At 42.8% G+C, this 275,559-nt stretch overlaps 2 protein-coding genes across 2 annotated transcripts in view; one reads left to right on the top strand and one right to left on the bottom strand.

Annotated features, from left to right (window-relative positions):
- The window catches only part of MGAT5 (alpha-1,6-mannosylglycoprotein 6-beta-N-acetylglucosaminyltransferase), an 89,701-nt gene extending 71,045 nt beyond the window's left edge, over positions 1-18,656 (top strand). Inside the window, exons 11-17 of the mRNA XM_073647293.1 lie at positions 2,903-3,036; positions 5,851-6,000; positions 8,553-8,699; positions 9,290-9,406; positions 9,721-9,795; positions 10,096-10,253; positions 11,774-18,656. Coding sequence (XP_073503394.1) covers positions 2,903-3,036; positions 5,851-6,000; positions 8,553-8,699; positions 9,290-9,406; positions 9,721-9,795; positions 10,096-10,253; positions 11,774-11,972 — 980 coding nt within the window. The 3' untranslated portion in view covers positions 11,973-18,656. The remainder of the gene's footprint in view (positions 1-2,902; positions 3,037-5,850; positions 6,001-8,552; positions 8,700-9,289; positions 9,407-9,720; positions 9,796-10,095; positions 10,254-11,773) is intronic.
- A 31,271-nt stretch (positions 18,657-49,927) lies between these two features.
- On the bottom strand, positions 49,928-195,570 carry TMEM163 (transmembrane protein 163). Its single transcript, XM_073647292.1, has 8 exons — positions 194,989-195,570; positions 187,152-187,271; positions 114,539-114,582; positions 111,196-111,287; positions 95,243-95,339; positions 75,248-75,359; positions 54,137-54,278; positions 49,928-53,602 (listed from the first exon to the last, which is right to left on the bottom strand). Exons 1-8 carry the CDS (start codon positions 195,182-195,184, stop codon positions 53,542-53,544), a joined length of 864 nt encoding a protein of 287 aa, XP_073503393.1. The 5' UTR covers positions 195,185-195,570; the 3' UTR covers positions 49,928-53,541.
- Between the last annotated feature and the right edge of the window lie 79,989 nt (positions 195,571-275,559).

Genomic DNA, 275,559 nt, shown 5'->3' with positions numbered 1-275,559 from the left:
GAGACAGTGCTATGACTACTGGGGGTAAGGTGAGTAAGTGGGAGGCAGTGCTGTGACTGCTTGGGGGTGAGTGGTAGATAATGCTGTGACTCCGGGGGGAGGGGGGGGGTGAGTGGTAGGCAATGCTGTGACTCCTGGGGGGAGGGGGGGTGAGCAGTAGGCAATGCTGTGACTCCTGGGGGGGGGGGGGGTGAGTGGTAGGCAATGCTGTGACTCTGGGGGGAGGGGGGGAAGGGAGCGGTAGGCAGTGCTGTGACTCTGGGGGGAGGGAGCGGTAGGCAATGCTGTGACTCCTGGGGGGAGGGGGGGGTGAGTGGTAGGCAATGCTGTGACTCTGGGGGGAGGGGGGGGAGGGAGCGGAAGGCTATGCTGTGACTCCTGGGGGAGGGGGGGTGAGTGGTAGGCAATGCTGTCACTCCTGTGGGGGTTGAGCGGTAGGCAATGCTGTGACTCCTGGGGGGAGGGGGGGTGAGCGGTAGGCAATGCTGTGACTCCTGGGGGGAGGGGGGGGGTGAGCGGTAGGCAATGCTGTGACTCTGGGGGGAGGGGGGGGGAGGGAGCGGTAGGCAGTGCTGTGACTCTGGGGGGAGGGAGCGGTAGGCAATGCTGTGACTCCTGGGGGGAGGGGGGGGTGAGTGGTAGGCAATGCTGTGACTCTGGGGGGAGGGAGGGGAGGGAGCGGTAGGCTATGCTGTGACTCCTGGGGGGAGGGGGGGTGAGTGGTAGGCAATGCTGTGACTCCTGTGGGGGTTGAGCGGTAGGCAATGCTGTGACTCCTGGGGGGGGGGGTGAGTGGTAGGCAATGCTGTGACTCTGGGGGGAGGGGGGGGAAGGAGCGGTAGGCAATGCTGTGACTCCTGGGGGGAGGGGGAGGGGGGGTGGTAGGCAATGCTGTGACTCCTGGGGGGAGGGGGGGTGGTAGGCAATGCTGTGACTCCTGGGGGGAGGGGGGGGTGGTAGGCAATGCTGTGACTCCTGGGGGGGGGGTGAGTGGTAGGCAATGCTGTGACTCTGGGGGGAGGGGGGGGGAAGGGAGCGGTAGGCAATGCTGTGACTCTGGGGGGGGGGGGGGAAGGGAGCGGTAGGCAATGCTGTGACTCCTGGGGGGAGGGGGGGGGGTGGTAGGCAATGCTGTGACTCCTGGGGGGAGGGGGGGGGGTGGTAGGCAATGCTGTGACTCCAGGGGGAGGGGGGGTGAGTGGTAGGCAATGCTGTGACACCTGTTGGGCTTGAGCGGTAGGCAATGCTGTGACTCCTGGGGGGGGGGGGGGTGAGTGGTAGGCAATGCTGTGACTCTGGGGGGAGGGGGTGGGGGTAAGGGAGCGGTAGGCAGTGCTGTGACTCCTGGGGGGAGGGGGGGGTGGTAGGCAATGCTGTGACTCCAGGGGGAGGGGGGGTGAGTGGTAGGCAATGCTGTGACTCCTGTTGGGCTTGAGTGGTAGGCAATGCTGTGACTCCTGGGGGGGGGGGGGAGTGAGTGGTAGGCAATGCTGTGACTCTGGGGGGAGGGGGGGGGGGGGAAGGCAGCGGTAGGCAATGCTGTGACTCTGGGGGGAGGGGGGGGGGAGGGAGCGGTAGGCAATGCTGTGACTCCTGGGGGGAGGGGGGGGGGTGGTAGGCAATGCTGTGACTCCTGTTGGGGTTGAGCGGTAGGCAATGCTGTGACTCTGGGGGGAGGGGGGGGAGCGGTAGGCAATGCAGTGACTCTGTGGGGAGGGGGGGGGGGTTGCGGTAGGCAATGCAGTGACTCCTGGGGGGGTGAGTGGTAGGCAATGCTGTGACTCTGTGGGGAGGGGGGGGGGGTTGCGGTAGGCAATGCAGTGACTCTGTGGGGAGGGGGGGGGGGTTGCGGTAGGCAATGCAGTGACTCCTGGGGGGGTGAGTGGTAGGCAATGCTGTGACTCTGGGGGGAGGGAGGGGGAGCGGTAGGCAATGCTGTGACTCCAGGGGGAGGGGGGTGAGTGGTAGGCAATGCTGTGACTCCTGTTGGGGTTGAGCGGTAGGCAATGCTGTGACTCTGGGGGGAGGGGGGGGTTGCGGTAGGCAATGCAGTGACTCCTGGGGGGGTGAGTGGTAGGCAATGCTGTGACTCCGGGAGGGGAGGGGGGGGGGGAGCTGTAGGCAATGCAGTGACTCCTGGGGGGGTGAGTGGTAGGCAATGCTGTGACTCCGGGAGGGGGGAGCTGTAGGCAATGCAGTGACTCCTGGGGGAGGGGGGAGTGAGCGGTAGGCAATGCTGTGACTCCTGGGGTGGTGAGTGGTAGGCAATGCTGTGACTCCTGGGGGGGGGAGCTGTAGGCAATGCAGTGACTCCTGGGGGAGGGGGGAGTGAGCGGTAGGCAATGCTGTGACTCCTGGGGTGGTGAGTGGTAGGCAATGCTGTGACTCCTGGGGGGGGGAGCTGTAGGCAATGCAGTGACTCCTGGGGGAGGGGGGGGTGAGCGGTAGGCAATGCTGTGACTCCTGGGGTGGTGAGTGGTAGGCAATGCTGTGACTCCTGGGGGGTGAGTGGTAGGCAATGCAGTGACTCCTGGGAGGTAGTTCTGTGACTCCTATCTATTTAGAGCACAGGTGCATACACCGCCGCATCTCTTGCACCCCCTGCTGGAGGCATGTTGTTCTGCAGGAGAACCTTCCAGTTACACCTCCTGTAAAGCACATGTAGATTTCTTCTTCTACATAAATGAAACGTGTTCGGGGTATTACAGCTAGTGACATTGTAAATGACGAGACGTCTTCAGTCTCCCCGGTTTCCGTTGTCAGTGCTGCGTTCTGGATAGTGTTCAAAGACAAATGAAATGCTAAACCGTTTTGCTGCGAGGTTCCCCGTAGAGCAGAATGAAACGTCCTTGGAGCGACTGATACTCACTGCGCGGCGTCTCTTCTTTTCCCCGGGGTACAGCTCACACACCTGACAACAGCTTCCTGGGGTTTGTGGTGGAGCAGCATCTCAACGCCAGCGACATCAGACACATGAACGACATCAAACGCCAGAACCAGTCGCTCGTCTACGGGAAAGTCGACAATTTCTGGAAGGTTTGTGGATTTTCTTAATAAATTTCATTGTGTTCTTAGGCTTTTTAAAGCTGCACATTTGTTTAGCGCAGATAGCCGCCACGTTTCATGGTATGTTGCTTAGAGGGGGCACTGCTGTGACTACTGGGGAGAGTGGGGAAACAATGTGCTGACTACTGGGGAAAGTGGGAATGGTTTTTCTTGATTTTGATTCCCAACTATCAATAAAAGAGGCTGAATAATAATGTGCACCATTCTAATGCATTGCAGATGGTTTTGATGAACAATCCCCTATATTATTTATTTCTGTTTTTTGTATCCAGCTCCTGTGCAGCCCTATGCATCTCCATGGTTACAGACTACAAAGAACCCTCTGTGTAGTCAGATCCTGCAGTCGATCCTTTTTTTTTTTTTCTGTTCCCATTTGCCCGCTATCTATTGGTTAACAGGAAAGGAAGAGTTGGGATTACCAGGTGACATAGGAAGCTTAGATCTGCCTAGGAGCTGTATACTTAAAACGGTAGCATGAGTATGAACGAAGTTGCCGAATGTCATTCTAAAATCCAATGGATAATGACCTATTTTTGGATCCGTTTTTGGCCGTGCAGCCCCTGTGTATTATTTTTGCAGCCCGTTTCTTCATTTTTATAGGTTGTAGCCCTTTAAGGTAATAACTGGTTAGAAATAATGTCTTTTCAGCTGCATTTCCTCCTGGCGAGATGATCAGTAAGCACTTTTTTTCGGAGGGGTTAATGTGTTCTAAATGCAGTCGCCATCTGGACCACCGCACAAGATTATTTTTGGGAAATGGCAAGAAACTTGCGTCTTGGCAGAGAGATTTGGGATTTCACAGATTTCCTCGTCGGGCAGCGTGCACACTGTCACATTGTTAAACAGTTGAGATTGGCTTTTTTGTATTTTGCGAGAGGAGGAGAACGGCGGAGCCCTAAGCCGTTCTCCATATGGCGCCGGCACCAGCTTGATGGAGTCTGTGCTTATGAATGTCTTTCCTTCGCTGTGGCCTGAAGCCTGGAACATATGGTCTCTGTTATACTGGAGGAGGCGTATGTCGTGTGAAGGTGACCTAGAAGTCTGGAGAGGGTCTTATCTGACTGTGAATTAATAAAGGCCCCCATAGATAAACAATGCAGCAGCTTTTCAATGTGTTCGTCTTAAAGGTTTTGCAACCAATTATTCAATTGCATCTTAAAAACAACAACAAAAAATGGAATTTTGCAAATATTCATTAAAAAAAAAAAGTTTTGAGTCTACAGCTCCTATGCAGATATGTGTCTCCATGGTTACAGACTACAAACAAACCCTCCGTAGTCTGATCATGCAGTCATGTGTTTGTTTGTTTTTTTCTCCCATATCCTATGGTGTTTTTCTTACATAGTCTCCTGCCACTACTAGTCTCGATACAGCAAGGCCCCTGGGAGTCATGTCTTGTGATTGGCTGCAGTGGTCGTCGCAGAAAGTGGTGGTGTTGTTTAGAGACCACCAGTGGACCTGGCAAGACGGGAACATACTCTCCATTTCCATCCCTTGTGGATATACCCTTAGAAGAGGAGAAACATAAGTACTGCTCTTACTGACACACTGTAGCAAACCTTCACCTGTGAGCAGTGTTATTTCTATATACAGGAGGTCATCAAGAATGTTCCCACTTACTGACAGCAAGCAACACTATTGTACCTACACTAATACACTACAGGAAGTTATCAGGTTTCTAGACCAGGGCATGCTGAGAGCCAGGCATGCTGAGAGCCGGGCATGCTGAGAGTTGTAGTTTTGCATCATCAGGAGAGGCTCAGGTTGGATACCGCTGGTCTAGACTGATACATGGGGGTCCGCGTCCGGTGCTCACGGGCTGGAACGACCCCACTGCTGCCACCGGCTTGTACTTTGAGCTGCTTTTCCTTTTTTGGATTTTCTTTTTCATTCCTTTTTATAGATCCTGATATTTTCGGGACCGGCCTGGCGGATCCCATCATTTGCATCCTCTGTTTTCTACGGCAGCGTGGGAAGACTGCAAAACTCCTTAAAGGGGTTGTCCAGGAATAGAAAAACACATGGTTGCTTTCTTCCAAAAAAAAATAAAAATAAACAGGCTTACACCTGTCCACAGATTGTATGAGACATTGACGCTTTCCCTGAGCTACAATACTAGACACAACCTGTGGCGCTGTTTTTAGAAGGTAAAAAAAAAACCCAATCATGTTTCTTTTAATCCTGGACAACCCCTTTAACTATGGTTTAACATTTTTTATCTGTCCTAGATGGTGTACTGTTCTGCGCTTCCATGTTGTTTCAATTCCTCATTCTTCACAATCTCCGCTTGCTGTCAGTGAATAGGAGCGTTCAATGTTGCAAACATGTACTGATATTTCTCACAGCTGAGGATTTGTTACAGTTGACTGCTCCATGCCCCGAGACCATGTATCCATGGAAATAAATCCATTTTGTGACACTGATGTTCTAAAGATCCGGGAGGATTACAGAAGGCAGAGGATCAAAATCCGTTGAAACTACGACTCTCGTCATCCCTTGCTTTCGTTGCATGTTGGAAGTTGCAGGTGCTGACGATCGATGATCCCTGGCTTAGATTAAGTCGCATTCATTGAGAGCAATCTGAGATCTTAACAATTGTACATTGATACAATGTTGCAAAACATTATCGAAACTGATGTGATTTGTTTTCAATTGCTTTATTTTTTATTTTTTCTTAATGGGGGCTGCAACTCCAGACACAGCCACGGACGAGAGGGGCGCTGTTCCTGGCCAATAAAAAACGGCATGATGCACCTGATGTAATGTTGTCTTCTGCTTTTACAGGACAAGAACACCTATCTGGATATCATCCACACCTACATGGAGGTGCACGGCACGGTGCATGAGAAGGGCACGGTCCACATGCCCAATTATGTGAAGAATCACGGGATACTCAGCGGACGGGACCTGCAATTCCTGCTGAGGGAGACCAAGGTGAGTGCTGCCTCTGATGGGATCGTACGTGGAAGTCCAGTTAGTGCGTGTTCACACCTTGCACTGGCGGCTTCTTTTTTTTTTTTTTTTTTTTTTTTTTAACCTCTGTGTTCCAATCTTGTAGCAAAAACGATGCAATTTAGCTGTGATTCTTGAAATCCGTGGCCAAAAAATTCCAATGGGCGGAACGTGTGTAAAACTACAAGTCCCAGCATGCCCTGACATTGCAGCCAGTCACGGCATGCTGGGAATTTTATTCTCCCAACAGCCGGCGTGCTGCAGGTCGCTGACCCCTGACCTGGGTCACACATGTACATGACTGTATATGGCGGAAGAAAGTGGAAAGAATTAAAAACTGATGAGAAAAAGTCAAGAAAACAAATAATGTAGAAGTTTATACGGAGATTTCATCTGTGAATGGTTTGAAGGTGGAAATAATCTCTAATTATAGTAAAAGGTGCAGCGTGATGGAAAGGGTTAAAGGGAGTACAGGCAAATTCCTATAAATTAAAAAAAGGAAGTTTGAGATTAAAGAAACTTTTATACGTCCGACCAATAATCCAGAATATGTAATAATCCAGCATCTGCCAGATTAAAGAAATATTGTATTAGAGTTGGTTTTCTTTTTGCCATTGGTTATAATATACCGCACTTGCTGTACTTTTCCCCTTTCTGTTGCTGTCACTCGGTGACGTCATGTCGGCTTTGTGTCGCTCACAGAGGAGCAGCTGGAATAAAACCAATATTAGTGCGTCGCCATCCTGCATATAATACCGCTCTAATCCCCGGGTTTCCTCCACTAATTCCCTGTAGTGCTGAGCAAGCAGATCCGATGTCAGTCACCTGACACAACATACACCTGCAGCATCGGAGGGGTAAATACGGCCGACATTGTCCGCAGTAATCCCTATAAGAGGCCGGATCCAGGCGTAAGTGGTCCCTATATACCCAACATGTAACGGGGGAAATCCTGATACGGCTGAATATAGTGCACCACACGGGACACGTCCTCTATGTACTGCACCGCACGGGACACGTCCTCAATATGCCGCGCGGGGCGCCTCCTGTGTGTGCTGCGGGGCGCCTCCTGTGTGTGCTGCGGGGCGCCTCCTGTGTGTGCTGCGGGGCGCCTCCTGTGTGTGCCGCACGTTTTTTTTGTTTCTTTTATTTGTGTTATTACTGGTTTTCGTTGCTGTTCTGTAGTCCACCTGCTATTTTTCCTGAATGTCATCTGTTCCCGGCTGCACACAGGTTTATGAGCTTGGTGACACATGCTGAATAACCTGAAGGGTCCGGATGATTGCAGCCTTGGACCCCCGTTGTTTCCGTACACTTCGCCATGTTCTTGGCAGTGATCGGACTTGCGGGGGTGAGCGCTCGCTCGCTGTGTGCCATCACACACAATGTATCAGAGCCCTACAGTGCGGCTGATGTGAGATCTGCTGCTCTCAATGATCGGCACAAATCCCTTATATTTTATAGCGGGTGGGTTTTGTGGTGCAGGCTGAAGGGCGGCCATAATTACACATTTTGATGCCAATTCCACCTTCCAGAATGCTTTGGAATTGCTTCAGTGATTTATGGTGACATCGTGTTAACGCTGCTGCAGCCAGTCACTGGGCTCAGCTGCTAAAATCACAGAGCCGTGAAGTGTAGGGATTGGCTGCGGCGCTGTTGACATGACGTCACCGCTGCAGACGGTAAACTGTCACCAAAGCAGCGACGGAGACTCTGAGCAAATGTTGATATTTTTTTTTACACCGACACGTCAGTGGCATGGAAAACTCCTTTGTCTCGTCGTGCAGCTTGTCTGCGACTTGCCTTTATTTTGCAGTAAAGAAAAAAAAAAATCCAATTTGCAAACACGACGCTTGCAACCAACAAGAGAGAAAAAAAAATTGGAAACATTTGCTACTCATTAGAAGCAATGTCACAATCTTCAAGTCACCTAAAGGAACAATTTGTGCCAAACACATGGACAAGTTTAGAATTAGAAAAACATGGCTGCTTTCTCGCAACAACAGCTCCACACCTGTCCACAGGTTGGGTGCAGTATTGCATCTCAGCCACATTCACATCACTGGAACTGAGCTGAGATACTGGACACACAGTTACTAAGAAAATCATCCAAACTTATCTAATTCTGTACTACCCCTTTAAGTTTATCTTCACTTAATTTCTAGTTCCTCCAGTGATCCGGATCTGCCTTACTGGTTTATATTTGTTAAAGGTTACCCGGCTTTGGTAAATTCTTCCTTCTTGGGTCGAGTTGGTTACGGTTTGTGGTCTTTACTCTGCTCTGTGTCCTTAGCTTAGTGCAGACTCAGCTTTGAGTTGGACTGGCTGGGTTTGGGCCCCGGCTGGATTGGGCCCCGGCTGTCTGGTGACCTCTATATCATGCAGAGCAGCCGGTTTCTTGGGTCTAGTAAGTCAGAGGAAAGTCAAAGCCACGTGCTGCAGCGCCAATTATTCCTCCATTATAGATACAAATCGACAACAAAAAAAAACAAAGTGCGTCGTGTTCTGCTGAGATCTGTACGTTTGCTTTCCAGCTCTTCGTAGGTTTGGGATTCCCATATGAAGGTCCGGCCCCGCTCGAAGCTATTGCCAACGGCTGTGCATTCCTGAACCCGAAATTCAACCCACCAAAAAGCAGCAGGAATACAGACTTCTTCAAAGGAAAACCAACACTGAGAGAGGTAAAGTATGGGGGTGGGTGTCTGAACATTAGCAAAGACATGACGACGGCAAATGGACAGGTCTGAATTCTCCGTAGAATGCTGCATAAAAAATAAACCTATTACAGGCTTGGGATCCCCAGATATTGCAGATGTTTTTTCCTGCAGCGCCTCTACAGGAGAAATGAAGTATTACACCATCCTCCTTGAAATCATTAGACTGTTGGTGTAATGCACGAACACGATGGGTCTTCCCGAGCGTGAATGGCTCTTTGCCTCCACTCCTGACCCTGGGATCTTATCAGAGTGCCCTTTTAGAGAATTGTTTTCTAAACTAGACATCCCCTTTTAAGATCAATGTATATGTTTTTTTTTGTTCTTTAGTCCGTTTTAGAAAAGCATAAATAAAAATGTAGCTGTAAGTTTAGCTACAAGGTCTGATCCTTGGACTGTGCCTGGGTCTTGCTGCATTTCCTTGAATGTTGACGTGCTGCAGTACTACACACTGCCCATAGAAAAGGGTGGCGCTGTTTCCGGAGCTGAAGGCAATCACTCACGTCTTATCCAGGACATCTGTATAATTTTGATGTTGTTTTTCTGTTTTCTGGCAGCTAACGTCCCAGCATCCTTACGCTGAAGTCTATATAGGAAAACCTCACGTCTGGACGGTGAACATCAACAACCCCGAGGAGGTGGAGAAGGCGGTGAAGGCCATATTGAGGCAGAAGGTTGACATCTTCTTGTTTTTCTTCTCTTGCAGCACCTTCTCGTTATCGCACACATCCCTTATCACATAGTGCAACACTTCCTGGCACAACAACTTGCTGTCTGGTTTTTGCTCCCTTTATAGACCATGAATGGCATTAGGTTTCTGTCTGCATCCTCCGGATATAAGAATCCGTCTAAAAGGAGGAATCCTGATAATTGAGACAGTGGAGCGTATCAGGGATTTTAGCTCCTAGTTCTGTTCCACTTTGTTTTTCAAACTATGCAAAAACTTTCCCCAGGAAGTAACTTTTCCTGTTTTTTTCCCTCCTCGCAGAATGAACCGTACCTGCCCTACGAGTTCACATGTGAAGGAATGCTGCAGAGGGTGAACGCCTTCATAGAGAAACAGGTAAGGACGTGTTAAAATACTGTGTTCTCCCTTTTCCTCCCCAGACATAAATGGCTGATAACAGAGAAAAATAGATTGCATTCAGCTGCACAGCCAGTGAACACGTGGGCTGTTTAAGGCGCCTTTAGGTTTAATCCGAGGCTGAATATTCTTGCAGATAACGTCAGTGATCACGCCAGTGCGGTCTCATCTCTCCCCTCACGTCTAGGACGTTCTCCTATTTGGAGTTTGGGTGCCACCTATAGGCTGAAGCCTGGATCTGCAGGCTGCATATTCACATCCGCTTTTTGTTCCCCGCAGGACTTCTGTCACGGTCAGGTTATGTGGCCGCCATTAAACGCCCTGCAGGTGAAGTTAGCAGAGCCGGGCAAGTCCTGCAAGCAGGTGTGCCAGGAGAACCGGCTCATCTGTGAACCCTCGTACTTCCAGCATCTCAACAAAGACAAAGATCTGGCCAAGTAAGTGCAACCGATGGCAAAACATGCTGGGAGTTGTAGTTATTTAACTATTACTGCAGCATTTTTTTAGTTAAATAATCCCACTGGACGCAATGTTTGAGACTGTCACCAATTTATTTTAGCTTTGTTTTTTTCTACAGTCACATAAATAAACCAGTTACTTATTCCCACAGTTTACTCCTTTCCTGAAATACTCTGTGCTACTGGTGTACTCTACTCCCACCATGAAACTGTGTGAAACCCAATCTCCTCTCCTTTGTCACTCTCTCATCATGATACAGCCCCTGTTACAACACATGAATCTATGGTCACTGGCCCTCACATAAGCAGTACACTCCTCTCCTGCTGCTGTGACTATTGCAATGAATGAATGCTCGGTGATGGCGTATATTCGTTTGATGATCTAGGACATTGTCCCGGTTACATGCAGCCTTGTCCTCACTAACCCCCAATGACATGACCAGTCACTGCCCCTCACATAATCTGCACAAACTCCTTGTTCTGCTGCGTATATTGCAATTGATGAACTCTCAGATCCTCAAACCAATATACACAGTGATTGAGTGTTCATTCACAATCGCACAAGGAGAGTGTGCAGATTATGTGAGGGTAAGTAACCGATCATCTCATGAGGTTAGTGAGGACTCGGCTGCATCTGATACGACAGTCTCATAGATCCTCAAACCAATATTCATGATGACTGAGACTGCCCTTGTTACATGAAGCCCTTAAATCACATCAGTATACTGGTCACTACCTCTCAGAAGATGAGCACACTCTGCTGCTGCTGCTGTGTATATTGCAGTCACTGAACGGTCATTATGTGAGGGGCAGTGATCAATCATCTGATGAGGTTAGTGAGAATGTGGTAGTCATTATGTATGTGAGTATGATGACCTATGACCCTGCCCTACCACGTTCTCACTAACCTCATATCAGATGATTGGTCATTGCCCCTCACATAATGAATCTATTGTACCATCCCTATTACATGCAGTGTTGTTCTCAGTAACATACATGGTGACCGGTCACTGCCCCCTACATAAACATCACACTCTTCTCTTGCTGCAGTAAATATTGCAATGAATATACGCTCAGTCATAGTGTATATGGGTATGTGGATCTATGATATTACCTCTATTATACGCAGCATTGTCCTCACTAACATTATATGAGATAACCAGTCACTGCCCCCTACATAAACATCTCACTCTTCTCCTGCTGCAGTAAATATTGCAATGAATATATGCTCAGTCATAGTGTATATGGGTATGTGGATCTATGATATTACCTCTATTATAAGCAGCATCATCCTCACTAACATTATATGAGCTGACCAGTCATTGCCCCTCATATAATCATCACACTCTTCTGCTGCTGCTACTGCTGTGAATATTGCATGTAATGAGCATAATGTATATCGGTGTCAGGATCTTCTACTGTTTCTCTTCCCTCACCCCAGCTGACTGTACGTCACACGGGATGACGGCCATATATCCTAATCTGGTTCTCTACCGTAGGTTCGGGATGCACTGCCAATCATCAGACACCGCAAATGACATTGTGGCCCCATCAATTGACGAGAAAAAAAAACATTGCGTCTTTCAAGGCGATCTCTTACTGTTCAGCTGCGCGGGGTCTCACCCCAATCACAGGAGGGTCTGTCCCTGCAGGGACTACATGAAAGGACAGGTAGCAATCTGCAAGGGCTGTCTATAGCGGCTCATGCCCTTCTTCCCATCTGGATGGGATGTATTTAGAGCCGGTGCGGGGGGGGCAGCGGTAAGGTTTCTTGCCCTCATTACACATCAGCATTCCTGAAGATGGACTCGCACCTTTAACGCCATTTTCCAGAGACTTCTTGGAATACGGATCTCAAGCGCGACGTACGCGAAAGGAACGGTTACGAAAACTCAATACCATTCCCCCAAAAGAAAAACAAAATCCCAAAGCTGTCCACGGCTTTGCTGTCTTCAGGAACGCAAGGACGCCATTGTGTAGCCGCACCGCATGCTGCCGAGGTCGTGGAGAAACGCGTAGACATCCGGCCGTAATCAAACGCATGATGACTACTGACGGATCGCAACACCGGAGTTGCAAGATTTTGTGGCCGATTGCAAAAAAAAAAAGAAAAAAAAAAAAATTCCTGCCCTGCCGCCGGTCACGGACACTGCCAGGAGATCGGATCACAAAACGCTCCGCTCCTCCCAGGAATCTGCGGGACAAAAAAAGTTCATAAAGTTGTGTGGTCATAATACTGTCATAGCCAGTGATGGAGGTAGTCTAGACAAAGCCAGTACTTCAAGAGACGGTAGCATTAGAATTACAGAGAAAAAAGAAATATATATATATATATATCTTGTACAGTACATTGAGGAGTTTTTTAGGGCATGTCTGTGACATAATTATGTATATATTCAACATGCGGAGTGTTTTTTTTCTTTTTTAGCTATTTATGACAAGGAGTGTTTGGTGGGTTTTTTTTGTGTTTTTTGTTCTTTTTTTATGTTTTGGGATTATTTTTGGTTTTGTAAGAAATACCTTCCAGCCGTGCAGAATGAAAGCAGGCATTTTTTTCAGTTATTCACCCCCAAAAAGATCTCCACATGAGGCACTTAAAATCTCCAGTGATTCTTAAAGGAAACCTTTTTTGTATTGCATTGCATGATCAAAAGAAGAAAAAAAATCTCGTCGTTTTTTGTTTCCAGCTCCCAGGCAGACTTAATGTGTCTCCAAGGTTACATAGTACAAACAATGGGAGTGGTCTATCAAAACTTTCTGAAAGTAAAATACTTTTGTTGCACGTAATGAATAATCAGAGCTCGTCAGCAAAAGGTACTTGGTAAGAAGCTGCGGACGGACGACTGTAGGATCAGACTACGTGTCGTAGTCTGTCACCATGGAGACTCATGGGCGCTGTGTGCACAAAATGATGGGATTTTTTTTTTTTTTTTAAATGAAGTTTGGGAATAATACAAAAATGGGATGTAAAGGTGAATCTCTCCTTTTTAAAGGGGACGTTTTTGAAATGATTGTCTTGGTGTCTGGGAATCGGCAGGCTTCCTTCATAGTTCACTGGTGGTAGGTATACTGGTTTTGTGTTTGTTGGACGTGGGTGTCCAAAGCTTGAATTTTAAGTACCAGTCCCATGATGCTTTATCGGTACCTAATTTATTTTATTTATTTTTTGTTATTGTTATAATTAAAAATAAACTTTAAAATAGAATTGGTAAAAAAGAGCAAAACATTTAAAGGGGACAGAAAGGTTTATACCAGACTCCCAATTGACCACCGTAAGGAAGTAGGCTCGTAGCTGAAGTCAAATACCGTAATAATTGCCATGAAAACCATGCTAAACACTGGAATCGGTTCACTTAAAAAATATTTTTTTCCACAATTTCTCCTAGAAGTAAAAATATACAAATTAGGAAAACATTTTGCTTAGATTTTCAGCCAAAGGAGGAAAAAAAAAAATTAATGTAGTTCCTGCTGGTTTGTCTGGCTATGTAGTCAGGGCTGCCCCCACATAGCTCTTCTAAGCAGGGGTGGTCCAGACTACATTCACAAATCAGCAGCCGTGTAGTCAGGACCCCCCCCCCCCCCACACACACACACATCTCTTCTAAGCAGGGGTGGTCCTGCCTACGAAGCCAGACAAATCAGCACTAATCTAGTCAGCACTGCCCCCGCATCTCTTCTAAGCAGGGGTGGTCCTGACTACGAAGCCAGACAAATCGGCAGCAATCTAGTCAGCACTGCCCCCGCATCTCTTCTAAGCAGGGGTGGTCCTGACTACGAAGCCAGACAAATCAGCACCAATCTAGTCAGCACTGCCCCCGCATCTCTTCTAAGCAGGGGTGGTCCTGACTAAGAAGCCAGACAAATCAGCAGTCTAGTCAGGACTGCCCCCGCATCTCTTCTAAGCAGGGGTGGTCCTGACTATGGTGCTGATTTGTTTGGCTTCAATCTAGTCAGCACTGCCCCCGCATCTCTTCTAAGCAGGGGTGGTCCTGCCTACGAAGCCAGACAAATCGGCAGCAATCTAGTCAGCACTGCCCCCGCATCTCTTCTAAGCAGGGGTGGTCCTGACTACGAAGCCAGACAAATCAGCACCAATCTAGTCAGCACTGCCCCCGCATCTCTTCTAAGCAGGGGTGGTCCTGACTATGAAGCCAAGCAAATCCGCAGCAATCTAGTCAGCACTGCCCCCGAAAACCTTCTAAGCAGGGGTGGTCCTGACTACATTCACAAATCAGCAGCAGTGTAGTCAGGACCACCCCCCCCCACACACACACACACACATTTCTTCTAAGCAGGGGTGGTCCTGACTACAAAGCCAGACAAATCAGCAGCAGTGTAGTCAGGACTGCCCCCGCATCTCTTCTAAGCAAGGGTGGTCCTGACTACATTTTTCTTTTTTTGTATCCATTTTGGAAAAATAATATATACAGTGAAGACTTTGTCTCCTTTACTGATTTTGATTAATCTAAAAGGTTAAAAAAAAAAAAAAAAATGTTAGAATTTGAACATCTGTAATACTTAAAGGGATAATCCAGGTAATACCTAATGTGTAACAGGGACAGAGCATAGCACTTGCTATGTCATTCCTCCACCCTTTTACACCCGGCACTAGAAATACATAATTTTTGGCCAGATCTAGGTAATTTCACCCCTGAAGCAGAGGACAAATGGCTTTTAAAGGCCCCGTAAAATATATCCTATAACTACAACCCATGACTACGAAATAGCGATTTCTATTTATATAAAATTTTGTTGACAAAAGCAAAAAAAAAGAGAGAAAAAAATAAAATAATTTCTTGCTTCTGCATGTATTACTCCACATCTCCAGCAGAGGTCCTCAGTTAGGAGGAGCACAGGACACAGGCAGAACTTTTAGCCTATTACATCTGGTATATATCTGAAGTGTCCTGTGAAGATGTCTGCAGTCACTACTGTCCTAATGGGCACTGCGAAATCCAGGGGCTCAATCATTACCTGTAGCAGAAAGCAGTTGATTAATACAAATATATATATATATATTTTGCATTAAATACCTTATAGTGATTGTATGGTTAAAGTTGCAAAATGTCAGACTTATCCTAAAGGGACATGCAAGATGGCCAGTGAGAAAAATCATGTAAATTTAAAGGGGTTTTACAGGATTAGAGAGAAAAAAAATGGCTCCTTCTGGGAACAGCGCCACCCCTGTGCATGTGTTTTCTGGTATTGCAGTTTGGCTCCATTGAGATGAATAGGGTTGAGCTGCTATAATATACACACAACGTTTCTTATGATGTTTCTATCCGTTGTCCACCATCGGGGACAATTTTATTTTTATTTTTTTTTGCCTCAGTGCTTGGAATTGGCGGCTATAAATCATTTTTGCAATTGACTTTCATAAAAAAAAAAATTGCACAGTTTGACTTCTTCAGTCTTTGTTGCACTCTCTATTACTTGGGCCAAAATGAGTCAACTGAGAAACGGTCAGTCGGTGGGGTTCCTAACTTTTTTTTCTTGAGTGATCACATCAAAGTTGAATGTGTGGGGTGGGAGGGAGGGAGCCTGTAAAAGTCAAACTTTTTAATGAAACCCAATTGCAAAAATGATTTTTAGCCCCAAATACATGGCAGTAAATAGAAAAAAAAAAAGACTTCTCAAAAGTGGACAACCCCTTTAAGTATTACCCCTACTGCTCCCAGCAACGCACCAGTCCACTTTTGGATGGCGTTTACTTAAAGTTCTGCAGGCCTAAGTAAATACTCCTGTACAAGCCATTTAAGCCCTCAAGCGTGTCTTGCTGCCCCCTGCAGGCCCAAACCTGGCATTACAAGTCAAAGTTTGGCCGAACATTTCAACTTAACTGTATGAATCCCAGTTGAGCTGGGACACTGCCACCTACTGGTCATGTGACAGAGCACATTCCGACGAACAATCGATCAATAAATCTGATTGCACCCTCTACATGAAGACGTATAAAAATGGGCATTCGGTTCTTTGTTGCACTGATATGTATTTGTTGTTGGTTTTGTTTCGAAATTTTGTGTTAACCCTTTGAACCATTTTCAGGGGATAAAAAGTGGGAAAAAAAAAAAAGTTTTGTTTTTTTTGTGTTAATTTCTACCTTATTCTGTTTTCCCACTTTGTGAAAATTTAATACAATATACACTGTTAAGATGACGATGAGGACCTCATTATCTCATATATGCAAGTTAATTTGCACATGTATAAAATAGAACTGCTTTTTTCTTGTTTTGTTTTTTTTTTGGAGGCTGGGGTTTATTTTTGCGATTGTATCGCTGTTATTGGGGGGGGGGGGGCGCGTCACTTGTAAATGACAGATTGTGCTCTTGTGTCTCTGAAATTGTCTTATTTGTGTCCTAATTTAAGTTGAATACAGTATGTGCCTTTTAACTCTTTTAAAGGTTGTTTTTGTGATTTGGGTTTTGCTGGAACATTTATAACAGATGCAACAATTTGGTTATTTGAAAAAAAATCTAGAAGTCATCCTGTAGCCCAAATGTGCTGCATGAGAAAGATTAAAACGAATCTGTCAGATTTTTCATTGCAAACTGCATGCATTAGTAAATGGTTCTCTTCCACCTGATGAGGCTGGTGTACTGGCTATGAAAATCCATGTCAGAATGTCTAGGTAATAGTTTCCTCGCCTGATACTAAAAGGGGCATTTTGTGAGTCCTAAGATAGCAAATTAATATGAAGATTATAAAATCCTCCGGGCATGGATTTTTTTTTTTTTTTAAAGGAAGTACACCAGAATTGTCAGGTCTAAGATCTACTTAGTAATAACTGCAATTTGTATTGTGAAATCAGGTGACCGATCTGCTCAAAATAAGTACATGTAAGATCAGCAAAATATTAACTAAATCTTGTTTACTCCGAGCTTCTAGAAAGCGACTCTCCAGCTAGTGACAGAAATCTTATTCATGAGAACATTGTCACAACTCTGGCAAAAAAAGTGGCGTATGTTCACCATACAATTAACATAAAATAAGTCCACAGAGAGTGGTCACCTGATACATTAAAGGTATCCTTTATTATACTCCAGAGCTGCACTCACTATTCTGCTGGTGCAGTCACTGTGTACATACATTACATTACTGATCCTGAGTTACATCCTGTATTATACCCCAGAGCTGCACTCACTATTCTGCTGGTGCAGTCACTGTGTACATACATTACATTACTGATCCTGAGTTACATCCTGTATTATACTCCAGAGCTGCACTCACTATTCTGCTGGTGCAGAAACTGTGTACATACATTACTGATCCTGAGTTACATCCTGTATGTATACTACAGAGCTGCACTCACTATTCTGCTGGTGCAGTCACTGTGTACATACATTACATTACTGATCCTGAGTTACATCCTGTATTATAATCCAGAGCTGCACTCACTATTCTGCTGGTGCAGTCACTGTGTACATACATTACATTACTGATCCTGAGTTACATCCTGTATTATACTCCAGAGCTGCACTCACTATTCTGCTGGTGCAGTCACTGTGTACATACATTACATTACTGATCCTGAGTTACATCCTGTATTATAATCCAGAGCTGCACTCACTATTCTGCTGGTGCAGTCACTGTGTACATACATTACTGATCCTGTACTGATCCTGAGTTACATCCTGTATTATACCCCAGAGCAGCACTCACTATTCTGCTGGTGCAGTCACTGTGTACATACATTACTGATCCTGAGTTACATCCTGTATTATACTCCAGAGCTGCACTCACTATTCTGCTGGTGTAGTCACGGTGTACATACATTACATTACTGATCCTGAGTTACCTCCTGTATTATACTCCAGAGCTGCACTCACTATTCTGCTGGTGCAGTCACTGTGTACATACATTACATTACTGATCCTGTACTGATCCTGAGTTACCTCCTGTATTATACTCCAGAGCTGCACTCACTATTCTGCTGGTGCAGTCACTGTGTACATACATTACATTACTGATCCTGCACTGATCCTGAGTTACCTCCTGTATTGTACTCCAGAGCTGCACTCACTATTCTGCTCGTGCAGGTACTGTGTGTACACACATTACTTGTACTGATAATTCCTACATCCATTGACTTCACCAGCAGAATAGTGAGTTCGGCTCTTGTCTTCTCTTAATGACATACAATTCTTTGTGTTCTTGTATCTTGTTCCAGCATTTCCTGATCGCAGGGTAGAGATTGTAACTTTCTATAGTGTTGCTCATTTAAAGCTTTCAGAGCAGTTGTAAATGTTCGGTTTTGCATCTTTGAACTTCTCTACAACAAAGAAAACTGAAAGATAAGTTTTATGGAAAATTTTATTTTTCAATAAATTTTTTTTTTTTTCCTGTTGTGAACTTTGATGAATAATAAATCACTGCTGATGTCTAGCACCATTTCTTTATTTCTTTTTCCCTTCTCTATTTCCCTATTGATGCTCCAACCTCTCAGCAGAGATTAAGCACTAGACAATAAGTCAGGCTGCCTGCTGTCACCACTGGGGGGAGCTCTCTGCGTATGATTGATTTATACATAATTATATAATAAAGCTTTTGCATAAATGCTCCTTCAGGCCGGGGGTTTGGAACTTGGCTAAAACAACTATACTGTGAGGTCCTGATTGGTAGGGATCCAGTTACCCGCACACCCACTAAGAGGGGTTTCTTGACATTCTGGGGGCCACCATTGCAGCGCTCCAGAGGTCGTACCCATTTGCAATCACTTCATTACATTTATCTCACACTGTTCCCTAGGTTAGGGTTAAATTAATAAGCAGTAAAAGTATTGGAAACCATCAGCAAGTTGTGTCATGTCTGACAACAAATCAGCTTCGCTTGTGTAATAAAGGAGCCCAGTTACTTTCACAAGATACATTTAATCTTTCAAGATCTACATCCAAGCGACAACTGTTTTGTGGCATAAAAAAATCCAGAGGGGTTCATTGAGCGCTTTCCCAAAATATCTGGGACATCTCTTTTCCAAGAAAGTTGACAGGTATGTTTTACCATCAGATTACTGTTAATTGCCTGGTATAACGATAAGCTGAGAAGGCTGATGTATTTGAGCTTCTAAGGAAGCAGAATAGTGAGTGCAGCTCTGGAGTATAATACAGGATGTAACTCAGGATCAGTAATGTACAGTACAGACCAAAAGTTTGGACACACCTCATTTAAAGATTTTTCTGTATTTTCATGACTTTGAAAATTGTACATTCACACTGAAGGCATCAAAACTATGAATTACCACATGTGGAATTATATACTTAACAAAAAAGTGTGAAACAACTGAAAATATGTCTTATATTCTAGGTTCTTCAAAGTAGCCACCTTTTGCTTTGATGACTACTTTGCACACTCTTGGCATTCTCTTGATGAGCTTCAAGAGGTAGTCACCGGAAATGGTTTTCACTTCACAGGTGTGCCCTGTCAGGTTTAATAAGTGGGATTTCTTGCCTTATAAATGGGGTTGGGACCATCAGTTGTGTTGTGCAGAAGTCAGGTGGATACACAGCTGATAGTCCTACTGAATAGACTGTTAGCTGCTTTTTTCTTGCCATAATACAAATTCTAAGTAAAGAAAAACGAGTGGCCATCATTACTTTAAGAAATGAAGGTCAGTCAGTCTAAAAAATTGGGCAAACTTTAAAAGTGTCCCCAAGTGCAGTTGCAAAAACCATCAAGCGCTACAAAGAAACTGGCTCACATGAGGACCGCCCCAGGAAAGGAAGACCAAGAGTCACCTCTGCTTCTGAGGATAAGTTTATCCGAGTCACCAGCCTCAGAAATCGCAGGTTAACAGCAGCTCAGATTAGAGACCAGGTCAATGCCACACAGAGTTCTAGCAGCAGACACATCTCTTCAACAACTGTTAAGAGGAGACTTTATGCAGCAGGCCTTCATGGTAAAATAGCTGCAAGGAAACCACTGCTAAGGACAGGCAACAAGCAGAAGAGACTTGTTTGGGCTAAAGAACACAAGGAATGGACATTAGACCAGTGGAAATCTGTGCTTTGGTCTGATGAGTCCAAATTTGAGATCTTTGGTTCCAACCACCGTGTCTTTGTGCGACGCAGAAAAGGTGAACGGATGGACTCTACATGCCTGGTTCCCACCGTGAAGCATGGAGGAGGAGGTGTGATGGTGTGCGGGTGCTTTGCTGGTGACACTGTTGGGGATTTATTCAAAATTGAAGGCATACTGAAACAGCATGGCTACCACAGCATCTTGCAGCGGCATGCTATTCCATCCGGTTTGCGTTTAGTTGGACCATCATTTATTTTTCAACAGGACAATGACCCCAAACACACCCCCAGGCTGTGTAAGGGCTATTTGATTAAGAAGGAGAGTGATGGGGGGCTACGCCAGATGACCTGGCCTCCACAGTCACCAGACCTGAACCCAATCGAGATGGTTTGGGGTGAGCTGGACCGCAGAGTGAAGGCAAAAGGGCCAACAAGTGCTAAGCATCTCTGTCAGGAAACACACTTGGTCAGACCTTGCAGCCCTCTGGCGCCCCCTTATCCTGCTGGTCAAACACGGTACTGACCGAGGATAAGCATGGGCGCAGCTGCTGTAATTTATGTCGACTATTGTGGCACGTGATGTGACAGGTCGTATAAATACCACCAGTTCCTTCCAGGAACGCATATATACCTCCGTCCAGCCACCCTCAAACCACAATATCACATAAATACTGGTATACTGCCACCACCGATTGCTTAACAGGTGGATCGGGTACCCGTTAGGTAATGTGCATTAGCTGGTGAGGAACGTGTTTGCTCGACATAGGACAAGAAGAACAAAGCTGGTAAATAATAATGATTTACTCCCGAAAGTGGGCAGTGTTTACAAAAGATATACAAGATATTATAAAAGAGACAATGTACATATATACATAAAACAGTTATTAAAATAAAAGGGATAAGTAATAGCAAAACCTGCGCCACGAGGTGATGGTCTCAGATTCTGTTGGGGGGGGACGGCTCCCCGGAAATTAAATGTGATTCTTCCACGCAGCGAGGAGTGAATGCGTCTGACGTCCCGGGTAAGAATGAAGTAAAATGGCCGTTCTGGTTTTTAGTAAGGGGCCAAAACTCTAGGAGACACCCATGTTGTCTACCTCATGGGTGTCCCACATCCAAGATGGAGACATGATGTTTGCCGTCACCAATATTCATGAAGATGGATATCAAATATGATATCTCTATGACGCTCAGAAGCTCAGAACCCATTTCCCAGGTTCCTGGTGGTCTCCCAGCCACGAAAACCACACCATCACAATTGAAAAAAGGTGAACATCTCACAAATGTGGTCCCTGTGATTGTGACAGTCATGTGCATTATTAAAATCGACATTAAAAGTTTGTACAGTTAAACAATAGGATTGGAGGGAAAATCCAGGGTATACCAGTATGCTTGCTGACGTTTTATGGCGGTAATAAAAATTCCTTGTTAGGGGGAAAGAGTGAGTTCTATGTAGCCTCTTCCAAATGAGCAGGGGGTGGAGATTTAAGACATCTCTCATTTTTAAAACTAGGACAAAAATACATTTTGCCTGACACTCCACAGTCACCAGACCTGAACCCAATCGAGATGGTTTGGGGTGAGCTGGACCGCAGAGTGAAGGCAAAAGGGCCAACAAGTGCTAAGCATCTCTGGGAACTCCTTCAAGATTGTTGGAAGACCATTTCCGGTGACTACCTCTTGAAGCTCATCAAGAGAATGCCAAGAGTATGCAAAGCAGTCATCAAAGCAAAAGGTGGCTACTTTGAAGAACCTAGAATATAAGACATATTTTCAGTTGTTTCACACTTTTTTGTTAAGTATATAATTCCACATGTGTTAATTCATAGTTTTGATGCCTTCAGTGTGAATGTACAATTTTCATAGTCATGAAAATACAGAAAAATCTTTAAATGAGAAGGTGTGTCCAAACTTTTGGTCTCTACTGTATGTACACAGTGACTGTGCCAGCAGAATAGTGAGTGCAGCTCTGGAGTTTAATACAGGATGTAACTCCGGATCAGTAATGTAATGTATGTACACAGTGACTGCACCAGCAGAATAGTGAGTGCCGCTCTGGAGTATAATACAGGATGTAACTCAGGATCAGAAATGTAATGTATGTACACAGTGACTGCACCAGCAGAATAGTGAGTGCAGCTCTGGAGGATAATACAGGATGTAACTCAGGATCAGTAATGTAATGCATGTACACAGTGACTGCACCAGCAGAATAGTGAGTGCAGCTCTGGAGTATAAAGAAGATGAGTAATGTACAGTGGCTTGTGAAAGTATTCACTCCCCTTGGCGTTTACCTATATTGTTACAATCTGTGGTTAAATATTTTTGTGATGTGATTTATCAGCACTAACTATTCTAATTGGATGAAGCAAGAAAAATATAGGCATAATTAATTAAATTAAATGTATTGGATCAAATAACTAAAAATGGGCATGTGCATATGTATTCACCCCTTTTGCTATGAAGCCCCTAAAATTTTCTGGTGCAAGCAATTCCCTTCGTAAGTCCCATGCTTGGTGACAGGACGTCCTCCTGTGTGCAGTCTAAGTGTCACATGTCAATCAGTATATACACTTTACCTTTTCTGAAAGGTCACAGAGGCTGCAACACCATTAAGCAAGAAGCACCGCTAACCAAACACCAGGAAGACCAAGGAGATCTCCAAACAGCACCATGAAGACCAAGGAGATCTCCAAACAAGTCAGGGTTGGGTTCTAAAAAAAAAAAAAAAAATATCCCAATCTCTGATGTTCCCCCGGAGCACCATCAAATCCATTATTATCAAATGGAAAGAACAAGGTACCACAACAAACCTGCCAAGAGAGGGCGCCCACCAAAACTCTGCCCGGGCGAGGAATGCATTAATCAGAGAGGCAGCACAGAGACCAAAGGTAACCCTGAAGGAGCTGCAGAGTTCCCAAGCTGAAACTGGAGTATCTGTCCATACGACCACAATAAGCCACATACTCCATTGACGTGGCCTTTATGGAAGAGTGGGCGAAAAAAGTAGTTACAAAAATTGTAATGCTCGTTTTAAGTTTGCCAAAAGACACGTGGGAGACTCCCCAAATATATGGATGGAGGAAGGTGCTGTGGTCAGATGAGACCAAAATTGATCTTTTTGGCCATCCGGTAAATGCTATGTCTGGCGCCAAACCAACACCGCTCATCACCCCTAGAACCCCATCCCCACAGTGAAACGTGGTGGCAGCATCATGCTGTGGGGAGATTTTTGGGCAGAAGCGACAGGGAAAATGGTCAGAGTCGAGGGGAAGATGGATGGTGCGAAATACAGGGATATTCTGGAGCAAAACCTGTTTGTCAGTGATCTGAGACTGAGACTGAGGTTCACCTTCCAACAAGACAATGACCCAAAGCATACTGCTAAAGCAACACTCGAATGGTTTAAGGGGAAACGTGGAAATGTTCTGGAGTGGCTGAGTCAAAGCCTGACCTTAATCCAGTGGAGAATCTGTGGTAAGACTTGAAGATCGCTGTTCACCAGAGGAAACTTCTAACCTGAAGGAGCTGGAGCAGTTTTGCCTTGAGGAATGGGCCAAAATCCCAGATGTGGAAAGCTCATAGAGTCTTATTCAAAGCGACTTGCAGCTGTAATTGCCTTAAAAAGGAGGCTCTACAAAGTACTGACTGTAGGGGGGTGAATAGTTATGCACACTGAAGTTTTCAGTTATTTTGTCCTATTTGTTGTTTGCTTCACAATAAAAAGAAAACTAAATGTTCACAGTTGTCGGCATGTTCTTTACATGAACTGATTCAAACCGTCAAAAAAACAGTGAAATCCCTGGTTGAGATAGCAAAACGCGAAAAATGCAAATGAGGGTTAATACTTTCGCAAGCCACTGTATGTACACAGTGACTCCACCAGCAGAATAATGAGTGCAGCTCTGGAGTATAATAGAGGATAAGTAATGTATTTGTGTATATATAAAGTGACTTCACTAGCAGAATTGTGAATGCTGCTCTTTAGTATAATGCAGGTTGTAAATTAGAATTAGTAATGGGATTGTTAATATAACAAATGGCTGCAGAGCTGGAGAAAAAAAATCCTGGGAAACCCACAGTCTGTCCGCCCTCCATAACACTGGCATTATAGTGTGGACTCCCCATCACACAGCTAAATATATCTTCCCAAACCCTTATGTAATATGTGAGATTTTAGTATAAACTACAGTCACCCGGGAATTGGGCAGCTTTTATTTAATGCTGCAGTTTATTAACCATTTCCCTCCTTAACTTTCTTCCTGATAGATCATGACACAAAAGTAATAATAAACTTGAGCGCTTTCTCCTCGAGCCTTTAAACTGCGCGACTCAGAGAAGAGATCGATACAGTATTACAGTGCAATAAATACACACAGATTACAGCGCGGCACCAAAATCAATGAGCGCGGTACATTACTGTATTAGGAAATGCCGCCCGAAATGCGTCAATTATGTTAGAACTGTCTGTTGTCCCCGGCGCGGGGTCAAAGCAGAACTCTGAGAAAGATGAAATCTTGTTATAAGAAACTTTTGGATTGATTTTTATAAAGCCAGAAAGCCTTCAGGGGTTTGGAAGAAATTGAAGTTTTGTGGCCTTATGTCTCTATATTGTGACACGACAAATGCCAGGAGGGCAGCGTAAAGGCTGAAGATTTGTGTTGTGTTCCTCAGGCTAATGAGGTCATCGCTAGTTCTCCACTTCGGTGAGAATACGAGCTCCTTATCCGGAAACCTACAGATTTTACACTTCATCATATTACAGCAAATTAGAAAACACTTTGTTGCCTTCAGTTAATCTCGGGATGTTTTTTTCATGTCACTAGTCACGTCCCAAGCTGCAAAAAGAAACAAAAAAAATATATATATAAAATATTACAGACCAAAAGTTTGGACACACCTCATTTAAAGATTTTTCTGTATTTTCATGACTATGAAAATTGTACATTCACTCTGAAGGCATCAAAACTATGAATTAACACATGTGGAATTATATACTTAATTATATACTTAACAAAAAAGTGTGAAACAACTGAAAATATGTCTTATATTCTAGGTTCTTCACAGTAGCCACCTTTTGCTTTGATGACTGCTTTGCACACTCTTGGCATTTTCTTGATGAGCTTCAAGAGGTAGTCACCGGAAATGGTTTTCACTTCACAGGTGTGCCCTGTCAGGTTTAATAAGTGGGATTTCTTGCCTTATAAATGGGGTTGGGACCATCAGTTGTGTTGTGCAGAAGTCAGGTGGATACACAGCTGATAGTCCTACTGAATAGACTGTTAGCTGCTTTTTTCTTGCCATAATACAAATTCTAAGTAAAGGAAATCGAGTGGCCATCATTACTTTAAGAAATGAAGGTCAGTCAGTCTGAAAAATTGGGCAAACTTTGAAAGTGTCCCCAAGTGCAGTTGCAAAAACCATCAAGCGCTACAAAGAAACTGGCTCACATGAGGACCGCCCCAGGAAAGGAAGACCAAGAGTCACCTCTGCTTCTGAGGATAAGTTTATCCGAGTCACCAGCCTCAGAAATCGCAGGTTAACAGCAGCTCAGATTAGAGACCAGGTCAATGCCACACAGAGTTCTAGCAGCACACACATCTCTACAACAACTGTTAAGAGGAGACTTTGTGCAGCAGGCCTTCATGGTAAAATAGCTGCTAGGAAACCACTGCTAAGGACAGGCAACAAGCAGAAGAGACTTGCTTGGGCTAAAGAACACAAGGAATGGACATTAGACCAGTGGAAATCTGTGCTTTGGTCTGATGAGTCCAAATTTGAGATCTTTGGTTCCAACCACCGTGTCTTTGTGCGACGCAGAAAAGGTGAACGGATGGACTCTACATGCCTGGTTCCCACCATGAAGCATGGAGGAGGAGGTGTGATGGTGTGGGGGTGCTTTGCTGGTGACACTGTTGGGGATTTATTCAAAGTTGAAGGCATACTGAACCAGCATGGCTACCACAGCATCTTGCAGCGGCATGCTATTCCATCCGGTTTGCGTTTAGTTGGACCATCATTTATTTTTCAACAGGACAATGACCCCAAACACACCTCCAGGCTGTGTAAGGGCTATTTGACCAAGAGGGAGAGTGATGACCTGGCCTCCACAGTCACCAGACCTGAACCCAATCGAGATGGTTTGGGGTGAGCTGGACTGCAGAGTGAAGGCAAAAGGGCCAACAAGTGCTAAGCATCTCTGGGAACTCCTTCAAGATTGTTGGAAGACCATTTCCGGTGACTACCCATTGAAGCTCATCAAGAGAATGCCAAGAGTGTGCAAAGCAGTCATCAAAGCAAAAGGTGGCTACTTTGAAGAACCTAGAATATAAGACATATTTTCAGTTGTTTCACACTTTTTTGTTAAGTATATAATTCCACATGTGATAATTCATAGTTTTGATGCCTTCAGTGTGAATGTACAATTTTCAAAGTCATGAAAATACAGAAAAATCTTTAAATGAGGTGTGTCCAAACTTTTGGTCTGTACTGTGTGCGTGCGTGTGTATGTATGTATGTGTGTGTGTATATATATATATATATATATATATATATATATATATATATATACAAATATATTATAGATGGGAATTGTGCCAACATTTCTAGAGGCGATGCCAAAATCCATTTCACATTATTTGCCTTGCAGCCCCGGCTGTAAACTGGCACAAGGATCCTGAGGTCTGAACTCTGATTTTGAATGCAGCTTTGGATGTGACTGGAGTGTAAGGCATTAAATTATTAAAGTTAAATTAAAAAAGAGAAGGGTATAAAATCTCCTTGTGAATTATTTTCCATGCCGCTAGTACGGACCCCTCTGCTCAACAGAAACGGGTTTTTATGATCATATAAATGAAGTGTGCAAGATGCATAATGTGTAAATGAACTTAGAGATACTTTATTGGAATTATTAGTAAAGCTATAAAAATTGTCTATGCCTTCCACCTCATGGCTATTAAATGCACACTGTAGGTCTGATTTATTTCCACTAGATGGCGCTCTACCACTAGAATTCCATAAAACCTTTAAATCTGACTTATTTCCAGTAGATGGCAAAATAAAACTAATGATTCTGTGTGCACTATAGATCTTATTACTTTCCACTAGGTGGCACTTTATTACATGTGCACTATAGATCTGATTTATCTCCACCAGCAGACGACCTAACACTAATTCTATGTGGACCATAAAGATAAAGTATTACCACTAGATGGCGATCTCTAACTATACTGCTTCTTTGTGCACTGTAGATATTATTACTTTCCACTACATGGCAATCTAACACTGAATACTATGTACACTATAGGTCTGATTTATATCCACCAGATGGCGATCTAACATTACAATAACTGCACCTTAGAGCTGAATTATTACCACTAGATGAAGATCTATCACTGTACTAATTCTATGTGCAATGTAGCTCTTATCACTTTCCACTAGGTGGCGCCTTATATGTAAATCTGATTTATTTCCACTAGATGGCGTTCTATCACTAAAATAGTTCTATGTGCAGTGTAGATCTTACCTATTTCATCTAGGTGGCGCCTTATAACATTTATATCTGATTTATTTCCACTAGATGGCGATCTGTCACTATAATATTTCTATGTGCACTGTAGATCGTCTCTATTTCCTCTAGGTGGCGATCTATTAAAATAATAATTACATTTACACTCTAGATCAGGGGTCTCAAACTCAGCTGGGTATATGGGCCGCACACGGAAAAAAAATTAATTTGGGGGGCCGCATTCTTTGCATGACAAAGTGACATTTTTAGTGATACCATTTTTTTTTTCTATACACCTTTTGAACTGGTCCTCATCTTGTAGTAATGCCCCATCCTGGCCCTCATCTAGTAGTAATGGCTCCATCCTGGTCCTCCTCTTGTCGTAATGGCCCCATCCTGGTCCCCATATTGTAGGAACGTCCCCATCCAGGTCCCCATATTGTATGAACGTCCCCATATTGTATGAACGTCCCCATCCTGGTGCCCACTTGTCCCCATCCAGGTGCCCATAGTGCCCATATGTCCCCATCCAGGTGCCCATAGTGCCCATAACAGAGAAAAAAAAGATTCTTCTCACCTGTCCTCCGTTCCCTCAGCGTCCTTTCTGCACATGCAGCCAGCAGGCACCATAGACCCCGATCACGGCCTGGTCCAGTGACGTCATTCGCCGCTGCGCTAGGACGCAGATGTCAGCTGCTGGCCTCTGATAGGTCGGCAGCTGGCATTGATATTGCTGTGCAGAGAGTCTGTCTCTGCGCAGAAATACACTGAACTAAAGCGCAGCTGTCGGCGGCTCCTGGACCGGGCCGTGATCGGGGTCTATGGTGCCTGCGGGCCGCATGAAGCAGCCAGAGGGGCCGCGTGTTTGAGACCCCTGGTTTACAGCGTATAATGTAAATGTACAGGTAATATAGTGATCACCAGTGACATTATACACAGGAGATCTGTATATAGTGTACAGGTAATACAGTGATCACCAGTGACATTATACACAGGAGCTCAGTACATAGTATATAGTGTAAGTGTACAGATAACACACTGACTCACCAGTGACGTCTCTAGGTGAAGTCCTTCATCTTCGCTTTTCTCCTTCATCCAGCACAGACCGCCATCACTTCTTCCATCCAGGACTCGTCACTGCAGAAATAACACACAGTTATCTAGAGCACATTCCCCAACTTCTACATTACACAGCTGAATACAGACGTGCATCCACTATTAACATATAATTAGTCATTATGCAACCCATTCCAAATATAAATTGTAATCCACCACTGCGCCCCCACTAACTGTAAATAGCCCCTTCCCCACCTAATAAATATATAAATTAATTAGAACCTGTACTCTTTCCCCCAATTTATTACCAGTCACACTCCTGCATCCTCAATGCCCTCTACTCTATACCTCCTGCTCCCCCGATTCATTATATTTACATGCACCCTCTGCCCCAATTCATTATGTCATGTCCATGCTCTCCCCTCCCCCACCTTATATTCATCATCATTTACTCTCCCCCACCCCCTCATTCACCATTTGCTCTCCCCACCCCCAATTCACCATGTGCTCTTTCCACCCGCCAATCCCAATCCTCCATGTGCTCACCCCACCCTCCACTCCCAATTCCCCATGTGCTCATCCCACCCCACTCCCAATTCCCCATGTGCAGCTCTCCCCCCCCCCACTCCCAATTCCCCATGTGCAGCTCATCCCCACACACATTTAATTAATTCTATTTTAAAAAATAAAGTTGTCATACTTGCCCCTCATACGATCCCTGTAGGCAGCATCCTGGCGCTCCTACGGTCCCTGCTGCGATGAGGAGAGGTACAGTACAGACCAAAAGTTTGGACACACCTCATTTAAAGATTTTTCTGTATTTTCATGACTTTGAAAATTGTACATTCACACTGAAGGCATCAAAACTATGAATTAACACATGTGGAATTATATACTTAACAAAAAAGTGTGAAACAACTGAAAATATGTCTAATATTCTAGGTTCTTCAAAGTAGCTACCTTTTGCTTTGATGACTGCTTTGCACACTCTTGGCATTCTCTTGATGAGCTTCAAGAGGTAGTCACCGGAAATGGTTTTCACTTCACAGGTGTGCCCTGTCAGGTTTAATAAGTGGGATTTCTTGCCTTATAAATGGGGTTGGGACCATCAGCTGTGTTGTGCAGAAGTCTGGTGGATACACATCTGATAGTCCTACTGAATAGACTGTTAGCTGCTTTTTTCTTGCCATAATACAAATTCTAAGTAAAGAAAAACGAGTGGCCATCATTACTTGAAGAAATGAAGGTCAGTCAGTCCGAAAAATTGGGCAAACTTTAAAAGTGTCCCCAAGTGCAGTTGCAAAAACCATCAAGCGCTACAAAGAAACTGGCTCACATGAGGACCGCCCCAGGAAAGGAAGACCAAGAGTCACCTCTGCTTCTGAGGATAAGTTTATCCGAGTCACCAGCCTCAGAAATCGCAGGTTAACAGCAGCTCAGATTAGAGACCAGGTCAATGCCACACAGAGTTCTAGCAGCAGACACATCTCTAAAACAACTGTTAAGAGGAGACTTTGTGCAGCAGGCCTTCATGGTAAAATAGCTGCTAGGAAACCACTGCTAAGGACAGGCAACAAGCAGAAGAGACTTGTTTGGGCTAAAGAACACAAGGAATGGACATTAGACCAGTGGAAATCTGTGCTTTGGTCTGATGAGTCCAAATTTGAGATCTTTGGTTCCAACCACCGTGTCTTTGTGCGACGCAGAAAAGGTGAACGGATGGACTCTACATGCCTGGTTTCCACCGTGAAGCATGGAGGAGGAGGTGTGATGGTGTGGGGGTGCTTTGCTGGTGACACTGTTGGGGATTTATTCAAAATTGAAGGCATACTGAACCAGCATGGCTACCACAGCATCTTGCAGCGGCATGCTATTCCATCCGGTTTGCGTTTAGTTGGACCATCATTTATTTTTCAACAGGACAATGACCCCAAACACACCTCCAGGCTGTGTAAGGGCTACAGTGGTGGCCAAAAGTATTGGCACCCCTGCAATTCTGTCAGATAATACTCAGTTTGTTCCTGAAAATGATTGCAATCACAAATTCTTTGGTATTATTATCTTCATTTAATTTGTCTTAAAGCACAAAAATAATTGTCCTAAAGCCAAATTGGATATAATTCCACACCAAACCTAAAAAAGGGGGTGGACAAAAGTATTGGCACTGTTTGAAAAATCATGTGATGCTTCTCTAATTCGTGTAATTAACAGCACCTGTAACTTACCTGTGGCACCTAACAGGTGTTGGCAATAACTAAATCACACTTGCAGCCAGTTAACATGGATTAAAGTTGACTCAACCTCTGTCCTGGGTCCTTGTGTGTACCACATTGAGCATGGAGAAAAGATAGAAGACCAAAGAACTGTCTGAGGACTTGAGCAACCAAATTGTGAGGAAGCATGAGCAATCTCAAGGCTACAAGTCCATCTCCAGAGACCTGATTGTTCCTGTGTCTTCCGTGCGCAGTGTCATCAAGAAGTTTAAAGCCCATGGCACTGTGGCTAACCTCCCTAGATGTGGACGGAAAAGAAAAATTGACGAGAGATTTCAACGCAAGATTGTGCGGATGGTGGATAAAGAACCTCGACTAACATCCAAACAAGTTCAAGCTGCCCTGCAGTCTGAGGGTACAACAGTGTCAACCCGTACTATCCGTCGGCATCTGAATGAAAAGGGAGTGTATGGTAGGATACCCAGGAAGACCCACTTCTTACCCCGAGACATAAAAAAGCCAGGCTGGAGTTTGCCAAAACTTACCTGAGAAAGCCTAAAACGTTTTGGAAGAATGTTCTCTGGTCAGATGAGACAAAAGTAGAGCTTTTTGGGAAAAAGCATCAACATAGAGTGTACAGGAAAAAAAAAGAGGCATTCAAAGAAAAGAACACGGTCCCTACAGTCAAACATGGCGGAGGTTCCCTGATGTTTTGGGGTTGCTTTGCTGCCTCTGGCACTGGACTGCTTGACCGTGTGCATGGCATTATGAAGTCTGAAGACTACCAACAAATTTTGCAGCATAATGTAGCGCCCAGTGTGAGAAAGCTGGGTCTCCCTCAGAGGTCATGGGTCTTCCAGCAGGACAATGACCCAAAACACACTTCCAAAAGCACTATAAAATGGTTTGAGAGAAAGCACTGGAGACTTCTAAGGTGGCCAGCAATGAGTCCAGACCTGAATCCCATAGAACACCTGTGGAGAGATCTCAAAATGGCAGTTTGGAGAAGGCACCCTTCAAATATCAGGGACCTGGAGCAGTTTGCCAAAGAAGGATGGTCTACAATTCCAGCAGAGCATTGTAAGAAACTCATTGATGGTTACCGGAAGCGGTTGTTCGCAGTTATTTTGGCTAAAGGTTGTGCAACCAAGTATTAGGCTGAGGGTGCCAATACTTTTGTCCGGCCCATTTTTGGAGTTTTGTGTGAAATGATCAATGATTTGATTTTTGCTTCATTCTCTTTTGTGTTTCTTCCTTGCAAGCAAATTAAATGATGATAATAATACCAAAGAATTTGTGATTGCAATCATTTTCAGGAAGAAACTGAGTATTATCTGACAGAATTGCAGGGGTGCCAATACTTTTGGCCACCACTGTATTTGACCAAGAAGGAGAGTGATGGGGTGCTATGCCAGATGACCTGGCCTCCACAGTCACCAGACCTGAACCCAATCGAGATGGTTTGGGGTGAGCTGGATCGCAGAGTGAAGGCAAAAGGGCCAACAAGTGCTAAGCATCTCTGGGAACTCCTTCAAGGTTGTTGGAAAACCATTTCCGGTGACTACCTCTTGAAGCTCATCAAGAGAATGCCAAGAGTGTGCAAAGCAGTCATCAAAGCAAAAGGTGGCTACTTTGAAGAACCTAGAATATAAGACATATTTTCAGTTGTTTCACACTTTTTTGTTAAGTATATAATTCCACATGTGATAATTCATAGTTTTGATGCCTTTAGTGTGAATGTACAATTTTCATAGTCATGAAAATACAGAAAAATCTTTAAATGAGAAGGTGTGTCCAAACTTTTGGTCTGTACTGTACGCCGCCGGGTTCTCCTGACCAGAAGTCAGGAGAAGTATGAGGGAGCTGCTGGAACTGCGCAGCTCCTAAGGCGGCTCATGCCCCGACTGGGCCCCCCCTCTGTACTGCTGCTCATGGGACCCCATACAGTAGTAAGGGCAGTAATGCTCTGTTGGTGGCACTGTATTGCGGATCAGATAGTAGATTGCTGGGTGTGGCTGGGAAAACCCAGTGGTCATGGTACACATCGCTACCAATGACAAAGTTAGAGGGAGTTGAAAGGTCCTTAAAAATGATTACAGGGAACTAGGAGAGAAGCTGAAGGCCAGGACCTCCAGGGTGGGGTTTTCAAAAATACTGCCGGTGCCATGAACGTCACTAGAAAGACAGCGGGAGCTTAGGGAGATGAATAAGTGGCTTAGAAATTGGCGCAGGAAGGAAGGGTTTGGGTTCATGGAGAAGTGGGCCAACTTTGCTGTTGGCTACAGGCTCAACGGTAGGGATGGGCTCCATCTCAGTGGGGAGGGTGCAGCTATGCTGGGAGATAAAATGGTCAGACGGATGGGGGAGCTTTTAAACTAGGATCTGGGGGGAGGGAGGGTATTCGTGCTAATAAGGGGATAGATAGAGTAGACAGAGAGAGTGAGACAGTAGGGGTTAATGATGATCTAGGGGGGCTGGGATACGCAAGGAAAGCAGGGCTGTGGAGTCGGTAAGCCAAACCTCCAACTCCTCAATTTCGATGATTCCGACTCCACGACTCCACCTCCCTCATACATGGTTCATGTTTAAGTGATAAATTTACTGCAGCACAGATTCATCTCAGCTAAAAGTCTAGACCCTTAGATCAGGAATAGGACAGACATTTATAGGACATTTCATAACTTTCCCAAATTCTTATGAAAAAAATATTCCCCACAAACTGCATTGAACTACTGTACCCAATTTATTATATATTTTAGGAGATGGAGTCGGTCCATTTTATACCGACTCCGACTCCACAGCCCTGAAGAAAAGTAAGGAGCTGAGTAGCCGTAACAGATGCGCTAATAGTATTAAATGTCTGCTGGCAAATGCAAGAAGTCTCGCAAACAAAATGGCTGACCTGGAGACTCTTACGTCGGGCACAGAATATGAAATGGTGGGTATTACAGAAACCTCGCTAGATGAAAGTCGTGACTGGGTGACAAACATAGAGGTATATACTACATTTAGAAAGAACCGGAAAGACAAAAAAGATGGAGGGGTATATATTTTCGTAAGATCCATCTTAAAGAGAGCCTGTCATGTACTGTGTAGTATCTAAACTGCCCCCATTGAATTGTTAGTGATGCAATGTGCATCACTAACACGCATTTTTCATTAAAATCGGCGCTAATATAATGTGTTAAAAGCACTTTATATGTTTATATTATACCTGCTTGTTTAGTCATAGGGGTGTGATTCCTCGCATTTAGTCAGGGTTGGCGCTGCCCATGCATTTGAATTCTGCTCCCGGCTTGTGCTGACGTAAGAATGCGATGCTTGCGCAGTATGTCATGGCCAGCTGCACTTGTATCTCTGGGAGCAGCGCATGCGCTATGACAAACTGCTCCGGCCGCACACAGTGAAGCTGGGAACTACACAGCTTCACTGCGCACGCGCGGGGAGCTGCCCGTCATCAATGCCAAAAAGAAAAAAACAGATGCTATCGGCCCCTTAAAAGACGATAATAACAAGATAATTATAGAGGACAAAGAAAAGGCTGAGATATTAAACAGGCACTTTTCATCCATATTCACTAATGAACCGTCTATTGCAGGGATCTTTCAACAAGGTAAAACTCAAAGGTTACCACCTAATAAAACTAGTTTAACACAAAAAGAAGTACGCCTGCATCTGAGCAAATTAAACTTTGACAAATCCCCCGGCCCAGATGGTATTCATCCACGGATACTGAGGGAATTGGACTCAGACTGCTGAATCTCATTTTCTTAGACTCTCTTGTAGCAAGGGTAGTGCCACAGTATTGGAGGATAGCCAATGTGGTACTGATATTTAAGAAAAATAAGAAGGTGGATCCTGGTAACTACCATCCTGTAAGTCTAACATTAGTAGTGTGCAAAGTTTTTTAGGGCATCATAAGAGATGACCTGCAGAGTTATATCACAGAGAATAATATAAGAAATGATAACCAACACGGATTCATGAAAGATAGGTCGTGTCTAACCAACATGCTGGGGTTCTATGAGGAGGTGCAAATCTGGATGTTGGTAACGCGGCGGATGTGATTTATCTGGACTTTGCAAAGGCATTTGATACTGTGCCACATAACAGCTTTGTACTGAAGCTCCAGAAGCAAGGACTTGGGGGAACTATATGTAGATGGGTAAGGAATGGGCTAAATGATAGGAAGCAGAGTCATTATAAATGGTACGTTCTCTAAATGGGATATAGTCAGGGATCTGTACTGGGAGCAGTGGAGACTGCAGAGATCTGTACTGGGGGCAGTGGAGACTGCAGGGATCTGTACTGGGAGCAGTGGAGATGTAAGGTGCCCCAGCGAGGTAGTTGTGGGCAAGCTGTAGCCCCTGCTTGCTCTGGCACCCCACAGACAATACGTGTCCTCCCTCTGATGTGTGGCTGTGTATGTGGTGCTCTCCACTTACTTCAGACCATCCGATCTCCAGGCATTTCTCTGCTGGGACCAGGGCAGCAATAAATTCAGAGGACGTGACTTTCTTAACCATAACTGGGACTTTACTTGGGGAAGAGGAATATATACAGTATTTACAGGCAGATATAATGGATAGAGCCCGACAGTTTATCATCTCCCTCACAGGCGCTGGCAACATCTTCAGCCCTGGTTCTCTCTTTAAGTGAAGCATCTCTCTATCTTCCTCAGCTGCCTGCAGACTGAAAGTGCCCCGGGTCCTGAATAGAGATGAGCGGTGTTCGACTAGAACTGTTCGCCAATCTCAAATTCGAGCTGTTTTGGGTGGTGTTCGAGTTGTTCGACGAACCCGAACGATTTGCAAAAAATTCGGCTGTTCGAGGTTATGTTCGATAACTGTTCGTGCACCAAAAGCGTGTCCTGCATGTCTGGTGCTATTTAGAGCACCAATCATGCAGGGATTGCCTGCCACTCACTGTAATGCCACAGCCATGGTGGTTGTGGCATTACAGTGATTGCCCAAATCGATGGGAACAGTGCCAACAGTGAAACATGAAAAGCCGGCAATTCAGCAGCAGCATACACCGGTACCCGACAATTTAGAACCGAAAGAATAGAGCTTCACACATAGATTAGATAGATAGAAACATGTCAGCCACATATATACGAAGTACAGTGAAAGTGCTGCTTACTGTACTTGTCATTTAGCGTAAAGGATTTATCAAAAAAAATAATAGTGTTTTCATGCACCGTCTCTTTAAAAAAGCCGGCCGGCAATTCAGCAGCGGTACCCGACAATTTAGAATAGAAAGAATAGAGAATCACACATAGATTAGATAGATAGAAACATGTCAGTCACATATATATGAAGTACAGTGACAGTGTTGATTACTGCACTTGTCATTTAGCGTAAAGGATTTATCAAAAAAAATAATTGTGTTTTCATGCACCGTCTCTTTAAAAAAGCCGGCCGGCAATTCAGCATCTGTACCCGACAATTTATAACAGACAGAATAGAGCTTCACACATAGATTAGATAGATAGAAACATGTCAGTCACATATATATGAAGTACAGTGATAGTGTTGGTTACTGTACTTGTCATTTAGTATTAAAATAAAGGATTTATTATTAAAAAAATTGGCGTGGGGTTCCCCTTAATTTTAGGCTCTAGCGGAGGTTAAGCAGACGGCTGGGGCAGATGTTTGAAGCCTGGGAAGGGGGTAATACCCACGGAGCTTCCCAGGCTACTAATATCAGCCCCCAGCTGAATACATAGCCTTTACTAGCTATTAAAATGGGGGACCCCCCCAAAAAAATGATGTGGGGTCCCCCCTAATTTAATAGCTAGCAAAGGCTAGGCAGACAGCTGGGGGCTGATATTAATAGCCCAGGAAGGGAGCCATGAATATTGGCCCCCTCCCAGGCTAGAAACACCAGCCGTCAGCCGCCCCAGAAATGGCGCATCCATAGGATGCGCCAATTCTGGCACTTAGCCTCGCTCTTCCACGCTGCCCTGGTGCGGTGGCAGGGGGTAATAGGGTTGGGGTTGATGTCAGCTTATAATGCCAGCTGACATCAAGCCCAGGTTAGTAATGGAGAGGCGTCTATAAGACACCCCCATTACTAACCCCATAGTCAAAGTTAAAAAAAACACAAACACCCAGAATAAAGTCCTTTAATTGAAATAAAGACACAATCCTTTATTGTTCTAAATTAAACCATACTTACCGTCACGCCCATTCCAGCTGAAGCCAACGATCTCCTGCAATAAAAGAAAAATAATAAAGCAACATCATCCTTACCTTTCCATGGTTCCCACGACAGCTTCAGCTCTGCTACATCGAGATGACAGGCTGGACCGCAGCAGAACGCTGCCATCCAGCCTCTCATCCCGCAGACACTGAGAAGCGCAGGCTTGCTTGCGCTGCTCAGCGTCTCTCTGTGACGACATCCAGATGAGCCGAGTTCATGTCCAATGAACTCGGCTCACCTCATGCACGTCACTGACAGCGTGGGAAAATTCTCACGCTGAAGCGGTGAGTGCAGGAGAATTCTCCCACGCTGTCAGTGACGTGCATAAGGTGAGCTCATGTCCAATGAACTCAGCTCACCTCCTGCACGTCACTGACAGCGTGGGAGAATTCTCCTGCACTCAGCGCTTCAGCGTGAGAATTCTCCCACGCTGAAGCGCTGAGTGCAGGAGAATTTTCCCACGCTGTCAGTGACGTGCATAAGGTGAGCTCATGTCCAATGAACTCAGCTCACCTCCTGCACGTCACTGACAGCGTGGGAGAATTCTCCTGCACTCAGCGCTTCAGTGTGAGAATTCTCCCACGCTGAAGCGCTGAGTGCAGGAGAATTTTCCCACGCTGTCAGTGACGTGCATGAGGTGAGCCGAGTTCATTGGACATTAACTCGGCTCATCTGGATGCCCTCACAGAGAGACACTGTGGAGCGCAAGCAAGCCTGCGCTTCTCAGTGTCTGCGGGATGACAGGCTGGATGGCAGCGTTCTGCTGCGGTCCAGCCTGTCATCTCGATGTAGCAGAGCTGAAGCTGTCATGGGAACCATGGAAAGGTAAGGATGATGTTGCTTTATTATTTTTCTTTTATTTCAGGAGATCGTTGGCTTCAGCTGGAATGGGCGTGATGGTAAGTATGGTTTAATTTAGAACAATAAAGAATTGTGTGTTTATTTCAATTAAAGGACTTTTTTCTGGGTGTTGTGTTTTTTTTAAATACTTTACTAGAAATTCATGGTGGTCATGTCTAATATTGGCGTGACCCCATGAATTTCGGGCTTAGGGCCAGCTGATAATGCCAAGCTGGCCCTAACCCCTTTATTACCCAGTGAGCCACCGCACCAGGGCCCTGGATGAGTTGGGTACAGCGCCAGAAGATGGCGTTTCTATGAACGTGCCATTTTCCGGGGTGGCTGCGGACTGCAATTTGCAGCGGGGGTGGCCCAGAAAGCTTGGGCCTCCCTGCGCTGCAGATTCCAGCCCCCAGCTGCCTAGTTGTACCTGGCTGGACACAAAAACAGGGCGAAGCCCCACGTCAATTTTCTTTAAATTATTTCATGAAATAATTAAGAAAAAAAGGGCTTCCCTATATTGTTGTGTCCGGCCAGGTACAAATAGGCAGCTGGTGGTTGGGGGCAGCCCGTTCCTGCCTGCTGTACCTGGCTGGACACAAATATAGTGCGAAGCCCCACGTCAATTTTTTTAAAATTATTTCATGAATTTCATGAAATAATTAAAAAAAAAGTACATTGGGCTTCGCCCTATTTTTGTGTCCAGCCAGATACAACTAGGCAGCTGGGGGCTGGAATCTGCAGCGCAGGGAGGCCCAAGCTTTCTGGGCCCCCCCCCGCTACAAATTGCAGTCCGCAGCCACCCCGGAAAATGGCGCGTTCATAGAAGCGCCATCTTCTGGCGCTGTACCCAACTCATCCAGGGCCCTGGTGCGGTGGCTCACTGGGTAATAAAGGGGTTAGGGCCAGCTTGGTATTATCAGCTGGCCCCAAGCCCAAAATTCATGGGGTCACGCCAGTATTAGACATGACCGCCATGAATTTCTAGTAAAGTATTTAAAAAAAACACAACACCCAGAATAAAGTCCTTTAATTGAAATAAAGACACAATTCTTTATTGTTCTAAATTAAACCATACTTACCATCACACCCATTCCAGCTGAAGCCAACGATCTCCTGCAATAAAAGAAAAATAATAAACCAACCTCATACTTACCTTTCCATGGTTCCCACGACAGCTTCAGCTCTGCTACATCGAGATGACTGGCTGGACCGCAGCAGAACGCTGCCATTCAGTCTGTCATCCCGCAGACACTGAGAAGCGCAGGCATGCTTGCGCTCCTCACTGTCTCGCTGTGACGGCATCCAGATGAGCCGAGGTCATGTCCAATGAACTCGGCTCACCTCATGCACGTCACTGACAGCGTGGGAAAATTCTCACGCTGAAGTGCTGAGTGCAGGAGAATTCTCCCACGCTGTCAGTGATGTGCATGAGGTGAGCTCATGTCCAATGAACTCAGCTCACCTCCTGCACGTCACTGACAGCGTGGGAAAATTCTCCTGCAATCAGCGCTTCAGCGTGAGAATTTTCCCACGCTGTCAGTGACGTGCATGAGGTGAGCCGAGTTCATTGGACATGAACTCGGCTCATCTGGATGTCGTCACAGAGAGACGCTGAGCAGCGCAAGCAAGCCTGCGCTTCTCAGTGTCTGCGGGATGACAGGCTGGATGGCAGCGTTCTGCTGCGGTCCAGCCTGTCATCTCGATGTAGCAGAGCTGAAGCTGTCGTGGGAACCATGGAAAGGTAAGGATGAGGTTGCTTTATTATTTTTCTTTTATTGCAGGAGATCGTTGGCTTCAGCTGGAATGGGCGTGATGGTAAGTATGGTTTAATTTAGAACAATAAAGGATTGTGTCTTTATTTCAATTAAAGGACTTTATTCTGGGTGTTTGTGTTTTTTTTAACTTTGACTATGGGGTTAGTAATGGGGGTGTCTTATAGACGCATCTCCATTACTAACCTGGGCTTGATGTCAGCTGGCATTATAAGCTGACATCAACCCCAACCCTATTACCCCCTGCCACCGCACCAGGGCAGCGTGGAAGAGCGAGGCTAAGTGCCAGAATTGGCGCATCCTATGAATGCGCCATTTCTGGGGTGGCTGACGGCTGGTGTTTCTAGCCTGGGAGGGGGCCAATATTCATGGCTCCCTTCCTGGGCTATTAATATCAGCCCCCAGCTGTCTGCCTAGCCTTTGCTAGCTATTAAATTAGGGGGGACCCCACGTCATTTTTTTGGGGGGGTCCCCCATTTTAATAGCTAGTAAAGGCTATGTATTCAGCTGGGGGCTGATATTAGTAGCCTGGGAAGCTCCGTGGGTATTACCCCCTTCCCAGGCTTCAAACATCTGCCCCAGCCGTCTGCTTAACCTCCGCTAGAGCCTAAAATTAAGGGGAACCCCACGCCAATTTTTTTAATAATAAATCCTTTATTTTAATACTAAATGACAAGTACAGTAACCAACACTATCACTGTACTTCATATATATGTGACTGACATGTTTCTATCTATCTAATCTATGTGTGATGCTCTATCTTTCTGTTCTAAATTGTCGGGTACCGCTGCTGAATTGCCGCCGGCTTTTTTAAAGAGACAGTGCATGAAAACACTATTATTTTTTTAAATAAATCCTTTACACTAAATGACAAGTACAGTAACCAACACTGTCACTGTACTTCATATATATGTGACTGACATGTTTCTATCTATCTAATCTATGTGTGAAGCTCTATTCTTTCTGTTCTAAATTGTCGGGTACAGATGCTGAATTGCCGGCCGGCTTTTTTAAAGAGACAGTGCATGAAAACACTAATATTTTTTTTAATAAATCCTTTACACTAAATGACAAGTGCAGTAACCAACACTGTCACTGTGCTTCTTATATGTGTGACTGACATGTTTCTATCTATCTAATCTATGTGTGATGCTCTATTCCTTCTTGTCTAAATTGTCGGGTACCGGTGTATGCCGCTGCTGAATTTGCCGGCCGGCTTTTTTAAAGAGAGTGTCTTCTGAGCAGTTTGTCAGCTTTTGGACACCTTTGCAGGTGTTTTCTATGTGTTTCTATGTGTTTTTGTTTGCCTGCCATTGGTTTTAACGGTGTTCGACGGTGTTCTAAGGTGTTCGATGAACAGTTCGACGAACAGTTCCTCGAACATCCCGGTGTTCGACGAACCGAACCGAACCCGAACACTACGGGGTGGCTCAACACTAGTCCTGAATACCTCCGTTGAGTTTCTCCGGCCGGCTAACAGGACTCTTGCATAGGGAGATCTTCACACTGGTGATCCTACTGTCTGAGGGTACGGAGCTCCCGTCTACCCTCAGACAGTCTAACCTCTTTTCGCGCTCTCCAGCGCCGTCCACTCCCACGATAGGCGGTTCTTCTCCTGTATTTTACCGCCACTGTCACCATCTTGGAATCCATGCTTTGGGCCGCCATCTTGGGCCGCATGCCTTCCAACACTTTCTCCAGTGTTCTGCGTCGGCTCTTCCCCGTTTTCTTCATGCAAGGAGCTCGCATCCTGCCGATTACGCCAAATGTAAGGTGCCCCAGTGAGGTAGTCATGGGCGAGGTGTAGCCCCTGCTCACTCTGGCACCCTACAGACAATACATGTCCTCCCTCTGATGTGTGGCTGTATATGTGGTGCTCTCCACTTACTTCAGACCATCCAATCGCGGCTGTCTCCGGGCATTTCTCTTCTGGGACTAGGGCAGCAATAAATTCAGATGACGCGAGGATCTTAACCATAACTGGGACTTTACTCGGGGAAGAGGAATATATACAGTATTTACAGGCAGATATAATGGATAAGGCCCGACAGGTTATCATCTCCCTCACAGGCACTGGCAACATCTTCAGCCCTGGTTCCCTCTTTAAGTGAAGAATCTCTGTGGCTCTAATCTCTAGCCCAAGAGAATCTTCCTCACAATCGACAGTGTATCCGGATCCTATATCTCCCCCACGTCTCAGCCTGGAGTCCTATCTTACTCTGCTGCCTGCAGACTGAAAGTGCCCCAGGTCCTCAATACCTCCGTTGAGTTTCTCCAGCCGACTAACAGGACTCTTGCATAGGGAGATCTTCACTCTGGTGATCCTACTGTCTGAGGGTACAGAGCTCCCGTCTACTCTAGCTGCCACCATATAATCAGGCTGCCCGTACAGTTCACTGTCTCAACTCTCACTGACTCATTCTGGAAACTCACCACAGGTTTCCTAGAGTGCCCACCCTCTATGGGCTGTCCTTTTACTCAACTAACTCCTCACTATCACCCTGCTAGCAGACTCTTACTAACAGCTGTACCCAACAGTGGCATCTTGTGGCTGGTTACAAGTACTGCAGCCCACAAGGAATTATGTTAAACTACGCTCTAGACACACTCCATATCTGACCATGGCACCTAGTTCCCCCTCTACTCTACGGACTGGACCACTGCAGCTAACCCCTTGGCTTGGCCTAACAACAGATCAGAGAGGTCTAACTACGGGAACATTTTCTTTAACTACTTCAGTGCCAAAGGAAGGTTGTATCCTTCCTCACTATTACAGAGATTGCAGGGATCTGTACTGGGGGCAGTGGAGACTGCAGGGATCTGTACTGGGGGCAGTGGAGACTGCAGGGATCTATACTGGGGGCAGTGGAGACTGCAGGGATCTGTACTGGGGGCAGTGGAGACTGCAGGGATCTGTACTGGGGGCAGTTGGGACTGCAGAGATCTGTACTGGGAGCAATGGGGACTGCAGGGATCTGTACTGGGAGCAGTGGGGATCGCAGGGATCTGCACTGGGAGCTGTGGGGACTGCAGAGATCTGTGCCGGGAGCAGTGGGGACCGCAGGGATCTGTGCCGGGAGCAGTGGGGACCGCAGGGATCTGTGCTGGGAGCAGTGGGGACTGCAGGGATCTGTACTGGGAGAAGTGGAGACTGCAGAGATCTGTACTGGGAGCAGTGGAGACCTCAGGGATCTGTACTGGGGGCAGTGGAAACTGCAGGGACCTGTACTGGGGGCAGTGGGGACTGCAGGGACCTGTACTGGGGGCAGTGGGGACCGCAGGGATCTGTAGCAGGAGCAGTGGGGACTGCAGGGATCTGTGCTGGGAGCAGTGGGGACTGCAGGGATCTGTACTGGGAGCAGTGGAGACTGCAGAGATCTGTACTGGGAGCAGTGGAGACCTCAGGGATCTGTACTGGGGGCAGTGGAAACTGCAGGGACCTGTACTGGGGGCAGTGGGGACTGCAGGGACCTGTACTGGGGGCAGTGGGGACCGCAGGGATCTGTAGCAGGAGCAGTGGGGACCGCAGAGATCTGTGCTAGGACCGATTCTTTTTACCCTCTTTATTAATGACCTTGTGGATGGGATTGAGAGTAAAGTGTCAGTTTTTGCTGACGATACCAAACTATGTAGGATATTAAAATCTGATCTTCACAGTAAAATGTTACAAAACGATCTGGATAAGATGACTGAATGGGCAAACACTTGGCAGATGAGATATAATGTAGATAAATGTAGAGTAATGTCCCTAGGACAGAGTAATCCTATTGCTGCATATACATTAAATGGGAGTATACTCAGGACTACAGAACAGGAGAAGAACTTGAGTATTCGTGCTACAAGTAAGCTGAGCAGCAGTACTCAATGTCAAGCAGCAGCCGCAAAAGCAAACAAGATTTTAGGTTGTATAAAAAGAGATAAAATCCCGCGATCCCAACGTATTTTTACCCCTTTGTAAATCACTGATGAGGCCACATCTGGAATATGGGATCCAGTTTTGGGCTCCACATTTTAAAAAGGATGTTTGGAAGTTAGAGTCAGTTCAAAGGTGGCAACTAGATTATTACAAGGGATGGAGGCCTCTCCTATATTACACAGGATGGAGGCCTCTCCTATATTACACAGGATGGAGGCCTCTCCTATATTACACAGGATGGAGGCCTCTCCTATATTACACAGGATGGAGGCCTCTCCTATGATGAGAGGTTGGAAAAGTTGAGCTTGTTTATCTTAAAAAAACGACGCCTCAGAGGAGATCTCATTTACATGTATGAATATATGTGTGGTCAGTACAAAGGACGGCACATGACTTATTCCTTCCAAAGACCATACTAAGGGGGCACTCATTAGCGTAAGAAAGGCGATTCCGGCACCTAAACAGGAAAGGGTTCTTTACAGTCAGAGCAGTCGGACTGTGGAATGCTGACCACAAGAGGTAGTGATGGCCGACACTATAACATCTTTATACAAGGGCTGGATGATTTCCTCCATACTTATAACATTGTGGGTTATAGATCATTTAATTACAAAAATGTATAATTATTGGAGAACGGATCAACTTGATGGACCGTGTTTTTTTTTTCAACCTATGTAACTGACTAAAAAAAAGAGTTTCCAGCGTCCTGAACGTCTTAAAAAAAATTCCTTTTAATGAAAATTCTTTAAAATGAAGGCAACAACCTTGATCAGAGATAAATGCATATAAAAATCCAAGGAGAATTGCTACAAACAAACACTTTTCGGAAATAGTTTCTTATTCATTGCAATGAGTGAATAAGGAACTATTTCCGAAACGCGTTTGTTTGTAGCAATTCTCCTTGGATTTTTATATGCATTTGTCTCTGATCAAGGTTGTTGCCTTCATTTTAAAGAATTTTCATTAAAAGGAATTATTTTTAAGAAGTTCAGGACGCTGGAAATTCCCCTTCTGCGGCACTGCTGGCTTCCGAGTGCAGAACTTATAATATGGGTGAGCTGATTTTTTTTTCTTTTTATTTTCTATGCAACAATTTTTGCAATTGGGTTTCATTCTGTGTTGCACTGTATATTGCTGGCCGCTGAATGAGTTATCTGAGAATCTGTCAGCGAGCTTGTTTTGAGCAACTAATGATAGGTCTTTATTCTGTCTTTGGCCAGGTTCAGATGTGCGTTTTTTTACAGTCCATATACAGACCACAATATCTGGACTGACCACAGGTCTCAATACCCCAACTTGCAGCCTCACATATGAACTTACAAGTTTGAGTCAGTTAGGTCTGTATATGAACTGTGAAATATGCCTGTTCGAACCCAGCCTTATGATGAGCTCTTCCCAACTGAATTATGACTATAGGAGAATGATGAACTGAACTTTGATGAGGTCTATGGTCATAAGTCAGCTGAGGGGCGCTCAGAAAATGACAGATAAAGGAGCTACAAACTCCTCATCAGAATGAGCTTACTGATGGATTCTCAGATAACTCGTTCTGTAGCCAGTAACTGAGAACCTGTAAATTCAAATGGAGACTTTTTTTCCTACTTAAACTCAATTCCAGAAATAATCTTTAGCCCCAAAAACATACATTGAAGAGGGAAAAAATGATCCCAAGAGGTGTCCATATCCTTAACATGTATATTTTTCTCGATGGTCTGTGTTATCTTTGGACTTAATAGAAGTTATTATTTTGTATATATTTGTGGTGTACCTGATATACAAGTACACACCAGTCTGGTTTCGATATGGACTATCGCTTAAAAGTTCTATATTCAATGTACATCTGATTTGCTTCCACTAGATGGCGAACTATCACTATAATTCTACGTGTACTGCAGATATCCTTTATCTCCACTAGATGGTGATCTGATGACATTTAGCCTCTACATTTACTTTTATGCCCATAAATTACCTACTGTTTAAATTAGGTTTTTCTCTTAGAGAACCTGACAGCTGATATATGCTGCCCCATTCAGTAATTTTGAGCATTTTTTTGGTAATTTTTTTTTTCACCATATGACAATCTTAAAATAAAATTAAAATTAAAAATCTTGCATCGGTCACTGGAGATTTTTTAGGCTCTAACTTTGTTCTTTCAGGAAATCCACATATACATTAACAGACTGTCTCAGTCCCTAGCTTATGGTATTGAAGTCTCTAATGAGTCTGAACAGAGTTCATGGGGCAAGGAGGAGGAGGTGAGCTGTGAGATCACCTATTGTGAATGGTGGATCCTGTGTTATCTACTGTATATAGAGGTATTATCAGTCATTGTACAGGAGGAGGAGGAGGTGAGCTGTGACATCACCTATTGTGAATGGTGGATCCTGTGTTATCTACTGTATATAGAGGTGTTATCAGTCATTGTACAGGAGGAGGAGGTGAGCTGTGACATCATCTATTGTGAATGGTGGATCCTGTGTTATCTACTGTATATAGAGGTATTATCAGTCATTGTACAGGAGGAGGAGGAGGTGAGCTGTGACATCACCTATTGTGAATGGTGGATCCTGTGTTATCTACTGTATATAGAGGTGTTATCAGTCATTGTACAGGAGGAGGAGGTGAGCTGTGACATCATCTATTGTGAATGGTGGATCCTGTGTTATCTACTGTATATAGAGGTGTTATCAGTCATTGTACAGGAGGAGGTGAGCTGTGACATCCTCTATTGTGAATGGTGGATCCTGTGTTATCTACTGTATATAGAGGTATTATCAGTCATTGTACAGGAGGAGGAGGAGGTGAGCTGTGACATCATCTATTGTGAATGGTGGATCCTGTGTTATCTACTGTATATAGCGGTGTTATCAGTCATTGTACAGGAGGAGGAGGAGGTGAGCTGTGACATCTATTGTGAATGGTGGATCCTGTGTTATCTCCTGTATATAGAGGTGTTATCAGTCATTGTACAGGAGGAGGTGAGCTGTGACATCATCTATTGTGAATGGTGGATCCTGTGTTATCTACTGTATATAGAGGTGTTATCAGTCATTGTACAGGAGGAGGTGAGCTGTGACATGCTCTATTGTGAATGGTGGATCCTGTGTTATCTACTGTATATAGAGGTATTATCAGTCATTGTACAGGAGGAGGAGGAGGTGAGCTGTGACATCACCTATTGTGAATGGTGGATCCTGTGTTATCTACTGTATATAGAGGTGTTATCAGTCATTGTACAGGAGGAGGAGGTGAGCTGTGACATCATCTATTGTGAATGGTGGATCCTGTGTTATCTACTGTATATAGAGGTGTTATCAGTCATTGTACAGGAGGAGGTGAGCTGTGACATCCTCTATTGTGAATGGTGGATCCTGTGTTATCTACTGTATATAGAGGTATTATCAGTCATTGTACAGGAGGAGGAGGAGGTGAGCTGTGACATCATCTATTGTGAATGGTGGATCCTGTGTTATCTACTGTATATAGCGGTGTTATCAGTCATTGTACAGGAGGAGGAGGAGGTGAGCTGTGACATCTATTGTGAATGGTGGATCCTGTGTTATCTCCTGTATATAGAGGTGTTATCAGTCATTGTACAGGAGGAGGTGAGCTGTGACATCATCTATTGTGAATGGTGGATCCTGTGTTATCTACTGTATATAGAGGTGTTATCAGTCATTGTACAGGAGGAGGTGAGCTGTGACATGCTCTATTGTGAATGGTGGATCCTGTGTTATCTACTGTATATAGAGGTATTATCAGTCATTGTACAGGAGGAGGAGGAGGTGAGCTGTGACATCATCTATTGTGAATGGTGGATCCTGTGTTATCTACTGTATATAGCGGTGTTATCAGTCATTGTACAGGAGGAGGAGGAGGTGAGCTGTGACATCTATTGTGAATGGTGGATCCTGTGTTATCTCCTGTATATAGAGGTGTTATCAGTCATTGTACAGGAGGAGGTGAGCTGTGACATCATCTATTGTGAATGGTGGATCCTGTGTTATCTACTGTATATAGAGGTATTATCAGTCATTGTACAGGAGGAGGAGGAGGTGAGCTGTGACATCATCTATTGTGAATGGTGGATCCTGTGTTATCTACTGTATATAGCGGTGTTATCAGTCATTGTACAGGAGGAGGAGGAGGTGAGCTGTGACATCTATTGTGAATGGTGGATCCTGTGTTATCTACTGTATATAGAGGTGTTATCAGTCATTGTACAGGAGGAGGTGAGCTGTGACATCATCTATTGTGAATGGTGGATCCTGTGTTATCTACTGTATATAGAGGTGTTATCAGTCATTGTACAGGAGGAGGTGAGCTGTGACATCCTCTATTGTGAATGGTGGATCCTGTGTTATCTACTGTATATAGAGGTATTATCAGTCATTGTACAGGAGGAGGAGGTGAGCTGTGACATCATCTATTGTGAATGGTGGATCCTGTGTTATCTACTGTATATAGCGGTGTTATCAGTCATTGTACAGGAGGAGGAGGAGGTGAGCTGTGACATCATCTATTGTGAATGGTGGATCCTGTGTTATCTACTGTATATAGCGGTGTTATCAGTCATTGTACAGGAGGAGGAGGAGGTGAGCTGTGACATCACCTATTGTGAATGGTGGATCCTGTGTTATCTACTGTATATAGAGGTGTTATCAGTCATTGTACAGGAGGAGGAGGAGGTGAGCTGTGACATCATCTATTGTGAATGGTGGATCCTGTGTTATCTACTGTATATAGCGGTGTTATCAGTCATTGTACAGGAGGAGGAGGAGGTGAGCTGTGACATCACCTATTGTGATTGGTGGATCCTGTGTTATCTACTGTATATAGAGGTGTTATCAGTCATTGTACAGGAGGGGGGAGGTGAGCTGTGATATCACCTATTGTGAATGGTGGATCCTGTGTTATCTACTGTATATAGAGGTGTTATCAGTCATTGTACTGGAGAGGGAGGAAGTTAGTTTACAAGACCGGGGGTAGTTTGAGGGGGTGACAAATTGGACAATTGCCCATGCCTGCAATGACTGGACAGCCAGGAGTGTAGTGTGTAAACCTGCATTACTCTGTGCCACTGGCTAATCTACCATTAAAATTGAATCAGAGACTTTGCCACAAGATACATTCACTGATTAGTAGGTTTTTTTGTGCACTGCTAATGGACTAGTATTGGGGAAACATCTTATGTCGAATTTATAGAATAATATTACATGTATTATATTAAAGCGCCATGGAATAAATGTAATATATAACAATAAATAATATATACCAAGAAATAATATATTAGTTGCATTAAAAAATTGCATCAATCTTAAAAATATTACTTTCTACAAAGAAACTTCTCCTTTCCATAAATATGTGTCTATATATAGGGATAGTCCCATTGTCTCCGTTAGATAGGCTGATTCCTCTGCTTCTCTTATTTGGAAGCTTGGCTTTCAGTGACATGTTTGCTCATGGAGCTGCAGGTTCGGTGCTCAGTTGGTTTCCCTTTGAAGCTGCTTTTCCTTCTAAGTTTTCACTTGTATGTCTGTGTCGCTCGGGGCCCAGGTCTATGATCTGCTTAATCTGGATACATAGCATATTGTAAGACTGACTTATACTGACTACAGATGTGTCCACAGTGCTCAGGAAGGCCACAAAGTAGCAAGGGAGGGCTAAAGGTATTAACATTTTCCTACCGTTTTGTGTATACAGCTCCCAGGCAGAATTATGTCTTTGATTATAGTAACCCCTAGTGTAGTCTGATCCAACGGTTATGTCAGTTATCCCCTAAAACAGGAACAGCAGAGTACGAGAGACGCATCATTTAGCACCGGAGCTGTATACAGAAAACTGTAGATGTAGATGCAGGATTGTATTACGTAGGATTTTTTTGTAGTCTGTAATTATGGAGCAACACGCTGTACACAAAGTGATAGGATATTTTTAACACAGAATATTTGTGAAGTTTCTTCACTTTTTTATTTTATTTTAGACGCACTGGATTATAAAAAGTATTATCCCATTAAGTGCATCTTGGCAGCAGTATGGAGGCATTAAGTAACTGATTTTAAAATAGTTCCTCTAGGGAGGAGTTTAGGATATTACATTCGATACATTAAAATAAAAGAGACAGACACGTTTATTTTTGAATAAATATTTATTGTTGAAAGACTGTAATTTATTCCTTTGTCACCAGGGGGCGCCGTAATGCATCACTCAGTCACTTGATGCTGGAGGCCCCTGTACAGCAAAGAATTCAATGCACCTTCTTTAAGGAAGACGTTAAAATATACATTACATTCAGGGAATACACCGTCAATGTTAATAATTACGATACAATTGTAATAAATTACTGAGAAGGTTTCAGATGTCCAGAAAACTTGGATATAGAATCAATTTTTTACCTAAAAACAACAGACAGTCAAGAACTATTCTGCTCGCCAAACGCCTCGGGTTAATCCGGAATTACCGCAGCGCTACGGAAAAGTGGACAGAACCGCCGCATTTTCCAATATGGAGGCTAATATGGAACGTGACTGTCGGCCGTCGTGTAACAGAAATGTGTTCAAATTCTACACGGATGTAAAATAGCTACAAAAATAAATCGCACGTATTAAACATAGTAAATGTGAACAGTTACAACTTTTTATATTCTTTTCCCTTTTGTTCATTTGACAATTTAATTGTTAAGTTTTTTTATATTTTTTTTTTTTCCGCATTTTATTTTTTCACAATTAAAGGAATTGCGCCAACTCTGAGATTAGAGGGTCCGGCCACCATTACAACTTTTATTTTTTATCTCCATGCATCTAAAGAAAAAAAAAAAACAACTAGATCTGATTTTAAAACTTCTCAGTTTTGTTCCTGCAGCTTCTGTGCAAAACTTTGTCTCTTGTTCTACCGTCTAGAGTAAGGCGCTTGTTCACATGTTGCATTTATGATGCTTTTTTTTTTTTTTTTTTTTTTACAGTAGCAGCTAAATGAATGCGATTTCCAAAATTTTATTCTCTGTGCATTTTTTTGTGCTTTTTTTTCAACCCGTGCATTATTTTTTTTAAAAAAAGGCAGAAATGCATTGTTTTTTTTGCATTTTTTATTCTAGTTTTTCCCCCCACTGAGACCAAAAAAAGTCTCATATATGCATCAAAAAATGAGCAAAATCTTCTCTGTGAATTCCATGCAGAAAAAAAGATGCAGGAAAAAGCTACATGTGAACAAACCCTAAGATGAGGCCGTTGACATTACTGTTGGATCAGACTACACATGCAGTTTCTTTGTAGTCTGTTACCAAGGAGACACATCATTCTGCCCAGAAGATGCATACACAAAACAGTAGGAAAATTTAATTTTAGAAATTTAAACATCTCGAGAAAGCTTTTTTTTTTTTATGAAGGGAAAGAATTTACCCCAAAAAGAATTGAACCCCTTAAGGCATCAATAATAATAATTGGCCAATACCATTTATATGATAGGGGCAGCCGATCACCACGATCCATTTTGATTGGTCAAAGCATTTCAAACTACCAATCGAAAGGCAGGAACAAGCGAATGTTTGCAAATTACCGAATGTCACTTCGGGGGACCCATTTTCGATGTCTGCTTGCTGTCAGTGAATGGAAACCTTCTTGTTCACTTTAAGAAGCTGTAAATGTGTCCACATTGTGTCTGTGACGCAGGTGTAGAGCTCGTTACAGTGTGTCAGTCTCATTTAATTTAATATGATTTTCATTCACTGAAAGAAGCGGAGATGAAACAGAAACTGTTAGAAAGTTGTGGAACTGGGTAAGCCCTCTCTATCCATTACATCGGAGGAGTTGTCCCTTTATTTCCCCTACATGGAAGTAAAAGGGTGAAAGGGTCGTATTCCCATTAAAATAGAAAAAGTTGCAGAAAGTTTTTATGTTTGTTATGTTCATATTGTCCGAGGGTGGAAACGGCCCAGTAATTGCCTTGTTACAGTAAAACTTTATTTTTATTTATTTCTATCTGGACCTGATACTTTTTACCCTCCTACTTGTGCTTTATTATTATCGCATGTGTCATACTCGCCACGTCTCCGCCAACGAGACCTGTATTGCTTTAAACTACAGATTTGCATTTTAACACCCTGTTGTACTTTCCATATGATACAACACGAGACATATCGGGAACGATAACGAACCAGCCACAAAATACTAAAAGAAAGACCCGTCCTGTCCCGGACCACAAGCGTCGGGAGAGGAAACCCCTCAGAATGTCCACTGCCTTCACCGAAACCTTATTTATTGCACCCGTGTGTTCATAAAAATAGAATAATTATTCGATGCCGTCGTCATACGCTGCGTCATCCAGTGTTTTGATGGAGGTAATGGTTAATATATATATATATATATATATATATATATTTGTGGTCATTACAAATAAAAGGCTGTGCAGGATTGATCATGAAACTTTTTTAAGTCCCACCCCTGAGTAACCTGGGAACACACCCCAAACTGTTGGGAACTTCCACTTTATGCTAATTTACAGTAACCCCACCTCTTTGTACGAATTAATAAGCCCGAATGGGTCCATTATTTTTACAAGGCTGTGGAGATAAGCGGCTGCTAATCCCCATTTCTATCAAGGAAAATTATGGAGACCATTTGAGACTTTTCCACCTTCTTAGTTCTATCGTCAGCTTAAAAATGTGCTTTTAAAGACCCCTTTAATAGTACTATGAGTGTAACAAGAAATATTCTTAAAGTTCAGCTTCATCTAAAATTCAGAACTTTTTTATTTGGATAGAGCTTTTTTTTCTGACTTGACCTGTATTTTCCACTAGAGGGAGCTCAGGAGCTTACAGCATACTATTATTGAGTTCTGTACGCAATGAGCTCCTGAGCTCCTCCTAGTGGAGGCTGCAGGAAACCAGGATATTACCATTTCAGTTTGTACTTATGCAGGGGACTTGGAGCTGCTATAAAGATATAGAATTACATTTAGAATTAAAAGATAAAACATATCTTAATATTCCTCCGATTTTGACCCAAGAATAAGCAAAGATTTCATTTTATCTTTATTCTGGAGGCAGCTTTCTCTTGTGCTCATTGTTGCCCTCTGCTGGCAAATGCATGAAGTATGACTTGTCAAATAGAGTGACAACTGCTCTGAACATATTTCTGATTCACAGAAAAAGGTTGTCACAGGTGAAACCCATTCAAACACAGTCACTGACAAACTAAGATGTGTTTAGTCCCACTAGTACGCCGCCCCTATAGACAAGAAGCAGGTAGTAGATTATTTCTATTTGACTATGGAATGTGAGTGATTTTCGCTATGTTGTTTGCTCTGTCTTTGTGCTCCCAATTGTGTGGTTCATTCTGTGCTTGTGAAGGTATAATCCGTATACTGAGTTCATGAAGCCACTATGCCCAATATAATATATATGTATCTAGAAAAATACTCTGTTATTTTGTCTTCTGCAGCGTCAATCAGCCGATGCGCCCACAGTCGGCCAAATTCCGGAGACGGGGTTCCTTCTGTAGATATGTAGAGAACGGTCATAGATACAAATAACATAAGTCCATTTCCCGAAGGTTTGTGCGCTCCTTCTTCAGGACGTGAAGTTCGGCTATCACACACCAGTCCGAAAAATGTTAATTTGCGCACACGGGTTATTTTATAGTTTTTCTTTAACCCAACAATATAAGTTTGGTTCACACCATTGTAATATTTGCTGCTGTCATTTGTGATGAAAGATTTAGGAGGTAAATAAGATCCCCTCGGCGTCTTCATTCAAACATCTCGTAATGGCGGGTCTGCCTCACTCGGGGAACCATGTCCAATAGTAATCTGCAAGTCAAGAAAAGAGATGGAAATGAGAAAAAAAAATGCAACCAGAAGTGTCTATTGAATGTCCACACTGTTTACAGCGCTATTCAGCTCCTCGGGGGCGGGGCTCTTGTTCAGACTTTCTGATTGGCAGACCTGCTCTAACTTTACAGGTCCTGTGATAAAGGACTTCTCTTCTCGGCTATAGTTTGCTACATTAGGGCATCATGACTTGGATGACTATATATATGTAGTGAAATTGGTGGAAGACCCTTATACATGCCTCCCAACTATACTATTTTTGACAGGATTTAAGCAAATAAACACCAAACAGCACAGAAATTCCCACAAATTCCCACTTTACAGTGTCCGGAACCTATTGTAGTCCAGTTTGGTAGAACAGTTGGGTATCAACCATGTGCCATCTATAAAACTAGAGGCTTTCTACATGATGTCTCTAGACCCCGCCCCCGCGGTACCTGAACATGGGTGGAATTGCTATCTACCCCCTTCGTTGTGCTCCAGATAATTACAGTAATCTCACAATCTACTTACTTTATCCCGTATCCCATTATTATAAGTCCGATCAAGATTCCGACAGTTCCATCCAGGTACCAGACAGAAGCATTGTGTTTATACACCTCTGCGCTTATAAGAATGGAAAATCCCATGATGCCGCCCACTAAAGAGTTAAATCCTGGAAAATAAATCAGCACAAAGTATATTATTATAATAGAATGCAGCTTTGGATGTGACTGGAGTATAATGCATATGGAAGGTTTCTAAGAAAAATGGGCTTAATTTTATTTTTTTTTACAACTTCAAAAGTTTAGACAAGTTTTGAAAAAAAAGGAGAAGTCATAAAATGCACTAAATAAAGGAATGGCAAAAAGTGCTTCACATGTAATATGCCTAGTAAATTGCAACCTATATACCATGCCATCAGTGCTATTTTCACTGAATATTTATAAATTTCCACCATTCTTTACACTGCTGGCTGGACACTGAAAAACAAGTTGTTTATTTTTTATTGTACTTGATTTATAGAAAGTTTTCATTTCCCTTTAATAATTAAGTTCATGCTTATCCAGATATGTAAGAGTACTGAAGTCTTACACAGCAAAAAAAATATATAAATAAAAATTGCTACATAAATACCCTGAGTGAACCCGGCCTGACCATTCTACATTTTCTCTCCGGTCGGAATTAGTTGCACATGGGCAGTTAAATGTAAAATCCAAGCTGTGACACAATAACTATTCTGTGCTGCCTTCATATTCTTTATTACATATCAATATTTGATTAAAGTTAGCAATTGTAATTTCCAAAATCATAGTGAGACACGCATCCTCCCCATGAATAGATTAATGTGCCCTCTGGCACCAAAAGGGAATGACGGAACCTGCTAAAATGCTGTTTCCGAATGACGAGAATTACCCTGCTAAAACGTTACCGTAATAACTCTTACTATATGTCAGTATTAAAATATATCAGTGACAGTATTATAGTAGTTATATTCTTATACATAGGGGGCAGTATTATAGTAGTTATATTCTTGTACATAGGAGCAGTATTATAGTAGTTATATTCTTGTACATAGGGGGCAGTTTTATAATAGTTATATTCTTGTACATAGTGGGCAGTATTATAGTAGTTATATTCTTGTACATAGGAGCAGTATTATAGTAGTTATATTCTTGTACATAGGGGCAGTATTATAGTAGTTATATTCTTGTACATAGGGGCAGTATTATAGTAGTTATATTCTTGTACATAGGGGGCAGTATTATAGTAGTTATATTCTTGTACATAGGGGCAGTATTATAGTAGTTATATTCTTGTATATAGGAGCAGAATTATAGTAGTTATATTCTTGTACATAGGGGCAGTATTATAGTAGTTATATTCTTATACATAGGGGCAGTATTATAGTAGTTATATTCTTGTACATAGGGGCAGTATTATAGTAGTTATATTCTTGTACATAGGGGGCAGTATTATAGTAGTTATATTCTTGTACATAGGGGCAGTATTATAGTAGTTATATTCTTGTATATAGGAGCAGAATTATAGTAGTTATATTCTTGTACATAGGGGCAGTATTATAGTAGTTATATTCTTATACATAGGGGCAGTATTATAGTAGTTATATTCTTGTACATAGGGGCAGTATTATAGTAGTTATATTCTTGTATATAGGAGCAGAATTATAGTAGTTATATTCTTGTACATAGGGGCAGTATTATAGTAGTTATATTCTTGTACATAGGGGCAGTATTATAGTAGTTATATTCTTGTACATAGGAGCAGTATTATAGTAGTTATATTCTTATACATAGGGGGCAGTATTATAGTAGTTATATTCTTGTACATAGGAGCAGTATTATAGTAGTTATATTCTTGTACATAGGAGCAGTATTATAGTAATTATATTCTTGTACATAGGAGCAGTATTATAGTAGTTATATTCTTGTACATAGGAGCAGTATTATAGTAGTTATATTCTTGTACATAGGGGCAGTATTATAGTAATTATATTATTGTACATAGGGGGCAGTATTATAGTAGTTATATTCTTGTACATAGGAGCAGTATTATAGTAGTTATATTGTTGTACATACAGCAGTATTATAGAAGTTATATTCTTGTACATACGAGCAGTATTATAGTAGTTATATTCTTGCACATAGGGGCAGTATTATAGTAGTTATATTCTTGTACATAGGGAGCAGTATTATAGTAGTTATATTCTTGTACATAGGGGCAGTATTATAGTAGTTATATTCTTGTACATAGGGGCAGTATTATAGTAGTTATATTCTTGTACATAGGGGCAGTATTATAGTAGTTATATTCTTGTATATAGGAGCAGAATTCTAGTAGTTATATTCTTGTACATAGGGGCAGTATTATAGTAGTTATATTCTTGTACATAGGGGCAGTATTATAGTAGTTATATTCTTGTACATAGGAGCAGTATTATAGTAGTTATATTCTTGTACATAGGGGCAGTATTATAGTAATTATATTCTTGTACATAGGGGGCAGTATTATAGTAGTTATATTCTTGTACATAGGAGCAGTATTATAGTAGTTATATTCTTGTACATAGGGGCAGTATTATAGTAATTATATTCTTGTACATAGGGGGCAGTATTATAGTAGTTATATTCTTGTACATAGGAGCAGTATTATAGTAGTTATATTCTTGTACATACAGCAGTATTATAGTAGTTATATTCTTGCACATAGGGGCAGTATTATAGTAGTTATATTCTTGTACATAGGGGCAGTATTATAGTAGTTATATTCTTGTACATAGGGGGCAGTATTATAGTAGTTATATTCTTGTACATAGGGGCAGTATTATAGTAGTTATATTCTTGTATATAGGAGCAGAATTATAGTAGTTATATTCTTGTACATAGGGGCAGTATTATAGTAGTTATATTCTTGTATATAGGAGCAGAATTATAGTAGTTATATTCTTGTACATAGGGGCAGTATTATAGTAGTTATATTCTTGTACATAGGGGCAGTATTATAGTAGTTATATTCTTGTACATAGGAGCAGTATTATAGTAGTTATATTCTTATACATAGGGGGCAGTATTATAGTAGTTATATTCTTGTACATAGGAGCAGTATTATAGTAGTTATATTCTTGTACATAGGAGCAGTATTATAGTAATTATATTCTTGTACATAGGAGCAGTATTATAGTAGTTATATTCTTGTACATAGGAGCAGTATTATAGTAGTTATATTCTTGTACATAGGGGCAGTATTATAGTAATTATATTATTGTACATAGGGGGCAGTATTATAGTAGTTATATTCTTGTACATAGGAGCAGTATTATAGTAGTTATATTGTTGTACATACAGCAGTATTATAGTAGTTATATTCTTGTACATAAGAGCAGTATTATAGTAGTTATATTCTTGCACATAGGGGCAGTATTATAGTAGTTATATTCTTGTACATAGGGAGCAGTATTATAGTAGTTATATTCTTGTACATAGGGGCAGTATTATAGTAGTTATATTCTTGTACATAGGGGCAGTATTATAGTAGTTATATTCTTGTACATAGGGGCAGTATTATAGTAGTTATATTCTTGTATATAGGAGCAGAATTCTAGTAGTTATATTCTTGTACATAGGGGCAGTATTATAGTAGTTATATTCTTGTACATAGGGGCAGTATTATAGTAGTTATATTCTTGTACATAGGAGCAGTATTATAGTAGTTATATTCTTGTACATAGGGGCAGTATTATAGTAATTATATTCTTGTACATAGGGGGCAGTATTATAGTAGTTATATTCTTGTACATAGGAGCAGTATTATAGTAGTTATATTCTTGTACATAGGGGCAGTATTACAGTAATTATATTCTTGTACATAGGGGGCAGTATTATAGTAGTTATATTCTTGTACATAGGAGCAGTATTATAGTAGTTATATTCTTGTACATACAGCAGTATTATAGTAGTTATATTCTTGCACATAGGGGCAGTATTATAGTAGTTATATTCTTGTACATAGGGGCAGTATTATAGTAGTTATATTCTTGTACATAAGAGCAGTATTATAGTAGTTATATTCTTGCACATAGGGGCAGTATTATAGTAGTTATATTCTTGTACATAGGGAGCAGTATTATAGTAGTTATATTCTTGCACATAGGGACAGTATTATAGTAGTTATATTCTTGCACATAGGGGCAGTATTATAGTAGTTATATTCTTGTACATAGGGAGCAGTATTATAGTAGTTATATTCTTGTACATAGGAGCAGTATTATAGTAGTTATATTCTTGTACATAGGGGCAGTATTATAGTAGTTATATTCTTGTACATAGGAGACAGTATTATAGTAGTTATATTCTTGTACATAGGGATAGTATTATAGTAGTTATATTCCTGTACATAGAGGCAGTATTATAGTAGTTATATTCTTGTACATAGGAGCAGTATTATAGTAGTTATATTCTTGTACATACAGCAGTATTATAGTAGTTATATTCTTGTACATACAGCAGTATTATAGTAGTTATATTCTTGTACATAAGAGCAGTATTATAGTAGTTATATTCTTGCACATAGGGGCAGTATTATAGTAGTTATATTCTTGTACATAGGGAGCAGTATTATAGTAGTTATATTCTTGTACATAGGAGCAGTATTATAGTAGTTATATTCTTGTACATAGGGGCAGTATTATAGTAGTTATATTCCTGTACATAGGAGCAGTATTATAGTAGTTATATTCTTGTACATATGAATCAGTATTATAGTAGCTATATTCTTGTACATAGGAGACAGTATTATAGTAGTTATATTCTTGTACATAGGGATAGTATTATAGTAGTTATATTCTTGTACATAGAGGCAGTATTATAGTAGTTATATTCTTGTACATAGGAGACAGTATTATAGTAGTTATATTCTTGTACATAGGGATAGTATTATAGTAGTTATATTCTTGTACATAGAGGCAGTATTATAGTAGTTATATTCTTGTACATAGGAGCAGTATTATAGTAGTTATATTCTTGTACATAGGGGCAGTATTATAGTAGTTATATTCTTGTACATACAGCAGTATTATAGTAGTTATATTCTTGTACATAAGAGCAGTATTATAGTAGTTATATTCTTGCACATAGGGGCAGTATTATAGTAGTTATATTCTTATACATAGGGAGCAGTATTATAGTAGTTATATTCTTGTACATAGGAGCAGTATTATAGTAGTTATATTCTTGTACATAGGGGCAGTATTATAGTAGTTATATTCCTGTACATATGAGCAGTATTATAGTAGTTATATTCTTGTACATATGAATCAGTATTATAGTAGTTATATTCTTGTACATAGGAGACAGTATTATAGTAGTTATATTCTTGTACATAGGGATAGTATTATAGTAGTTATATTCTTGTACATAGAGGCAGTATTATAGTAGTTATATTCTTGTACATAGGAGACAGTATTATAGTAGTTATATTCTTGTACATAGGGATAGTATTATAGTAGTTATATTCTTGTACATAGGGGCAGTATTAAAGTAGTTATATTGCTGTACATAGGAGCAGTATTATAGTAGTTATATTCTTGTACATAGAGGCAGTATTATAGTAGTTATATTCTTGTACATAGGAGACAGTATTATAGTAGTTATATTCTTGTACATAGGGATAGTATTATAGTAGTTATATTCTTGTACATAGAGGCAGTATTATAGTAGTTATATTCTTGTACATAGGAGCAGTATTATAGTAGTTATATTCTTGTACATAGGGGCAGTATTATAGTAGTTATATTCTTGTACACACAGCAGTATTATAGTAGTTATATTCTTGTACATAAGAGCAGTATTATAGTAGTTATATTCTTGTACATAGGAGCAGTATTATAGTAGTTATATTCTTGTACATAGGGGCAGTATTATAGTAGTTATATTCCTGTACATAGGAGCAGTATTATAGTAGTTATATTCTTGTACATATGAATCAGTATTATAGTAGTTATATTCTTGTACATAGGAGACAGTATTATAGTAGTTATATTCTTGTACATAGGGATAGTATTATAGTAGCTATATTCTTGTACATAGAGGCAGTATTATAGTAGTTATATTCTTGTACATAGGAGACAGTATTATAGTAGTTATATTCTTGTACATAGGGATAGTATTATAGTAGTTATATTCTTGTACATAGAGGCAGTATTATAGTAGTTATATTCTTGTACATATGGAGCAGTATTATAGTAGTTATATTCTTGTACATAGGGAGCAGTATTATAGTAGTTATATTCTTGTACATAGGGAGCAGAATTATAGTAGTTATAGTCTTGTACATAGAGAGCAGTATTATAATATATTCTTGTACATAGGAGCAGTATTATAGTAGTTATATTCTTCTACATAGGAGCAGCATTATAGTAGTTATATTCTTGTACATAGGGGCAGTAATATAGTAGTTATATTCTTGTACATAGGGAGCAGTATTATAGTAGTTACATTCTTGTACATAGGGGCAGTATTATAGTAGTTATATTCTTGTACATAGGGGCAGTATTATAGTAGTTATATTCTTGTACATAGGAGCAGTATTATAGTAGTTATATTCTTGTACATAGAGGCAGTATTATAGTAGTTATATTCTTGTACATAGAGGCAGTATTATAGTAGTTATATTCTTGTACATAGGAGACAGTATTATAGTAGTTATATTCTTGTACATAGGGATAGTATTATAGTAGTTATATTCCTGTACATAGGAGCAGTATTATAGTAGTTATATTCTTGTACATAGAGGCAGTATTATAGTAGTTATATTCTTGTACATAGGAGACAGTATTATAGTAGTTATATTCTTGTACATAGGGATAGTATTATAGTAGTTATATTCTTGTACATAGAGGCAGTATTATAGTAGTTATATTCTTGTACATAGGAGCAGTATTATAGTAGTTATATTCTTGTACATAGGGGCAGTATTATAGTAGTTATATTCTTGTACACACAGCAGTATTATAGTAGTTATATTCTTGTACTTAAGAGCAGTATTATAGTAGTTATATTCTTGTACATAGGAGCAGTATTATAGTAGTTATATTCTTGTACATAGGGGCAGTATTATAGTAGTTATATTCCTGTACATAGGAGCAGTATTATAGTAGTTATATTCTTGTACATATGAATCAGTATTATAGTAGTTATATTCTTGTACATAGGGGGCAGTATTATAGTAGTTATATTCTTGTACATAGGGGGCAGTATTATAGTAGTTATATTCTTGTACATAGGGGGCAGTATTATAGTAGTTATATTCTTGTACATAGGGGGCAGTATTATAGTAGTTATATTCTTGTACATATGGGCAGTATTATAGTAGTTATATTCTTGTACATAGAGGCAGTATTATAGTAGTTATATTCTTGTACATATGGAGCAGTATTATAGTAGTTATATTCTTGTACATAGGGAGCAGTATTATAGTAGTTATATTCTTGTACATAGGGAGCAGAATTATAGTAGTTATAGTCTTGTACATAGAGAGCAGTATTATAATATATTCTTGTACATAGGAGCAGTATTATAGTAGTTATATTCTTCTACATAGGAGCAGCATTATAGTAGTTATATTCTTGTACATAGGGGCAGTAATATAGTAGTTATATTCTTGTACATAGGGAGCAGTATTATAGTAGTTACATTCTTGTACATAGGGGCAGTATTATAGTAGTTATATTCTTGTACATAGGGGCAGTATTATAGTAGTTATATTCTTGTACATAGGGAGCAGTATTATAGTAGTTATATTCTTGTACATAGGGAGCAGTATTATGGTAGTTATATTCTTGTACATAGGGGCAGTATTATAGTAGTTATATTCTTGTATATAGGGGCAGTATTATAGTAGTTATATTCTTGTACATAGGGGGCAGTAATATAGTAGTTATATTCTTGTATATAGGAGCAGCATTATAGTAGTTATATACTTGTACATAGGAGCAGTATTATAGTAGTTTTATTCTTGTACATAGGGGCAGTATTATAGTAGTTATATTCTTTTATATAGGGAGCAATATTATAGTAGTTATATTCTTGTACATAGGGACAGTATTATAGTAGTTATATTCTTGTACATAGGGGCAGTATTATAGTAGTTATATTCTTGTACATAGGGGGCAGTATTATAGTAGTTAAATTCTTGTACATAGGAGCAGTATTATAGTAGTTATATTCTTGTACATAGGGGGCAGTATTATAGTAGTTATATTCTTGTACATAGGGGCAGTATTATAGTAGTTATATTCTTGTACATAGGGGGCAGTATTATAGTAGTTAAATTCTTGTACATAGGAGCAGTATTATAGTAGTTATATTCTTGTACATAGGGACAGTATTATAGTAGTTATATTCTTGTACATAGGGGCAGTATTATAGTAGTTATATTCTTGTACATAGGGGGCAGTATTATAGCAGTTATATTCTTGTACATAGGAGCAGTATTATAGTAGTTATATTCTTGTACATAGGGGCAGTATTATAGTAGTTATATTCTTGTACATAGGGGCAGTATTATAGTAGTTATATTCTTGTACATAGGGAGCAGTATTATAGTAGTTATATTCTTGTACATAGGGGGCAGTATTATAGTAGTTGAATTCTTGTACATAGGAGCAGTATTATAGTAGTTATATTCTTGTACATAGGGACAGTATTATAGTAGTTATATTCTTGTACATAGGGGGCAGTATTATAGTAGTTATATTCTTGTACATAGGGGGCAGTATTATAGTAGTTATATTCTTGTACATAGGGGGCAGTATTATAGTAGTTATATTCTTGTACATATGGGCAGTATTATAGTAGTTATATTCTTGTACATAGGGGGTAGTATTATAGTAGTTATATTCTTGTACATAGGGAGCAGTATTATAGTAGTTATATTCTTGTACATAGGGGGCAGTATTATAGTAGTTATATTCTTGTACATAGGGGGCAGTATTATAGTAGTTATATTCTTGTACATATGGGCAGTATTATAGTAGTTATATTCTTGTACATAGAGGCAGTATTATAGTAGTTATTTTCTTGTACATATGGAGCAGTATTATAGTAGTTATATTCTTGTACATAGGGAGCAGTATTATAGTAGTTATATTCTTGTACATAGGGAGCAGAATTATAGTAGTTATAGTCTTGTACATAGAGAGCAGTATTATAATATATTCTTGTACATAGGAGCAGTATTATAGTAGTTATATTCTTCTACATAGGAGCAGCATTATAGTAGTTATATTCTTGTACATAGGGGCAGTAATATCGTAGTTACATTCTTGTACATAGGGAGCAGTATTATAGTAGTTACATTCTTGTACATAGGGGCAGTATTATAGTAGTTATATTCTTGTACATGGGGGCAGTATTATAGTAGTTATATTCTTGTACATAGGGAGCAGTATTATAGTAGTTATATTCTTGTACATAGGGAGCAGTATTATGGTAGTTATATTCTTGTACATAGGGGCAGTATTATAGTAGTTATATTCTTGTATATAGGGGCAGTATTATAGTAGTTATATTCTTGTACATAGGGGGCAGTATTATACTAGTTATATTCTTGTATATAGGAGCAGCATTATAGTAGTTATATTCTTGTACATAGGAGCAGTATTATAGTAGTTTTATTCTTGTACATAGGGGCAGTATTATAGTAGTTATATTCTTGTATATAGGGAGCAATATTATAGTAGTTATATTCTTGTACATAGGGACAGTATTATAGTAGTTATATTCTTGTACATAGGGGCAGTATTATAGTAGTTATATTCTTGTACATAGGGGGCAGTATTATAGTAGTTAAATTCTTGTACATAGGAGCAGTATTATAGTAGTTATATTCTTGTACATAGGGGGCAGTATTATAGTAGTTATATTCTTGTACATAGGGGCAGTATTATAGTAGTTATATTCTTGTACATAGGGGGCAGTATTATAGTAGTTAAATTCTTGTACATAGGAGCAGTATTATAGTAGCTATATTCTTGTACATAGGGACAGTATTATAGTAGTTATATTCTTGTACATAGGGGCAGTATTATAGTAGTTATATTCTTGTACATAGGGGGCAGTATTATAGCAGTTATATTGTTGTACATAGGAGCAGTATTATAGTAGTTATATTCTTGTACATAGGGGCAGTATTATAGTAGTTATATTCTTGTACATAGGGGCAGTATTATAGTAGTTATATTCTTGTACATAGGGAGCAGTATTATAGTAGTTATATTCTTGTACATAGGGGGCAGTATTATAGTAGTTGAATTCTTGTACATAGGAGCAGTATTATAGTAGTTATATTCTTGTACATAGGGGCAGTATTATAGTAGTTATATTCTTGTACATAGGGGCAGCATTATAGTAGTTATATTCTTGTACATAGGGGCAGTATTATAGTAGTTATATTCTTGCACATAGGGACAGTATTATAGTAGTTATATTCTTGCACATAGGGGCAGTATTATAGTAGTTATATTCTTGTACATAGGGAGCAGTATTATAGTAGTTATATTCTTGTACATAGGAGCAGTATTATAGTAGTTATATTCTTGTACATAGGGGCAGTATTATAGTAGTTATATTCTTGTACATAGGAGACAGTATTATAGTAGTTATATTCTTGTACATAGGGATAGTATTATAGTAGTTATATTCCTGTACATAGAGGCAGTATTATAGTAGTTATATTCTTGTACATAGGAGCAGTATTATAGTAGTTATATTCTTGTACATACAGCAGTATTATAGTAGTTATATTCTTGTACATACAGCAGTATTATAGTAGTTATATTCTTGTACATAAGAGCAGTATTATAGTAGTTATATTCTTGCACATAGGGGCAGTATTATAGTAGTTATATTCTTGTACATAGGGAGCAGTATTATAGTAGTTATATTCTTGTACATAGGAGCAGTATTATAGTAGTTATATTCTTGTACATAGGGGCAGTATTATAGTAGTTATATTCCTGTACATAGGAGCAGTATTATAGTAGTTATATTCTTGTACATATGAATCAGTATTATAGTAGCTATATTCTTGTACATAGGAGACAGTATTATAGTAGTTATATTCTTGTACATAGGGATAGTATTATAGTAGTTATATTCTTGTACATAGAGGCAGTATTATAGTAGTTATATTCTTGTACATAGGAGACAGTATTATAGTAGTTATATTCTTGTACATAGGGATAGTATTATAGTAGTTATATTCTTGTACATAGAGGCAGTATTATAGTAGTTATATTCTTGTACATAGGAGCAGTATTATAGTAGTTATATTCTTGTACATAGGGGCAGTATTATAGTAGTTATATTCTTGTACATACAGCAGTATTATAGTAGTTATATTCTTGTACATAAGAGCAGTATTATAGTAGTTATATTCTTGCACATAGGGGCAGTATTATAGTAGTTATATTCTTATACATAGGGAGCAGTATTATAGTAGTTATATTCTTGTACATAGGAGCAGTATTATAGTAGTTATATTCTTGTACATAGGGGCAGTATTATAGTAGTTATATTCCTGTACATATGAGCAGTATTATAGTAGTTATATTCTTGTACATATGAATCAGTATTATAGTAGTTATATTCTTGTACATAGGAGACAGTATTATAGTAGTTATATTCTTGTACATAGGGATAGTATTATAGTAGTTATATTCTTGTACATAGAGGCAGTATTATAGTAGTTATATTCTTGTACATAGGAGACAGTATTATAGTAGTTATATTCTTGTACATAGGGATAGTATTATAGTAGTTATATTCTTGTACATAGGGGCAGTATTAAAGTAGTTATATTGCTGTACATAGGAGCAGTATTATAGTAGTTATATTCTTGTACATAGAGGCAGTATTATAGTAGTTATATTCTTGTACATAGGAGACAGTATTATAGTAGTTATATTCTTGTACATAGGGATAGTATTATAGTAGTTATATTCTTGTACATAGAGGCAGTATTATAGTAGTTATATTCTTGTACATAGGAGCAGTATTATAGTAGTTATATTCTTGTACATAGGGGCAGTATTATAGTAGTTATATTCTTGTACACACAGCAGTATTATAGTAGTTATATTCTTGTACATAAGAGCAGTATTATAGTAGTTATATTCTTGTACATAGGAGCAGTATTATAGTAGTTATATTCTTGTACATAGGGGCAGTATTATAGTAGTTATATTCCTGTACATAGGAGCAGTATTATAGTAGTTATATTCTTGTACATATGAATCAGTATTATAGTAGTTATATTCTTGTACATAGGAGACAGTATTATAGTAGTTATATTCTTGTACATAGGGATAGTATTATAGTAGCTATATTCTTGTACATAGAGGCAGTATTATAGTAGTTATATTCTTGTACATAGGAGACAGTATTATAGTAGTTATATTCTTGTACATAGGGATAGTATTATAGTAGTTATATTCTTGTACATAGAGGCAGTATTATAGTAGTTATATTCTTGTACATATGGAGCAGTATTATAGTAGTTATATTCTTGTACATAGGGAGCAGTATTATAGTAGTTATATTCTTGTACATAGGGAGCAGAATTATAGTAGTTATAGTCTTGTACATAGAGAGCAGTATTATAATATATTCTTGTACATAGGAGCAGTATTATAGTAGTTATATTCTTCTACATAGGAGCAGCATTATAGTAGTTATATTCTTGTACATAGGGGCAGTAATATAGTAGTTATATTCTTGTACATAGGGAGCAGTATTATAGTAGTTACATTCTTGTACATAGGGGCAGTATTATAGTAGTTATATTCTTGTACATAGGGGCAGTATTATAGTAGTTATATTCTTGTACATAGGAGCAGTATTATAGTAGTTATATTCTTGTACATAGAGGCAGTATTATAGTAGTTATATTCTTGTACATAGAGGCAGTATTATAGTAGTTATATTCTTGTACATAGGAGACAGTATTATAGTAGTTATATTCTTGTACATAGGGATAGTATTATAGTAGTTATATTCCTGTACATAGGAGCAGTATTATAGTAGTTATATTCTTGTACATAGAGGCAGTATTATAGTAGTTATATTCTTGTACATAGGAGACAGTATTATAGTAGTTATATTCTTGTACATAGGGATAGTATTATAGTAGTTATATTCTTGTACATAGAGGCAGTATTATAGTAGTTATATTCTTGTACATAGGAGCAGTATTATAGTAGTTATATTCTTGTACATAGGGGCAGTATTATAGTAGTTATATTCTTGTACACACAGCAGTATTATAGTAGTTATATTCTTGTACTTAAGAGCAGTATTATAGTAGTTATATTCTTGTACATAGGAGCAGTATTATAGTAGTTATATTCTTGTACATAGGGGCAGTATTATAGTAGTTATATTCCTGTACATAGGAGCAGTATTATAGTAGTTATATTCTTGTACATATGAATCAGTATTATAGTAGTTATATTCTTGTACATAGGGGGCAGTATTATAGTAGTTATATTCTTGTACATAGGGGGCAGTATTATAGTAGTTATATTCTTGTACATAGGGGGCAGTATTATAGTAGTTATATTCTTGTACATAGGGGGCAGTATTATAGTAGTTATATTCTTGTACATATGGGCAGTATTATAGTAGTTATATTCTTGTACATAGAGGCAGTATTATAGTAGTTATATTCTTGTACATATGGAGCAGTATTATAGTAGTTATATTCTTGTACATAGGGAGCAGTATTATAGTAGTTATATTCTTGTACATAGGGAGCAGAATTATAGTAGTTATAGTCTTGTACATAGAGAGCAGTATTATAATATATTCTTGTACATAGGAGCAGTATTATAGTAGTTATATTCTTCTACATAGGAGCAGCATTATAGTAGTTATATTCTTGTACATAGGGGCAGTAATATAGTAGTTATATTCTTGTACATAGGGAGCAGTATTATAGTAGTTACATTCTTGTACATAGGGGCAGTATTATAGTAGTTATATTCTTGTACATAGGGGCAGTATTATAGTAGTTATATTCTTGTACATAGGGAGCAGTATTATAGTAGTTATATTCTTGTACATAGGGAGCAGTATTATGGTAGTTATATTCTTGTACATAGGGGCAGTATTATAGTAGTTATATTCTTGTATATAGGGGCAGTATTATAGTAGTTATATTCTTGTACATAGGGGGCAGTAATATAGTAGTTATATTCTTGTATATAGGAGCAGCATTATAGTAGTTATATACTTGTACATAGGAGCAGTATTATAGTAGTTTTATTCTTGTACATAGGGGCAGTATTATAGTAGTTATATTCTTTTATATAGGGAGCAATATTATAGTAGTTATATTCTTGTACATAGGGACAGTATTATAGTAGTTATATTCTTGTACATAGGGGCAGTATTATAGTAGTTATATTCTTGTACATAGGGGGCAGTATTATAGTAGTTAAATTCTTGTACATAGGAGCAGTATTATAGTAGTTATATTCTTGTACATAGGGGGCAGTATTATAGTAGTTATATTCTTGTACATAGGGGCAGTATTATAGTAGTTATATTCTTGTACATAGGGGGCAGTATTATAGTAGTTAAATTCTTGTACATAGGAGCAGTATTATAGTAGTTATATTCTTGTACATAGGGACAGTATTATAGTAGTTATATTCTTGTACATAGGGGCAGTATTATAGTAGTTATATTCTTGTACATAGGGGGCAGTATTATAGCAGTTATATTCTTGTACATAGGAGCAGTATTATAGTAGTTATATTCTTGTACATAGGGGCAGTATTATAGTAGTTATATTCTTGTACATAGGGGCAGTATTATAGTAGTTATATTCTTGTACATAGGGAGCAGTATTATAGTAGTTATATTCTTGTACATAGGGGGCAGTATTATAGTAGTTGAATTCTTGTACATAGGAGCAGTATTATAGTAGTTATATTCTTGTACATAGGGACAGTATTATAGTAGTTATATTCTTGTACATAGGGGGCAGTATTATAGTAGTTATATTCTTGTACATAGGGGGCAGTATTATAGTAGTTATATTCTTGTACATAGGGGGCAGTATTATAGTAGTTATATTCTTGTACATATGGGCAGTATTATAGTAGTTATATTCTTGTACATAGGGGGTAGTATTATAGTAGTTATATTCTTGTACATAGGGAGCAGTATTATAGTAGTTATATTCTTGTACATAGGGGGCAGTATTATAGTAGTTATATTCTTGTACATAGGGGGCAGTATTATAGTAGTTATATTCTTGTACATATGGGCAGTATTATAGTAGTTATATTCTTGTACATAGAGGCAGTATTATAGTAGTTATTTTCTTGTACATATGGAGCAGTATTATAGTAGTTATATTCTTGTACATAGGGAGCAGTATTATAGTAGTTATATTCTTGTACATAGGGAGCAGAATTATAGTAGTTATAGTCTTGTACATAGAGAGCAGTATTATAATATATTCTTGTACATAGGAGCAGTATTATAGTAGTTATATTCTTCTACATAGGAGCAGCATTATAGTAGTTATATTCTTGTACATAGGGGCAGTAATATCGTAGTTACATTCTTGTACATAGGGAGCAGTATTATAGTAGTTACATTCTTGTACATAGGGGCAGTATTATAGTAGTTATATTCTTGTACATGGGGGCAGTATTATAGTAGTTATATTCTTGTACATAGGGAGCAGTATTATAGTAGTTATATTCTTGTACATAGGGAGCAGTATTATGGTAGTTATATTCTTGTACATAGGGGCAGTATTATAGTAGTTATATTCTTGTATATAGGGGCAGTATTATAGTAGTTATATTCTTGTACATAGGGGGCAGTATTATACTAGTTATATTCTTGTATATAGGAGCAGCATTATAGTAGTTATATTCTTGTACATAGGAGCAGTATTATAGTAGTTTTATTCTTGTACATAGGGGCAGTATTATAGTAGTTATATTCTTGTATATAGGGAGCAATATTATAGTAGTTATATTCTTGTACATAGGGACAGTATTATAGTAGTTATATTCTTGTACATAGGGGCAGTATTATAGTAGTTATATTCTTGTACATAGGGGGCAGTATTATAGTAGTTAAATTCTTGTACATAGGAGCAGTATTATAGTAGTTATATTCTTGTACATAGGGGGCAGTATTATAGTAGTTATATTCTTGTACATAGGGGCAGTATTATAGTAGTTATATTCTTGTACATAGGGGGCAGTATTATAGTAGTTAAATTCTTGTACATAGGAGCAGTATTATAGTAGCTATATTCTTGTACATAGGGACAGTATTATAGTAGTTATATTCTTGTACATAGGGGCAGTATTATAGTAGTTATATTCTTGTACATAGGGGGCAGTATTATAGCAGTTATATTGTTGTACATAGGAGCAGTATTATAGTAGTTATATTCTTGTACATAGGGGCAGTATTATAGTAGTTATATTCTTGTACATAGGGGCAGTATTATAGTAGTTATATTCTTGTACATAGGGAGCAGTATTATAGTAGTTATATTCTTGTACATAGGGGGCAGTATTATAGTAGTTGAATTCTTGTACATAGGAGCAGTATTATAGTAGTTATATTCTTGTACATAGGGGCAGTATTATAGTAGTTATATTCTTGTACATAGGGGCAGCATTATAGTAGTTATATTCTTGTACATAGGGGCAGTATTATAGTAGTTATATTCTTGTACATAGGGGGCAGTATTATAGTAGTTATATTCTTGTACATAGGGGGTAGTATTATAGTAGTTATATTCTTGTACATAGGGGGCAGTATTATAGTAGTTATATTCTTGTACATAGGAGCAGTATTATAGTAGTTATATTCTTGTACATAGGGGCAGTATTATAGTAGTTATATTCTTGTACATAGGGACAGTATTATAGTAGTTATATTCTTGTACATAGGGGGCAGTATTATAGTAGTTATATTCTTGTACATAGGGGGCAGTATTATAGTAGTTATATTCTTGTACATAGGGGCAGTATTATAGTAGTTATATTCTTGTACATATGGGCAGTATTATAGTAGTTATATTCTTGTACATAGGGGGTAGTATTATAGTAGTTATATTCTTGTACATAGGGGGCAGTATTATAGTAGTTATATTCTTGTACATAGGGGGCAGTATTATAGTAGTTATATTCTTGTACATAGGGGGCAGTATTATAGTAGTTATATTCTTGTACATATGGGCAGTATTATAGTAGTTATATTCTTGTACATAGGGGGTAGTATTATAGTAGTTATATTCTTGTACATAGGGGGCAGTATTATAGTAGTTATATTCTTGTACATAGGGACAGTATTATAGTAGTTATATTCTTGTACATAGGAGCAGTACTATAGTAGTTATATTCTTGTACATAGGAGCAGTATTATAGTAGTTATATTCTTGTACATAGGGGACAGTATTATAGTAGTTATATTCTTGTACATAGGGACAGTATTATAGTAGTTATATTCTTGTACATAGGAGCAGTATTATAGTAGTTATATTCTTGTACATAGGAGCAGTATTATAGTAGTTATATTCTTGTACATAGGGGCAGTATTATAGTAGTTATATTCTTGTACATAGGAGCAGTATTATAGTAGTTATGTTCTTGTATATAGGGGCAGTATTATAGTAGTTATATTCTTGTATATAGGGGCAGTATTATTGTAGTTATATTCTTGTACATAGGGTCAGTATTATAGTAGTTATATTCTTGTATATAGGGGCAGTATTATAGTAGTTATATTCTTGTACATAGGAGCAGTATTATAGTAGTTATATTCTTGTACATAGAGGACAGTATTATAGTAGTTATATTCCTGTACATAGGAGCAGTATTATAGTAGTTATATTCTTGTATATAGGGGCAGTATTATAGTAGTTATATTCTTGTACATAGGGGCAGTATTATAGTAGTTATATTCTTGTACATAGGAGCAGTATTATAGTAGTTATATTGTTGTACATAGGAGCAGTATTATAGTAGTTATATTCTTGTACATAGGGGCAGTATTATAGTAGTTATATTCTTGTACATAGGGACAGTATTATAGTAGTTATATTCTTGTACATAGGAGCAGTATTATAGCAGTTATATTCTTGTACATAGGAGCAGTATTATAGTAGTTATATTCTTGTACAGAGCAGCAGTATTATAGTAGTTATATTCCTGTACATAGGAGCAGTATTATAGTAGTTATATTCTTGTACATAGGAGGCAGTATTATAGTAGTTATACTCCTGTACATAGGAGCAGTATTATAGTAGTTATATTCTTGTATATAGGGGCAGTATTATAGTAGTTATATTCTTGTACATAGGAGCAGTATTATAGTAATTATATTCTTGTACATAGAGGACAGTATTATAGTAGTTATATTCCTGTACATAGGGGAAGTATTATAGTAGTTATATTCTTGTACATAGGAGCAGTATTATAGTAGTTATATTCTTGTACATAGGGGCAGTATTATAGTATAGAAGTCAAAGGAAACCTTGTGACAACCTGATATTCAGCTCACCCACGGACTGAGGATCTCCTCTGCACGGATTGTCTTGTAGCACAGCAATGTTTGCAATGACTAAGGACGTAACCGTCTGAAATGCGTCTGTGATTACTCTATGTCTGGAGTTTTTATGGATTTTGATATAACATAGCAAAAAAATTCAACTGTACTTGCACATTATATGTTCCATAGATGTCATGAATACTGGCAACTTGCCATAACATAGTAACCATTTTGTTGTCGGCACTTGCAGCTTATACGTTTCATATGACCTGTAGGTTGTCTTTATATATATGGAACGTTAGCTACCATAAGCCCTATATTCTACCCTTGACTTCATACACTATCTGCACTGACGTACGGGACGTTACTGACATACGATGAATTATTCCTGAATGCACTTGCAATGATTTTTTCGGTACTTCCCTGAAATTAATCATGTCGTAACAACTATTGCTGTTGATATTTTATGGTAGTCCCAATTTGTATACTTACCTGCCCTATATATATTTATTTTCTTACTCCGGTAGTTGTGTGGCACTTTGGTGTCACTTTTCTTCCCTTATACTCATTTTTTACTTCTTTTTATTCATGTGTTGTTTGATTTTGAATTACTGTAATAAAATTTGAAGTTTTATTTTATTCGATTTTGCTCCTGATTGCTTTTTTCTTTTGGGTTATAGCTTTATTGTTGGTAGGATTAGCAGTGACTGATATGTCAGTAATATGTAGCACGGCGTTCAGAGTGGGCTTGTGCCGCCCTCAGCACACCGACTACGTGGAATAATTCCTTCCTATAATGGCGGCAGCTATTCCTCTGTGGTTTGCTCTTGTACCTCATCCATTACAGAGGTGACGCTCGTAGCTGTGGCTCAGTACAAATGACATTAGTTGTGATGGAGCATCTGCAGGCTGCACAGGGAGCAGTTTCTGTAATTATGGAGGAGCCCAATTTTATAGCCAAGGATTACACAATCTGATCCGTCCAGTTCATTAGTGGCCCCATAACATAGATGAAGCCTCAGACCTGTGCATTGTAGGAGACGGCTACTCGAGGGTCAATGGTGAGAGCTCATCTCTAGGACTTATTGATGCATGTTTGTTGGGGGTGCAACCCCCAGGCCACCTGCCGATCAGCCGAATAAAGTGTCTGCAGTCCCCCTTGTGCTGCCCAAAACATCTCTGACCCACTGAGACAAGGATCCACCAGATCCGTGATGTGCCCAGTAGTATCTGGCATTAATAAATTAGCAGCGGATCCTTTAGGTCCTGTTAGTTGCTCGTTGCGACCTCCGCAGATCAGGCTTTTCCAGCACGCCGCAGAGATGGTCGATCGGATTGAGATCTGGGGAATTTGGAGACAAGACATCAGCTTGATCTTTGCCATATTCATTTATTCCTGAAGAATATTTGAAGAGTAACCAGGTGCATTATCCCACTGAGAGAGGCGCTGCCATTAGGGATCCCCGTGGCCATGAAGGGGGTCTTTATAATATTAGGTAGGTGGTACGTGTCACATCCATATGATCCAAGCAGATCCTTGTCCAATCACACTTGATCCACCGGCTCGTTTTTTGCGTCCCGGTGCCATTTCTTCCCCAGGAGAGTGACGCACTCGGCCATCCACATGATGTGAAATAAAACAATTTATCAGTCCATTGCTCCTTGGTCCAGTTCTGATGCTCAGGTGCCCATTATGGGACTTTCAGCATTGCATACGAGCACTGTCATTGGTCTGCAGCTACACAACCACGGGTAGCTTGTGGTACAGTGGTTTTTCTGTGGCATCAGACTGGACATGCCAGCTTTTGAGTCAATCTGATGCTCTTCAAATCAATGAGGCTTTGACCAGGTATGTTACCTTCTTGGAACACTTTTGGTAGCTTCTAAAGATGAGCAAATTGACTTGAATGTAATCCAATTTTTGTAAAATAAATTTTAGGAATTCACTGACAATCATCTGGAAATGTCAGAGCCACTATAAAAGCAAAAGCAGGGAATGCAGCAGCCATTGTTAGATGATTCTAGGTAGCGAGACAATGTCACAGCTCAAAAGTAGAGATTGGGAGTGAAAGCCATAAAACACTGACGCAACTGTACAGAGAGTGTGTGACAGCATAGCAGTGAAGAAGATTAGTGCGTGTGGAACAGGCTGTTTGTTATCACTGGCGGCTGGATTAACCGAAACCATATATGTTGAGGCTGTGTTTGTGTAAAAGAGCTTTAAAGGGGTCGGATACAGTCCCAGGAGACCTCAGAGTATTGCACACATCTTTTCAGGACATTTGAAAGCTTTGCATTCATTTCTATTGGCTGCAAATCAAATTTTGGGGAAAAATTTTGGGAAGTTGGCAAATTCGAATTTCAATAGATTAGCTCATCTAGTTACTGACTGATAAGATGCCGCCCAATGGATTCCAGCCCTTGACAGATACCATTGTCACTAGACAATGTCACTAGTTATTCACTCCACTTGTCAGTGGCTTTATTGTTATTAGCTGATCAGTACCTATATATGTTTTATTTATTTTTTATTACTTACCATCAGTGATCAGCGCTCGACTGGTCAGGATGTTCCCCAGCATGAATTTCACGACAGCCAATGAAGTACACAGGAGCCCACTCAAAATGGAAACGCTGAATAAAAAGCTATCCTACAAGACAAGACGATCAGATTAATAAGAATATCCTGACATTACAGAGCGATGGTATAACACATCAGCATGTATTAGGTTTTCCTGTTTGAACTCTCCCTTTAAGGCTGTGTGCCCACGATGCGGTTTTGGTGCGTTTTTTTGGTGCGGATTTGCAGGGTGGAAACACTCCAGAAACGCATTGCATAATTAATCCCATGACTTCCTATGACATTCTGCAAGTTCTGTGCACACGGTCAGGATTCTTTCTGCCCGGATTTTACTCGCAGAAAAAATCTGGACATGACCAATTCTTGTGCGTTTCTGCATGCGTATTGCCTATACAATGCATTGGAAAAACGCATTGCAAATACGCATGCAAAAACGCGTCAAAATCGCATGTAAAAACCGCATGCGTTTTTCTGCCAAGGAGATGCAGAAATGCTCAGGAAAATTTCTGCTTCATTTCTGCATGGTAGGCACTAAGCCTTAAGACTTGTCACAGATGGGGGTGTGTTACAATTGTATCCACTTTAGATAATGCTTTACAAGGTTACATTTTCAGCTGCACAAATCTCTCTCCTGTTCTGATCGTTTTTAAAAATGTATCAGTTTGGAGTCCACATTTCTTCCAAATGATATCTGTCTTTTCACCGAAAACCTGAAGAAAAATCTGGTCATGCTGGTATCATCCCCCTACAAGTGAAAACTGCTTTTGGTGCACAGACCAGTCCAATATGTCTAGAAACTATCTTGATTCCAATACTTTGTAACTTGCTATCTACTCTTTTTGAGTGAGCAGTGTTTCTTCAGCTGCATCCCGCCAGCACTATAGGTACCAGAACTTTGTTTCCCTCACTATCCAGCATGCATTGCACCAAGCATTATCTAATGGTTTGTCTGCCCTGAGCTAAAGCGCCTCTCTCTGTTATATCTTTATGTAGTATGATAGACAGGAGCAGGAACAGAAGAACAAAAACCCACTCTGCCTCCTGAGGAGTAAGAAATACCTGCCACCACTTACTGTATAGAGACAAAGACCCACCCCCATTTCCTGCAGAGACATAAAAACCCACCCCCACTTCCTTTACAGAGACAAAGACCCTCCCCACTTCCTTTACAGAGACAAAGACCCACCCCCATTTCCTGCAGAGACATAAAAACCCACCCCCATTTCCTTCATAGAGACAAAGCCCTGTCCCCACTTCCTGTAAAGAAACAAAGATCTTCCAACACTTCCTGTGGAGAGACAAAGCCCCTCCTTTACTTCCTGTAGAGAGACAAAGCCCTGCCCTCACTTCCTGTAAAGAGACAAAGCCCCGCCCTCACTTCCTGTAAAGAGACAAAGCCCAGCTCTCACTTCCTGTAAAGAGATAAAGCCCCGCCCTCACTTCCTTTAAAGAGATAAAGCCCCGCCCTCACTTCCTGTAAAGAGACAAAGCCCCGTCCTCACTTCCTGTAAAGAGATAAAGACCCGCCCTCACTTCCTGTAATCTATCTCAGTGTCTCTGTGGCTAGAGATGGATTACATTTGATAACAGAGGCCAAGTTACACAGAAGGGAGGCGCCTAGAGTGAAGAATATTGGAGATACAATTCCATGTCAATCATTTGTATCCCATTTGGCCTGGGATAATAAAACCTCTCCCTCTTTCCAGTGCTGATGGGAAACCGATCTCAGCAGGGAGGCTCAGCCTCAAAGGCTGTGAGTCACAGATCTCCCACCTTGACAAGCTCAAAGCAGGACAAAGGATTGATTGCAATATAGAGTCCTGCTGTAACAAAAGAATATTCCAGAAACATAATTCCATAAGGAAGTTATGGAGATACTATACGTCCTAGCCATACATCGTGTATATTTCCAAGATCTCCAGACCGGACTGTACACCGTCAAGTGTCTCAATCCGTTCTGGCCTCATAGGGTGGGAAGATACATAGAACAGCTAGTAGCAACCAGGAAGCCAGAGGCCTGGCCAGATCAGATGGCACAAGAACCGTCGCCCTAGGACCGTCCAGAAAGAAGGAGTTATGATCTTTCATAGGTTTTGGGAGATGTAGCTACAAACCTCCAGGGGAGGAGACTTAGGTTTCGCCCAAGGGGCAGGAGGGGAGTGACACCAAGGGGTTAAATGCTCCTGAAAAGCATGGCCTAGTGCTTTTTACTGAAGAGGTCACAACGACATATCGTGTGGGGAGAAGTCCATGAACAGAGGGGTCCGCAAGCCTCCCATTTGGCAGCCCCTCCCCCATAAGCAGGCCTTCCATCTGACTGGTAACTGTCTTATATTCTGTTTATATCTTTTGTCCTACCACTATTGTATTTGCATATCTGACCATTATATATGTATAACCCTTGTGTGTATAGTGTTTTGTCTAGTGTGCCCTTAAGGCGATTAAATAGATAATTTAACCTTGGGCTGCTATTTTATCTCAATCCACGAATCCACACGTCCGTTTCTCGGTTTAACTTTCCATGCTACCGGGGCTGGTTTCTGGCCCGCTATAATCCCGTTAACGGACCAGGCTTATATTGAACAGGAACTGGTGGAAGTTTTACCGGGCTGATAAGATTCTGCTTCACTGGGGCTAGTCAGGGGTGTGAGCGAGTGTGGTGCCACATCAGTGACTGTGTGGACCACCTCTTCTCACTCCAAGTGCCTTCCTGGACATGTGTGGACAGGGGGTGTCTGTAAAACTGTACCAATCATACCTTACATGTCCCCAGGGTGTTCAGAATGGGAGACCTTACCACGTGATCCCTCTGATGTAATATTGTCATCAGGCGGGGTAGCGAGTAGTGATGAGCGAGCATGTTCTGTTAAACCTTTTGGCGAGCATGCTTGGGTGCTCACCGAGTATTTGCGGCATGCTCGAATGTTATGCTTGAGTCACTCCGTGTGCATGATTTGCGACTGTTTGACAGCTTTAATACATGTGAGGAATGCCTAACAAACAGGCATTCCTCACATGTATTAAAGCTTTCAAACAGTCGCAAATCATGAGCACGAAGTGACTCAAACAAAACATTCGAGCACGCTGAAGATACTCGGAAACCACCAGAGCATGCTCATAAATCTCGAGTAACGAGCATGCTCGCTCATTACTAGTGGCGAGGTGATGATCAGTCACGCCTAGACTCCAGCCCTTTGAAATAATTTTCCACATTAACCATCAGAAGTGATCACGTTTTCTTAAGGGTTGATGCTAATTCAGCCTGATTTTTAAAAGAAACTAAACCTAGAAACAAAGGATCTGAAACCTTCTTTTTTGCATCTTTGTGTTTCTTGAAGGCGGTATTATTGTCTCCAGACCTGTATTATAGCAGACAAGATGGTATAAGAAGCTCTCTCCACCCCGGGCCGGCGTTTAGCATCCTAATTGACCCTTTATGTGTTTATTTTTGGTTCCTCTTCTTCAGTAAGGAGAACACAAGTTCGTCTATTCCATCTTTCCCATCAGCTTTTTCGGCTCCCCGGGGACGGGGGTTTATGGTTCACCCCTGATTACTATTCACCTCACAGATCGGCCTCACAATTTATTCTCACAACAGATCGGCATAAGGCAGCAGAGTGGAGCGTGTTATCCCTGAACTGTCATCTCCCCTGTACTAGCCCTGATTGTTAGTGACGCTCCATTAAGAGGAGACTCCTTAACATGCACCAGGGATGCCGCGCCAATTTGCAGTAATTTATCAAACCCATTCAATAGAGTATACAATTTATTATAGAAATACCCCTCTGTCAGCGACTACATGCAATTCCCTGTTCTTAATTTCTACATTACTGATCCCGAGAGACATAAAATGAGTTTCTAACCAAGAGCCGCACCTGTTCATATCGTCGTATTACACAGCAACACTTCTTATATTTTCTAATTAAAGTGCAACTATTGTTTATACAGTGCATGTTCAGTATTGTAATTGTATTATAGTAGTTATATTCTTGTACAAAGGGAGCGGTATTATAGTAGTTATATTCTTGTACATAGGAGCAGTATTATAGTAGTTATATTCTTGAACATAGGGGGCAGTATTATAGTAGTTATATTCTTGTACATAGGGGCAGTATTATAGTAGTTATATTCTTGTACATAGGAGCAGTATTATAGTAGTTATATTCTTGTATATAGGGAGCAGTATTATAGTAGTTATATTCTTGTACATAGGGGAGCAGTATTATAGTAATTATATTCTTGTACATAGGAGCAGTATTATAGTAGTTATATTCTTGTACATAGGAGCAGTATTATAGTAGTTATATTCTTGTACATAGGAGCAGTATTATAGTAGTTATATTCTTGTACATAGGAGCAGTATTATAGTAGTTATATTCTTGTACATAGGAGCAGTATTATAGTAGTTATATTCTTGTACATAGGGGGCAGTATTATAGTAGTTATATTCTTGTACATAGGGGGCAGTATTATAGTAGTTATATTCTTGTACATAGGAGCAGTATTATAGTTGTTATATTCTTGTACATAGGAGCAGTATTATAGCAGTTATATTCTTGTACATAGGAGCAGTATTATAGCAGTTATATTCTTGTACATAGGAGCAGTATTATAGTAGTTATATTCTTGTACATAGAGGGCAGTATTATAGTAGTTATATTCTTGTACATAGGAGCAGTATTATAGTAGTTATATTCTTGTACATAGGAGCAGTATTATAGTAGTTATATTCTTGTACATAGGAGCAGTATTATAGTAGCTATATTCTTGTACATAGGAGCAGTATTATAGTAGTTATATTCTTGTACATAGGATCAGTATTATAGTAGTTATATTCTTGTACATAGGAGCAGTATTATAGTAGTTATATTCCTGTACATAGGGGCAGTATTATAGTAGTTATATTCTTGTACATAGGAGCAGTATTATACCAGTTATATTCTTGGACATAGGAGCAGTATTATAGTAGTTATATTCTTGTACATAGGGGCAGTATTATAGTAGTTATATTCTTGTATATAGGAGCAGTATTATAGTAGTTATATTCTTGTACATAGGAGCAGTATTATACCAGTTATATTCTTGGACATAGGAGCAGTATTATAGTAGTTATATTCTTGTACATAGGGGGCAGTATTATAGCAGTTATATTCTTGAACATAGGAGAAGTATTATAGTAGTTATATTCTTGTGCATAGGGGCAGTATTATAGTAGTTATATTCTTGTACATAGAGGGCAGTATTATACCAGTTATATTCTTGGACATAGGAGCAGTATTATAGTAGTTATATTCTTGTACATAGGAGCAGTATTATAGTAGTTATATTCTTGTATATAGGAGCAGTATTATAGTAGTTATATTCTTGTACATAGGAGCAGTATTATACCAGTTATATTCTTGGACATAGGAGCAGTATTATAGTAGTTATATTCTTGTACATAGGAGCAGTATTATAGTAGTTATATTCTTGTATATAGGAGCAGTATTATAGTAGTTATATTCTTGTACATAGGAGCAGTATTATACCAGTTATATTCTTGGACATAGGAGCAGTATTATAGTAGTTATATTCTTGTACATAGGGGGCAGTATTATAGCAGTTATATTCTTGGACATAGGAGCAGTATTATAGTAGTTATATTCTTGTATATAGAAAACCTCTGGAGCTGATATTAGAAATCTCAATTCATGTACTTTTGGTCTCTACAGTTCATTCATCATATATTTGAGGAATAAGTGACGTCGCTTCATCTGAGCAGCAGTAATTACGTTGCTGAATTAAATTCTACACTAATTCCATTCTCTGGGGATTGAATACTTATTTTTAGAGTCCGGCGTCCGGCAGTTTACAAGCATTTATTAAAGATATTGCTCTTAGCATCTAAAACTGCCAATATAATGAACGCAAGCCGGTGTGTGGCCGAAATCCCCGAAGTCTCAGTTATTACAGTAAGTGCTGTGATTGCAGCCTGTGATTTGTTTCATGCAAAATTGTAATAATAAAGAAGCAAAACTCCATTATTAAAGGGGAGGTTCGCTTTTGATGGATCCACAATAATATACTAATAAAATACTTAAAAGGGAATCTGTCACCAGAAATAACGCTATTAACCTGCAGATTAACCGCATGTTAATAGCGTTATTTCTGGTGACAGATTCAGCCCAAACTGACAATATAAACTAATCCCATCGTCTTGTAGGGGATATAGCGAATCTAAAAATAGTTTCTTCTGTTCTACAGGAACTGAAGTTTAAGCAAATATGCAAATTAGGGTGCTCGGTGCACCCTGGGTGTGGCCACTAGGCTCAGTGCACTGCTCCGCCCACTGTTTTTTGTCTGCCCCTACCTTCCTCACTGGTGATTGACAACACTGGCTTTCCTGAATTTTCTCTGCAGTTAATGCTCGCCCCATGCAAACCAGTGCTGTCAATCACCAGTATGGTAGGCAGTGAACCGAGCCTCTTGGCCACACCCGGGGTGCACCAGGGGCCAAATATCCTATGTGCTTAGTTTGCGCTGGCAGGCTCCTTTTAAACAGCAATTGCATGATATACTTTTTTTTTTGCTTAACTGTCCCTCTATTATTCCTCCTGGAAATATATGAATTCATTAACAGCTAGTTGTTACCATTACACTCGTGAATGGAGTGTATGCCGTTGACCCTGACTACTGGTATAACCTTGTCCGTTCCACCTCTAGTAGGATCTGTTGTTTGTGGGGTTTCTTCCTTTGGAGGATAGAATTGAAAATTAACCTTTGGCTCGTTTGCTAATGTTGCATTATAGCATAGGAGTGAGCAGAGCCCCCTCTTCTATTGAGTCCCATTGCATTCTTATTTATAACCTTTAGGCAGTATTCACACGCGGTGTTTTTCTTGTTTTATTTTGTAGTTTTATTTAATTTTTTTTTTTTTGATAATATACAATATATAATTTAAAAATAATTAATAATGACAATAATAATAAGAAGAATAATGGCAACAATAATAATACTAATAATAATTAATTGTAGTAATTATATAATTTATATATATATATAAATAATAGAAAATATAATAACAATAGATATAATATACAATATAATATAAAGTAATTTGCTGTATTTTTTTTTAAATCACAAACTATGGGAAAAAAAAATACAGAATAAAACTACAGAAAATCTGCTTCTTATATTATGTTTTCCTTCCAATGAAATATTCCCTTTTCTGCATTTATCTTCCTGTAAGATCCTATAAACGAGGTCCAGGAATGGATGAACACTCTTCTATGACATATGCCTATTAAAATCCTGGACTGAAACCAGCAAATGCTTTGGCACAAAATAATAAAGGCAGACAGTGCCGATCTCATCCACACGGCCTGGCTGCCACATATCACCGCTGCCATATATCATGACTAATAGAACCAGGGCGGGATCGCGGACCTACAATACTTCCTATATTAGTCATTTTATCCCATATGATAAATATCATATCATTCACCGCTTCCCTTATCATAATGTCTGCAACAGTGTCTATATAATAGTGCCTTCCAGTGTAGCCGTTACATTTCCCTACACTGCCCCTGCAGGAAAAATGAGGTATGACATGCAGCGTATTAGAATCAAAGGACAGCCCCTTTCCTGGGGTTTTTAAATACATTCTTTCTCCCCTACAGAACATCAAATTATTTACACCCCTGAGATGGTGTTCATGTCAGTCCATAGCGAAGTAAATTGCCCATATTATAAATGGCTTCTTTAAAGATCTGTAACGCCAACAGACATAATTCACCCGTAATGAGAAACAACAACAGATCCTTGATAAAATATCACACCGTCATCAATCCTAAAAACGACAGTCGGGCTCCGAGATAATTTCTCCGTAAGTCATTATTAATGGCTGCCAGTTTTTACAGGGATTCATTGTAACGCCCACCTGGCATTTTATTCACTCTCCAGTCTGGCACCGTCAGCGGCACGCACGCTGGCACGGCTTCATCCCTGGCAATGTGATCCGGGTATTTAATTTCCTCTCCGAGAATTATGGAGCATATTGCTGGCCAATAAATGATGGAGGATACGGACGGCTATGGGATCGCGTTCACGAGACGTGTACAAGGGCGATATAAAGCCACTAATATATTAGGTTAATTTAATCATCCAGACTTGGAGTTATTATGAGCAGGTGGCTAATTTATAGAGAGAGGTTATTTAGCGATGCTGGGATCATGTATATAGTGTAATACAGGCGGAGAGGGGGCGTATTATAAAGCTATTATAATCTCTAAAGATTTCCTCCCGCAATCTGTTATTGAAAATTAGGAAGAAAATTGAATTTAATTTCTTTATTTTCAATTGAATTAGACCAGAATTTTCCGTTTGTTCTGATAGCAGTAATGTCACTGTGCGATGTGACGCCATGTGGCGATTAATTATGTGTACTTAAGTTTGACTCTAAAGGCTCCAGTAGTCTAAGGGTTGTTCGGAATTAGAAAAACACGGCTTCTTTCTTTTCATAACAACGCCACATTGGGTTATGTCTGGTAAGGCAGGTCAGTTTTATTGTGAATCCAGCTGAGCTGCAATACCAAACACAACCAATGGATAAGGGTGGCGCTGTAAGTGCTAACAAGAGTTTCCAGCGTAGACAGTGGCAGCAGAGTTTCCCTTATAATCAAAACTGTCAGCATTGGTTCCAACATACACAGTGCCAAGAACCTGCCCCCCAGATAAAGAAGGGTATTATAGAACTCTAAATTCACTCTAAATTAACAATGCATTACGCAACAATACTAAGAAGTTTAATTGTGAATCCAGCACTAAAGTGATATAAAACACTTACTAGAAAGCAGCAAGGATGACATTATACATCAGTACTGAGGGGTGTAACTGTGAATCCATTACTAAGGCGATATAAAACACTTACTAGAAAGCAGTAAGGATGAGATTATACATCAGTACTGAGCAGTGTAACTGAATCCAGCACTAAGGTGATAGAAAACCCTTACTAGAAAGCAGCATAGATAACATTATATGTCAGTACTGAGGAGGGTAACTGTGATTCCAGCACGAAGGTGATGTAAAATACTTACTATGAAGCAACATTATACAGCAGTTCTGAGCACTATTTTTGTGAATCACTCTCTAGGTGACATAAACACTTACTAGTAAGCAGCAGTACCTGTGTTCCTCTGTTTCTTTCTCAAACAGTGGTAGCACAATGCCAAAATTTATGCAGTCATATAACCAATTCTAAAATACTGGCAGCCTGCATAGTCAATTATGTGGAGCTCATTATGTACATAATTACATGTGACAGACAGTCAGTTCACAGATTTTTTTTTTGCTGATTTCTGCTAGGTGTTTTATCTCACTCTGGGGATAAAATTCACCATAACACTGCTCAGTACTGCTGTATAATGTCATCCATGCTGCTTCTTTCCAGTAAGTGTTTTAGCTCACACCGGTGCTGGATTCACAGCTACACTGCTCAGTACTACTATATAATATCATCCATACTGCTTCTTTCTAGTAAGTGTTTTAGCTCACACCAGTGCTGGATTCACAGCCACACTGCTCAGTAGTGCTGTGTAATGTCCTCCATGCTGCTGCTGCTTTTGATCATGTACTCCATAAAGAAAGGAGAACAGGAATCCCTCATGACTGTGTGCTGTGTATGGGAGACATAATTGCAGCTATTTTTCACCCACTAGCTCAGAGACAACTGAAAATTAGAGATAAAGCCTGCAGAGGGGAAACTGGTGAAAATACAGGATGGCAGTTATATAATCGCCATAAATAGTGTTATTCCTGAAGTACCTACAGGACAGCTTATTCTGCACAGTCACTTGTAATGACAGCTACACTTTATTATCTTAAGAAGATATAACATTTGAAATGTAAATTGAGGAGAAAATCCTGCTTTCTGATATCACTTAGTTTTCTATATGTTCATGCGAAATATAAAAGGTTTGTAGAAATCTATGCAACATTCAAATAATATGCCAGTGACTCCACAAAATCTATAAAAACATTATAAATGTCCATCAATGTTACTTTGTTATTGACTATGACCTTGAGTCTCCCTGTAACACAGACCCCATTGTGCCGCATTGTAACCTCCGCATTGTTGGTGCAGGGCTCGTCCATATAAACAATGATTGCTGAGTGCACCCGAGAAAGCTGCTGGCAGTGGTAGAGAGCCTTATGTCCCATGGGAATAGCAAGCTATATTAATACAAAGGTGTTAACTATATCCTCCCTGACAAGGCCAGCAAGAACCGAAGAGACAATACTGCCTGCTCACCAGCAGGGGGCACTGCAGCTGCATCATTTTGTATTCACAATTCATAGAAAATCAACTCGATGGTGCCATCTAGTATCTATCTACCTACCTATCTATCCAAATGTCTGCTACATAATAACAAGACTTATCAGCACCTCCTAGCAAAACGAAGCAAGTATGAGCAGGTGCACGTTGCAGTCACTGAGACGGCCGCAAAATTGAGGAGCTGTCCCAGGAGTTTGAGGGTATGTTCCGACTTCCCTCAGGAAACAGATACAGTTGAATATAGTGGTGAGGTTCTTGCTTTAGCATCATTTCTAGGTAGCGCCTGAGTTTAATTGTAAAGTGCTGCGGAACATGCTGACGCTCCACGAATAAAATTATTATAAGGTCCTGCAAATCAGGACATGTAGAGATAAGTTCACTGCCTATGAGCATTGAGCAGGGATGTGACAGGAAAGTTTAATGTGTGTGTGGGAGGGGCGGGGATGTGGGTCATCATACTGTGTGTGGGGAAATATGGGGGCATCATACTGTGTGTAAGAGAGCTGTGGCCATCATACTGTGTGTGGGGAGGTATGGGGGCATCATACTGTGTGTGGGAGAGCTGTGGGCATCATACTGTGTGTGGGGAGATATGGGGGCATCATGCTGTGTGTGGGAAGGTATGGGGGCATCATACTGTGTGTGGGGAAATATGGGGGCATCATACTGTGTGTAAGAGAGCTGTGGCCATCATACTGTGTGTGGGGAGGTATAGGGGCATCATACTGTGTGTGGGGAGGTATGGGGGCATCATACTGTGTGTGGGAGAGCTGTGGGCATCATACTGTGGGCTGCGGGAGTATTATAATGTATGTGGGGGGTTGTGGAGGCATCATACCATGTGGGGGCATTATGCTATGTGGGGGTGGGGGACTTTGGATGAAACATACTGTGTTGGGGTGGCTGTGGGGGCATCATACTGTGTGGGAGACTGTGGGGCCTCATATTGTGTGATGGACTGTGAGGACATTATTATGGATGTGTGGGATTCTGTTAGGGCAGGGGTGGGGAACCTCAGGCCCGAGGACCATTTATGGCCCGCCATGTCCTTTTCTCTGGCTCGTGGGCAGATTCCTGGGGACCACAGAACTTGGGCTGGTAGCAGTGTTTTGATGGCCACTGGGCTTTTAATTTCTTCTTGCTCTGTGAGATGTTATCTGCGTGACAGTGTGGCAAATCAGGGATGTTTATGGGCGGAGCCGATTTTTTGGCACGAACAAGCCGGAACCCCGAACACGAACCCGAATTTGAAATACCGAACAAATTCGCTCAACACTAATCACTAGTCCTGACATCAGTGTCCTGACATCAGCGTCAAGACTTTGTGGGCAGAGTTAGGACACAATTTGTACTGCCCTCAATAGATGGTTTAAATATTCAAATGGCCCTTGGCAGAAAGAAGGTTCCTCGCCCCTGTGTTAGGGCATCATACTGTGCGGGGGGGACTGTGGGGGCATCATACTGTGCGGGGGGGACTGTGGGGGCATCATACTTTGTGGGGGGACTGAGGGGGCCTCATACTGTGTTGAACCTGTTGGTTTATTACACTTGATAAACATGCAAGTACGGCATTGAAACATGTAGTGGATTATAAAGAACCTTCTGGATATCGCAGCAAGAGACTTCTTTCCAGCAGCGTAGCCAATTTTTAAACGTGTTTTTATCCTGTTTTGATAAATTTGGGAGGTTTACATATAGTTGTGCTCAAAAGTTTACATACCCCAGCAGAATTTTTCCTTTCTTGGCCTTGTTTCAGAGAATATGAATGATAACTAAAAACTTTTTCTCCACTCATAGTTATTGGTTGGGTGAAGCCATTTATTGTCAAACTCCTGTGTTTTCTCTTTTTAAATCTTAATGACAACCAAAAACATCCAAATGACCCTGATCAAAAGTTCACATACCCCAGTTCTTAATACCGTGTGTTGCCCCCTTTAACATCAATGACAGCTTGAAGTCTTTTGTGGTAGTTGAGGATGAGGTTCTTTATTTTCTCAGATGGTAAAGCTGCCCATTCTTCTTAGCAAAAAGCCTCCAGTTCCTGTAAATTCCTGGGCTGTCTAGCATGAACTGCGCTTGAGATCTCCCCAGAGTGGCTCAATGATATTGAGGTCAGGAGACTTAGATGGCCACTCCAGAACCTTTACTTTGCTCTGCTGCAGCCAATGACAGGTCGACTTGGCCTTGTGTTTTGGATTGTTGTCATGTTGGAACGTCCAAGTACGTCCCATGCGCAGCTTCCGGGCTGATGAATGCAAATTTGCCTCCAGTATTTGCTGATAACGTGCTGCATTCATCTTTCCTTCAACTTTTACCAAGTTTCCTGTGCCTTTGTAGCTTACATATCCCCAAAACATCAACAATCCACCTCCGTGCTTTACTGTAGGAATGGTGTTACTTTCATCATAGGCCTTGTTGACCTCTCTCCAAATGTAACGTTTATGATTGTGGCCAAAAAGTTAAATTTTAATCTCATCACTCCAAATTACCTTGTTCCAGAAGTTTTGAGGCTTGTCTCTGTGCTGTTTGGCGTATTGTAGACGAGATACTTTGTGGCATTTGCGCAGTAATGGCTTTCTTCTGGCGACTCGACAATGCAGCCCACTTTTCTTCAAGTGTCTCCTTATTGTGCATCTTGAAACAGCCACACCACTAGTTTTCAGAGAGTCCTGAATTTCTGCTGATGTTATTTGTGGGTTTTTCTTTGCATCCCGAACAATTTTCCTGGCAGTTGTGGCCGAAATTTTTGTTGGTCTACCTGACCGTGGTTTGGTTTTTAGAGAAACCCTGATTTTCCATTTGTTAATCACAGTTTGGATATTTTTTTGCATTCCTTTCCTGTGTTATACAGTTCAACTACCTTTTCCCGTAGATCCGTTGAAAATTATTTTGCTTTCCCCATGACTCACAATCCAGAAACGTCAGTGGCTGGATGAAAGATGCAAGAGTCTGTCTGGATCCCAGAAACTCACTCAGCTTTTATGCACACACATTGATTACAAGCAAACAGGTCACAGGTGAGGATGTTACCTTTAGTAGCCATTCAAACCCATTTGTGTCAAATTCTGTGCATGTTATCAGGCCAAAATCACCAGGGCATGTGAACTTTTGATCAGGGTCATTTGGATGTTTTTGGTTGTCATTAAGATTTAAAAAGAGAAAACACAGTAGTTTGACAATAAATGGCTTCACCCAACCAATAACCATGAGTGGAGAAAAGGTTTTTTATTATCATTCATATTCTCTGAAACAAGGCCAAGAGAGCAAAAATTCTGCCGGGGTATGTAAACTTTTGAGCACAACTGTACAAACGATCACAGCAACACACTGAATGTGTCAAGATACATGCAAACATTGAATATATGAATATGGAGCTGCATTACAGCCATATAGACTATAATTATATACTGCATTACTGCCATATAGACTATAATTATATACTGCATTACTGCCATATAGACTGTATTTATATAATGGATTACTGCCATATAGACTGTACTTATATACTGCATTACAGCCATATAGACTATAATTATATACTGCATTACTGCCATATAGACTGTATTTATATAATGGATTACTGCCATATAGACTGTACTTATATACCGCATTACTGCCATATAGACTATACTTATATACTTATTTACTGCCATATATACTGTAATTATATACTGCATTACTGCCATATAGACTATACTTATATACCGCATTACTGCCATATAGACTGTATTTATATAATGGATTACTGCCATATAGACTGTATTTATATAATGGATTACTGCCATATAGACTGTATTTATATAATGGATTACTGCCATATAGACTGTACTTATATACCGCATTACTGCCATATAGACTATACTTATATACTGCCATATATACTGTAATTATATACTGCATTACTGCCATATAGACTATACTTATATACCGCATTACTGCCATATAGACTGTATTTATATAATGGATTACTGCCATATAGACTATACTTATATACTTATTTACTGCCTTATATACTGTAATTATATACTGCATTACTGCCATATACATTGTACTTATATACCGCATTACTGCCATATAGACTGTACTTATATACTGCATTACTGCCATATAGACTATACTTATATACTGCATTACTGCCATACAGACTATACTTATATACTGCATTACTGCAATATAGACTGTACTTATATACCACATTACTGCCATATAGACTGTACTTATATACCGCATTACTGCCATATAGACTATACTTATATACCGCATTACTGCCATATAGACTGTATTTATATAATGGATTACTGCCATATAGACTATACTTATTTACTGCCTTATATACTGTAATTATATACTGCATTACTGCCATATACATTGTACTTATATACTGCATTACTGCCATATAGACTGTACTTATATACTGCATTACTGCCATATAGACTATACTTATATACTGCATTACCGCAATATAGACTGTACTTATATACCACATTACTGCCATATAGACTATACTTATATACTGCATTACGCCATATAGACTATACTTATATACCGCATTACTGCCATATAGACTGTATTTATATAATGGATTACTGCCATATAGACTGTACTTATATACTTATTTACTGCCTTATATACTGTAATTATATACTGCATTACTGCCATATACATTGTACTTATATACCGCATTACTGCCATATAGACTGTAATTATATACTGCATTACTGCCATATAGACTATACTTATATACCGCATTACTGCCATATAGACTGTATTTATATAATGGATTACTGCCATATAGACTATACTTATATACTTATTTACTGCCTTATATACTGTAATTATATACTGCATTACTGCCATATACATTGTACTTATATACCGCATTACTGCCATATAGACTGTACTTATATACTGCATTACTGCCATATAGACTATACTTATATACTGCATTACTGCCATACAGACTATACTTATATACTGCATTACTGCAATATAGACTGTACTTATATACCACATTACTGCCATATAGACTGTACTTATATACCGCATTACTGCCATATAGACTATACTTATATACCGCATTACTGCCATATAGACTGTATTTATATAATGGATTACTGCCATATAGACTATACTTATTTACTGCCTTATATACTGTAATTATATACTGCATTACTGCCATATACATTGTACTTATATACTGCATTACTGCCATATAGACTGTACTTATATACTGCATTACGCCATATAGACTATACTTATATACCGCATTACTGCCATATAGACTGTACTTATATACTGCATTACTGCCATATAGACTGTATTTATATAATGGATTACTGCCATATAGACTGTACTTATATACTGCATTACTGCCATATAGACTATACTTATATACTGCATTACTGCCATATACATTGTACTTATATACTGCATTACTGCCATATAGACTGTACTTATATACTGCATTACTGCCATATAGACTATACTTATATACTGCATTACCGCAATATAGACTGTACTTATATACCACATTACTGCCATATAGACTATACTTATATACTGCATTACGCCATATAGACTATACTTATATACCGCATTACTGCCATATAGACTGTATTTATATAATGGATTACTGCCATATAGACTATACTTATATACTTATTTACTGCCTTATATACTGTAATTATATACTGCATTACTGCCATATACATTGTACTTATATACCGCATTACTGCCATATAGACTGTACTTATATACTGCATTACTGCCATATAGACTATACTTATATACTGCATTACCGCAATATAGACTATACTTATATACTGTGTAATGCAGCGGCTTGCGGCATTACTGTAATGGTCCAGGGTGTGTTTTGGCTGAGCATGTACCTCCCCCCAGGTGACTGGTCACATGACTGTGACATCGCACAGGTCCTGTGCACACAGAAGGTCTGATCACATGACTGTGACATCAGCACAGGTCCTGTGTGTGCACTGGAGGATATATAAACACTGGTAGATTTGAGACAGGGTGTGAGGCCTGTTCCTTGTGTGGGACACTGTTAGAGGGTGAGGCCTAGGTGAGGCCTAGGTGAGGCCTAGGTGAGGCCTAGGTGAGGCCTAGGTGAGGCCTAGGTGAGGCCTGAAAGGCAGAGGCTGGATCTTTATGTGTAAGCAATGCCAGTAGCCTTTGAAGGAACGAGGGATGGAGACCCCCATCTGGGAAGCCGTAAAGCCACAGCGGTGGCAGAACAAATCTAACTGAAGCAGCTACGACCCGGCAAAGGTAGAATCACTACTTGATGTGGACATTTATATTGTTACCTTGCTGAAGGCTGTATCTGGAGCTAAGTGGACATATCTGTCACTGGAAAGGCTCTTGGACATTATATGTGTAATATGTCGGTGAGCCACTGAGATGGACTCAGTTATAAGCAGTAGTGAAGTATAATAAACTGCTGGTTTGTGAAATACTGGAAAAATGTGTCTGGTGTGCTTTAATTGACCCGGTGCAGCGAGTGTCCCCCAGCATGATGACTAGGGCTGCATTACTGCCATATAGACTGTACTTATATACTGCATTACTGCCATATAAACTATACCGCATTACTGCCATATAGACTGTACTTATATACCGCATTACTGCCATATAGACTGTACTTATATACCGCATTACTGCCATATAGACTGTACTTATTTACCGCATTACTGCCATATAGACTATACTTATATACCGCATTACTGCCATATAGACTATACTTATATACCGCATTACTGCCATATAGACTATACTTATATACCGCATTACTGCCATATAGACTGTACTTATATACCGCATTACTGCCATATAGACTGTACTTATATACCGCTTTACTGCCATATAGACTATACTTATATACCGCATTACTGCCATATAGACTGTACTTATATACCGCTTTACTGCCATATAGACTATACTTATATACCGCATTACTGCCATATAGACTGTACTTATATACCGCATTACTGCCATATAGACTGTACTTGTATACCGCATTACTGCCATATAGACTGTACTTGTATACCGCATTACTGCCATATAGACTGTACTTGTATACCGCATTACTGCCATATAGACTGTACTTATATACCGCATTACTGCCATATAGACTGTACTTGTATACCGCATTACTGCCATATAGACTATACTTGTATACCGCATTACTGCCATATAGACTGTACTATACTAAACTGTAGAAACCTTCTCGTACGGGGGAAAAAAAACTAATTAAATTGAAACACTGGTTAAAATCTGATCCAAGACATTATGGAAATCGTTCTGATTTTTCAACTACAAGAAAAGTAATTGACGTCTGAATGAGGCATAAGATTTTAATTAGTGCTGGATCCTACCTGTCATTATATTTGTAGGTCTTGATCTTATAGGTGATCACTCGGGACCCCAGAGCAAAAGAAACATTCGCTAGAGTAACTTCGATGCAATTCAAATTTCTTTGCCAAATCTGATTTTCTGCAGATTCGCTCCCCACTGCTGCAGACTATCCCACTATCTAGGCTGCTTGGCACCTATGTTATAGTGGTCATGGAGGATGCGTCCATGGGTTACACCAGGACAAGGCAGCTTTTACTGATTTCTTATACTCGGCCTCTCTCTGTTTCGGCGCAGACCCTCTTGGGCACGTTGCTAGATGAGGACATTTACAGTATTTGGGTTGTACTGAACGTGGAGGAACATTTGTTTCCTTCCACTTTGATTTCTGTTTTATATTAAAGTCTAATTAGGATTTGCGGATGCCGAGCCCCGGAAATGAATTGGCCTCATTTTCAAAAACTGCCATAATAAATCCATATTCTGCTCCTTCTTTCATGTTCTCTTCATATCGCCCTCATTTCACCAATTAGCCATAATGTAATCATCGTGGCACATTCAGATGACAGTGATGGAGCGGAGGACACAGCGGCTGTGAGGGCGTCAGATGATGAAACCACATAAATACATATCAAGATAATGGCCGGCAGCCAAGCTCTCACCTAAAGGGACCCTTCAAACGCTCTGTATCAGTTATGTAGGTAAATACAATCTACTGTTTTCTTTTATCAGCCACTTTATGATCGGAAGAGGCCAATTAAAAAGTTCTTTAATGTAAGTGACAGGTCATCTATGAATGTAATTCTAGGATTTTTAATGCATACTTGTCATCTCAGTTAACTGTTCATACTATGTTGTCCTGTCTGTAAATGAGGAATAACACTATTTATGTCTGTTATAGGACTTGTATCCTGCATTAGTCAGCAGTTTCTCCTCTGCAGGCTCTATGTCTAATTTTCTCTTGTCTCTTAGCTAGTGGGTGGTTACTAGCTGTTATGATGTCTCCCATACACAGCATACACAGATAAGAGGAATTAAGGCTCTATTGTACATTACATAGAAGGCATTATACAGCTGTACTAAGCAGTGTAGCTGTGAATCTAGCACTGAGATGAGGTAAACACTCACTTGAAAGCAGCAGCATGAAGGATATTATACAACAGTACTAAGCAGTGTGTCTGTGAATCCAGCATAATGGTGAGCTAAAAACTTGCTCGAAAACAGCAGCATACAAAACATGATACAGCAATACTAGCTGTTATAATGTCTCCTATACACAGCATACATATAGCACCTCTTCAAAAGCAGCAGCAGCAGCCACATGGAGGACAGTACACAGCAGTACTGAGCAGCATAGCTGTGAATCCAGCACTGGGGTGACAAACATTTATATGAAAGAAACAACATGGAGTACATTATACAGTGTAGCTGTGAATCCAGCACTGGGTGACATAAACACTTACATGAAAGCAGCAGGATGGAGAACATTACACAGCAGTAATAAGCAGTGTGCCTGTGAATCCAGCATAATGGTGAGCTAAAAACTAGCTCGAAAAAACAGCAGCATAGAAAATATGATACAACAGTACTAGCTGTTATGATGTTTCCTATACACAGCACACATATAGCACCTGTTCAGAATCAGCAGCAGCCACATGGAGGACAGTACACGGCAGTACTGAGCAGCATAGCTGTGAATCCAGCACTGGGATGACAAACATTTACATGAAAGCAGAAACCAGGACTACATTATACAGCGGTACTGTACAATGTAGCTGTGAATCAAGCACTGGGTGAAATAAACACTTACATGAAAACAGCAGCATGGAGAACATTACACAGCAGTAATAAGCCTTGTAGCTGTCAATCCAGCACATAGGTGAGATAAACACTTGTATGAAAGCATCAGCATGTAGGACATTATACAGCAGTGCTGAGCAGTGTAACTGTTAATCCAGCTCTCGGGTGAGATAAACAATTACTAGAAAGCAGCAGCACTCGTTTGTGTGTGTGTGCCTCTCTCTCACTTTTCTCTGATTGCCCAGTCATTTGCCAGTCCATATTCTCTTGAACATGACAGACTTTAGCAATTTTTCTGAGTGAATGATAAGTTCAGAAGGCGGAGGAGGGGAAGAAACTGGTATAACTGGTTTGTAGAAACGACAGCCGGCATTTAATGTGATCTTTTTAGCTCTACTGAAACAAATATGTTTCGGATCCACATCGCAGGATGCAGAAAGACAAGCAGTGACAGGATCATCTCGGATACTTACAACTTCTGGGAGTACGTGGATGGAGAGGTCATGGATGGCTTTTACCACGATGCAGAGAGCTGACAGCAGGAATATTGCACCCAGGATCACGCAGGCTCTGTGGAATCGAATGGAACACAAAGTCGTCACATTGCAATTACAGCATGACATTCTCTTAAAGGGAAGCTCCACAAGTCACAAAAAAACGTTCTAAATAATTCACTTCTCTTGCGCTGGTTCAGAGTTACGTTATATTTTCTGGGGTCAGGTCTGGATGTTGAGATCAAAAAAGGCCTGAATTAAGGGGGTTCTTGTCTGGGGTCTGTATAAACATTGTCTGGCCTAGGTGTTAAGAAGGTCTGGCCTGGGGTATTTATTAAAAGGGTCTAGTCTTGGAGCTGAATTAAAAAGGTCTGGCCTGGGGTCTTTATTACAGAAGTCTGCATTTGAGTCTGAAATAAGGATGTGGCCCTGATAAAAGGGGGATGGTCTAGATAATGGTATAAGCGTGATCTGGACTGAGTTGGTGCTGGTCTGGGGTTTGTAATAAGGGGGTCAAGTTCGGAGTCTGCATTAAGGGGATCTGGCCTTAATCTACTCAGGGATCTACATTAAGAGGTGTCTGAGGTCTGTTTTTTAGGGAATCTTGTCTGGGATCTGTAGGGGTCTGTACGGGTCTGTAGGGGTGTGGTGGGCTGGGGTCTATCTTAGTTTAGAGTCTCTGTTTCGTCTTTGTTTAGGGGTCTATGAAAATCTATTTCAATTCAGGTCATCCCTGCACATATTAGTGGGGTCTGGGAGTGTTCTGTATTTGTTCAAGGGGCCTCGTAAATAGGATGTCCAGTGTGTGCTCAGTCTTTATTTAGGTGGTCTGTATTTATTTTTTGACTGTGATTAAGGAGGTCTTATGTTCTATTTGTGATTTGATTGCCATACGTTCTGGTGTGTCCCCTGTGTCTTGTTCCTCCTCCCCCTGTGTCTTGTTCCTCCCCCCCCTGTGTCTTGTTCCTCCCCCCCCTGTGTCTTGTTCCTCCCCCCCCTGTGTCTTGTTCCTCCCCCCCCTGTGTCTTGTTCCTCCCCCCCCCTGTGTCTTGTTCCTCCCCCTGTGTCTTGTTCCTCCGCCTGTGCCATGCTCCTCCCCCCTGTGCCATGCTCCTCCCCCCTGTGCCATGCTCCTCCCCCTGGTGTCTTGTTCCTCCCCCCCGTGTCTTGTTCCCCCCCCCCCCGTGTCTTGTTCCCCCCCCCCCCCGTGTCTTGTTCCCCCCCCCCCCCGTGTCTTGTTCCTCCCCCCCCGTGTCTTGTTCCTCCCCCCCCGTGTCTTGTTCCTCCCCCCCGTGTCTTGTTCCTCCCCCCCGTGTCTTGCTCCTCCCCCCCGTGTCTTGCTCCTCCCCACTGTGCCATGCTCCTCCCCCTGTGCCATGCTCCGCCTTCTAATAACCAACACTAGGTATTCCAGCTTTCCCTACTGTGTCCCTTTGTATCGTGGCCTCCATGTTGGATATCTGTCCCTTCTTTCTACTTTATAAGGTTCTAGAACTCCAATAATCGATTTGACATTTTTAGAGAGATGTAACCTATTCCAACGCGCCGGCAGCAGCCACAAGGTCGTCTCCCCCTCACATACAGACATTTCCATCATCTTTTAGTTTGTCTTTTGCATTTCCAGATGTATCCTGACTACTGCGCTGCCACGATCCTAACGCTGCCCCTTTGTTTCCATTGAGATGTATTTCAGAAGCCCAGCATCCTTTGTGGCACACATCATAACATTCATAACTTATATGTTATCTGTCAATATAAAAAACGTGCTATAATTGGGATTTATTTACAAAATGATACAACAAAGTACAACCCAGCCTCATTGTAATCCTGTCAGAGGTATTACAGTACCTGCAGCAGCCACCAGAGGGAGCACATTGCATACAGCTGTGTGCAGGGAGCTCCCCCTAGTGGTGATTGCAGACAGAATGTTATCATGTATCTCTGTATACAGGGAGCTCCCCCTAGTGGTGGCTGCAGACAGAATCTTATCATGTATCTCTGTATACAGGGAGCTCCCCCTAGTGGTGGCCGCAGACAGAATCTTATCATGTATCTCTGTATACAGGGAGCTCCCCCTAGTGGTGGCTGCAGACAGACTCTTATGTATCTCTGTATGCCTCTAGCTCCCCCTAGTGGTGGCTGCATGCCATATTTGTATCACTTATCAAATCAAAAACAGAAATATCCCTATAAAAAGACATTATGCAACAATAAATGTTGGACCTAAAATAGACTTAAAAGTTTTATCCTCTATCAATTATTTGCTAGGTCACTGCTAAAGGGATGAGAGACCATTTTTTGCGGCGTCAGTGGTGGTTATGGAGACTTTGCTTTCCTGTCTTTCCTAGGCTGGGCACATCCACATTCTCTCAGTGCTGACGTTTTTTTGGGGAATAATTTATTCTTGTGATAAGCAATAATAAAAATCCAATAAGAGCGAAGAAAAAAACGACTTTTGCATTTGCATGTTTAGGATTCGTTTGCACCGACGGCTCTTTTTGATTATTTTGGAGACTGGTAATAAGTAAAGTAACTGTATCCTGCTGACAGGCGGCAGCTTGTTGGTCAGAGCTGATCCGTGCAGTATTAAAGTGTAGCTGGGGAGCGGCACGTTCGTGTTTTTTTTAATGGAATGGCTGACGTCAGCCATTGCTGGGATGTGCAGAATGCACCAGGCACCTAATTTTGGACTCTACAGTACAGAATTTGGCCGTGTTGGTATTTTAAGCAGCGCTTACTATGAATTATACTGGAGAAATATGACACCCAGACTCGCAGGAACGCACTGGGGATGGCAGATGTGCGTCACGTCCTCCTCTCCGAACTGCAATGCAGATCCGTGATGTCCAAAGAAATTCATTTACACCTTATAGGAGCCAGAATAATCGCCCTCCCGCACCCCGCTCCTCTAATTACGCTTGTTCTATAATTAGAGATTGAGAGATATTAATTACTAGTGATGTCTAATTAATCAGCTGCAGACTCCGGGTCATTTACACAATTAATTCTGAACATTTAAGAAATGCGCTTAGCAAATTAATAAGGCGATAATTTATGATTGGGGGGCATTCCAACAAATGCAACAAGACACTTCAGACCCTCCAATGCGAAAATGAAGGTTTAGCCTCAATGTTCCACCACTGTCACCTATATAATAACCGCACCAGGATGTGTTACGTTACGTCTGTGCCATTATACCGCACATCTTGTTTACCCAAAGGAGAGATATTAAATTCAGATTTTAAAAAAAGTAACAAGAACAAGGGGAAGAATAAAGCAAAAGGAAGGGAAAGGAAATTAGGGATAGAATAAGGAAGGGGTTAAAGGTGAAGAAGGTAGGCAGGAAGAAAGGAAAACAGAATGAAGGGAAATAGGAAAAGAAAAGGAGGGATGGAGGGAGGGAAAAAGGGGCCGAATAAGGAAGGGGATAAGGGAGAAGGAGGTAGGACGGGAAGAAGAAAAGGATAACAGAATGTTGTTTTGGGAGGGAGGGGAAAGATTGAGGGAAGACAGAAGGAGGTAAAGGCCAAGAATGTAGTAAGGAAACAAGGAAAACAGAAGGGAATGAAAAAAAGGACAGGTGTATGTAGAAGTAGGTAGGAAGGGAGGGGAGGAAGAAAGCTAAACAGGATGGAAGAAGGGAAGGGGCGAAAGAGTGGGAAGAAGGAATATGGCAAAGGGGAAGGAAGTAGGAAGGAAAGATGAAAAGGAAAATATAATGTTGGAATGAGTGAAATGGGAAAAAGTTAAGAAAAATGGGAGAGGGTATAGGGGGAAAAAATAGGGATGAAGAAAGGAAATCAGACATGTGTGAAAGAAGGGAAGGAAAAAAGGAGAGAAGTAGGGTGGGGGTAAGTGAAAAGAGAGGAGAACAGAACAAAGGAAAGGAAGTGAGGGGAAAAGGGAATGAAGATGGAAGGGAGTAAAAGATAAAGGATTAGGAAAGGAGTAAGAAAGGTATTAATGAAGGGTGCGAAAAGAGAGGGAAAAAGTGAAGTGGTAAAGGGGAAGAACATACAGAGTGTGGTAGATTGGATCACTCGAAAGCACATGGAGGTAGACACGGGAACACTGTCTCTTTAAATTCTTCCCAGGTTTATTAGACAGGCAGCATAAACCATGGTGAAGTAAAAATGAACACGGCTCTTTTGGCAAAAACAGGAAAAGAAAACAAAATGGTAGCACAAAGCACAGTCCTTGTGGCAGCGGGGATCCGGTTCAGCTTTTCCTTGTCCGTACACAAAGCACTGGAGTTCCCCTCTCCAGCCCTACGGAACACTAAATGCTTCAAAAGGCTGGCTATTTGTAGCCCAGGCCACAACCTGGGGTGGAGATATGGTGAACAGCCTCCCACCCGCTCTACAGCTGTACACATAAAATCCTAGCCCATTAAAAATGGCAAATTAACCCCTCAGCACATAACATGCTGTAGAAAACTTCAAGGTTTCACATCACTGAAGCTAACAGCCTCAGTGAAACATATCTCCCCTCCAGTACTTTGCCAATGACTGTCACAAGAGGAAGAAAGAAAAAAATAATGAAAGGAAGGGAGGAACTGAGAAATAAAAGAAAATGAATTAGAGGAAAGAGAAAAGATGTACATAAGAATGAAAATGTAAGTGGAAATAGGTTTGAAGGGAAGGGAGGAAGAGAGGAAAACAAAATGGAGCTAAAGCTACATCAATATTCAGGAAAAATGTAGGGAAATATGAGGCGAGGAGGGAAGAAGAATAGAAATAAGTTACCAGAAAGAAAAGAGCAAGAGGAGAAAATGGGAGAAAGGGATGGAAGTTATGAAAGGAAGGAGGAAAACAGGAAGAGGACAAAGGAACAAGGGAGGAAAGACAGAGAATGGAAGTGAAAGGGGGAAGAAGAAAGGCAAAGTAATGGAATAAAGAGAAGAGAGGTTAAGAAAAGGGAGGAAAACAGGTAGAGAAAATGGAGAATGGAGAGAAGAAAACGAAAAAGGAGAAAAATGTAGGAAGTAAAGGGGGAAAATGCAAAGGAGAGTTGGTGGCAGGAAGAAGGAAACAAAATGTAGGTTTGAAGGGGAAGAAGAGAGAGGGAGGGGAAGAAAAGAAGAGGAAGAAAGGAAGGAAACTTTTGGTAACTTCCTTTAGCCTTCAGGCATACAGACACTCTAGGACAGCATTTGTCCAGCTTTTCTCCACACACAGAATTTAAGTCATGGAAAATGCCTGAATTTTTCTGAAAACATCTCAGCCCTGCATATAATCAGATCTTTTCTAATGTAAAAGGTGAAAGTCTTATCATAAGGATATATATTTGGGGGGAAAAAAAAATAATTGGAAAAACAATCAGCACTTTTCCAGAAAAAAAAATATCAGTCTTGTATATGAGCTGTCGGAGGTGTTATATTCAAATGTAAGGAACTGAGCTGCAGTACCAGACACGGCCCCTGGACTAGAGTGGCACTGTTTCTAGAAAATACACAGACACTTTTTGAATTCTTGGAAAACCAAGTTGAATAATTTGCTAATATTTTAGTGAGCCTACTCTTTACTTTGCGTGCTTACAATAAGGAAACTAAATCATGCGCTTTGCGGGATGCAGGGACCAATATGAAATACTATATCTCATCCATAGTGCGGTAGAACATGTCACGCTATATAAATTACGGTAAATAATAACTCCTGCTAGTATGATTATACAATACATACATCACATACTGCATTCGAGGAGGGGTCACACACTGCATGGAAATGAGATTTGCTATGAATTATTCATGAATTCTTATGGATTTTGTTAATCCTGCAATTTCCGATGCAGTTATTGGTGCTGCATACAATCTGCATTGATCTTACAGTAATTGTGTTCTGCCCGGAGGGGAAAACGCGTTTTTAATATTGTAGGAAAAAGATAATATTATAAAGAACAACTTAAAAAGTGAGAAGCTTAATTAAAAATTTCACAATTGCAACCACTATATTATAGGCGTTCAACAGGATGCAAAAAACATAGTTGCTTTCTTGCAAAAACAGCGCCGCCTCTGTCCACAGGATGTGTCTGTTATTGCAGCTCCACTGAAATGAATCGGGGCTGAGCTGCAATACCAGAAAAAGAAAATTTTTCTAAAGTTAGACTTCTCTTTTAAGCTACACTTTACCTGGTGACATCTGGTCACTTGCTAATGAGAAAGAGGCAGGGAGAAAACACTATCTGTGCCAACATCATTTGATGAGAGAAACAGTGAAGCAGTACTATCTTTGCATATATAAATTACAGAACGAGTTGGAGAGGCAGTACTATCTGTGCCTAACTCATTTACATAGAAAAACAAGAACAGACTATCTGTGCCTACATGAATAACAGGAAGACACAAGATGGTAATAATATTTGTGCTTACGTCATTTACGGAGAAAAACAAAAATATAGTACTATCTGTTCTTACATCAAGTACAGAAGATACAGGGAGGCAGTACTATACCGTATGTGCCTACGTTATTTACAGGCGAAGGCACGGAGATAGAACTACAAGTGTCTACATCAAGGACGCAGTACTATCTGTGCCTACATAATTTAAAGATCAAGATGGGAAGGTAGTTTCATTCGTGACTACATCATTTACAGGGGAAGAACAAAAGTAGAGTATTATCTGAACCTACACTAGTTACAGAAAGAGACAGCGCGGCAGTACTATATGTACCTACCTTAATTATAGGGAGACAGTCCTATCTGTGCCTACATCATTTACAGGCAAAAATTGGGCGGTAGTTCTGTTTGTGACTACATCATGTACAGGAATAAACAATAATACAGCACTATCTGTATCTACACCAGTTAAGAAAGAGACAGGGAGGCAGTGCTATATGTGCCTACATCATTTATAGGCAAAAGCAGAGCAGCAGTACTACATAAGCCTCCATCAATAACAGGAAGAGAAGGGGAGGCAGCACTGTGTAAGTGTAAATAATTACAAATAGAGACAGGGAGGTAATACTATCTGTGTCTACATAAGAAACAAGAATAGAGTACTATCTATGCCTCCATCAATAACAGGAAGAGATGGAGAGGCAGCACCGTGTAAGTGTAAATAATTACAAATAGAGACAGGGAGGTAATACTATCTGTGTCTACATAAGAAACAAGAATAGAGTACTATCTATGCCTCCATCAATAACAGGAAGAGAAGGAGAGGCAGCACTGTGTAAGTGTAAATAATTACAAATAGAGACAGGGAGGTAATACTATCTGTGTCTACATAAGAAACAAGAATAGAGTACTATCTATGCCTCCATCAATAACAGGAAGAGATGGAGAGGCAGCACCGTGTAAGTGTAAATAATTACAAATAGAGACAGGGAGGTAATACTATCTGTGTCTACATAAGAAACAAGAATAGAGTACTATCTATGCCTCCATCAATAACAGGAAGAGAAGGAGAGGCAGCACTGTGTAAGTGTAAATAATTACAAATAGAGACAGGGAGGTAATACTATCTGTGTCTACATAAGAAACAAGAATAGAGTACTATCTATGCCTCCATCAATAACAGGAAGAGATGGAGAGGCAGCACCGTGTAAGTGTAAATAATTACAAATAGAGACAGGGAGGTAATACTATCTGTGTCTATATAGGAAACAAGAATAGAGTACTATCTTCACTTTAACCAGTTCTAGAAAGTTACAGAAAAGTGTGCCTACGTTATTTACAGGCAAAGGCAGGGAGGAAATGGTATTTGTGCCAACATCATTAACAGGAAGAGACAAGGAGGTAGTACTATCTGGGCCTAGATAACTGACAGGCACGGACAGGGAAGTAGCACTATCTGTGCCTGCATAATTTATACTTACGGTACATTATTTAAAGGCATATACACATTAGTGACCTGTGTTTAGACTGTTCTAAATGCAAATAGTTCTTCTTCTGCCCTTGCCAAGCTGACCACCACATTGTACTATAACCTCAGGACATGGACAGTAGTCACGTCCGCACCCCTGCACAGGTAGAAAAACTCACATAAAAAGTGCAGAGGAAGCAAACAATACAGCGACATGAGGACTGATGTGCAGACAGTATATCCTCACAATGCACCCGCCCTATTGGAAACATGTCTTTTCGCCCTCCTTCCTGTAACATAAGGTATGCGCTGCGCATCTCGTGTCGTTCACACTCTGAAGGTGCCACAGCAGCAGATCTGTGCCGGTGCATCTGATGGGATGTGTCACCCATTATTCCATGCATGTCTAATTATGGAGTCGCGTGACACAAGAACCTGTCTCACTTTATGGAGCTGTCATAACAAGGTGCAGGGAGAAGGAATGAAGCCGGCGCTCCAGACATTAGTTGCCCTCCTGAAGTAGGAAGCTAATTAAGCCAAAAAATATGCAAATGAATCCTCGTCCCTTATGTTGAAGGTTTATTCAATATTGTGCTGAATCTCTCTTTATTCTCTCTGCTGAATCATTTCATGATATATCTCTATATGGATCAGAGGTCAGTTCTAATACAGAGCTCCAAATCCCCTGTATAGAGCTCAATAATAATCTTCTGGCTGCTGCCACAACCACTCGAGGGCGCTTACTGCTTTCATGTCACCTGTCCCGGCTCCAGGGCCGGGTTCTCCATCCTCTCCATCCAGATCCTAGCTCCCTTCGCTCCAAAGTGCCAAGCGCGTCTCGTGACTAACCCAGCTCTGCTGTATTGCTGGGCTCTGCTACATCAAAATTCCAACTGTGTCTCCTGACTATTTCAGCTCTGCTGTTCCTCTGGACTCTCGGGTATCAAGTGCCAAGTAAGTCTGCTGAATAAACTATGTAAGCTATATAACACATTTCTATGTGTGTCTCCTGACAAATTCATCTCTACATTACCTTTGAGCTCTGCTGCATTAGTTCCAAGTCTCCTTACATATCTAACTCTGCCGTGTCACACTGTTCCAGGTGCCATCCAACATATCCAACTCCACTGTTGCTCGTTACTCTACTTGCCGTCCAGTATATCCGGATCTGCTGTTCCATGCTGTTTCAGTTGCCGTCCAGTTGCTCATTCTTCCACTTGCCATCCAGCTCTGCTGCTCCAGGTGTCGTCAAGCAAATCTAGCTCTACTGTTCCATGATGGTCCAGCTGAAGCAAGTCTATACAGCTCTGCTGTTCCACGCTGCTCCAGGTACCGTCCAACATATCTATCTCCACTGTTGCTTGTTGTTCTACTTGCAATCCTGCATATCCAGCTTTGCTGTTCCATGCTGCTCCAGGCGCCGTCCAGTTGCTTGTTGCTCTACTTGCCATTAAGCATATCCATCCCTGCCATCCTGCAAATTTAGCTCTGCTGTGCCATGCTGTCCTAGGTGAAGTCAAGCTTATCCAGCTCTGCTGTTCCATGCTGTTCTAGGTGAACTCATGCATATCCAGCTCTGTTGTTCCATGCTGCTCCATTTTCCATTCAGAATATTCAGTTCTGTTGTTCCTTGCTGCTCCAGGTGGTGTTCAGCAAATCTAGCTTTGCTGTTCCATGTTGCTCATTGTTCCCCTTACGGTCCAGCATATCCAGTTCTGCTGTTCCATGTTGCTCCAGTGGCTCATTGTTCCCCATGCCGTCCAGCATATCCAGCTCTGCTGTCCATGTTGTTCCACTTGCTATCCAGCATATCCAGCTCTGCTGTTACATGTTGCTCCAGTTGCTCGTTTTTCCCTTTGCCGTCCAGCATATCCAGCTCTGCTGTTCCATGTTGCTCCAGTTGCTCATTGTTCCTCTTGCCATCCAGCATATCCAGTTCTGTTGCTCCAGTTGCCGTTCAGTTGCTTGTCGTTCCACTTGCCGTTCAGCATATCCAACTCTGCTGTTCTATGTTGCTCCAGTTGCTCTTGTTCCACTTGCCGTCCAGCATATCCGCTCTGCTGTTCCATTTTGCTCCAGTTGCCGTCTAGTTGCTCATTGTTCCCCATGCCGTCCAGCATATCCAGCTCTGCTGTCCATGTTGTTCCACTTGCTATCCAGCATATCCAGCTCTGATGTTACATGTTGCTCGTTTTTCCCTTTGCCGTCCAGCATATCCAGCTCTGCTGTTCCATGTTGCTCCAGTTGCTCATTGTTCCTCTTGCCATCCAGCATATCCAGTTCTGTTGCTCCAGTTGCCGTTCAGTTGCTTGTCGTTCCACTTGCCGTTCAGCATATCCAACTCTGCTGTTCTATGTTGCTCCAGTTGCTCTTGTTCCACTTGCCGTCCAGCATATCCGCTCTGCTGTTCCATTTTGCTCCAGTTGCCGTCTAGTTGCTCATTGTTCCCCTTGCCATCGAGCATATCCAGCTCTGCTGTTCCATGTTGGTCCAGTTGCTGTCCAGTTGCTCGTCGTTTCACTTGCCGTCCAGCATATCCAGTTCTGCTGTTCCTTGCTGCTCCAAGTGCCTCTTGTTCGTGCAGCACATCCAGAGATGTGGCTAACGATATGGATCTTTTTGAGGATTTTTTGGAGTATGTCTGCTCAAAAACAGCACCTGAAAATCACCCAAAAATTACGTAAAAGACTCTTCCCATTCATTTCTACTGAAAAAAAAAACCTCTTTGCTGTTCACATGTTCAGTCTCTTGAGCGTTTTTGGATGCTTCAGGTTTTGAAACACATCTGTAGGGAGAAAATAAAGTGCATGTCGCCTCTTACAAGCATCTTCTTATGGAAAACACTTAAAACTGGGCATTTGCCAATCATAAGACTGAAAAAAAAACTCTTCCAAAACGCTTCAAAACTCTCTTCAAAATCACTTCAGGAAACTAAAATCTCCTCCAAAGTTTCCACAAAGAAGGAGCGTTTCCGTTCGCTAATGCCCGCAGTGAATCCACCTCACCAGTGGAACCATATACAGTTCCACAGTATGCAGAAAGCTCTATAGCTCCCTCTGGTGGTGGCTGTAGGCAAATACAATTGTTATTATTTTTTCAATGAATTCTACGCAGAAGATTTGGAGCTCTGTATGGAAACGAAGCCCTGATCATTGTTTATATATTTTCATGAGATTTATTGTTAAATTAATCAGCATAGAATATTAGGTGGAATTTCCCTTTAACAGGGAACAAAACTTGAGTACAGTGTAGCAAGTCTTGGCCTCTGTTATGTTGCTGTGGTTTTTGCATATTCTAGATACTCAGGAGCGGACAGATTGGGTGAACAGATTGTGTGCGGTGGACGGACTCTCCCTCTGAGGAGAAAACAAGCTGAGCCCCGAGAAGTTCCTGTCTGTCTGATTTGTGGTGATCAGTCAATTGCCCGGCACCTCGGAGATTACGCTGCTCCAAATTTCAGGATTCTGTATTTTGCTTAGTAATGATTTCTCTTATTTTCTTTTTCTGCTTTGTTTTTACCCATTTTATTGTGCGCAGTGATAGAAAGTTCTGTGAAAAATCAACAGCAAAATGGCCATTCACATAATTGTGTTGTATTATATTTAAATTATGTTGGTTCTGGTATAACCTGGGCATCTCCTGTATATAATTATATATGTACCGCTGGTATAACCTAGGCATCTCCTGTATATAATTATAATAATAATAATAATAATAATAATAATTTTTTATTTATATAGCGCCAACATATTCTGCGGCACTTTACAATTAAGCGGGGACATGTACAAACAATAAATTCAATACAAGGTGAGACAGTTTAACAGTAACATCAGGAGTGAGGTCCCTGCTCGCTGCTTACATTCTACAAGGAAATGGGGGGGACACAATAGGTGGAAAGTGCTTGTTATATCAGGTCGGGCAATTATAATAAGTCGGGATTGTCATATAAAGCTGTATGATCTGGTCATCAGCCTGTATGTTTAAGTGCGGTACTCAATTACTGGGTGCAGTTATCGAGTGCATGGAGGGTATAGAGAAGGATGAACAGTGGGGGGCGGATTCTGAATAGTATTTAGGAGGGAACAGGGGAAAGTTAGTTTACTGAGTAGTTGAGGTGGTAGGCTTGTATAAAGAGATGGGTTTTTAAAGCGCGCTTGAAGACATCAGGGCTAGGCATCAATCGGATCGTCTGGGGTAGAGCATTCCAGAGAACTGGCGCAGCACGAGAGAAGTCTTGGAGACGGAGGTGTGAGGTTCGGATTATGGGGGATGTTAGTCTTAGATCATTTGTGGAACGGAGGGCACGGGTAGCATGATAGACTGAGATGAGAGAGGAGATATAAGGTGGTGTAGAACTGTGGAGAGCTTTGTGGGTGAGAGCAATGAGTTTATATTGGACCCTGTAGCGAATGGGTAACCAGTGTAATGACTGGCACAAGGTGGAGGCATCGGTGAAACGGCTGGACAGAAATACAACCCTGGCTGCCGCATTCAGGACAGATTGGAGAGGGGAAATTTTGGTAATTATATATGTACAGCCGGTATATCCTGGGCATCTCCTGTATATAATTATATATGTACAGCCGGTATATCCTGGGTATCTCCTGTATATAATTATATATGTACAGCTGGTATAACCTGGGCAGCGCCCGTATATAATTATATATGTAAAGCTGGTATAACCTGGGCATCTTCTGTGTATACTTATATATGTAAAGCTGGTATAACCTGGGCATCTTCTGTGTATAATTATATATACACAGCTGCTATAACCTGGGCATCTGCTGTATATAATTATATATGTACAGCTGGTATAACCTGGGCATCTCCTGTGTATAATTATATATGTACAGCTGGTATAACCTGGGCATCTCCTGTGTATAATTATATATGTACAGCTGGAATAACCTGGGCATCTTCTGTGTATAATTATATATACACAGCTGCTATAACCTGGGCATCTCCTGTATATAATTATATATGTACCGCTGGTATAACCTAGGCATCTCCTGTATATAATTATATATGTATATGGTATAACCTGGGCATCTCCTGTGTATAATTATATATGTAAAGCTGGTATAACCTGGGCATCTTCTGTGTATAATTATATATACACAGCTGCTATAACCTGGGCATCTGCTGTATATAATTATATATGTACCGCTGGTATAACCTAGGCATCTCCTGTATATAATTATATATGTACAGCCGGTATAACCTGGGCATCTCCTGTATATAATTATATATGTACAGCTGGTATAACCTAGGCATCTCCTGTATATAATTATATATGTATATGGTATAACCTGGGCATCTCCTGTGTATAATTATATATGTAAAGCTGGAATAACCTGGGCATCTTCTGTGTATAATTATATATACACAGCTGCTATAACCTGGGCATCTCCTGTATATAATTATATATGTACAGCTGGTATAACCTGGGCATCTCCTGTGTATAATTATATATGTACAGCTGGTATAACCTGGGCATCTCCTGTGTATAATTATATATGTACAGCTGGAATAACCTGGGTATCTTCTGTTTATAATTATATATACACAGCTGCTATAACCTGGGCATCTGCTGTATATAATTATATATGTACAGCTGGTATAACCTGGGCATCTCCTGTGTATAATTATATATGTACAGCTGGTATAACCTGGGTATCTTCTGTTTATAATTATATATACACAGCTGCTATAACCTGGGCATCTCCTGTATATAATTATATATGTACCGCTGGTATAACCTAGGCATCTCCTGTATATAATTATATATGTACCGCTGGTATAACCTGGGCATCTCCTGTGTATAATTATATATGTACAGCTGGTATAACCTGGGCATCTTCTGTATATAATTATATATGTACAGATGGTATAACCTGGGTATCTCCTGTATATAATTATATATGTACAGCTGGTATATCCTGGGAATCTTCTGTATATAATTATATATGTACAGCTGGTATAACCTGGGCATCTCCTGTATATAATTATATATGTACAGCTGGTATAACCTGGGCAGCGCCCGTATATAATTATATATGTAAAGCTGGTATAACCTGGGCATCTTCTGTAAATAATTATTATATATGTACAGTTGGTATAACCTGGGCATCTCCTGTATATAATTATATATGTACAGCTGGTATATCCTGGGAATCTTCTGTATATAATTATATATGTACAGCTGGTATAACCTGGGCAGCGCCCGTATATAATTATATATGTAAAGCTGGTATAACCTGGGCATCTTCTGTAAATAATTATTATATATGTACAGTTGGTATAACCTGGGCATCTTCTGTGTATAATTATATATGTAAAGCTGGTATAACCTGGGCATCTTCTGTGTATAATTATATATGTAAAGCTGGTATAACCTGGGCATCTTCTGTGTATAATTATATATACACAGCTGCTATAACCTGGGCATCTGCTGTATATAATTATATATGTACAGCTGGTATAACCTGGGCATCTTCTGTATATAATTATTATATATGTACAGTTGGTATAACCTGGGCATCTTCTGTGTATAATTATATATGTAAAGCTGGTATAACCTGGGCATCTTCTGTGTATAATTATATATACACAGCTGCTATAACCTGGGCATCTGCTGTATATAATTATATATGTACAGCTGGTATAACCTGGGCATCTCCTGTGTATAATTATATATGTACAGCTGGTATAACCTGGGTATCTTCTGTTTATAATTATATATACACAGCTGCTATAACCTGGGCATCTCCTGTATATAATTATATATGTACCGCTGATATAACCTAGGCATCTCCTGTATATAATTATATATGTACCGCTGGTATAACCTAGGCATCTCCTGTATATAATTATATATGTACAGCCGGTATAACCTGGGCATCTTCTGTATATAATTATATATGTACCTCTTCTTGTATATAGTGATTATGGACAATCCTGGTATAACCTGGGTATTGTCTGATACATAATTATAAATGTACAGCTGGAATAAGTTATACAACCTTTTTTACATAGTGATATGGACTCTGCTAGTATAACCCGAGCATTGTCTGGTTTGTAACTTGCTCCTATAGTTAATATCTTTTCTTATTCCTCAATGTCATCAGCGGCTAATAAAACTGCTAGATGCTTCAAAGTCTAAGCCCCTGGAGGTAATGAAGATCTGCGGTGACTGCAGGCGGGAGAAGTCCGATAACTTGCAGTTATTAAATGCTGCTGTAAGGACACTTGATCTTATCACAAGATTACCCGAAGATTGGGAGGAATCGCTGCTCCGCACGGCTTAGTCTCGTTAGCAAATGTAACACTTTCCCGAGCAACCGAGGGCGACTCATTAGACATTAGTTAGAATTGGCGCTCTGCTCATTATCTCAAATAACCGACGTGCTCACATTAGCGGTAAAATAATGAGGATAGCAGATCCGTCTGACGGAGAATATCATTATTCTCAGGTTATTCTCAGCCAGCCTCCAAATACCGAACCACTAATTAAAATTGTCATTAAAATAAAACGACTTTAACAAGTCTGTTATCCTGTAAGTCACGCGCCTTAAAGGTGGTATATAAGACTTGTGGGCTGCACATGGTATGTATCGAGTTTGATATCAAGTTATCGTTTGCTACATCTGTATAGTAAAACTAAACTGGCTGCAGCAGGAGCCTCCCGCCACTGCCTGCTCTGCTCTTATAGGAGACAGTACACATGTGCCTAATTAGGGTTAGAAAAATAGTGCAAAAATATAAAAGTATCTCTTAGCAATGAATGAAGACAGTATTGGATCCATGTCCACTGCTTGTGGTTCAATACTATCTCCATTCATTACTTGCTCATCTGGTATCTTGGTTGCTATTTATGCAGAGCACAGCTAGTTATCGACTGCTGCGCTCTGCATAGGCAGCAACAGAGATGACAAAGTTCACTTCATTGTGCCGATCTGCCTATGCAGAGCGCAGCAGCCAATGACAAACTCATCTCCACTGCTGCGCTCTGCCTAAGTACTCAAGAAGAAGCGGCGCTCTAAAATTCCTTTAAACAAAATAAACTTCTATACTTTAAGCCAATCAATATTTAAATTCCTTGTGATTTTGTGATGCAACAATGTATACTCACAAGTATTCTCGGTGCGCTGAGTGTACGGCCGCTGCGTTACTGTAGCGCCATAAGACGATCCCTGAGGATAAGACGTCCAGGACAGCATCAAACTGAAAAGTAAAGCAAGACAGAGAGTAACTTCAACAACTGAGAATCACCGATACATTCAATATTAACGTTCATTATAATCGGGACGATCTTCCAGCGATCGGCGCAGAAGAGAAATCACGTGGACATGTTGTGAGAATAAGGTGGGAATTAGCAGGTAACTACTAGTCCATAAGATGTTAAAGTGAAGCTGTAACCATCAGTATTATTATTTATTATTATAGCGCCATTTATTCCATGGCGCTTTACATAATTATATGTATAGTTGTTTCTGATTTTTTTTTTTTATAGGTAATCTTTTGTTATCTGGAAACCATCAGCAAGCTGCTGTTCATGGATCCTTTAAATACTCTGAGCCCGATCCATCATTTGCAACATTTAAACCCACTTTTCCTTTGGTTTTTTGTCTTCTCGTATTTGTTGACGTCTTTTTTTTTTTTTTTGCGCCAAATCAAAACTCCTCTTTATTTTTTTCCTGAACTTTTTGTGGTTACTTTTTAACTCATCGTCCTTTAAAAATGTCACACAATAGTTAGTCTTCACCTGCGCCAAATACAAAAAAAAAAATTAAAAATCTGGCAGAAACCTCACACCAGGCTGAGACTTCAGTGAGAGGAGCCAAAATAAAAATAATACGACAGTGCATTTCAGGAATTGGTCTAAAACAAGTGAATAAGCAAAGTTGTCGAGGAAAAATTTACAAACACATAAAATAATTTAAAAAAAAATAAATGGTGCAAAACGTATAGAGAATAAGAAGCAAATACTAAAGCCGCTCATAATGAGCAAGTTACTCCAGAAAAGTGGAGAGACGGCAGAATCAGGGCCTCTGAGAACATAAAGATTTTGGGTAGGAAATGGACTGGGGGGTCTGATTAATGTGGTGTTATGTTATGGAGTATGGGGTCTTTGGGACCTCTTTTTGGGCTCCAGTGTGAATGCTATTCCCATGGCTCCTAACGTCTTTTATACTCTTCTTCCTCATTGTTAGATCCATAAGAAAACTAAGTTGCAGCAACTAAAGTCTAAGTCATTACCCTGTAGTCACAGAGTCTCCCGGGCTTCTCGCAGCGCACAGCCCCTGCTCTCTCCTCCCCCTTATCTCCCTGTTACTCCTCCCATTAGATTTTGCACTGATTTCATTGCAGCACTTGATTTATGGCAGCCAGGGAGTAAAAAGTTAAAAAACAAATCAGATAATAATAATTCTGAGTGACAGCTCCCCCTGCAGTTTACAGTAGAGCACTGCGATCATCTATAAAAATCCATCTCTCGAAATATCCACCGAGAAGACGAAGCCCGCTTTATTATTATCAGTTCTCCCAAAACAAAAGAAGGAAATTAGAAATTTCAGATGACGCAGACGAGTGCGGATATTTTTGGAACAGGACTATTGTGGTAGCGAAACCAACAATCAGAACATCTACGTCGGCCTGATGACTATTGTACTCGGCTGAAGACCAAACCACGTTGCAATTACACAAGAGATTTTTTTTTTTTTTTTTCATTTAACGTCAAAATTCTGAACATTTTGATTGAAGAAAAGAAAAAAAAAAAAAGAAATTAATATGAACATTTTAATTGAAAAAAAAAAAATAAAATAAATCAGAAATTAATAAATATTCTGAATTCAGATTCACAGAATTACAGTAACTTTGCAACTGCAGTGATTTTGATAATTATTTTTACCATCCAGACTGGTGGGTGTACATACTTTTGCAACATTTTTAATGCAACAAAATAAAAAAAAAAAGAATAAAAAAAAAAATACATTTTCTATAGTGCATTCATTCAAAATATCTTTTGAGTTTACAGCTCCTTTGCAGATCTATGTGTTTCCATGGTAACAGACTTCCGTTTAATTTTAATTTGTTTTAATTATCAGTAGTACGCATGAAAATAAACAACTTTATAATATATCTTATCAGGGATATCTGCTTCTTTCTCTTCCTGGACTGATTTTTCACTTTCAATTCATTGGTAAAATCTGTATTCAGTGACGACAGATTTCCCCATTAATGAGATAGGAGGTGACAGTTGCTGCTTTCGAAATTTTATGGAAGGCAGACACAGACATTCTGTCTGAAATAATAGTTACAGATCTCCATAGAACTTTGTGAGCACCAACTGTCATCTCCTATCGAAGTAATGGAAAAGTCTATATTCACTGAAGACATATTTTATCCAAGAATTGAGCACTTTTGAGAATGAATCATCAGTCCAGGAGGAGAAAAAAAAAAGTAGATTTCTCTAATAAAATATGTTACAAAGTTTCTTATTTTCACATGAACTATTGATTTATGACAAAAAATAAAATGACATTTACTCTTTAAAGTGGACCTGTCACCAGGTGAAAAGTTGCCAGTTTTTGCTCTTATTATATTTTTGCATTTGTTTTTTTTAAATCCGCCATACAATTCCAGAGATATGGACCTTTTTATTTAATGTTACTTTATATGGTCTTTATAAAGAGGTGTTGCTCACGGGGTAATAATGCAAAGCAGACTAAAGACCCGCCCCTGAGGATCCTGTTAGCCAAAACCTTAGTAAAGACTCTGAAAATTAGCATGGAATAAAAAGGTCCATATATCTGGAACCGTATGGCGGATTTAAAAAAAAAAACAACATAATATTTATGGGCGCAGTGGGAATAAAATAAGAGCAAAAACTGCCGACTGGAAGTGGTGACAGGTCTCCTTCAATCCCTCACCTGTCTGTATTTTTGAGTGGTCTTGCCTTTATCTGTTTAGGAGTTTTGTATGAGGTCGGTCGTTTTTATAGAGTGTGATGAAGGCTCTGTTTGTGTGTCAAATGACTTAGGTTTGAGGAAGACCCCGTATTAATCAGTAGGGCATATATTAAGACGTTTTTCCCCAAAAAGGTTGACTCATCACAACAATCCCTTTAATCCAATCCCGTTGATTGTTTTTAGGAGATGATGCAGTCGGCTGCTCATTTTCCCTGCAGTGGCCACTACAGGGGCAATGTGGTACTGCATGGCAAATGAAGGCGGAAATCCTCCAGAGTGGAAGGTGCTGTTTGTCAGGGTCATTCTAGGTCATAGAAAAAGGGGTTAAAATATGGGGAGAAGACATGACTCTATGATGTCCTTAAGCCGTAGTACGGCGCATGGACACGGGATTGTCCTAATGGGACGTCGCTTACATACATTGCTGCTCATAATCTCTCTGATGGCTGATATGACAATCAACACATAATAAATTGTGAATAATTAATACAGAAAACTACTTACTGCAAATCCAAACGATGATGCGCTGTACCTCATCACAGAGACGGCTGGAAAAAGAAATGGGCGCTGAATTAGTCTTTATATACATAATAATACTGATAGAGTGACATCTTAATGGGAAGTGCTTATTATAGTTAATAGTAATGACACCTGCTGGCAGCTGGCCACATAACTGCAAGCTGCATGCACGACGGAAAAAAATGGACTCATGGTCTTAATGTATATATCATGGACACAAAACAAATGCCACAAACTGTTCTTTTTTGCTTTTAAACAACTTTACTTTATCATTTCAGCCCCTTTCCCATTTTACTTCAAGCTTTACAGCGGTTCTGAAAGTGAGATGCCTTAGTAAGGAGTGGCTTCCTGCTGTTGTGCTGACACCTAGAGGCCAATATGAAAACTGCAACGTGCTTGAATTTTATTTGCAGGCAAAAATCTGACGAGAGATAATCTTTTAAAGATGAGGAAGAATAACGAATACTAGCCTTATATTCATCCATGAAATGAGTGATTAATAGACCGATCAGCAGGTGACAGCATCATGGGAACTGGTGAATTAGAAACCACGGGGAGTGAAAGTCACGCTTATCTTTAGGTGACAAGAACCTGTGTTCTGCTGAGTGTGAACTGTGACAATAATAACAAGATGTCATGGCAAACACGACATCTCCCTCCGAGCACTGAGCTCATAGAACTTCTTATAAAGCTTCTTAGGTGGATTTACCGTATCATCCTAATTTTCCAGTATTTAGACGGCCATTTATTAAGCCCTAATCATTGCCGACTGAGGAAGGACACTGAAATCTCTCGCTGATACTTATCTTGCCTAATTTATAACTAAAACTTATAAGAAGTCTGTACAGGCATGCTACATTTGGGTGCATTATTATTACTTTGTAATACATTCAATGGCATAATTGTGTCCCCATCAGTTGATCTCGGGTACTACAGAAATGAGCCAGCTGCAGGAATACATATCAATTCAGAAATATTGCAGTTCTCCTACTGGTCTCTAGATGTCAGCACAACACTACCCCACCTTTTCAATCTTACTTTCCGACCTGCTGTAAAGTGGTCTGAAATGACCAATCAGTAAGCAATGTTGAAAAGAAAAGTTCACTTTAAGAATCTTAGAAAGCTACAATATGCGAGTCAGACTCTTATTTTGCATTTTTTTATTTGCTGCGAAGATAGCAGTTCCATAAAGGTAAAAAAAAGGTTTGTACAAATGTGTGATATTTTTAGAGGTTGTCAATGCAAAATATGAATGTGAGTTAATGGGTGCCAACCAGAATTCCCACAAATGGTCTTTTCCTCTCCCTTTTACGCAATATTGCTTTATAAACTGTATGTAAGTATCTGCAGCTGCACCTCCCTCCTCCCCCTCCTTCTTACTCACTATGCACTATAATAATCTAGACTCATATTTTGAGGGAGTTTTATGAATGTAAAGAGCGAGCAGGAAAAAAAAGAACTATGGGAAGCTCAAAGGTAAGAAAAATGCCACTCGAGCGATACATGATACATGACGGGAGCCATAGACATTTTTAATATCCACTGTTCCAAAGAAGCAGAGAAGAAATGTCACATAAAGAAGTTATTTTTAGTTCCAATCATAAAAGAGCGCCTGGGCCATTAAAATAGTAGGCAACACGTTCACCCGCCTCCGCCATGCTGCTTTCTAGAGAAATGTTCCTATAAACCTCCTCTACACCTTCAAGACAGGACAGGCTGTAAGACGTCTAATTGCAGAATTTCTTTGATGTGTCTGAGCGGAGCCTCGCAGCTCTTCATAATTATGACAGCGAATGCTAAACCACCTTGCTGGGCTCGAACAAATACACTGCGCCTGCAGAGATGAAGACACCGGGGAGAGATCGAGTAACCTTTCCTGCGCTTATTGTGGGGAACATAAAAGAGGGACTAGAAAGGAATGGCAGATCCAGTCTTGCAAGACGTTTTTATTCTGTACAGTGTAAATCCTTCTCCAAAAACGTCCTATTAACTCTTCAGTAAAAATCCCGCATCTACTCAAAGAAAAATAATTCTTATTTGTGACAATCCTCATGAGACAAGCACATTCTTAGTATTCTGCACGGTGCTTGGTCTCATTATATTATGTAAAACACAGCACAAATCACAATGCCATATACCACCTAAATACTACCATCATACCATGCCCAAATCACAGTGCCATATACCACCTAAATACAACCATACCATGCCCATATCACAGTGCCATATACCACCTAAATACAACCACCATACCATGCCCAAATCACAGTGCCATATACCACCTAAATACAACCACCATACCATGCCCCAATCACAGTGCCATATACCACCTAAATACAACCACCATACCATGCCCAAATCACAGTGCCATATACCACCTAAATACAACCACCATACCATGCCCATATCACAGTGCCATATACCACCTAAATACAACCACCATACCATGACCAAATCACAGTGCCATATACCACCTAAATACAACCACCATACCATGCCCCAATCACAGTGCCATATACCACCTAAATACAACCATCATACCATGCCCAAATCACAGTGCCATATACCACCTAAATACAACCATACCATGCCCATATCACAGTGCCATATACCACCTAAATACAACCACCATACCATGCCCAAATCACAGTGCCATATACCACCTAAATACAACCACCATACCATGCCCAAATCACAGTGCCATATACCACCTAAATACAACCACCATACCATGCCCCAATCACAGTGCCATATACCACCTAAATACAACCACCATACCATGCCCAAATCACAGTGCCATATACCACCTAAATACTACTATCATACCATGCCCCAATCACAGTGCCATATACCACCTAAATACAATCACCATACAATGCCCAAATCACAGTGCCATATACCACCTAAATACAACCACCATACCATGCTCAAATCACAGTGCCATATACCACCTAAATACTACCATCATACCATGCCCCAATCACAGTGCCATATACCACCTAAATACAACCACCATACAATGCCCAAATCACAGTGCCATATACCACCTAAATACAACCACCATACCATGCCAAAATCACAGTGCCATATACCACCTAAATACAACCACCATACCATGCTCAAATCACAGTGCCATATACAACCTAAATACAACCACCATACCATGCCCAAATCACAGTGCCATATACCACCTAAATACAACCACCATACCATGCCCAAATCATAGTGCCATATACCACCTAAATACAACCATACCATGCCCATATCACAGTGCCATATATCACCTAAATACAACCACCATACCATGCCCAAATCACAGTGCCATATACCACCTAAATACAACCACCATACCATGCCCAAATCACAGTGCCATATACCACCTAAATAAAACCATACCATGCCCATATCACAGTGCCATATACCACCTAAATACTACCATCACACCATGCCCAAATCACAGTGCCTTATACCACCTAAATACAACCATCATACCATGCCCAAACAATCACGCTATAAAGTGAGTAAATGCTATCACGATTACATGCCCAAATAATAGTGCCACATACCACCTAAATACTACCACCATTGCATGCCAAAATGACCCTGCTATAAAATGGTTAAATGTTACCACAATAGAATGTTCAAATAATACTGACGTATACTTCTTCAATACTACCACCATATCATGCTCAAATGAGTGTACTATAAAGTGGCTAAATTCTACCACCATAGTATGCCCAAATCACAGTGCCACATACTTCCTAAATAATATGTGACATGCAGGATTAGTGCTGTTGCTTTAAAAGCATTCAGCGGCTATTAGAAGTAACACAAGCACATGAGACAGGAAGTGTTGTGCTCCAGAAGCATCCAGCAACTAGAGGGGGGGTTAAAGCAGTCACAGGAGACAGGGAGGGTTTTAGCAGAGCCCCAGGGGATTGTGGGGAAGTTGTTTACTGTCTGTCTGGAGCTGAAGAGAAAGGTGGTGTGTGTGTTCTGCATCTGACAGAAGCGCCCCTGCAAGTGTAAAGGATTCAAGTCAGGAGTGAAGCTAAGCACAGGTCAGGTAGAGTTCCTGAACTAGCTGTGCAGAGTATTGTCAGGCAGAAAGATAAGCACTGGAAGAAAGGTTGTCACAGGGATTATCTCCCTCAGCAAACCCTCCCCCCTCCTCCATCTCACTGTGCTGTAAAGAATGTTGTGTTCATTAATGTGCCTTTGCATTAGAACTGTGCTGTCCTGTACTACTGGGAAGACTGTGAACTGCTGTGCTGCTAAGGAAACTGTACTGTTTGTCACTGGAGCCTGTTGCTCATATGACTTAACTTGCACTGGCTGTGCGGCTTCTTATTAAATGCTACTGTTCTACCGTTTATGAGGACTCTTGTCAAGTGTGTATGGTCAGCAAGTTAAACAACCTACATGTCTGTGTCTGAGGGTCAATACCCCTGTGTGCCTGAGAGAAGCTGCAGCACATGGTCTATGATCGCCATGAATAACGGTTCCCCCAGGATTCCAAAGAATTCATGAAACCTGTCTCGCCACTATCTGAACCTAGCGGCGTGCGTGTAACAACTATCATCATAGCATGCCCAAATAATTGTGCCAAACATCACTTAAATACTACTACCATACGATACCCAAATAATAGTGCCATATACCACCTAAATTATAATACCATAGCATTCCCAAATAACAGTGCCATATACTGCCTAAGGCCATGGCCCCACTATCAGTATAAGGCCACGGCCCCACTATCAGTATTCGATCAGTAGTTCTCCTCAGGAGTGTGAGACAAAACCAGGAGTGGGTGATAAATGCAGAATTGGTGACTTGTTTCTATTCTACCTTTTCTCTGATTGTTCCTCAACTGGTTTTGGCTCCCACTCCTGAGAAAAAATACTGACCGAATACTGATAGTGGGGCCGTGACCTAAATATTACTATCATAACATGCTGAAGTAACAGTGCTATACAGTGCCTAAATACTATTATTATTGCAGAAACATATATTAGCACCATACAGATCCCAAAAGCAAAAGCCAAAATAACATTGTAACACAGTGCCTTAAATGCTACTTTCTTGCTGGTATAGTACCGCCATATACAGACCCAAATAATAGTGCTACACAGCGTCTAAATGCTACCATAAAGTGCAGGCATGTTCATAGATCTCTCACAGACAGAAACAGTGAAAACAGCTGATAAGAATTAAGGCGGTGACAGGAATATCAGGAGGATAAAAAAGAGGAAATCTCAGTAACAATGTATCCGATCCCTGGTAATGAACTGGTCATTGCAGAAATGTAATAAAGACGAGATCGGGGCTGATTCCTGGACCTCGATTGAGATCTTCTGTTGTCCTTGGAGCACAGTGAAGGAATAAGGCGGCCAACATCTGCATTGTGTATGACCTTTCCTAGGAAGATGATAAATGCTGAGACTCTGGAGAGAAGACGCCATTCTTCACCTGTCAGCAGAACCTCTCCCTCAGCCCCCATGTATAAATGTCACCGAAAGGTACAACCAGAACTGAGATGTCACCCACTGCGAACGGAGGGGAAGAAAAATCTACAGATGTGTCCTTCCTTAACTCTTATCTAAACCTGATATCTCCACAGATGTACGAGGCTAGAAGGAAACAAAACAATGTATGTCCGCCATTAGCTGTCCGTCACTCACCCACAGGCTCTCATGTTCCAACATACAAATAGATTACATTGTACATAGTTTACTCTATTGCTGTGATTGACAGATCTGTTAGTCGCCGTCCATCACTCATAAGCTGCCATGCTAGAAAGAAAAAGTATACTGTAGATAAGTGTAAAAATGACACTGAGATTGCATCTAATTAGCATCAAACCAAATGGTTTAATGTCAGTTCTATCTATCTCACATATATCTAATAGTATCTATCTATTATCTATCTATCTATCTCTATTACCCATCTATTATCTATCTATTATCTATCTAATCTATTATCTATCTGTATCTATTATCTATTTATTATCTATTATCTATCTATCTATTATCTATCTATCTATATCTATCATCTATCTATTATCTATCATCTATCTCTATTACCCATCTATTATCTATCTATTATCTATCTATCTATTATCTATCTATTTATCTATCTATTATCTATAATCTATCTCTATTACCCATCTATCATCTATCTATCTATATCTATTATCTATCTATGATCTATCATCTATCTATCTATATCTACAGTATTATCTATCTATTATCTATCTGTCTATCTATTTAAGCATTTGTCTATGTACAGTTAGGTCCATATATATTTGGACAGAGAACATTTTTCTAATTTTGGTTCTAGACATTACCACAATGAATTTTAAACAAAACAATTCAGATGCAGTTGAAGTTCAGACTTTCAGCTTTCATTTGAGGGTATCCACATTAAAATTGGATGAAGGGTTTAGGAGTTTCAGCTCCTTAACATGTGCCACACTGTTTCTAAAAGGGACCAAAAGTAATTGGACAATTGACTCCAAGGCTATTTCATGCACAGGTGTGGGCAATCCCTTCGTTATGTCATTCTCAATTAAGCAGATAAAAGGCCTGGAGTTGATTTGAGGTGTGGTGCTAGCATTTGGAAGGTTTTGCTGTGAAGTAAACATGCGGTCAAAGGAGCTCTCCATGCAGGTGAAACAAGCCATCCTTAAGCTGCAAAAACAGAAAAAAAACATCCGACAAATTGCTACAATATTAGGAGGGGCAAAATCTACAGTTTGGTACATCCTGAGAAAGAAAGAAAGCACTGGTGAACTCATCAATGCAAAAAGACCTGGGCGCCCACGGAAGACAACAGTGGTGGATGATCGCAGAATAATCTCCATGGTGAAGAGAAACCCCTTCACAACAGCCAACCAAGTGAACAACACTCTCCAGGAGGTAGGCGTATCAATATCCAAATCTACCATAAAGAGAAGACTGCATGAAAGTAACTACAGAGGGTTCACTGCACGGTGCAAGCCACTCATAAGCATCAAGAATAAGAAGGCTAGACTGGACTTTGCTAAAAAACATCTAAAAAAGCCAGCACAGTTCTGGAAGAACATTCTTTGGACAGATGAACCCAAGATCAACCTCTACCAGAATGATGGAAAGAGAAAAGTATGGCGAAGGCGTGGTACAGCTCATGATCCAAAGCATACCACATCATCTGTAAAACACGGTGGAGGCAGTGTGATGGCTTGGGCATGCATGGCTGCCAGTGGCACTGGGTCTCTAGTGTTTATTGATGATGTGACACAGGACAGAAGCAGACGAATGAATTCTGATGTATTCAGAGCCATACTGTGTGCTCAGATCCAACCAAATGCAGCCAAACTGATTGGTCGTCGTATCGTACTACAGATGGACAATGACCCAAAACATAAAGCCAAAGCAACCCAGGAGTTTATTAAAGCAAAGAAGTGGAATATTCTTGAATGGCCAAGTCAGTCACCTGATCTCAACCCAATTGAGCATACATTTCACTTGTTAAAGACTAAACTTCAGACAGAAAGGCCCACAAACAAACAGCAACTGAAAACCACCGCAGTGAAGGCCTGGCAGAGCATCAAAAAGGAGGAAACCCAGCGTCTGGTGATGTCCATGAGTTCAAGACTTCAGACAGTCATTGCCAACAAAGGGTTTTCAACCAAGTACTAGAAATGAACATTTTATTTACAATTATTTAATCTGTCCAATTACTTTTGGTCCCTTTTAGAAACAGGGTGGCACATGTTAAGGAGGTGAAACTCCTAAACCCTTCATCCAATTTTAATGTGGATACCCTCAAATGAAAGCTGAAAGTCTGAACTTCAACTGCATTGGAATTGTTTTGTTTAAAATTCATTGTGGTAATGTCTAGAACCAAAATTAGAACAATGTTGTCTCTGTCCAAATATATATGGACCTAACTGTATCTAATCTCAATCTATCAATCCATCTGTCTACTGTATCTATCTATCTATCATCTATCTATCAATCCATATCTATTATCTATCTATCTATCATCTATCTATCAATCTATATCTATTATCTATCTATCATCTATCCCACTGTCTATTTATTTCATCTTTATTCTATCTATGTATCTACCATCTACCTTATATGTATTCATTCATATATCTAATAGTATCTATCATTTCTCTTATCTGTCTGTCTATCCATCTGGTAGTATATATTACCGCCTATCAATATATTTTTATTTTTGCTTTAGTATTGACGTATTAAGAATAAACAGAAGTTAAGAAGTTAAAATAGGAAAAAATAAAATTGTAAAATTTGTTTTGAGACATCACTCCTACTTGAAAAATGAAAAAATAAGTATCTACTTAGTTTTCACGGTTTTCTAATGTTATTTATCCCATAACTGATATCAATCTTCTATCATATCTGTCTATCATATCATCTCCCATATCTATCTATCTATCTATCTATCTATCTATCTACAGTTCAAACCAGAAGTTTACATACAATATATAAAAAGACACATATGTATGTTTTTCTCAATATCTGACATGAAATCAGAATAAACCTTTCCCGTTTTAGGTCAGTTAGGATTACCATCATTTTTAATATTTGCCAAATGCCAGAATAATAAGAGAGAGAGAGAGAATGCTTTAAGGCATTTTTATTACTTACTGCAAAGTCAAAAGTTTCCATACACTAAGATTACTATGCCTTTAAATAATTCTGGACGGCCCATATGATGATGTCATGTGTTTCCAAGTTTCTGATAGGTTTTTTGGCAAAATCTGAGTTAATTAGAGACACACCTGTGGATGTATTTTAATGCACACCTGAAACACACTGCTTCTTGATTACATGTCAGATATTGAGAAAAACATGCATATGTGTCTTTTTATATAGTGTATGTAAACTTCTGGTTTCAACTGTATCTATCTATCTTCTATCTATCATATCTGTCTATCATATCATCTCCCATATCTATCTATCTATCTATCCATCTAATATTAATCTCTCTCATTATCTATTTATCTTTCTATATATCCATCATCCATCATGAGAGATGCAATTACAATGTCGGACAGGTAGGTAAGTACTAGAGAACTTTCCATCGTCCAGCCAGGACGCGACTTTCCATCTGGGGTCAGTAAACTGAAGCTCTTGGATGGACATTGGCGGATGCTCGTCTGTAGGTCTCTGAAGCATCTTCCTGCTCAATACATATTAATACTATACATAGGATCTCCGCTTTTCTTCTTACAGGACGTAATGTTCTAGTTAGAGATCACAAAATATGTGAGCAGATCAAGGAGCCTGAGCTGCGCTGGTTACAAGATCGCTGCGTGCGACATGAAGGTGCCATATCCTCCTACATTTCATCTTCGCACATTAGCAAATTGATATGCAGGAACATATGCTGCATAATACGGAGGCAAAACATGACAAGCGCAGAGCATCATTGTCACAACAGATCCATAGGCCAGAATTGGTTCTAACATTGTGACAACTCCGTCATCAGGCTGCAGCCCCCGCCTCTAGAAACATCATGGCGAGATATAAATTCCTTCTAGAAGCGGCGCTCATTATAGCGCCTGGTGAGCCCTGAATATTATCAATCCATTACACTATAGGCAGAAGCTACAATGACTCATGTTTCTAGAAACACTTGTGACTAGAGATGAGCAAATCGATTCGATGCAAATTGAATTTGAGGCAAATTTTAAGAAATTTGCAAATTCATACAGTTTGTGATCCGATTTGCATGAATCACCAAAAAATGTCCACTGACTTTTTACACATTGCAGGATATAGCATCAGCCCCCGAAGGCTGACATGACCTCAGGCTCGATCATGCAGGCTGATGCTCAATGCCTTGCTGCTATCACATGGGATAGCACTGCAAATCCAAAGGGTTTATCACAGCCTGTATAAAAGCCGAGGCAAAGAATGCAGCTGCCTATTTGTGGAGAATCTGGATAGAGAGAGCACATCACAACTCAGCAATAGAGATAGGAAGAGAAAGCCCTAAAGTATGGGAGAAATACTCCAGACTGTATGCGTTGTACAACTGCAGCAGTGAAAAAGATGAGAGTAGAGATTCAATTGATGGAGGTAGAGGGAGATAAACAAGGTGCCAGCATTAGTGTCAGGCTCAATTGATTGATCTGTGATATGGTGGAACTGCATCTGTTCTGCTGCACTTGATTTACAATTATATTTTTTTTTACTTCATTCTTAATGCACTAGAAAGCAGCAGCAAGGCAGTACAAGAGTTTTTACAGAATAAAAAAATCTGAAATCAGCGTCAGCCAGAGACGGTGTGCTTGCTAGTCACAAGCGACTGCACTGAGTTATTTTGCATTTCTTATGCAATCCTTTTTGTGAAGGAGGGGGAATAATTGTTTTAAAAAAAATATAAAAGAAAATTCCTCAAAATCCAGATATTTAATTTCTACTATATATATACCTCACAAAATGTTGGTGTCACAAATACTTTTTTTTGGCACATCTGTTTTACTATTCAAACTTTTCATCCATATATGCTGCACCAATGCCACGCCCTGTTGCAGGCGCTGACTTTTTGGATGGGTACCTACCAAGCATGTCTTATCACATCATTTTTGGGAAGGAAAGTGAATTTAGTTATACAAATAGTAAGACATGTTTTAAAAAGCGTAGACATTTAACTGCGCATGTCTGTTTTTACACATCTGTTTTACTATGGGGGTGCAGAAGTCTACTGTATTTAGCCTAAAACTGTATGCAGTAAGCTCCCCCTAGTGGAGATTAAATGCAACTGTAACATTGCACTTTAACACCTTTGGGCACCGATTACTCCTCTCCGTAACATAATCCCTCGATCCAGCACGTGAGGTCAATATGAAGCCTGTGCTTGGCCTCACGCAGCCATGTGGAGGGCAATGCACGTTGCAATATGTGTTACCCCCCCCCCTAAATTTAGGATTTAGCAGAATCCAATTTTTTTAGAGAAATTCATAGAAAAATCAATTTCTTTAGAATCAATTCGCTAGTGTCACTATTATCAATCCAAAACGACCATTGATGGATATTATGACGACCTTCTGATGGTAACACTGATCTGATGAGATCTTATCTCCTTTGTCCTTGAATCTCGCCCAGACACCTCCAGCCGTCGAATGCATTGCTTCATCTACATAAGCCTCACAGTGAGACAGGTTTGGTTGTCAGCGTGCAAAAATAAGCAATATAATTTTTGCATTACCATGGAGAGTTGCTTTGGCACCAGTCCAAATGAAAGCTTTCATAACGGGCTGTGAAATTCGATTTAGAATGTGAAAAGTGTGATCTTCTGTTTTTCACTCTTCATACATATATATATATATATATATATATATATATATATATATATATAGATATAGATATAGATATATACTGTATATAAGAGAGAGATTTTTGCTCCCAATTAGTCTTTTTGTTTTATTGCCTTGGGATTATATATTATATAGTTCTCAATTTATACATGTAAATGGAATCAATGGTGCTCTAAAAGTAAATTATTTGTACACTATGTATGTATGTATATATATATATATATATATATATATATATATATATATACTTCTAGGAGCTTTTAATGTAAACAGTCGATAAAAATTGGTCAATTTTCTAACCAGTTTATTGAAAATTGGACACTTTCTGACTTTACTATTGTTGGATATTTTTCATATTTATTGTTTTTCCTTTCATCACTGTATGGTAGCACTATATGAACACTCAATAGTTGTATTACTCGGGTGCTATAAAAAAAAAGTATTTGGAAATCATTTATTATTTGGTAGTATGGAAGGAGATTTTATGGTAGTATTATTTGGAACTGCCTGTCATCATTCTATCAGCACTATATGGTGGTATTATTTTTTGAAGGACTATTATTGTGATTTCGGAAGGGAAGATTACACAAGGTTTTGCCAAAGTGGCATCACAGACTTTGATCTAGCCATCAATCCCTCCATATTCCACATCTTAAACAAATATGGAAAATCTTCTATTTTGATATATTATTTTACTGCACCCATATTTTTAAAAAGTCCGTTCCTCAGGTGACCTTATACATCAATAATGGGGAAACAATGATTAAGGTCATATCAAGGTCATTTGCTAAAATTATTAGAGACCTATCATCTCCCGAAAAACGTCATGATTTCAAAGCTGTACAAAATATAACACCTTTCTCAAATATGTATAATTAGGACGTTTTAGAACTTCCTGTCAAATAATAAAATGAGAGTCTCACTATTTTGACATTTTTGTGACTTCCTGCTCCTGAACTAGGAGATACCAATGTGTGGAGGGAGTTTGTAGGTGTGAAGCTTGGAAACACAGGAGAGATCTGTGCTGCTGTCTTATTGCTGTTTCTTCATGCTGAATGTTATCCTAAACAGACAATGTAACATGAATCCTTGTGTATTATGGAGGAAGAAGAGAAGGATAGAAACAGCAATTGAAGTTAATCCTATCACTGCTTCCTGTATCTGTTTGCCTGTGTCCAGCATGTAGGTAGAGGCTCACATTAACCCTTCTACAAGCAGCTAATTCCTTCTTTTGTAATTTAACCATTTACAAGCAGTTGTATTCTACTTTGCAGAATAACCCTTTAGACGCAGCTATGTCCTCCTTTTGCATATTAACCTTTCATAAACAGTTATGTCTTCCTTTTGCATATTAACCTTTCATAAACAGCTATGCCCCCTTTGTGGAGGTTAACCTGTTAGGTTCAATCTCTGTCCTTCTTTTGCCGATTAAAAAGAAAGCGGGAACACTCCCGGTGTAATACCGCAGAGTGATCGAAGGAATGAATGTCACTCATCTGGATAAATTGTGTGCACAACTCCAATGTAGTCAAATGAATATTATTATTATTTATTTATATAGTGCCATTGATTCCATGGTGCTGTACATAAGGAGCTTTACATACATTATCATCACTGTCCCCATCAGGGCTCACAATCTAAATTCTCTATCAGTATGTCTTTGGAATGTGGGAGGAAACCAAAGAACCCGGAGGAAACCCACGCAAACAAGAGGAGAACATACAAACTCCTTGCAGATGTTGTCCTTGTTGAGATTTGAACCCAGGACCCCAGCGCTGCAAGGCTGCAGTGCTAACCACTGAGCCACTGAGCTGCCCAATGATGTCAAATGATGGAAAGCAGCTGCTCCAGCTGCTGCACTCTCACCCAGCGGGTGGAGGAGAGAATAAAGATGTGGGAGGAAAATTGCGGCAGTGGTGTCCGGGCGCTGCCAAGGAGGAAAGGTGGCCCAAGTGTAGAGGGTCGGATTTATTTTAAAAAGCTTTAAAACAATGCGTTACGGAGTTGGATCAACTCCTTCAGGTATTACATAATCTACATTATAATCTACGTTAATACATTATGTATTACCTAAAAAAGGAGTTAATCCAACTCCGAAACGCGTTGTTTTAAAGCTTTTTAAAATAAATCTGATCCTCTACACTTGGTCCACCACAATTTTCCTCCCACATCTTGATTTTCTTGCAGATTAATCCTTTAGAAGCAGCTATATCCCCTTTTTGCAGATTAACGCTTTAGATGCAGCTCTGTTCCCCTCTTGCGGGTAACTCTTTATACACAGCTAAGCTTTCCTCTTTCACATTACCTCTTTAGAAGAAGCTGTATCCTCCTCCTTTATCTGAGCTGAATAATAAACAGATATATCACATCTTATAACATGACTGATATCTAACAATATTCCATATGAAGTGAAGTTCAGGCCCCTAGTTGGAGGTGAGGAAAATATTGACTGATTCGCGTTTAGCTGATTCATTGCCCTTTGGGATGTTTTAGTGAATTAAATCACCATGTTTGCGATTCTTTTTCGGTGAATTTTTGATAAAAATAAGGGAATCGATTTCCCCATTTTATTCTGTGGAATAGCAAATTGGTAAAATGGTGAAACAGACTAAGTCCTGCCAGATCTGACCATAAGGCTGTTTTGCACCATTTAGGTTTCTATAGATCAAATCTGACCGTCTCATAGTTGGTATCACCCTTGAAAAAGAAAATTTGCATTTCTGTGATTAATCATTTCCCTGCAGGAAGATACCAGACTGCATTACTTGTCTGTTAATTTGCTGCTGTTAACCATTGCCCTGCTGGAAGATATTAGGCTGCATTTACTTCTCTGTTACAGTGTAGCTATTAACCATTGCCCCGCTGGAAGATACCAGACTGCACTTACTTCTCAATTACTCCTGTTACTTCCTATATTGCTGCTGTTCCCTGTGGGTATCCACACAGCTGACTCTGCTTCATCTGTGCTACCTGTTGTAACTACACACTTGGCTATGCTTCATTTGAGCTACCTGCTCTGCTCTTTTTTGCCGTCCTGCATACACCGCTGTTCTGGTCCTTGCTGATCCACGTGTCATCCCTCAAGACCTGCTTCTCTGCAATGTCGCCTCCACTCCATTCTGCTCACCTCAGACCTACAGCTTTGAGAATCCACTTTCCTAGGGCTTTCATCCAGAGGATCTTTTTATGTTTTTCCCATAAGTGATAGATCCTCTTTAGGATCGTGATGAACTTACCTCTCTAAATAAATCTCAATATAAATGTCCTCATTTAAATGGATGAAAAAATAGGTTCCTTTCTGCGCAACTGATCGCTTATCAATTCTGTGTTCATCGGCTCTCCAGTGAAATCAATCAAACTGCAGGGAGATCTGTAATTCATTTTAATTAGTTAGAAAAAAAAAATAACTGTAATTAAAGTCTAAGAACTGATTCTTATTAGGCGATAAAATGATCTATGTTCTGTTTTATATCTCATCTTCAGGAAATGGTAATATCCGCTCTTCTAAAAGTGCTGACTTTCTTCCTTTTCAAAATGGGTTCAAAAATATAATGTGATGTTAAAGAGGGGGAAAAAAAGGAAGAAAATTAAATAAATGGCTTCTACAGAAGTTATAAAGTCCAGATACCAAAATTGGATACAGGGGGAAAAAGAGCCCCGCTATCACCAAAACTATGCTAATCCATGCCCTATTGGGTTTGGAAAATATACCCAATCCTCATAAGGATATGATGAAATATAGCTTACATTTGAATCATCTATTATTTTAATGCTTCACTCCACTCGACCACCAGGGCTCATAGTGATTTCCTAAAAGACACAATGGAATGGCGTAAACTTCCAGAACATTATCAGCTAATAATCTTACAGCTTGGGTCTAACATGAAGTTTTAAAATCAGAGACAAAATTAGACAGTAGAGAAGAAAACAACCTCGCTCTCACCACTAGAAACCAGGGAGAGATGGTATTTATACAATTTCCTATGACAATCTTTACCCACTTGAGTTTGGGAACTATACCCTATCCTATACCTTGGAATAATATAATATATTACTGAACCACTGTACCACCAGGGTTTATACCGCTATCCTAATACACAAAATAAGGGGCAGAAATTGAAAAATCTATATCAGGCCCTCGTCTTCCAAGTGCCATTTGTAAAATTGGTGTCTTGTTATGTGGTAGAAGTGGCTTAAGGCTCCCTCAGACACAAAAGTCTTGGCAAAACATCTTCTCCCCCAAAAGTTATGACCCTAATTAAAGAATGATAGAATCTTTACTGGATCCCAGGGAATACAACCTGCTTTCTTTCACCCACTGTGAAACAGGAATTATAACCAATATTAGGACATTATTAAATTTTGTCGATACTTTCCCTCCACTGGACCAACAGGAGTTATAAGACTCCCCTAAAAGTTATCAGGGATTAAAGGTCTTCTTCTCACAAAGGACCAACTATAATGAAAACTTTCCAAGGAAAATAACTTACTTCCTTTTCCTCTTTCATTGACTTAAACCTCAAATAGCTAACTCTTTCTTCCACTAGACCACCAGGGGTTATAAAGCTCTTTCTTCTCACAAAGAATCACCTAAATTAAAAAGTCTCCAAGAAACATAACTTACTCCATCTTTCTCTTTGATGATATAACAGGAATTAAACCCAATATATCTACTTCTTTCTTCCACTAGACCACCAGGAATTTTATAATTCATATTTTAGAAATTAGTAAAAACACCTGCTGTTTAGAGATATATGAAAGCAAAGGGAAACAAGATCTTTCACTTTCTTAAATGAAATCATGATTGTATAAACAAATATGAGAATACACGGACTATGAAGTAAATATTGATGTGATAAACTATGTTAAGTCAATCTCTTATCATTTTCTTTGTAGGTCTCGCTGGATGCTGGTGCCCGCCACACGTCTCATTGCTATGGAAACAAGAGATGTTGAAGATCAGTCCCATGACACCGGGATGATGACACAATGTGAATGAGGACAGCGCACGTCTGCGCACGGACATTAACACAACGCGGGGATCTGATGGGTAAGATTGTATACAGTGTGCAATGCAATGTGTATCTGTGGCACCCCACAGGGTCTGGTTGCCACAGTGGTAGTAATACCATGTCTGAGGAGTTTCCTGGTTAGGGACACATTACATGCAACACCTCCTGCTCCAGACCAGAAAGGGGAGGTTCCTGCCCTATATAACTGGATCTGGAGGCAGGGTTAGTCAGTCTGAGTCTAGTGTCAGGAGTCAAGTAGGACACAAAGGAGCAAGGAGCCAGCGACTGGAGCTAGAAATAGCTCGTCCTGGCCAGTATACACAGAGGACCGGACACCGGAGTCCGAGGCTGTGGGACCCTTCAGGCCCAGCAGCAGATACCACAGGGCAGGGGATTGCAGGTCTCCTGGCCCAACAGAAGCCTGGAGGCTCAGCCACACGAAAGGACCCGTACCACCACAGAGGAGCGAGGAATCCACGAGGTCGCCAGCCATACGGGTGAGCACAGCAATTTACACTCAGGGACGTGGGCTACAACACGACTGTAAACGAGATAGCCAAAGAGTGCAGTCAGAACGGCAGGCCTACAACTCCATCTGGCCAGGAGGACTCTAGGATTGCTCCCAGACTGACCAGGCCCTCATCCCTAGCAAGTACTCCCGTTGGGGCCTATATAATTGCCACCAGTAAAGACCCAGGGACTGCACTGCAAAGACTCCGTGTCATCATTACTGATCCCGGCACTATCACCGCCATCATCCATACATGCTGCCCTGAAGCTCCACTCTTCCTATGGGGAGTCACATCACCTTGTTACACACACCAATGGCTTCAGTGGACTGCTCCGCAGCGGCGGTTCCCAATAACCGCATTCCACAGGTGGTATAGTCGGACTATACACAAACTACCCTGGTTTGACCGCCCTGGGTCACGGAACGGGTCGCCGCCACAGTGACTACAACCCCCAGCATCTACAAGGCCCGGCTCCAGGTATCCCCACGGCCCAGGGGGCGTGTCAACTTTGGCGTAGTCGGCAGGATAGCATGCCCGCTACCACCGGGTACTGCGCGCCTTCACAGACTGTGTCACCTACTGTGATGAAGATTTCCCGCCATTTGTCGCCGGTTTCCCGCCATTGGCCGCCATTTCCAGATCGCCGCGCGGGAAGAAGAGGGGCGTAACCGCTGGAAACGCACAAAGTCCAAAGCCCCGCCCCACGCACGCACGGACGCAGCGCAGCGCCAGGTCCTGGAAGGAGCCCCAGCGAGCGCTGACGTCAGAAGCAAGCGACGCCAGGTCCTCAACGGAGACCATCGCCTACGGATGAAAAGTGAAAGAAGGTAGGCCACGGTTCACTAGGGGGGAGGAAGACGCCCAATATGGAGGGAACTTCAGCCGCAGGCGTGGCCGCTGCCGCGGTAATGCCATTCTCCATGCCATATATACCGGGGGCGGCGTGGTTGCCCCAGTACTCAGGAGAGTCGCACACCCTGAGTGACTTCAAGGAGAGACTAAGCAGTTTATTTAAAGTATACCCCCTGTCCGAGGAGCAGAAAGTGAGCATCCTTATAGGCCAGTTGATTGGTGCAGCCCAGAGAGAAGTAAAATCCTGGTCAGCCAGAGAAAAAGGGACTGTGAAAGAGATACTGGCCCGCCTAAAGGACACTTTGGACACCCGTACTACAGCAGAGATAAAGATGAAGTTTTATGGGTGCAAACAATGGGCACAGGACAGTGTACGGGACTATGCTTTAAACCTGCAGGAGGCGCTGAGGGCCATCAAACAGGTAGACCCTGACAGTGTGTGTGATGAAAACAGACTGTTAACTGAGCAATTTATTGAGGGTTTACTGTCCAGCGCCCACCGAACCCAGCTGCGCATAATGGCTCTGCAAAACCCTGACTTGGACTTTGCTCAGTTTAAGGACAGGGCCATCCGGGTGCTACGAGAACCAGCACCAGGTGGCGCTACAGCTCACCGGCGCCCAGCTATCACCTACCACCAGGAGGTGGCACCCTTTTCCCCGGAGCCTGTAGGAGTTGATGCACAGACTCTGGACAGTGCCCCATCTACAGACCTGCACCATCAGGTCCAAGAGTTAACTAAAAGTGTAGCTGCGTTAACCAAAACTGTGCAGTCCTTGCAGGTGTATCCCAAAGGAAAGATCCAGCTGGCTTCCAGTCCGGAGGACGTCCCGTGGCGCCGACAGAAGAGGATTCCACCATCCAGAGGGAGGAACCGCGACCAGGACGGACAACCCATCTGCCGCCGCTGCAACCAGCCAGGACATTATGCAAGGTACTGTCATTTAAACGTGCAAAACCTGGGGCAGAGGGCCAACCCCCAGGCATAAGACCACCAGGCTCATCAAGCTGGCGAGACAAATATGTGGGAGGACAACCGGTCCTACCTGTCGTGCTGGGCGGCTTTCCAATGAGCGCGTTGCTGGACACTGGGTCCCAGGTGACCACCATCCCCTACATTCTTTTCAAACGGTACTGGACTGACTCTGACATTACCCATCATCCAGATGAACATTTGAGCATTTATGCCAGCAATGGTCAACCCGTACCTCAGGTGGGGTTCAAAGAAGTGACCATAAAGGTTGGCAAAGTCGAACTGCCAGCACAAGGACTGATTATTGTCGACATTGATCGCTGAGAAAGTCATCCTATGATAACTTTAGGCACTAATGTCATTGAAAATTGTCTTGCAGAAATAATTGTCTTGTTACAGCAGGTTGCGGAGACCGCCAGTTCCAGCCAGCAGCGGGTTCTACAAAGAGAGATCAGAGCCCTGATGAAAAGACAACAGGTAGAACTGTCTGGTGGTGAGATTGGCAGTGTTAGGATGAGTGACCCATTCCCTATTGCCATGCCCCCAAGAAGTGAAATGCTGATATGGTGCTGGGCAGCCATCGGTCTAAGGGGTAGGGATTACCAGGCCCTGGTAGAGCCCGTCTACTCTGACAGTAAGCCCACCATTTTGACAGCCAGGGGGGTGGTTGATGTCTGCCATGGGAGAGTGCCAGTCCGCATCCTGAACATTGGGGAAAAAGAAGTCCATTTGCCCCGGTATGCCACCCTAGCCAAGCTATTCACCGTCAATCAAAATTCTATAAAGACAGAGGAGCCCTTACCTCCATCCAAACAGGCGGAGGATAATGGCTCCAAGGGACAGATGGAGGACTGGTGCCAGAAGCTGCATGTGGGCACTGACTCCACCCCTCAACACCAAAAACAAGGAGTATACCGGGTGGTCCAAGAGTATGAAAGGGTCTTCAGTAAACACCCGCTCGACTTCGGGCAGGTAAAGGGGGTTCAACACCATATCCCCACGGGAGACCATCCACACATTAAAGAAAGGTACCGGCCTGTACCGCCAGCAAACTACCAAAATGCCAAAGGGATGTTGCGAGAGATGAAGGAGGCTGGGGTAATAAGAGACAGTTGTAGCCCCTGGGCAGCTCCATCAGTTCTTGTAAAGAAAAAGGATGGCACAATAAGAATGTGTGTAGACTACAGGCAAATTAACCGCATAACACATAAAGATGCATACCCGCTACCCAGAATAGAGGAGTCACTAGCTGCGTTAAAATCTGCTAATTATTTCTCTACTTTGGATCTTACTAGTGGGTATTGGCAGGTTCCTGTAGCAGAGGCGGATAAGGAAAAGACCGCATTCACCACCCCGATGGGCCTCAGCGAGTTCAACTGCATGCCATTTGGGCTCTGCAATGCCCCAGGAACCTTCCAGCGGTTGATGGAGTGCTGTCTAGGACATAAGAATTTTGAGACAGTCCTCCTGTACCTGGATGACGTCATAGTATACTCCAAGACATATGAGGATCATCTGAAGCACCTGGCGGAAGTGTTTGAAGCCCTGGCTGGCTTTGGCCTGAAGGTGAAGCCATCAAAGTGCCACCTGCTGAAGCCCAAAGTACAGTATTTAGGACATGTGGTAAGCGCTGACGGTGTAGCCCCAGACCCCGATAAGATCACCGTAATCAAGGACTGGCCGAGACCTTCCACCATCAAAGAAGTGCGGCAGTTCCTTGGGTTGGTAGGCTACTACAGAAGGTTTAAACCAGGCTTCACCAAGATAGCGGCACCCATGCAGGACCTCCTGATAGGCCAGTCCAGTAAGGCCAAGAACCAGAAACCACCATTCAAATTGGACAAGCTGGAAGAGGAGTCCTTCACCAGGCTGAAGATGGCTCTCACAGGAGACGAGGTCCTGGCCTACCCTGATTATAGACAGCCCTTCATCCTTCACATGGACGCGAGCAACGTGGGACTAGGAGCGGTGCTGTCTCAGATCCAGCAAGGCAGAGAAAGGGTGATAGACTACGCCAGCAGGAAGCTCCGGCCCACAGAAAGAAGCCCAGAGAACTACAGCTCCTTCAAGTTGGAGTTCCTTGCCATGGTCTGGGCTGTGACTGAGCGCTTCAAACATTATCTAGCCTCTTCCAAATTCACTGTGTACATGGATAATAACCCGCTGACACACCTGGACACTGCAAAACTTGGTGCCCTGGAACAAAGATGGATGGCCCGACTGTCTAATTACGAATTCACCATCAAGTACCGGGCTGGGCACAAGAATGCAAACGCAGATGCGCTGTCCAGAATGCCTAACTTGCCAGATGGGGGAGAAGACCCAGAGGAGCTGGAAGGAAGAGATAGAAATCCCCGCGTTCCACCGCCATGGGATAAAGCAGTGCTCCCCTTGTGTGAAGAACAGGTGCTCTGCCAACAGAGAAGCCACGTTCAATCCATTGCCCCACCATGGATGGGCAGAAACACAAGACAGTGACCTGGCTGTTCGCCTAGTCAAAGAGTTGCTGACGCAAGCGGACTCATACACTGATTCAGATGCTCCAGAAGAGACCAAACAGCTGTGGAAAGAAAAGAGCAAGCTGTTCATCTATGAAGGGAAGCTGTGTCGAAGAACTGTCAACTCCCGGACACATGAGCTGGTCTTGCAGGTGGTAGTCCCGAGGCGAGATGCGTCTATGGTTCTGGAAGCGTACCACGATGGAGCGGGACATTTTGGATGGAAGAAGCTGGAAGCCCTGCTACGTGGACGGTTCTATTGGGTTGGCATGAGAAAAGCAGTCGAGAGGTGGTGTCGAGAATGCGGACCATGCAACCTGAGAAGAAAAAACCATGACAGCCAGAGGGCTCCCCTGCAGCCCATCATCACCAAGCAGCCACTTGAACTGGTAGCCCTGGACCATGTGAAGCTATCCCCGAGCAGGTCAGGCTATGTCTACGCCCTCACCATCGTAGACCACTACTCCCGGTTCCTGGTAGTAGTGCCAGTCAAGGACCAAACGGCTGAGACAGCAGCCAGAGCTTTCCATCAGCACTTCTGCCGCCCGCATGGTTACCCAGAACGTGTGCTAACTGACCAAGGTCCGGCCTTCGAAGCAGAAGTATTCCAGGAATTCTGCAACCTGTACGGCTGCAAGAAGATAAGGACAACGCCTTATCACCCCCAGACCAACGGGATGTGTGAAAAGATGAATCAGGTGGTGATAGACCTACTGAAGACATTGCCCGTGGAGGAACGCAGTCTGTGGCCAGAAAAGTTGCCAGACCTGGTGGACCTCTACAACCACATCCCAGTGAACTCCACCAACTGCACACCAGCCTACCTGATCAGAGCGAGACCTGGTAAGCTGCCCATCGATCTGAATATGGGAGTTCTGACACCAGAGGACGCCTCACCAGATGCGGATTGGGACACTGAGCGGCAGCAGCAATACCGCAAGGTACAGGAAAGTGTTGAAAGAAGTCTGTCCCAAGCAAGAGAAAGGCAAGAGAAGACTTACAATCAACATGCACCTGCTGTTCCCCTGTCACCTGGTGAGCAAGTCCTAAAGAGGAAGAGGCGACTCCACAAGTTGGATGACCAGTGGGAGGAAGAGCCGTACACCGTTCTACCCTCAAACCATTATAACACCAAGGTGTGCCTCATAAGTAAGGACGGAGGTGAGACAACAGCAACAGTTTCCAGAGACCACCTGAAGAAATGTCCCGAGCAGCTGCAACACGCTAAAGAAGACCAAGATATCCCTCAACCCGCAGAGTAAGTGGAAGAAATGGTCAGCACAGTACTAGGAGAATTTCCATGGTCGTGGACACAAGTAAATAATGCAATAGTTGTGCCAGTCCTTACATTTCTCCAACCAGCCCCTCAAGAAGCTACGGAAGTCTCAGTAGAGTTGGAATAACCATTGGCCCCGGAGACAGAAGATTCCTCATCAGCAGACCAGGAGAATCTACCCTCTGCTAGTAGCGAACCTGCCGTACCCACGGTAAGCCAAAGGATCCGTAGGAAGCTGCCCAACCTACCAGAGACACCTCCAAACACCTGTAGTGAGGTGAACATTGAGCCCACCACACCAGGGGTGAATACAGGGGACCAAGGTAGAACACAGATAGTGTGTTACGTCGGTCTACCAGAATCACCAGAGGTCAGATCCCTGCTCGATGGAGAATTTGAAATGTAAAATATAACTGAAATGTTAGTATGTGTGTATTAAATATGTTTTTCCAGTTACCCGACAGGGTCCAAAAAGACTTTCAGGTTATGGACAATGGATAACTAAAAACATTGCCTGTAAATAGTTGCACCTGTAAAGTGCCCCCCTTTGTGCCAGACCACAGAACAAAAACCCGTGGTGGTGGCTGAAGACGTGGTCCAACATCCGGATCATCAATGCCCTGTAGGCACCCCAGGGCCTCCGTGGAGGGTTTGGGACGGGTCCCTCAAGAAGTGCACCTTGTTGGGTGAAATGGACACCTGGTTACGGATGATACCGTGACCTAAAGAGACTATAATGCTTGTAAATATTTCTAATGTACCTTGTATTTACTATTGTATTTGTTACCTGTTGTTTTTGCAAAATATGCTCAGTCCCGGAGTACTGAAATTTACTAGGGGGGAATGTGGCACCCCAGAGGGTCTGGTTGCCACAGTGGTAGTATACCATGTCTGGGAGCAAAACAGGAGTTTCCTGGTTAGGGACACATTACATGCAACACCTCCTGCTCCAGACCAGAAAGGGGAGGATCCTGCCCTATATAACTGGGTCTGGAGGCGGGGTTAGTCAGTCTAAGTCTAAGTCTGAGTCTAGTGTCAGGAGTCAAGTAGGACACAAAGGAGCAAGGAGCCAGCGACTGGAGCTGGAGTTGGAGTTAGCTCGTCCTGGCCAGTGTACACAGAGGACCGGACACCGGAGTCCGAGGCTGTGGGACCCTTCAGGCCCAGCAGCAGATACCGCAGGGCAGGGGATTGCAGGTCTCCTGGCCCAACAGAAGCCCGGAGGCTCAGCCACACGAAAGGACCAGTACCGCCACAGAGGAGCGAGGAATCCACGAGGTCCGAGTCGCCAGACATACGGGTGAGCACAGCACGTTACACTCAGGGACGTGGGCTACAACACGACTATAAGCGGGATAGCCAAAAGAGTACAGTCAGAACGGCAGGCCTACAACTCCACCTGGCCAGGAGGACTCTAGGATTGCTCCCAGACTGACCAGGCCCTCATCCCTAGCAAGTACTCCCGTTGGGGCCTATATAATTGCCACCAGTAAAGACCCAGGGACTGCACTACAAAGACTCCGTGTCATCATTACTGATCCCGGCACTATCACCGCCATCATCCATACACGCTGCCCTGAAGCTCCACTCTTCCTGTGGGGAGTCACATCACCTTGCTGCACACACCATCAGCTTCAGTGGACTTCCCAATAACCGCATTCCACAGGTGGCATAGTCGGACTATACACAAACTACCCTGGGTCACGGACTGGGTCCCGCCACGGTGACTACAACCCCCAGCATCTACAAGACCCGGCTCCGGGTATCCCCACGGCCCAGGGGGCGCGTCATATCATAGTATTTTATATTGTGTAGGAGAAGGAAGGAAGGAAGATAGAAAGAATGAGTAGGAAGAAAGGAAGAAAGAATGAGTAGGAAGAAAGAAAGAGTAGGAAGAAAGAAAGAAAGAGTAGGAAAAAAGAAAGAAAGAGTAGGAAGGAAGTAACAAAGAAAGAGTAGGAAGAAAGGAAGAAAGAAAGAGTAGCTAACAAGAAAGAGTAGCTAGAAAGAAAGAAAAAGAGTAGCTAGAAAGAAAGAGTAGCTGGAAATAAAGAATGAAAGAGTAGCTAGAAAGAAAGAAAGAGTAGAAAGAAAGAATAGTAGACAGATAGATATGAGATACAGTAAATAAATAAATAGATAGATTATATATAGATAATAGATAGATACAGTAAATAGATAGATAATAGACAGATACAGTAGATAGATAGACAGATAATAGATAGATACAGTAAATAGATAGATAATAAATAGATAGATAGACAGATACAGTAGATAGATAGACAGATAATAGATAGATACAGTAGATAGAGATAGATAGATAATAGATAGGTCTGAGATGGATTCACATTGTTTTATTATTTAGTTTATTCTGTTTTTATCATAATAAATTCATGAAAAGTTTGATTAGCGCGGCATCTTTATGTGTTTAACTTTTATACAAAAAAATGACATTCTGGTCTATTGCACACACAGCGGTGCAGATCTACTAATACCTGTCATTATTTTTCAGAGCAATTGTACCAAAGTGTATATAGACATAAATAATCCCACCAAACCCCGACATGAAATATATTGCCATTGTCTGCAGCCCATCTACAGCACATATTACAGCATCACTATATTAGATATTGTAGCCCCTGGCACAGCAATATGTATTCTGCAGAGTGATAAATCCTCAATAACCAGAATAAAATCACATCAGCCCCGGGTTTATGGTTTCAGGTCAGTAAATGAGGGGCACATTTTTCCTACATTGTAAGTATAATAAAAAACTAATGCACCATAAAATAGTAAAAATATGTATCTCATATGAGAAGCCCCTCAAGATTTGGCTCCATTTAAAGAGATAGAGAGGCAATTTCATAAGGTCTTAGGGCAAATGTATAAATACTTTAATATGGTATGACTACAAGTTTAACTAATCAAAATATTTTATGAGCAGGTTAATTAGTTATAGCTATTTTTGTCAATAAGGAAACAAAATTATCATCGTTATATAGTATATTACAGGCAGTCTAATAGTAGTTATATTCTTGTACATAGGGAGCAGTATTATAGTAGTTATATTCGTGTACATAGGGCCGGTATTATAGTAGTTATATTCCTGTACATAGGGGCAGTATTATAGTAGTTATATTCTTGTACATATGGAGCAGTATTATAGTAGTTATATTCTTGTACATATGGAGCAGTATTATAGTAGTTATATTCTTGTACAAAGAAGGCAGTATTATAGTAGTTATATTCTTGTACATAGGGAGCAGTATTATAGTAGTTATATTCTTGTACATAGGGAGCAGTATTATAGTAGTTATATTCTTGTACATAGGAGCAGTATTATAGTAGTTATATTCTTGTACATATGGAGCAGTATTATAGTAGTTATATTCTTGTACATATGGAGCAGTATTATAGTAGTTATATTCTTGTACAAAGAAGGCAGTATTATAGTAGTTATATTCTTGTACATAGGGGCAGTATTATAGTAGTTATATTCTTGTACATATGGAGCAGTATTATAGTAGTTATATTCTTGTACATATGGAGCAGTATTATAGTAGTTATATTCTTGTACATAGGAGGCAGTATTATAGTAGTTATATTCTTGTACATAGGGGACAGTATTATAGTAGTTATATTCTTGTACATAGGGAGCAGTATTATAGTAGTTATATTCTTGTACATAGGAGCAGTATTATAGTAGTTATATTCTTGTACATGGGGGGCAGTATTATAGTAGTTATATTCTTGTACATAGGGAGCAGTATTATAGTAGTTATATTCTTGTACATATGGAGCAGTATTATAGTAGTTATATTCTTGTACATAGGGAGCAGTATTATAGTAGTTATATTCTTGTACATAGGGAGCAGTATTATAGTAGTTATATTCTTGTACATAGGAGCAGTATTATAGTAGTTATATTCTTGTACATATGGAGCAGTATTATAGTAGATATATTCTTGTACATATGGAGCAGTATTATAGTAGTTATATTCTTGTACAAAGAAGGCAGTATTATAGTAGTTATATTCTTGTACATAGGGGCAGTATTATAGTAGTTATATTCTTGTACATATGGAGCAGTATTATAGTAGTTATATTCTTGTACATATGGAGCAGTATTATAGTAGTTATATTCTTGTACATAGGAGGCAGTATTATAGTAGTTATATTCTTGTACATAGGGGACAGTATTATAGTAGTTATATTCTTGTACATAGGGACAGTATTATAGTAGTTATATTCTTGTACATAGGGGGACAGTATTATAGTAGTTATATTCCTGTACATAGAGGCAGTATTATAGTAGTTATATTCCTGTACATAGGGAGCAGTATTATAATAGTTATATTCTTGTACATAGGAGCAGTATTATAGTAGTTATATTCTTGTACATAGGAGGCAGTATTACAGTAGTTATATTCCTGTACATAGGGGCAGTATTATAGTAGTTATATTCTTGCACATAGGAGCAGTATTATAATAGTTATATTCTGGTACATAGGAGCAGTATTATAGTAGTTATATTCCTGTACATAGGGGCAGTATTATAGTAGTTATATTCTTGTACATAGGGGGCAGTATTATAGTAGTTATATTCATGTACATAGGGGGCAGTATTATAGTAGTTATATTCTTGTACATAGGAGCAGTATTATAGTGGTTATATTCTTATACATAGGAACAGTATTATAGTAGTTATATTCTTGTACATAGGGAGCAGTATTATAGTAGTTATATTCTTGTACATAGGGGACAGTATTATAGTAGTAATATTCTTGTACATAGGGGGCAGTATTATAGCAGTTATATTCTTGTACATAGGAGTAGTATTATAGCAGTTATATTCTTGTACATAGGGGCAGTATTATAGTAGTTATATTCTTGTATATAGGAGCAGTATTATAGTAGTTATATTCTTGTACATAGGGGGCAGTATTATAGTAGTTATATTCTTGTACAAAGGGGGCAACTTTATCTAATATATATAATTATCTTATCCTGTCTGTCTGTCTGTCTGTCCAGGAAATACCACGTCGCTGATTGGTCAGGCCGCGGCCAATCAGCGACGCAGGATTTCAGAACAAGATGGCGGCCGTTAGCGGCTCACCCGCACACGCTCACCCGCACACGCTCACCCTCACACGCTCACCCTCACATGCTAACCCTCAGACGCTCACCCTCAGACGCTCACGCTCTGACGCTCACGCTCTGACGCTCACGTTCTGACGCTCACGCTCGGATGCTCACGCTCGGAAGCTCACGCTTTGACGCTCACGCTCTGACGCTCACGCTCGGACGCTCACGCTCACGCTCAGACACTCACGCTCGGAAGCTCACGCTCAGACGCTCACGCTCTGACGCACGGACACTCACGCTCGGACGCTCACATGCTCACGCTCGGACGCTCACGCTCAGACGCTCACGCTCGGACGCTCACACTCTGACTCTCACGCTCGGACGCTCACGCTCGGACGCTTACGCTCACGCTCTGACTCTGACGCTCACACTCATGCTCTGACGCTCACGCTCGGACGCTCACGCTCACATGCTCGCGCTCGGACGCTCACACTCGGACACTCACGCTCGAACGCTCACGCTCTGATGCTCACGCTCAGACGCTCACGCTCACGATCTGACGCTCACGATCTGACGCTCACGCTCTGACGCTCACGCTCAGACACTCACGCTCACACTCTGACGCTCATGCTCGAACGCTCACGCTCAAGCTCTGACGCTCACGCTCAGACACTCACGCTCACGATCTGACACTCACGCTCGGACGCTTACGCTCACGCTCTGACTCTGACGCTCACGCTCGGACGCTCACGCTCACGCTCGGATGCTCACGCTCGGAAGCTCACGCTTTGACGCTCACGCTCTGACGCTCACGCTCACGCTCAGACACTCACGCTCGGAAGCTCACGCTCAGACCCTCACGCTCACGCTCTGACGCTCACGCTCGGACGCTCACGCTATGACGCTCACGCTATGACGCTCACCCTCACATGCTCACCCTCACACGCTCACCCTCACACGCTCACATTCTCACGCTCACCCTCACACGCTCCCACGCTCACCCTCACACGCTCCCACGCTCACCCTCACACGCTCCCACGCTCACCCTCACACCCGCTCCCACACTCACCCGCTCCCACGCTCACCCTCACACCCTCACATTCTCACCCTCCCACGCTCACCCGCTCCCACGCTCACCCGCTCCCACGCTCACCCTCACACACTCCCACGCTCACCCTCACACGCTCCCACGCTCACCCTCACACCCGCTCCCACGCTCACCCGCTCCCACGCTCAACCTCACATTCTCACCCTCCCACGCTCACCCGCTCCCACGCCCACCCTCACACCCACACATTCTCACGCTCCCACGCTCACCCTCACCCACTCCCACACTCACCCTCACACGCTCACCCTGTGCTAGCCGGTCATCTCCCTCATAAGCTCACCCTGTGCTAGCCGGTCATCTCCCGGCTGCTCGCAGCAGAAGTACTCCGACCGGCGGCCTCGCTCCCCGGTCCTCCAAAATTCATTAGGGGCCCCGGGGGGATACATTGGGGGGTTAATTTAAAGTAGTGACCAACCCATTTAAACACTGCTTCGCTGATTAGTCGCGCCCGGTCGGACGCATACATATTCTAGAATACCCGATGCGTTAGAATCGGGCCACCATCTAGTAGTAGTTATATTCTTGTACATAGGAGACAGTATTATAGTAGTTATATTCTTGTACATAGGGGCAGTATTATAGTAGTTATATTCTTGTACATAGGAGCAGTATTATAGTAGTGATATTATTGTACATAGGGACAGTATTATAGTAGTTATATTCTTGTACATAGGAAGCAGTATTATAGTAGTTATATTCTTGTACATAGGGAGCAGTACTATAGTAGTTATATTCTTGTACATAGGAGCAGTATTATAGTAGATATATTCTTGTACATAGGGAGCAGTATTATAGTAGTTATATTCTTGTACATAGGAGACAGTATTACAGTAGTTATATTCTTGTACATAGGGAGCAGTATTATAGTAGTTATATTCTTGTACATAGGTCTTGTACATAGGGGGCAGTATTATAGTAGTTATATTCTTGTACATAGGGGGCAGTATTATAGTAGTTATATTCTTGTACATAGGAGCAGTATTATAGTAGTTATATTCTTGTACATAGGGGGCAGTATTATAGTAGTTATATTCTTGTACATAGAGGGCAGTATTATAGTAGTTATATTCTTGTACATAGGGGCAGTATTATAGTAGTTATATTCTTGTACATAGGAGCAGTATTATAGTAGTAATATTCTTGTACATAGGGAGCAGTATTATAGTAGTTATATTCTTGTACATAGGAGACAGTATTACAGTAGTTATATTCTTGTACATAGGGAGCAGTATTATAGTAGTTATATTCTTGTACATAGGTCTTGTACATAGGGGGCAGTATTATAGTAGTTATATTCTTGTGGATAGGGAGCAGTATTATAGTAGTTATATTCTTGTACATAGGGGGCAGTATTATAGTAGTTATATTCTTGTACATAGGAGCAGTATTATAGTAGTTATATTCTTGTACATAGGAGCAGTGTTATAGTAGTTATATTTTTGTACATAGGGGCAATATTATAGTAGTTATATTCTTGTATATAAGGAGGAAGTTGGGGTTAGGGTCGCTGGTGGATATAGTCAGTATTACTTGAAGCAAGTAGTGAGGGGAACCATATACCCCATAGGTAAAAGAAATAAAAAATTTTGTTAGAGGACTACTGCGCTAGTATACCGGGTTCAGGAAAATACAAGAGGATTAGTTCATAAAAGCTGTTTATTTCATTTAAAAGTAAAAATTCATAGATAGGGATAATTAAAATTCATAGATAGGGATGATAAAAGTGCATGGAACAGAGATAAGGAAGGGAGGGGAATCTTTGGCTGTTGAGAATACGAGGTAGCACTGTGATTGAAGGCTGAGGTTCACTTTGGTAGGTCTTTCTGAGGGATCCAAGGCGTGTGGGTACCTGTGAAGGGTATATACAATTGCTATAATTTGCTGCTTCAGGCGAGTTATCAGGTTGCCTATTTAGGGAGTGGACTGTATATACCTGGAGCCCAAATAGGTGGTGTGTATGTTCTATTTGAGAGTAGGTAGGCGTCTCTGGTCAGCTGCGTTCAGGGCGACCAGCTAAAAGGGAAAAAACAACTGGATTAAGGGACGCTGTTTGGCCCCTCTTTTATCTTAGTATAGTAGATGTAGATAATTACCTGTTTTAGTTGGCTGAAGAATGGATTTAGATTATTGATCCTGGTGTTGCGGGGAGCCACGTGTGTTTGTTTGGCTAGAGAGGTAGTTTACTGTGGGGACTAAATGTTAATATTAGGTCTGATCTGGACAAATAGACATGTACCTACAAAACATTACAATACACAAATTGCGATAGGGTGAAAATAAGTTACCAGTAAAGAACTGGCGATTGATTAGGTGACCAGAACGCAGCTGACCAGAGACGCCTACCTACTCTCAAATAGAACATACACACCACCTATTTGGGCTCCAGGTATATACAGTCCACTCCCTAAATCACAGTGCTACCTCGTATTCTCAACAGCCAAAGATTTCCCTCCCTTCCTTATCTCTGTTCCATGCACTTTTATCATCCCTATCTATGAATTTTAATTATCCCTATCTATGAATTTTTACTTTTAAATGAAATAAACAGCTTTTATGAACTAATCCTCTTGTATTTTCCTGAACCCGGTATACTAGCGCAGTAGTCCTCTAACAAAATTTGTTATTCTTGTACATAGGAGCAGTATTATAATAGTTATATTCTTGTACATAGGAGCAGTATTATAGTAGCTATATTATTGTACATAGGGGCAGTATTATAGTAGTTATATTCTTGTACATGGGAGCAGTATTATAGTAGTTATATTCTTGTACATAGGGGGCAGTATTATAGTAGATATATTCTTATACATAGGGGGCAGTATTATAGTAGTTATATTCTTGTACATAGAGGGCAGTATTATAATAGTTATATTCTTGTACATAGAGGCAGTATTATAGTAGTTATATTCTTGTACATAGGAGCAGTATTATAGTAGTTATATTCTTGTACATAGGAGCAGTATTATAGTAGTTATATTCTTGTACATAGGGGGCAGTATTATAGTAGATATATTCTTATACATAGGGGGCAGTATTATAGTAGTTATATTCTTGTACATAGGAGCAGTATTATAGTAGTTATATTCTTGTACATAGGGATCAGTATTATAGTAGTTATATTCTTGTATATTAGAGCAGTATTATAGTAGTTATATTCTTGTACATAGGGATCAGTATTATAGTAGTTATATTCTTGTACATAGGAGCAGTATTATAGTAGCTATATTATTGTACATAGGGGCAGTATTATAGTAGTTATATTCTTGTACATAGGGGCAGTATTATAGTAGTTATATTCTTGTACATGGGAGCAGTATTATAGTAGTTATATTCTTGTACATAGGGGGCAGTATTATAGTAGATATATTCTTATACATAGGGGGCAGTATTATAGTAGTTATATTCTTGTACATAGGAGCAGTATTATAGTCGTTATATTCTTGTACATAGGGGGCAGTATTATAGTAGTTATATTCTTGTATATTAGAGCAGTATTATAGTAGTTATATTCTTGTACATAGGGATCAGTATTATAGTAGTTATATTCTTGTATATTGGAGCAGTATTATAGTAGTTATATTCTTGTACATAGGGGGCAGTATTATAGTAGATATATTCTTGTACATAGGAGCAGTATTATAGTAGTTATATTCTTGTACATAGGGATCAGTATTATAGTAGTTATATTCTTGTATATTGGAGCAGTATTATAGTAGTTATATTCTTGTACATAGGGATCAGTATTATAGTAGTTATATTCTTGTATATTAAAGCAGTATTATAGTAGTTATATTCTTGTACATAGGAGCAGTATTATAGTAGTTATATTCCTGTACATAGGGGGCAGTATTATAGTAGTTATATTCTTGTATATTGGAGCAGTATTATAGTAGTTATATTCTTGTACATAGGAGCAGTATTATAGCAGTTATATTCTTGTACATAGGGGGCAGTATTATAGTAGTTATATTCTTGTACATAGGGGGCAGTATTATAGTAGTTATAATATCAATAAACGCCTGAATTATCCTTATGTGAGAAGTGTGAATTTACAGATATATTTTGAGATTGTTTTGTTAATTAAGCGAGGTGTAAATTGGGATTTTTCCATATGAGGAATGATGATGACTTTAGAAAAACTCATGAATACTTTCCTGACTGTGTGTGATATGGCAGCACATCCAAGTGTGAACTGAGCTGTGAGGGCAGATCTAATCTTGCAAAGTCAGCTGAGAATATCAGTCCGTGTCTGAGCCTCTAACAAGATTCACATGAGCTTAGATACATGTCAGTGCCAGCATCACGCTGAACTTTATTTAATCACTTCTGTTCTTGGTCCCTAAAATTAATAAAGAGAGAACTGTTAGACCCTTTACCGGCTGGCTGTCTTAGGATGTAGGATGTGTCTCAGGAGTCGTGCCCTAAGACGTCGCCTATCTGTGACACCATCTTAGGGATCATGCATGACTTGATGACTTGAATATGTCTTGCTCGTTACGCTCTGAAGACAAGACGCTTGCATGGCACATTGGTTACAGTGTTCTGGGTCAGACATACATGGATAATCAAATTCTTTCCACTGGAAGCGGAGAACAGAAGGCAAACCTTGTGGCCAAAACCCTACTCTCATTTCCTCTTTATATCCTATTGCAAGTCTGGATCTTCTTAACCCCTACCTCTTACATGATGTACAGGCTCAAACAATGAAAAAAGTTGAACAAATTAATATTGTGTAAGTGAAAAATAATACCTAAAAAAATGTACAAGTGTGGCTGATAGATTACCAAGAGACAAAAGTGAAAATTGTTAAGATTTCAAAGCATACCTGTCAATTTATACAAAACCTGTAAAAATCCATAGTATTGCTGCCCTCATTCCCCAGAAGAAGTTGAAACTGTTTTTACAAAGCAAATACAATTCTAATACGTCAAGAATATGTCCCAATTCTCCTACTCTGTAACCTGTCATGCTCTTTTTCTTTAGTAGTTGGTTTCTTTTCATCAGCATTCTGTCGGCATTATAGGTGTAGGAACTTTGCTCCTTCTATTGAACAACATCGTTCTATTGTCATGCGAGGTGAGGGAAGGCACAAGTGTACAACGACGGGAAAGGGGGGAAGGAAGCCCAACAACTAGGGAAAGGGGGAGTGGAGACCCCTAGGTAGATCTAATATTACCCTGCCTTCCCTATCGTCCCTATATAGGTTCCATACCTATCGCCGAGCAGGAACCTAATCCCTGAATGTCAATAGAGTTTGGCCCTAGTTAGAGAGGGGGCGGGGTGAGCACTAGTCAGGTCCCACTACAAACTAAAGACAACAAGGTAAACAAACAAAGGGGATACACTTAGCTTGAGCAGACACCAGAGAGATAACGCCAACTGTCCTCCAAGGGAACCAAAGAAGAAAACTAGCCGACTGCTAGTGCTCCAAGCCTGCACAGAGGTACATAGAACTATCACCAGTGACTCTCTGGAGAAGCTGAGAGTTTTTAACTACCAAGCAAGGGTGTGTCAATCAGCAGCAGAAGGTGGAGGTCACTGCCGGTCCTAAAGGAAGAAAGATGTAACTATACTACAGAAATGAGAGAATCAAGAAGGCGTCTGCAATGCCAAGTGTAGTGACCTTCTACAGCCGGATCCAGAGCGACAGTCTGTCACATCTGACACACACGTGACATCTATTGTCCAATGGCTTGTCTGTCCTGAACTAAAAGTCTGCCTTGTTTTTTTCCTGTGTGCAGTATGACAGAAAGATGGGTAGGAGTAGAGAAACAAATACCTGCCCCCACTTATTTTGGAATGACAAAGTCCTATCAGTTTACGTAGAGAAAAAAAAACCTACCTCCTCTTCCAGTACTGTAACAAAGACCCACCCACTTCCTGTAGAGAGAGAAAGACCCCCCCACTTCCTGTAGAGAGAGAAAGACCCCTCCACTTCCTGTAGAGAGAGAGACCCACCCCACTTCCTGTAGAGAGAAAAAGACCCCCACTTCCTGTAGAGAGAGAGAGAAAGATCCCCCCACTTCCTGTAGAGAGAGAGAAAGACCCCCCACTTCCTGTAGCGAGAGAAAAAAAAACCTTCCTGTAGAGAAAGTAAGACCCCCACTTCCTGTAGAGAGAGAAAGACCCCCCCATCCTGTAGCTAGAGAAAGACCCCCCACTTCCTGTAGAGAGAAAGACCCCCCATTTCCTGTAGAGAGAGAGAAAGACCCACCCCACTTCCTGTAGAGAGAGAGAAAGACCCCCCCACTTCCTGTAGAGAAAGACCCCCCACTTCCTGTAGCGAGAGAAAAGAAAACACTTCCTGTAGAGAAAGACCCCCACTTCCTGTAGAGAGAGAAAGACCCCCCACTTCCTGTAGAGAGAGAAAAAAACCACTTCCTGTAGAGAGAAAGACCCCCACTTCCTGTAGAGAGAGAGAAAGACCCGCCCCACTTCCTGTAGAGTGACAAATGTCCGCTCCCCACTTCCTTTATAGAAACAAAGACTCACCTCCCCTTCCTGTACAGAAATAAAGACCTGCCTTCACTTACCGTAGAGAGAATACGATCCGACCCCAGTTCCTACAGAGATTTAAGAATCCACCCGCACTTCCTGTAGAGAGACAAGGAGCCCACTAGTACTACGTCTGGGTGTCCGCTTCCAGCAAACGTGCAGGCCCGAAAATTATACACATTAGAGTGCACATTGACTCTGTCGGCACCATTATAGTCAATGGCCTCGTCGGCGCAAACACCCGATTCCCATTTTGAACGTGGGAAAGAACACAGTGTGAAAGCAGCCTAATGGACAGTTTTATTATTCTCTCTGCCATTGGTCTACAATGCAACTGGTGAGGAATGTGGCGGTTGAAAATCCGCACTGCCAAATGTCCAAAATATGATCGGAGACCAAATGAAGCATGAGTACGGTTTATTCGTCAACGCGTTTCAAGGTGTTCAAACCTCTTCATCAGGACAAAACCACAATGATACTATTTTCAACCACCACATTCCTCATCAGTTGCATCTTATCTATTTGGTGGTCATGCAGCAGCCTTTCTTTCTTTATCCCCATCTTTATGCCGTCACAGCCAGACACTGAGGAGCGCAAGCACGCCTGCGCTTCTCAGTGTCTGCGGCATGGCAAGCTAGATGGCAGCTTTCGGCTGCGATCCAGCCTGTCATGTGAATGTAGCAGAGCTGAAGCTGACCTGGGAACCATGGAAAGGTAAGGATGAGGTTGGTTTATTATTTTATTTTTATTGCAGGGGATCGTTGGCTTCAGCTGGAATGGGCGTGACGGTAAGTATGGTTTAATTTAGAACAATAAAGAATTGTGTGTTTATTTCAATTAAAGGACTTTATTCCGGGTGTTTGTGTTTTTTTTTAAGTTTGACTATGGGGTTAGTAATGGGGGTGTCTTATAGACGCCTCTCCATTACTAACCTGGGCTTGATGTTAGCTGGCATTATAAGCTGACATCAACCCCAACCCTATTACCCCACTGCCACCGCTACAGGGCAGTGGGAAGAGCGAGGCTAAGTGCCAGAATTGGCGCATCCTATGGATGCGACATTTCTGGGGCGGCTGACGGCTGGTGTTTCTAGCCTGGGAGGGGGACAATATTCATGGCACCCTTCCTGGGCTATTAATATCAGCCCCCAGCTGTCTACCTAGCCTTTGCTAGCTATTAAAATAGGGGGGACCCCACGTCATTTTTTGGGGGGTTCCCCATTTTAATAGCTAGTAAAGGCTAGGTATTCAGCTGGGGGCTGATATTAGTAGCCTGGGAAGCTCCGTGGGTATTACCCTCTTCCCAGGCTTCAAACATCTGCCCCAGCCGTCTGCTTAACCTCCTCTAGAGACTAAAATTACGGGGAACCCCACGCCAATTTTTTTTTTAATAAATTCTTTATTTTAACACTAAATGACAAGTACAGTAATAAACACTGTCACTGTACTTATTATATATGTGACTGACATGTTTCTATCTATCTAATCTATGTGTGAAGCTCTATTCTTTCTACTCTAAATTGTCGGGTACCGATGCTGAATTGCCGGATGGCTTTTTGAAAGAGACGGTGCATGAAAACACTATTATTTTTTTTAATAAATCCTTTAACACTAAATGACAAGTACAGTAAGCTGAGCACTGCCATCCAGCTTGTCATCCTTCAGAGACACTGCAGAGCGCAGGCATTATGGGATATTCCGATTCCGGTATTCAATATTCTAAAAGTATCGGAACTCAGTATCGAAACTCCGATACCGCGAATATCGGTCGATACCCGATATTTCAGTATCGGAATGCTCAACACTAATCTCTAATATCCTGCCTAGCCTCTATCAATCGCTATAACCGTACACTATCCTCTTCACTCAAGGATGTAACCCTCTATCTCCACTCCACCAATGATTACTTATCCCCATCATCTACTCCACCAATGACTCATCACTCATCATCCACTCTACTGACTTATCCCCATCACCCTCTCCACCACTTTCTCCCCATCATCCACTTCACTAATAACTTATCGCCATCATCCACCTTACTCATGACTTATCCCCATCATTCACCCTACTCATGACTTATCCCCATCATCAACTCCACCAATACTCATGGCCCATCATCGACTCCACCCATGACTTATCCCAATCATCCACTCCACCTCTGATTTATTCCCATCATCCACTCCACCACTGGCTTATCCCCATCATCCATTCCATCAATGACTTGTCCCCTTCATCCACTCCACTAATAACTCATTGCTATCATCCACCCTATCCATTACGTAACCCCATCATCCACCCTACCCATAACTTATCCACATCATTCTCTAAATCAATGACTCATCGCCATCATCCACTCCACCAATGACTCATTACCCACCATCCACTCCACCACTGACTTATCCCTATCATCCACTCCACCACTGAGTTATCCTCATCATCCACTCCACCAAAGACTTATCCCCATAATACACTCCACCACTGACCTATCCCCATCATCCAGTCCATCAATGACTTGCCCCCATCATCCTCACCACCACTGACATATCCCCATCATCCAGTCCATCAATGACTTGTCCCCATCATCCATTCCAATAATAACTCTTTGCCATCACCCACTCTACCAATGACTTATCCCCATCGTCCACTCCACCAATTAATTATCCCCATCATCCTCTTCACCAATGACTCATTGTCCATCATCAACTCCACCCATGACTTATCCCCATCATACACTCCACCTCTACTTTATCCCCATCATCCACTACATCAATAACTTCTCACAATCATCCACTCCACTAATAACGCATTGTCATTATCCATTCTACACATAACTTAAACCCATCGTCCACTCCACCACTTACTTATACCCATCATCCACTCCACCACTTACTTATCCCCATCATCCACTTCACCTATGACTTATCCCCATCATCCACTCCACCAATTACTTATCCCCATCATCCACTCCACCAATGACTTATCCCCACCATCCACTCCACGAATGACTTATCCCCATCATCCACTCCACCAATGACTTATCCCCATCATCCACTCCACCAATGACTTATCCCCATCATCCACTCAACCAATGACTTATCCCCATCATCCACTCCACCAATGACTCATTCCCATCGTCCACTCCACAATGACTTATCCCCATCATCCACTCCACCAATGACTTATCCCCATCGTCCACTTCACCAATGACTTATCCCATCATCTACTCCACCACTTACTTATTCCCATCGTCCTCTCCACCCGTGACTCATTATCCTTCATCCACTCCACCAATGACTTATCCCCATCATCCACTCCACCACTGACTTATCCCTATCATCCACTCCACCACTGACTTATCCCCATCATCCACTCCACCACTGACTTATTCCCATCATCCACTCCACCACTGACTTATCCCCATCATCCAGTCCACCAAAGACTTATCACCGTCATCCACTCCACCAATGACTTATCCCCATCATCCACTCCACCAATGACTTATCCCCATCATCCACTCCACCAATAACTTATCCCCATTATCCACTCCACCAATGACTTATCCCCATCGTCCACTCCACCAATGACTTATTCCCATCGTCCACTCCACAATGACTTATCCCCATCATCCACTCCACCAATGACTTATCCCCATCATCCACTTCACCAATGACTTATCCCATCATCCACTCCACCACTGACTTATCCCCATCATCCACTCCACCACTGACTTATCCCCATCATCCACTCCACCAATGACTTATTCCCATCGTCCACTCCACAATGACTTATCCCCATCATCCACTCCACCACTGACTTATCCCTATCATCCACTCCACCACTGACTTATCCCCATCATCCACTCCACCACTGACTTATCCCCATCATCCACTCCACCACTGACTTATCCCCATCATCCACTCCACCACTGACTTATCCCCATCATCCACTCCACCACTGACTTATCCCCATCATCCACTCCACCAATGACTTATCCCCATCATCCACTCCACCAATGACTTATCCCCATCATCCACTCCACCAATGTCTTATCTTCATCATCCACTCCACCAATGACTTATCACCCATCATCCACTCCACCAAAGACTTATCCTCATCTTCCACTCCACCAAGGACTTATCCCCATCATCCACTCCACCAAGGACTTATCCCCATCATCCTCTTCACGAAGAACTTATCCCCATCATCAACTCCAACAATGACTTATCCTCATCATCCACTCCGCCAATTATTTATCACCATCATCCACTCCACCAATGACTTATCCCATCATCTACTCCACCACTTACTTATTCCCATTGTCCTCTCCACCCGTGACTCATTATCCATCATCCACTCCACCCATGACATATCCTCATCATCCACTCCACCAATGACTTATCCCCATCATCCACTCCACCAATGACTTATCCCCATCATCCACTTCACCAATGACTTATCCCCTCATGTACTCCACCACTTACTTATTCCCTTCGTCCTCTCCACCCGTGACTCATTATCCATCATCCACTCCACCCATGACTTATCCCCATCATCCACTCCACCAATGACTTATTCCCATCATCCACTCCACCACTGACTTATCCCCATCATCCACTCCACCAATGACTTATCCCCATCATCCACTCCACCAATGACTTATCCCCATCATCCACTCCACCAATGACTTATCCCCATCATCCACTCCACCAATGACTTATCCCCATCATCCACTCCACCAATGAATTATCCCCATCATCCATTTCACCAATGACTTATCCCATCATTTACTCCATCACTTACTTATTCCCATCGTCCTCTCCACCCGTGACTCATTATCCATCATCCACTCCACCCATGACTTATCCCCATCATTCACTCCACCACAGACTTATCCCCATCATCCACTCTACCAAAGACTTATCCCCATCATCCACTCCACCAATTACTTATCCTCATCATCCACTCCATCAATGACTTATCCCCATCATCCACTCCACCAATGACTTATCCCCATCATCCACTCCACCAATGACTTATTCCCATCATCCACTCCACCAATGACTTATTCCCATCATCCACTCCACCAATGACTTATCCCCATCATCCACTCCACCAATGACTTATCCTCATCATCCACTCCACCAATGACTTATCCCCATTATCCACTCCACCAATGACTTATCCCCATCATCCACTCCACCAATGACTTATCCCCATCATCCACTTCACCAATGACTTATCCCATCATCTACTCCACCACTTACTTATTCCCATTGTCCTCTCCACCCGTGACTCATTATCCATCATCCACTCCACCAATGACTTATCCTCATCTTCCACTCCACCAAGGACTTATCCCCATCATCCACTTCACCAAGGACTTATCCCCATCATCCACTTCACCAAGGACTTATCACCATCAACTCCAACAATGACTTATCCCCATCATCCACTCCACCAATGATTTATCACCATCATCAACTCCACCAAGGACTTATCCCCATCATCAACTCCACCAAGGACTTATCCCCATCATCCATTCCAACAATGACTTATCCTCATCTTCCACTCCACCAATGACTTATCCCCATCATCCACTTCACCAAGGACTTATCCCCATCTACTCCACCAAGGACTTATCCCCATCATCCACTCCACCAAGGACTTTTCCCCATCATCCACTCCACCAAGGACTTATCCCCATCATCAACTCCGTCTCCAACAATGACTTATCCCCATCATCCATTCCAACAATGACTTTTCTCATTATCCACTCCACCAGATTTTTTTCTTTATCCTCCAATTTGATAATCCTTTCCGTCGATCTTGAATTCTCCAAATGACGCATCCTGCCTAGCATCTGTCAATCGCTATAACCGTACACTATCCTCTTCACTCAAGGATGTAACCCTCTATCTTCACAGCACCATCATCTCCACTCCATCAATGATTACTTATCCCCATCATCCACTCCACCAATGACTCATCACTCATCATCCACTCTACTGATGTATCCCCATCACCCTCTCCACCACTTTCTCTCCATCATCCACTTCACTAATAACTTATCGCCATCATCCACCTTACTCATGACTTATCCCCATCATCAACTCCACCAATGTCTCATGGCCCATCATCCACTTCACCACTGACTTATCCCCATCATCCTCTCCACCAATGACTCATTATCCATAATCGACTCCACCCATGACTTATCCCAATCATCCACTCCACCTCTGATTTATTCCCATCGTCCACTCCACCACTGGCTTATCCCCATCATCCACTCCATCACTGACTTGTCCCCTTCATCCACTCCACTAATAACTCATTGCTATCATCCACCCTATCCATTACGTAACCCCATCATCCACCCTACCCATAACTTATCCACATCATTCTCTAAATCAATGACTCATCGCCATCATCCACTCCACCAATGACTCATTACCCACCATCCACTCCACCACTGAGTTATCCTCATCATCCACTCCACCAAGGACTTATCCCCATAATACACTCCACCACTGACATATCCCCATCATCCAGTCCATCAATGACTTGTCCCCATCATCCACTCCACCAATGACTTATCCTCATCATCCACTCCATCAATGACTTATCCCCATCATCCACTCCACCAATGACTTATCCCCATCATCCACTCCACCAATGACTTATCCCATCATCCAGTCCATCAATGACTTGTCCCCTTCATCCACTCCACCCGTGACTCATTCCTTCCATTTATCTATCTCTCATGTTCCATTTCCATCTTGTGGTGACTTCTCAGGGACGATTTCCTAGGACTTGTTGCATTATGTAGCAGTGACATTTTCTTCTTCCCTTCTACCTCTTCATATATAAGACATTGTAGCTGCCGGATTCTAGACTTTCCTAATGATATAATCAATTGTATGTGACACATTACTGTTCTCATACATCACATTCATGATTATGTATCTCAGCACTAATGAGAGTTATAGCTAATTCATTTCATGTTGGATTAAGTGCTACAATCTAATCCTCCACCACGGATTGTCTGCATTTACAGAAGACACCACATATCAACCAGAGATTAACACGTGAAGCCACAGTGCAACTATGACACCGAAATCCACAGTAATCTGTTACATGGGAAATCTGTGGATGACGCTGTTCTGCAGATACGATGATATCTATAGATAACACACATGCTTATAGGGGCATGTGCAGCAGGTACATTATAATATTGGAAGTAATGTTAAAGGCGTTGTCCGGCCTCATAATATTGGTGACCTCCCAACTAGCGGGACATTGACGTATTTGGGAATCTGTCCTGGGAGGTTGACTGTATGTCCTAGTTATAACTATTTGCTTCCTTAGGATGCGGATGTGGTTGAACTCATTGGTGGAGCAGGGAGCAGCCATTGGCTCTCTGCTCCACTATCCAGTCTGTGCAAACCCTCTGCATCATCCGAGACTCGGCACAGGAGAAGCAATGACATTACTAGAAGGTGCCGGCTGCACTGAGCTTCATAAAGCATAGCGCGGCATAAGTCTACTCAGCTCATTGTGGGAACGGGGTTAGATTAGCATTTTGTTGGCCCATTCTGGGTGAGTGGCACTGTGGACGCAGTATAATGGTAGAGGGGCACTGTCAGGCATCAGAATACATAAGTGGAATGCTGAGGACATCATACTGTGTGAGGGCCATTGTGTCAGGCATTATAAAGTGTGGGGGGCACTGTGGGGGCATCATACTATGTGAAGGACATTGTGTGGGGCATTATACTGTGTGAGGAGTATTGTGAGGGCATTATAAAGTGTGGGGGTCACTGTGGGGGCATCATACTATGCGTAGGACATTGCATGGGGCATTATACTGTGTTGGAGTATTTTGAGGGCATTATAAAGTGTGGGGGGCACTGTGGGGGCATCATACTATGCGTAGGACATTGCATGGGGCATTATACTGCGTAGGAGTATTTTGAGGGCATTATAAAGTGTGGGGGGCACTGTGGGGGCATCATACTATGCGTAGGACATTGCGTGGGGCATTATACTGTGTAGGAGTATTTTGAGGGCATTATAAAGTGTGGGGGGCAATGTGGGGGCATCATACTATGTGAAGGACATTGTGTGGGGCATTTTACTGTGTTGGAGTATTTTGAGGGCATTATAAAGTGTGGGGGGCACTGTGGGGGCATCATACTATGCGTAGGACATTGCATGGGGCATTATACTGCTTAGGAGTATTTTGAGGGCATTATAAAGTGTGGGGGTCACTGTGGGGGCATCATACTATGCGTAGGACATTGCATGGGGCATTATACTGTGTTGGAGTATTTTGAGGGCATTATAAAGTGTGGGGGGCACTGTGGGGGCATCATACTATGCGTAGGACATTGCATGGGGCATTATACTGCGTAGGAGTATTTTGAGGGCATTATAAAGTGTGGAGGGCACTGTGGGGGCATCATACTATGCGTAGGACATTGCATGGGGCATTATACTGTGTTGGAGTATTTTAAGGGCATTATAAAGTGTGGGGGGCACTGTGGGGGCATCATACTATGCGTAGGACATTGCATGGGGCATTATACTGCGTAGGAGTATTTTGAGGGCATTATAAAGTGTGGGGGGCACTGTGGGGGCATCATACTATGCGTAGGACATTGCGTGGGGCATTATACTGTGTAGGAGTATTTTGAGGGCATTATAAAGTGTGGGGGGGCACTGTGGGGGCATCATACTATGCGAAGGACATTGTGTGGGGCATTATACTGTGTGAGGAGTATTGTGAGGGCATTATAAAGTGTGGGGGGCACTGTGGGGGCATCATACTATGTGTAGGACATTGCGTGGGGCATTATACTGTGTAGGAGTATTTTGAGGGCATTATAAAGTGTGGGGGGCACTTTGAGGGCATAATACTGTGTGAGGAGACAGAATCATAGTGTGAGACTATTACAGTGGAGACATCATACTATGTTGCCGCACTGTGGGGTCATATTGTGTGAGGAGCATTGTGGGGGCATTACACTATGTAGGCGGAACTGTGGGGCTTAATACTGTGTATGGGGCACTATGGGGAATATCAAATTACACATGGGGAGGCACTGTGGGGGGCATCATACTGTGTGGAGGGGCATCTTTGGGGCAGGCATCATAGTGTAGTGTTTAAAAAGGGTATCATAGTGGGTGGGAACATTAGTGGGCTTCACCAGGGGCACTATTTCTGTGTGTGTGAAAAAAAAAAAAAGCTGAGCAAGGTTAAGTGTTTGGCCTATTATAGAGTTTGTGTCCTTCTCCTTCCTGCCATCAAAGTTGGAAGGTATGTAAATATTAATATTAATAAAAATTCTAATACTAATGATAATAATCATTATTATTATATGTTCTACATTTCCGTAATGCTATTACTATATATACTAATGTACTGTTGGACCAAAGAAAGTTGAGCTTTTTTTTTTTTTGAGCCACACCCCTGAATAAATAAAGGTGACACCCCTGATTATCTCAAGCATAATCTATAAAGCTGCCCCCTTCCCTTGAATAAACTATTTCCCATTATCCTTTGCTTGGAAAAAGCTTAAAATCAAAGCTGTCCGTATCATTGACCTCCGATAAAGTCCATGATATCTTTATGCTCTGACCACATAATGTATTTCTATACGGAATGTGCAAATCATCCAATATAGAGTTTTCTAAGGCGTCGTACATGAAATGATCAATGCAGTAACCCAATACAGCATCCAACATTAATTCAGCAGGAAAATCCTTACATCTCCCCTCCCCCCACATACATATAAAAACAAAGCGCCGTCTGCCCACAAATCCCCGTTGCTGAGGGGTTTTCTGTATATTAATGTAATATCTGCTGAGACCACACCTGCAGAAATACCCAGGGAACAGCCTGTATTAAACCAGCAATAATCGGACAAAGCCTCATTAAGTTACACGACTCTCACGGGGAAGATGTGTATTTGGAGCTGAAAACTTCAGCGTGCCTATATTAAAAATGTGATAGAGCAGATATTGGGTAAAATTTTTCTTCCATTGCATTTTTTTTTTTTTTTTTTTTTTTAGAGATGAGCAAATCAATTTGCAGGACGGAATATCATGGTGTGCATCATGCCATAATGATGACATTGCACTGGACTTATAAATCAGAAAAGGCGCCAGGGATTCTGACAGGTAGGAGGGCTCCCGTGTGGTGGGGACATGCTGTGAGCATGCTCTGTAACCTGTGCAGAGGTCCCTGTGCAGAGAGGGAAACCATCTCCTGCAATTATTGTTAATTGACGATCGTTTCTAAGTCTACAAGACTCAAATTGACAGCACGACTTCCGTTCCATATAGAAAAACCTCAGTTGCAAAAATATATATATTTTTTTTTTAAAAAAATGCCTTTCAGAAGACGGGAAAAAATCTGCATGAAAATACTGTAAAATATTTTATCTGATCAGATAATTTTAATATAAAACTTCAGAATAACACAAAAGAATGAAAAATATCAGCCAGTGTTAGCCAGTAGATAGAAAAATATTAAGACTTGAGCGTCCTCAGTGGTTGATACCTTTTAATAGCTAACCGAAAAGATGGTAACAAATTGCAAGCTTTCGAAACTACTAGGGTCCCTTCATCAGGCATAGAATAACACAAAATCTGAAGAGTCACATATTTATGCACAACAAGACACAGAGATAATGCAATAGATGAGACGTGAAGCAGAACTATCATTATGGGAGAGGGAGAAACAGTTGTGGCTGTCAATATTGGAGCAGTTCATAGATAAGGAGCGTGAAAGTTTTATTGTCCTGTGATTGAGGTCTGGTCCAGGGTTGTGATTCTCCCACATGGTCTGAGGGGCAAATTCCTTAGTTGATATAGAAAGATATAAATCCATGTGACACATACATTTGTGCACTGACTGTATCAAAGGTTCTCATGAGTTTGTATTCCCAGACTCTTCTGTATCTCTGAGATTTGAAGCTACCATTTAATGCTAGTAATTTCATGTCCATGATACTGTGATCAGGGACACAAAAATGTTTGGTCACAGGTAGATCTATTATTTTTTCTTTTATTGTGTGGCGATGAGGAAGCCACGCTTTGAAGTGGCGATACGCCTGGGGTCCGCTCTCTCCACTACCATGCCGCAGACAGGTTTAATATGACTGATCCTTTTAGACATTGAGACCCACTGTCTTCTTGTCTTTCTCTCTTTTTCTTGAGCATGGCATATTGCATGTAGACTCTGACTATATACATGCTTTATATTCACTTTATATTGTTCACATCATGTTACCGCCACATATGATTAGATCTATTTGACATAATAATCTCTCTATGCGGTATTTTCTGGACTATACTTAAAAATACTCTGTTGTCATTGGCTACTTGTGATCTAGGGGCATAGACAAATCTTAAGGTAGTAATATTTAAACTGATGTTATGTCACATTAAATTTGAGGTGCAAGGGGCATATATATTGTATATAAACTTTCCATGACAAGTACAGGTATATCAATTTGTAATATTTTCTGAGCGAACACATTGCAGGAGGATTGCAGATCCCTACACCGACCTTTTGGTGGTTACTATTAGTCTATGTTGGCCTTTTAATTGTTTTTAATCATGTAGTTTGATTGTTCATGAATAAAATTTGTATTTTGTATTACTGGTGATCCTGATTACTTTAATACACACTTCTTGCTTTTTTTTTTTTTAAATAATATGAATCTAACGCTACTTTATATTAAACAGTTTTTTGTCAATTGTTGTTCAGCGGTTACCAATCATAAAGGAACCGCAGGGGCGATCAATAAAGCAAAAGTCGTGACTCTGGTGGTCTGCCGCCTCCATGAATATTGTCGCTGGCTGGACGGCTGTAAATAAGTAATGGGGTGACATACGGTTTACAGATAAATCGCTGCGATCACAAAACAGTTTAGTGCGGACGGCGAGGAAAGTGGACAGTGGAAAGGATGATGAAGCGGCTCTCCGCGGCTCTAATCACGGCATCCGCTGATCTGGTCACAAATAAGACAAGAACACGGCGCTCACCAATCAGCCCAAGAAAGGAACATTGATTTCCGGGGGAGGTGAGGGGGAGCGTTCCCCAGAAAATCAATATGTCCCCTGGTAGTTTTTACTTGTTTGTATAATAGGAAAATAAACTCTTATATTAAACAGGATCATATTGTTCTAATGGGGAGATGGGGAAGTTCTCTGTACAGTCAGGAGTATTATATCTATGTGTAGGGGTCCGGACACAGCAACTGGACCACACATGGTTCTACTGGACTCAATTTACAGCACCAAATGGACCCCCTCAGTGCTACTGAACCAAACATACAGTACAACCCGGACCCCAACAAAGCTAATGAACCAAATGTACAGCACAACCCGGACCCCCACAAAGCTAATGAACCAAATGTACAGCACAACCCGGACCCCCACAAAGCTAATGAACCAAATGTACAGCACAACCCGGACCCCCACAAAGCGAATGAACCAAATGCATAGCACAACCCGGACCCCCACAAAGCTAATGAACCAAATGTACAGCACAACCCGGACCCCCACAAAGCTAATGAACATAATGTACAGCACAACCCGGACCCCCACAAAGCTAATGAACCTAATGTACAGCACAACCCGGACCCCCACAAAGCTAATGAACCAAATGTACAGCACAACCCGGACCCCCACAAAGCGAATGAACCAAATGCATAGCACAACCCGGACCCCCACAAAGCTAATGAACCAAATGTACAGCACAACCCGGACCCCCACAAAGCTAATGAACCAAATGTACAGCACAACCTAGACCCCCACAAAGCTAATGAACCAAACATACAACACAACCCGGACCCCCACAAAGCTAATGAACATAATGTACAGCACAACCCGGACCCCCACAATGCTAATGAACCTAATGTACAGCACAACCCGGACCCCCACAAAGCTAATGAACCAAATGTACAGCACAACCCGAACCCCCACAAAGCTAATGAACCAAATGTACAGCACAACCCGGACCCCCACAAAGCTAATGAACCAAATGTACAGCACAACCCGGACCCCCACAAAGCTAATGAACCAAATGTACAGCACAACCTAGACCCCCACAAAGCTAATGAACCAAACATACAACACAACCCGGACCCCCACAAAGCTAATGAACCAAATGTACAGCACAACCCGGACCCCCACAAAGCTAATGAACCAAATGTACAGCACAACTTAGACCCCCACAAAGCTAATGAACCAAACATACAACACAACCCGGACCCCCACAAAGCTAATGAACATAATGTACAGCACAACCAGGACCCCAACAAAGCTAATGAACCAAATGAACAGCACAACCCGAACCCCCACAAAGCTAATGAACCAAATGTACAGCACAACCCGGACCCCCACAAAGCTAATGAACATAATGTACAGCACAACCAGGACCCCAACAAAGCTAATGAACCAAATGAACAGCACAACCCGAACCCCCACAAAGCTAATGAACCAAATGTACAGCACAACCCGGACCCCCACAAAGCGAATGAACCAAACGCATAGCACAACCCGGACCCCCACAAAGCTAATGAACCAAATGTACAGCACAACCCGGACCCCCACAAAGCTAATGAACCAAATGTACAGCACAACCTAGACCCCCACAAAGCTAATGAACCTAATGTACAGCACAACCCGGACCCCCACAAAGCTAATGAACCAAACGTACAGCACAACCCGGACCCCCACTGTTTTACTGAACCAAACATGCAGCATAACCCGGACCCCTATAAATCTAATGAACAAAACATACAGCAAAATCCGGATCCGTACTGTTGTACTGAACCAAACTTACAATTTAGAGCATAAGCCGGACCCCACACAGCGCTACTGTACTAAATGTCTAACATAACCCGGACCCCCACACTACTACATTGTCAATTGTACTCCACCACTTGGACCCCTATGGTGCTACAAAACATAGAGAAACACCCGGACCCCGCTTTGCCATTAAACAAAACTGCATGACGCAGCCCCCTACAGTGCTAATTAACCAAACTTACAGACCACTTGGAACCTTACAGGGTAAAGCTGGTGATTGTCCATTAGCATGGTGATTAGGGTATCACACAGAGTTTTTCATGTGAATATTGGTGCAGATTCTGCTCCAAAATCCTTTGTGAAAAAAACGTTTCAAATCCTCTTTGAATAATGTTTATTTTCATTTCAGTGGGAAAAAGCCTACAGTGCACATCGTGATGGGTTTTATATATATTCTATATATAGAAGCAACATGTCAATTCTTGAGGCGTTCCTGTTAAAAAAAAAAAAACAAACCCCAAATTGGACCGCTGAATCAATTAAAGCTAAAAAACTGCGGCATAGACAAAAAAATGCCCCCCAAAAAATACTTTTTAAAGCACTGTTTATGTGGCTTTTTCAGCCAGAAAAATGCAAGCAAAAAAGAGTGTGTGTGAACATATCCTTAGACTGTCATTCAGTTTTTCCTGGCTGTTGATTTACACATCAGTCCAGTACGGCTCTGCCCACATTGACTAGGAGCTCCGGCATTTTCCTAATGATTTCAAGTGCAAGATGAGCAAAAATTGTGGTAAGATCGTTGGGGATCTGCGCGTCGGTGACATTGGTCAGGATTCAACGGAATCCATTGACAAATGATATTTCTTGGCTACATCAGGAAACGTAATGATAAAAGGTCCTTCAGCTGCACTTTAGTAGGGTGGATTCACACCTGGCAGAAATTGCTCTATTACCATATTTTAGCATTTGGCCTCCATATTGTCCTCCATACAAATATAACTAATAAATGGCCACAATGTTGGAACTCTTCTGCTCTTTAGACTGGATGATGTGGATGGAGATATATGGAGACGTGGATGGAGATATATGGATGACGTGGATGGAGATATATGGATGATATGGATGGAGATATATGGATGATGTGGATGGAGATATATGGAGACGTGGATGGAGATATATGGATGATATGGATGGAGATATATGGATGATGTGGATGGAGATATATGGATGATGCGGATGGAGATATATGGATGATGTGGATGGAGATATATGGATGATGTGGATGGAGATATATGGATGATGCCGATGGAGATATATGGATGATATGGATGGAGATATATGGATGATATGGATGGAGATATAAGGAGACGTGGATGGAGATATATGGATGATATGGATGGAGATATATGGATGATGTGGATGGAGATATATGGATGATGTGGATGGAGATATATGGATGATGTGGATGGAGATATACGGATGACGTGGATGGGGATATATGGATGATGTGGATGGAGATATACGGATGACGTGGGTGCGGATATACGGATGACGTGGGTGGGGATATACGGATGACGTGGGTGGAGATGTACAGATGACTTGGGTGGAGATATACGGATGACGTGGATGGAGATATACGGATGACGTGGGTGGAGATGTACGGATGACGTGGATGGAGATATACGGATGACGTGGGTGGAGATATACGGATGACGGGGATGGAGATATACGGATGACGGGGATGGAGATATACGGATGACGTGGATGGAGATACATGGATGACGTGGATGGAGATATACGGATGACGTGGATGGAGATATACGGATGACGTGGATGGAGATATACGGATGACGTGGATGGAGATATACGGATGACGTGGGTGGAGATATACGGATGACGTGGGTGGAGATATACGGATGACGGGGATGGAGATATACGGATGACGGGGATGGAGATATACGGATGACGTGGATGGAGATATACGGATGACGTGGATGGAGATATACGGATGACGTGGATGGAGATATACGGATGACGTGGGTGGGGATATACGGATGACGTGGATGGAGATATACGGATGACGTGGGTGGAGATGTACGGATGACGTGGATGGAGATATACGGATGACGTGGATGGAGATATACGGATGACGGGGATGGAGATATACGGATGACGTGGATGGAGATATACGGATGACGTGGATGGAGATATACGGATGACGTGGATGGAGATATACGGATGACGTGGATGGAGATATACGGATGATGTGGATGGAGATATACGGATGACGGGGATGGAGATATACGGATGACGTGGGTGGAGATATACGGATGACGTGGGTGGAGATATACGGATGACGTGGGTGGAGATGTACAGATGACTTGGGTGGAGATATACGGATGACGTGGATGGAGATATACGGATGACGTGGGTGGAGATGTACGGATGACGTGGATGGAGATATACGGATGACGTGGGTGGAGATATACGGATGACGGGGATGGAGATATACGGATGACGGGGATGGAGATATACGGATGACGTGGATGGAGATACACGGATGACGTGGATGGAGATATACGGATGACGTGGATGGAGATATACGGATGACGTGGATGGAGATATACGGATGACGTGGATGGAGATATACGGATGACGTGGGTGGAGATATACGGATGACGTGGGTGGAGATATACGGATGACGGGGATGGAGATATACGGATGACGGGGATGGAGATATACGGATGACGTGGATGGAGATATACGGATGACGTGGATGGAGATATACGGATGACGTGGATGGAGATATACGGATGACATGGGTGGGGATATACGGATGACGTGGATGGAGATATACGGATGACGTGGGTGGAGATGTACGGATGACGTGGATGGAGATATACGGATGACGTGGATGGAGATATACGGATGACGGGGATGGAGATATACGGATGACGTGGATGGAGATATACGGATGACGTGGATGGAGATATACGGATGACGTGGATGGAGATATACGGATGACGTGGATGGAGATATACGGATGATGTGGATGGAGATATACGGATGACGGGGATGGAGATATACGGATGACGTGGGTGGAGATATACGGATGACGTGGGTGGAGATATACGGATGACGTGGATGGAGATATACGGATGACGTGGATGGAGATATATGGAGACGTGGATGGAGATATATGGATGACGTGGATGGAGATATATGGATGACGTGGGTGGAGATATATGGATGACGTGGATGGAGATATACGGATAACGTGGATGGAGATATATGGAGACGTGGATGGAGATATATGGATGACGTGGATGGAGATATATGGATGACGTGAATGGAGATATACGGATGACGTGGATGGAGATATACGGATGACGTGGATGGAGATATACGGATGACGTGGCTGGAGATATATGGATGATATGGATGGAGATATACGGATGACGTGGGTGGAGATATACGGATGACGTGGATGGAGATATATGGATGACGTGGGTGGAGATATACGGATGACGGGGATGGAGATATACGGATGACGTGGATGGAGATATACGGATGACGTGGCTGGAGATATATGGATGATATGGATGGAGATATACGGATGACGTGGGTGGAGATATACGGATGACGTGGATGGAGATATATGGATGACGTGGGTGGAGATATACGGATGACGGGGATGGAGATATACGGATGACGTGGATGGAGATATACGGATGACGTGGATGGAGATATACGGATGACGTGGGTGGGGATATACGGATGACGTGGATGGAAATATACGGATGACGTGGGTGGAGATATACGGATGACGTGGGTGGAGATATACGGATGACGGGGATGGAGATATACGGATGACAGGGATGGAGATATACGGATGACGTGGATGGAGATATACGGATGACGTGGATGGAGATGTACGGATGACGTGGATGGAGATATAGGGATGATGTGGATGGAGATATACGGATGACGGGGATGGAGATATACGGATGACGTGGGTGGAGATATACGGATGACGTGGGTGGAGATATACGGATGACGTGGATGGAGATATACGGATGACGTGGATGGAGATATATGGAGACGTGGATGGAGATATATGGATGACGTGGATGGAGATATATGGATGACGTGGGTGGAGATATATGGATGACGTGGATGGAGATATACGGATAACGTGGATGGAGATATATGGAGACGTGGATGGAGATATATGGATGACGTGGATGGAGATATATGGATGACGTGAATGGAGATATACGGATGACGTGGATGGAGATATACGGATGACGTGGATGGAGATATACGGATGACGTGGCTGGAGATATATGGATGATATGGATGGAGATATACGGATGACGTGGGTGGAGATATACGGATGACGTGGATGGAGATATATGGATGACGTGGGTGGAGATATATGGATGACGTGGGTGGAGATATATGGATGACGTGGATGGAGATATACGGATAACGTGGATGGAGATATATGGAGACGTGGATGGAGATATATGGATGACGTGGATGGAGATATACGGATGACGTGGCTGGAGATATACGGATGACGTGGATGGAGATATACGGATGACGTGGATGGAGATATACGGATGATTTGGATGGAAATATATGGATGTCATAGATGGAGATGCTGTGCCCTCGTCTGCGGTGACTTTGTATCGTGGGGTTATGTCTCTTGTGTTTTATACATCGATCCCGAGTCCGATAGTGACAGACCAAGATTTATTCCCGGAGTCTCAGAAAGATGAAGCAGCGCCGTTGTAATCCCGGCTTTTATATTCTCTCCACGTGAAGCCGCGGCATCTCATATTCCTAACTAAGCCGCGTTCTCTTATTACATTAAAGCAGCTGCATAAAAGGGACGATGGACAACAAGATCAATCTCACGAGCAGACGGAAAGCCCATTCAGCAAAGATCACAGAGCAATGGAAAAGCCTCATCCTGCTTCTAAGGGATTTCAAAGAAATATCATAGGACTGTGAAATTTATGGCGCCCTCCGTCCCAGGCTGGGACATGTAACAACCCGAAGATGCTGAATTCGGATATTATCGAAAAGCAAAACACCACAAAACCATACATATACATTGTAGACAGTGTATTTACCCCAAAAAGCAGCAGATTGCTAGGAGCAACTGCACAGGAAAGCATTGCAGAATGGTGATGCACCCTGAGGACCCCTCTACGTCCACCTATAAATACCATTTGAAATATCTTGTATATTTTTTAAAAAAAGAAGAAAAGCAATAAAAAAGAAACTACAGCCACGATTCATCAAGAATTTTTCACAAGCATTATTCCATAAAACTGCATGAAAAGTTGCAAAATTTTTGAGCACAAAAACTTTGCAACTTTTGAAATTTTACATAAGTCCTGGCCAGCTCCGCCAATTTTTTGTACAGTATCCAGCACTCAAGCATATATGTCAGTACCTGGCACAAGAGCACATTTTTGGCGGAGGTCAAGGTAGCTGAAAGATGCGCCAAAATTATTAAAAACACCTAATGAATTTGGCGGATCTTACTCCAGCGCACTCCTTAGCAAGACTGGAGTACAGAACATCAGTCTTTATGAATGAGTCCCTATATATATAATTGGTAACACAATTATCAGAATAAAGTTATCATCACAATTATATTACATAGTGACTACCCTAAAAACAACACCCCAAAAACATAACTTTTTTTTGTCCCGCACCTCCTCAAAAATATAATTATTAAAAGTTATGCACTATGCATAATAGGTTGGAGTCAACATGGTGCAATTAAAAATATCATTTCTCCTGAAGAAAAAAAAAGACTAATGTGATGATAAATATAAGGGAAATGAAAAATTGTGGCTTTCAAAACAAAAACAAAAAACACTGGTGCAGATTTGACAGCATAAACTAGTCAGTCTTTACTGTATCAAACTATTTTATTGCTTGAATTTTTATATTATTACACATACATTGCTGATTGCAACAGTGTTTTATACTGATTGGGAGGAGAAAGGAGGGTAAGAAAAGGGAGCTGGGGAGAGGGAAATAATATAGGAGCAAGGGAAAACTGGTAAAACAATTAAATAGGAACAAAAACAAACAAAAAGGTGAACATAAGTTTCTTTTACACTCAGTATTAATGTATTTTTCAAACAATATATACAGTATATAACCTTGTTTTCTCAGCTTTTCTTTGGCACAAGCAGTTGTGGAGTATGTCCAGCTGATATATTTTTGTCACTTCTCAGTGGAAAAAGAGATATTGAGTTATTTTCCCCTCTTAGCTACAGCCTTTATTTATGCTGGGTTGGTTGTTAAAAATTGGTTGATTTACTTTAAGACTAATTTTTGCACCAAAAGTTTGGAACACTTTGGTAGATCTTAAAGGAGTTGTTACAAGATTCAGCGTGACAATCTCGAATTTGGAGAGCTGTCCCATTGTCCAGGCAGGTTGGGGATGTGTCTCGACTTCAACTATATCTGTGTTCTCAGGATACAGATACAGTTGAATATAATGGTGGAGTGGGAAGACATCAGCTCTCTGCTCCACTATTCTGACTGTGTAGAGACTGAAGAGCCTGCAATAGCCTCCAAGTCCCCTGATTATCTACAGCAGAGACCAGCTACATAGAGGAGGAGCAGGGAAGTGACAAGACACAAAGACAAGAAGGAAGATTCTATGGGGGGAACTGATGGGATTTTATACAGTATGTGTCGGTGGGTGGGGGACTGTGGGACATTCTACTGTATGGAGGGGGATGTAATGAGGGGTTATCATACTATGGGGTGGTCTGTAAGGGAGAATCTGTGGAGAGTAGACTAGGGGTCATCATACTTCGTGGGGGGAGAGTGTGGGGCACTGCACTCTGTGGAGGGCTGTGTAATGATGGGGAGTCATATTGTATTGGAGTGGCCTGGGGGCATCATACTGTGTGTGGGGACTGTCCTGCATTGCACTGTGTGGGGGCATGTATTGATGGGGTATCATATCGTATGGGGGCATTATTCTGTATGGTGGTGAACTGACGGAGCATCATACTGTGTGGAAGTGGACTGGGGGCATCATACTGTGTGGTGGTACGTAATGATGGGGCATCATACTGTGTTGGGGTGGACTGGGGGGCATCATACTGTGTGGAGGACTGTAGGGCATTTTACTGTGTGGGGGTGTGTAATCATGGGGTATCATATTATGCAAGGGCATCATTCTGTTTGGGGGCATGAAACTGTGTGAAAGTGGACTGGGGATTCATACTGTTGGAGAGGATTGTGGGGTATTGCACTGTGTGATGGAATGTAACGATGAGGCGTAATATTATGTGGGAGCATCATATAATGTAGGGGTCAACTGGTGGACAGAGGGCATCATACTGTGTGGGGGGGACTGTGGGGAATCATACTGTGTGGAAGTGGACTGAAAAAATCATACTGCGTGAAGTGGACTGAAGACATCATACTGTGTGGGGGACTGTGGGGCATCATACTGTGTGGGGGACTGTGGGGCATCATACTGTGTGGAAGTAGACTGAAAACATCATACTGTGTGGAAGTGGACTGAAGACATCATACTGTGTGGGGGACTGTGGGGCATTGTACTACGCTGGGGTGTGAGATGATGGGGCATCACACTGTGTGTGGGGGGGACTGTGGGGCATCATACTGCGTGGAAGTGGACTGAAGACATCATACTGTGTGGGGGACTGTGGGGCATTGTACTATGCTTGGGTGTGAGATGATGGGGCATCATACTGTGTGGGGGGGGGACTGTGGAGCATCATACTGCGTGGAAGTGGACTGAAAGCATCATACTGTGTGGGGGACTGCCAGGCCATTGTGCTATGCTGAGGTATGAGATGATGGGGCATCATACTGTGTGGGGGACTGCCAGGCCATTGTGCTATGCTGGGGTATGAGATGATGGGGAATCATACTGTGTGGGGATGAACTGTGGGGGCATCATACTGTGTGAGAGCAATGTCGGGTAATGTTCTGTGTTGGGGGAATGAACTTTGGGTGCCATAGTGAGTGGGAACACTTATGGGCTTTACTAGAGCAGTAGTTCAGTGTGGGCGAATATGAAGAACTGGGCAAGGTTAGGACGCTGGCTAAGCACAAAATAAAAATTGCTGCAGCCGCAGTACATGTCCCTCTTATCTATATTACAAAACTGGGAGATCTGATAGAGCTGTGCCGTCTGTCAGGACGTCCACTAATAAGCGGGCGGCGCTGGTGGAGGAGCTACAACTCGCACTTAACATGCTAAAGTATTCAAGAATCCGTGTTGTACAGATCTCTAATCTGGCAACCGAAAAGTGGGGATGTTCTGTGTCCTTGTACCTGGTAAAACACTAGTATGTCATAATATTGAGATCTATTTTACATTAGGTTTCTAATAGATACATATACTATTACAAAGATACGACATTCACATGTAAAATACAGATATGGGGTCATTATTTATTTCTTTTTCAACCCATGTATAATAAATCAAGCTGCCTTATAAATAGTTTACCAGCGAAAACCATAGAATATAAAGTAACTGCAGATTAATAACGCTTCTCCCCAAAGCTAAAACATCCAGAAAAGCATATCGATCCATGAAAGCAAAGACAGATCTCAGGTACTCTACAATCTGAGCTCCGAAATGCTGCAATATGCCTGTAATACACCTAACATACGGTAAAATAAGAAGATGGTGATGACAATGATATTCTTGTTACAATGAACTATGTTAAATGAGAATTGTAGAGGATTATAATAACTATTGTACTCTCCATAACCTCTCTGTACAAGAATATAACTACTATAATACTGCCCTTATGAGCAAGAATATAACTACTATAATACTGCCCCCTATGTACAAGAATATAACTATATAATACTGCTCCTATGTACAAGAATATAACTACGATAATACTGCCCCTATGTACAAGAATATAACTACTACAACACTGCTCCCTATGTACAAGAATATAACTACTATAATACTGCCCACTATGTACAAGAATATAACTACTATAATACTGCTCCCTATGTACAAGAATATAACTACTATAATACTGCCCCCTATGTACAAGAATATAACTACTATAATACTGCCCCTATGTACAAGAATATAACTACTACAACACTGCTCCCTATGTACAAGAATATAACTACTATAATACTGCCTCCTATGTACAAGAATATAACTACTATAATACTGCCCCTATGTACAAGAATATAACTACTATAATGCTGCTCCTATGTACAAGAATATAACTACTATAATACTGCCCCCTATGTACAAGAATATACTATAATACTGCCCCCTATGTACAAGAATATAGCTACTATAATACTGCTCCTATGTACAAGAATATAACTACTATAATACTGCCCCTATGTACAAGAATATAACTACTATAATACTGTCTCTATGTACAAGAATATAATTACTATAATACTGCTCCTATATACAAGAATATAACCACTATAATACTGCCCCTATGTACAAGAATATAACTACTATTATACTGCCCCCTATGTACAAGAATATAACTACTATAATACTGCTCCCTATGTACAAGAATATAACCACTATAATACTGCTCCTATGTACAAGAATATAACTACTATAATACTACTCCCTATGTACAAGAATATAACTACTATAATACTGCTCCCTATGTACAAGAATATATCTACTATAATACTGCTCCTAAGTACAAGAATATAGCTACTATAATACTGCTCCTAAGTACAAGCATAGATCTACTATAATGCTACTCCTATTTACAAGAATATATCTACTATAATACTGCTCCTATTTACAAGAATATAACTACTATAATACTGCCCCTATGTACAAGAATATAACTGCTATAATACTGCCCCCTATGTACAAGAATATAACTACTATAATACTGCTCCTATGTACACGAATATAACTACTATAATACTGCCCCTATGTACAAGAATATAACTACTATAATACTGCCCCTATGTGCAAGAATATAAATACTATAATACTGCTCCTATGTACAAGAATATAGCTACTATAATACTGCTCCTAAGTAAAAGCATAGATCTACTAAAATGCTACTCCTATTTACAAGAATATATCTACTATAATACTGCTCCTATGTACAAGAATATAACTACTATAATATTGCTCCTAAGTACAAGAATATAACTACTATAATACTGCTCCTATGTACAAGAATATAACTACTATAATACTGCCCCTATGTACAGTACAGACCAAAAGTTTGGACACACCTTCTCATTTTAAGATTTTTCTGTATTTTCATGACTATGGAAATTGTACATTCCCACTGAAGGCATCAAAACTATGAATTAACACATGTGGAATTATATACTTAACAAAAAAGTGTGAAACAACTGAAAATATGTCTTATATTCTAGGTTCTTCAAAGTAGCCACCTTTTGCTTTGATGACTGCTTTGCACACTCTTGGCATTCTCTTGATGAGCTTCAAGAGGTAGTCACCGGAAATGGTCTTTCAACAATCTTGAAGGAGTTCCCAGGGATACTTAGCACTTGTTGGCCCTTTTGCCTTCACTCTGCGGTCCAGCTCACCCCAAACCATCTCGATTGGGTTCAGGTCTGGTGACTGTGGAGGCCAGGTCATCTGGCGTAGCACCCCATCACTCTCCTTCTTGGTCATATAGCCCTTACACAGCCTGGAGGTGTGTTTGGGGTCATTGTCCTGTTGAAAAATAAATGATGGTCCAACTAAACGCAAACCGGATGGAATAGCATGCCGCTGCAAGATGCTGTGGTAGCCATGCTGGTTCAGTATGCCTTCAATCTTGAATAAATCCCCAACAGTGTCACCAGCAAAGCACCCCCACACCATCACACCTCCTCCTCCATGCTTCACGGTGGGAACCAGGCATGTAGAGTCCATCCGTTCACCTTTTCTGCGTCGCACGAAGACACGGTGGTTGCAACCAAAGATCTCAAATTTGGACTCATCAGACCAAAGCACAGATTTCCACTGGTCTAATGTCCATTCCTTGTGTTCTTTAGCCCAAACAAGTCTCTTCTGCTTGTTGCCTGTCCTTAGCAGTGGTTTCCTAGCAGCTATTTTACCATGAAGGCCTGCTGCACAAAGTCTCCTCTTAACAGTTGTTGTAGAGATGTGTCTGCTGCTAGAACTCTGTGTGGCATTGACCTGGTCTCTAATCTGAGCTGCTGTTAACCTGCGATTCTGAGGCTGGTGACTCGGATAAACTTATCCTCAGAAGCAGAGGTGACTCTTGGTCTTCCTTTACTGGGCGGTCCTCATGTGAGACAGTTTCTTTGTAGCGCTTGATGGTTTTTGCAACTGCACTTGGGGACACTTTCAAAGTTTTCCCAATTTTTCAGACTGACTGACCTTCATTTCTTAAAGTCATGATGGCCGCTCGTTTTTCTTTAGTTAGCTGTTTTTTCATGGCATAATACAAATTCTAACAGTCTATTCAGTAGGACTTTCAGCTGTGTATCCACCAGACTTCTGCACAACACAACTGATGGTCCCAACCCCATTTATAAGGCAAGAAATCCCACTTATTAAACCTGACAGGGCACACCTGTGAAGTGAAAACCATTTCCGGTGACTACCTCTTGAAGCTCATCAAGAGAATGCCAGGAGTGTGCAAAGCAGTCATCAAAGCAAAAGGTGGCAACTATGAAGAACCTAGAATATACGACATATTTTCAGTTGTTCCACACTTTTTTGTTAAGTATATAATTCCACATGTGTTAATTCATAGTTTTGATGCGTTCAGTGTGAATGTACAATTTCCATAGTCATGAAAATACAGAAAAATCTTAAAATGAGAAGGTGTGTCCAAACTTTTGGTCTGTGCAATACAAGAATATAACTACTATAATACTGCTCCTATGTACAAGAATATAGCTACTATAATACTGCTCCTATGTACAAAAATATAACTACTATAATGCTGCTCCTATGTACAAGAATATAACCACTATAATACTGCTCCCTATGTACAAGATTTTATCTACTATAATACTGCTCCTATGTACAATAATATAACTACTATAATACTGCACCCTATGTACAAGAATATAACTACATAATACTGCTCCTATGTACAAGACTATAACTACTATAATACTGCCCCAATGTACAAGAATATAACTACTATAATACTGCCCCCTATGTACAAGAATATAACTACTATAATACTGCCCCTTTTGTACAAGAATATTACTACTATAATACTGCTCCTATGTACAAGAATATAACTACTATAATACTGCTCCCTATGTACAAGAATATAACTTCTATAATACTGCCCCCTATGTACAAGAATATAACTACTATAATGCTGCTCCTATGTACAAGAATATAACTACTATAATACTGATCGTATGTACAAGAATATAACTACTATAATACTGCTCCTATATACAAGAATATAACCACTATAATACTGTTCCTATGTATAAGAATATAACTATTATAATACTGCTCCCTATGTACAAGAATATATCTACTAAAATACTACTCCTATGTACAAGAATATAGCTACTATAATACTGCTCCTATGTACAAGCATAGATCTACTATAATACTGCTCCTATGTACAAGAATATAACTACTATAATACTGCTCCCATGTACAAGAATATAACTACTATAATACTGCCCCTATGTACAAGAATATAACTACTATAATATTGCCCATATGTACAAGAATATAACTACTATAATACTGCCTCTATGTTCAAGAATGTAACTACTATAATACTGCCCCTATATACAAGAATATAACTACTATAATACTGCTCCTATGTACAAGAATATAACCACTATAATACTGCTCCTATGTACAAGAATATAACTATTATAATACTGTTCCCTATGTACAAGAATATATCTACTATAATACTGCTCCTATGTACAAGAATATAGCTACTATAATACTGCTCCTATGTACAAGCATAGATCTACTCTAATACTAAACCTATGTACAAGAATATAACTACTATAATACTGCTCCTATGTACAAGAATATAACTACTATAATACTGCCCCCTATGTACAAGAATATAACTACTATAATACTGCTCCTATGTACAAGAATATAACTACTATAATACTGCCCCCTATGTACAAGAATATAACTACTATAATACTGCTCCTATGTACAAGAATAAAACTACTATAATACTGCCCCTATGTACAAGAATATAACTACTATAATACTGCTCCTATGTACAAGAATATAGCTACTATAATACTGCCCCTATGTACAAGAATATAACTACTATAATACTGATCAAATGTACAAGAATATAACTACTATAATACTGCTCCTATGTACAAGAATATAACTACTATAATGCTGCTTCTATGTACAAGAATATAACCACTATAATACTGCTCCCTATGTACATGAATATAACTACTATAATACTGCTCCTATGTACAAGAATACAACTACTATAATACTGCTCCCTATGTACAAGAACTTATCTACTATAATACTGCTCCTATGTACAATAATATAGCTACTATAATACTGCCCCCTATGTACAAGAATATAACTACTATAATACTGCCCCAATGTACAAGAATATAACTACTATAATACTGCCCCCTATGTACAAGAATATAACTACCATAATACTGCTCCTTATGTACAAGAATATTACTACTATAATACTGCTCCTATGTACAAGAATATAACTACTATAATACTGCCCCAATGTACAAGAATATAACTACTATAATACTGCCCCTATGTACAGGAATATAACTTCTATAATACTGCCCCCTATGTACAAGAATATAACTACTATAATGCTGCTCCTATGTACAAGAATATAACTACTATAATGCTGATCGTATGTACAAGAATGTAACTACTATAATACTGCTCCTATGTACAAGAATATAACAACTATAATACTGTTCCTATGTACAAGAATATAACTATTATAATACTGCTTCCTATGTACAAGAATATATCTACTAAAATACTACTCCTATGTACAAGAATATAGCTACTATAATACTGCTCCTATGTACAAGCATAGATCTACTATAATACTGCCCCCTATGTACAAGAATATAATTACATACTACTGCTCCTATGTACAAGAATATAACTACTATAATACTGCCCCAATGTACAAGAATATAACTACTATAATACTGCCCCCTATGTACAAGAATATAACTACCATAATACTGCTCCTTATGTACAAGAATATTACTACTATAATACTGCTCCTATGTACAAGAATATAACTACTATAATACTGCCCCAATGTACAAGAATATAACTACTATAATACTGCCCCTATGTACAGGAATATAACTTCTATAATACTGCCCCCTATGTACAAGAATATAACTACTATAATGCTGCTCCTATGTACAAGAATATAACTACTATAATGCTGATCGTATGTACAAGAATATAACTACTATAATACTGCTCCTATGTACAAGAATCTAACAACTATAATACTGCTCCTATGTACAAGAATATAACTATTATAATACTGCTCCCTATGTACAAGAATATATCTACTAAAATACTACTCCTATGTACAAGAATATAGCTACTATAATACTGCTCCTATGTACAAGAATATAACTACTATAATACTGCCCCTATGTACAAGAATATAACTGCTATAATATTGCCCCTATGTACAAGAATACAACTACTATAATACTGCCCCTATATACAAGAATATAACTACTATAATACTGCTCCTATGTACAAGAATATAACCACTATAATACTGCTCCTATGTACAAGAATATAACTATTATAATACTGCTCCCTATGTACAAGAATATATCTACTATAATACTGCTCCTATGTACAAGAATATATCTACTATAATACTGCTCCTATGTACAAGAATATAACTACTATAATACTGATCATATGTACAAGAATATAACTACTATAATACTGCTCCTATGTACAAGAATATAACTATTATAATACTGCCCCCTATGTACAAGAATATAACTACTATAATACTGCTCCTAAGTACAAGCATAGATCTACTATAATGCTACTCCTATGTACAAGAACATATCTACTATAGTACTGCTCCTATGTACAAGAATATAACTACAATAATATTGCCCCTATGTTCAAGAATGTAACTACTATAATACTGCCCCTATATACAAGAATATAACTACTATAATACTGCCCCCTATGAACAAGAATATAACTACTATAATACTGCTCCTATGTACAAGAATATAACTACTATAATACTGACCCTATGTTCAAGAATGTAACTACTATAATACTGCCCCTATATACAAGAATATGACTACTATAATACTGCCCACTATGAACAAGAATATAACTACTATAATACTGCCCCTATGTACAAGAATATAACTACTATAATATTGCCCCCTATGTACAAGAATATAACTACTATAATACTGCTCCCTATGTACAATAATGTAACTACTATAATACTGCTCCTAAGTACAAGCATAGATCTACTATAATGCTACTCCTATGTACAAGAATATAAGTACTATAATACTGCTCCTATGTACAAGAATATAACTACTATAATACTGCTCCTATGTACAAGAATATAACTACTATAATACTGCTCCTACGTACAAGAATATAACTACTATAATACTGCTCCTATGTACAAGAATATAACTACTATAATACTGCCCCCTATGTACAGGAATATAACTACTATAATACTGCTCCTAAGTACAAGCATAGATCTACTATAATGCTACTCCTATGTACAAGAATATAACTACTATAATACTGACCCTATGTACACGAATATAACTACTATAATACTGATCATAAGTACAAGAATATAACTACTATAATACTGCTCCTATGTACAAGAATACAACTACTATAATACTGCTCCCTATGTACAAGAATTTATCTACTATAATACTGCTCCTATGTACAAGAATTTATCTACTATAATACTGCTCCCTATGTACAAGAATTTATCTACTATAATACTGCTCCTATGTACAAGAATATAACTACTATAATACTACCCCCCTATGTACAAGAATATAACTATATAATACTGCTTCTATGTACAAGAATATAACTACTATAATACTGCCCCAATGTACAAGAATATAACTACTATAATACTGCCCCTATGTACAAGAATATAACTACTATATTACTGCTCCTAGGTACAAGCATAGATCTACTATAATACTGCTCCTATGTACAAGAATATAACTACTATAATACTACCCCCCTATGTACAAGAATATAACTATATAATACTGCTTCTATGTACAAGAATATAACTACTATAATACTGCCCCTATGTTCAAGAATGTAACTACTATAATACTGCCCCTATATACAAGAATATAACTACTATAATACTGCCCCTATATACACGAATATAACTACTATAATACTGATCATAAGTACAAGAATATAACTACTATAATACTGCTCCTATGTACAAGAATACAACTACTATAATACTGCTCCCTATGTACAAGAATTTATCTACTATAATACTGCTCCTATGTACAAGAATTTATCTACTATGATACTGCTCCCTATGTACAACAATTTATCTACTATAATACTGCTTCTATGTACAAGAATATAACTACTATAATACTACCCCCCTATGTACAAGAATATAACTATATAATACTGCTTCTATGTACAAGAATATAACTACTATAATACTGCCCCAATGTACAAGAATATAACTACTATAATACTGCCCCTATGTACAAGAATATAACTACTATATTACTGCTCCTAGGTACAAGCATAGATCTACTATAATACTGCTCCTATGTACAAGAATATAACTACTATAATACTACCCCCCTATGTACAAGAATATAACTATATAATACTGCTTCTATGTACAAGAATATAACTACTATAATACTGCCCCTATGTTCAAGAATGTAACTACTATAATACTGCCCCTATATACAAGAATATAACTACTATAATACTGCCCCCTATGAACAAGAATATAACTACAATAATACTGCTCCTATGTACAAGAATATAACTACTATAATACTGCCCCCCATGCACAAGAATATAACTGCTATAATACTGCTCCCTATGTACAAGAATATAACTACTATAATACTGCTCCTATGTACAAGAATATAACTACTATAATACTGCCCCTATGTACAAGAATATAACTACTATAATACTGCCCCCTATGAACAAGAATATAACTACAATAATACTGCTCCTATGTACAAGAATATAACTACTATAATACTGCCCCCCATGCACAAGAATATAACTGCTATAATACTGCTCCCTATGTACAAGAATATAACTACTATAATACTGCTCCCTATGTACAAGAATATAACTACTATAATGCTGCTCCTATGTACAAGAATATAACTACTATAATACTGCTCCTATGTACAAGAATATAACTACTATAATACTGCCCCCTATGTACAAGAATATAACTACTATAATACTGCCCCCTATGCACAAGAATATAACTACTATAATACTGCTCTTATGTACAAGAATATAACTACTATATTACTGCTCCTATGTATAAGAAAATAACTACTATAATACTGTTCCTATGTACAAGAATATAGCTACTATAATACTGCCCCTATGTACAAGAATATAACTACTATAATACTGCCCTCTATGTACAAGAATATAACTACTATAATACTGCCCCTATGTACAAGAATATAACTACTATAATACTGTCCCTATGTACAAGAATATAACTACTATAATACTGCCCCTATGTACAAGAATATAACTACTATAATACTGCCCCTATGTACAAGAATATAACTACTAAAATACTGCCCCCTATGTACAAGAATATAACTATTATAATACTTCCCTCTATGTACAAGAATATAACTACTATAATACTGCCCCTATGTACAAGAATATAACTACTATAATACTGTCCCTATGTACAAGAATATAACTACTATAATACTGTCCCCTATGTACAAGAATATAACTACTATAATACTGTCCCTATGTACAAGAATATAACTATTATAATACTGCCCTCTATGTACAAGAATATAACCACTATAATACTGCTCCTATGTATAAGAATATAACTACTATAATACTGCCCCCTATGTACAAGAATATAACTACTATAATACTACCCCTATGTACAAGAATATAACTACTATAATACTACCCCTATGTACAAGAATATAACTACTATAATACTGCCCTCTATGTACCTAACCAGATTTTCATATAGAACTTATGTTATACAAGCTGCAACAATGTTTATCACATACTTGAGCACTCACTAAAGATGAATACATTAAAATCTTTTGTTAATCCCATTTGCAATTTATATTTAGCTTTTTAAACTCTTGCTCTTTTATTATTCAGAATAGTGGTATAAGTCGCTAGATCTTATTTCCATATTTTAATGGAGCGAATGTTCAGTAGCCGTGAGATAACATTTCTGCCCTCCTGACTTTAACGCCAAGAGAGGGAGAGCTCTATTCACTCTTCAGTAGGTGGTATGAGCTGGGCTCTCCATCCTTGATCAGTGCTGTATGCTAATGTGTTCCTGCGCCCTGTCTTGAACTATTCTCTCTGTATAAATTGCTTCCTTTATTTATGCTAAATTTTGCAAAAAGGCCCCAGGTAAAGTCCAATAATCCCTCCTGGGAGCAGACACATTCCCCTTCGGTCGTGTATTGTAGATTGAGCATTGCTGAGCTATCTCGCCTGTTGAGTGTAGAATTGTTATTAAGCCATGATTATTTTCCTCTTGGCCGGCAATGATAATTTTAAATGTCATATTAAAAGGAAACTGTCAGCATGATAATATCCCGCTAGATGAGGGCATCATTAGCGAACCCATTATAATCAGGAAGTCAGAGAAAGCTAGATCTGCTCTTTAACTTCTAGGAAACTATATCTTTACCTCCACGTCCCAAACAGTAGAGACACCAGTGGTGGCAATTGTAAAGTGTTTCAAGATTGACCAGAAAGGTAGCAAAGCTCCTCAGCAGCATATCTTCTGATTGAAAAAATGTTAGGACATATTAAAATCCAACAGACTAAACCTTTTTAGGAACTCCTAAGTTTTTCAACAACTCCCAAACAAATGAGTGGAAAAAGCCACACATAAGCTGACACCTCTTTATTTCCTACTGCGAGCGATGAGGACCCATTCATGATACTAATATTGACCTGCATCCATTAGAATTGTATTGCATATTTTCTATAGAAGGAAATGTCGAAGAGGGGAATAAGCCTTTAACTATGGGCTCTGTCTATAATGCTCAATAGTTACTGGTGCCATATGATGACTCTTGTTGCCACCCTTTCAGTACTGGCAAACTTTCAACTTGAGAAAATAACCATCCAAAGTTTTAAAGGCGCCCAACATGGACCTTCTGTAGTAAGATTAATTGTTCATTTATTCTGTTTTCACGTATGCTCTTGTACCAGAGGAGATAAAATGGAGCATGTCAAGTTGGCTTCGTAGCAAATTTTACTCCCTTAGAGGAAGTGACTGAATACAATGAGCATGACTGCAAGGATACACACAATTTTATCTCAGGGGTCTTGTGGGACCCCTTTGCAGGACCTTAATGTTCATCACAAGCTATTATGGAAAACACTGATTTAGGACATCCATAAAATGGAATATGAAAGCAAATAAATAAAATACAATCTTCTTCCACAAAATGTCTCCCAAATTGCCAAATGAGGATGCAAAAAAAAGAAATATAGGGACACTAAAGAAGGATATCATGTAGATTATGAGGGCCCTGCTAAATGGCTGAATAAATTCTCTGAATGCTGAAAGCCACAGGAGTGCATTATTTTTAGGACACCTCTATGGTATTATACTGTGATGTACAGTACAGACCAAAAGTTTGGACACACCTTCTCATTTTAAGATTTTTCTGTATTTTCATGACTATGAAAATTGTACATTCACACTGAAGGCATCAAAACTATGAATTAACACATGTGGAATTATATACTTTACAAAAAAGTGTGAAACAACTGAAAATATGTCTTCTATTCTAGGTTTTTCAAAGTAGCCACCTTTTGCTTTGATGACTGCTTTGCACACTCTTGGCATTCTCTTGATGAGCTTCAAGAGGTAGTCACCGGAAATGGTCTTCCAACAATCTTGAAGGAGTTCCCAGAGATGCTTAGCACTTGTTGGCCCTTTTGCCTTCACTCTGCGGTCCAGCTCACCCCAAACCATCTCGATTGGGTTCAGGTCTGGTGACTGTGGAGGCCAGGTCATCTGGCGTAGCACCCCATCACTCTCCCTCTTGGTCAAATAGCCCTGACACAGCCTGGAGGTGTGTTTGGGGTCATTGTCCTGTTGAAAAATAAATGATGGTCCAACTAAACGCAAACCGGATGGAATAGCATGCCGCTGCAAGATGCTGTGGTAGCCATGCTGGTTCAGTATGCCTTCAATTTTGAATAAATCCCCAACAGTGTCACCAGCAAAGCACCCCCACACCATCACACCTCCTGCTCCATGCTTCACGGTGGGAACCAGGAATGTAGAGTCCATCCGTTCACCTTTTCTGCGTTGCTCAAAGACACGGTGGTTGCAACCAAAGATCTCACATTTGGACTCATCAGACCAAAGCACAGATTTCCACTGGTCTAATGTCCATTCCTTGTGTTCTTTAGCCCAAACAAGTCTCTTCTGCTTGTTGCCTGTCCTTAGCAGTGGTTTCCTAGCAGCTATTTTACCATGAAGGCCTGCTGCACAAAGTCTCCTCTTAACAGTTGTTGTAGAGATTTGTCTGCTGCTAGAACTCTGTGTGGCATTGACCTGGTCTCTAATCTGAGCTGCTGTTAACCTGCGATTTCTGAGGCTGGTGACTCGGATAAACTTATCCTCAGAAGCAGAGGTGACTCTTGGTCTTCCTTTCCTGGGGCGGTCCTCATGTGAGCCAGTTTCTTTGTAGCGCTTGATGGTTTTTGCAACTGCACTTGGGGACACTTTCAAAGTTTGCTCAATTTTTCGGACTGACTGGCCTTCATTTCTTAAAGTAATGATGGCCACTCGTTTTTCTTTAGCTAGCTGCTTTTTTCTTGCCATAATACAAATTCTAACAGTCTATTCAGTAGGACTATCAGCTGTGTATCCACCAGACTTCTGCACAACACAACTGATGGTCCCAACCCCATTTATAAGGCAAGAAATCCCACTTATTAAACCTGACAGGGCACACCTGTGAAGTGAAAACCATTTCCGGTGACTACCTCTTGAAGCTCATCAAGAGAATGCCAAGAGTGTGCAAAGCAGTCATCAAAGCAAAAGGTGGATACTGTGAAGAACCTAGAATATAAGACATATTTTCAGCTGTTTCACACTTTTTTGTTAAGTATATAATTCCACATGTGTTAATTCATAGTTTTGATGCCTTCAGTGTGAATGTACAATTTTCATAGTCATGAAAATACAGAAAAATCTTTAAATAACAAGGTGTGTCCAAACTTTTGGTCTGTACTGTATATCTGGCCATACATCTAAGATCTTGATTGGCCTAAATTAGCCTGATCTATCATCCATGGAAAATCCACCAAAAATTTCACCAAAAATGTGACATCCTAAACCAGCCAATCAGGGAGTAAAAAAATAATAAAGTGGACTTATGCACAATGATGTATGATCAGATCAGTCAATCATGACATAGACATACATGGTTAACCAAAAATTTCCAGCATGATAGATTACATTTTTGATGGACTGAAGAATTATAGCAAATTGTTCTCTACAAAATTGTAAGTAGTTGTCCAAAGCTTTTATTCATCAGTGGAAATGTATTTTATGAAAATCACTATTGCTATTTTAACATTAGCGGATTGTCTGACCTCAAAGAACAGAACCCTTTCTTCTACTTGTGTTACCGCACAAATGGATACATAATCTAATTGATGTCAGCAATGAGATAAGTGCCCAGTATGGTCATGTGAGAGATGGGAAAACACTTCTCAGGCTGGTAGCACATGACAGCCCGGTAATTTCGGCAGCACAGTTACTCGTGGTGGGACAGCTTTATAAGTCCGGTTTATTAGCAACTCGTACGAAATCTAAGAAACAGACCGTAACGGCATGTGAGCACAGCTGCTCGTGGTGGGACGGCATTTTGATTTCTCATGTCAAATCTAAGAAATACCCCGCAAGGGGTCATAAAGGTGGCCTTTCTCATTGGATAAAAGTCGTTTGATGGCTGAATAGAAGTTGAACAAACATTCATCTGATGACATCCTTCTACATTGATAGTGGCTGTTACAGTTCAAAGTGGACGTAGGTGAGTAATGGCGCAAGAACTCCTGAAACTGATGGCTGTTATAAAAATACAATCAAAATATGACGCCTCCGAGATTTTCCATGGATCTCTTGGTCTGCAAAAAATCACAGACATGTGAAAGGCCCCATTCCCTATTATAGTGTAGGGATTCCCCCTCTCATGTCGGCATTGGGTGGCATTCACACAGGCATTGCAGTTTGGTCCAAACAGGTGCAGTTTTATTGATTTCATAAAACTCCAAGGGATTAAAAACCCAAAACAGCCTCTTCTGGGCATAAAGGTATCATAGCAAATAAACAGTTCATTCAGCAGGCACACATATGTCAATGTGGCTCACTTGAACAGATTACAGTCCTTTCTCCTAGAGAAAACTTTATACACAGAAGAGGTACGGTCCCATCAGTCTCAGTATCCCCTTCAGCCAGAGCTCCAGCAGCTTCCAGTGCCAACCAGAAGTGTTCAACTCCAGGCACAGTTCACACTAAGCAGGCTGCAACTTCCACACATTTCTCTGCAGCTCCAACACACAGACTGCTCAGCTTTCCTAGCTGACCCGTGCCGTCTCCATTCTGAGAGAGACTCTGGCTTGTCTGTCTCCCATCTACAGCTCACATTTTGACTGGTCACTCACCAGCTGCAGCACATTTGACTCTGCTCCATCCAGCAGACTGACACAAGGTGAAACCGTATCCTGGTTCTTATTCAAAGCTAGCCAGGTGCATCTAATTATGACCTGCAGTGCTAGGAATTAGCCCAGTCCTACCTGGCTTTGCTACAATAGGTACAAGTGCTATCCGTGAAGAACACAGATAGCACTCGTACACAAAATATGGATGTTTGAATGAACCCTTAGTCTAATGTGTATGGGCTCTTTGTCTCCAAAGTCACCTTCAATTGAAGGTACCTTTTAGTTGAATATTTGAGCCACCAGGACTGTTGGAGCAATCAAAGAATCTTCCAGTACTCTAGTGGGCAAATCCTTCACTTTGTGAGGTCATATTGGCAAAGATTCCTAACTTTCTTGGGACTATTCCAATTTTTTTTAGAAGATTTTTGAAAAAGTTGAGGCTTGACCATAACTAATCCTGAGTTTATGAAGCCAGATATTATATAGAAAATAAAATGGTCAAAATCTAAAATGGAAGAGGCTTTATTTGAAGGTGGGTGTGATTTATATATATAAAAAAAACAACCTACGTAGCTGGAGTCATTTTACATCAGTTAGGTTGAGTGACCTCAAAAAGTTTTAGTAAAGTTGAGTAATATATGATAAAATATTTGGCATACTCACTAAAGGCTGCAACCGCCAAGACCAAAGTGACAACGATGGATGTCCACGATACCCATAAGGCTTTTTTCCTGTAGTTTTGGGCTTCATGTGGCTTAAGTTTTGTGCTGCTTTCTAATAAACCTGAAGAGGAAAGAGATAAATGTTACAGAATAAATATAAGCAGCTGTAACTTAATAACTCCAATCTGTGGCATGTTATAATGGACAATGAATGGTAATATATGTACTAAACACTGTGGAGGACTTGACACTTTTAAGCATCACTTGGACCCATTAAATTCAATGAGAACTATGTACTACATAATTTCACCTGTGGGGGCGCAGCACAGGAATGGAATACTTCCATTGGAATACCACTTCTCCTTTCAACCATTTGATGTCAGGAGTTGGTCCCCACTGATAGATCATTAATGTTAATGGCCCCTTTAGCCCCAAATAATCATAAAAAATACATTCTATATAATTATTAGTCTTTGGCTACACACATATCCAGAGTATATAGCTGTTTTTTTTCTCCTATATGTACCTGTAGATGTATATCTGAACATGTGAAAACAGAATTAATCAATATCCATATTCATATAAAATAAAAGCAAAAACTACACAAGATACATTATCGATGTAATACTAATTAAAAGCCGGAACTAAAAGGCGTCCATATGCTTAGTTAATCTGCTGGGACCCCTGCTACGTAAATCAGCTAAAGCTGAGAGGGAATGTAGTCACTGCCAGCAGTAGAAAGTTATTCCACAGGAACCTGACAAGTGACAATCACTGCTGTCAGCCACTAATGAGCTCAGAGCAGTTGTCATTTCCCTTCCCCCACACAGCTCATACACACTGCATTGGACATAGATGAATATCTAATGTTGACAGCTATGATAACAAAGGGGTGGTCTAATAAAAATAAAATATTTTCTTGTATCTCTGTGTACAGAGAGCTCCCCCTAGTGGTGGCTGCAGACAGGATCTTATAATGTATCTCTGTACACAGGGAGCTCCCCCTAGTGGTGGCTGCAGACAGAATCTTATCATGTATCTCTGTATACAGGGAGCTCCCCCTAGTGGTGGCTGCAGACAGAATCTTATCATGTATCACTGTATACAGGGAGCTCCCCCTAGTGCTGACTGTATACAGAATCGTATCATGTATCTCTGTATACAGAGAGCTCCCCCTAGTGGAGGCTGCAGACAGGATCTTATCATGTATCTCTGTATACAGGGAGCTCCCCCTAGTGGAGGCTGCAGACAGAATCGTATCATGTATCTCTATACAAGGAGCTCCCTCTAGTGGTGACTGCAGATAGGATCTTACCATGTATCTCTGTATACAGGGAGCTCCCCCTAGTGGAGGCTGCAGACAGAATCTTAACATGTGTCTCTGTATACAGGGAGCTCCGCCCTAGTGATGACTGCAGACAGCATCTTATCATGTATCTCTGTATGCAAGGAGCTCTCCCTAGTGGTGACTGCAGACAGAATCTTATAATGTATCTCTGTATACAGGGAGCTCCTCCTAGTGGTGGCTGTAGACAGAATCTTATCATGTATCTCTGTATATAGGGAGCTCCCCCTAGTGGTGGCTGCAGACAGAATCTTATCATGTATCTCTGTATACAGGGAGCTCCCCCTAGTGGTGACTGTAGACAGAATCTTATCATGTATCTCTGTATACAGGGAGCTCCCCCTAGTGGTGGCTGCAGACAAGATCTTATCATATATCTCTGCACACAGGGAGCTCCCCCTACTGGTGGCTGCAGACAGAATCATATCATGTATCTCTGTATATGGGGAGCTCCCCCCTAGTGGTGGCTGCAGACAGGGTCTTATCATGTATCTCTGTATACAGGGAGCTCCCTCTAGTGGTGGCTGCAGACAGAATCTTATCCTGTATCTCTATATACAGGGAGCTCCCCCTAGTGGTGACTACAGACAGGATCTTATCATGTATCTCTGTATACAGGGAGCTCCCCCTAGTGGTGGCTGCAGACAGGATGTTATCATGTATCTCTGTATACAGGGAGCTCCTTCTTGTGGTGGCTGCAGATAGAGTCTTTTCATGTATCTCTGTATACAGGTAGCTCCTTCTTGTGGTGGCTGCAGACAGAATCATATCATGCATATCTGTATACAGGGAGCTCCCCCTGGTGGTGGCTGCAGACAGAATCTTATCACGTATCTCTGTATACAGGGAGTTTCCCTGTCATACCAGGTGTTAGTGCAACACAGAGGGAAAAGGGAAAGGGAGCCCAGACACTAGGAAAAGGAGGAAGTGAAGACCTCCTAGTCTGGTCTAGCATCACCGTGTCTCAACTACCATCCCTATATTGCCTCCTCAGCAATCGCCACACGCGTGCCTCACTCTACTTTCCCTGGCATATGGTTACGGCTAGGGATTGAAGGAGATGAGCACTAGTCAACCTCCACTAAATACTAAAGACAACAAGGGAAGACAAAACAGGGTGAAATTTCTTACCTTTAGATGAGTCCAAATATGCACACGGCCTCAAGCTCCAGAGAGGACGAAGTACTGCTCATGCTAAGCCTCACAAGTAGAAATGAATATAGCCAGCAACTCCCTCTCAGACACACCAGGTATATATACACCCAGGCCAGGGAGCTAATTAGCAAGAGAGAGGTAGCCGCTCGGTCTTAAAGACAGCCTCTTATCTAAGAAGCTGTCTGCAATGCCAAACATAGAGATCTCCTGCAACTCACTGCAGTGTGACTGTCTGTCACCTCTGACACCCCCGTGACATTCCCCTAGTGGTGGCTGCAGACTTAATCTTATGTATTTCTGTATACAGGGAGCTCCCCCTAGTGGTGGCTGCAGACAGGATCTTATCATGTATCTCTGTATACAGGGAGCTCCCCCTAGTGGTGGCTGCAGACAGGATCTTATCATGTATCTCTGTATACAGGGAGCTCCCCCTGGTGGTGGCTATAGACAGAATCGTATCATGTATCTCTGTATACAGGGAGCTCCCCCTAGTAGTTGCTGCAGACAAAATCTTATCATTTATCTCTGTATGCAGGGAGCTCCCCCTAGTGGTGGCTTCGTGCATCTGGTATTATTTCATTTATCAAGTCAGAAAACAGAGTTCCACTTTACTGATATTTTATTATATCAGGAGGAAATGTTAGACATTATTATTAAAAAAAAGACATAGGACATTTAAGGGAATTTCTCATTTAGGGATGGGGTCCATTTTGAGTTTTGCTATGGGGCCATATGATTTATATGTAAGTCCTTAGCTCTGTACAATCTGATTTATACAAATGCAATTCCAATTTCATTGTTGGTATACAGCAAAATAGTGGACACCTGGCACGTGTGTTTCTAGGGATCTAAAATTAGTTTCAGGAAAGAAAAAATCTTGAACAAATACAATTATTTCCTGGCAATGACATATTCCTTGTAGAGAGGGAAGCAGCCGATTCCACCATCAGGCGTAAAGCAGAGTATGAATCCGAAAATAGCCTGCGATTCCTTCCTCCTCCACATCCCATCTGTATCTATGTCTGTCGCTTTCTATTACTGTGTCTTCACTTTCCTATTTCTATTTCAACTCTGCATATTAAAAATCCTCCCCTTCCCCCTGCAGACTCTGCTGGTCCCCATAGGGACCGTACAGGTGCCAGTCCTATCCATTCTACTCTCCAGCTGTTCTCTAGGCCGGGGTCCTGCCATATGGTCGCCAGTCGCCTTTGTTCTCTCTTTTTAATCCCTTGTAAAGCATTTGATAAATCCCTGCGCTGCACGAGCCGGAATCATCCACCGACAATCAATAACTATATTTAGTGGAAGTGCTGATGACGCCATTAACCCTTCAATTCAACCTCAGGAGAAAATAAAGGAAAAAATATATACAGACATCTCATATTGTCTAATTGATGTCTGGTCTATTATCTGTGCATCTAATGTCTGTCGATATATCTAATTATTAATTTGCCTATTTGTCTATTTATATTTATCATCTTTATTTCTCTATATCTATGTAATTGTAATCAAATCTATTTAACTCTATGTAATTTATCTATCTGCTTCTCAGATGCATCTATTTAATTATCTATTTATCATCTATCAATTTCCATCTATCATCATTATTAATCTATAGATCTGTAATTGATGTAGCTATCCATTCTTCTACCCATCTCATATCTATCTATCTATCCATGTATTTCATATCTATCTATCATCTATCTATTATCTATCTATATATCAATCTATCTCATATCTATCTATATCTATGTAATTTAATTGATATCTGTCTATTTATCTCTCTTTATTCATGTAATTTATCTATCTCATTCTACCATTATCTACCATCATTATTACTCTATACTTATGTTATCTATCTATTAATCTATCATTAGGAGCAGACACAGAAAGAAAAGGGCCCCTGCTGAAGAACACTGCATGGGCTCTTTGAAGTTCAATAGTTCATCATGCCACTTAGATATATCTGTGGCAGAAGCTGCTTGCAGCTTTGGTGGTAGAAATGCCCCACTTACTTCTTGGGCCCCTATGCAGCTGCACAGATTGCACCAATGTATTGTCCACCACTCCACCACTGTCTATCTTATATCTATTAATTGTATATCTAATAGTATCTATCTATCTATCTATCTATCTATCTATCTATCTATCTATCTATCCATTATCTATCAATCTATCTATCTATCGTATCTATCTATCTATAGTATCTATCTATCTATAGTATCTATCTATACATTATCTATTGATATATTATCTAACCATTATCTATCATATCTATCTATCTATCTATCTGTAGTATCTATCTATACATTATCTATTGATCTATCTATTATCTATCCATTATCTATCGATCTATCTATCATATCTATCTATCTATCTATAGTATCTAGCTATCCATTATCTATCTATCTATCATCTATATTGTCCATTAACAGGATTTGTTCCCTCCCCGGTTAACTCATCATGTGCACGGTATTATGCCTTTGCTTTGATTTTATGCTTTCTACATCTGACTTCCCTTTTAAATTATTCATTCTGCCCTTGAAGCATCTGAATAGCTGAAAGCACCTACAATGAATACATCCATACACACAGGCCAGTGCCGAACGCACAAAACACGTCTTATTCACATATACAAGAAATGATTAAATACAGGAGCTGAAGGAGCCCACAATGACAGAGAAAGTCACACAAGCCCTGTGCACTCCCAACATGTGCCAAAAGCACGACACTACACAACTCACAACTCTACGGACTCATATATGTATATACACTAAGGCAAACTGCACACGTACATATATAACACATTTACAAGGATACTATAAACCCATACAACTTATCCAATACAACCAGCTATAATACACACCTAAATGCACAAATGCACAAAACATACACAAAGATTGCAAGTCATACTCACAAACACACAAATACCTACACATGCAAAACTCACATCATACACACATACAGCCTATGCAATACACATGGACAAGTGATTCACACATACACAAGCCTTGCAGCACACAGCACATAGATGCAACAAACCATACACATAGCATCCGTGGCATAGCTGTAGATTGCTACATGCCATACACTGGTGCTAATGATACTTGGTCAGGCACTGCAGGGTTAGGTTACCAGAAATGACATAGCAAAGTAAAAGTTGTTTGTGCCCATACATGACTTTTGTAAGCTGCACCCATCACCCTCCTGTTCTGCGCCCCCATAGAATCCTCTCCTCCTTTGTATATTTACTATATGACATTTTAAAGTGATACCCCATAATAGAAAGTAGAAAATAAAACTCAGCACTTCATCTAAATCATAAAATAATAAGAAAAAAAAGCTAATAAAGGACAGGATTCTCCTCCACCTCTGTGTCAGCCCCCCAAGACCAATATCAGGGGTCTGATGCAATCTAGGTGTCACAAGTCACATAATATATCAGAGATTAGACACAATCTAGGGATCAATCTTGTGATATATCAAGGATCTTATTTTATTAGGTGATTACATATCAGATATAAAATATCAGGATCACATATCCAATACCAGAGATGTAAACAGTGTAGGAACCGCAGCTCATGTATCAGAGATCCAGTACAATATATGGATCATGTAGTAAGTATATGACTACATGACTGACTACCATATTAAGAGGCTTGTACAGTCTGCCATCACTCCCATCAGATCACAAGTTATACATTCGAGATCTGCTACATGTAGTGCTTAGATATTAGGATTTTGCTGTCAGAAAAATTATCACATATCAGATAAACTCAGATCTGATACAGATGAGCAATGTGTTATTTATGACAACATATATCAGGGACCTGATACAATGTAACTATCACTATTTACAAATTATTAGTGTGTGCAATGTAACTATCATCAGGCAAAACAGATCTGATACAGTGTAGATGTTGTAGTGATTCCAGGTTACAATTTAGGTGTTTGAGACCACAAGTCATATGACAGGGGTCTAGTATAATATCGAGACCACAAGTCATGTATAAGGGGTCTAATATAATATTGAGGCTATTTGTTATACATAAGGGGTCTGATGTAATGTAAAGATACCAGGCGTCTGATGCAATGTAGTTTTCCTAATGTAGTAATTATAGATTACATTTAGGGGTCAGATACATTGTACATATGACATATCATAAATCATGAGATTGGTACAATACAAAGATCACATCAAATACTAATCAACTGATACAATGTAGTAATGTATTATTTATGCATTTAATTATTTTGCTAATCTAGTGCCAACATATACCGCAGTGTTGTATTCACTGCTATGAAATCACAGATTGTACTAAATACACTACAGTGATCATATGTAATATATAAAGGGTCTAGTGTAATGTAAAGATCACAAGTCTTATACCAGGGGACCGATACATTGTGAAGATCAGTGTTTATAGGTTACACTTTAGGGTTCTTATACAATGTAGAGACCATATATTTTGTATAAAGGGTCTGATACTTAGTATCTTATATGATCCTTACACTGTATCTCATACAATGTAGTTTGACTAATGAAGTGATCATAGGTTACAGTTTAGGAGTCTGATATAATGTAGAGACCATAGATCTTATATCAGGGATCTGATACAATGTAGAGACCATAGATCTTATATCAGGGGTCTGATTTAATTTGGAAACCATAGATCTTATATCAGGGGTCTGATACAATGTAGAGACCATAGATCTTATATCAGGGATCTGATATAAAGTAGAGACCATAGATCTTATATCAGGGGTCTGAAACAATGTAGAGACCATAGATCTTATATCAGGGATCTGATACAATGTGGAGACCTTAGATCTTATATCAGGGGTCTGATACAATGTAGAGACCATAGATCTTATATCAGGGGTCTGATATAAAGTAGAGACCATAGATCTTATATCAGGGGTCTGATACAATATAGAGACCATAGATCTTATATCAGGGGTCTGATACAATGTGGAGACCATAGATCTTATATCAGGGGTCTGATACAATGTAGAGACCATAGATCTTATATCAGGGGTCTGATACAATGTAGAAATCCAAAGTTACCAGACTTTACTCCTGATCCAGTTTATGATTCCCATCTCATATATTATACACTCAATGTACAGCTGATGCATCTTGTACCTGAAGATTACATAGGAGGACCCAGGTTTTAGAGGGTTAATGCTATTAACCCCCTCCCCCCTGGACTGTCCACTAGTAATGACCACTGCCTCTGCCGGGACTGGACAGTCCACCTGAAGGTACTTTCTTCGAGACCCCCCAAACTTCCCCCTGCACCTGTGCGTGCTGAACAAGTTCCAGGGACTCACCCACCTCTGTTCTCCACCAGGTCACTGAACTGGCCGCTCTCACTCATCTTCATCTGCTGGTCCCGCTCCATTTGGACTGGCACCTCCAGGGTCTTGTTGGGCATCTGCTCCGGGGGTCCTGCTGCTGGTTGCCCGTTACAGTTGGGCTGCACAATGCTGGGGTCCGGGGGATAGCAAAGCTCTGTGTCAAAGGGGTCCATGATGGCTGGAGATGAGGAATGTGGCACCCAGGTGAGAGCAGAGGGTGCTGTGTGCTCTGGATGCTGCTGGATCACTCACTACTAGTGCCCGCTCAGTGCAAGCTCATGGCAGCCACAGAAAGAGACTGCAGCCTGGCAGAGGAGGACAGCAAGACACAGGCAGTCAATGAATGCTGCCTCCTATAGCCTCTACTGAGCTCAGGCTGCAGCATCACTCAGCAGTGCAGGGGGGAGACACAGGCAGGTGACTTAGCTGGAGTCCCACACACTGATAGGGGGCTGCAGCTGGAATGGAGGGTCTATGCATATTGCAATACATCCCACTGACTAGTGACCGATTCTTCTCTATACTATATACAGCTGAGAATCTCTAATACCCAATTTGTATGTGCATCCTATTATCATAAAAGCAATCTGCAGCTCAGTCAGGAGGGACCACAGCTCTTTTGGGATCCTTAGATATTAGATTGTCAGAGTCATTAGCCAAAGGGTTAAGAATTTTGCAACCAGACTCCATAAAAATTGCACTTTCCCATTGTTAAAGAGCAGTGTAGTGAGGAGGGGGCCCCAAATCTGCAATGGAATCATCATATGAACAACTGGAATTTAGCAACTTAGCTAAGTACACAGCAATGGGCTGTATATGTCCCATCCATGACTTAGACTGGTGTGCGGGGAGGGTGAAGTCTGTTGGGTGCTGGGACAATAAAGTGCAGGCTGTAACTACCTGCTATGTGGAGCTCTGATCCCTAGTATGTGGGATCCTCTAATGCCAAGTCTGTGGATACAGAGGAGGAGAAGGGAATGCATCCCAGCAATACAGGTAAATTACCTGATGGGGGAGGTGTCTGAAAAATGATACCTGGTGGTAAAGGCATCAGTGCAAAAAAATGTGGAGCCCCTGATGGAAATTTTGCAAAGGGTCCTAGAAGCTAGGAGGCCAGAGGTGGCCAGGAATTCAGGGCTGGAAGGTCCATCAATAATGCAACCACTATACATAGAGTAGTGCACCATTAGGAGCTGGGAAGCTCATATCCTGCTGTGTGTGGGGTCATTACAGGGAACAGATGAGGGGAGGCCACATATCTCCAAGCAGAAACCCTCAGAAGAGACATCCAGGTGGTGAGACATAATTACCAGAACCCCCATAGTAATGCTGGAGGTCTACAGTGTTACCAGGAATATGTAACTATATGTAAAGATGCATTTATATGTGATAGATAGAGAGAGAGAGAGAGAGAGAGAGAGAGAGATAGATAGATAGATAGATATGGGGTAGATAGAGAGAGAGAGAGAGAGATAGATAGATAGATAGATAGATAGATAGATAGATAGATAGATAGATAGATAGATAGATATGGGATAGAGGGATAGATAGATAGATAATAGATAGACATATGGATAAATAATACTTCTCATGGACAGTTTGCTACAATGTATCCAGTCTAGACTATCCTCTGTGAGTTGGCCTTCAGCTCTTTCGGCTTAGTTCACATTTGCGCCTTCTGATACACATTGCTAGGTTCCTATCTTGCGGTGTTCATTATAGTGGCATTTGTTGGCTACAGTGAACTACACTTCATTATACAATTAAAGTGGATTCCCCACTCTTTACATTCATTGCTTCCACATAAAAGGTAATAAATCTCCATTGTGGAAAAAAAATCTTGATAAAAAAGGCAAACTGCACTATTTGGAGTATGTGCTAAGAAAGTGAAACATACGACTGAAAGGCAGTGTGAACAGAGCTTCCCCTGATTTATGCTTGTAGCAGTCATTGATTAGTAGCTGATCTTGGTGCTAGACAGGTTTATATTCGGGCTCAGCGTCAGGTAATACTGTATGTCGCGTACAGTAGTTTTATATTATAGTGTCACCCCTGGCTTGTTTAGTGTTGTATGCTGATAACAGTAGTGGATTACTAGCTGATCTTGTCTCTATTATTTGGGCAGTATATGGCGGTATTATTTATGCACTGTTTCAGGTAATATTATATGTTGTGTATAGGAGTATTATTACTGAACTACTTCCTATAGCTACACCTGCGGGATACAGTATATTCCGTCTTGCATGCTGACAACAGTAATTCATTAGAAGCATCTATCTTTGGTACTATAAAATACTGTGAATTGTGCACTGTAAGGCAGTATTATTTATTTATTGTGTCAAGGTAGAGTCTTGTATGTGTTGTACAGTAGTTTTGCATTACTGCTGCACACCATACAGGTAGCACCCCAGGCTATGTTTAGGGGTGCATGCTAGTAACAGTAATTAGTAGCTGATATTGGCACTATATAGTATTGTTATTTTGCACTGTATGGTGGTATTATTTACATACAGTGCCTACAAGTAGTATTCAACCCCCTGCAGATTTAGCTGGTTGACACATGCGGAATTAACTTGGCTTTGTGACATTTGTACTGTAGATCAGCCTGGAAGTGGGAAATGCACTGCAGCAAATTTTGTTTTTGTTTTTTTTTTTGTTTTTTTTTTAAAACGTTAAAAGTTAATTCAGAGTGTCATTTATTATTCAACCCCTCAAACCACAAGAATTCTGTTTGGTCCCCCTAAAGTATTAAGAAGTAGTTCAGGCACCAAGAATAATGAGCTTCACATGTGTGGATTAAAGATCTCTTTTGCCAGCCTTTTCTGACTATTTAAGACCCTCCCCAAACTTGTGAACAGCACTCAGACATGGTCAACATGGGAATGACAAAGGAGCATTCCAAGGCCATCAGAGACAAGATCGTGGAGGGTCACAAGGCTGGCAATGGGTACAAAACCCTTTCCAAGGAGTTGGGCCTACCTGTCTCCACTGTTGGGAGCATCATCCGTAAGTGGAAGGCTTATGGAACTACTGTTAGCCTTCCACGGCCTGGACAGCCTTTGAAAGTGTCCTCCCGTGCCGAGGCCAGGCTTGTCCGAAGAGTCAAGGCTAACCCAAGGACAACAAGGAAGGAGCTCCAGGAAGATCTCATGGCAGTGGGGACATTGGTTTCAGTCAATACCATAAGTAACGTACTCCACCGCAATGGTCTCCGTTCCAGACGAGCCCGTAAGGTACCTTTACTTTCAAAGCGTCATGTCAAGGCTCGTCTACAGTTTGCTCATGATCACTTGGAGGACTCTGAGACAGACTGGTTCAAGGTTCTATGGTCTGATGAGACCAAGATCGAGATCTTTGGTGCCAACCACACACGTGACGTTTGGAGACTGGATGGCACTGCATACGACCCCAAGAATACCATCCCTACAGTCAAGCATGGTGGTGGCAGCATCATGCTGTGGGGCTGTTTCTCAGCCAAGGGGCCTGGCCATCTGGTCCGCATCCATGGGAAGATGGATAGCACAGCCTACCTGGAGATTTTGGCCAAGAACCTCCGCTCCTCCATCAAGGATCTTAAGATGGGTCGTAATTTCATCTTCCAACAAGACAACGACCCAAAGCACACAGCCAAGAAAACCAAGGCCTGGTTCAAGAGGGAAAAAGTCAAGGTGTTGGAGTGGCCTAGTCAGTCTCCTGACCTTAACCCAATTGAAAACTTGTGGAAGGAGCTCAAGAATAAAGTCCACATGAGACGCCCAAAGAACCTAGATAACTTGGAGAAGATCTGCATGGAGGAGTGGGCCAAGATAACTCCACAGACCTGTGCCGGCCTGATCAGGTCTTATAAAAGACGATTATTAGCTGTAATTGCAAACAAGGGTTATTCCACAAAATATTAAACATAGGGGTTGAATAATAATTGACCCACACTTTTATGTTTAAAATTTAATAAAATTCAACTGAGCAACATAACTTTTTGGTTTGTAAGATTTATGCTTCTGTTCATAAAACCTACTCTCGTTTGCAGTTTGAAGGCTCTAACTTATTTGCATCTTATCAAACCAGCTAAATCTGCAGGGGGTTGAATACTACTTGTAGGCACTGTATGTCTATGGTGTTGTTTAGCAGTTTTATATTACTGATGTCTTTTTATGTGGCACAGAGGTGATTATTGCAACTGCATCCCATTCATCCCCTATAGCTTTACCCCTGCCTATGTTCATTACCCTATGGGAAACTATGACTGGGGAGAACTATCTCTTAGGCCTCTTTCACACATCAGTGTGTCCGGTATGTGTGGGGACAGTTTCCACACGTACTGAAGACACTGACACACGTAGACCCATTCAAATGAATGGATCTGCGCCAATGTCAGTGTGTTTCCAAAGACCGGGTGTCCGTGTGCTCCACACGCTGACATGTCCGTTTTTGGCCGACAGCATGGATCACACAGACCCATTCAAGTCAATGGGTCCGTGTAAACACGTACTGCACACGGAGGCCATCAGTGTGACACGCACCGGCACTTGGGAATCAGTGTACAGTTAGCGCTGTTCCCAAGCGCCGGGTGCTGAACACTGCCCTCATCATTGTCCCCTGCCGACACTGCGATCAGCACTAACAGGGGATAACGATGAGAGTAGCATTCTGCTCCCCGTGTCTCCACCTGTAATAATAAGAATAAAATAAAAAAATCCATATACTCACCTGTCCTAAGTGTCCCCCGCTGTAATCCATGCGATTGATCAGCAGAGGAGCCGGCGAGAATGACTCCTGCAGCGAGCGGCCCCGGAGCTGTGCTCAGCGAGCGGTGTCCTGTCACTCACTGAGCGCAGCGCAGCTCTGGGGCCCGCTCGCTGCAGAAGTCATTCTCCCTGGCTCCTTGGTGTGAGCGGTCGCATGGATTACTGCGGGGGACACTTAGGACAGGTGAGTATATGGATTTTTTTATTACTTTTACAGGTGGACACTGCGGGAGCAGACTACTAATCTCATCATTGTCCCTGCTGGTGCTTATCGCAGCACCGGCAGGGGACAATGATGAGGGCAGCGTTCAGCACCCGGCGCTTGGGAACAGTGCTAACTGTACACTGATTCCCAGGTGCCGGTATGTGTGCTCCTGATGCTACACACGGGCGGCACACGGTAGCCACACAGGTGCACACGGACATCTCCGGTACTGTTTTTTCCAATACCGGAAATATCGGGACGTGTGAAAGAGTAGAGGGGTTTCCACTACTTCTACGTTGATAACCTATCCTTAAGATAGTTCATCAATATAAAATTGGTGGGGGTCTGACATCCAGTAGACAACCCCGATCAGCTGTTATTACCTCCAGCGGAGGCTGGATGTAAAGAGAGCTCTTATGCAATTAAATATGAGCTGATCTGCAGCACCCAGTACACTGCTTATATCCACGTTTATAAAATTTAAGAAACCCATAAAGTTTAAAGAAAAGCTCCTTAACAGAACATGTCAAGAAATAGCGTAATATGAGGAAAGTGCTAATAAGCACAGACAGAAGTGACGGCTCTTAAAGCTTCCTGATATTTACTGTTCCACGGATCTCCTGCCAACGCCAATATTAGCTCCCACTTAGCATGGCTGATGACCGGCATCACCAAACCTGTCCAGCGTTATACCGACTCTTGCTGTGTGAGCTCCGGTGCTTTGCTGACAGATTGGATACTCTATACCCTCTCCTCAGTGTGGGCCCATGCATTCAGATATCACAACTGTGACATTTACCTTCCAGGAAAATCATCACAGGATCGGTAAAATCAGGGCAGGAAGGATAAACAGCGAATATCATGTGTCCTCCTTTACTACACTAACGTTGCTGCACTCAGTGTGATGTATGGCGGCATTATTCCAGTATTATAGGGTGATATATTTTGGACACTGTACATGGTTATCCTTTTAGAACTGGGTGGGTAATAGTATTATTTTGCCATTTAATATTATTGATAAATAAGAACAATGTACAAGTAACAGTGACATAGACACAATAACGGCTCTCGACCTTTGATATGGAAAAAATGATTTTTACATATGTGAGTGGTGACTTTTAGGTAATAAAATGACACTAAGTTTCGTTCTGCAATCTTAATTTCTTTATTTCGTTTTTGACCCATTGATAGTGCAATACGAAGATTGAGAGTGCAATATGAAGATTGAGAGTGCAATATGAAGATTGAGAGTGCAATATGTCTCTCCCAGTAATGGAGGCTGGATGTGAGATTTGTGTGTCTCTCCCAATAATGTAGGCTAGATATGAGGTCTGTGTGTCTGTCCCAGTAATATAGGCTGGATGTGAGGTCTGTGTGTCTCTCCCAGTAATATAGGCTGGATGTGAGGTCTGTGTGTCTCTCCCAGTAATATAGGCTGAATGTGAGGTCTGTGTGTCTCTCCTAGTAATATAGGCTGGATGTGAGGTCTGTGTGTCTCTCCCAGTAATATAGGCTGGATGTGAGGTCTGTGTGTCTCTCCCAGGAATATAGACTGGATGTGAGCTCTGTGTGTCGCTCCCAGTAATATAAGCTGGATGTAATATCTGTGTGTCTCTCCCAGTGATATAGTCTGGATGTGAGGTCTGTGCATCTCTCCCAGTAACATAGGCTGGATGTGAGGTCTGTTTATCTCTCCCAGTAATATAGGCTGGATGTGAGGTCTGTGTGTCTCCTCCAGTAGTATAGGCTCGATGTTAGGACTGTGTGTCTCTCCCAGTAAAAGAGGCTGGATATGAGGTCTGCGTGGATCTCCCAGTAATGTAGGCTGAATGTGAGGTCTGTGTGTCTCTCTCAGTAATGTAGGCTGGATGTGAGGTCTATGTGTCTCTCCTAATAATATAGGCTGAATGTGAGGTCTGTGTGTCTCAGTAATATAGACTGGATGTGAGGTCTGTGTGTCTCTCCCAGTAATATCGGCTGGATGTGAGGTCTGTATGTCTCTCCCTGTAATATAGGCTGGATGTAAGGTCTATGTGTCTCTCCCAGTAATATAGGCCGAATGTGAGGTCTGTGTGTCTCCCCCAGTAATATAGGTTGGATGTGAGTTCTGTGTGTCTCTCCCAGTAATAAAGGCTGGATGTGAGGTCAAGTGTCTCCCCCAGTAATGTAGGCTGGATGTGAGGTCTGTGAGTCTCTCCCAGTAATATAGGCTAGATGTGAGGTCTGTGTCTCTCTCCCAGTAATGTAGGCTGGATGTGAGGTCTGTGTGTCTCCCCCAGTAATGTAGGCTGGATGTGAGGTCTGTGTGTCTCTCCCAGTAATGTAGGCTGGATGTGAGGTCTGTGTGTCTCTCCCAGTAATATAGGCTGGATGTGAGGTCTGTGTCTCTCTCCCAGTAATGTAGGCTGGATGTGAGGTCTGTGTGTCTCTCCCAGTAATATAGGCGGGATGTGAGGTCTGTGTCTCTCTCCCAGTAATGTAGGCTGGATGTGAGGTCTGTGTGTCTCTCCCAGTAATATAGACTGGATGTGAGGTCTGTGTGTCTCCCCCAGTAATGTAGGCTGGATATGAGGTCTGTGTGTCTCTCCCAGTAATATAGGCTGGATGTGAGGTCTGTGTCTCTCTCCCAGTAATGTAGGCTGGATGTGAGGTCTGTGTGTCTCTCCCAGTAATATAGACTGGATGTGAAGTCTGTGTGTCTCTCCCAGTAATATAGGCTGAATGTAAGGTCTGTGTATCTCTCCTAGTAATATCGGCTGGATGTGAGGTCTGTATGTCTCTCCCTGTAATATAGGCTGGATGTAAGGTCTATATGTCTCTCCCAGTAATATAGGCTGAATGTGAGGTCTGTGTGTCTCTCCTAGTAATATAGGCTGGATGTGAGGTCTGTGTGTCTCTCCCAGTAATATAGGCTGGATGTGAGGTCTGTGTGTCTCTCCCAGGAATATAGACTGGATGTGAGCTCTGTGTGTCTCTCCCAGTAATATAAGCTGGATGTAATATCTGTGTGTCTCTCCCAGTGATATAGTTTGGATGTGAGGTCTGTGTGTCTCTCCCAGTAATATAGGCTGGATGTGAGGTCTGTTTATCTCTCCCAGTAATATAGGCTGGATGTGAGGTCTGTGTGTCTCCTCCAGTAGTATAGGCTGGATGTGAGGACTGTGTGTCTCTCCCAGTAAAAGAGGCTGGATATGAGGTCTGCGTGGATCTCCCAGTAATGTAGGCTGAATGTGAGGTCTGTGTGTCTCTCTCCGTAATGTAGGCTGGATGTGAGGTCTATGTGTCTCTCCTAATAATATAGACTGGATGTGAGGTCTGTGTGTCTCTCCCAGTAATATCGGCTGGATGTGAGGTCTGTATGTCTCTCCCTGTAATATAGGCTGGATGTGAGTTCTTTGTGTCTCTCCCAGTAATATAGGCTGGATGTAAGGTCTGTGTGTCTCTCCCAGTAATATAGGCTGGATGTTAGGTCTATGTGTCTCTCCCAACATTCGGAAATTCCATTTGTCTGTTGCATTTTGGAAACAGACAAATAAAAGTCATATCCAAAATGGATCTTGGTGTAAACCGAAGCAGAAGGGCTCAATTGATTATTATGGGATTTATTTGGGTTCTATTATGTATCAGTTTTTAGAACACAATAAAATAAAGCAACATGAGAACTTTTTTTCTGTTCTAAAAACTGCCGCATAAAGTAAACCAAGATGGACCATATATTAATTGATGGGGGGCATCAGTAATGCAGTCAATACATTTTGGACATGAATTCCGTTTGTCTGTTCCTAAGAATGGAACAGACAGATGAAGTTCCCGCATGCTTGTGTGAACAGTCTAACACACGCTAACTCTGCTCTGTAGCAGCAAAATTAAACAAAATTTTAATAAAGACTATTTAGAAAGTTGCTTTCATTTGCATTAGAGCAGCATGGTGGCTTAGTGGTTAGCACCTCAGCCTTGCAGCGCTGGGGCCCTGGGTTCAAATCCCCCAAAAGACAACATCTGCAAGGAGTTTGTGTTCTTACTTTGTTTGTATGGGTTTCCTCCCACACTCCAAAAACATACTGATAGGGAATGATATTGTCTGAATTGTAAAGTGCTGTGGAATATGTTGGCGCTATATAAGTAAAACAATTATTATTATTTTGGAAGCAAATGAGCAAAAAAAATAAATTATGTGTGAAGATGTATATTGACTTCACATAACACCACCATGTTGCTAAAATAGCAATGCTACGATGTGCCAAGAGCGTAAAACGTTACAATGCCCAGATAATATTACAGAAGAATACCTAAATAATAACTAAGTGCAGTACCCAAATATTAGTGTTGTAGAATTCTCAAATAATACCGCCATACTGCTAAATATGATAACCAAAAATATATGTATATTGTGTAATTAACATTGCTACACAATATCAATATTTAATTTAGGAGTTTTGCTGCCCAGTTACCCAAAATATGACCCTTTATAGCACATTTTTAAATATATGATCTGGTTTATAAGATCTGGTATATCTGAGATACAATATATCTGTAACAGGGAAAGAACATTTAAAGAAGCCCCCCCAAAAAATGCATGAAATTTGCAACACATTGAAACATTGGTAACATCTGGCCACAGGTGGTCTTAAAATCCTGCTGAAAAGTAACTCCAAGGGTCTTTTTAAAATGTATTTCAGGTCTCATGGGATCAGCAGCGAGACCCTCCAGTAATGAAGCCTTCATAGACCTGCGTATTATAAGAGTCTAAGAAGTGACATCACCATGCCTGGTGTCTTTCCTAGTAATATATATATAGGAAACGTGCTGGTCAGTTTTCTCTGGTTTGTATTACTATAAGGGGGTACAACTGCCTCTTGCTTGATTCTGCACTCCTCCCATTAACCAGCAGGTGTTGTACAAACAGCTCTGCTTGCCCTTTAAATGTAGGTGTTTTTAGCGCAGAAGAAGACATGTTTGTCCGTTTAGTTGTAGGCTTGTAGCCCAAAAGTGGCATGTTAGGCAGAGTAGTTACCCATCAGGGGGAGGTTACCTTGCCGTGGTTGATGGGCACACATGAATTGGCCAATTTATGCACTAAAAACCTTCATTTTTTGTAAGTACTTGTTGCTGAGCAAAACAGTTTAGATCTAATATTTTCATTATTTTCATTGTTAAGATGTATCTTGGCCATATGGAGTGCTGCTGCATTCAAGTTTGGACACACCTTCTCATTTAAAGATTTTTCTGTATTTTCATGACTTTGAAAATTGTACATTCACACTGAAGGCATCAAAACTATGAATTAACACATGTGGAATTATATACTTAACAAAAAAGTGTGAAACAACTGAAAATATGTCTTATATTCTAGGTTCTTCAAAGTAGCCACCTTTTGCTTTGATGACTGCTTTGCACACTCTTGGCATTCTCTTGATGAGCTTCAAGAGGTAGTCACCGGAAATGGTTTTCACTTCACAGGTGTGCCCTGTCAGGTTTAATAAGTGGGATTTCTTGCCTTATAAATGGGGTTGGGACCATCAGTTGTGTTGTGCAGAAGTCTGGTGGATACACAGCTGATAGTCCTACTGAATAGACTGTTAAAATTTGTATTATGGCAAGAAAAAAGCAGCTAAGTAAAGAAAAACAAGTGGCCATCATTACTTTAAGAAATGAAGGTCAGTCAGTCCGAAAAATTGGGAAAACTTTGAAAGTGTCCCCAAGTGCAGTTGCAAAACCATCAAGCGCTACAAAGAAACTGGCTCACAAGAGGACCACCCCAGGAAAGGAAGACCAAGAGTCACCTCTGCTTCTGAGGATAAGTTTATCCGAGTCACCAGCCTCAGAAATCGCAGGTTAACAGCAGCTCAGATTAGAGACCAGGTCAATGCCACACAGAGTTCTAGCAGCAGACACATCTCTACAACAACTGTTAAGAGGAGACTTTGTGCAGCAGGCCTTCATGGTAAAATAGCTGCTAGGAAACCACTGCTAAGGACAGGCAACAAGCAGAAGAGACTTGTTTGGGCTAAAGAACACAAGGAATGGACATTAGACCAGTGGAAATCTGTGCTTTGGTCTGATGAGTCCAAATTTGAAATCTTTGGTTCCAACCACCGTGTCTTTGTGCGACGCAGAAAAGGTGAACGGATGGACTCTACATGCCTGGTTCCCACCGTGAAGCATGGAGGAGGAGGTGTGATGGTGTGGGGGTGCTTTTCTGGTGACACTGTTGGGGATTTATTCAAAATTGAAGGCATACTGAACCAGCATGGCTACCACAGCATCTTGCAGCGGCATGCTATTCCATCCGGTTTGCGTTTAGTTGGACCATTATTTATTTTTCAACAGGACAATGACCCCAAACACCTCCAGGCTGTGTAAGGGCTATTTGACCAAGAAGGGGAGTGATGGGGTGCTACGCCAGATGACCTGGCCTCCACAGTCACCAGACCTGAACCCAATCAAGATGGTTTGGGGTGAGCTGGACCGCAGAGTGAAGGCAAAAGGGCCAACAAGTGCTAAGCATCTCTGGGAACTCCTTCAAGATTGTTGGAAGACCATTTCCGTTGACTACCTCTTGAAGTTCATCAAGAGAATGCCAAGAGTGTGCAAAGCAGTCATCAAAGCAAAAGGTGGCTACTTTGAAGAACCTAGATTATAAGACATATTTTCAGTTGTTTCACACATTTTTGTTAAGTATATAATTCCACATGTTTTAATTCATAGTTTTGATGCCTTCAGTGTGAATGTACAATTTTCATAGTCATTAAAATACAGAAAAATCTTTAAATGAGGTGTGTCCAAACTTTTAGTCTGTACTGTGTATATGTATATATATATATATATATATATATATATAATGTATTATTTTTTTATTAAAGTAATTGTCCAGAATTGGAGAAACATGTCTGATTTCCTCCAGAAACATGGCCACACATGTCCACTGTGTGTATCTAGTATTGCAGCTCTGCTCCATTGAATTGAGTTAAGCTGCAATACCAGACACAACCTGTGGACAGGTGTGGCGCTGTTTTTTTAAATAAATCAGCCATGTCTTTCTAATTTCCGGACAATCCCATTAATAAACTTATTAATAAAACTTGCAGTGATGTTGTTCACGTTCCATAGGTCCAGGATTCAGAAAATAAAATGTGAGCGAAGGAACCTCATGTATCTGTTCTATCATGTGAATGGATTGTGCTTAAGAGTGAAAAAAGAGAATTGTGACATTTATAAGCCGTCCGCATTGTGGCCTAAATCTATAGAGCAACAACTGGGTTAGGGCTTAAGCCTGCACATAATCCCCAAGACATAAAGCACCGCGTCCTAATATTGTGTTCTACCAAGACAACAGGCTGCGGGATTTATATTCCCGGAAGAGCAGCTGGACGAATAAACTGCTCCCGGTCCGGCCGTCTCACTGCGATCACTGTAACTATGCTGCAACATAACCCACATAATGGGATCCAATGGGAAAATCACAGACAGGAACCAAAGTAGTGCAAAATCAATGGTAATGCAAGATAAGTGTAGAATATATATGCAGTACAGACCAAAAGTTTGGACACACCTTCTAATTTAAAGATTTTTCTGTATTTTCATGACTATGAAAATTGTACATTCACACTGAAGGCATCAAAACTATGAATTAACACATGTGGAATTATATACTTAACAAAAAAGTGTGAAACAACTGAAAATATGTCTTCTATTCTAGGTTCTTCAAAGTAGCCACCTTTTGCTTTGATGACTGCTTTGCACACTCTTGGCATTCTCTTGATGAGCTTCAAGAGGTAGTCACCGGAAATGGTCTTCCAACAATCTTGAAGGAGTTCCCAGAGATGCTTAGCACTTGTTGGCCCTTTTGCCTTCACTCTGCGGTCCAGCTCACCCCAAACCATCTCGATTGGGTTCAGGTCTGGTGACTGTGGAGGCCAGGTCATCTGGCGTAGCCCCCCATCACTCTCCCTCTTGGTCAAATAGCCCTTGCACAGCCTGGAGGTGTGTTTGGGGTCATTGTCCTGTTGAAAAATAAATGATGGTCCAACTAAACGCAAACCGGATGGAATAGCATGCCGCTGCAAGATGCTGTGGTAGCCATGCTGGTTCAGTATGCCTTCAATTTTGAATAAATCCCCAACAGTGTCACCAGCAAAGCACCCCCACACCATCACACCTCCTCCTCCATGCTTCACGGTGGGAACCAGGCATGTAAAGTCCATCCGTTCACCTTTTCTGCGTCGCACAAAGACACGGTGGTTGGAACCAAAGATCTCAAATTTGGACCCATCAGACCAAAGCACAGATTTCCACTGGTCTAATATCCATTCCTTGTGTTCTTTAGCCCAAACAAGTCTCTTCTGCTTGTTGCCTGTCCTTAGCAGTGGTTTCCTAGCAGCTATTTTACCATGAAGGTGTGACGCCCAGCTGCGCTTGGTATCACAGATCCTGGAAGAGTGCATTGATGGATTCCTCCACAAGAGGCCCCCATAAACATTCACACATCTCCACCTTCCATCTCAGACCAGCAGAGGGAGCCCGTTAGGGAGATAAATAGGGAAGGTGGAGCCAGGCAGTTCAGTCTGGGGTCGACAGAGAGCCAAGCCTGTTGAGAGAGTTCCTACAGTAGAGAAGCCTGAGAGAGGTCAGTCTGCAGTGGAGCACAGTCCAGACTCAGTCGTAGCTCAGAGTAGTGAGCTTCAGGTGTGCCGGCGCCATAAGATCGGTGAAGCGCGGCAAGCTGCCGTTAGTGTGAGTAGCCTAGTGAGGGCCCGAGTAGGCCGAAGGCGAGTGGAGAGTTAGTAGATAGGGGGCAGAGGAGCTTAACTAGCTGACCCCGAAGAATTTACCGGACACCGGGTCCGAAGCTTACCGGTATCTTTATGACCCAGTAAGGCATAACCGGAATCCCTGGAGAACTACAAGTCCCAGGATCGCTAAAGTGCTGATACGTAACAGAGCCGGGAGACACATAGGCCCCGCAAGCTGAGGAGCGTGTACTCCAAGAGAAGGCCCTACCACAAGGTCAGCTAGCGCAGGACAGAGACAAAGTTAGGCCTAGCTCCAGGCAGGTCAGAAACTTACTACGCAGAGGCAAGAAACAGGAGGCTCTACACCCGCTCATTGGGGAGGATCTTGATATGCACCCTTCACCTTACAGTGCTCCGGGACGTGCCTGAATTTCCATCAGTAAAAGGTACTGAAGTGACTATCGTGTCCGTCCCTGTTCTTGCTCTGACCCGGCTGGGTCTCGTCTGCCCTGCATCCCCCTTTCCGTACGCTGCCCTGAGGCCTAGCTCCACCTGTGGGGAGCTATACCATCGAGATGCCTTATCACCGGCCTCAGTGGACTGCGCAGCGCTGGTGATTCTCACCAGAAGCCACAGGTGGCGTCACGAACTCTAATAAAATTAACAACTATCACCGCTTTTTAAAGAGAGACCCCAGGGTACAGGCCCGGGAGCCGACCACCGCGACATCCCTAAGGCAGGCTAAAGGCCCGGGTACCGAGTAATCCCCATCCCCCTGGGCTAGTCATCTCTTCTGGCATCACGAACAGGATCGCGTGCCCGCTGCAACGACGGAGTGTTATGCCCGTTGCCACCGGGTACTGTGCGCCTTTAATCAGAAACTGTGTGTTTTAACTGTGGTGAAGATTGCCGCTATTGTTGGGCCACCAAACGAGAAGAAGGGCGTAACCGCGGAAAACTGAGGGGCGTACCTGCAAAAGAGCGTGAAGCCCCGGACACGCCCCACGCCTCAACGTCAAATCAGGAAGCGCCAGGTCCTGTAGGGAGCGTCGCTGAACGCTCTGACGTAGGACGCAAGCGACACAAGGTCCTGAAGACGACCATCACCTGCGGAGCTGCGGCCTACCGTAAGAAAAAATAGAAGGTAGGCCACGGTTAGCTAGGGGGGCACCAGAATATCCGATGAACAGCACAACGCCGGAATACCGGCCAACGTCCCTGAGGTTCAACCCGCGCTCGATGATGAGCAGACCGAAGCAGCCGCTCCACCAGCAGCACCTGTAACCCCTGTCATTCCCATAACTCTAACGTACATTCCTGGAGCAAAGTGGCTCCCCCAGTACAACGGCAAACCAGATACCCTGTCTGGATTCAAACGGAAGATATGCGGTATCTTGGACATGTACTCTATGACAGGCAAGCAAAGAGCCGCTGTAGTATTAGGACAACTGACCGGTGCTGCGGAACGGGAAGTGGAAACATGGTCGGCCGCAGACCAGGAGTCAGTGTCCGCAATATTTCAAAAGCTACAGACTGTTTTTGAGGATCTTACTGAGGCGGACCTCCGGATGAGGTTCTACAGCTGTTCCCAACAGCCGGAGGACAATGTTCGGGACTACGAATGGCGTCTACAGGGGGCCATGCGGGCTCTGAAACAGGTTAGTCCGACCAGCATTGAAAATGAGAACAAAATGCTAAAGGACCAGTTTGTCCGGGGACTGAGGTCTCCAGAGGAGAGCAGGACTGTACGTTGGTGGTCCTTAGATCATCCAGATGCCACCTTTGACAATCTTAAGGACATGGCTATAAAAGGACAGCAGCCCCTGGAAACAAATGGCATCCAATGTTACCAGGGTGGGGCTACCCCAGTGCCAGCTACACCCACCTTTTCCCCACTGGCTGCTGAAGCTAAGGTTCCAGCAACGTCCCCTAGAGAACTGGACAGTCTGCGCTCTGAAGTGCGTCAGCTGATCAAAACCCTGACCACTGTGCTGAGTGCTCTGCAGCTGCGGACGGAGCCCGAGGAAGGAGGGAAGATCCTGTTAGCCGATAGCCCTGAGGAAGTCCCCTGGATGCGAAGGAGGAGGAGGCCAACATCACCCTCTTCGAGGACCAGTGACCAGCGCCGTCCACAGAAGGACCCTACCTTCTACCGCTGACGCAAGACCGGACACATCGCCCAGAATTGTCCTTTAAACGAGAAAACCCTGGGTCCGAGGGCCGACACCCAGGAGTAAATTCACCAGGCCCATCAGACTGGTACAACAGGTTCGTCGGAGGAAGACCTTTCCTGTCCATTGTACTGGACAGGATACCGACGCACGCCCTGCTGTACACAGGATCTCAGGTAACCATTATGCCTGACGTCGTCTACAAGAGGTTCTGGTCCATGGACGACCTACGTCCGCCAGCTCCAAATCTTTCTGTATATGCCTCAAACGGACTCCCCCTTAACCTAATCGGGGTTAAGAATGTGACTGTAAAGGTGGGGAGAGTGGAGCTGAAGGACCAGGGGCTAATTGTAGTGGAGACTAATCCTGATGACACCAATCCATATATGGTACTTGGCACTAACATTGTTGGTAACTGTTTGGGAGAAGTTGTGTTCTTGCTCCAACAGATAGCCGACACTGCCAGGCCGAGACAGAGGAGGGCACTGCAGAAGGAGGTCCGAGCCCTGATGTATCAACAGCAAGTAAGGTTAACAGATGGTGAAATCGGTAATGTGCGTGTGACGGATCCCATACCCATTGGCATCCCCCCAATGAGTGAAATGCTTATCTGGTGTAGAGCTGCCATAGGTCTTAGAGGACAGAGCTACCAGGCGGTAGTAGAACCCCTTTGCTCCGAGCACAGACCCACGCTCTTAACCGCCAGGGGAGTGGTAGATGTACGCAATGGGAGGGTGCCCGTCCGTCTTCTCAACTTAGGGGAAGATGAGGTCAGACTGCCACGTTATGCCACTGTTGCCAAATTACATGCTGTCAATAACAACTGCATTCACGAGGCGGAGTCCTTAGCCTCACCAGATGAAGTGGAGGATAATGACCCTGCAACCCAGGTGGAGGATTGGTGTCAACAGCTCCATGTTGGGACAGACACCACTCCTGCCCATCAAAAACAGGGTGTACACCGGGTGGTACAAGAATACTCGCAGGTGTTCAGTAAGCATCCACTTGACTTTGGGAGGATTAAGGGGGTTCAACATCATATCCCCACAGGCGACCATTCCCCAATCAAAGAAAGTTACCGGCCTATACCACCAGCTCACTACCCGAAGGCTAAGGAGATGCAGCACGACATGAGAAAGGTGGGGGTAATAAGGGATAGTTGTAGTCCCTGGGCAGCTCCCCTAGTGCTAGTTAGGAAAAAGGAAGGGAGCATGAGAATGTGTGTAGATTACCGACAAGTAAATCGCATTACACATAAAGATGCATACCCTTTACCACGCATAGAGGAGTCCCTGGCTGCCTTAAAGTCTGCAAATTACTTTTCCAGCCTTGACCTCACTAGTGGGTACTGGCAAGTAGCTGTGGCTGAGGAGGATCGGGAGAAGACGGCCTTCACTACCCCGATGGGACTCTGCGAGTTCAACAGTATGCCGTTTGGACTCTGCAATGCCCCCGGAACATTCCAGAGATTGATGGAGTGCTGCCTGGGACACCGCAACTTCGAGACTGTGTTACTATACCTGGATGACGTGATAGTGTACTCCAGAACGTACGAGGACCACTTGAAACACCTGGCAGAGGTATTTGAGTCACTGTCCCGGTACGGGATGAAGTTGAAGCCCTCAAAGTGCCACCTGCTCAAGAGAAAGGTACAGTACCTGGGACACATTGTCAGTCCGGAAGGGGTAGCACCAGACCCGGAAAAGGTCACAGCCATCCAGAAGTGGCGGGAGCCAAAGAACCTCAAGGAGGTGCATCAGTTCCTGGGACTAGTAGGATACTACCAGAGGTTTGTAAAAGACTACACTAAGAAAGCAGCTCCTCTGCAAGACCTCCTGGTAGGGCAGTCCCCAAAAGGCAGAAATCCCCCATTCCACTGGGGTAAGGAGCAAGCCGAGTCGTTTCAGGAGATGAAGGAGATCCTGACAGGCGATGAGATCCTAGCCTACCCTGACTACAGCCAACCATTCCTGCTGTATACAGATGCCAGCAACGAAGGGCTGGGCGCTGTCCTAAGCCAGAAGCTGAATGGCCAAGAGAAGGTAATCGCATACGCAAGCAGGAAGCTCCGCCTGACCGAGAGGAACCCACAGAACTACAGCTGCTTTAAGTTGGAGTTCCTGGCCTTGGTCTGCAGACTGACCTCTCTCAGGCTTCTCTACTGCAGGAACTCTCTCAACAGGCTTGGCTCTCTGTCGACTCCAGACTAAACTGCCTGGCTCCACCTTCCCTATTTATCTCCCTAACGGGCTCCCTCTGCTGGTCTGAGGTGGAAGGTGGAGATGTGTGAATGTTTATGGGGGCCTCTTGTGGAGGAATCCATCAATGCACTCTTCCAGGATCTGTGATACCAAGCGCAGCTGAGCGTCACAAAGGCCTGCTGCACAAAGTCTCCTCTTAACAGTTGTTGTTGAGATATGTCTGCTGCTAGAACTCTGTGTAGCATTGACCTGGTCTCTAATCTGAGCTGCTGTTAACCTGCGATTTATGAGGCTGGTGACTCGGAGAAACTTATCCTCAGAAGCAGAGGTGACATAGTAACATAGTTTTTAAGGTTGAAGGAAGACTAAGTCCATCTAGTTCAACCCATAGCCTAACATGTTGATAAAGAGGAAGGCAAAAAAAACCATGTGGCAAACACCAAGCTCCACATTGGGAAAAAAAATTCCTTCCCGACTCCATACGACAATCAGACTAGTTCCCTGGATCAACGCCCTATCAAGGAATCTAGTATATATAACCTGTAATATTATACTTTTCAAGAAAGGTATCTGTAGCACCCTGAGGATTCGGCTGCTACAGGGGTATTGCACCTCAACCCAGAGGTGTGATATTCCACTCCCGGGTAAGGATGGAGTGTGGACCTGAGCTCGGTAGGCTGCATGCACTACACACATCCCATTTCCGAGGAGCAGACCGACGGTACTCCCACTTAGAAATGTGCAGGTACGACCGAGTCTGTTCCTGGCTGGAGTGGGAGGGGGGTGGTACATCCCAAGTAGTGTAGGGGCAGATAGGGGGAGCAGCCTGGGTAAAGATAGGAGCTCATTGGGTGCTGGTCACCTGAGCTCACACATAGAGGGAGTATATAAGGTGGGCACCATCAGAGAACAGGGTCAGTCTGTCAGAGTCAGAGGAAGAGGAGCAGAGCAGTCCCAGAGAGAGAGAGAGAGGAGAAAGCAAGAAAGACCCAGAGGGGGAAACAGAAAAGGAACTCTGAGAACCCAAAGTCCATCAGCGGGTGAAGAGTTGGCATTAGGGTACCGGAACCCAAGCTGGTGGGGGCAAAAACACACCCTAGCCAGAGACCGGAGGCCGTGGGCAGCGTCTGCCACGGCCACCCACCACATCCACCCCGAAGGCATACCACGTGGAGGGTCAGGGAACCCAAGGCCAAGGGTCTCCCAACAGAAGGCCCGAGGGAGCTGGACCTGGGTGGATCAATAGTGGGGACGGCCAGAGAAAGGACAGAAGGAGAGCTCAGGGTCACGCTCCGGACTCGCTTGGGGGTTGGCTGGATCCAGGACCTGGTGGATGCAGCACGGCTCGGGAGGTCACTTGAAGCTGAAGTGACCGGAACATCAGCAGTGAGTAAATACCCTAAACTGCACAACCCGACTCTGTCTTCCTTTAACATCTATGCCGCACCACCACAACCCCCATCCTCTGCACCTGACCCCCTGAGGCTATACCCCACCCGTTGGGGGTTATACCACCAAAAGCTGCACCTACACCATCAGCCTCAGCGGACCCTGCTGCAGCGGCGGCCATAGTGACCGCAATACAACGGGTGGCGTAGTCGACAATAAAGAACTTAATAACATCTGTAGGACTGCCACATACAACTGAGTTTGACACCCTGGGCACGGACCGGGTCACAGCCACTCGGAAGACTACAACTCCCATCTGATCCGGCTCCGGATATTCCCCTAAAGAATATGGCCCAGGGGGCGCGTCAACTTTGGCGTAGTCGGCAGGATTACGTGCCCGCAACACCTGGGTACTGCGTGCCTGAAGAAAAGTGCAAGTTTACCTCACAAAGAAGTCTCCTGCCGGTTCCGGAGGGTCCCCGCCATCGGACCCCATCACCAGTCGATTCCCGCCGGTTGTCCGCCATTAACAGCTTTTTCCCGCCATCTGCAGAGTTTCCCGCCACTGGGAAGCGATTCCCGCCATTTCCAAAGGTTTCCCGCCTTGGAAGAGCGGACGCCATTATGGGCGTGCCAGAGGATGGCAAGAGGCCACCTCCCATCGTGGGCCAGGACCGAAAATGGCGCCAAAAGTGGAAACCGCCCCCACCAACAGAGACTGTGATGCTAGAGGTGTCTGTCAGCGTGAAAGAACAGCCCCTGGAGCTGACAATCACCAAGGGGCCCCGGGACCGCCCTCGAAGGGGGAGGAGACGAAAGGAGAGAACAAAGATGGGTGTCGCTTGGAGCAGTCTGGAGAGAGCGCACCCGGAGGCAAGAAGCCTGGAGAAGAGTTTCGGAGGAGCTTACCCGGAGATGGCGAGAAAGCAGAGCAGCACCGGCCCGTTGGCCAGGAGCCTGCTAGAAACAGAGGAGGGAGAGCAGAGCAGCACCGGCCCGCTGGCCAGGAGCCTGCTGGAGACAACAGAAGGAGAGCAGAGCAGCACCGACCCGTTGGTCAGGAGCCTGCTGGAAGCAACGACCCCACTAGGCCTAGTGGAGGTCCTAGCACAGCTTCCCCGAGACCGGGAGTGTGCACAGACCGCTCTGGAGGGCCTCGCAAGGAGGATGGCCCGGGTGCAGCGAGAGACGTTGGCGGAGTGGAGCCGTGAGATGGCCCAGCAGACCGAGACCTGTCAGCGGAGCACGCCACCCAAGACGAGGAGACAGACCGCCTCTGAGGATGGCGCGGGAGGACTGAAGGCCGGAGACGGCGCCGAGAAGGGAGCCGAACGAGTGGAGGCAGGTAAAGGGGACGTCTATACCCCAAACCGGGAAACCGCGTACCTGCCCCAGCTCCCCGTCGCAGAGCCCGAAGTCTATCCTGCCGTGCCCGTCGCTGCAACGTCACCGCCGCAGACTAGGCCTCAAACGGGAGCCGCGACCCCTGTGACGTCACACGCCTCGACCCCGAGCGTGACCAAGCAGGAAGTACCACCAGCCTGGTCGCAAGGCCTAGTACCCCCGGGCGCCGCAATACCAACAGCGCCCCCTACCTCCGCGGAGCCCCCGGCCTGGTCGCAGGGCCAAGTAGCCCAGGGCGCCGCCGTCCTTACGGTGCCCTTTACCTTCCAGATACCCCAGGCCTGGCCGCAAGGCCCGGGCAACCCGGGCGCTAACACCACCGCGCCCATAAAACCTAAAGTGCCGCATCTGGGAGAAGATCTGTTTGCCCAGCATACGTGCCCGAACGGGTCTGAAACTGAAACTGTCCACAAAGAAAGAGCAGGAGGACGCCGTCGCTAAGTACAGCGAAGCAGAAGCTGTATATAGTTGCCCGTCGGGGCACAGTGAACTGAAACTGGAACTGAAACTGTGACTGTTGCTAAATATAGTCCCCGTTGGGACCAGCAAGTGTGAACTGTTTATCCGTTTATCCCTTAAATCCCACTGACCGAGGACTGAGAGCGGTCATTCCTCCCTAATACCTGGCCGAGGACTGAGAGCGGCCACTACCCCTGTATATAGTTGCGCGTCCTAAAGCGCCCCTACCGGTTTTATAGGAAAACCAGTTTTCTAAGAAAGACTGTCGCACTTTACCCGGTCACACGTTGCACAGTGACCGGAGGAGGAGCCAGAGGCGACGAGAATGTTTTATATGAAAAGTTTTATGCTAATATATGTTGTTTTATATGTTTTATATGTTTATGCAAAAATTTGTATGTTTTTGGTGTTATGTCTTACAGCCCGAGGACGTGCTGTGATTTACCAGGGGGGAATGTAGCACCCTGAGGATTCGGCTGCTACAGGGGTATTGCACCTCAACCCAGAGGTGTGATATTCCACTCCCGGGTAAGGATGGAGTGTGGACCTGAGCTCGGTAGGCTGCATGCACTACACACATCCCATTTCCGAGGAGCAGACCGACGGTACTCCCACTTAGAAATGTGCAGGTACGACCGAGTCTGTTCCTGGCTGGAGTGGGAGGGGGGTGGTACATCCCAAGTAGTGTAGGGGCAGATAGGGGGAGCAGCCTGGGTAAAGATAGGAGCTCATTGGGTGCTGGTCACCTGAGCTCACACATAGAGGGAGTATATAAGGTGGGCACCATCAGAGAACAGGGTCAGTCTGTCAGAGTCAGAGGAAGAGGAGCAGAGCAGTCCCAGAGAGAGAGAGAGAGGAGAAAGCAAGAAAGACCCAGAGGGGGAAACAGAAAAGGAACTCTGAGAACCCAAAGTCCATCAGCGGGTGAAGAGTTGGCATTAGGGTACCGGAACCCAAGCTGGTGGGGGCAAAAACACACCCTAGCCAGAGACCGGAGGCCGTGGGCAGCGTCTGCCACGGCCACCCACCACATCCACCCTGAAGGCATACCACGTGGAGGGTCAGGGAACCCAAGGCCAAGGGTCTCCCAACAGAAGGCCCGAGGGAGCTGGACCTGGGTGGATCAATAGTGGGGACGGCCAGAGAAAGGACAGAAGGAGAGCTCAGGGTCACGCTCCGGACTCGCTTGGGGGTTGGCTGGATCCAGGACCTGGTGGATGCAGCACGGCTCGGGAGGTCACTTGAAGCTGAAGTGACCGGAACATCAGCAGTGAGTAAATACCCTAAACTGCACAACCCGACTCTGTCTTCCTTTAACATCTATGCCGCACCACCACAACCCCCATCCTCTGCACCTGACCCCCTGAGGCTATACCCCACCCGTTGGGGGTTATACCACCAAAAGCTGCACCTACACCATCAGCCTCAGCGGACCCTGCTGCAGCGGCGGCCATAGTGACCGCAATACAACGGGTGGCGTAGTCGACAATAAAGAACTTAATAACATCTGTAGGACTGCCACATACAACTGAGTTTGACACCCTGGGCACGGACGGGGTCACAGCCACTCGGAAGACTACAACTCCCATCTGATCCGGCTCCGGATATTCCCCTAAAGAATATGGCCCAGGGGGCGCGTCATATCCATGCCCTTCTTAAATGTTAGTAGTGAATCCCTCATTACAACATCATGCGGCAGAGAGTTCCATAGTCTCACTGCTCTTACAGTAAAGAATCCGCGTCTGTGATTATGATTAAACCTTCTTTCCTCCAGACGTAGAAGATGCCCCCTTGTCCCCGTCTCTGGCCTCAGAGTAAAAAGATCAGTAGAGAGGTCTTTGTACTGTCCCCTCATATACTTGTACATAGTAATAAGATCACCCCTAAGCCTTCGTTTTTCCACAGTAAATAACCCCAAGTATAATAACCTGTCTTGGTATTGCAGACCCCCCAGTCCTCTAATAACCTTGGTCGCTCTTCTCTGCACCCGCTCTAGTTCAACTATGTCTTTCTTATACACCGGAGGCCAGAACTGTACACAGTATTCTAAGTGTGGTCGCACTAGTGACTTGTATAGGGTGTAATGCAGCGACTTGCTGGCATTACGGTAATGGTCCAGGATGTGTTTTACCTGACCATGTACCTTCCCCCTCAGGTGACTGGTCACATGACTGTGACATAGCACAGGTCCTGTCAGTATGTATGTGTGTGCACGGGATGCATATATAAACCCTGCTTGATGGGAGACAGGTGTGTTCTGTGAGAGAGGCATAAGGCCTGTTGCCGTGTGTGTGGGACACCGTCCGTGTGAGGCCTAGTGAGGCCGAGTGAAGCCTGGTGCCTGAAAGGTCGAGGCAGGATCCTGTGTGGATGCTAGTGGCCTTAGAAGGCAGAGGCTTGATGAAGAGTCCTGAAAGGCAGAGCCTGGATCCTGTGTGGATGTCAGTGGCCTTTGAGGGAACGACGGCTGGAGACCCCTACCTGGGAAGCCGCAAAGCCACAGTGGTGACGGAGTAATGGACTGAGACAGCTAAACCCGGCAAAGGTAATACCCTGTGTTATGTGGACATTAAAATGGACATTGCTATGTTATTACCTTGCTGAAGGCTGTACCTGGAGCAAGTGGGCCTGTGTGTCACTTGGCTCATGAACATTATATATATATATGTGTGTCGGCGTGCCACTGAGTTGGACCCGGTGAACTGTGGTTTATGAAGTGCAATAAACTGCAGCATTGTGAAATACCGGAAGGACATTGCTGGTGTGCTTTGATTTACCCGGTGCAGCGAGTATCCCCCATTATGATGACTAGTGCTGCCTTACAAGGGTTAAAATTATCTTCTCCTCATGAACATCTATGCCTCTTTTAATGCATCCCATTATTTTATTTGCCTTTGCAGCAGCTGCCTGACACTGGCCACTAAACGTGAGCTTGTCGTCCACCAATACACCCAGGTCTTTTTCAGTGACAGTTTTGCCCAGTGTTTTACAATTAACCATATAATTATACATTTTATTTCCTCTGCCCAATTGCATTACCTTACATTTATCCCCATTAAAGCTCATTTGCCATTTATCAGCCCAAGCTTCTAGTTTACATAGATCCTCCTGTAATATAAAATTATCCTCCTCTGTATTGATTACCCTGCAGAGTTTAGTGTCATCTGCAAAGATTGAAATATTACTCTGTATGCCGCCTACAAGGTCATTAATAAATATGTTAAAAAGAAGGGGGCCCAATACTGACCCCTGTGGTTCCCCACTGTTAACTGAGACCCAGTCTGAGTGTTTTCCATTAATAACCACCCTTTGTTCCCAATCACTGAACCAGTTCTTAACCCACATACATATATTTTCCCCTATCCCCATTGTTCTCATTTTATGTATCAACCTTTTGTGTGGAACCGTATCAAAAGCTTTTGAAAAGTCCATATACACAACATCCACTGCATTTCCTTGGTCCAGTCTGGAACTTGCCTCCTCATAAAAACTGATCAGATTAGTTTGACAGGAACGGTCCCTTGTAAACCCATGTTGATATTGGGTCATGAGGTTATTCTTCTTCAGATACTCTAGTATAGCATCTCTTAGGAAACCCTCCAGGATTTTACCCACAGTAGAGGTTAAGCTTACCGGCCTAGAATTTCCAAGTTCAGTTTTTGTCCCTTTTTGAATATTGGCACCACATTTGCTATACACCAGTCCTGTGGTACAGACCCTGTTATTATGGAATCTTTAAAGATTAAAAATAATGGTCTATCTATGACGTTACTTAATTCCTGCAGTACTCGCGGTGTATCCCATCCGGGCCCAGGGATTTGTCAATTTTAGTGATTTTTAGACGCTGCCGTACTTCATGCTGGGTTAAGCAAGTGACATTTAATGGAGAATTTTTGTTATCACTAATCATGTTTTCTGTCATGCGATTTTCTTGTGTAAATATGGTTGAAAAAAAAATAATTTCGCATATTGGCTTTTTCCTCATCCACCATTTAACCCAGACTATTTTTAAGGGGGCCAACACTATCATTTTTTAGCTTTTTACTATTTATGTAGTTAAAGAATATTTGGGGGTTATTTTTACTTTCCCTGGCAATGATTCTCTCTGTCTCAATCTTTGCTGCCTTGATTTGGTTTTTACAGAATTTATTTAATTTTTTATATTTATTTAATGCCTCATCACTACCTACTTGCTTTAGTTCTCTAAATGCTTTCTTTTTGGCACTTATTGCGCCCCTTACAGCTCTATTTAGCCATAGTGGTTTCCTCCTATTTCTAGCATGTTTATTCCCATAGGGTATATATTGTACACAGGTCCTATTCAGGATGTTAATAAATGTCTCCCATTTGCTTTGTGTAGTTTTATGTCTCAGGATATCGTCCCAGTTTATTGCACTAAGATCATCTCTCAACCGTTGGAAATTTGCCTTCCTGAAGTTTAGTGTCCTTGTAACCCCTCTACTACACATCTTATTAAAGGTTACATGAAAACGTATTATTTTGTTATCACTATTACCCAAGTGACCCCCAACTCGTATGTTTGATATGCGGTCTGGCCTATTGGTTAATATTAGGTCTAGCAGTGCCCCCCTTCTTGTTGGATCCTGAACCAGTTGTGAAAGGTAATTGTCTCTCATAGTTGTCAAAAACCTATTACCTTTGCTTGAACTACAGGTTTCTATCCCCCAATTGAGTCAGGGGGTGACTCTTGGTCTTCTTTTCCTGGGGCGGTCCTCACGTGAGCCAGTTTCTTGGTAGCGCTTGATGGTTTTTGCAACTGCACTTGGGGACACTTTCAAAGTTTGCCCAATTTTTCGCACTGATTGACCTTCATTTCTTAAAGTAATGATGGCCACTCGTTTTCCTTTACTTAGCTGCTTTTTTCTTGCCATAATACAAATTCTAACAGTCTATTCAGTAGGACTATCAGCTGTGTATCCACCAGACTTCTGCACAACACAACTGATGGTCCCAACCCCATTTATAAGGCAAGAAATCCCACGTATTAAACCTGACAGGGCACACCTGTAAAGTGAAAACCATTTCCAGTGACTACCTCTTGAAGCTCATCAAGAGAATGCCAAGAGTGTGCAAAGCAGTCATCAAAGCAAAAGGAGGCTACTATGAAGAACCTAGAATATAAGACATATTTTCAGTTGTTTCACACTTTTTTGTTAAGTATATAATTCCACATGTGGTAATTCATAGTTTTGATGCCTTCAGTGTGAATGTGCAATTTTCATAGTCATGAAAATACAGAGAAATCTTTAAATGAGAAGGTGTGTCCAAAGTTTTGGTCTGTACTGTATATGCAGTATATATATATATATATATATATATATATATATATATATATATATATATAATGTATATGTATATGTATATGTATATATGTATATGTATTAAGATGTTTTTGAAAATGTTGTTTCCATCTTTTCATGCTTTGCAGATCAGTTACGTCTCCAGCCTGTGATTTCCAAAATTCCACAACTTTTCCTTTTGGGTGTTGCAATTTAATTTTTGAGAAATGTGTTTTGAAGGTAATGAGGCAGTCACCAATCATTGGTGGGATTTCAATTTCTCTTAAGTTTATTCACTTTACAAATTAATAAAAATTTACACTTTTATTTTGAAAGATTTGCAGCATTTTTCCACAACTAATTATATACATACAGTTACAGTCAAAAGTTTGGATGCACCTGTTCATGTAATGGTTTTTCTTGTTCTTATTGGACTGTTCCCATTATTAATTCATTAAAGATACTGTCATGGCCGAAAGTGTTGGCATCCTTGAAATTTCTCCAGAAAATGAGATATTTCTCCTGGAAAATTATTACAATTACTCACGTTTTGTTACACACGTGTTTATTTCCTTTTTGTGTATTGGAACAACACAAAAAACAGGGGGGAAAAGGCAAATTGGACATAATTTCACACAAAACCCCAAAAATGGGCCGGACAAAATTATTGGAACCCTCAACTTAATATTTGGTTGCACGCCCTTTGGAATAAATAACTGCAATCTCTTAAGACAACCATCAATAAGCTTCTTATACCTCTCAACAGTAATTTTCACCACTCTTCTTTTGCAAACTGCTCCAGGTCTCATATGTGAAGACGTCTTCTCCCAAAATCAATTTTAAGATCTCTCCACAGGAATTCAATGGGATTTAGATCCGGACTCATTGCTGCCACTTCAGATCTCTCCAGCGCTTTGTTTCCATCCATTTCTGGGGGCTTCTTGAAGTAGGTTTGGTGTCATTGTCCTGCTGGAAGACCCATGACCTAGGACATAAACCCAGCTTTCTGACACTAGACACTGCATTGTGACCCAAAATCCTTTGGTAATCTTCAGATTACATGATGCCTTGCACACAGTCAGGGCACCCAGTGCCAGAGGCAGCAAAACAACCCAAAAACATCTGTAAACCTCCACCATATCTGACTGTAGGCACTGTGTTCTGTTCTCTGTTGGCCTCATTCCATTTTTGGTAAACAGTAGAATGATGTCTTTTACCAAAAAGCTCTATCATGGTCTCATTTGTCCACAAGATGCTTTTTCAGAAGGATTTTGGCTTACTCACATACATTTTGTCAAACTGCAGTGTAGCTTTTTTATGTCTGTGTCAGCAGTGGGGTCCTCCTGATTTCTTTGGAACTTGATTGGAACTGCTTATCCACTATCCTGCGTTGCAACCTTTCATCAATTTTTCTCTGCCGTCCACATCCAGGGAGACAGTGCCATAGGTTGCAAACTTCATGATTATGTTGTGCACCGTGGACAAAGGAACATCCAGATCTCTGGAGATGGACTTGTAGCCTTGATATTGTTGCTATTTTTCAACAATTTTGGTTCTCAAGTCCTCAGACAGTTCTCTTCTCCTCTTTCTGTTCTCCATGCTTAGTGTGGCACACACAGACACACAATGCAAAGGTTGAGTCAACTTCTCCCCTTTTTACCTGATTTCAGGTATGATTTTCATATTGCCCACACCTGTTACTTGCCAACGGGTGAGTGTGAGCATCACATGCTTGAAATAAAGTTGTTTACCCACAGTTTTGGAAAGATGCCAACAAATTTGCCTTTTTTTTTCTCTGTTTTATTTGTGTTGTTCCAATACACACAAAGGAAATAAACATGTGTATAATGAAACATGTGTAATTTCAATAATTTTCTGAGACAAATACTTCATTTTCTGGAACAATTTCAAGGGTGCCAACACTTTTGGCCATGACTGTAGATAGATAGATACTGTGTAAGTGAAGACATTGCACTTTGTCTGTGTCGATAATATTAGAGACATTAATCACAAGCTTTAGGACAGATTAATAAATATCTCTGGAATTGCTGTCGTACATGGAACCGTGATGTCCCTGATAAATCTGCCCCGGTGATTACAGCTCGGGTTTTGTTCTGACATTTTTATTCCTGTCATCTCCAGGGTAAAGTCACAATTTCTTCTTTTCGCTATATGGACTGAGCCACAGGCAGCTGGAAATCTGCAAATCAAATGCGGGATCACGTCTTCATATCGTCACTGGTGGGATTCCTACATAATCAGTAACACAGTAATATACTGAAGTGTGTAGCAAAATTCAGGTTGGATGTACTAATATTTTTATTAAATGCCTCTGTAATTACTTATCTGTGTGTATAGGGGTCAGAGATGTTGTTTTTTTTTTCCTGCACTCAGAGCTCGCTTTCCTTTATACACTCATACTGGTAAATACTGTAATTCTGTCTGCCAGCAGCCACCACCAGGGGGAGCTCACTGCTCATGGCTTTATACATCTAGTACACAGCTGAAATGGAACTGTAAAAACCTGTAAGCAGTGAGCTCCCCCTAGTGGTGGCTGCTAAGTAAAACGCTAAGAATTTGCAGCAGGAAATGTTATAAGCAGATCATAGACCCCGAAATAGTCATGTTTCCCGCTGGTAGATTAGGTAAGTCGGTCTAGACAACCCTCTGATTATACTGTAATGAAAGTTTCCAAATGTCCTAGGAGTTTTGTTACAATGTATCAGTCTGGATTCCGAGCTGTATACAATGATAAATGAAATGAAATCTCGAATATATGAGAAAACTGCAAAACATTTTATTCCATCTATATAAGATTGAAAAAAAAAATCGCTTTCAGGCAGCATAGATTTTTTTCTGTTTGCGGAGTTCCCCTTTAAGGGTCACTCAGGACCAAAAAGTTTAATTTTCAAGAGCAACTTTTTAAAATTTTTCCCATTTAAAATCTTTATACTCGATCTGCGTCCCGATTCTCCAGAAATGACTAAAAGGGACGTCATTGAAAGAATCCGTGATGCTAAACTCTTATTCTTTAGTTGGTCAGTCGGCCCCCCGGGGACCCCCTGCCGCCGGCGCCCGGTTTAAAGTGAGACAGAAATAAAACCTGTTGTCATGGCAACTTCATAACTCAGCAGGTATCTGCTATCTCAGATGGAAAAGGTTTGCGTTTCATTCGATTTTTGCTTCTCTGAAACAAAATGTGTTCACTTCAATTTGTTTTATGAAATTGATAAACTGTAAAAAATAAATATATATATTAAAAATATATAAAAATCAGCAAATTAGAAAAAGTCCTCGCACACCATGAGATTCTGCAGCTAACAAATGTGACCTACTGCAGCTAGAAGAGAGGGGACCCCCATAGCAAAATCATGGGTATCGCATTATGTTATCCTGGTTTTCCCACCCAGGATAGAAGAGTCGCCCTCCCCCGAGTCCTGCACAGTATCAAAGGGGATAAAATCCACATAGAATGGCCCTCCTGTCTACACGGACCCCCAAGTATCTGTACGGTCCACCTCCCCATAGATTGTAAGCTCATATGGGTACAGATACTCCCTTATGTTTATGTATTATCTAAATGGAGCATCTCACCCCCTGGTGGTCATCATTGGCGTTGCAGTTTTTCTCAAATGACACTGAGAGCCAGACTCCAAGCTACAGTACATTTTGGGCGTCAGAGGTTTGTGTATCCAACGAATTTATACGATACAATTGTGAAATTATAACTTCCAGCAGAGGAACAGTAAAATCAGAATGGCCCCTGGTACAGACTGGTTCATGCAGTTATTATTGATCTAGAAATAAAGACTGTGCAATGTGAATGGGTTAATTCACAAACTATAGAAGTAAACTAACTGCAGTGATCATCATGGAGGACAGAGGACAAGGCAAGCAACTGAAGGAGCAGTTTCTAAAAACATTATATGAATTATTCTATATAAGATAAGTAAAGTAATGTATGTACAGAGTGACTCTACCAGTAGAATAGTGAGCGCAGCTCTGGAGTATAATACAGGTTGTAACTCAGGATCAGTAATGTAATGTATGTATGTGGCACCCCAGGGGTCTGGTTGCCACAGTTGTAGAAATACCATGTCTGAGAGCGAGCATGGGTTTTCCTGGCCAGGAGCACTATTGCATGCAACGCCTCCTGCCCCAGTCCAGGGAGGGGAGGAACCTGCCCTTTATAAACTGGATCTGGGGCGGGGTTAGCAGAGAAGTTAGTTCCAGAGGAAGGGACAGAGGAGCAGCAAGGAGCTCTGTAGGAGCCAGGAGCTGAAGACCAGGGATTGGAGCTGATAGAGCTCATACTGGCAGAAGACGCAGAGAACCAGACACCGGAGTCCGAGGCTGTGGGGATGTTCACATCCTGCAGCAGAAACCACCGAGCAGGGGATTTCAGGTCCTCTGGCCGTAGAAAGCCCGGAGTCTCAGTCACACGCAAGGGACCGGCACCGCCATCGAGGAGCAGAAGGAACTAAAGGCCCCAAGTCACCAGCCATACGGGTGAGCACCACACGGTACACTCAGGGACGTGGGCTACTACACGACTACAGCAGGGTAGCCAGGAAGAGTGCAGTCAGACGGGAAGGCCTACACCTCCACCTGGCCAGGGGGACTCTTGTTCGCTCACAGACTGACCAGGCCTCTAATGTTAGCCAGTACTCCCGGCAGGGCCTTCTTCATTACCAACAGTAAAGACCCTGAACTGCACTGCATGGACTCTGAGTCATTTCTGCTGCGCCCGTGCATCACAACCCTCACCATCTGCACTCTTTGCCCTGAGGCTATACTCCTTCCGTGGGGAGTTATACTACCCTCTGCTGCGCACCCAACATCAGCCTCAGCGGCCTGCCCTGCAGCGGCGGTTCTCAGTGACCGCAATCCACGGGTGGCGTAGTTGGACATTTAAACATTAAAAACCAAATAAACAGATCCGCCACTGGTTTGACCACCCTGAGCCACGGGACCGGGTCGCCGCCACGGAGACTACAAACCCCCAGCATTACACAGAGACCCGGCTCCGGGTATTCCCCCACACACGGCCCAGGGGGTGTGTCAACTTTGGCGTAGTCGGCAGTATTTCGTGCCCGCAACCACTGGGTACTGCGTGCCTGAAGAAAGACTGTGATACTTACCGTGGTGAAGTTTCCCGCCATCCGCAGCCATTTTCCCGCCATCCGCAGCCATTTTCCCGCCATTGGGCGCCATTTTCGGGACGCCATGCGGGAAGAAGAAGGGCGTGGACGCCAAAAGCTCCCGAGAGCTGAAGCCCCGCCTTACGTACTGACGCTGCGCAAGGTCCTGGAAGGAGCCCAGCGGACGCCGACGTCACCAACGTGCGACGCAAGGTCCTCGACCCCGACGATCGTCTGCGGAGCCGCGGCCTACGGAGAGGAAGCAACGGAAGGTAGGCCACGGTTAACTAGGGGGGAGGAAGACACCAGGAATGGAGGGAGCTCCCACCGCCAGCGCTGCTGCTGCCGCAGTGATGCCGTTCACGATGCCGTATATCCCGGAGTGGCATGGTTACCCCAGTACTCAGGGGAGTCGCATACCCTGAGCGACTTTAAAGAAAGACTGTATAGCCTATTCAAAGTATACCCCCTGTCCGAGGAACAAAAAATGAGCATCCTGATAGGCCAGTTAATCGGAGCAGCCCAAAGAGAAGTGAAGTCCTGGTCAGCCAGGGAAAAGGGGACTGTAAAGGAAATACTGGCCCGTCTAAAGGACACTTTTGATACCCGCACCTCAGCAGAGATCAAACTAAAATTTTATGGATGCAAACAGCGGGCACAAGACAGTATACGGGACTATGCTTTGAATTTGTAGGAGGCCCTGAGAGCCATTAAGCAGGCAGACCCTGACAGCGTGCGGAATGAGGATAAGCTGTTGACTGAACAATTCATTGAGGGCCTACAGTCCAGCGCCCACCGAACCCAGTTGCGTGTAATGGCCTTGCAGAACCCTGATTTGGACTTTGCGTAGTTTAATGACAGGGCCATCCGGGTGCTCCGAGAACCGGCACCAGGTGGCGCTGTAACCCACAGGCGCCCTGCTATCACCTATCACCAGGTCGCGGCGCCCTTGTCTGCAGAGCCTGTGGGAGCTGATGCACAGGTTTTGGACAAAGCCCCGGCTGCAGACCTGTACCATCAGGTCCAAGAGCTGACCAAAAGTGTTGCCGCGCTAACCAGAACTGTGCAGTCTTTACAGGTGTCCGCTCCAGGAAAGATCCAGCTGGCTTCCAGTCCGGAGGACGTCCCTTGGCGCCGACAGAGGAGGATTCCATCGTCCAGAGGAAGGCAAAGCGACCGCTATGACCAGGACGGACAACCCATCTGCCGCTGCTGCAACCAATCAGGACATATGGCAAGGTACTATCATTTAAACGGGCCCAACCTGGGGCAGAGGGCCGGCCCCCCTAAGGCATAAGACCATCAGGCCCATCGAGCTGGCGTGATAAGTACGTAGGGGGACGACCGGTCTTGGCTGTGGTGCTGGATGGCATTCCTATGAGTGCACTACTGGACACCGGGTCACAGGTAACCACCATCCCCTATGTGCTTTTTAAGCGGTACTGGAATGACTCAGATATTACCCGCTACCCAGATGACGATTTGAGCATCATCGCAAGCAATGGTCAGCCCGTGCCGCAGGTGGGATTCAAGGAGGTGACCATCAAAATTGGTAAAGTTGAACTGCCAGCGCAAGGACTGATTATTGTGGACATTGACCGTCGTGAAAGCCACCCTAAGATAACCTTGGGTACTAATGTTATTGAAAATTGTCTTGCAGAGATAATTGTCATATTACAGCAGGTTGCGGTGAACGCCAGCTCCAGCCAGCAGCGTGTCCTACAAAAAGAGATCAGAGCCCTGATGAAAAGGCAACAGGTAGAACTGTCTGGTGGTGAGATTGGTAGTGTTAGGATGAGTGACCCGTTCCCTATCGCCATGCCCCCAAAAAGTGAGATGATGATCTGGTGCCAGACTGCAATCGGGTTAAGAGGAAGGGACTACCAAGCCATGGTAGAACCCGTCTACTCAGACAGTAGGCCCACCATTTTGACAGCACGGGGGGTGGTCAATGTACGCCATGGGAGGGTACCCGTCCGCATCCTAAACATTGGGGAAAGAGAAGTATACCTGCCCCGGTATGCCACTCTAGCCAAATTGTTCACCGTTAACCAAAACTCTGTAAAGGCCGTGGAACCCTTGCCTCCATCTCAACCAGAGGAGGGTAACGGCTCCAAGAAACAAATGGAGGACTGGTGTCAGAAGCTGCATGTGGGCACCGACTCCACTCCCTCACACCAAAAACAGGGAGTCTACCGGATGGTGCAGGAGTACGAAAGAGTCTTTAGCAAATACCCGCTAGACTTTGGGCAAGTAAAGGGGGTAGAACACCACATCCCCACAGGAGACCATCCACCCATAAAGGAAAGATACCGACCTGTACCCCCTGCACACTATCAGAATGCCAAGGGTATGTTGCGAGAAATGAAGGAGGCTGGGGTAATCAGGGACAGCTGTAGCCCCTGGGCAGCTCCACTAGTTCTTGTGAAAAAGAAAGATGGCACCATGAGAATGTGTGTAGATTACAGAAAGGTCAACCGTATCACACACAAAGATGCGTACCCGTTACCTAGGATAGAGGAATCTTTAGCTGCATTAAAGTCTGCTAACTTCTTCTCCACTTTGGATCTTACTAGCGGGTACTGGCAGGTTCCTGTAGCAGAGGCAGACAAGGAGAAGACCGCGTTCACCACCCCGATGGGTCTCAGCGAATTCAACTGTATGCTGTTCGGGCTCTGCAACGCACCAGGAACCTTCCAGCGGTTGATGGAGTGCTGCTTGGGGCACAGGAATTTCGAGATGGTCCTACTATACCTGGACGATGTCATCGTGTATTCCAAAACATATGAGGACAATCTGAAACACCTGGCAGAGGTGTTTGACGCCCTGGCAGGCTACGGCCTAAAGGTGAAACCCGCCAAGTGTCATCTACTGAAACCAAAGGTACAGTACCTGGGACACGTGGTGAGTGCTGACGGAGTAGCTCCAGACCCTGATAAGATCACAGTGATTAAGGACTGGCCAAGACCCTCCAGCATAAAGGAAGTGCGGCAGTTCCTCGGGTTGGTAGGCTACTACCGAAGATTCATCTCTGGGTTCACCAAAATGGCAGCCCCTATGCAAGACCTCCTGTTAGGTCAGTGAAAGACCAAGAATCAGAAGCCGCCCTTCAGGTGGGACAAGCTGGAAGAGGAGTCTTTCCGCCAGCTGAAGATGGCCCTCACGGGGGATGAAATCCTGACGTACCCTGATTACGGCCAGCCTTTTATTCTCCACACGGACGCGAGCAACACCGGGCTAGGGGCGGTGCTGTCCCAGATCCAACAGGGCAGAGAATGGGTAATCACTTACGCCAGCCGAAAACTACGGCCCACAGAGAGAAACCCTGAGAATTATAGCTCCTTCAAGCTAGAGTTCCTGGCAGTGGTGTGGGCAGTGACGGAACGTTTCAAACATTACCTTGCCTCTGCCAAGTTCACTGTGTACACAGACAACAACCCGTTGACACACCTGGACACTGCAAGACTTGGTGCCCTGGAGCAAAGATGGATGGCCCGGCTGTCCAACTTTGAGTTTACCATCAAAAACCGGGCGGGACGCACAAATGCCAACGCAGACGCCTGTCCAGGATGCCGAACTTGCCGGACGGAGGGGAAGAACTGGAAGAGATTGAACTCCCTGTGTTCCACCGTCATGGGATTACCCAGTATTCCCACTGTGTAAGGGACAAGCACTCTGCCACGTTCAATCCCTTACCCCACTACAGCTTGGCGGAGACGCAAGACAGTGACCCAGCCGTCCACCTGGTAAAAGAGATGCTGACACAGGCTGATGCCCGCTTTGACCCAGATGCTCCGGAAGAGACCAAACAGCTGTGGAAGGAGAAGAGTAAACTGTTTCTCTACAAGGGGAAGCTGTGCCGGAGAATTGTCAACTCCCGGACACATGAGCTGACCTGGCAGGTAGTGGTCCCGAGACGAGACGCGGCTATGGTCCTGGAGGCATACCACGACGGAGCAGGGCACTTTGGATGGAAGAAGTTGGAGTTCCTGTTGCGTGAATGGTTCTTCTGGGTAGGCATGAGAGGGGCCATTGAGAGATGGTGCAGAGACTGCGGCCCATGCAACCTGAGAAGAAAGGACCGTGCCAGCCAGAAGACCCCCATGCAGCCCATCATCACCAAGCAGCCACTAGAATTGGTAGCCCTGGACCATGTGAAGCTGGCTCCAAGTAGGTCCGGGTACGTTTACGCCCTCACCATCGTAGACCACTACTCCCGGTTCCTGGTGGTGGTCCCTGTCAAGGACTTGACAGCTCAGACAGCAGCTAGAGCCTTCCAGCAGCACTTCTGCCATCCACACGGGTATCCGGAGCAAGTGTTGACTGACCAAGGTCCAGCCTTCGAAGCAGAGGTCTTCCAGGAGTTCTGCAACCTCTATGTCTGCAAGACGATAAGGACAACGCCCTATCACCCCCAAACCAACGGATTGTGCGAGAAGATGAACCAGGTTGTGATAGACTTGCTAAAAACGTTGCCCGTGGAAGAACGCAGTCTGTGGCCTGAAAAACTGCCTGATCTGGTGGACTTGTATAACCACATCCCAGTAAATTCCACCAACTGCACCCCGGCTTACCTAATGAGAGCAAGACCTGGTAAACTGCCTATTGACCTGGATATGGGAGTCCTGACACCCGAGGACTGGGATACAGAATGGCAGCAGCAGTACCGGAAAGTGCAGGAGAGTGTTGAGAGAAGTCTGTCTCAAGCAAGAGAAAGGCAAGAGAGGACTTACAACCAGCATGCTCCCGCTGTTCCCCTGGCACCTGGAGAGCAGGTCTTGAAAAGGAAGAGGCGGCTCCATAAGTTGGATGACCAGTGGGAGAAAGACCCGTACACAGTACTGCCCTCAAGTCATGAAAATCCAAAAGTATGTATTATCAGTAAGGATGGAGGAGAGACCACAGCCACTGTCTCCAGAGACCACCTGAAGAAGTGTCCCGAGCAGCTGCAAAGCACTGATGAAGACCAAGATAGCCCTCAACCCGCAGAGGAAAGGGAAGAAATGGTCAGTACAGTACTCGGAGAATTTCCTCGGTCCTGGACACAAATTAACAACGCTACTGTGGTACCCGTCCTTACCTTTCTCCAGCCAGCCCCTCAAGGGCCTACAGAAGAGCAAGTAGTGTTGGAAGAGCAACCGGCCCCGGAGGCAGAAGATTCCATACCAGCAGCCCAGGAGAATCAACCCTCTGCTAGTAGTGAGCCTGCCGTGCCCGTGGTAAGCCAAAGAGTATGCAGAAAGCTGCCCAACCTACCCGTAACATCTCCAAACACCTGTAGTGCAGACACTAGCGAGCCCACTACACAAGGGGTGGAAACAGGGGACCCAGAAAGAACACCACCAGATAGTGTGTTACGTAGGTCCACCAGGAGCACTAGAGGTCAGAAGCCCGCTCGCTGGAGAATCTAGAAGAAAAAAAAATGATATATACCTGTAAATTGCAAATGTTGAAATGTTTTATGTTGTTGCATGAATAATAATTGTGTTTTCTCAAGTTACCCGACAGGGTCTATGGACTGACAGGTTATGGACAATGAATAACCGGAACTGTACCTTGCAAATAGTTGCACCTGTTAAGTGCCCCTTTTCTGCCAGACCACAGAACAGGTGGCTGAAGACGTGGTCCAACGCCGGATCATCAATGCCCTGTAGCCACCCCAGGGCCTACGTGGAGGGGTTGGGACGGGTCCCTCAAAATACATCGTGGGTGACATGGACACCTGGCTACGGAAGCGCCGTGACCTATAAAAACTGAACTCTTTGTACATATGTTGATGTGTTATTGCTTATACCCTGTTATATATGGTTTTCATAAAATGTGTTTAGTCGTGGAGTACTAAAATTTACCAGGGGGGAATGTGGCACCCCAGGGGTCTGGTTGCCACAGTGGTAGAAATACCATGTCTGAGAGCGAGCATGGGTTTTCCTGGGCAGGAGCACTATTGCATGCCATGCCTCCTGCCCCAGTCCAGGGAGGGGAGGAACCTGCCCTTTATAAACTGGATCTGAGGCGGGGTTAGCAGAGAAGTTAGTTCCAGAGGAAGGGACAGAGGAGCAGCAAGGAGCTCTGTAGGAGCCAGGAGCTGAAGACCAGGGATTGGAGCTGATAGAGCTCATACTGGCAGAAGACGCAGAGAACCAGACACCGGAGTCCGAGGCTGTGGGGATGTTCACATCCTGCAGCAGAAACCACCGAGCAGGGGATTTCAGGTCCTCTGGCCGTAGAAAGCCCGGAGTCTCAGTCACACGCAAGGGACCGGCACCGCCATCGAGGAGCAGAAGGAACTAAAGGCCCCAAGTCACCAGCCATACGGGTGAGCACCACACGGTACACTCAGGGACGTGGGCTACTACACGACTACAGCAGGGTAGCCAGGAAGAGTGCAGTCAGACGGGAAGGCCTACACCTCCACCTGGCCAGGGGGACTCTTGTTCGCTCACAGACTGACCAGGCCTCTAATGTTAGCCAGTACTCCCGGCAGGGCCTTCTTCATTACCAACAGTAAAGACCCTGAACTGCACTGCATGGACTCTGAGTCATTTCTGCTGCGCCCGTGCATCACAACCCTCACCATCTGCACTCTTTGCCCTGAGGCTATACTCCTTCCGTGGGGAGTTATACTACCCTCTGCTGCGCACCCAACATCAGCCTCAGCGGTCTGCCCTGCAGCGGCGGTTCTCAGTGACCGCAATCCACGGGTGGCGTAGTCGGACATTTAAACATTAAAAACCAAATAAACAGATCCGCCACTGGTTTGACCACCCTGAGCCACGGGACCGGGTCGCCGCCATGGAGGCTACAAACCCCCAGCATTACACAGAGACCCGGCTCCGGGTATTCCCCCACACACGGCCCAGGGGGTGCGTCATGTACACAGTGACTGCACCAGCAGAATAGTGAGTGCAGCTCTGGAGTATAATACAGGATGTAACTCTGGATCAGTAATGTAATGTATGTACACAGTGACTGCACCAGCAGAATAGTGAGTGCAGCTCTGGGGTATAATATAGTATGTAACTCAATATCAGTAATGTAATGTATGTACACAGTGACTGCACCAGCAGAATAGTGAGTGCAGCTCTGGGATATAATATAGGATGTAACTCAATATCAGTAATGTAATGTATGTACACACTGACTGCACCAGCAGAATAGTGAGTGCAGCTCTGGAGTATAATACAGGATGTAACTCAGGATCAGAAATGTAATGTATGTACACAGTGACTGCACCAGAAGAATAGTGAGTGCAGCTCTGGGGTATAATATAGGATGTAACTCAATATCAGTAATGTAATGTATGTACAGAGTGACTGCACCAGCAGAATAGTGAGTGCAGCTCTGGAGTATAATACAGGATGTAACTCAGGATCAGAAATGTAATGTATGTACAGAGTGACTGCACCAGCAGAATAGTGAGTGCAGCTCTGGAGTATAATACAGGATGTAACTCAGGATCAGTACAGGATCAGTGATGTAATGTATGTACACAGTGACTGCACCAGCAGAATAGTGAGTGCAGCTCTGGAGTATAATACAGGATGTAACTCAGGATCAGTAATGTAATGTATGTACACAGTGACTACCATAGGCGGATTATAATGAGGGCAATCTGGGCTACCGCCTGGGGCTCCAGGGGACCCGGGGGTCAATGGCCTCATTATAATATGTGCGGCGCCGCAGCACATACCGGCAGTCAGAGGCAGGGGTCCCCCGGCCCGCTCCCCCTCAGCAGCGGCGCACGGCCGCTACTTCTTCTTCAGCCGGGCCAGCACTGCACCTGTTAACTTCCCTGTGTGCTGGCCCGGCCGCGTCACAGCTAGGAGGCATGGCCCTGTGCGCAGCCGTGTCTTCTAGTGTGACGTCACGCAGTGCGCGCTGCACTGCTGCACCGGAGAGGAACTGGAGGACTGGAGCCGAGACGGGGGATGGTGAGTGTGTGTGTGTGAGAGTGTGTGTGAGTGTGTGTGTGTGTGTGTGTGTGTGCGTGTGTGTGTGCAGATATCATTGTGTGATGTCTGTTTATATGTATTTTTGTGTTTCAAATGTGTTTATGCGTGTATGTATATATCTGTATGTTTGTGTGTGTGCTTGACTGCGTGCGGCCTCCTGCTGTGTATAGATGGCTACGTACGGCTTCCCGCTGTATATAGATGGCGCCGAGTGGCCTCCTGGTGTGTATAGATGGCTACGTGCGGCCTCCCGCTGTGTATAGATGGCTACGTGCGGCATCCTGCTGTGTATAGATGGCTACGTGCGGCATCCTGCTGTGTATAGATGGCTACGTGCGGCCTTCTGCTGTGTATAGATGGCTACGTGCAGCATCCCGCTGTGTATAGATGGCTACGTGCAGCATCCCGCTGTGTATAGATGGCTACGTGCGGCCTCCCGCTGTGTATAGATGGCTACGTGCGGCCTCCCGCTGTGTATAGATGGCTACGTGCGGCCTCCCGCTGTGTATAGATGGCTACGTGCGGCCTCCCGCTGTGTATAGATGGCTACGTGCGGCCTCCCGCTGTGTATAGATGGCTACGTGCGGCCTCCCGCTGTGTATAGATGGCTACGTGCGGCCTCCCGCTGTGTATAGATGGCTACGTGCGGCATCATGCTGTGTATAGATGGCTACGTGCGGCCTCCTGCTGTGTATAGATGGCTACGTGCAGCATCCCGCTGTGTATAGATGGCTACGTGCAGCATCCCGCTGTGTATAGATGGCTATGTGCGGCCTCCCGCTGTGTATAGATGGCTACGTGCGGCCTCCCGCTGTGTATAGATGGCTACGTGCGGCCTCCCGCTGTGTATAGATGGCTACGTGCAGCATCCTACTGTGTATAGATGGCGCTGTGTGGCCTCCCGCTGTGTATAGATGGCTACGTGCAGCATCCCGCTGTGTATAGATGGCTATGTGCGGCCTCCCGCTGTGTATAGATGGCTACGTGCGGCCTCCCGCTGTGTATAGATGGCTACGTGCAGCATCCTACTGTGTATAGATGGCTACGTGTGGCCTCCTGCTGTGTATAGATGGCTACGTGTGGCCTCCTGCTGTGTATAGATGGCTACGTGTGCTCAATATTAAGTCATACGATTAATGTAAGGCTATGTGCCCACGATGCAGAAATGCTCCGGATTTTTTTTTGAGCGTTTCTGCATCTCCCTGGCAGAAAAAACGCATGCGGATTGTACATGCGGATTGTACATGCGGATTGTACATGCGTTTTTCCTGCCAGGGACATGCGGTTGTGAAGCGTTCTTCACATGGATTTCCGCATGCGGGTTGTCAAGCGCTTTCCAAGCGATTTTAGCATCACTTGGAAAAGTACTTGACAACTTGGTCACACTATATAAATCCATGCAACCGGCATGGATTTATATAGTGTGACCGTAAAAGAATGGTAAAAAATAAAAACTAAATATATACTTACCTTCTGATGGCCTGCCGACGTCAGCGGTCGCGTGACCCGTCATAATGACTAAATGACGTCACGGCAGGTCCTTTTCAGACCATCGCGAGCTGCTGGCAAGCCAGGACGCATCGGATAAAGACACCGGGGGCCATCAGAAGGTGAGTATAATGTATATTTTTTATTTTATTCTTTTTTTTACAGGTACTATGGTACCCGGGTCCGGAGGAGAGTCTCCTCTTCTCCATCTGCACATTGAAACGCATGGATTCTGCATGTACAGATGCAGTGATGCGGATTCTATGCGTTCCAATGCAAGTCAATGGCGGAGAAATCGCCGAGCTTCTGCAAAATAATTGGTAGTGCTTCGGATTTTTCTGCAATGATAACCCCAGCGGAAATTTCCGCAGCATGTGCACAGCACAAGCGGATTATCATTGGGGAACATGGCAGACCTTCTACCAAGCGTTTTTTAAGCGCTTCTGCAGCGGAATTGCCGCTTAAAACGCATAGTGGGCACACAGCCTAAAAAAAATATTATAATTAATATTGTGCCAAATTAATTTCACGTGAACTATCACATGATCTATCACAGGGGATCATGTGACATGTGATACATCAGGTGTGTGTGTGTGTGTGGGGGGGGGGGGGGGGCGCCTTCTAAACTGCCAGGGGCCCTTGCTTCTCTTAATGCACCCCTGGTGAGTACAGCTCTGGAGTATAGTACAGGATGTAACTCAGGATCAGTAATGTAATGTATGTACACAGTGACTGCTCCAGCAGAATAGTGAGTGCAGCTCTGGAGTATAATACAGGATGTAACTCAGGATCAGTAATATAATGTATGTACACAGTGACTGCACCAGCAGAATAGTGAGTACAGCTCTGGAGTATAGTACAGGATGTAACTCAGGATCAGTAATGTAATGTATGTACACAGTGACTGCTCCAGCAGAATAGTGAGTGCAGCTCTGGAGTATAATACAGGATGTAACTCAGGATCAGTAATATAATGTATGTACACAGTGACTGCACCAGCAGAATAGTGAGTACAGCTCTGGAGTATAATACAGGATGTAACTCAGGATCAGTAATGTAATGTATGTACACAGTGACTACACCAGCAGAATAGTGAGTGCAGCTCTGGAGTATAATACAGGATGTAATTCAGCATCAGTAATGTAATGTATGTACACAGTGACTGCACTAGCAGAATAGTGAGTGCAGCTCTGGAGTATAATACAGGATGTAATTCAGCATCAGTAATGTAATGTATGTACACAGTGACTACACCAGCAGAATAGTGAGTGCAGCTCTGGAGTATAATACAGGATGTAATTCAGCATCAGTAATGTAATGTATGTACACAGTGACTGCACCAGCAGAATAGTGAGTACAGCTCTGGAGTATAATACAGGATGTAACTCAGGATCAGTAATGTAATGTATGCACACAGTGACTGCACCAGCAGAATAGTGAGCGCAGCTCTGGAGTATAATACAGGAGGTAATTCAGGATCAGTAATGTAATGTATGTACACAGTGACTACACCAGCAGAATAGTGAGTACAGCTCTGGAGTATAATACAGGATGCAACTCAGGATCAGTAATGTAATGTATGTACACAGTTACTACACCAGCAGAATAGTGAGTACAGCTCTGGAGTATAATACAGGATGCAACTCAGGATCAGTATTGTAATGTATGTACACAGTGACTGCACCAGCAGAATAGTGAGTGCAGCTCTGGAGTATAATACAGGATGTAACTCAGGATCAGTAATGTAATGTATGTACACAGTTACTACACCAGCAGAATAGTGAGTGCAGCTCTGGAATATAATACAGGATGTAATTCAGCATCAGTAATGTAATGTATGTACACAGTGACTGCACCAGCAGAATAGTGAGTGCAGCTCTGGAATATAATACAGGATGCAATTCAGCATCAGTAATGTAATGTATGTACACAGTGACTACACCAGCAGAATAGTGAGTGCAGCTCTGGAGTATAATACAGGATGTAATTCAGCATCAGTAATGTAATGTATGTACACAGTGACTACACCAGCAGAATAGTGAGTACAGCTCTTGAGTATAATACAGGGTGTAACTCAGGATTAGAGATGAGCGTTGTTCTACTCGAACTGTTCGCCAATCTCAAATTCGAGCTGTTTTGAGGGGTGTTCGAGCCGTTCGGCGAACACGAACAATTTGAGAAAAATTCGGCTGTTCGAGGTTATGTTCGATAACTGTTCGTGCACCAAAATCATAACTGGATTTTTTCTCAGTAATGCTGATAATTAATGTTAATACGCAGTTTGAGTGTACAGCGGGGTGGGGGGAGGGGCAGGGGATGGATCTCTGCAGGAACAATGAAGATCTCCATTTTTTTTTCTCTTTCCCGCATTTGCAGTGGGGAGGTGCAATCTGTCAGCCTATCAGCAGCGCACACACGGAGCGAAGTGCTTTTTTTCACACAAGCAAGGGCATGTGTGATTGGCAGTGTATGTCACATGTCCTTGCCCTATAAGACCAAGCCATTTTCCCCGTCGCCACCATTTTCTCACTGCTGCAGCTGCGTGTTAGACGGCACCGCTGTTGCTGTGTGCGCTATACCTTGTTAATTTCAAGCCAATTTTCTCACAAATCTACAGATAGCTTGGGAGTAGGGAATAGTTGTGATTGCAGTCCTTTTAAGGACTAGGTTACAGCATTTCCTACGACTTTTATCAGGCAGGTCTGTGCTCTTAAATAGATAGATTGTGGGAGTAAAGACTAATTGTAATTGCAGTCCTTTTCAGGACTAGGTTACATCAGTTCCTATCAGTTTTTGCCAGGCAGGTCTGTGCCAGTGCTGTGCAAGTTTTTTTCACAGCATTTGGCTGAATCTAGCAAAGCTAATCCTTTTTGGCCTATTGCAGAGTGTGTTAGTCAGTGGAGTAGCCTATCTGTGTTGCAAGATATACCACCTGTGTATAGAACACCAATTTTTTTACTGCACCTAGTGAAGTAAAATCTTTTGGGCATAGCATCATTCTATTAGTCCATCTATACTGACCTCCATCAGGCTGCAAATTAAAAATAATTTTTATCTGCATCTACCTCTGAAAAAATATTTGGCCTTCTAGCAGTGTGTGGGACTTTCTCTATTAGTCCATCTATACTGACCTCCATCAGGTTGCAAATTAAAAATAATTTTTATCTGCATCTACCTCTGAAAAAATATTTGGCCTTCTAGCAGTGTGTGGGACTTTCTCTATTAGTCCATCTATACTGACCTCCATCAGGTTGCAAATTAAAAATAATTTTTTGTCTGCATCTAGCTCTGAAAAAATATTTTGCCTTCTAGCAGTGTGTGGGACTTTCTCTATTAGTCCATCTATACTGACCTCCATCAGGTTGTAAACTGAATATATTTTTTTCTGCATCTACCTCTGAAAAAATATTGGGCTTCTAGCTGTGTGTGGGACTTGTTCTATTAGTCCATCTATACAGACCTCCATCAGGTTGCAAATTGAATATAATTTTTTTCTGCATCTAACCCAGCCAATAGTTTTGGCCTAATACCACAGTTTGGCCACTCAGCTCTGCTCGGTTCCCATCCATTGTTTTTTTGTGCAAACAACTCCAGAGTTGTGAATTAGTTAACCACCAAAATGAGTGGAAAAAGGCCTGCTGCTGGTGGAAAGGGGAATAGGCGTGTTGGGAAGGGGAAAAAAGGTTGTGTCCGTGGGGTAGGTGTTAAAGCAACAGTAACATCTGCAGAAGAAAGACCATCTTCCAGCCAAACTAAAATGTCTACTTCTTTTAGCGGACAATGTGATAAGATCCCTTTCTTACGGCCACGCCAATCGCTACAAATTCCAGATGAGGCACAAAAACAGCAGGTGCTTCAACGGATATCAAGTGCTCCTTTAAGTGGGCTCTCCTCCACATCAACTTCAACATCACAAATACTCCAGTCCTCAAAGGTGTCACCCCAATCGCACTTGCTTCCTCACAGCTCCCAAATCTCCAGCTGCCCGTCTGAGTATGAGGTAGAACAGATGGTTGAGTCTGCAGAGCTGTTTACTCATACTATAGCCTGGGAATCAGAGGTCGACTCCAGCGCTTCTGTGAATCCAGACGAGGAAATGATCTGCACTGATGCCCAGAATCTTTATGAGTCGGATCCAGGACCAGACGCAGAAGGTTCTGACCATAATGTAGACCCTCATTCCCAAACTGTAACTCCTGTTGGTGGAGACAATGAGGAAGACGATGATAAGACTCAAATACCTGATTGGAGCGACAACTTTAGTTTTTTGTCAGGGCAGGAACAGGTTGGCTCTGAGGACGACGGGTGTGATAACGCACAGGGTGATGATGATGAGGTTGGAGATCCCACTTACTGTCAACCCACAGTCAGCCAAGAGATGAGGTCAGCAGAGGAGGTGGAGGAAGATGCTAGTGACGACGAGGTCAGGTTGCGCCTTCCTGGACAGAGACGTAGTACTGGAAGCACGTCAACAACTGCATCCCCAAACACAACTCTGCCTCTCACCACAAGTCGTGGTGGCTCTTCAGGTCTCATGGGTGCTAAGCCATGCATAGCCTGGGCATTTTTTCAGATCGATAAAGATGACCCAACTCGTGTTATCTGTAACATTTGTCAGCAAAAGCTAAGTAGAGGCCAAAAAATACAGTTTGAGTACTTTATGCATGAACCGGCACATGGACATGAAGCATAAGTTGCAGTGGGAAGCTCAGTGTGCTACAATGCGGCCTAGCCGGCCGGGCCATCCACCGTCTGCCATATCTTGTGCATCCGCGGCCTCTTCATCCTCTGTGACTGAGGGGACAGCAGTCACACCTGTTTTGGGGCGCAGACCTGCCACCTCTTTACCCGCAACAGCCAGCGTGATTGGCAGGTCATCATTTTCTTTGGAGGTGGTAACACCAGCTGGTGTTGAGCGCTGTCCGACATCGATAGCACCACCTTTGGATCAAGGCAACCTAACATGTCCGCCTGCATCTTCCTCACAGACCGGCAGTTTGCCGGGGACACCCTTATCAACCCCGTCTAAGCACAATAGCCAGCCCTCGGTCCCTCAGATGTGGACAAGTAAAAGACCATTTCCTCCTAGCCATGAGAAAGCTAAGAGGTTGAATTTCACCATCTGCAAGCTCTTGGCTACAGAAATGCTGCCTTTCCGCCTGGTGGACACAGAGGATTTTCGAGACCTTATGTCCGTCGCAGTGCCCCAGTACCAGATGCCCAGTCGGCACTACTTCTCAAAGAAAGGTGTGCCTGCGCTCCACCAGCATGTCGCACACAACATCACCGCTTCTTTGAGAAACTCTGTGTGTGACAGGGTGCATTTCACCACAGACACTTGGACGAGTAGGCATGGACAGGGGCGTTACATGTCGCTGACTGGGCACTGGGTAACTATGGTGACAGCAGGACAAGGGGCTGCTGTCCAAGTCTTGCCGTCCCCACGAGTTGTGCGTCAATCCTCTTTATGTCAAAGTTCCTCCACTGCTTCTGCCTCCTCAACCTCCTCTCGGTCCTCCACCTGCACCCAAAGCCTGTCTGGTCATGCCACAAGCTTTCTAACTGCGCAGAAGGGATCCTGCACACCTCCTTACTATGCTGGCAGTAGGGCTCAACGTCATCAGGCGGTTTTTACATTGAAATGTCTGGGAAATGTGAGTCACACAGCTGAGGAGTTGTGGTCAGCTCTGGAGAACCAATTTCATGAATGGTTGTCTCCACTGGACCTGAAACCAGGGAAGGCCGTGTGCGACAATGCTGCAAACCTGGGTGCGGCCCTTCGCCGGGGCAATGTCACACACGTGCCTTGTATGGCTCACGTGTTGAACCTGGTTGTCCAGCAATTTTTAGCCCACTATCCCAGACTAGATGGCCTTCTGCAGAGGGCACGGTCGCTGTGTGCTCACTTCCGCCGTTCGCATCCCACAGCTCAGCGACTTACATCTCTACAGAAGTCGTTGGGCCTGCCACTTCACCGGCTAAAATGCGATGTGCCTACCCGGTGGAATTCAACTCTGCACATGTTGCAGCGACTGTGGCAGCACCGACAAGCCCTGGTGCAATACGTTCTGACGTATAGCCTGGGCCAACGAGATTCAGAGGTGGGGCAAATCACGCTGGAGGAGTGGTCTCAGATCAGGGACCTATGCACCCTTCTGCACAGTTTTGAAATGGCGACGAAGATGTTTAGTGCTGACGATGCCATTATCAGCATGACTATTCCGGTGATTTACATGCTGGAGCACATGTTAAACAGAATTCGGAGTCAGGTGGTGGCACAAGAGGAGGTGGAGGAAGTAGAGGAGGAGGAGTTGTATGCGGAAGGGCTAACATCTGCAAGGTCCAGACGGTCGGCAGCACCAAGGCGGCAGGCATGTGAGGGTGGGGGAGATGGTTTTACCAGGGCGCATGGTAGCAGCCAAACTAGTGAGGAAGGTGCAGGAGCCCAGGAAGAAGTGGAGGACGAACTGATGGAAGACTCATCAGATGAGGGAGACCTTGATCACATTTCTGTTGTGCGAGGTTGGGGGGAGAGGACAGAGGAAGGAAGCATGATTGTTACCTCGCCACCAACACAACAGGGACTTGGTGCTCCTGGATGCGCAACACACATGAGTGCCTTCTTGCTGCACTACCTGCAACATGACCCTCGAATTGTGAGAATTAGAAATAATCCTGACTACTGGGTTGCCACACTGTTAGATCCCCGGTACAAAAGTAAATTTGCAGAAATTATTCCTGCCATAGAAAGGGATGCACGCATGCAGGAGTATCAGCAGAGACTGTTGCAGAATCTTACATGTGCTTTTCCACAAAATACCAGTGGTGCACGTAGTGAATCTCACAGTTCCAACTTGCCAACCGTGGGACCGTCAAGTGTTCAGCACTCAAACCGTAACAGAACCACAGTATCTGCTGGTAACATCAATTTTGCGGAATCATTTCACCACTTTTTTAGCCCATCCTTTGCAAGGCCACAGGAGACAAGAAGTCTGACACATAGTCAACGCCTAGAGACGATGGTACAGGAGTATCTCCAAGTAAACATTGAAGCCACGACTGTGTCACTGGACCCTTGCTCTTTTTGGGCTTCCAATCTGGATAAATGGCCGGAGCTAGCCACTTATGCCTTGGAGATCTTGTCATGCCCCGCAGCCAGCGTTCTGTCTGAACGTGTGTTCAGCGCTGCTGGTGGTGTGCTGACAGATAAGCGCACGCGGCTCTCCACTGATAATGTAGACAGACTCACGTTCATAAAGATGAACAAATCATGGATCCGAAACGACTTTTCTACCCCTGTGTCATCCTGGGGAGAGTAAAAGCTTGATGATTGGTTAAAATTACCCTACCAACCGTTTTAAGCTTTCAAATTACTAATCATGTTTATCTGTATCTTGGCTGGAAAATAATTTGGGCTTTGTAGCAGTGTGCAGCACTGATTCTATTAGGCCATCTATAATAAGCTCCACCAGATTTAAAATTACTAATCATGTTTATCTGTATCTTGACTGGAAAATAATTTGGGCTTTGTAGCAGTGTGCAGCACTGATCCTATTAGGCCATCTATACTAAAGCTTCACCAGATTTAAAATTAATAATAATTTTTAGCTGCATCTAGCCCGGAAAATAATTTTGGGGCTCCGAGATGCGCAAGACACATAAGTGCCTTCTTGCTGCACTACCTGCAGCATGACCCTCATATTGTCAGAATTCGAAGTAATCATGACTACTGGGTTGCCACACTCTTAGATCCCCCAAACTTTTCGATCAACCTTTTCATTTTAATAAAGACCAAAAAAATGGTCATTTTTGAAATTATAAGCATTAGCAGGTTGTTAGAAACTGAAATCAAACAGTTTTCAACTCAAAACTTTATTCTAGGTGATGTTACATTTTCACATAGGACCCCTTGTTCGAAAGGAGCTTCTGAACTCTCTCGTCCATTGAATTTGTCAGGTTTTGGATGGTTTCTGCTTCAATTGTTTTGCATGAGGACAGAATACCCTCCCAGAGCTGTTGCTTAGATGTGAACTGCCTCCCGCCATCATAGACACTCCTTTTAATGATGCTCCAAAGGTTCTGAATGGGGTAGAGGCCAGGGGAGCATGGGGGTCACACCATAAGTTTGTCCCCTTTTATGCCCATATCAGTCAGAGATGCAGATGTTTTATGTGCAGCATGAGATGGTGCATTATCATGCAGAAAAATGATCTTGCTGTGAAATACACGGTTCTTCTTCTTGAACCATGGCAGGAAGTGCTGTTTGAGAAAATCCACATACATTATGGAGTTCATCTTTAGCGCCTTCAGGGATCCTAAAGGGGCCGACAATCTCTCTCCCCATGATTCCAGCCCAAAACATTACTCCACCTCCTCCTTGTTGGCGCTGTAGCCGTGTTTGCGTGGGGTGTCCATCAACCAGCCATCCTCCACTCCATCCATCTGGACCATCGAGCGCTGCACGGCACTCATCCGTGAACAAAACAGTTTTGAAATCAGTCTTCATGTAATGTTTGGCCCACTGGAGCCGTTTCTGCTTGTGTGAAGTGGATAGAGGAGGTCGACAGGATGGCGTATGCACAGCTGCAAACCTCTGAAGGACCCTGCATCTTGTTGTTCGGGGGACGTTGGAGGCACAAGCAGCTTCAAAAACTTGTCTGCTGCTATGACAAGGCTTTTTTGCCGCTGCTCTTTCAACCTGACGTAATTGCCTGTAGGAAAGAGTCCTCAATTTGCCCTTATCAGCACGCACACGTGTGTACTGTGAATCAGCTACATACTTCTTGATTGCCAAGACACTTCATCCTGATCATCGCACAATGTTGATTGTAGTCATGCCTTGACCTAAACACTCCACAATTTGTTGCTTCTCAGCAGCCGACACATCCTTTTTCTTTCCCATTTTGGCAGAAAATGTAGGCTGCTTAATAATGTGAGACAGCCTTCTTAAGTAGTCTTGCCTTTCATTGGACACAGCTGCCAAACTAATTAGCACAGGTGTCTGCAATTGCTTACAGTGATATAAAGAGCCCTGACACACATCACCATCAATGAGTTTAACTGACAAACAAACAAATTCTTACCTTATCACTCCTAAACACTTTTTGCATAATAATTTGGAACGCAGTGTACATGTGCTTTTCCACAAAACACCAGTGGTTCACCTAGTGAATCTTACAGTTCTAACTTGCCAACCGTGGTCTGTATGGAGTTGTTCAATAAAGGGCCCAAAATTAAGATAACATAGATGGGAGAGGTCTCTATGAATAGGAATTCCTAAGTATTTGATACCCTGTGAGGGCCAGGCAAAGGGAAAGTTGGACTGGATGGAATCCTATATGGATTTGGGGAGGGAGACATCGAGGGCCTCAGACTTCGCTGCATTGATTTTAAAATTTGACCATGTAACAAAGTGATCTATTTCAGCCATAACAGCATGGATGGATATATGTGATTGAGTGATATATACTAGGACATCATCAGCAAATAGAGAGCACTTGTACTCGGTGCCTCCCACCTCAATCCACCTAATATTGGGGTTATGGCGAATTGATGAGAGCAGGTGCTCCGTCACTAGGATGTATAAGAGAGGGGACAGAGGACATCCCTGCCTTGTCCCATTGGTGATTGTGAAAGGTGATGAAAATGTTCTGACGCACCCCTTGGGCCTTGGGACACCCGGAGCCGGACCCTTTTTGGTGGATGCTGGTGGTTGTAGTCTTCGTGGCGGCGACCCGGTTCCGTGGCTCAGGGTGGTCAAACCAGTGGCGGAACTATTTATGTGGTTTTGATGTTTAAATGTCCGACTACGCCACCCGTGGATTGCGGTCAGAGTGAACCGCCGCTACAGGGCAGACCGCTGAGGCTGGTGTTGTGGGTGCAGCAGAGCGTAGCATAACTCCCCACGGGAGGAGTATAGCCTCAGGGCAGTGTATGCGGAGGATGGGGGTGATGGTGCAGGGCAGCAGCAGTAACGACACGGAGTCAGTGATGCAGTTCAGGGCCTTTACTCACAGTTCTTATTATCCAGACCACGTCTGCAGGTAACGGCTGCCCACGTCGTACTGTGCTCACCAGGTGAGGGGCTCAGACAACTCCCAGATAACTTTGGAGCGCTTCACAGGACCCCCTTTGTGTGTCCTTTGTCTGGCCTTTCTTACCAACACTTCTGTCCGGCTGCCTCGGGCCTCCTCTTGGTAAACTTGGCGCCAGTTTCCCTGACCCTATGTGGTGTCTTCCTAGCGGGTGTAGCGAGGGGCTGCGCCACATAAAATGTCAGAGCCTCCGGTTTCTAGCTGAGGGTCGTTTCCTGCCTCCACTAGTTCGGGGACCGGTCTCCCCCTTTGGCCTGACCCCTCCACGCAGGTGGATTCGGGCGTGCGGTGGCGACTCGCCCGTCCGCACCCCTGGGATCCCTTCATTCCTCGTTCCTGGAGCCTTCTCCGCTCCTCTTCCTTCCTTCTCCCTCTTGCAGGCGTGGGCCTCTGTTACTAGGCCCGCCTCCGGAGCAGAGCTCATGCAGAGCCCCTGCTCCCTGCCACTTCTGCTCAGACTTCTCTGCACTGAACTAAGATGGTGCCCACCTTTTATACTCCCTTCTCAATGCACCCAGGAACTGCTTCCTCCCTGCTCCTGCACTACAGGGTTTCCCTTCCTCAGTGTTCCCTCCCCCCACTCCAGCCAGGGACAGGGACTGTCGTGCCCATCTCAGGGGCATATTGGTCGCCCTGCCCCACGGCAATGTGGTGTAATGCATGCAGGTGTCGGGTCCTGATCCACACTCCATCCTTACCTGAGAGTGAGATATCACACCTCTGGGTGAGGTGCAATACGTCTGTAGCAACCGAGCCCTCAGGGTGCTACAGTTCCATTTATCTTCAGCCTAGGTGACGTATTGTGATACAGGGCCGTAATTTTGGCTATAAAAGGGTCCCCTAGACCCCTACCCCAAGCTTTTTAAGAGAATCATATATGGCGTGCCAGGAGACTCTATGGAATGCTTTCTCAGCATCCAACGAGAGTATCTACTTACAAATTTTTAACTGCATCTAGCCCAGGAAATACTTTGTGCCTAGTAGCAGTGTCTGCTAGTCAGCGGATTATCCCGGCTGTTAAGCAAGCTACACCACCTGTAGTTTGGACACTTAATTTTTTCAAAGGAAATGCTTCGGGACCACGGGATACTCAGTGAAGAGCATCAGGAGGCACCCCAAGGCATAGGGGCTGGGACTGGCAGTAGGATGCCTTGCGGTGGACAGCCGAGCTCGATCCTTATAAAAGCTTTTTAACTGCAGCAGCTTTAGTGGACGCTACTGGAGCTGGAATTACGCGGCTGCTGGCATGAGACTTGCCCTCCAATAGATCCTTGTAAATGGATTTAAAGTGTATTCATTCAAATTAGAGAGACAATTTAAATTAAAAAGCTTAGAGCTGCCTCCACTACAGGGGGGCTCGCTCGACCCACCAGCGGACAGGCACCAGTATTGGGAGAGGGGGGCTGGCCGTCAGGGTTCACCGCGGCTCTGGCACAAACCCGGCGACACGGAGGTGGCACGGGCAGGAGCGGACTGAACGTGTCGGCTTCTCACTTTTTGGATTTTAGAAGGGCATGACATGCCTATATCTGTGTCTCCCCCTCCTTTTACTCCTCCACCTCTTTTCTTTTCTCATGACTATATGTACTTGTCACTTTTCCATGTGTTAGTTGTGTCTTCTGAGCAGTTTGTCAGCTTTTGGACACCTTTGAAGGTGTTTTCTATGTGTTTCTATGTGTTTTTGTTTGCCTGCCATTGGTTTTAACGGTGTTCGAAGGTGTTCGACGAACAGTTCGACGAACAGTTCGGCGAACACACGGGTGTTCGACGAACCGAACCGAACTCGAACACTACGGGGGTGGCTCAACACTACTCAGGATCAGTAATGTAATGTATGTACACAGTGACTACACCAGCAGAATAGTGAGTGCAGCTCTGGAGTATAATACAGGATGTAATTCAGCATCAGTAATGTAATGTATGTACACAGTGACTACACCAGCAGAATAGTGAGTGCAGCTCAGGAGTATAATACAGGATGTAATTCAGCATCAGTAATGTAATGTATGTACACAGTGACTGCACCAGCAGAATAGTGAGTGCAACTCTGGAGTATAATACAAGATGTAATTCAGTATCAGTAATGTGCTTGTTCTCGCGAGTTTTCTGCTTATTTTTTCAAAAGAAAAAAGCTGCACTTTACAGCACCAGCAAAATGAATGAGATTTCTGAGATCTCATGCACTCGCTGCTTATTTTTTCTTTGCAGATTTGAATCATCAAAGTGTTTTCTTCATTTACAGAGCGTCAATTATTTCAGAGTTTTTTCTTTCTTTAGTAAGGGCATCCGCAGGGGTTAATTACAGGAATCTCTCGGTTTCATTATTTCTAGATACAGGGACCTAATAAATCTATGAGATCAGGAATTTCAATCCTCTTCGTCAAAAGCTTCAGAGTCTGGTAACATGGCGGTGCGAGCGCGGTGCCGGGAATGAGTGTGTTCATCTCTGTATGTGAAAGTGGAGCGCGGTGACTAGAAGGCTGAGCTGAGATACTATCACTCATAATAGGCTTAGATACAGTTGTATGGCAGAGAGAATTAAATAGGATGAGTTTAGATACAGCAGCAGAGAAGCAATATATCTGATGATAAGCACAGATACGCCAGGTCAGTGAATTATCAAACATGAGAGGCTTAGATACACTGGATCAATACACAGAATCAGACTGAAAGGCTTAGATACTCCAGTTCAGCGGACAATATAACAGAGGATAGGCTTAGATACACTTACCTAAAAAACAGTAGTACAAATGATAGGCAGTTTGACACAGATACACCAGATCATACAGTATCACACATGACATGCTTAGATACATTGGTTTAATACAGAAAATTATACCTGAAAGAATTAGATACTCCAGCTCTGCAGGCGGTATCACATATGATGGGCATAGATACACTGGCTCAGCAGAGAGTATCACACAATAAGCTTAGATACTACAGTCATGGCCAAAAGTTTTGAGAATGACACCAAAATGATATTTTCACATGATCTGCTGGCCTCTGGTTTTTATTAGTGTTTGTCTGATGTTTATATCACATACAGAAATATAATTGCAATCATATTATGAGGACCAATAGGTTATATTGACAGTTAGAATGAGTTAATGCAGCAAGTCAATATTTGCAGTGTTGCCCCTTCTTCTTCAAGACCTCTGTAATTCTCCCTGGCATGCTCTCAATCAACTTTTGGACCAAATCCTGACTGATAGCAGTCCATTCTTGCATAATCAATGCTTGCATTTTGCCAGAATTTGTTGGTTTTTGTTTGTCCACCCGTCTCTTGATGATTGACCACAAGTTTTCAATGGGATTAAGATCTGGGGAGTTTCCAGGCCATGGACCCAAAATCTCTATGTTTTGTTCCATGAGCCATTTAGTTATCACCTTTGCTTTATGGCAAGGTGCTCCATCATGCTGGAAAAGGCATTGTTGGGCGCCAAACTGCTCTTGGACGGTTGGGAGAAGTTGCTCTTGGAGGACATTCTGGTACCATTCTTTATTCATGGCTGTGTTTTTAGGCAAGACTGTGAGTGAGCCGATTCCCTTGGCTGAGAAGCAACCCCACACATGAATGGTTTCAGGATGCTTTACAGTTGGCATGAGACAAGACTGGTGGTAGCGCTCACCTCTTCTTCTCCGAATAAGCTGTTTTCCAGATGTCCCAAACAATCGAAAAGGGGATTCATCAGAGAAAATGACTTTGCCCCAGTCCTCAGCAGTCCACTCCCTGTACCTTTTGCAGAATATCAGTCGGTCCCTGATGTTTTTTCTGGAGAGAAGTGGCTTCTTTGCTGCCCTCCTTGAATCCAGCCCTTGCTCAAAGAGTCTCCGCCTCACAGTGCGTGCAGAAGCACTCACCCCAGCCTGCTGCCATTCCTGAGCAAGCTCGGCACTGCTGGTAGTCCGATCCCGCAGCTGAAACAGTTTTAAGATACGGTCCTGGCGCTTGCTGGTCTTTCTTGGGCGCCCTGGAGCCTTTTTGACAACAATGGAAGCTCTCTCCTTGAAGTTCTTGATGATGCGATAGATTGTTGACTGAGGTGCAATCTTTGTAGCTGCGATACTCTTCCCTGTTAGCCCATTTTTGTGCAGTGCAATGATGGCTGCACGTGTTTCTTTAGAGATAACCATGGTTAACTGAAGAGAAACAATGATACCAAGAACCAGCCTCCTTTTTTTAAAGTGTCCAGTGATGTCATTCTTACTTAATCATGACTGATTGATCGCCAGCCCTGTCCTCATCAACACCCACACCTGTGTTAATGGATCAATCACTAAAACGATGTTAGCTGCTCCTTTTAAGGCAGGACTGCAATGATGTTGAAATGTGTTTGGGGGGTTAAAGTTCATTTTCTGGGCAAATATTGACTTTGCAAGTACAGTAATTGCTGTTAAGCTGATCACTCTTTGACATTCAGGAGTATATGCAAATTGCCATTACAAAAAATGAAGCAGTAAACTTTGGAAAAAGTACTATTTGTCTCATTCTCAATACTTTTGGCCATGACTGTATATTTGTTGAAAAAGATTCACAGATCTAGTGGCCACATCAGTGTTACGTGGCCTCTTCTGATTAGCAGGTGACATCACACCGGAATGATGACGTCACACCGATCCTACCAATCAGAAGATGCCGGCAGTTAGGAGGCGGCTTGCAAGGCTCTGGAAAGAGCAAGCAGCGTGTCAGCCGCACATTAAAGGGATTCTCTAAAAGCACAAAATATATGGAAAAAAATATTATATTGTGGTAAAAAAAAAGAATTACTAATTAATATTTTAATAAAAACTCACATACTGGCAACTGCTGGTTACAATGTTACTAACATTACAAACAGCGCTCTTAAGGCTATGTGCGCACGTTCAGGATTTGAAGCAGAAATTTCCTGAGCATTTCTGCATCTCCTTGGCAGGAAAAACGCTGCGGAAAAAATGTGCGATTTTGCCACGATTTTGATGCGTTTTTGATGCAGTTTTTGAAGCATTTTTGTACATCAATTAATGCTTTTTGGAGCTAAATAAAGTTATTTGCTGGGACATTACTTAAACCCTTGAATTACCGTCAGAACTGGGGTGAGTATATGGGTTAATTTAAATGATTAAAGAATGTGTCTGTTGTATTTCAAATAAAGTGTTTGCTCTGTGTCTGTGTGTTTATTTAACTCTTTACTTTACTTTAATTAGATTTGGTGATGAAAGGGTCTGATTGACAACCTTGTCATCACCAAACAAAAGAGCTAGGTATCAGCTAATCCCATTCACCCAATCTCATTAGCATTTCCATTCATGAAATTTCTGGGGCAGCTGTGAGCTGCTATTTTTAGCCTAGGAAGGTGACAATAGGCAAACATGGTCCCTGACCATTATTAACAGCTTACAGCTGTTTCTTTAGCTGTTATGTCCCCCCGATCAGCACTCAGCAGCGCTTTGGACACAGCATATTTTTGCTGCGTCCAACACGTTCTAATGCCACACTTTTGTTGTCGGTACATGTGAATCCATCTCATATAATGATACTTCAATTGGTCAAAATCTGCAGAGGAGACTAGTGTGTCTGCTACAGAAATTGACATGCTGCGGATGAGTTTGGGTATGTGGCCACGATCAGGAGCCACTGCAGGTTTGACGCTGTATAAACGCGCAGCGTCAAATCTGCAGCGTCCAGATGTTACAGCATAGTGGGCGGGATCTCTAGAAATCCCATGTCCACTATGCGTGCATCAGAGGCTGCGAATCACCCGTGGACACTGACATGCAGCGCGTCTTTCAGGACCGCAGCATGTTAAATTCTCTTGCTAGTCTCCGCAACAGAAATTGGCCACTAGAATGTATTGAATGCGGTAAATACGCATGGTTCAGTGTGCACATGTTGATTTTCCTGCATTCAATGGAATGCAACGTTTTGGACGCAGCAAAAAATATGCGTCCAAAGCGCTGCTATGTCCGGATCGTGGGCACAGAGCCTAAAATTTTTGTAAAAAAATGGCGTGGGCTCCCACATCAGTTTTATAACCAGCAGAGGGAAAGCCGAACGCTGGGGGCTGATATTAGTAGCCGGGGAAGGGGCCATTAGCCAACAATGTTCCCTGGCTATTAATATCAGTCCACAGATGTTTGTTTAGCCTTTACTGCATAGATTACAGGGGGACCCCAGAAAAAAATTTACATGGGGTCCCCCTATAAAATCTAACCAGAAAAGGCTAAACAGATATTAAGAGCCAGGGAAGGGGCCACGAATACTAGCCCCCTCCGTGGCTATTAATATCACCCCTCAGCAGTCCCAGAAATGGCGCCTCCATAAGATGCTCCAAATCTGGCGCTTAGCCTCTGCTCTTCCCAATGCCCTGTAGCGGTGGCGAGTGGGGTAATGGGGTTGGGCTTCACGTCAGCCTTGTATTGGTGGCTGACGTAAAGCCCAGGTTAGTAATGGAGGGTGTCTATAAGACGCCCCCATTACTAACTGCGTAGTAAAGTTATCGCCACCTTTTCAATAAATATACGGCCAGTATAAAGCATTTTAATGAAATAAAGAACACATGGTTTTAAAAAATGTTTTATTGCGCTATCAGTCCCCAAAGCCTTCGATCTTCTGAAAAAAAAAGTAAAACAACAAACAACCATATCCCTCACCGTCACGACACAGTCCACGATTACCGACAACGACTGTCCCTTGGCGATCCGGGTCACTTCTACAGCAGTGACATCAGCAATCACTAATGTCACTGCTCTAGAAGAGAGCAATGTACACTGACAAGGAGTGTAAAATCACTCCTGTCAGTGTACATGCTGCTGGAGTGAGGTCACTGGGATTCATCAGCTGAAGATCAGCTGATTAACCCCATTGAGCTCACTATCAGTACTGGTGGGAACATTCTTCAGAATGTTCCCCCGGTGAGGTCACGTGATCGCTCACGTGATCGCTCACGTTACTGCAGGTCATGGCAGTGCACTACACTGCTGGGAGCGAGTGCACTCCCCGTATTGTACCACCGGCCTTTGGGAGGAGAGCATCGCTGGAACCAAGGACCAGGAGGACACCGGGGGTCGCCAGACAGGTGAGTATAATTTTTTTTTTATTTTTACCTTTTTTTTCTTTTGTTAACCGAGGGCACGCCGGCTCGGCTGAGGAGACTACTGTTATCAGCGGGAGTAGTAGTCCTCCTCTGCCGACCTGGGTACCACCCGCAGCTCGTTTCCGCCGCAAATTTGCACCCATTAATTGAAATGCAGCAAATTCGATACCTGCGGATTTGCTGCGGTTCAAGTTCAAGTCAATGGGCGCAAATTCGCAGCGGAAACGTTCAAAGAGGGGACATGCTGCATTTTTTTCCGCAATGGTAATCCTGAGCGGAAATTTCCGCATCATGTGCACATGAGGATTACCATTGCAATAGCTGGCAGACCGATTGGCAAGCGTTTTCGCAGAGTTTCCACGGCAGAAAAAACACCGCAGAGACGCAGCAAAAACGCTTCGTGTGCACATAGCCTAAGAGTATGTTCACATGCAGATTTTTTTCTACATGAAAATCTCAGTCTGTGTTCAGAAATAATGTGCATTTTGATTCTAAGCCATTTTGACCTCGAAGGGAAACTCAGCAGAAACTCCAAGTTTTGAGTTTTGAATTTTTGAAAATTTTGAAAGTTTCAGCTTAGTTTTCGCTCAGTTTCCGCAAAAAAAAACTCCTTAAAAACCTCAATGTGCACATAGCCCAAAGAAGGTGCGCTTCCCAGTTGAAAAACTTGTTTCAAAATTCTCCGTCTGCACACGGTCTTATGTGAAGTTCCCCTTTAACAATGGCATTATCTGTCTGGTTCATTCTCTGTGCGGTGGTTTTTATAGGCCGTCAGCTTAATTACTCTGCACAAAAAGTTTTTCCTTTTTTTTTTCTCTGTTCACAGCTGCCTGTGATGCATAATGAGGCAGATGAAAACATTTGCTGTGGATCTCACTTCTCTCAGAAACACCTTTCCCCTATTAAAAGGATTTGCTTACGCTGCAGTAAGTCGCTGATACCGGATCATATGGCTGAGAGCGAGAGGAGAATATCTGTGTCATGGACGGATCCGCGAATAATGGTGCAATTAGAGGACGGCACCGTGAACCCCGCGACCTCCCTAATAATCAACTGCTACCTCTACATTCCGGAACCTAAGGAAAGGACTGGACCTAATTATTGGAAAATGCGGAGACTTTTTAAAGAGGAAGCGCACCCAAAATGAAATCCAAAAAGCTAATGAAACAGAAAAGTGGGCAGAGCATTAGTCTAGACACTAGCATCATAGACAAGATTAGGGCTGAGGTGGTATAAATACCTCAATAAATATTTAGTCAGTAATTAAAAGAACATGGCTGCTTTCTTCCAGAAAACAGCGCCACACATGTCCACAGGCCGTGTCCAGTATTGCAGCTCAACTTCACTGCAGAGAATGGAGATGAAATGCTACCAAAAACTTCTGAACAGGGGAGGCACTATTTTAAGAAGATGCTTTCCAATTGTGGACAGTCCTTTTAAATGAATTGCCTAGTTTTCATAATGCCATATATATATTTATACACTGCTCAAAAAACAAACAAAGGGAACACTCAAATAACAAATCCTAGATCTGAATGAATATCTGGTTGACGGCTTTGCCGTGGAGTTCCACTGGTTCTAAGAGTTTTTTAGCGACCGAAGGCAGGTATGTGGCAGGTAGCGCCTTCTCCATTCTTCATTTAAAAGGCTCGTTTGGGCTCCTGTGTCCCACAGTGCTTTTACCAGGAGTCCATCTAGCTGGCACTGTACAAAGCACCTTTCACCGATTAGGCTGATGAGGCTATCTTTACTGACTGAGGAATCCTCCTCCCAGGAGTACATCGTTTGACCTCCGCACTGGACATTAAGTAACTGATGCCCCTGTCTCTCTTACAGCTGTTGTAGACGGGAACACACTTGGGGATAGTACTGACGCTGCCGTTTTATCTGATAAGCCGTTATGGGGTTTGATGAGATGTGGATTTGCTTCTGGGGCCTCCTCCGTGTCGTGGTTACCAGTCGCCTCTCACTGGCAACCTCCTGTCTTTTAACCCAAATGACCGTGACCATTGGCATTCCTTGGTATAATGTCCTTCCTCACCACATCTTGGACAGTGGACACACACCGTACTCTGATTTGATGAATGGCATGCTTCACAAGCCGGGTATCTTCTGTTTTGGAGCCCACTCCTGGGTCTGAGGGATACAGGTTCTGGCCTGGAACAAATCCACTTTTTCACCTCAATCAACTCGGCTCGCAGTTCTCCTATTACTTCCTCCCAGTCAGCGCTGGTGGTTCTCTCTTTTGTTGGTGATTTAAGGTTCCCTCTCGGAGGTGGCACTGGAGGGTCTCCGTGATGATCTTCGGACTGGCCACCGGGGATCTCCAACTTCAGCTGACTCATTTTGGTGATTTTTGGAGCAGAGCCTTTCTTTAACTTCTGTTCGCTCTCTGACTCCAAACTGGCGGCCTCATTCATTTTTTCAATTAGGGCTTTGTACAAAATGCCAAGATCTTCTAGGTACTGATTCAGCTGCAACTTGATGTCTTTGCTGATTAACCCCGTTCCCAATGATCTCAAGAACTTCTTCTGGACTAGTCCAGCATCAAACTTCTCCTCCGCTTCTAAATCTCTGGATGCAAACAACAGTCTATCCTTCAGTTCAACTGCTCTGAACAAGAAACTTTAGGGTGATTTATTATTTTTCTGTGAGAGGTTAATGAGTCGGTGGAACAATTCTGCAGTACTCTCTTCTTTATAGTGCCCTTTTAAAATCATCTTCAGCTGTTGCAAGGTCAATTGACTCTTCATTTCTAGCATACTGCGGAGGTTCAGTCCTGGGCTGATCGCTTTCACCACCCCCTCGACGATCTCATCTGGCTGGTAGCCTTTCTGTAAGCCTGCATCGATCTGGTGCAACAAGTTTATATAAGACAGTTTCTCTTTCTGTTCACACTCTCCAATCTGTCCCAGGATCTTGAATTCTTTCCTTATGGTGATTTGTTGTGTTAGAGAGGACTGTCTTCCTGATTTATCTAACCCGAGCAGGGTAAATGTTCTGTCTGAGTCTGTCACCCGTTCCGTGGTTTTGGTCGATTCCTGCAGGGCTGTTGTTAGGGCTTTGAATTGTTCTTTCAATTCCTGTAGATCTGTCTGCGGTCGGAGATTCACACTTTTGGTAATTGGAGCCGCCCCTCCATCCGACAAATTCAACCTCGTTAGAAACTGTGTTAGCTCCTGGAGAAACGTCCCCATGACGTCTTCAGCTTCTTTCTCCCCCAGCTCATCCATTTTTGCATTAATGGCAGCTAACAGTTGCCTGCGGTTTGTGTGCTTTAGAAATCTGTTCTTCTGACATCTTTATATGTTCTGCTACTGTTCTCAATTCTTCACAGGTTAACTCAAGAAGCAGCTCACTAACTCTGTCCATTTGTATTTCCACATCCATTGCTGCTAGTGAGTTTTCTTTAGGGCTGGTCCCCTTTAACTGGTGTAGCAGAGTTGAATTGAGGTGCTGTGCTGCTGTGTTTTTCCAGACACTTTTCCTCTTCTCTCCCTACATGCTAATTCCCGCTCAGGATTCCCCGTAGGAGCCACCAATGTTGCATGCACGCCAAAAGGTTCAGATAGGGCGAGATGGGTTTCATGAATTCTTTGGTATCCTGGGGGAACCGTTACTCAGGGAGACCATTTGCAGCTTCTCTCAGGCACATGATAGATTCAATTGCTGACCAGACACATCTGACAAGAGTCTTTTTCAACAGTTTAACCGTGGAATTTAATCTGAAGCACGGCCAGTGCAATTCAGGGATATTACAGCAACAATCTTCATTACAGTACAGTCTGAGTTTCTTGAGCAATAGGCTCCAGTAACAATACAGTAGTTTCTTCACAAGGCACAGTATTACAGTCTATTCAGTAGCATAATTCAGCATAGATTAGATCTCTTAGCAGCACACTTCTATGCATACGCAACCACAGGCTTTTCCTTCACAAGGACACAATAGTACACAGCATTCTTTATCCTGCATGGAGATGGAGGGGGGAGGGTTTGATGAGGGAGATGATCCCTGTGACATGATTCTTTCCAGTCCTTATATTCCTGCCCGATAATAATCTGCCCTGTTAGTTCAGGGAGTTTATCTGACCTGTGTTTAGTTTCTCTCCTGATCTGAATCCTGTTCAGTTGCCTTCTGTCAAATACAGATAACACACTTACCCTTCTCTTTGGCTTCAGCCAGACTACAATAAAAAGTTCCCCACAATCCCCCTGGGGCTCTTCTAAAACACTCCCTGTCTCCTGTGACTGTGTTAACCCCTCCAGTTGCTGGATGCTTCTGAAGCACAACACTTCCTGTCTCCTGTGCTTGTGTTATTTGTAACAGTTGCTGGATGCTTTGGAAAAAAACAGCAATACTTCTGCATGTCACACAATATACAGCTCTGGCAAAAATTAAGAGACCACTGCAAAATTTTCATTTTCTCTGATTTTTCTCTTTCTAGGTATATTTTTGAGTAAAATGCACATTGTTGTTTTATTCTATAAACTACTGACAACATGTCTCCGAAATTCAAAGCTAAAAATTTTGTATTTATTTGCAGCAAATGAGAAATTGTCAAAATAATAAAAAAGAAACTGCATTCAGACCTCAAATAATGCAAAGAAAACAAGTTCTTATTCATTTAGAATCAACAATACTCGTGTTTTAACTCCGGAAGAGTTCAGAAATCGATATTTGGTGAATAACCATGATTTTTATCCCAGCTTTCATGCGTCTTGGCATACTTTCCACAGTCTTTCTCTCTGCTTTTGGGTGACCTTATGCCACTCTTGGCACAACAATGTAAGCAGCTCTTCTTTCTTTGATGGCTTGTGATATCCGTCTTCCTCTTGATTACATTCCAGAGGTTTTCAATGGGGTTCAGGTCTGGAGATTGGGCGGCCATGACAGGGTCTTGATGTGGTGCTCCTTCATCCACACATTGATTGACCTAGCTGTGTGGCATGGGGCATTGTCCTCAGAGTTGGGGAACATTGCCTGATCAGAAGGAAGCAAGTGATTTTCCAGGATAACCTTGTATGCGGCTTGATTCATACGTCCTTCGCAAAGATTAACCTGCCCAATTCCAGCCTTGCTGAAGCATCCCCAGATCATCACCGATCCTCCACCAAATTTCACAGTGGGTGCAGATGACGCGCCCCCTGGGCCAGTGTTGTTGGGGATACCCGGAGCCGGATCAGATGGGGGTGGTAGTCTCCGAGTGGCTGTGACCCGGTCCGTGCCCAGGGTGTCAAGCTCAGTGTGTGGCAGTCCTTACTGATGTTACTAAAGTTCTTTATGTCGACTACGCCACCCGTTGAATTGCGGTCACTACGGCCGCCGCTGCAGCAGGGTCCGCTGAGGCTGATGGTGTTTGTGCAGCTTAGGTGGTATAACCCCCAACGGGAAGGGTATAGCCTCAGGGGGTCAGGTGCAGAGGATGGTGGTTGTGGAAGTGCAGGGAAGATGGTAATGAGAGTCAGAGTCGGGTTGTGCAGTTCAGGGTTCTTTACTTACTGCTGTTCTTGTACCGGTCACTCCGGCCTTGAGTGACCACCCGAGCCGTGCTGCGTCCACCAGGTCCTGGACTCGGCCAACCCCCAAGTAGTTCTGGAGCGTGGTTCTGAGCTCCCTTTCTGTCCTGTCCTCGTCTCTGGCCTTCCCCACCAGGGATCCACCTAAGTCCGGCTCCCTCGGGCCTCTTGGTGGGTAAACCCTTGCCTCTGGGTTCCCTGACCCTATGCGTGGTCTGCCTTCCGGGTGGATTTGGTGGGTGGCCGTGGCAGATGCTGCCCACGGCCTCCGGTCTCTGGCTGAGGTATGCTGTAACCCCCACCAGTTTGGGATCCGGTACCCTGTTGCCAACTCTTCACCCTGTGGTTGTATTTGGGCTCTCAGAGTTCCTTCTTTCTCCCCCTCTGGGTCTTTCGTTCTCTCCTCTCTCACTCTGGGCCTGGGGCTGCTCTGCTCCTCTGCTTTCTTCCACTGCTCTGCAAAGTCTTCACTACAACAGGCTGACTGGCTGCTGTCTGCCTGTCTGACCGACTGACCCTGATCTTAGATGGTTCCCACCTTTTATACTCCCTCTATGTGTGAGCTCAGGTGACCAGCACCCAATGAGCTCCTAGCACTACCCAGACTGCTCCCCCTATCTGCCCCTACACTACTGGGATGGTCCACCCCCCTCCCACTCCAGCCAAGGACAGACTCGGTCGTACCTGCACATTTCTAAGTGGGAGTATCGTTGGTCTGCCCTCCGGAAATGGGATGTGTGTAGTGCATGCAGCTAACTGAGCTCAGTTCCACACTCCATCCTTACCCGGGAGTGGAATACCACACCTCTGGCTGAGGTGCAATACCCCTGTAGCAGCCGAATCCTCAGGGTGCTACACAGACACTGTGGCTTGTGCCTCTCCAGGCCTCCGTCTAACCATTAGATGATCAGGTGTTGGGCAAAGCTGAAAATTATACTCATCAGAGAAGATTACCTAACTCCAGACCTCTATGGTCCAATCCTTATGGTCTTTGGCCATCTTCAGCCTGGCTCTTCTTTGCTTCTCATTGATGAAAGGCTTTTTTCTACCTTTACATGACTTGAGGCGTCTAGGAGCCTGTTACCAACTGTTCTTGCCGTGCTCTTCACCACAGCTGCCATTTGCCATTCCTTCTGTAGGTCACTTGATGTCATCCTGCGGTTGCTGAGTGACATTGGAATAAGATGACGGTCATCCCGGTCAGTGGAGAGTAGCTTTCGCCCTCTGCCAATCTGTAGCTTTGTTGTCCCCAATGTCTGCTGCTTGACCTTGGTGTAATGGACTGCCGTCTTCGAAATTTTAAGGATGGAGCGACATGACGCTCGCTGTATCCCTCTGCTAGTAAAGCCAGAATTGAGCCCTTCTTTCCCTCACTCAAGACTTTTCTTTTCAACTCCTTCGGTATGTTTAAAAGTTATTTTTTCATTCAAATTACTTTTGGGCTATTCCTAGCACTTGTTTTGCCTTCCAGCTTGTCCTATTGCAAGAGGATTGTGAAGAGCACAGCAGTGTTTTTTATACTTTCCCTCGTTACATAAGATTTGGTTCAGGTGATCACCTAATCAGAAGCACATGAAGTAGAATGAGGTGGACGGTGGTTGGAATTCAGCTGACGCCGGAATGGAAAGGCTGAAGACATGGAGAGAAAACTGGGCAGTGCTCTCTTAATTTTTGCCTGAGCTGTATATATGTATATGGGATTACACAAACTGGACAATTCATTTAAAGGGACTGTCCACAATTGGAAAAACATTGTTGGAAAAAATAAAAATATATATGCGTGTGTATATATATATATATATATATATATATATATAATATATATAAAAAGAAAGCGCAGCAGCACTCCATTATGGCCAAGATACATAAAGACAATAAAACCATTTAATTTAAACTGTGTTATTACTCAATAAGCTTTACTTACAAAAAATGGAGGTTCTTAGCGCATAAATTGGCCAATTCATGTGTGCCCATCAACCGCTGCAAGGTGACCTCCCATCTGATGGGTACTTTTCTGCCTACATGCCTCTCTTGGGTTACAAGCCTATAACTCTGGACAGAACATGTCACTTCTGGGCTAAAACACCTACAATTTAAATGGGCTGGTAGAGTAGAATATACATCACCTGCTGGTTAAATGGGGGGAGTGCAAGGAAACTGCATAAGATATATAAAAAGAAAGCGCAGCAGCGGTTGATGGGCACATATGAATTGGCCAATTTATGCGCTAATAACCTCCATTTTTTGTAAGTAAAGCTTACTGAGTAATAACACAGTATAAATTAAATGGTTTTATTGTCTTTATGTATCTTGGCCATAATGGAGTGCTGCTGCGCTTTCTTTTTATATATCTTATGCAGTTTCTGCAGCTTGCACCTGTTCACATTTGGGATGTGCTGGTCAGTTTTTTTGACATATATATATATATAATATATATATTAGGATTGTGAACACAGGTCTTCTCATCACTGGGTCCCCAAAAGTCAAATTAACTGCGGGGAACTCTGACAGCAACTGTTCAATTCTCCTGCAGTGCCCCAGCAGGAGAGATAGAGCATTACACAATGACAATTAAAATCAGTGTGGTGACTATGTAATATGAGTGTGTGTTGGATTCTCAAAGGTAAGAGGCACTGCTCATGGCCATGGGGGGTACACATTAGGAAGTTTTTGGCCATAGGGATCTATGATCCCATTGTCTGACTCATAAGGTCCTGGATATACACATGACAGTGAACTGACACCACCATTACCTCCAGCTGCTCCTCAAAAGAGAGTGAAAGTCAACATTCACCTTCTTAACCAACATTGATTTTTGGGTTTCATTTTTATGGCTTTTTATTGTAAGTATTTTTATTATTTATTTATTTATTATATTTATTTTATTTAATATTTTTTTATTATTTATTTATTTCTAGAGTATTTTTATTATTTATTTCTTTAAGTATTTTTATTATTTGAATGACTTAAAAAAAGTCATAATATTTCTAAAAAAAAAAATAAAAATTAGATTTGAGTCTCCATTCTCCAAGACTTGTAACTTTACTTTTGTTTTCCATCGATGGAGCAGTGTGAGGATGTGATTTTTTTTGTGTGCTGATCTGTAGCTTTTAATGCTACAATTTTGGAATCTACCAGACATTTCCATCACTTTTTATTTCATTTCATTTTTAATTTTGAGGCAAGCAGCAGCAGTTTTGGAGTTTCGTTGTTTTTTTTTTATTTTTATGAAATTTACCTTATTGATTAAATAAATGTATATTTTGATTGTTCAGAGTTTTACAAAATTTTTCTCAGATGCAGCAACACCAAATTTATTTCTTTTTATTGTTTTTTTTTATTATTATTTATTTTTTGTCACGAGGAAAAGGGATGATATTAACATTTTTGGGGCTTTTTTTTATTTTTTTTTTAGTAGGGACTAAAAACAAATCCCTATGGAACTAAGCGATTGTTTGTAAATACTCTGATGATCTACTTGGCACCATTAAGGCTACGTTCACACGTTGCAGCCAGAGTGCTTTTTTTTTCATTTGTCACAATTTCCTAAGTCTAAAAATTGCAGCAAAACAAGAAAAAATGCACTGCTGCCGCAATATGTGAACGCAAATTTTTTTTAAGATGTCTATGGCTTCCTTCACACAGGCTTTATTTGCAGCATTTTCTTCTGGCTTGTAAAAAAAATGCTATGAATTTTTCTCCTTCTCTGCACCCCCAAAGTAATCCCCTCTCATATCTCGATCACTCTCACAAGATATTGGCTTTATAATGTGCAGAATGTTGGCCACTAGGCCTAATACTAGACTCACACTTCCGGTTCTGTATAGAAGACTTTTCATCAGTCTCATTATCATCACAGGCAGGATTATAATATGGTAAAATTACATGTAATCTAGTACAGTAACATGGCAGAAAGCGTCCAGGGCTCGCAACGTTCTCTAATGAGATAGGACTATTAGTTTTGTTCTGATGTTCACTTTCCTTTAATTAAAAACCAGCGAGCGCTGGGATCTGAGAGGCGCGGACGTGTTTAATTAATCATCTTTGCAATCTGAAGACGGAAGTCGGAGGTGTTGATGACGATTTCTTCAGTACCCAGAGCTTAATTAAACTTCTGAAAAGGTTAATTCAATTTTTACAAGTTTTTTTTTTTTTTTTACCTCCCCGGATTGAAATGGTTTCTTCCATCTCAATGCAAAAATTAAACTAATGTACTGACCTTTGTGGATTCAGAATTCTGATTAAACCGGAGACTTATTAAATAATGCAGGAAGATGTTTGCCATTTACTACAGGAGGAGATCAGCGAAAAGTTCTCGGAGACTTTTATAATTTGCTGAACTGCTTAAAAGGTTTTTCCACTTTGTAGTGACCACACTTGAGCACTTACACAATAGATCTTCCTTAAAGGAGCACTACAGGGCAAAAATGGGTGTAAATTGTAGCAGAAATCTAAGCCAGTACATAGCACACAGCTATTTCAGAAGGGTGCATGAACTCAGATAACACAGGATCCACCATTCACAATAGGTGACGTCACAGCTCACCTTCTCCCCCTCCTGTACAATGACTGATAACACCTCTATATACAGTAGATGACACAGAATCCACCATTCACAAAAGGTGATGTCACAGCTCACCTTCTCCCCCTCCTGTACAATGACTGATAACACCTCTATATACAGTAGATAAAACAGGATCCACTATTCACAATAGGTGATGCCACAGCTCACCTCCTCCTCCTGCATAATAACTGATAAGTCCTCTAAATACAGTAGATAACACAGGATCCACCATACACAATAGATGTCACATCTCACCCCCTCCCCCTCCTGTACAATGACTGATAACACCTCTATATACAGCAGATAACACAGGATCCACCATTCACAATAGGTGATGTCACAGCTCACCTCCTCCTCCTATACAATGACTGATAACACCTATACAGTGGGAAAAAAGGTATTTAGTCAGCCACCAACTGTGCAAGTTCTCCCACTTAGGCTGCGTGCGCACGATGCGTTTCCGCTGCGGAACTTCCGCAGCGGAAACGCATCAAAAACGCATGGTAACCCGCACCCCATGGTCCCCAATGGCATTCCGCAATGTCAATGCACATGCTGTGGATTTTTCTGCAGCGTTTCTGCAGCGCTCATAAATCCGCAGCATGTTCATTAATTTTGCGGAAGTGCCGCCATTGACTTGCATTGAGACGCATAATATCCGTGTCTGTACATTTGTACACGTGGATTATATGCAATTCAATGTGCGGATGGTACCCAGGTCTGGAGGAGAGAAGACTCTCATCCAGACCTGTGTACCATAGTACCTGTGAAAAAAAGAATAAAATAACAAATAAAGTTTCTATTCACCTTTCCGATGGCTCTCTCTGCATGCCGGCAGCGCTGAAGGACCTTCGGTGACGTCACAGTCATGTGACCGCAGGCCCTTCACCGCTCTGTCTCGTGATATGCCGGCAGCCGGGAACCAGACAAGAACGAGCGCTGCAGCCACGCCGGGGCCTCGGGGGTGAGTATAGCTTTATTTAAAACATTGTTTTACTGTCACACTATATAAATCCATGCCGGTTGCATGGATTTATACAGTGTGACCTAGTTGTCAAGCGCTTTCCAAGTGATGCTATCGCCTGGAAAGCGCTTGTCAATCTGCATGCGGAAACGCATGTGAATCCGCATGTATTCTGCATGTATTCTGCAGGAAAAATGCATGTACAATCCGCATGCGTTTTTTCTGCCAGGGAGATGCAGAAATGCTGCAGAAATTTTCTGCTTCATTTCTGCATCGTGGGCACATAGCCTTAAAAAGATGAGAGAGCCCTGTAATTGACATCATAGGTCGACCTCAACTATGAGAGACAAAATGAGAAAACAAATCCTGAAAATCACATTGTCTGATTTGGAAAGAATTTTTTTTCAAATTTTGGTGGAAAATAAGTTTTTGGTCAATTACAAACAAGCGAGATTTCTGGCTCTCACAGACCTGTAGCTTCTTCTTTAGGAGGCTGCTCTGCCCTCCACTCATTATCTGTAGTACTGGCTCCTCTGCCCTCCACTCATTATCTGTAGTACTGGCTCCTCTGCCCTCCACTCATTATCTGTAGTACTGGCTCCTCTGCCCTCCACTCATTATCTGTAGTACTGGCTCCTCTGTCCTCCACTCATTACCTGTAGTACTGGCTCCTCTGCCCTCCACTCATTATCTGTAGTACTGGCTCCTCTGCCCTCCACTCATTATCTGTAGTACTGGCTCCTCCGTCCTCCACTCATTACCTGTAGTACTGACTCCTCTGTCCTCCACTCATTACCTGTAGTACTGGCTCCTCTGTCCTCCACTCATTACCTGTAGTACTGGCTCCTCTGTCCTCCACTCATTACCTGTAGTACTGGCTCCTCTGCCCTCCACTCATTATCTGTAGTACTGGCTCCTCTGCCCTCCACTCATTATCTGTAGTACTGACTCCTCTGTCCTCCACTCATTACCTGTAGTACTGGCTCCTCTGCCCTCCACTCATTATCTGTAGTACTGGCTCCTCTGCCCTCCACTCATTATCTGTAGTACTGGCTCCTCCGTCCTCCACTCATTACCTGTAGTACTGACTCCTCTGTCCTCCACTCATTACCTGTAGTACTGGCTCCTCTGTCCTCCACTCATTACCTGTAGTACTGGCTCCTCTGTCCTCCACTCATTACCTGTAGTACTGACTCCTCTGTCCTCCACTCATTACCTGTAGTACTGGCTCCTCTGTCCTCCACTCATTACCTGTAGTACTGGCTCCTCTGTCCTCCACTCATTACCTGTAGTACTGACTCCTCTGTCCTCCACTCATTACCTGTAGTACTGGCTCCTCTGTCCTCCACTCATTACCTGTAGTACTGGCTCCTCTGTCCTCCACTCATTACCTGTAGTACTGACTCCTCTGTCCTCCACTCATTACCTGTAGTACTGGCTCCTCTGTCCTCCACTCATTACCTGTAGTACTGACTCCTCTGTCCTCCACTCATTACCTGTAGTACTGGCTCCTCTGCCCTCCACTCATTATCTGTAGTACTGGCTCCTCTGTCCTCCACTCATTACCTGTAGTACTGGCTCCTCTGTCCTCCACTCATTACCTGTAGTACTGACTCCTCTGTCCTCCACTCATTACCTGTAGTACTGGCTCCTCTGTCCTCCACTCATTACCTGTAGTACTGGCTCCTCTGTCCTCCACTCATTACCTGTAGTACTGGCTCCTCTGTCCTCCACTCATTACCTGTAGTACTGGCTCCTCTGTCCTCCACTCATTACCTGTAGTACTGGCTCCTCTGTCCTCCACTCATTACCTGTAGTACTGACTCCTCTGTCCTCCACTCATTACCTGTAGTACTGGCACCTGTTTGAACTTGTTATCAGTATAAAAGACACCTGTCCGCAACCTCAAACAGTCACACTCCAAACTCCACTATGGTGAAGACCAAAGAGCTATCGAAGGACACCAGAAACAAAATTGTAGCCCTGCACCAGGCTGGGAAGACTGAATCTGCAATAGGCAAGCAGCTTGGTGTGAAGAAATCAACTGTGGGAGCAATAATTAGAAAATGGAAGACATACAAGACCACTGATAATCTCCCTCGATCTGGGGCTCCACACAAGATCTCACCCCGTGGGGTCAAAATGATCTCAAGAACAGTGAGCAAAAATACCAGAAGCACACGGGTGGACCTAGTGAATGATCTGCAGAGAGCTGGTCCCAACGTTACACAGGCTACCATCAGTAACACACTACGCCGCCAGGAACTCAGATCCTGCAGTGCCAGACGTGTCCCCCTGCTTAAGCCATTACATGTCCAGGCTCGTCTGAAGTTTGCTAGAGAGCATTTGGATGATCCAGAAGAGTATTGGGAGAATGTAATATGGTCAGATGAAACCAAAGTAGAACTGTTTGGTAGAAATACAACTCGGCGTGTTTGGAGCAGAAAGAATGCTGAGTTGCATCCAAAGAACACCATACCTACTGTGAAGCATGGGGGTGGCAACAATATGCTTTGGGGCTGTTTCTCTGCCAAGAGACCAGGGCGACTGATTCGTGTGCATGAAAGAATGAATGGGGACATGTATCGTGAGATTTTGAGTGCAAACCTCCTTCCATCAACAAGGGCATTGAAGATGAAACGTGGCTGGTTCTTTCAGCACGACAATGATCCCAATCACACCGCCAGGGCAACGAATTGGTGGCTTCGTAAGAAGCATTTTAAGGTCCTGGAGTGGCCTAACCAGTGTCCAGATCTAAACCCTATAGAAAACCTTTGGAGGGAGTTGAAAGTCCGTGTTGCCCAGCGACAGCCCCAAAACATCACTGCTCTAGAGGAGATCTGCATGGAGGAATGGGCCAACATACCAGCAACAGTGTGTGCCAACCTTGTGAAGACTTACAGAAAACGTTTCACCTCTGTCATTGCCAACAAAGAATATATAACAAAGTATTGAGATGAACTTTTCTAATTGACCAAATACTTATTTTCCACCAAAATTTGAAAAAACAATTTCTTTCCAAATCAGACAATGTGATTTTCAGGATTTGTTTTCTCATTTTGTCTCTCATAGTTGAGGTCGACCTATGATGTCAATTACAGGCCTCTCTCATCTTTTTAAGTGGGAGAACTTGAACAATTGGTGGCTGACTAAATACTTTTTTCCCCACTGTATACAGCAGATAACACAGGATCCACCATTCACAATAGGTGATGTCACAGCTCACCTTCTCCTCCTGTATAATGATTGAAGTTTAAAACTATGTATCCTTGATGATAAACGCTGAAACCGTGGGAAAAAAATAGAGACTCCACATTCGTTTTTTGGTTGCTGCAATCACCCCCCCCCAAAAAAAAAAGGACAATAAAAAGCAATCAAAACCCCCTATAATAATATCAATAAAAACTACAGCTGGACCTGCAAGAAAACAAGCAACACACAACTCCATCCATAGCAAAATAAAAAAGTTGCAGATCCCAGAAAATAGTGATACAAAACCAAGCTGGTTTTTTTTGTGTTTTTTTTGCAGATTTCACATTAGCACGTACTTTTTACAATAAACACTGTGAAAAAATAATATGGGGATTTTTTTCACCATTTCACACTTGTATTTTTTTTTTCTCATTACATAGTAAAGTGAATGATGTCATTAAAAATTACAACTCGTAACCTGCAAAAAAAAACAAAAAAACATTTTAGAGGAGGACAAAAATAGGGCAAAAATAAAAAAAAATGTCCCTGTCCTTAAGGGGCTATGATGGAGGAGTATATTACGTGTATATATGACTTTATCCCAGTAATTCTGGCAGAGACTGTTACATATTCTTGTTTATGGATGTCTCCCCCCTCCCCCGCTTCATCTTTACTGTCGCTTGTACATTGTAACGCTCCTCTGCGCAGCTTAATATATTTCGGTATAAATGTGGCCACTAAACACTCGTCTGAGAGGAGGATTTATAGATGTAATTAGAACCCAACGTGAGTATTACGCCCATTAAATGCAGAGCAGTCGTATATAGTAGGTGTCGCTCCTCCGACTGTTAGAACGGGATCCATTGCAATCCCATATATTTGTATTAAATGTGCGAATACAAAGTGCAGAGTCCCGGGTGGACTCCATGTAAATCCTCTGTGTCGCTCTGCCCATTGGGGCACATACCAGTAACGCACAGTGGGCACTGCCCCTGGGGGACTTGTGATTTGGGTTTCCAGGGAGGTCACTCAGGGGCCGGCTCAGGGTAATAAAATGTGGCAGCTCTTGGGAGATATTATTACACCGTGCAGAAGGAATATTTAGCTTTTATGGTTTCTATGTTGCTGCAACTATTGCAACATTGGAAATTAACCCCTATGAGGCCAGGCCATTCTTGGCTTTCTCTACAAAAGAATTTTCTTTGTAGATCATGTTGCTGCTTTCTAGTATGTGACGCGCCCCCTGGGCCGTGGGGCACTCGGATCCGGGCAATAGGGGGAACGATGAGAGTAGTAGTGGCAACCCGGTTCCGTGGCTCAGGGTGGTCAGGCCAGTGGTAGTCCGTTTTGTGCTGTTGGTTTTGTCCGACTACGCCACCCGTGGATTTGCGGTCATTAGGAACCGCCGCTGCAGGGCAGACCGCTGGGGCTGATGATATATGCAGCTGGGATGGTGTGACTCCCCACGGGAAGAGTGCGGCCCCAGGGCAGTGTAGTGGATGGTGGGAGTGATGGTAGTGAGAGTCCCGGTGCTGATAGTGCTGGAGGAGCAAGGAGCACACAGACAACAAGTTGCAGTCCAGGGTCTTTACTAAAACAGGTAAACTGACCCATAAACAGTCCCGGCTAGGAGGGGACCTGGATGTCTGAGAGCAACGGGGAAATTGGCCCTGGTCAGGGTGAGGGTGTAGGCCTACCGTGCTTTCTGCGCTCCTTCTGGCTATCTCCTCGTTTTAGGGTAACAGCCCACGTTTCCGAGCTCTCCGTGTATTCTCGTCTGTATGGCCTGCGACGTGGGTTCCTTTCTGCTCCCGGCCTGATACGGCTTTGCTGGTCCCTTCTGTTGTGGCAGGGCCTCCAGGCTTCTTAGGCCAAGGAATATGCAGTCCCTTGCGGACTGGTTCTCTGCTGGAGGATGTGGAATCCTCCCAGCCTCAGACACCAAAGTCTGGTAAATTAAGTCCTTTCTCTGCCAAGACAGGCTCTCTTCGCCTCTTGTCTCTGGCTTGTGGCTCTCCTCCTGCCACACTTCCTCTTAGGTGCAGTGCAGCTTTCTGTCCCTGCTCTGGGACACCTCTCAGTGCTGAGGCAGGTCGTCCAGCTCTCCCTAACCCTGCCCCCAGCACCAGCTTTTATAGGGGCAGCCTGCTCCCCCTACTGGCCTGAGACAGGAGGCATTGCATGCTAATGTTCCCCTGACCAGAGAACCTCCCCCTTGCTCTCAGACACAGCTTTATTACATTTTGTGGCATCCAGGCCAGGGTGACACATTCCCCCCTAGTGAAATTTAGTACTCCGGGACTAAACAGTAAACAAAGACAATATGCATAACAATAAAACATTAATAGACAGACGACGCACAAATTGAGTTCTTAAGGTCACAGTGTGGCCTGTGACCGGGTGTCCATATCACCAGAACAACGGGAGCCTTAACCAGGTGGGGGTCTGTCCTACCCCAAGTCCTTCACAGTCTTAGTTCATTCCTGGGTTAGGCTCCGAACGCAGTCCATGCAAAGTCCCGGTTATAAAAGTCCATAACCTTTGAGTCCTTACGGTAGCTGCAAGAAACTGAAACACAGAATTACCAAACAAGCATGTAACTTGGCAAACAATTCAACATTTGGCAACAAGGTTATTTACAATTTTAGTGCATCCTATATTCTCCAGCGAGCGGGTATCTGCCCCTTTGTGCTCCTGGTTGACCTCCTTAACCCACTGTCTGGTGGTGGACCGACTTGGCTTTCCCCACTAGCGTTAGGGGTACAGCTACCAGCTGGGTGTACAGGTAAGGCAGGCAGCTGTCTGCGGGTTCTTTGGCTTACCGCAGGCATGACAGGCTCACTGTCAGCAGAGGGTTGACTCTCCTGGGCTGCTGGTACAGGCTCTTCTGCCTCTGGAACCGCTTGCTCCTCTTCACCTTCCGGCTCTGGTGTTGGTTGTTGCTGTGCCGGTTGCAGGAAATGCAGGATGGGTACCACTATGGCATCATTTATGCGAGTCCAGGACTGAGGGAACTCTCCGAGAACGGTGCTGATCATTTCTTCCTTGTCCTCTGTGGGTTCAAGGTCACTCTGATCTTCTTCTGCACTACGGAGTTGATCGGGGCACCTTTTGAGGTGGTCTCTGGAGACGACACTAGTGGTTTCTCCTCCGTCCTTGGTGATTACGCACACCTTTGGGTTGTCGTGGTCAGACTGCAGTACGGTGTAGAGTTCCCTTTCCCACTGGTCGTCCAACTTATGTAGCCTTCTTTTTCGCTTTAGGACTTGCTCACCAGGTTCTAGGGGACCAGCAGGGGCGTGTTGATTGAAGAGTTTTTCTTGCCTCTCTCTCACCTAGGCCAGGCTCTTCTCCACACTCTCCTGTACCTTCTTGTACTGCAGTTGCCTTTCCGTATCCCAGTCCGCATCCAGGGAGGTGTCCTCAGGTATTAGGACTCCCATCTCCAGGTCTACGGGCAGCTTACCTGGTCTAGCTCGCATCAGGTAAGCCGGGGTGCAGTTTGTAGCATTCACTGGGATATTGTTGTATAGGTCTATCAGGTCCGGCAGTTTTTCTGGCCACAGGCTGCGTTCCTCCAGGGGCAACGTCTTCAGGAGATCAATGACTATATTGTTCATCTTCTCACACATCCCGTTGGTTTGGGGGTGGTAAGGCGTTGTACGAATCTTCTTACAGCCATAGAGGTTGCAGAACTCCTGGAAGATTTCAGCCTCGAACGCTGGACCCTGGTCTGTCAGGACCTGTTCCGGATACCCGTGTGGACGGCAGAAATATTGCTGGAAGGCTCTGGCCGCTGTTTGGGCTGTCAAGTCCTTTACCGGGACCACCACTAGAAAGCGGGAATAGTGGTCCACGATTGTCAGGGCATAGATGTATCCAGACCGGCTTGGAGCCAATTTGACGTGGTCCAGAGCTACCAGCTCAAGAGGCTGCGTGGTGACGATGGGCCTCAAGGGTGTCTTCTGGCTGGTGCGGTCCTTCCTCCTCAGGTGACAAGGGCCACAGTCTCTGCACCACTTTTCTACAGCTCCTCTCATGCCGACCCAAAAGAACCTTCCTCTTAGCAGGAACTCCAGTTTCTTCCAACCGAAGTGCCCCGCTCTGTCATGGTAAGCCCCCAGGACCATAGCTGCATCCCGCCTTGGGACCACGACTTGCCAGGTCAGCTCGTGCGTCCGGTAGTTGACAATCCTTCTGCACAACTTGCCTTCGTAGAGGAACAGCTTGCTCTTCTCCTTCCATAGCTGCTTGGCTTCCTCTGGGGCATCTGGGTCTAAGCGGGCGTCTTCCCGGGTCAGCAGATCTTTCACCAGGCGGACTGCAGGGTCACTATCTTGGGTCTCGGCCCAGCTGTGGTGAGGTAGAGGATTCATCATCACAGTTGTTAGATCCTCCTCCTTCACGCGGTGAGAGTGTTGAGCGGCTCCATACTGGTGAAACGCGGGGAGTTCTACCTCCTCCAGCTCTTCTGGGTCTTCGTCACCTTCAGGTAAGTGAGGCATCCTTGATAGGGCGTCCGCGTTTGGCGTTGGTTTTGCCTGCCCGGTACTTGATCACGAAGTCATAGTTGGAGAGACGGGCCATCCACCGCTGTTCCAGGGCACCCAATCTTGCATTGTCCAGGTGTGTCAACGGGTTGTTGTCCATGTACACGGTGAACTTTGCGGAGGCCAGGTAATGCTTGAAGCGTTCCGTCACGGCCCATACCACCGCCAAGAATTCAAGCTTGAAGGAGCTGTAATTCTCCGGGTTCCTCTCGGTGGGCCTCAGCTTCCGACTGGCGTATGCGATCACCCTTTCTCTGCCCTGTTGGTTTTGGGACAGTACGGCTCCCAGTCCCACATTACTGGCGTCTGTGTGAAGGATAAAAGGCTGGCCATAATCAGGGTAGGCCAGGATCTCATCCCCCGTGAGGGCCATCTTCAACTGGCGGAAGGACTCCTCTTCCGGTTTATCCCACTTGAAGGGTGGCTTTTGACTTCTGGACTTAGACTGTCCGATCAGGAGGTCCTGCATAGGAGCTGCCATCTTAGTGAACCCGGGGATGAACCTTCGGTAGTAGCCTACCAACCCGAGAAACTGTCTCACCTCTTTGATGTTCGAGGGGCTTGGCCAGCTCTTGATTGCCGTGACCTTGTCAGGGTCGAGGGCCACTCCTTCCGCGCTTACCACGTGCCCTAGGTACTGGACCTTTGGTTTCAGCAGGTGACACTTCGATGGTTTCACCTTCAGGCCATAGCCTGCCAGGGCTTCGAACACCTCAGCCAGGTGTTTGAGATGGTCCTCGTAGGTCTTCGAATAGACGATCACGTCGTGCAGGTAAAGGAGGACCGTCTCGAAGTTTCGGTGCCCTAGACAGCATTCCATCAGCCGCTGGAAGGTCCCTGGTGCGTTGCAGAGCCCGAAAGGCATACAGTTGAATTCGCTCAGTCCCATCGGGGTGGTGAAGGCGGTCTTCTCCTTGTCAGCCTCTGCCACAGGAACCTGCCAGTACCCGCTAGTAAGGTCCAAAGTAGAAAAGAAGTTAGCTGATTTTAGTGCGGCTAAAGACTCCTCTATTCTAGGCAGCGGATATGCGTCTTTGTGGGTGATACGGTTGATTTGTCTATAGTCCACGCACATTCTCATGGTGCCGTCTTTCTTTTTGACCAGAACCAAGGGGGCTGCCCAGGGGCTACAGCTGTCTCTAATAACCCCAGCTTCTTTCATCTCTCTTAGCATGCCCTTTGCGTTCTGATAATGTGCAGGGGGTACAGGTCTGTGTCTTTCTTTTATCGGTGGGTGGCTCCCTGTGGGGATGTGGTGTTCTATCCCCTTTACTCTGCCGAAGTCCAGCGGGTGCTTACTAAAGACTCTCTCGTACTCCTCTACCACCCGGTAGACTCCTTGTTTTTGGTGCAGGGGAGTGGAGTCAGCACCCACGTGGAGTTTCTGGCACCAGTCCTCCTTTTGTTTCTGGGAGCCATTACCCTCCGCCTGTGGAGATGGAGGCAAGGGTTCCACGGCCCTGATAGCTTTGTGTTCGACAACAAACAGTTTGGCGAGTGTAGCGTACCTGGGTAAGTGTACTTCCCTCTCCCCAATGTTGAGGATGCGGACGGGCACCCTCCCATGACGGACATCAACCACCCCCCGGGCTGTCAAAATGGTGGGCCTGCTGTCTGAGTACACGGGTTCTACCATGGCTTGGTAGTCTCTACCTCTCAACCCGATTGCAGTCCGACACCAGATCATCATTTCACTTTTGGGAGGCATGGAAATGGGGAATGGGTCACTCAGTCTTACGCTACCGATCTCACCACCAGACAGTTCTACCTGTTGCCGTCTCATCAGGGCTTTTATCTCCTTGTTGAGGACTCTCTGTTGGCTGGAGCTAGCATTCACAGCCACCTGTTGTAAGATTACAATTACCTCTGAAAGACAATTTTCAATTACGTTAGTACCCACAGTTATTTTAGGGTGACTTTCACGACGGTCAATGTCCACAATAATCACTCCCTGTGCCGGCAGTTCAACTTTACCAATTTTAATGGTCATCTCCTTGAACCCCATCTGCGGCACGGGTAAGCCATTACTGGCGATGATGCTCAAGTTACTGTCTGGATACCGTGTGATATCAGCATCAGTCCAATACTGCTTAAAAAGTACATAAGGGATAGTGGTTACTTGTGACCCAGTATCCAGCAAGGCACTCATGGGGATACCGTCCAGCACCACGGGTAAAACCGGGCGCCCCCCAACGTACTTATTACGCCAATTGTAAGGGCCTGGTGATCTTATGCCTGGGGGTTGGCCCTCTGCCCCAGGTTGGACCCGTTTAAATTACAGTACCTGGAAATGTGTCCGGGCTGGTTGCATCGACGACAAATGGGCTGTCCATCCTCTGCGTAACGGTCTGTGGGCCTCCCTCGGAACGACGGGATCCTCCTCTGTCGACGCCACGGGACATCCTCCGGACTTGAAGCCAGCTCTATGGGTCTTGACGGGTCCACTTGCAACGCCTGGACGGTCCTGGTCAACGCCGCGACGCTCCTGGTCAGCTCCTGGACTTGGTGGTGCAGGTCTTTCGACGGGGCTTGGTTCAGGGCCTGTGCATCAGCTTCCACGGGGTCCATAGAGGAGGGCGCCGCCTCCTGGTGGTAGGTGAGAGCAGGGCGCCGGGGGTTTATAGCGCCACTGGTTGCAGGTTCACGGAGCACCCTTATGGCCCTGTCCTTAAATCATAGAATCATAGAATCATAGAATGGTAGAGTTGGAAGGGACCTCCTGGGTCATCTGGTCCAACCCCCTGCTCAAAGCAGGATTCACTAAATCATCTCAGACAGATGTCTGTCCAGCCTCTGTTTGAAGACGTCCATTGAAGGGGAACTCACCACCTCTCGCGGCAGCCTGTTCCACTCATTGATCACCCTAACTGTCAAAAAGTTTTTTCTAATATCTAATCTGTGTCTCCTCCCATTTAGTTTCATCCCATTGCTTCTAGTCTTTCCTTGTGCAAATGAGAATAAAGATGATCCTTCTACAATGTGACAGCCCTTGACATATTTGTAGACAGCTATTAAGTCTCCTCTCAGTCTTCTTTTTTGCAAGCTAAACATTCCCAAATCCTGCAACCGTTCCTCATAGGACATGGTTTGCAGACCAGTCACCATTCTGGTCGCTCTTCTCTGAACTTGCTCCAGTTTGTCTATGTCTTTTTTAAAATGTGGTGCCCAAAACTGTACACAGTATTCCAGATGAGGTCTGACCAAAGAGGAGTAAAGACCAATAATGACTTCACGTGATCTAGACTGTATGCTTCTGTTAATACATCCCAGAATTGTATTTGCCTTTTTTGCTGCTGCATCACATTGTTGACTCATGTTCAGTCTATGATCTATTAGTATACCTAAGTCTTTTTCACATGTACTGTTGCTTAGCTCTATTCCTCCCATTCTGTATATGCTTTTTTCAT

This window comes from Phyllobates terribilis, unplaced genomic scaffold (assembly GCF_046119375.1).
Source record: "Phyllobates terribilis strain yellow unplaced genomic scaffold, ASM4611937v1 Scaffold_9__5_contigs__length_417890890, whole genome shotgun sequence".
NCBI classification, from domain to species: domain Eukaryota; kingdom Metazoa; phylum Chordata; class Amphibia; order Anura; family Dendrobatidae; genus Phyllobates; species Phyllobates terribilis.
The sequence above is the reverse complement of the archived record's forward strand: the minus strand, read 5'-3'. Positions and strand labels throughout refer to the sequence as shown.

Coding starts and splice junctions, on each gene's coding strand:
- TMEM163 (XM_073647292.1), bottom strand. CDS start 195,184: ATGGACCCCTTTGACACAGAGCTTTGCTATCCCCCGGACCCCAGCATT. Junction 187,272..194,988: donor TGACCTGGTGGAGAACAGAG/GTGGGTGAGTCC, acceptor TTTCCTCTTCAG/GTTTATTAGAAAGCAGCACA. Junction 111,288..114,538: donor CATCATCGTTTGGATTTGCA/GTAAGTAGTTTT, acceptor TTTACTTTTCAG/TTTGATGCTGTCCTGGACGT.